This window comes from Harpia harpyja, chromosome 10 (genome assembly GCF_026419915.1).
Source record: "Harpia harpyja isolate bHarHar1 chromosome 10, bHarHar1 primary haplotype, whole genome shotgun sequence".
NCBI lineage: Eukaryota > Metazoa > Chordata > Aves > Accipitriformes > Accipitridae > Harpia > Harpia harpyja.
Genome location: NC_068949.1, coordinates 4,267,133 through 4,514,716, shown reverse-complemented (window position 1 = coordinate 4,514,716; position 247,584 = coordinate 4,267,133). Strand labels below are relative to the sequence as shown.

The 247,584-nt window shown below is 39.0% G+C and overlaps 7 protein-coding genes, 1 long non-coding RNA gene and 1 other non-coding gene across 33 annotated transcripts; 5 read left to right on the top strand and 4 right to left on the bottom strand.

Annotated features, from left to right (window-relative positions):
- Positions 1-9,969: 9,969 nt before the first annotated feature.
- On the bottom strand, positions 9,970-39,460 carry CCAR1 (cell division cycle and apoptosis regulator 1). Of its 7 annotated transcripts, none has more exons than XM_052799478.1 (26): positions 39,349-39,460; positions 38,318-38,436; positions 31,364-31,536; positions 30,726-30,770; positions 30,026-30,058; positions 28,810-29,003; positions 28,148-28,262; positions 27,872-28,064; positions 26,698-26,830; positions 26,211-26,372; positions 25,537-25,762; positions 24,153-24,266; positions 23,094-23,260; positions 22,166-22,379; positions 21,281-21,361; positions 20,422-20,607; positions 18,589-18,780; positions 17,869-18,102; positions 17,417-17,528; positions 17,121-17,162; positions 15,613-15,695; positions 14,563-14,709; positions 14,023-14,143; positions 13,264-13,449; positions 12,653-12,858; positions 9,970-11,346 (listed from the first exon to the last, which is right to left on the bottom strand). In XM_052799478.1, the coding sequence occupies exons 2-26, from the start codon at positions 38,388-38,390 to the stop codon at positions 11,287-11,289; spliced, it is 3,492 nt and encodes a 1,163-aa protein (XP_052655438.1). In that variant the 5' UTR covers positions 38,391-38,436; positions 39,349-39,460; the 3' UTR covers positions 9,970-11,286. The 7 variants fall into 7 exon arrangements, with proteins under 7 accessions (XP_052655438.1, XP_052655439.1, XP_052655441.1 ...); XM_052799479.1 differs by having other exon boundaries at positions 30,026-30,052; XM_052799481.1 differs by lacking the exon at positions 17,121-17,162.
- On the bottom strand, positions 23,412-23,475 carry LOC128147584 (small nucleolar RNA SNORD98). The gene has a single exon (XR_008237052.1). It is a non-coding gene; the product is annotated as a small nucleolar RNA SNORD98 (small nucleolar RNA).
- Positions 39,461-39,594: 134 nt separating the features above from the next.
- On the top strand, positions 39,595-71,926 carry LOC128147146 (uncharacterized). 2 transcript variants are annotated; one of them, XR_008236946.1, is made up of 5 exons: positions 39,595-40,049; positions 59,012-59,138; positions 61,846-61,892; positions 70,735-70,853; positions 70,958-71,926. It is a non-coding gene; the product is annotated as an uncharacterized LOC128147146 (long non-coding RNA). The 2 variants fall into 2 exon arrangements; XR_008236947.1 differs by lacking the exon at positions 70,735-70,853 and having other exon boundaries at positions 71,672-71,926.
- TET1 (tet methylcytosine dioxygenase 1) lies at positions 60,547-131,275 on the bottom strand. 3 transcript variants are annotated; one of them, XM_052799475.1, is made up of 13 exons: positions 131,173-131,275; positions 120,245-122,300; positions 113,112-113,162; positions 96,375-98,910; positions 95,058-95,148; positions 94,343-94,436; positions 80,997-81,205; positions 79,897-80,047; positions 76,257-76,346; positions 75,650-75,787; positions 68,922-68,942; positions 66,936-67,275; positions 60,547-61,869 (listed from the first exon to the last, which is right to left on the bottom strand). In XM_052799475.1, the coding sequence occupies exons 2-13, from the start codon at positions 122,177-122,179 to the stop codon at positions 60,728-60,730; spliced, it is 6,798 nt and encodes a 2,265-aa protein (XP_052655435.1). In that variant the 5' UTR covers positions 122,180-122,300; positions 131,173-131,275; the 3' UTR covers positions 60,547-60,727. The 3 variants fall into 3 exon arrangements, with proteins under 3 accessions (XP_052655435.1, XP_052655436.1, XP_052655437.1); XM_052799476.1 differs by lacking the exon at positions 68,922-68,942; XM_052799477.1 differs by lacking the exons at positions 60,547-61,869; positions 66,936-67,275; positions 68,922-68,942 and adding an exon at positions 72,276-72,754.
- An 8,673-nt stretch (positions 131,276-139,948) lies between these two features.
- SLC25A16 (solute carrier family 25 member 16) lies at positions 139,949-157,193 on the top strand. Of its 6 annotated transcripts, none has more exons than XR_008236916.1 (9): positions 139,949-140,177; positions 141,120-141,212; positions 143,470-143,603; positions 145,253-145,316; positions 151,184-151,305; positions 151,838-151,904; positions 152,709-152,871; positions 153,467-153,835; positions 155,588-155,692. XR_008236916.1 is itself a non-coding variant. In XM_052799157.1 (9 exons), exons 1-9 carry the CDS (start codon positions 140,084-140,086, stop codon positions 155,742-155,744), a joined length of 867 nt encoding a protein of 288 aa, XP_052655117.1. In that variant the 5' UTR covers positions 139,950-140,083; the 3' UTR covers positions 155,745-157,193. The 6 variants fall into 6 exon arrangements, 5 of the variants coding, with proteins under 5 accessions (XP_052655117.1, XP_052655116.1, XP_052655118.1 ...); XM_052799157.1 differs by lacking the exon at positions 143,470-143,603 and adding an exon at positions 145,904-145,941 and having other exon boundaries at positions 139,950-140,177; positions 153,767-153,835; positions 155,588-157,193; XM_052799156.1 differs by having other exon boundaries at positions 139,952-140,177; positions 153,767-153,835; positions 155,588-157,193.
- A 3,924-nt stretch (positions 157,194-161,117) lies between these two features.
- On the top strand, positions 161,118-184,188 carry DNA2 (DNA replication helicase/nuclease 2). Of its 2 annotated transcripts, XM_052800047.1 has the most exons (21): positions 161,118-161,226; positions 162,160-162,339; positions 163,371-163,554; positions 164,945-165,090; positions 166,633-166,758; positions 167,648-167,867; positions 168,412-168,529; positions 169,426-169,591; positions 170,867-171,061; positions 172,063-172,293; positions 172,782-172,898; positions 172,999-173,108; positions 174,194-174,303; positions 175,309-175,533; positions 176,650-176,843; positions 176,945-177,034; positions 177,136-177,328; positions 181,146-181,235; positions 181,855-182,037; positions 182,166-182,312; positions 182,939-184,188. In XM_052800047.1, the coding sequence occupies exons 1-21, from the start codon at positions 161,216-161,218 to the stop codon at positions 182,993-182,995; spliced, it is 3,093 nt and encodes a 1,030-aa protein (XP_052656007.1). In that variant the 5' UTR covers positions 161,118-161,215; the 3' UTR covers positions 182,996-184,188. The 2 variants fall into 2 exon arrangements, with proteins under 2 accessions (XP_052656007.1, XP_052656006.1); XM_052800046.1 differs by having other exon boundaries at positions 182,166-184,188.
- Positions 184,189-185,899: 1,711 nt separating this feature from the next.
- RUFY2 (RUN and FYVE domain containing 2) lies at positions 185,900-213,474 on the top strand. Of its 5 annotated transcripts, none has more exons than XM_052798358.1 (18): positions 185,900-185,990; positions 188,857-189,030; positions 189,527-189,644; positions 191,141-191,242; positions 192,577-192,700; positions 194,809-194,870; positions 195,467-195,532; positions 197,338-197,404; positions 198,608-198,709; positions 199,461-199,577; positions 200,259-200,426; positions 201,944-202,041; positions 206,042-206,161; positions 207,969-208,098; positions 208,684-208,778; positions 209,843-209,891; positions 210,849-210,926; positions 211,757-213,474. In XM_052798358.1, the coding sequence occupies exons 1-18, from the start codon at positions 185,987-185,989 to the stop codon at positions 211,898-211,900; spliced, it is 1,818 nt and encodes a 605-aa protein (XP_052654318.1). In that variant the 5' UTR covers positions 185,900-185,986; the 3' UTR covers positions 211,901-213,474. The 5 variants fall into 5 exon arrangements, with proteins under 5 accessions (XP_052654318.1, XP_052654317.1, XP_052654322.1 ...); XM_052798357.1 differs by having other exon boundaries at positions 197,335-197,404; XM_052798360.1 differs by lacking the exon at positions 185,900-185,990 and adding an exon at positions 186,394-186,412 and having other exon boundaries at positions 197,335-197,404.
- A 1,730-nt stretch (positions 213,475-215,204) lies between these two features.
- On the bottom strand, positions 215,205-223,022 carry HNRNPH3 (heterogeneous nuclear ribonucleoprotein H3). Of its 5 annotated transcripts, none has more exons than XM_052798365.1 (10): positions 222,802-223,022; positions 221,301-221,437; positions 220,631-220,769; positions 219,894-220,081; positions 219,373-219,459; positions 218,902-219,020; positions 217,392-217,527; positions 217,052-217,132; positions 216,882-216,968; positions 215,205-216,590 (listed from the first exon to the last, which is right to left on the bottom strand). In XM_052798365.1, exons 2-10 carry the CDS (start codon positions 221,416-221,418, stop codon positions 216,577-216,579), a joined length of 969 nt encoding a protein of 322 aa, XP_052654325.1. In that variant the 5' UTR covers positions 221,419-221,437; positions 222,802-223,022; the 3' UTR covers positions 215,205-216,576. The 5 variants fall into 5 exon arrangements, with proteins under 5 accessions (XP_052654325.1, XP_052654323.1, XP_052654324.1 ...); XM_052798363.1 differs by having other exon boundaries at positions 215,205-216,555; XM_052798364.1 differs by having other exon boundaries at positions 215,205-216,555; positions 219,939-220,081.
- A 523-nt stretch (positions 223,023-223,545) lies between these two features.
- On the top strand, positions 223,546-240,842 carry PBLD (phenazine biosynthesis like protein domain containing). Of its 2 annotated transcripts, none has more exons than XM_052798369.1 (9): positions 223,546-223,600; positions 226,152-226,251; positions 229,770-229,868; positions 230,410-230,519; positions 230,675-230,704; positions 231,234-231,322; positions 232,492-232,670; positions 234,405-234,467; positions 240,104-240,842. In XM_052798369.1, exons 2-9 carry the CDS (start codon positions 226,191-226,193, stop codon positions 240,214-240,216), a joined length of 744 nt encoding a protein of 247 aa, XP_052654329.1. In that variant the 5' UTR covers positions 223,546-223,600; positions 226,152-226,190; the 3' UTR covers positions 240,217-240,842. The 2 variants fall into 2 exon arrangements, with proteins under 2 accessions (XP_052654329.1, XP_052654328.1); XM_052798368.1 differs by lacking the exon at positions 223,546-223,600 and adding an exon at positions 223,616-223,835.
- The last annotated feature ends 6,742 nt before the right edge of the window (positions 240,843-247,584 follow it).

Here is a 247,584-nt window from a genome sequence, read left to right as displayed (position 1 = left end):
AGAGCAAAGGGATAGGATGAAGGAACCAGGCGTCCCCATCGCGGGGGGAGGACAGTCCTCTCCCCCAGAGGACGTGGGGTCTGTTGCCCAGTCCTCTGGCGAGCGCGCAGGGCGGCCAAAGCCACGGGGCCGACAAAATAACCCTTTCGCTGATGACTCTGATGATGAGCAGCCCTCGGGGCATCCTCGGACTATTAAAGATAGAACATATAAGCGGCCCCGGGACTTGCTTTCTGGGCGTGACGTTAACCCGTCCGCCCCCCCCTCGCCGCCTGATTCAGAGGATGGAGAAGGGCTGACTAGGCCCCCCCGGGCGCGGGGAGGGGAACAGGGGACCTCATGCCTGTACCCCCCTCCGCCAGCCGAAACGTCAGAGGGTTGGGATGATCCCACGGACAACGATATGGGGGATCCTGAACCTGGGGTGTCTGCGGGAACACTGAAGGAGGGACGGTTACAGGGAGGGTCGCGTTGCCGAGGACAGCCCCGGGTCCTCCCGCTGGCTCCAGTTACTGTCAGTCCCCACAACGCCCTGAAATTCTGGCAGCAGGTGAAAGCTCGAGCTCTGCAAGAAGGAAACTGGGACCTGTCCGAGAAAATTAACGTTCCCGTAACAGCAGGCAACTCTGGTGAAACAAATTTAAGGGGGACTGGGGCGATGGCTTTTCCCGTGGTACGGGGTGATTCAGGACAAGGAATTATGGATGAACATAGACCATATTCGTGGAAAGTTATAAAGGATTTACAAAAGGCAACTGCGCAATATGGTCCCAACTCCCCCTCAGTTATGCAGTTAATACGCCTATTAACTATGGAAGAAATGACACCTTATGATGTTGCTCAAATTGCTCAAATTATTTTCCAACCTGTGCAATGCACCGTTTTTCATAGTATCTGGACTCAGAGAGCAGAGGCGCAAGCAGTACACAATTTGCAGCTTTCACAAACCGATCCACGTTATGGTAACGGAGCTGATGTTCTGACCGGGACTGGTCAATTTAATAATCCTCAACATCAGGCTCAATGGCATCCGCTTGTATTGGAGCAAGTAAAGACTATTGGTGTAGAAGCTTTGCTCCGAGCGGCAGAGCTGGCAGAACCTAAGGCAAGATATACCATGATTAAACAGGGGGCTAAAGAGCCGTTTCTGTCGTTTGTAGAGAAATTGATGGGGGCTATAGAGCGGCAGGTATTTGATGCACATTTACGAGAAATGCTGGTAAAACAGTTAGCCCGTGACAATGCTAACGCAGATTGTCAAAAAGTGATTGAGACGCTCCCTGGGGATCCAACCCTAGAAGCTATGATTACGGCTTGCGGGAAGGTGGGCTCTGTTGAACACAAAATATCTGCATTAGCTACAGCTATGTCTGCAATGCATATGTCTAATCAGAAATGTTACTGCTGCGGGCAGACTGGACATGTCAAAGCTAACTGTCCTGCTAAAAATAGAAAAGGAGGAGCAGGGCAGGTGGCCGTGGGAGCAGCTACATGTCTTAAGTGTGGAAAGCTGGGACACTTTGCAAAGCAATGTAAATCTAAATTTCATGCTAATGGTCAACCCCTCCAGTCAGGAAAAGGCAGAAAGAGCGTGAAAGGAGCGTGTGCAGACACAAATGCCCTACCGCTCCAACAACCCCTTTCTGGTACAACAGCCAGCATAGACACCACAAGCCTTTGTGACAAGTTACGGGGACAAACCCAAGGAGCAGCTGGGATGGATGTATGCACCGCCCACACAGTAACTTTATCTACCCAAGGAGTGCATGAAGTGCCCCTGGAAGCCTGGGGACTGATTGGTAAAGGATTAAGTGCCTTACTAATAGGACGATCAAGTAGTACTTCGCAAGGGTTAATGGTGCATGTGGGAGTTATTGATGCTGATTATCACGGGCAAATATGTGCAATGGTATCTACTGCAACCCCTCCAGTCACTATAAAAGGAGGCACATGAATTGCTCAACTCGTACCATTTATGAGCTGTGTGCCTGCGACAGAACAGGTAATTCGTGGTACTCAAGGTTTTGGGTCCACTGGAAAGCCGCAGGTATTTTGGTCGCAACGCATTACGGAAAGCAGGCCAGAAATGACCTGTACCCTCACTATGGCAAATGCATCCCCATCACAGGTAAAATTGATAGGTTTGCTGGACTTGGGGGCTGATATGACCATCATAGCGCAGCATAACTGGCCCTCCTCGTGGCCATTGGCTGTAAATGCAGAAGGAGTGTTGGGTGTAGGTGGAGTTTCAAATAGTTTTATTGCAGCAAAACCTGTGCTAATAAGCAACCCAGAGGGACAGAAAGCCACTGTGAGGCCATATGTCACCACTTTGCCACTTAATTTATGAGGTCGAGATGTGTTGGATCAATGGGGGGTGCGTCTTACCACGGATTTTTCATAGGGGCCACTGTGCTGCAGGGCATGGAGCGCCCGACACTGGCACTGACCTGGTTAACAGATAAACCAGTGTGGGTGGATCAGTGGCCCCTCAATCAAGAAAAACTCCTCGCCTTGAAATCTTTAGTTGCAGAACAATTGGCTGCAGGACATATTGAGGCCTCTCATAGCCCGTGGAACACACCAGTGTTTGTGATCAAAAAGAAATCTGGAAAATGGAGGCTATTGCATGATTTACGAAAGATTAATGAGGTGATAGCAACCATGGGGGCATTGCAGCCAGGGTTACCTTCTCCAACTATGATTCCAATGCAATGGGAAATTATTGTAATGGACTTAAAAGATTGTTTTTTCACCATCTCTTTAGCCGCACCTGATATGGAGAAGTTTGCTTTCACTGTACCCTCAGTGAACAACAGTGAGCCGGCGAAAAGGTATCATTGGAAAGTTTTGCCTCAGGGAATGAAAAATTCTCCCACCATTTGTCAGTGGTTTGTGGCAAAGGCCTTAAGTCCAGTTCATGCTGCATTCCCAACATGTTATTGTTATCATTATATGGATGACATTTTGTTAGCTGCTCCATCTCAACAGATGTTAAGCGAAATGGAAGTCACAGCACGTGATTCACTACAGCGATTAGGTCTAGTTATTGCACCTGAAAAGGTACAGCGTCAACAGCCGTGGCTGTATTTGGGTATGAAAGTATTAAATCAGCCAGTCGCACCACAACCCATTCAGTTACAATTGGAGATAAAAACTTTAACCTATGTACAAAAATTGGCCGGAGTGATCAATTGGGTTCGACCCTATTTAGGGTTGCCATCATCGAAATTGCAGCCATTTTTGGATTTATTGAAAGGTGATACAGATATTGCTGCACCACAGGCATTAACCCCTGAGGCAAAACAAGTAATTACAGAAGTAGAGCAAGCAATTGTGCATAGACATGTGTGGAGAATTGATCTGACAGTTTCAATTCAAGTTTTTGTATTAATAGACAAATTGGTACCTTTTGCCATGATCGCACAATGGAATTCTGATTGGCCGGATCCATTGCATGTGTTAGAATGGGCCTTCTTACCATTCAGACCAAACAAAACCACCCCAGGTCTTTTTGAGCTTTTAGCCCAAATTATCATGAAGACCCGAGTTCAATGTATGGAATTGATAGCCAGGGACCCGGAATGTATCGTTGTGCCTGTTAAAACCGATTATTTTGAATGGTGTCTCGCTAATAGCTCCGCATTGCAAGCAGCCTTGGCAAATTATACTGGGCAAATTCGGTATCACCTTCCCTCTCATCCGTTAATTAAAATGGGAAGTCAAATACGCTTTGCACAAAAGCAACTAAGTCAATCAGAGCCGGTGACTGGTCCCATGCTGTTCACTGACGGTTCAGGAAAACAGGAAAAGCAGCCATTGTGTGGCATGATGGCCAGCAATGGCAACAGAAGATAGAACAGCAAGAAGGCTCCCCTCAAGTCGTAGAACTTCGAGCAATGGTGATGGTGTTTCAACATTTTCCAGATCCTGTAAATGTTGTCACCGATTCAGCTTATGCGGCGGGTTTGGTTCAAAGATTGGATAAGGCTGTGCTTGGTCAGGTGGGAAATGAAAAGTTATTTGGGGTGTTGAAGCTGTTATGGATGGAGATTCAGGAACGCCGCTCCCCATATTATGTCATGCATATTAAAAGCTACACAAGCTTGCCTGGTTTTATTGTGGAAGGGAATGCTCAAGCAGATGCTCTCGTATCGGGGGTGGCAATAGGTCCAGTACCAAATGCGAGACAACAGGCGATCGAAGCTCATTTTTTTTTCACCAAGGACATCGGGCCTTAAAGCGGCAATTTCGATTGTCGAACTCTGAGGCTCGTGCCATCGTCGCCGCGTGCCCTGACTGGCAGGGCCACCATGTACCTCATTATTATTGAACCAACCCTAGAGGCCTTCGAGCCTTGCAAATCTGGCAGACTGACGTGACACATATTCCTGAGTTTGGGAGGTTGAAATATGTGCATGTGTCTACTGATACTTTTTCTTCTGTCGTTATTACCACCACTCATACAGGTGAAGCTGCCAGGGATGTTATTCGACACTGGCAACAAGCGTTTTCTGTGGCTGGTGTACCTCAGCAGATTAAGACTGACAACGGTCCAGCTTATCTTTCTACCTAGGTGACTACCTTTTTGCAGCTTTGGGGAATTACCCATGGCACCAGTAACCCTCATTCTCCCACAGGACAAGGCATTGTAGAGCACGCCCATGGAACTCTAAAGCATATGCTTCAAAAACAAAAAGGGGGAATGATGGGTGAGGGCCCGGAGGCTCGACTTAACAAGGCCACGTATATATTAAATTTTTTGCAGGTCACTGATGATGTTCAACAACCACCAACGCTGCGTCATTTTGGGTCATTGACAAGTATATCTGGTGTGACCCCCGGGGTTAAGGTTCAGATACGGGACCTGCAGATGGGTCAATGGTCTGCACCTTGTGACTTACTAACCTAGGGTCGAGGTTATGCTTGTGTCTCCACAGATACTGGACCACGATGGGTGCTGGCACGACTGGTAAAACCCTACTTAGAAGTGTCATCGCCTGCTGCAGTCTCCTCAGAGTAGTTGCAATATGGGTACCATCGCAGCCCAAGATGAACGTATGGGTAACGCTTGCAAATGCTACGGGCCAAGAGGGATGCTGGCTAAGCACGCAAAGCAATGCTACATCACAAGCTCTTTCTGGATTATTGCTAGATGTAGACTCTATATGCCATGCTACGCTATAAAACAGAGCAGCTATTGATTTTCTATTGTTGGCCCATGGCCACAGTTGTGAAAACCTTAATGGTATGTGTTGTATGAACCTATCAGGTCATTTGGTGTCAGTGTCCCAGAGTATCCAACAGCTGCGAAAGGAGGTGCAGAAGCTGACAGAAGATGTTGGTTTTTTTGGGTTGGATGGCTTGTTCTCTCAATGGGGGATTGGAGGGTGGTTAAGGGGAGTATTGAAAACAGGATTATTAATATTGGCAATTATTATCATTGTATTGAGTGTCCTCCCATGTGTGCTGTCCTTGCTGCAAAGGGCCCTGCAGCAGACAATTCACATGGCATATTTGGCGCAAAAACAAAAAGGGGGAATTGTGGAGGACCTCGGCTGGACCTCGGGGCCTGGGGAGGATATTGACCTTGACAAGATTACAGTGTTCCCGTGAGAGAACAAGAAAGAATGAGAAGCATGCCTGGGAAAACTAAGTTTAAGAAATGTGTTGACCGTTTGCAGTTGTGATAAGGAACCTGAAAAAGTCACCCAATGAGGGGTGAGAAAAACAACTTCTGACAACTTTTTGACCAATAAGGGACAGACATATGTACAAGGCAACAAGTATAATGGGTAAAAATTTGCTGGCTTGTAGTAATAAAAAAACCCTTCTTTGCTTGTACTATAAGAATGCATACGCGTCGTTTGTCCGTCTCGACCGCAACACTTAATTTGCTTGAATAGTACTTTGATAAAACAAGGCATCGGACACAAGCTGAAAAGGAAAGTCTCTTATGGGAGACCTAGACTAACTCTTCTGAAACACACAGGAGTCTTTCCAGATGTTTAAGAGAACTTTCAAAATTCTCTCATTTCATATTAGAACCAAGCTGAAAGCATAACAACCCATCTCCCCAACCTGTGTATACATTATACTTACAGTGAAAATTGCCTCCTTCTCATTTGACTTTTCTTCTGCACACATGCAAATGACCATTCTAGAGTAAATCAGGTTGGTCTGTGAGACAAGTGGTTTTTGAGACCAGCATCACAACGTACTTTTATCTCCAACTGCTTATTTCTATGACATGACATGTGGCACCAATTTTTGCTTTTTTTATATGGAGATCTGCTGGCTCCCATCCAGCCCTGCTAAAAAGGGACCAAAAATGAAGGTTGCTGTTCTCCAGCTGTTTCTGCCCCTTGCATAACAAAACAGGAACGTAACTGGATGACCCTGTGTCAGGAAGACCAAAAAGAATTAAGCAATACAGGGGAAAAAAAACCCCAAACCTCACACTCAAACAAATCCTTCTGTACACCACTAAAAACGTTGCAAGCATACTTTCTCCAAACATTCAGAGCCCCCTCATAGGACTATCGTTACCTATTTGTTCCAAAAGATCACTACAACACTCCAGTATCGGCTAAAGTGGAAGATTCTAGAGCATATGAGAGAAAAGACTTTTAGAGGCACCACATGGACCACGTCATTTGCCTCCCACAAAGAAATGAAATGATCAGACCTCACCACGCTGGCAGATCGCTTTCCTATGGGAAGTTTGCATGAACATGCCTTGAAACTGCAGACCGAGTTATTAGCAAGAATAAAAGCTAGCTACGCAAGCTCCTTCCTCAGCCTGGGCGAGATACAGAAAGACTGTTAGTTCTAAATAAATGGACATCACTGAACAATTTCAACAATTTCTATCAACGAAGTATTTCAACATGCATCTGTGGCTTAACATGCTCTGTAAATGGTCTGAGGGTAGTAAAGTACTGCAGGAACTATAGAAAAACTCTAATAGTTTAACTCCATAACCCTGCACCAAAAAAATCAAATTGTAGCAGGCAGGCAACAAAGAAATCTACTCAGCACCACTATTCTGCTGTCATTTTAGAGAGAAGACTAAAGAGAACTGAGCTAATTTGGGCTAGCTAAAACAGCTTGTAGGATTACTGAATCACACCTGAAAAAGATACTGGTTCTTACACGTACTGTAGGGTACTTAATCTGAATCCTCAAACAAGTTAGAATCCACTTGTTAAAGAGAACAACAGTTTAAAACCCAGCACAATAAAAGGAATCAAAAGCAGCATACAACTGCAGCATCACGTGTTTTCAATACAAATTCAGGTATTGGATACCTAGAAATTCAAAAGCAAGGTTCCTAACCACAGTTAAAACACTACAAAACATGACTTCAGGCAATACTTGGTGTGTTCCAAAACTCTAAATTTATACCCTGTAACATGATGCTGTGGATTGATTATACAGTGGATGAATAAAAAAAGGAAAATTATTTTTGCTTGAAAGTAATACATTTTGTTACTAGAGCTTTTTACTGTAACTACTTTCATGCCATATGTCTAATGAGACCCAGTATGCAGAAACATAAAAGTTTGGTGGGAAAACACTGGCAGTTTTGATGGCTGAGTAGAGGTATTCATTATTTGTGCCATTTTTATTGTCACACTACATGGCAATATACAAGTCCCACCTGAATTTCTACTTGAACCATTTCTGTTTTCTGGAAAGTATTAGCGTAAGTGTATTGACTGTGCTACCTACACATTTTGCAATCTATTGCTGGCCATAAGATTCAGTCACTCAAAATTAATTATTTTATATTTTATATTTTTAAATATAAACTGCACTGAACAAATGCATTCAAGGTAAGAACCTGACCTGGGTACACAAAGATTACAGAGAAGCAAGAGAAAAAACACATTTTGTGCACGTTCCTGATAAAATTGTCAGTGAAAGTTAACTGTGTTACATAAGTCCAAACAGATACTCACACAGTACATGACTCAGCAGAGAGATGGACTGAAAGCCATTCATCTCTCTCTCAAAGCAGTTAAACATTGAAAAAATGTTACGTTAAAGGACTAGGCTTCATCATGTTAGATTCTGAAACAACTCAGTTGTAAATGCTGGATCTATGGAAACCCACAGGCACCCGACAGAGAATTCCAACTTCTTTGTTGTACACTTCAGGGTGCCCCAGGCTGAGCCAGAAGACACCGGATAAACCAAGCAACAACTGGGAAGTGATTTTGCAGCAGTGCCCAGGCGCTACAGGCACAAGCATCAAGCACTGGGTGAGTCAAGAAAACATTACGTGTCTTTATCATGGTAGAACATGCAGCAGTGCTGGAAGCAGCTCCGTTATCCCACATGCAATCCTCAACACTTCAAAAAACTTTGGCAAAAATTCACTGTTGGTCTATTTGCCACTGTTGCTATGTAGCACTGAAACTATGTATTTATGCCTTTTTATTACCAGAGCAAAAGCAAAGGGGCCTCAAGAGAGCCTACTTTATTCTAGACCATTTTGCATGCAGATGTATCACTTGGAACTTTCTTCCTAGCCTTATTCACAGACATCCACTGATGTCTGAATATCACTTTGTAAGGGTTTAACTCATTAATTCCCCCATACTAGACAAAATACAAAAGGGAAGGGAAATAACCTATAAAGTGAGACCAGATTCCGTTTACTAGTCTGCTGTAGCAGTGCTTTCTCTACAGAACAAGGCAGCCTGACATTTACTACTTTCCACAGAGCATCTGTGATGATTTTAAAACTACAAACAATCCGGATGTTCAGGCATCAGAGTAAAACCCAGCTTAGGCTCACTTTTACCAGCCTTTCACCAGCAACTGATATGTAATGAAAGACTTAGAAGTGGAAAGCCCATGAGATGGGAAGTGTGGAAATAAAATGAAAAAACATTGTTCATAAATTAAAACTGACAGAAGATTGCTTCTCTAAACCTCTATTACTGATGCTCTATTCAATTTTCTTAAGAATTAGTTCTATTTCTGGGAATATCATCAAGAAGCTTTAGCTAATGACCAGCATTGATACTGTGTATATACAGAACCTTGTGCTGTTTGGTAAAGCAACTTAGTCTGTGGAGGCGTCTGGTCTTCCTCAGATTAGTTGTACTGCAGGAGACAGGTCAAGCTCTGTGTAGGTTGTCAAACTCTTCCTTGGTTTTTTTCCTTTATTCTTTACCCTTTTAATTTCCTTTCCAACAGAAATGCAGACTGTACATAGTATCTGAAACACTATTACATCAAAGCAATATAGAGAAAGATTACACTCATTCTAACAAATACTTTTTTTCTTAAATACCGTAAAAATCTGTATCGCTCTAGCAACTATCTCACAGGGCCACTCACTGAAACACAAGATGAGGCCTGCTTGTCGCAACAACTGCTTTCAGCTCGGCAGTTTAAGGTAAAAACACCCCAGCAAAATATTTCAACAGATTTTTCAGTGTGCCTAAAAAGACGTTATCTTGAATGCTATAATTATTTTCTTGTATGTTCACATGTACTGCTGAGAATTCATGAACAAAGTGTTTCAAACGCAATCCTTCCAAGTCCATTTAAGTAAACAGTGCTCAAAGTCAAAAATGAAACATGCTGTCAACAATTTGTACAAAGGTAAAGGTGAAAAATATAATTTGATTACAAAAGAATTTGTTAACACCATCTGTACACCACAGATAACGCTCTTCATAAGATTAATTTATCACCATCCTCATTCAATCATTCTAATGAGCTGTTATCTCTTAATTCATAAAGCATGCATTTTCTGTGTACTTATATGCAATAATTAGTGTTTTTATAGTACTTCCTACTTCAGTGTGAACAGTTAAGATATTATACAGTGACTCAACTGAGATGAATGAGGGGGAAGCTTATGCATGTTATTTTAATGAAAATATATTTTACTTGTCTAGCTCCAAAAGAGCCAAGAAAGGTAAGTGATAAAAGCACCAGCTTAGACTCTTTTGAACATAAATTCAGGCATTTTAATGTGTATCTCAGTAAAGCTTCATGAGTTTCCATGTAGGTTATTCATACATATTATGGCACTTGGACTCTCCTAACAGGTATTTAGTTACCTAGGACATCTAGGCTAAAAAAGAAAAGGTCTGCTAAAATTAACCATTTCTGTGAGAAAACACTTCTGTCCCAACCTTCAAACCCCTTAATTTTCCTGGAAGTTGCACCAAAATAAAATTGTTCGTATTTCACATTATTTGAATAAGTTGCCTTTGACAATATTGTCAAGTTAACTCGTAAGTTTAGAGCTCTAGTGATTTGTGAACACAAAGGCAGGCAATCTTACCCACTTTCAAAAAAACAGGTTGTGTCCTGCTCCTTAGTAATTGTAACATGGAGTATTGATACTTGTGTATCCATTCTTTTGTTGGACTAAAGTCTTTGAAGTAATTACACATATTAAGAAAGAAGTCCAAATTTAATTAAAGGTGGCTTACAATGGTAGCTTTTTCTCCATGTAAGGCATTATTCTGACATCTACTGGCCTGGTATCCAACCAAACATTTTAATACACTGCATTTGTTATTAAAAAGGAGCATATATATTAATCCGAAGATAAGAACAATTAAAGGAACACAAATGACATACATTTAAAACAGGCCCATGTATTTTCATATAAATCTCACAACCCTACCAGTATTTTTGGTAGGTTTCTATTGCTTTCTTAACTCATCTGAACTACTGTATATTATGAAGCTTTAATACAAGCAGCTTTGGGGAAGAAAGTTACATTTGGAAGGGAAAAGAAAGTTGTGACAAGTAAAAAAAAAATATCCAAGAAGCTTTTTTTTTAAAAAAAAACTTTACTTGCAAAATTAAGCAGCATGCTATTTTGTGATTTATATTTGAATTTAAAAAGACTAATTAGACCGAAATAAAAATAAAAACCTAAAAATGGCAATTCTATAAATAATGAAAATTTTGATTTCACTAGACTTTAATGAAAAACATTTGGTAATTAAATACTTGCTACTGTTCATTACGTTGATGAACTTTATTAGGGTTAAAACTATAACAAAGTTCATCCTAAAACATTTTGCAATGCAAAATTATTTTCACTCAAGGAGTGTCTCAAATTGAATGCTAAGAATTACAAGCAATCTTCAGAAGCAGACACTCACATTCATAAAACTTTATACATCTTTTGGAACTAAGATATTTATACTACTAAAATCAAACATGCATCACTTCCCATACATTCTGGTATCATGATTTATATTACATTATGTAACATCATTCTTCTAAACAGCAGCAGTTTTATCATACGTTTGCTCCATTTTCTTTGGATTTCTGATCTTTATCTTCGTTCTTCACAATATCCTTTAAAAGAAAAAAGGGAGAGGATAACATGAATTCTAGAAGTGCTATTTCTCATGTGAACTGTAAAGCAGCATGAGACAAAGATACGGTCTGATAGCAACTTTAAATACCATGTTAAACTGAGTAAGGTATCAGTTCGTTATAACCAATTCATATTTCCAGGATCTTCCTGAAAAATTGAGGGCAGAAGTTAAATGTGACTTAAGCACTTCTGAAGAGAAGCACAAAAAACATCCCCATAAGCCTGACTTCATAGTCTAAAGGTTTGGGGCTGTCGAGATTTTTTTTTTTTTTAAAGAGCAAGTAGAAAGTTTTTGCAAAATCCATTAAATTAGGATTATCATTTACCATAATAGTTCTAAAATAAAATACTTACATTGGCCAGAGCCATCAGAAAACACTAGGCTTAGAAGACATTTTTATCTCAAAAATAACCAGACAGAAATGAGAAAGGCTATTTAACTGAGCTAAGAGCATGGCAAAAGAGCATCATGCAGTGCCTTCAGCTGCCAGTTCTGGTGGAGTAGCAGGTCTACAACATTAGTGAAGCACAGGACTGCATAATGATACTGGTGACAGACAGCTGCAAGGTACTGCCAGTTTAATAAGCTACAGTGACTTATATGATGCATCACTTGTATCCTACAAGGGGGGAAAAAAGTTCTAACATTTGTCAAGTTTTCTAGGGTTTTTTGTGTGCGTGTGGTTTTGTTTTTAGAGCTTCAAAATAAATGTAGACAGAAGCAGAAGCAAGGCTCCCTCATAGTACCAGTTTGCCACTCAGTAGCCTCCATAACCTGCTTCTATTCAGCCTTACTTAACAGACCCCCCCCAGCATTCCTAGGGAATATGCAAGTATCTTTCTGTACAGGGATAGAAATGCTCTGGAACATTATGCAGTTTGCTTAAAACTCATTTTACTGAAATACCCCCACATAAATTGAAATACTTCAATTCCGCCTTGAAAAATTACTCCTAACTGATCAAATGGAAGAGCAGATTTGGACTGTTGGGGTGGACAAGGTCAGGACAGGAAAACATTAAGATGGTTTGAGATTTACATTAATATTTATAGATTTTTAAAAACATTTAAGTCAAGAACATGTGTTTCAAGCTTAGAAAAAATACATTTTATTTGTTGTCTTTAAGTAATCAGTATCGCATTGAGCATCATATATATATATGTTAAGATACTACTGCCCTGAATTAATGTGAAAATTCTTTTTTATTCTGAAGTTTTTGTTCTGATAATTTAGTCTACAGGAAGCTTGCATGCAATAAAAAAATGGAATTAAACAATTCTAACCTGTTTAAGAACACTCTGTATTTCATCCATAACAGTAGCTAAATTTTTGATTGTCTTATTCAGCTGACCCTCAAATTGCAGATTTTTATCATCCGAGATCTTCAAATTTTCTTGCAGTTGGCCAAGGTCCTTTTTCACTTCTTTAAGCTCTGTAGACAGACTTTTGTTAGAATTCTCCAGTTGTAGTATGGTCTTTTCATCCTCATCTTAGGGGGAAGAAAAAAAAAAAAAAAAAAAAAGTCAGTCACTTCCAATGCTCTGTACTTTGCATCTTAATATTCCATTTACATGCCAACACCGTAACTACTAATTTTTAAAGAACATTAAAAACTGCATTGCATTACCATTTGATAACACTGAATTCTGACCACATTTGGAAGTCTTACATTCAGCTTGAATAAAAAAGATAAAAGCATTTCAGAATGGTGCCAATAGTACTCAACAATAGATGGTGTGCAAGTTCAAAGGGCTTGGGAAATAGAAAATAGAAGTTTATGGTAAACAAATAGCTAAGGAATTTAGATCACAAATATTACTCAAATTGGTTCACCTACTTAAAAAGTCTTAGTGTCTTGCATCCATGTAAGTACCACCTTCAAATAATGTCCCACCTGTTTTTTCTTCTAGTAACTGAAGCTTTTGTTCTATCTCTGCCCGCACTCTTTCACTCTTCTCCAGCTTCTGTAAAAGGCTCCCAACATCCACCATAGCTCCATTGTACACAATGAGGCCAACATTTTCTTCTATGGCTTTTGATTCTTGCTTTATAGTAGGTGATGGTAACAGTAATCTGTTTCCTGTATTAGATTAAGTAGCATTAGGAAATAATCATTCTGTCATTTTTCGGTTCTAGTGACCAACCTCAAAAACTTCTTAGAAGAACAAATTCCTAAAAGAATACAGATTCAAGTTTGCTGGTCTATCCGTCACATTTCTCTCCTCCCTCCTTACCCCAATTACGCCTCCCCCACCAAAAAAGGAGCATGCTCTTTCATGACATTCTTCTATGCCTCCTTTCTGCAGTAATCTATCTTCAAAAATCAGGCTCTGTTCTACTACCTACAGCACTGATCCTCCTCACCGCAAAACTGCTGTGAATGAGAAATGTTGTTCATCAATACTCAACATTAACCTCTGTCCTCCTTCCTGTTCCAAGATATTAAGATCTATCCTATAGATGCAACAAGGTGTGTTGGAAGCCAGAAATACTGCAATTTATGAACTGCCCAAGATTTACTTTTCCAAACTGGCAGGTTCCCTGCAGACCTGAATCAGTTTCTGCAAGAAAGCAAGTATCTCCGAACTCTCACTATTATTTGCACAGAAACAATTCTCTGGAAGTTTGTGGCATTAAAAAAAAGTAATACCACCTAACATATCTTCCTGTAGCTCTTCAGACTCTTCTTGGTTTTCTTCATCTTTAGAAGTATCTGTTAGTCTTCTGTAAAAGCAAGATTCTCTAAGCACTACTTTATTAAGTAGCTTCTTGACCTAAAACACAGCCACAGAAAGAAATACAGTGTTACTTAATACGCAGACATTGTATTACCTAAACAAGAATGTTTTAACTTGGAAAACTTAGAGAAATTGCACAGCTTTTTGAACTTTAACATACTGGGGCTTAAAATGAAAACAAGCTAGGGGAAAAAAAATAAAATACAATATTGAGACAAAAGCTACACATACAATATGGGCATATTAAGACCTGCAAACTTCACCTTTTCATTCCAAGACAATTTACAAAAGATTGAACTAGTATTTCTTTGTAAATATGAAGTGGCTACATAAAAATCAGGGATCAAGTATGTAAGCAACAGCCTTTAGAAGCTAAACTATACTTACATATATATACTCTACACTTACAGCATTCTTGTAATATTTTCAAAGAGATTTCTATTACTATACAAAACCTGAGCACGTGACAGGTGTAGTCCAAGAGTGTACAGTATCTCCTCCATGTCCTTCTCCAGAAGATATCCACAATGACTTTGATCAAAATAAACAAAGGCCATCAGAAGATCCCTATTAACAGTTACCATCTGCGTCTTGTCTTTCTCCTACAGAAGATTCATTATGGGATCATTAGGAAGTTAAAATACCATTTTCTCATCATCTACTAAAAACATGTAAACTTTTCAGTTAACAAAAACTTTCCTCTGTTCATTTTATCGTTATTTTCCGTCAAGTGATTAATATAACTAGCATTCACCTACTGAGCTCAAATATAATATAAGTTAGCTACTTAGAACAAGTAATCTTTCAAATATTTAAAAGAATTACAGCACAATGCACAGTAACATCTGGTAGACACACTTTCCTTTTGTTCATGCTAGTTTGTCAAAAAATTTGAAGAATTAACCTAATTAAACAAGTAATAGTAAACATCCCTTCTCTTCTCAATTATATATTTTACTGAACAGCTGTTTTCAAACTGAAATCCCTATAAACATGTAATGAATAAGCATCCAGCTCTCACAGCTACAGCAATTCTGCACTGTGTTTTCCCGTTATTCCTATTCCTACATCTCCTATTTTTCCTTTAGAAAAAAATAAAGGAGAATCAGAAACTTGTTTTATGCCAGTTTATCAATCAAGCTAAGCTTCCGCCTTTCTTAGGTAAGAATACAGCAGTTGAAAATAATGCATAAAATAATCACATCTGCTGCCTCTTATATGCACATACAGCATCAGTCCTCACATCCTTCAGACAGATCAGTATCTAAGAAAGTTTTCCAACAGCTTTCACCCAACGAACTTTAAAACGTAAGTGAAAGTAGGTTGTCAGCACCCTACCCAAAGCTGTCACATGTTCCCTAACTTCTAAACACTTAATGTTTCAGCCCAGAAGTGCTGAAGGAATCAAGGAGTGCAAATAGGTCTTACAATAAAAATAAAGTTAACCTCTAAGTAGGACACCTCTAACAAGGTTATATGTAGTTGTTAAGAAAGGTGTTAATTACTTTATCTTTAGACGACCTCTCTTTACAATGCCTATTTCCCTCTCTTCTGTCCTCTCGTTTGTTCATTTCCTCTTCATCCCGGTCTGTAAAACAGAAAGAAAATTCAACATACCCACAGCAAATGATTCTATAACCATTATCTCAAAATACACATGTTCATTTTAAAAGTTCACATAAACCCCCAAATATCTGAAATTAATGTATTTCCCTGAAAAATAATAAAAAACCCAAATGGCATTTAAGCAAGTTCTGTTAAATTTTTATTTTCTCTGGTCTTATTTTAACATAAGCCATTTGTCATTTTTTAACCCTGCGTTTCTTTCACACACACAGGACAGAAGAGCCAAAACAAATGCTAACTAGGCCAAAATAAGTTCCGCCAACATCACCATCTATTTAAGTGGTGTGCAGAAAATTACCACCATTCTCCCTAATGAGGCTTGGCAGAGTCTGCATTCAGCTATGGTTATTCCTATTAGGACAAAATCAGTAACATTTACTCTCAAATATTTTATATCATAAAAACCATATTAACTATATAATCAAAAGCATGTGTTTATACTCATGTCTGAGTGAGATATTACTGATCCTATGATTTAGATTCTCCAAGAAGTTACAGATCACATTGCTTATTAGATGTGAATTACAAACTGCAGGTTGGCTTTTTGGTTTTTTTTTTTTTTTTAAAGGTAGACAGTACAGTAAAACTAAATCCAAAATCAAGAGAGAAAGAGGAATATGACAACTGCAGGGATGGATTATGGCATGCAGCTCTGTACCTTATGTGCAAGTCTTTGGTCAGAGAATCACGTGCCAAGTTCAGCTTTAAGCTCACCTTTCTTGTGAGGAAAACTTTGGAAAAAACTATGTATCAGAACACTTGTCTAATTTTGTCAACACGTTTCTGAGAAGCTATAGCTTTCTCCTGCACCTCCATGGCATGTTGTTTTGTTCTCAGCAACTCTGACTGGGAATGGCACAAGGACAGATTATGGGAAGTAGCAGCACTTGTACAGAACAGACAAGCCCAGGGCACTCTCACAGCCAGACTATAAGTAAGTAAGAGTTATTTTGGAAACCACAGATTAGCACCAATTTTTTAAGGCTGGTGCAGTACTCTGCCAAAATACAACTGAAAAGACTGGGACTGCAATATCTAAGCAGTTCAAACCCACATCTCTAGCAAAAACTCTCCACAAAAGGACAAAAAAAAAGAAGAAGTACAAACCAAAAAGCATACACCATGTCTTAGACCTTTCTGAATCTCTAAGCAGGGAAAGAGGGCTACTGCTGCTCCCTGGAGACAGGAAAGTTCCCCAGCCCCTTTCCCCATTTCTTCAGGAGAACACAACTCCACCCAAACAGAAATCAACTCCTCATAACATCAGGTAAAGAGCACCCCACTCTACATTCTGGCCTCATAAAAACAGGATGACATTTCAGAACTGAGGAATAGGAAGTTAGGCACTTTAAAGTGGCTTGGTTTTTCAGAGGTGCTGAATACTCACATCTCCTACTGACTTCAATGGGAGTTGCGAGTGGTCTGCATTCTGAAAAAAATAAAACCACTTCTATATGCATGCCTTTGAGTACCACAGCTAGTTTATATCGACTATGTTCATACAATGCCTAGCATAAAGGCACTTACATTTTAAATAGATCTGGTCAGAATTACTAAAATAAAATTAGTCTAATAACGCGATTTTAAATTGTCTAGTTCCAGTGCATTCTCCAGCTTGAAAGAACATATTCAGTGGCAGTAAAAAAAATTCTGAAAAGCCACAAAATTCATAATTCAAGATACCTTCATCTTCGTCTTCAGCATCTTCTGCCTCCATTGGATCATATTCTTCTTGATTATTGTCATCTTCAGTTTCTTCTTCATCTTTAGAATCATCTTTCCTTTTATCTTCCCTCTGTAACAAAAGTTCGTAAACATTTATCCAGTCAGAACTAAAAAACAGGAAAACAAAAGCATCACTACCATTCCCTCAAAATTTGCGTATGTTTATACTTAGTCACTTTAAAAAACAAATACAAATCTACATGATCAAGCTGAATGTTAAAATACCCTAATACACCTGTAAAATTTTTAAATTACTGAATATGACTGAAGCATATTTAAATAGATTGAGTCAAATCAATTAACTAACACTACAAGACCTGAGCTCTCAAAAGCAATAAAGTAAAATTCAAATAGAAACAGTTTAGTATTGATCCAGACAGGACAGTACTTCATATGAGCTATCTGCAGACCTTCTTTTCGTCTCTATCGTCTTTTTTGTCTTTATCATCTCCAGATTTTCTCCTCTTAGGTTTTGGATCATCTGTTTCATCATCTTTTTCTTCTTTTTTTTCTTTTCTCTCATCTTTTTTGCTTTTTTTGTCTTTTTTGTCCTCCCTCTCTGGGAGAGAAATCAGTGCTTTGTAAATTCTGACACCAAAATCTCTCTGAAGCATTTCATTGAAGAGTTCTGCAAACAATGATACCTGCACATAAAGAAGAATGAAAAAAGAACTGAAGAAAAGTTTTAAAATACGTATTAAAAATTTATACACTTATAATTAAATAGCTATGAGGTGCTAACTTAACAACTTTCACCATGTCGGAATTTTATACAGTGTCAGACTTCTTACTGTCTGCTTTGAACATAGAAATCTTAAACAACTTTTAGAAATGCTTCTTTCCTGTACTGCAGTAGTTTAGGACCTAGACTAGCTGTATAAACTCAGTTCCATATCTGAAAACCAGCGCATTTCTTCTGGATATCATACCGTGCCTGACTATACTGCTATTGTAAACCACATACCAAAGACTGGACAGCTTTTTCTAGGTATTGCACAAAGAAGCTAACTTACTTAAGTTTTATTTTGCCATGCTATCATAAACTTCTAACAATTTAAGGATACTGCAGGTATCAGACAGAATTAAAAAGAAACACGAATGGCTAACTGTAAGTAGTATAGCTAAATTACCTCAAAGGAATGTTCTTTATTATCTTCTAATCTATAGTCCAGAAGAACACTAAGAGACATAATGCTACAGTCAAACTTCCCACTCTTTGCTGCCCAGTTAGGATGTACAATGATTGCTGGTTCATCAGGTAAGATATATCGTCTCTCCCGCCGCTGACGTTCCATTTCTTCTTGACGTTTTCTTTCCTCTTCCTAAAAATAGGCAAAAAAATAACATACAGCATATTCCAAAGCTGAAGTTTCAGCCTATGTATTAGTTTTTAGGACTCACTGCTTTGAAGAAAGCAAAGGGAAGCCTAAGCTGCTGAATGCAACACAGAAGACAGACAGAAGTCACAGACTAGAATTTCCAGAATGCATACTCTGTCCACTGCCAACACTTGCCTAAGACAACTGGAAACTTGAGCAACACAAAGCAGGACATGCAGTGCTGTTTAGCCCACAGAGCAACGAGCACCTTCCAACTATCTCATGGTGCTAACCACAGTATGTTTATTCAACACTGGAAGGACTCAGGCTAGTTCACTTCAAGAAATGGTATGCAAGCTAGCATATGTATGCTAGCTAGTCAATGCTCCTGAGGGGGCTTTTTGTTTGTTTAGGGGTGTTTTCAGAGCTGTACAGTACAGTAAGCCGTCTTATTCCTTATACAGGAAGATTAAAGGCTTCATACATCATCCTCCCAAAGATACCCAACACAGCTTTAACAATTATCAGATGACAATTTACTCAGCTCTTTTGATTATGGGAAATGCAATCTCTCTAGATACAGCTGATGCAAATCAAACAAAAGGTAAAAAAAGGAAAAATACCAAGCAGCTTACTGATTGCCAAGAGAGAAATATTGTAGTCTTATGAGTATGGAAAAAAGTCATAGCAGAGCTTGTGATTTTTAAAAAAGGAAGCACAATCAAAGTTCCCTCCCCTGATCTTACAAAGCTGTGGCAAGAAACCCCAAGATAGCTGAAGCCCATCCAAGCTGTGGGAGAAGGCAGCAGCTGACAGAATTAGCAAGCACATGGCCTTTGCTCCCTCAACAGGGTTTACACAGATATATAAAATTTCAAATCATCCCATATTGGTTAGCAGGTAGTACACAAAAAGGCAGGTTTAAAAGTAACTAACACACAATACATTCTCCAGACATTTATGTCCCTTTTCTGTGGATGAGCTTTTGCCTTATTGCACAGATGTTGTTTATCCTCGTGAAATAGCAGAACAGATCAAGTACCAACTGCAAAACTGAGAAACTTCAATACACAGGAAGTTTATCCAAAAGCAAAAATTAAAGCTTCATTATAAGGGAAAAAAAGCCTAAACAAACCATTAGCCATGTGAAGAAACTGGACTGTTTGAGAGCTATAACCTTTTATGGACCAGAACTTGCCCTCCTCCCATTTCCACAACTCCCTAAGGCTTGTATGCCACTAAAAGCCAATCCAACTAAGCAGCTGCTTTTCACGTAGGTTTAAGAAGTTAAGATCTTGTTAAGTGTATTCACCTGTTCTCAAGCATAGTTTTTCTCAGGAGTCTGGGATTTATTTTTCCTTACATTTAAGGTCTGACATTAATTCAGACACCCTTAGTGCAGTTGCACATTTCAGCTGAGTTTGCTGATATAAAGAAATTCAAACTTGCCAAGATTTCGTTCCAATTCAGCAGCTCAAGTTACAGCAAGAGTTCCCAGTACAGTCATCCGAGAACTATAAAATTCCAACACAGCTAGGCATATTCCTGTACTTTTTATACTTAATTATACAGATTTTATAGATAATATTTTATGTTTTTATGTATATTTAATAAGACTTAAACCAAGTATGTCCAAAACCTAACCTCTTTGTCATCTTCAGATTTCCTATCCTCCTCCTCTTCCTCTTCTTTCTCAGACTTCTCTAGCTCCTTTTGCTCTTCTTTTTGTTCCTCTACTTTCAGCTGCTTTGTCAGTCGAGCTATTAACTGAGATTTCAGTCCTTTAGAGCTAAGGGTTCGACTTTCTAATTCTTTGCGAAGGTCATTTACCTGGTAAATAAAAGCTCTGTAAGTGGTATCAACCAGTGACATTGCAAAACATTTGATTAGCAGAAAAGGTGAAGTAAAGATTAAGTAAGAGCACTGAAGTCAACTGTATTTTTAAATCTGTACTGAAAAACACTAATATTTACTGATATATAAAACATATTACATTTAAAGTTGTGTTCTCCTCAAAGAATCCCTTTTTGAGGAACTTTTCAGAGGGGCAGGGAAAGGATTTTACTGTAGTAAAATAGTTTACTACTATTATTCCTTTCGAGGAAACTTTTTATGATGTCTCCTGACATACATTTTTGTATAATTATTGCCTTTTTAAACTAACATTAAAATATTTTAGACCCCACATTTTTTAATGCAAGCAGATAGGACCAGATTACTGCAGAACTTTCATTTTCCAGTTAATGTATCATATGTGATACCCTTTTAATTGTACACAGTTCAGAAGTTCAGAATAGTTTCAGTTAGCTGTATTCACTTACTAAAATCAGGAGTCACACTTGCAAACTGTGATATCATACCTAATACCTATAAAATCAGCAAGGAAGATAAAACACTACTGACTTTTTTTCTCAGTTAAGGGAATATACATGCTATATTTCAGGTCATGCCTTAAAAATGAAAATGTACAATGGAATCAAGTTTTAAGAAAAGTGTTAGTTACCTTCATTGTTTTTGGATCCAGTTTAGACCAGTGCGTAGGTGTAGAGATCTCTTTAGCTTCCCCATCATCCTTTTCCTCTTCGTCCTGACAAATAAAATTTAGAAATTATCATTCAGAAGGCTTGAAAGCATTTCAGTTTATTTTTTAAATTCTGTTGCTGATCTGTGCAAGGTCACAACTGTTTCAGATAGTCTTCTCCTAAAGTTATTATTTAGACAAGTTCACACACACATTCTACCACTTTATAAATGATCACAGTGCCACTCAGCCAATACAAGCCAGATCTGTGGAACACAAAAGGGTGATAAGCAACACCACAAAGAATATAGGGGTTACACAGACACTGCTGGTCTCCATTAACCACACAGTGTGTGATCTTCCCCCAGGTTTTAAATCCCCCAAATTACTCTTTGTTCAGTCAGACCTTCCCTTATTCCAAGATGTTGATCAGCCACATGGCCTGAAATTCAGATGTTTCAAACTAGCGTTTGTTCAATTTCAAATATCACAATTAGAACTGGCCACAAGAGAGAATTTGGAAATTTTAGAAAATGGCAAAATGTTTAGAGACAGCTATTCATAAACTGCATCTCACTCAACAACTGGTCCCAGATTCCAGCAACTACGTCTATGATAAAAAATTTTCTGCGCATAAGCACAATTTAATTCCATTTGTGATATCAGCATACACATTTAAAGTTAGTGAACTAGCTGAAATAAAAATAAAAAACAACATTCACTACACTGCTGAAAGCTGGTTTACCAGTCATTGTTACCAGTTATGTTCCTCCTATGTATGTATGTTGTGTAGTATGTGGTGTGCATTTTGTGCCTGTGTTCCTGTGCCTGTGAGAAGCAGAAATAGAAAAAGGGATTAGCGTTCAGTGCCTGTTCTCCATCAGCCTCCTTGCGTTCACCCTGAAGCTTCTCGACCAGCTGCTGCTTGTATCCTCGGGAGAGGGTTTCCCACTCTGAGCGGGTGGGAAGGCAATGCCAAACATCCGGGAAAAATAAAACCACTGTCTCCACATGAGCTGGAACTGTACGCCCCTTGTGGGTCTCCTCAGGGCGATGGTAGCGAATCTCTGCAAAACGGTACCTGTTGCAAGGGAAGAAGCATGTTGGAAAAAAAATTCTACAATACATTTTAAAGAGCCTAGATCACTTGTAGCACATCAAGTAAAGAAACTTTGCTGCAAGACCTTGAAGTTTATCTAAAGAAAAAAATTATGGAAGCCATATTTTCTCTTTTGGCACATTCGTAAAAAGGTACCACAATTGAAAAGGAGGAAAACCAACAAAGTTCTGTTTCTATAACTTGTTCTTTAGCACACATAGGTTTAATGCGCAAATAAAAGTTGCTGAAGCACTTCAAATTTAGCATACAATAGACTTTCCTGCTATTAGTAAAACTGCAATGAGTGTTAACACAGGACAAAAACTCATCAAGAGAAAATATGGCTATGTAACGAACGGCTATTTATTTATAACAAAAGAACAATGAAATGAAGTTCTCCTGACGATCTTCTCCAGCTATGCACAAAATGAAAAATATTTTCAACGCACATTCATTAAAAAATTACAGCATAACATGTCAAAATAAATCCAGAATTTTTAATTAGTTCTTAATGCAGTATTCAGCACAGTTGGCACCAATCAAGCTTATTACAAAACAGAACATCCTTTGAGTAGTTTACCTGCACTACCAAGAGCAGCCGACAAAGAAAAAGAGGTTTTTCCCATCTTTTTTTCAAACTCCTGGTAACAGACAATTATTTCTACAGTGTACTTTGCTTTGCAGTACAGTACTTACCATTGTGTGCACACACTTAAGTCAATCCCTGTAAGAGCCTTGCAACAGCGAATAGCCGTCTTTATCAGCACGGAAGGGTCCTTTTCTGGATCAGGTCCATCCAGTGATGGGGACCAGTGTCCTCCAATAGCCATAGCTTCATCTTTGCCTTTCATACCCACTAAAAACTAGACAGAAAGAGTCTTCTGAATGTTCCTCTGCTAGGGGTAAAGAGTCATTTTCCCAAAGCACAAAGAATATTTCATAGCACACACACTGAAATCCACGAGTAAACTGTCACATTATTTTGAAATCTGAAAATGAAAGTCAGTCAAGAAAGAGTTCAGTTGTTTTTTTCCACAGATTATTTCAGAAATGGAATAGGTTTAAAACATCATCACTCATTCTTGTTGGCAAGACTTTCCATCAAGTTTCTTTATTGGTATAGGCTTGTTCCTTTGCAGTTAAAAGCTTTCTAACACAAAAGACAAACAGATACTAATTTAAGTTGTGTCTTAATTCCAATACACACCTATAGACGTTCCTGCTCAAAAGTGATAAAGCAAAGCTACAAAAGATAAGACCACAAGAGCATCATATCTATAAATTCAAATCCTCCCATTTACTTTAAGATGATGGAGTTCAACTGGAAAACAAGTCTGTGCTGTCCTGAAACACCATAGCACTTACAGGTTGTTCAGTTTAACAGTAGTTAAATTTCACTTAATACAATGGTTACTTAACTGTTGCTTCATTTGTATTCTCTTCACAGCTGAGTCCTTAAAAAAAAAGTCTAAGTGCTTGTAAAAAAAGGCTAACGAAGTTAATTATTATATAATTAATACAGGTTTCTCCAAATGTCTATTGTTTAACTAAGTTGAACAAAGCAGTAAATAGGAAAGCAGTGAAGATGGAGCTCCTATAAACTGGAAAAAGAATTGACATACAAACTAGGTCTCCTCAGAGGAAAAACGAAGCCATCGTTTAGCTGCCTACAAACTTCTCCCTTATCAACAAATACTTAAAAGCTCTATAACCAACCTTTATTGCCAAAAGTGTCTGGCATTGAAGCATATTTACCTTTACAAGTCTAGCAGGATGCTGAAATCCATCACGAAGTTCTTGAGGATCTTCAGCCAGAGCACATGACTTGTGATAGAGATCTTCCATACTAGGACTAGCCATCAACATCACCTGTTGTGTAAGTCAGATCAGTCTTGTGAAGGTCTCCCACTATGACTGGTAAACAATGACCACAACTTGCAAACACACACACACACCAGTACTTTTTCCTTAATGTCACAAAAAAAAAAAAAATCAGAACAAGTAAAGGTAAAACAAAATTGTAGAACTGAATGTTAAAATGTCTGCCAGGACCAATTGCCCTCTGTCCCATATGGATGCAACATGTGGTCTTGTTAAAAAAAAAACAAACTGAAAGCATGTAAAAGCAACATGCTTTGCATGTTATCACTACATGCCAAATACCCCATACCAAGAAGCACACTGAGTACATTTCTGGTTTCAGTAACTGACTCCTTCCTTCCATTTTGTCACAATCACGAGAGAACTGACCAACACATTCATCTGCATCCTCAGAGCATCCCGTTAGCTCAGTCAAATAACAAGGTTGCTTTATATCCTACACAGGTTAATATTATGAAACGGGATGCAATTCCTCAGTTACTGAATATATTTTTAAGCTTAACCTTCTGAAAGAGAGCTCTTGCTCTGCGTCAATAGACTGAAAAAAACAGTATGTCTGATACTTGAGCCAAGGCTTCAAAGTTTTTATACACAGAAGTCAAGTCTTTCAGAAATACGGGGTTAAAGGCAGTTTTGTTTCTAAACCCATCTTTAACATGAAATAATTCTAAACAGATTGACCTGGAAATCTCAGACCTATTTTAATGAAAGAGCTTTCAAATGGAACAGGTTTTAGGAAGACTTTTTGACACTGAGGTCTTTGATATATTTAGATAATCCCAATATGCTCAATCTACTTTCAACTTAGTAATAAATATTGAGATGAATCTGAAAGAAAAAAGAAAATATCACTAAACAGAAGAGCACAAACTGCATAGAAAGGACCCTTGGGGGAAAAAAAAAAAGGGCGGGGGGGACTCCATTAACTACTCAGAATGAATTGCCTAAGAAATACACTCAGAGATCTTGCAGGAGCTGGCTTTCCTTCCTATAATCAGATCAGTGCAACTGGGTGCAGCAAATGGAAGAGACCTCAGCAAAAACAAGACTTAGGACAGCTCCAGTAACACAAAAACAAACTGAATTTCAGTCATGATTCTTCAAGCTCTACATACTAGCTCTTTACCAAAAAGCTTAAAACTCTGTATTTTGCTCAAATCACTGTAGAATATTTTCAGTTCAGTTATACTCACTTTTTCACTCTATTGATAAAAAAGATTTCTAATGAATAGTCATAATACTGGAAACCTGTACAAACCTTTGCACTGTACAGATGATCAGCATCAGGTGGATCAAGGACAGCAGCGTTTTTATCTATAGGATCTACTTCTCTATGCATTACGTAGAAATTACAGTAGTTTCCCAGCTGAAATGGTCTAGACATAGGAAAAGCATCCACCCATGTAAATTGAGCATCAAAGAAATCGCTTGGGATATACAAGTTCTGGTAACGCCGCCTCAGCTCCATCATATCACAGCTACGGCTGAAATAAACAACATCATTTGAAAGATACAGCAATAAAAGCACCATTAATAAAGCACATAATTAAGAGGTATATTAACTGGAAATACAACCATTATGTATTTAAAATTATAAATATAAAATTTAAAAAGCAATATATTTAAGTTAGAGTGTCTTGGATTGAAGTTTAAAAACAAGTAACTACTAAACACTCCCCCGATTAAGGTGTCTGCATTTAGGGAATATTTATTAAACAGGGTTATAAAGGTATTTTTCAGTAGCATTCAAAAATAACAAAGAACCTAGAAAAAGTTTATCATACAAAGTTCTCAGCCATTACATATTTGATCTTTCTTTGAAGTTAAGATCATAATTTAACACTTGCTACACACGTGTGTTGACATGGCTCACAGTAATCTGTGCCCACAATGAAGTGAGATGTAGGTAAACATCTGGCACTATAAACATACCAGTCCAATGAAAACTTGGAAAACTGAACCGTGTAACGAGGAACAACACGTCGCGGTCTTCGAGGCGACCTCTCCCTCTCTCGTCTAGGTGATCTCTCCCTGGAGCGTTTTCTCTGGGGTGATCTTTCTCGGGACCTACGTCTCTCTCGTTCTCTTTCACGACTTAAAAAATGCATAGGAGACACAAATATTTTTGCATGCTGGTAACACAAAAAGCTTTCTAGCACAACAGAAGCTAGACCTGTCAGAGATGACTCACAAAAAGGAGAGGTGAAGTTCCTCAGTTTGTTTCAGTACACTGTCTCTTGTAAAGAGAGACTGATTATGCAATTCCTTTATTTCAGATAGACAAGAACTCTTCACCAATACCTAATGGTAAAGCCACTTGTACTTATCACTGACTCACTCTGGAGCAAGCAGCTCAGCTCTGCTTGAAGATAGGTCTTTACAGAATGCTTTGATTATAGTCTAGTCTTCTACAACATACCTCCTGTCGTCTTTTCGGTTTGGCATAGGGTCTCCTCCTCTGTCATTCCTCCCAGAAAATCTGGATGGTGGGTCTAATCTTCGAGCTGGTTGAGGCTGTGAAACTAGACGAACAGGGGGCTGTAACAAACCACCTGAAACAAAAATATACAAGATCAATACGTAATAGGGGGCAACTCTCTACCCTTTACAAACATTGCTGCTTTACAGTTGTTTCACTTGTGTACATTTTCTAAACTAACTCTAGAGTCAAATAAATCTATCTATTAATAATACCCACCCCAAGAAATTCAAGAGACCTGTGATTTTCTTCACTGATGCAAACTGAGACTCTAGTAAGTGAAACGGGTTTAAAACCATCTTCTTAAGATGGAAGCTAATACAATCTAAGCACATAGAAGCTATCACAGTAAATAGCTAAGCCTTTTCTTGGAAAAGTAATTTGTTTTGCACATACTTTTGCTGTCTCAAGACATTTAACCAGCTGATTGTAAACAGAGCAAACACTACTAAACACCAATGAATGACTAATTAGATTGTAATAAGCATTTATCCAAAACAGTTGAGGTGATAGCTTAAGATCTTCTCCCCTTGCTTTTACTGTGGGTAACACAAGTCTTAATTTTATCTTATTATCTATCAATCCTATTACTGATTCTTCAGCCACTCAAAGTTCAAGTGACCCCACAACAACCTTTGTTTTAAGATTTGCCACGTTTGGCAGTGTTTCTTTTCTCAAACGCCAACTTGGCTAACAGAAATGAATAAAACACAAATATAGAAGTAACAGTTTTAACAATACAACTGTGTGAAACCTGATCTTGTTGAATACTCTGGAAGATGCTGAAGAACTACACTGCCATTAATACTTTCAATTCCCCAACTTGTCTGTGGAAGTGTCAGAATAAAAATTACATTGAATTTGCTTTCAGCTTGTGATATCTCAATATGAACAGGAGTCCATGGGGATTTCACTAACCATGTGATTCTTGAGCTATTGCAGGCAACGTGCCTTGCATATAGCTGCAGGAAGACGTATATTCAAACTGAAAATTCTATAGGGTCCTTGCCATATTATTTCAACTATTACTTCAGTCTTCCGACAAACAAAAATATAATCATCACACACTAAGCACCAGAAGGACCACAACAAACTTTGTGCACTGAAGGAGCACCTTTTTGCTGTGGCTGCTGCAGTAATGGCTGAGGTTGTGTCTGAAGCAAAGGTGTAATTGAAGCTGCTGATATCTGTGCCTGCAACAAGGACTGTGGCTGCGGCTGTGCCTGAACACTGAACGCAGTCTGCTGTGCAATGGGCTGAAGAACTGCCGGAGGTGTCTTCAGTAATGGCTGAGCTTGTGTCTGATTCTAACAGCAGAAGAGAAAACAAGTTGTGAGTGAGCTTAAACCAGAAGCAGTCAGTACAAGTTAGACTGGGTAACCCCATATACCTGATTTGGAAGTGTCTGGATCCTTTGTGCATTCCATTTGAATGGCATATTAGGATTGTAAGTAGCTTCTACCAAAACTCGGTCACCCACCTGAGGTGTCTTTCCTTTAACAGCACTGCAAACGTTACAGAAAATGTATCGTGAGAGTCTTATTTAGCTAGTTTTACATTTGCAAGTTACATTTAAAGTTGGGAGAAAGTAGACAAAGTTCATTAAAAAAAAGCTTACAGGAAGAGCATTCACCCCCAAATTCAGTGAAAGTACTATCTGCTTCAGTTTGGAGTATGCACAGGAATTTAATTCCTGTCTTTGGCCCAAAAGCAGAAGTTCCCTAAACAGTACTTAACTAAGACAGTCATATAGCAAGTTATATGCATTTAAACACCCACAAACTCTGCAACTTCATTTTATAAGGAGCTTAATACCTTCTGAGTCTCCCAGCTTTGGGTTTTGCATTAAGAAAATTCAAAAATTCACATAAAGGAACTCAGATCTAGTGTCTATTAACTTATTTGACCATCTGACTTTCAGTGTTGACAGAAAACAACATACTAACTGCAGGCACTCTCAGCAGAGGCACAGAATTAGAATGCAATAATCTAAACTTTTTATTTAGTGAGGGTATCGGAGAGTACATCTGCAGGCAAGTATTTACATCTTACCTAAGTTGAAAAAAGACATCTTCATCCACAAAACCAAATGTATCATGTAGTTTAGTAACCACCCCAGTAAAGACACGCTGCTTTTGTGGCTGGGTTTGCTGTTGACTTGACCGGGGTGCTGGATAAGAAACGGTTATCTGGGCTGCCGGTTGAGGAGTAGAGAGGCTAAGACTGGTAGGCAGTGCAACCGCTGGCTGTAAGCAAAATAAAGCAAACTATGAATCTTATAACCAGCTGACATACCTACAAGGAACAGTTCCTTTAGCCGTGTAGACAGGAGTTTTAAATGTCTCTAAAGCAATTATTCTGAATAGATATTTTCAGAAGGTGGAAGGTTTTTGTTTAGTTTTGGTTTTGTGGTAGGGTTTTTGTTTGGTTGTTTTTTTTAAGATGACTTTTTTTCTGCTTTGAATGAAGACTGGTTTTATTTATCCTTTTTTAAAAAAAAGTCAACTTCCCCAAAATACATATATTGTCTAGAAAAAAAAAAAAAAAAAAAGACGACTGCGTTATTGTCTACAGGTAACCCATACAGTGGGCCTGAAGAGGATATAAGTTCCTAACTTTGCTAGGAATACACACTTAAGAGATTATTCTCCATTTATATCCCAACCCTGGTGTTAGAAGTCAGTAAAGGTTGAAGCTAACACAAACCCTTCCCTAACTCAACATTCACATGCTTGCCTTCTTACAAAAGCAGAACCCAGTAACACAATAAAGTAAGCTATTTTTACCTTTTTTTTAAAAGCACGTTTTAAAAGGTTAAGCGAAAACAGAACTAGAGCAACTTACAGTGTTTTAAAAGGTTGCATGTTTGAAACCTGTCAAGCTCAGCAAGATTCTTTTTAAGCCTCTCTATATACCTACTGCAATACTGTTAACACAGAAAGTTAAACTCCTTCTCAAAGGAGAGAAAGATTTTCCCAGTTTGTTACTTACTGCAAAACAACTGAACACTTGAAGTTCAAACAAACAAAAAAAATTACAAGGTAATCAACACACATATTCCCTTCAAGATTAAGGAAAAGTGGTTGCTATTAATTTTTGAAACCAAGGCTATGCATATTTTAACATCTGGATAAAATAAACCTGTACCAATAAAACGTCCATTCATATTAGTTAATTTTACATATTAAACTACCCAAGACGTCACAAATTTGCACTCTTGCATTATCTGTGTTTGGGGATGAGGACCAAACAATAAAACCAAACTAACCTGAGTTAAAAGGGTCTGCTGAGGTTGCTGCAACTTAAAATAAATAAAGTTATAAATTAATTTTATATGCTTAAGGAAATTGTACAATTTTATCTCCTCTTTACAAGTAAGAGTTTTTGCTTAATCTGAGTCAGTTAATAGTCCTTTGGGGTTTGGTCATTTCAGCAGTTTGCACATGCATAAAATTGTGCTCATGTGGTTAATTTTAAGATTACATAATCCAGGTTTATTCAGTAAGCAGAAATGCTGGGTGTTTTGTAACTGAAAGTTAACAGCAGTACCAAAAAAAGTTTTGGCACCTGGAGAAGCTTAGGCCTGTAATTTCCATGTCCTTTTATTCTTTTTCAAAATCCTGTTAAGTTCAAAGACCATATGTAAAAGGGAACTTTTTTGGACAGCATCTTTCCAGCAGTTAAAATACACGGCCCTGTTTAGCGCAAAGTTTAGCAGGAATCGTGTACACATGGAATAGTATGTGTTTTTTAAATTTCCTTTTTGCATGAAGGTAGGCAGGCTTCCATTCTGGATACATCTCTCCAAGTTTTCGAGCTTCAAGCTCTCCTTCACTACAAAAACATGTTACTTAGTTTCTTTATCAACTTCCCATATGAGGATGATTTTGGAGACAAATCCTACAAGACACACAACCAACATTGTTTTTAAAGTTATTTGTGATGTACACAGTAAGAATCAGACAAACCTGTTGCTGTACACTATAGAGAGTCTGCTGAGGTTGTGAATATTGCTGAAACAGATAAAAGCAAAATATCTCATAAACAGAAAGTATTACCCCAATAATACCAAATACAAGTTATCTGCTAAGCAAGTTTTAGATAGAAACTATTCACATTTAACCATTCTAATACAAAACATAACTAATAGTATCAACACGTTATGTTCATAACAAATACTCTTAGCCTTTAGAGTGAACTCTGATGTGCTCTTTATAGCTAAAATCAGCAATTTTTGTTAAGCCTGACACTTATACAGTATATAGTGCACAGTATGAAATCATGCAAAATGCCTGTAAGGATACATATAGTGATGGAAGATAATTGGAACTTGAGATTCTCAGTTTAGGTGCCGCAAAACTCCTTTTCCCAAAAAGCTTTCCATAGGTGAAAGTCAGCACCTCCATAGCCAAAATTCCCACCTTCACAGATTAATACAGCTATTGATAGCTGTAGACCTAAAAATCCCACTGTTTTTTTAAACAGGTTTATACTGTAATGTTCACCATTTCCCATTCTGCTTTTCTCTGGAAAGAACAGCTCTACCAAGCCACTGTTCAATATTGTTAAAGTTCAGAGTCAACAGCAAATGCTCCTTTTTCTTTACCTGCTGTAATGCAGCTGCTGCAGCTGCAGCCTGCTGCTGTAAAGCAGCTGTCTGAGTGAGCTGATAGTTCGTTGGTGTTTGTGTAGTTAGGCCTGCTGCTGCCAATGCCGTCTGCTGGGTGTATATTGTAGGAGAGGCTCCAAGCAGCGATGGCTGCTGTACACCAAGAGCAGCTGAAAAGAGAACACACACAATAAGCGCTAAGAGCAACTTCAAACAGCTGAGGTTTTTGACAGTTATACTAGACGCAGTATGTGATGCTTCACTCCTGAGTCAAGCTCGTGAAGTAGATAAATCCAATTCCAAAATGCAAGATAAAGGATCACACCTCACTAGCTTCTCTTCTAAACTCATTTACAAATAGTACACCACAGCAGAGGCACAGAGACCACTTAACCTCCTTCTCTCAAGTTGCTCGTGATTTTATAGCTCTAGTAGTTGTCATCCCCATTTGCGCCCACACTCAACATACACACACACACACTGTATTCTTTCTTGAGCTTATTTCAGGTTTTGGATGAGCCAGATGAAGCTTGTTGCTCTGTTCTATAAATTAATTAATATATTTCATTCTATCTGAGGGCAAGAGAAATCTTTACTCTAAGAGCAGCCAGGAAACGGAGGCTTATGGAACATGTCCTCTGAAAATGCACAAGGCTTCACTCAGTACTGCCTTTGTCCCCAAGCAAGCTGAATTTTGTAGATGTGGGGGCTGGTAGAGAAAGGGCAGCCTTATAACAACAGGGGGTTTAATCGGTCCCCACATATAAAGGGACCAAGTCAAGCTCTCTCCAGCTCTTACTAGGAAGGGTCTGTACTGCCCAGACTCAAGCTGCCTGGAAGGAAAGATTAGATTATTTTATTGCCATATCAGCTTTTAATTCACTGCAGATGATTAAACTAATCACTAGCAGCAGCTATCCACATGCTATGCTTCTTATGCATGAGATACTTCCGAACAAGGTATGCTTAAGCCTTACGGATGGAACTTTTAGGGACAAAGAGCCCTGCACAATGCAAATCTGAGTGAAGAACTGCAAACATATCTGAAAAGCTGCTCCTTCTTTGGCAGGAGTTTTTAAAAAAGTTATCTGCAGCTGCATGATCAAATATCACTTCATCAAGCTATCAGTCTAGTCCACATATTTAAATAAAACCAGAGAAACTCAGGAAGGAAACATTGCCAGCAAAAACAGGTCAGCCAGCCATCTTCAGAACTGAAGAACATTCAAGTTGAACAGGGTTCCTTTCTCTTCCAAAGCCATTAAAGAGGCACAATGAAATGAAGAACAGATTTACAGTATTCTTCCTGCAGAGTTTGTGCTCCACACTATTCTTAGTGATCCAAAATGAAGCTTTCATTGCTGACCCAGGGATGCAGTAAGAGATTGCTTGTAGTTGGTGATCATCATCATAGAATACACAAAAATGCTGTAATCAACTCAACAGATCCTGAATAACGTAATCCTCTCTACCACGCTGTTCTTTCCAGCAGAGTACAATCTTCAGAAAACAAGTTGATGGCACTGATCATCTTACAATTTTGGAATGAAACATGGAAGAAATATATAAGCAACAGTGAAAATAATCACCATCACTACGATCTGTATCAAATATTGTCACGTTAAGCATTCCAGGAAGTAATACTATTTTAATAGTAAATCAAGCATTCTATAGTACAGCAAAATTACAGTACTTCCAGTATTACATTAATTTTTTCCCTGGAAAATTCCAACATTTGGGTTTCTGTAGAAGCCAAGCAAGCAAAATCTGAGGCTTCTCCCGTGACAGGCCCTCTATTCTCTTGATCCTCTTGCCTCCTGTTCGTCCATCAAGTCCAATTTGAACGTCCATTTCTGACCATCCAGAAGCACACTCTCATCTGGAACCTCACCAATGCCTCACATAACACACCATAAACAGACCTTTAAATCTAATGAAAATGCTTTTCTGTTGCATCCTGGGACAACTTTCACTTTTCTTGGCTGCGTTACTTTGCTGGCTCACTCAAGGCAAATAACCAACACATTAATCTTTCTCCTCTTATTTCCACATGCTGAGCAGTAATTCCTATTAGTGCAGAAATTCACTTCATGCTATTACCTTTGAATGTTTGACTACGCTGTCAATGACTGTCATTCAGTCTAATGTTCTATTCTAATGTTGTTCCAACACAGGGGAATGGAGTTGGAAAGCGTCATCAAGCAAGTTTCACAAGTTCTCTCCTACTTTTTGTACGGAGGATACCCACAAAAATATTAACATGCTTGCTCCCCCAACCAGATCTTGGGGTTACTCAGCTCTTCAGTTTCCACTATGACAATTTCCCTTCCAGCATAACCTGTTACTACCTCAAACAATTCCCAGCCCACCCTAAGACTCTCATCCCATTTTGGCCAGGGAGGGGGGGAGATTTCTTGCCACCTCTACTGTCACTTTATGAGCATTTAACATTAACTGGGTATCATGTCATCTACAACACTGCAGATCAACTTACTAACAAAGGGCAAAGACAAAAGACTGCAGGAGTTTAATTTGACTACCTTTCATCTGTGTACTCATCTCAGTCAAACAGGCTCCGCTTAAACAGGTGACTGTGTGTGCATTACTAGTTTAAAAAAAAAAAGGGGGGGGGGGAATCACACAGAAAACCAAGAGAGAATGGATCACAGACTGTGGAATTGACATCTAACTGCCATATTATTATTATTGGCAACGAGCAACTGCAGTGACAAACAAAAGCTTCTTGGGATTTGTAATTATCTCTGTAAGTACAGTGATGGAGATGCTTGCCTTGGCAAAACCATCTGAAAGGGCTTGGATAGAAATTAAGAATCCTAGGCTGTAGCTCAAGTACCTTTCTAGGTAACAGAAATTTCTGTTGCAGCAAACAAAATGACAGTATTTAGTAGTCCCTCTTGCTGCTTCTAAATTCCAGAGACCCTTTAAGATTAGGGAAACATCTTCAAAGTATGTTGCTACATCTATCTCCTTGGTAAGTGACATAGCTTTATTAGGATTACAGTAAAGGAGTACCCTATCTAGGCTTTGGACACTTTTCACAGTTGTCAGAAATTGAGTTTGGGTCCTCAGGTTTTTAAGTTTCTTCAAACTTAACACACTTGCAATACAAACGCCATACAATTTAACTCTAAAAAAAAAAATTCCTTTTGACAGGCACACAATAGAAAGTAGGCTCAGCGTATTTATCACACCACATTCGTTCACAGCAAGCCAGCGAATTGTGCATCAGCTACTATTTCTCAGTGGCTCTGAGACTGGCTACATGCTTGTCCTATTCTTACGCTTTTCTTTAGTCACCTCATAAGGGCCACCAGTAATAACAAGATACTGAGCTTCAGGCGCTTTTGCTTTCTTTCATCAGGTGCACTGTTCTTCACTCTAATGCAATAAAGTCTTGATATAGCAAAGATGAAGACACCAATCAGCCAAAATGCAGCATAGCCAGGACTTCCCCTTGACTGCAGTTCTACAAAAACAGGCTTCACTGTGCAACCAGAAATCATAACCCTGAAAACAGCACATGCCAAGTGCTTTGATACAAACCAAAGACATGTCAAAAATTAATAGCTGAGAGAATAGGAGGGGATTCTCCTTTGCAGGCGTTTCAGGAACTTGCACATCATTGTGCAAGTTAAAAGTATAAAGAGTACTTGCAAAAAGCAATCTGTGCTATCTAGGAATTTGATAATTTTTAATTTTTTTAAACTTTAATTTTCTGTAGTAGGCATGATTTAATTTATGCTTTAACAATGCTTAACCAGCATAGCAGGGACTTTATTCTGGTTTTAGTCATGTGATGCACAAAACCATGAGACAAGGAGTAGAGAAACAATTTCACTGTGTTACAGGTAGGAGTCTCTCTTCACACATAGATCTTTGCTGGCACCTGGATTACCCATATCTCTTCTAATACCACAGGCACAGGCAGTAATTAGTAAGCTATCCCAAAGGGATCCCAGGAACCCTTCATTACATGGCATCTCACTCCACAACTACCTTAGAGTGTCACACCTTAATTATTAAGAGCCTTAACTCATATAGTTACTTCTTCACCAGGGATGGCCGAGACAGCATCCAAGCCAGAAATACAGGAAAAAAAACCCCCACCAAATGAACAAAACCACACAAACCCTGAAATTACCTTTTTTGCAATTATCAAACTGGGTTTATAACACCATCACTCACCACTTTTGACAACAGCTTAGGAAAAATCTATATACCATGTTGCTTGTGTTGTAAAAATCAAGATCTCTTTCCCCCATACCCAAGCACCTTGATGCTTTGGAGAAGGAACCTGACACTTGGGTAAAAACAGCTGGTATGCATAAATATATGTAACAACTTCAGCCAATCCTCTGAAAATATATAAAAATCTGGTAAATGTAAATTTTTTTAAATCAGTTTATGAACACTGAGATTCACAAGAGTAAGCTGATCTGCACAACTTCTTGAGCAGCAGCCGCAGGTGAGAAGTAGTACGTGCTAGTCAGCACGCCTGAGCACTGACAGCATCTCTCTTCATCAGGCAAGCAACCTAGCTGGACAGTCACAGCTTCATGTTGAAAGGTGCGTGAAAGGTGACTACTTAGCTGCAGTTCAACTGTAAACACTGTTATTCAGCTCTCAGCAGTGCCAGAAAGCACTGCATACTTTGCAAAAGAAGTTTCCTGTGCTCTGCATTATAAATCATTATAAATCACAATAATTGCCAATAAAAAAAGCAGGGGAACAAGTATGTACACAGGTACTAACACAGGAACTGCGCAGTAGAATCCCAGGGACTGGATTCAGTAGTACAGACAGGGAAGAAAGACGACACAGGCATGGCAATTGTGTATTGCTAAGTAGGAAAAGGAAAGGATTGCACACAAGGAGCTAAATGCCTTCAAGTGAGGCTGGAGAGAAGATACTACAGTGTGAAGAGGGACACTAGGAACATGAAGGAAGGTGGAACTAGCACAGGAAGAAGGCAAAATTGCAGCCAAATGTTAGTCTCTAATGGCTCTCATGTTCGAGTTGGGTGCTGCTGGATCAGATGAACAGCTAAAAATTCCTGGAGATGCTGTCCTCATCAAGCAGGTGAAAAATCTCTCACAGCAACTGATGGTCACCAGTCCTACCCCAATTAAATTTTGCACTTCATTTAATTTAAGGAGGCTCAGAAGTAGGCTAACCAAAGGCAGAGTCATAGGAATAAGAAAATGGATAAGAAGTTGGCATGTGCTTCTAGTGCCCTTGCTCCATCCACCTCTTCTCCAGGGCCCCCTTCTGGTCCTAGCTCAGCAAGGTCTAAGATGGCTGCCAGCTCCTCCCCTTCAGCAGGTTTTACGCTGCTTTCCCTTTGAAACAGGACATGGAACTGGCCCTCAGTCTTCCACCACTATTTTTGATGCACGAGTAGTCAAATCAGCCAACTTATTAAGAATACTCCAGCCCAGATGCTGCCATCCAGTGATCGCTCCAAGGTATCGCCCAGTCAGACACAAGAACCAAAAGCAAAGTTCTTCTCTCCCACATTCCCAATGCTGACCTTTCCAGCAGTTAAGCAATTTCTTACAGAAGGAAAGTAGTGCCATTTGGATAAGGGAAGTGTGAGCTATTCAGAGAAACAGTGAACAACTGCTTGTAGGCAGCTGGTTAGGTACAGCAACAGTTTAGGTAGAGAGTGGGACGGAATGGGCATGGAGGAAAAGGCACACTGGGACTGAGTATTGTGAAACACATGGAGGGGCAGATGGAGTTCCCTGAGGATATGCACTCAGATTAGACCAGCGCCCAAAGGAAAAACTGGAGGTGGAAGAGTCATTTCAGGAAAGGAAACTGAGTCAGGAGAAAGATTTGTCCTTCTTCCCCTCCCTCCTCCCTGCCTCCCGACATGCACCTCCAAAGAATGGCAGGCATTCCCAACTTTTGCTAAGCTCCGAGATGTAAAACCACTGACAAAGGAGGTATGACATTCAACTGCATATCAAACTAGAGCAAGATGCAAAGGACAACTGCAAAAAACATAGAACTCTTTAGAAAGACATCTCTTCAAAAAGATTACTGCCTGTTCTCACATTTTGACATCCTGAATCCTCAAAGTACCACAGCTTTGTTGAACCCTTTTCACATCAGACAATGAAACTACAATATTTAGGAAACATTGTGTATTCAAGAAGAGAAGAAGGCATCCCAGGACTGGAAATGGAAGCACCAAAATCCACCAAGCAGCAAGCTTCACATTTTTGCTTCAAAACCTTTTATGTTACAAACCAATGCGAAACATGAAAATCTAGCCAGCTAGGTTTTTAAATACACTAGCCTGCAATTATATAAGGCTTCTTAGCTAAATCAAAGGAAACCCTTTATCATTATCAGTGCAATACCTTCAGTTATAGGGATCCTCGAGTTCTAACTTGGCATTAAAAAAAAAAAAAAAAACAACAACCCCTCCCCATCCAAGCAGCAGATTTCAGAGACCTCTTCACTATGTGAAGTATGTCCAATATATTAGTAAAGGCAAAATACTTTGTAAACATTGATTTACGCTGCCTGGGAAAAGAAACTCAGGCAGCACTTAAAAAAACCTGTAATGCCTTATTAGTGCTGTTATTATTTAATCTACAGCAATGCAATGTGATGAAAGGTAATCCGATTTACACATCTTTGGATATAAGTAGCTTAGTATCTTGTTTACTGACCAAGAGAATCAATAAAAATTCACCTGGGATTTTACTTATCACCCCTTAAAAAAACCCAACCCAACAGCTAGTACTAGGCAATGATCTTTAACGTCTCTGTTGTGTGAAAAACTCCCAACTTAAACCATTTAAATAGAATTTAAATAAGTTAGTTAGCATGGTGCCACTCTTAACTGCATACCCAACTAAGGAATCTCCAAATCTACTAGATGTCAGGGTTCAAACATTAAGTGATATGTAAACTGACCTGGCTGAGATACTGCAGTGGCTGTAAACTGAGTAGCCCAAGGGGGATTCTTCTGTCCTCCAAACTGAGCCATGGCGAAAGGCAAAATCTCCTGGGTGTCTATCTTCTATAACTGCAATCTATTAAAATAAAGCGCAGCTACAATCTTTGAAACATATACCATCAGGCTATTTTAATTCTGGGTCAAAAAAGGAGAAAAAAAAAAAAAAAGAAAAAGGCGTTGAAAGATTATCTTTACACCCCTAAACCTGGTGGGCAACACGCATCAAAAGCGGGAAACGCTAAAAGTTGCAAGGCAAGTTATTATATTTTCCTAAGGCACGATCTCCACCCTCCCCCTCTTAACAATGGGGCTAACGCTATTTAAACGCCGAAATTCACGCGAGTTTCCAACGAAGACTAAGGGAGAGGTGACTCTGCAGAACGAAGAGATTTTATTTGCCATTATTCTTTCTTTCTTAAGGCTACTACTGGGCCGCTGTTGGGAAGCGCAGCCGGCAGAGGAACGAGGTACACGCTTTCAGCCACGGCTCAGTTTCCCTTCTCCTCGAACAAGGGCAAGTTACCCACGCGAACACGGCAGGGCCGCTCACCAACTCCGCCGCTTCCCTCCCTCCCTCCTACCCCCAATATTTTTAAAAGCGACCGTAACAGCCCCCCTCCCCCCCACCCCTCTTTTTTTTTTTTTTTTTTTTTTTTTGGCGCGCTCGCGCAGCCTCAAATACCCGCCGTCTAACCGGGCCACCGCCGCCGAGCAGCGGAAAACACCCCACGGGAGAAAGGAAAAGGGGAGGCGGCGAGCACCGGCCTTTCCTCCCGGCCCGGCAACCCCCCCCCCCCCCCCCCCCCCCCCCCCCCGCGCCGCGGCGAGGCCGCCGCCGCCTCCCCCGGCCAACAATGCGGGCCTAAGCGCGGGCCCACGGCCGCCATGCTTCCCACCCCAGGCGCCACCGAGGAGCCTGCTCCAGGGGAAGCCGTCAGAGCCTCCGTGCCCCCTCCCGGGTCCCTTCTGCCGCCGCCGCCGGCGGTACCTGAGCGGCGCCTCGCCGGAGCCATCGCCGGCCCCTCCGAGCCTCCCTCACCGAGCGCCGTGCCCCCCCCCTACTGCGCAAGCGCGCCCACCCCCGCGAACGGTAGCAGCCGGCGGCGCACACTGATTACGTCCCGGCCTTGCGACGGCACGACGCCGGCGGGGCCCGAACGCGCAGGCGCGGGGAGGGGCCGGGCTGGCGGTTGGGCGCGCACCCGGCCCGCCGCGCCGCGTGCGGAGAGGCTGTTAGGCGAAGGGAGGGGTCCCGGCGCCATCTTGGCCGAGGCAGGAGGAGGAAGGGTGGGCCGGGAGGGCCGCCATCTTGCAGCGGGGCCTAGCTGTTGTAGCCGCGGCGGTGTCTCCTCTTTGGTTCCCTCTGGCCGCCGCAGGCGAGCTGCTCGACCTTCTCCCCCGCCCCGCAACGACTCGTAGCTGGCGTCAGTCTGGGCGGTTGTCAGACGCTTGTCACGCCGCCTGACGGGTGCCTTATTGCTGTAGGAACTAGGCAGCCCTCAGTCTGAGGCAACGGCACGCGTGAGCCCCTGAACCCGTGAGAGCCGATTTCACGTGCATAAGCATTCAGGCTGTTACGTGGCGGGGTAACGGGATCATCTGAGGTGAAGGGCGAGCAGACTCACCAGAGGGACTCATCAAAGTGCTTAAGATGCTTTGAAACTGAAATTGCAGCCAGGAAACATTGCAGTAAGTAGTTTAATAGTTCATGGGCAACAGTAGTTTCTCTTCCCCCTTTTGATGATGTTATAAAGGGCCTTCCCTCCTGTAAATAGTTTTTTACACAAGTTTGCTTTGAGGTGAAATATGCACATGAGCTATTACTTAACATTTTGAGAGTAAAGTCAAGACACTTTGTAAATGAAAACGGGACTTGGAAGTTTTATTTGTTGTCATTAAAAACAAAGTGATGGAATGAACTCTTGAGAGGCAACAGCATTAAACTCTCACTTGCGGTGGGCTGGATCATGTTGTAGGAGGGCAACTAGAAAAAGAAGCAGGAGACCACCAGGTGAATGTAAATCTCTTGTCAGCACTTGGTGCTCCATGATCTACAGAGATCTGCCTTAGCCCTTTAAAGTATATTGCAGATTACATGAGGGTTTGGATGTTTTACACTGAGAAGCATAGTTCTTCATTTTTAACTCTGCACATTTTAAACCTTACTCATGTCTCTTCCTGGCATAACTCCATCCAGCTCAAGTCAGTTGACTAAAGCAGAATCTGTACTCTAACCTGCAAATAAAATTAAAGATTAAAAAGGTAACAGGGCTCTCTCCCATGCTATAAATGAAAAGGACAGTGGCAAAATTGTATTAAAGGAGAAAATAATTGTCAGCGAATGTCAGTATTTTATGAAGTAGCTCTATTCTTCAGTCTTTTGGCCCAGGGCATTGTCGTGGTTTAAGCCCAGCCAGCAACTAAGCCCCACACAGCTGCTCGCTCACTCCACGCCCCCAGTTGGATGGGGGAGAAAATCAGAAAACTGAGAAAACTCATGGGCTGAAATAAAGACAGTCTAATAGGTAAAGCAAAAGCCACAAACGCAAGTGAAGCAAAACAAGGAATTCATTCAATATTTCCAGGCAGGTGTTCAGCCATCTCCAGGAAAGCAGGGCTCCGTCACACATAACAGTTACTTGGGAAGACAAACACCATCACTCTGAAAGTCCTCCCCTTCCTTCTTCTTCCCCCAGCTTTGTAGGCTGAGCATGACATCATATGGTCTGGAATATCCCTTATGTTGGGGTCAGTTGGGGTCAGCTGTCCCAGCTGTGTCCCCTCCCAACTTCTGGTGCACCCCCAGCCTACTTGCTGGTGGGGCGCGGTGAGAAGCAGAAAAGGCCTTGACTCTGTGTAAGCACTGCTCAGCAATAACGAAAACATCCCTGTGTTATCAACACTTTTCAGCACAAATCCAAAACATAGCCCCATACTAGCTACTATGAAGAAAATTTAACTCCCAGCCAAAACCAGCACAGGCCTTTTTATCAGAGGATGCATAATTCTTACTGATGCTCTCAAAGAAAGCCTTAGAAGCTCATAGGAAACCACAAGCCTGTACCTCAAGTGGATCATTACTTCATGTACTTTCTCCTTTCCACATACGTATTGCTACCATTAGCTGGCAAATTTTGCCACTGCCATTTATAGTACACTAATGGCTCCAGTTGAATTCTTCAGGTCTCTGCATCCTCTTTTCAAAATAAGCCATGCTGTTGTGATGAAGAATAGCTGTAATGGAAATCGCAGTGAAAAAATGTGAGCGCTTCTAGTCTTGTTTCTTAAAATAACTCTAGCCACCCTAAGTATCTTTTGAGTACATTGGACAATTTAATCCAAAATTGATGAAGGGGCAGAAGTCTGAAAGACACAACATTTCTACAAGTTACCTTAAAGTAACGGGCAAGTTGAGAAAAAGATACAAATTAGAAGGCAAAAAACTTAAAGCATATGCTGCTTCCAGGCTTCTTGGTGGTTACGGGAGTTAAGAACAAGCTAGGGATATTGTGGAAAGAAATGGTAATTTTTAGACCTTATAATCAAAGATCATCATACGTATTTTGGTACAATCAGTAAATTTAACAAAGATGAATGGAAAAGCGCAAAGAAAAGAACTTGGTATCAGGAAATGCTACACAGTAGTAAAATCTCATAGTTAATACTTTGGATCTCTGGACTTTAGTACTCAGCTGCTTACCTTTGCTCAGGAAAGCCATGAAGTTGATCTATGGCACCTTCCACAATGGTGTACATGCTCTTTACTAATCAGAGTTTTTCTGGAATGAAAACAGGTATATCCCCTTTGAACAAAGGTTCATTTGGTACTTGATGAAATACTGTTATTTAAAAAGGTTTAAACCTAACAGCTTTCTGGTTTGGTTTTTTTTAAGGATCCGTGACTAAAAGAGCTCTCAGAAACACCACCTCTTTGTATACCACTTAACACAGTCATAGAAATAAATACATTTTCCACTACCACAACAGTGCCCAGCGTTACTGATTCAGCACTGTAGAAGCAACAGCTAATGCACCAAAAAGTATAAACACTGATGTAGCAAGTAGAAGCATGCTGATTGGGTGTAGGTGGAGCGTAGATTGAGACTTGGACAGGTCTTTAATGAGCATAATGGGTGTTCAAAAAGATAGTGTATGGCTTGCTTTGAGCCAGAGGAGTTTCTCCATTAGCTCAAGGAATATGAAATTGTACTGTTTCTGCATATGGTATACATTTTGGACCTGCACTGATGTTGGTATGTATCGACATTTGCCACATTATATTTGTTGTTTGATGCAGTATCTCACTTTCAGCTGAGAAAGAAAAAACAAAAATCCTGTAATTTATTTCAGAGATACAAACATGTTTCCCCTTAGTGAAGCTGACTAATTACTCCCAGTTCAGATCCCCGAGATGTTGAAGAAGCAGAAAAATAATTAAATTTGTCATTAAACAAATCTTTACTGTCTTCAAAGTGCCCCTAAGATGTCTCATAACAGTGATTGTATCATAAACTTACCACAAAACAACAGTGTGTGCTGCAGGGGTTTTGCAATCTAAAAGGAATGACCGGGTATCAGCTGCAAATAATATTTGTCATTGCCTTTAGAAATGCCTTTAAGTTCTACCTCACAGCCTTGCAAAAGTAGATGTCCCATTTTTGAAATAAAGTGAAACAAGAAACTGTTATAATGCTTATCCTTCTTTTGAAAATGAGAACATGGGTAAGGTTGGTTGTAAGGAAACGATAAGAACAGTATGCTTCAGAGGCAAGTTCCCTTATTACCGACGCTAGCAGATTGCTTCACTATTACTCTCTAATAAATCACTATACATTATTGACACTATATATAGCGTTTGACACCGTAATAAATACATTATGGCTGAACACCTGTTGTATATTTTACACAAAAATTAAGCACTTACCAAACACTTGTCACTGTACGGCAGCAACAGAGGTACTGTGATATTTCCTGCATCAGGTAGAACAAGATTAGCTTGAGATATGTTAGGTGCGTGCTGTGAAAGAAAAATGTAGAAGAAAATGGGGAAGAGGCTTAGTTTTGGTTGAAGAAAACCAGAAACAGATGTAACTGTATTCATACTATGTATTTAGGGGAATTAATTGGAGGACAAATTCTAATCCTCTAATAAACATAGTTTTCACAATCTGTACAATTGAGAAGACAAAGAAATTAGTGTTTCATACCAAACATGAAGCTACTGGACAGAAAACTGATAATGATCAGTAACTGGTCATATCGTATCTGTCCAGTTAATGTAAGACCTTTGCCAATTACAGGGACATGGTTATTTCACTCAATTTTGATGATGTAACTTTGATGATGAAAGATCATTATATTCTTGTTGGAAATACATTTCTAGGCCTCCTGCTCAATGCCTGAATTAACTTTCAGATCTATACATGTTATCATGGGAACCTGCTCTTTGTAGCTGTTGATGGATTTATTTATGTATTCTCTTCAGAAGGTCAGAAAAGATCATTCAGAGATTCAAACACATTTTTAGATATCTAGGAATACCTGATGATAACAACAGTTCAGTTGATGGCTTTTTTGACACTTGAGTTGTAGGAGCCAAGTGCAGCATATACCCTTCTGAGCAAATTATGATAGTTTTCTTCTTGTGCAAAAATTTCTGTTGTAGTCTTTACGACTGTAGTCATATGTACTGAAGCTTTACGCTTTCCCAAACACATGATACATTCAGTAACGTAAGTTTATTACATACTGCTACACAAAGTATTTGACAAAAGTGTTTCTGAACTGGCCAGACCCCTCAAGAACATAGGAGGGACATCACAGAGTTAAATCAACCTCATCAGGCTTAGCAGATTGCAAATAACATTTATTTTATTTGTTTATTTGTTTGTTTTTAAGAGTCACAGGGTGAGGCAGGAAAGGCTTTTATGGTCTGCTACACTGCGACAAAATTAAGTGGGTTGAGAATGGACTTCTATCAAAGTTTGAATTAGTATAAATGCTCTAGCATAAATAAAACAAATTCTAATGATTTTTAAGCTAATACGCACCAGAGGCACAGGGAAAATTTTTCATCTTCATACAAGAATTAAGTTTTTTTACAGTGAGAACGTTCAATCACTGGAAGAACCTCCCCAGAAACGTGGTGGAGTCTCCACAACTGGAGGTCTTCCAGATGCAACTGGATAGGGTGCTAGATAATCTCATCTAGACTGCCTTTTCCACAAAAGGCTGAACCAGATGATCTTTTGAGATCCCTTCCAACCTGGGGTGTTCTGTGATCTATGAACATCACATACAATATATTTAACTGGTAAAGTCTGCTGTCTAAGGGAATTGATAGTGATTCAGTAAAATGATTTGAGATCATGCTTTCAGGGAGCTCAGAGAAGAGTATCTTATCCCTTGGTGAAAGTTATTAGCATTTATTGATATTGCAAAAGTAGTGTGGAGATCTTAGTCTGATAAAGGTCCCATTTCTAGAATTTTGATGTGAGGGCTTTTACTGAACAGGTTGGTTGTAGATTTTAATCAGAACATTTAGCATCCTGGGTTAAAAAATTGCAGTCTTACAGTACAGAGAAAAGGCAGTACAGTCTGTACATCTCCTAAATAGTGAATTTCTGTCACATCTCTAGTCGTATACGTTTGTGAGACTGGATGCACTTGTAACTATTTCCTTAAATTTAAATTAAGGATACATGTATTTGACAAGAGGTTGGTCCTTCCTAAATTCAAGTTTGACCCTATGTCCTAGAGGGCTGAATCCTAGAATATTTTACAGAACATTGCATAGCTGTCTGCATTGGTATTACATGCAGAGGTTTGACCCTGTGACATTATTAGGGGATTGGTCTTGATACAGCTTATTTTACTACCTCTCATATTCGTGCCACTCACATCTCTAACTCAAGAATAAGGGTTTCTGCATTTTGCTGTAGTTTATACAGATTAAATACAGCATTTAATCCCCCTGCGGTCTCAGTAAGTGGTACAATGTTTATTTACACTGAATTTAGAGGGTAAATGGAATGAATGTCCTTCCCAGGCATAGAAAAAAACCCTCCTTATTAAGGCTGGTAGGTGTTCATAGCTATAATTTACCCTTAGTTGATCATCAGGCACTACTCCTGGTGCTGACAGATGGTAGTGCAGGGGGGCTAAGGCATACTTTTACTGAGGAACCCCAGTGAACTCCATCGGAAGTACCAAGAATTAACTCTCAGATAAGCTTTAAAGGTCCTTAGAGGTTTACAGAGTTATTTAAAAGGTAGAACGCACTTCTCAATACTCCACAGCTGCATTGTGTATGATATAGTTCATACAAATAGTATTCCAATGTATTTCACAAAAGGTTTATAATTGTCACTGGGACGGATAAGGAGGATACATAACAAGGCTGGGTTAGTTCTGACGAGTGCTGACAGAGAACTGAAGCAACTCCCATCCTAATGTAGTCATGCCCAAAGCTGATTTATGAACAACAACAAAAAAAACCACTTAGAGAAACAGTAGCATTTTTAGAACAGGATTTGAAATCAGGTAGAAAATATGTAGAAAAATTAAGTCTGTTAATAGGACAGTGCTGCCCACAGTGACAGCTGGACTAGAAAGGAGAGGGCTCTTTAGATGGAAATGATGAAGGTCTTACAGAACTGTTTCAGTGCAGGCAATGGTAGTGGCAGTGCAGAAGAGATGCATGCTATTAAATGTGGCCTTGCTGTTACCTGAACTGTAGTTGTGGGCTGCAGTTATGGCATAAAGCCTTACACAGCCTCTGTTGTTACATTAAAAAAAAAAAAAAGCACAAGTGATACATACAAATCTTCAGCTAAAAAATTTGGAACACAGACTAGATTCAAGGAGGAGACATATTTCTGTAAAAATAGGAAAAAGAAATTCTTAACATGTTTCTGCTAATAACTTAGAGGATAATCTGAGGTAAATGGAAGAGTGAACAGATTGTCAGTGGTGCCAAGATGAAATGTAACCTAAATACCATTTCGGTGCCCTGTTAATGGGGCGACTCACCACTAGTGAGGTAACTACTAAAAACATTTCTATTTCAGTTCTGAACTCAGATCCCTACACAGAGGCCTGCAGGGTCTGTGTTGTTTACAGCTATTCTTCTGCCAATCCCATGAAAGCTTGGCTTTCATTCAGTTGAACCGATGCTTGGGCACAGTAATTTTATATAAACAACTAAACATCTTTTCCTAACCAAAGTACAAAATACATTTTTTCTTCTGAATACTCCCATTTGACACTTAAAAATTAAAAAAAAAATAAATACATTCTTACGACTGAAAAGATGTATTAGAAGGACACCCTTTTGAAAATTGTTTTGGATGATCATAGTTAATGTGAAATTTCAGAGAAACACATTTCTTGCAAAAGGAGAAAAATCTCCTTTTGGAGAATGTAACTGTATCTTTTAAGAGTAAAATAATTTCTGAACTAAAATCAGACAGATTTGGTTTCAAATTTTATGACTTTAGATTTTGCTTAACCATTTAACATTTGACTTCAATCAGAAATACTTACCTGAGTTTTACAGTTCTTAGGGGAATACAGGATAGCTTTTAGCTAATGTTGGTTGAAGAAGAAAATGTTATTATGAATGTTGGTTTAATGTGAGGTTTCCCGTCTAGGGAGAGCTATAAAGTTTGGATCATTCCTCATGATTCATGGAAGACAGAAGAGGCATAATTCATGTTGATCAGGGAGCACAGAAATAGCTGCCTGGCATAAGGGCATAGGTTTTAAGGATTCATTTCTTCTTAACCAAGCTGACTTGTATTTAAGTGCTGTAGGAAAGTCCTCAGTACCTTTAGGAAGGCCCCATTTTTCTAGGTGTATCAGCTTTGATAGGGTATACAAGAAAGGATTTCTCATCTACCTCCTTACAATCTTGGTGTAACCAAGCTATATGAAAGACAGAGTTAATGCACTTCTATAGACAGGCAATAAAGAAGAGAAATCGGCAGAAAAATCCTGACCACCTTTAAAATCTTAGCTCCATTGTTTGAAAAGCAGGAGACTGAGAGCTGAGAACCTACTTCACTTCCACTACTGCCTGCAATATTTACCCTCTTCCCATAGCAGAGCACAGGCCTCTGATCTGAAAGACAGGCAGGCATAATTCCCAGTGCAGTACAGCCAAGTGTAGAGATTCAGAGATCTAACTTGCTGTGGACCACACAGAGCTGTGATTTAAAGGAAGAGCAGGGAATATCTTGAGAACTTCTATGTGCAATAACAGCCCCAAGTAATGCCTCTTTCAGTGTAAGAAGGCAGAGAAGAAAGACTAAAACTCTTAATATTTGCTCATATGCAATAGAAATTACATATAAAGGGAATCCTTGCCTATACTGTTTGAGGTGATCTAGGGCCTCTAGCACTTGAAAGGCTTGCTGGTGAGCACTCTGCAGTAAAGCATTCTTTTTTTTTTTTCTCTCTTTTTTTTCTTACAGCTTCTTACCCTCACAGAACAGGATAATTTGCAACAGCCCAACAAATCTCACCCTTAAAATTTGTAGCAGCTGTAACCCAGATGAATCCTTACAAGGCTTTCTGCTATTGTGGAAGTGAGTTAGGGACTATCATAGCAGTGTTTGCTTGATGAAGCACAGGATTAGTACTTAATTTCCCTGAGGGATTTCCCAAGTGAAGGGAGTCAGTCATCACCATGCAAAACCAGAAGTCTAGGTGTAAAACAAAGTGGTCACAAGAAACTGAACTGCTGGCTTGTTACGCCACAGGAGAAAAAAGTTTTACTGTTCTGAGCTGAAAAATAAGACTAAGTCATGATGCCTTCAGCAGCAATTCAGGACTACTTCAGGATCAAACAGCAAAGTGTTACCCAGTTATGTTATGAATGAATGGAGATGTACATGTGATAGAGTAGGGATTTTAAGTAATTTTTGGCCTTGTGTAAAAAAAATTGACATTTTCAAGAATTCAACTGCTAAGAATTTTGTATAACTGATGTACATCATAAAAGCAAGTGTATCCAGAAGTAAGCAGACTGGGCAGGGAATTAAGAGGCCCATCTCAGGAATCATGCTCCATCCAATGGTTATTGAAATAGCTGGGTTTAAATTTCCACAATTTAAGTATTTTTCCAGTGAGCCTTAGATTGAAAACACAGATGGGTATTGGTGGTAATTATTTTATTTTAGACTAGGACATTTCTGGAACCAAAACACTACTAATTGAAACACTATCTTGTGTTTAAATTACATTTGAATATGCTGCTTGTTCTGATATAGAAAATTCACGGAAAGTCCTATATTTCAATGAATACCCCTTTTGAAGATGTAAACTAATACTATATAATAATATATGACAACAGTAATCAGCATTAGCATTATCCAACAGCAAACCCTGCTGTTTTATGATCTTCATCAGGTATTAGAGTACTGCAGAAATGTGTAACTGTAGCACTAGCAAAAAAGTTTATCTTGCAATTTAAACTATTGTTAACAATACCATTTTAATAGGTATCATAATTTAAGGCTATAGCATCTTAGGAATTTAAAAGCAACCAACTGTAGTACATCAATATTCTATTACCTATATAATTTATATAAGAAATCTAAAATATGAGAAAGCACTGAACCCACCTCTAGGTGTTGAGCTCTACAAGATAAACTCATGTTTGGCAACCTTTCAGGGATGCCAGGGCTGGTAAATTTGGTTTGGTTTTGTTCCCACAAGCGATGGGTGAAGCTGTGTTTTAAAATCTCTGTATGTAATATGCTCCATAATATATGAGGAAATGTAGCTCTGACTGGGAACACGCTAGGCAACGGGAATGCCGGAGGAGGCAATATGCAGTTGGCTGGCAGTTCCTGAAAGGGAGCTGGAAAATGTTGCTTCTCATCAATGTCTCTCCCTTGATAATGATGTTCTTGGATCTGCTCCTAAGTCTTTAAGTACCATTCAAAATCCACATGCTTTCTTAGACACTTGTGCTATAGGTTACAGGCTCTAATATCAAACCATGGAATGCATAGCTCTGTTGAAAGATTTGATAGTATGGTTTAGAGAAGGCCTGGGGCAAGCTGGGAGCTGTTGCTATATAAAACCCCAGTAATGATTATCCTCTAAAAGAACAGCAAACTACATAGGAGAGTAAAGGCCTTCCTGTTGGATTACTGCATTCAGCTCCCAGGAACTAGATGCACCATATCACATAATGTATAGTTTATTACTAGGGAATTATTGAAGCCTGAGGATAGCAGCATTTGTCTGCCCTCTAGGAGATTCCAGTTATCTGGAAGATTATTTTAACAGCAGCTTTTGCTACTGCACTTACTAGAGAAGAAAAAGAAGCAAGTAAGAACATTCAGAGTTGTATTCTTCCTTTTCTTCAGGTCTAAAGAACAGGAATTCTGTCTAGTATTATTGTTCTGCACTAAAATGTCACAGAGTAAAGTAGACTAGCGCTGAGGTCTGTTTTGTCTTGAGAAAAAGTAACATACCCTCTGATTCAAAGCAAATAAAACCTGGACTGTTTCCACTGGATGGGAATTAAAAGCCACGGTAAATGATTCCTATAACCTTGCTCTGCCAGACAGGGCTGGTAGAAAAAAGAGATGCTGGGTAGATGTGTTCACAAACCATTTTGTCCTTTTTAGTCAGAAGATGAAGAAATTCAGAATTTTCTGGCTGCTTCTCTTGCTGTACAGCTCTGCCTGGGACAGGTCAGTCCTGCATGAAGCAAAGGCAGACTGATGACAGGGACCAGATAGCTGAATGATTTATGCCCATCCCTTTCCAGTGCAGAAACCCTGCTGACTTGGGTGAACCCACTGTAGTCCTATAGGGCTGAGTTCATTCATAAATGTATTTCTACATGTAACAATGGTTATTAGTGATAAGAGCAAAATTTCTGCAGGGAAAATGGCTCATAAAATGAAAATACTTATATTAGCAATTATTTTCTTACTCCTCCCTTAACAAGATGTTTTACTGCCTTTTGTTTTACGGACTATAGGGTAAATTATATAAACATACAGAATCTAAAGACCAGTATTTTTATTGAGTAACTCCTTGCTATTGTCAGAACATCTTTGATGAGGTTCTCAGCACCCTCAGATATGCTGCAAGACTAGACTATTTCTAGCTTTAGAATAAGTAATTTTTTAATTACTTGTCTAAAATTTCAAGCCATGTAATGGTTTTAGATGGGGCACATATGTAGCATTATATGCTGTATTGTGAAGCAGGGCATTAACTTTGCTGTTAAGTTGTATGGTATAGGCTCTCCTGGCCTAAATTTTTAGTCTTTACATACTTCAGCATGACTTTATTTTGGTTTGTATTGGGAAAACAACTTTTACTTCTCAAAGCATTTTACAAGAAGAAATGCGTGAAAAATGCAGGAAAGAAAAATTAGACGACTAAGTGCAAAATAGAAGTATAAAATTTATTTAAAACCACCCACAAAGTTCTGTGTAATCAGGAATGATACAATTTGTAATAGTCTTTTTAAAAACTCATGACAAGATTTAAAATATATTTTCAATTACAGTATTCATTTAGCCTTATTCAGTTAGGACAATAAAAAAAAAAAAAGAAAGTTTACGTTCTAAACAGATGAGACACACAAGAAAAATAGAACAGAACAGACAATTTCCACAACAACAATTTTTACATGTATGTTTCAATACTAGTATCAACATTTCAATGCATCTTGCTACATAAACATGAAATCATGTACAACAACTGCTTGCACCAAAAAACATAGCTTAATTAGATCTTTCAAGTAACATGCAGTCACAACTCACAAGTCTTCAAGTACTGCTGGTAAGGGTTCCCTTGTCTGCAAAGAAGATTTTAAGGTTCAGTTTCTCAGCTAGCATAACTCTTCACAGCTTCACCAGTCTCATGAAGCTATGCTCAGTTATACTAGGAAAGAATCAGGCCCCAAATGTTTTTTGAGAAAAGAAGTAATTTTTATACTTTCTCCTGTAAATACTGTGACATAATGAAGTGCTTTTTCTTTCTGATTTTTTTCTCCCTGTACATCATCTTTTGTTTAAAAAAGTTAATTCTATGTTCCAGATCTAAATACAGTAGGTTGAAAACTGGAAATAATCCAAAACTTCAAATTCAAAGTTGATAAATAAATATCAAATGCATCCCAAAGAAAGAGAGAAAAGAAGAAAGAGAAGGAAAGAAAGAAAATGCTGACTTTTTTTTTTTTTTTGCTTTGGCATACTGTTAATTTTTTAATTTTGCGAAGCAGGAAAGAACTCATTAGCCATAGCATTTCAGTACAGTGTGTCCTTACATATTAACGTTCCTTCTTACGACAGCAAATTCTGAACAGTATTTATGACCTGGTATGATATTGTCACATTATGAAGAGCTGTCTCTTCCAAACCAAACAAATAATTGTAGTATAATTAATTGTTAAAGACTGAAGTGTCAGAATGTTTGTATTGGTTAGAACTGGCTTTCTTTTAGTGGTATTGGGATATCACATTTGTTTTTCTTGCCCACAGTTATTTTCATTTTGAGGACAAGAGATTAATGAAGTTCAGATGCTGCCTTTTGAGTTGCATGGATTGGACTGGCATTCACAAAGTTAGTATGAAATCTGTTCTCATGAGGCTCTGCAGTATCACTGCAGTTTAGAAATTTAAGAATGAAAATAGATTTCCTTTTCCTCAAACTTTTTTTGAACGAGAAGTTTGCATTGCATTGCGTTTTGTAACTGCAATGTAGTGGGGCTTGATGCTTACATAAAGCTTCCATTGGCCGCAAGGGAAGCTCTGCATGACTCAAGCACGCAGGGCAGTGCCAACAGTTTCACTGTTGAGTATCACCACAGTTAGGGCAGTCAGAAAGTGTTGGCTTTTAGCTTTGTGTCTCAAAACTCATCCCAGTGTGACAACATCACACAATACTGCATACCCTGTTGGGTCTTAAGTCAGAGAAGAACGGAGTTCAGTAGATTGTCACAACCCCATTTTATATAATCAAGTAAAAGGGATCAAGTTATGATGAAGGGAAGCAAGTATCTTAAGAAAAACTACCAAAGCTTAGAAATAGTATTATTGACAATTCTGTGAGATTTCTGGCGAGGCCGTTACCTAGAGGTACAAATCTTTTACCACATTCTCTTTGTAGACAATGTTGGGAAAAGGACAGCCAATATAAGTGAATACTTAAAACCTGATAAAAAACAAGCTGGTTTCTTTTCAGCCTGTATTTCTAAACTAAGAACAATCTGGATGTTACTGGCCAGTATGTGCACAATAGGGATATCATGAAATTGATTTCAGATGATTGTACAAATCAGTCATTTGGTAACGGTTTTGATTTATACTACTGACCTTTTATACCATTATCAGTGTAATGGGATACTCTGAAGGATGTAAGCTAAATCGACATCCATTTAAGGCCCCTTTATCCTTTTAATGTGATGCAAAGGACAGTAGCATAAATGAGAATCAGGGCCTTCATTCTTATTTTAAGACGACTCCCAAACCCTAGACCCTTTTCCATTACAATATTATAATAAAAATACAGATATACATGTAAAATATTGATCAGGTCACAAAACTTTCCACAACAGTAATAAAATGTTCTGTGGCAACAACTGCAATACTGAACATCAAACTAGCAGTTCCCTTGCTCCACTGCAACAGCACTTCTTTGGAATACAGTTCATCTGCTGTAACTGGTAACTCTGTAGATTAACTGCCAAATCTGTCCTCCCTTCTTACGTATGTAGGTTTTTTTGAGGTCTACACCTGCATCCTCTGACTTTATGAGGAAAGCTGGTAAGGTGTGCAAAGTGTTGAAAACAGCATTGTTAATCAGTCACACCAAACAGAGCAAGCCACCTTCATGTTAAGTTATTTAGCACCCCAGTCTTGCATTCACTGCAAGTATGCTGTTGGAAGATTCTAGCATTTTAATGTAAGCATGCGTGGAAAAATTACATATATAATGGTCCAGTAGAAGAAAAGAGAAAAAGATGCTGTTGTGGCAAGAATTAAGGATAAAGCATCGAGAAGCATCTTGTATCTTTTAAAACTGAAGTTAAAAGTATGCGGTTAAACACTGTAAACAATGTTGGGATGACGAAGTGGGGAACTGGATTGAAAAAAGAATCATAAAGTCTTTATGTCTCAGAAGAAAACGGTGATGCTGACACCCCTATACCCTTTAATAAAAGGCAGCAACTACTTAAATATTTTCTGCTCAAGCTCAATCAATTCCACGTGCTGCTACAGAGGAAGAACATCTTTTTTCCAAGCAGTCCTGTTAGTTAAGGCATTTAACTTATGCAATACTTGGGTGTCTTACAAGGACTATGACTGATCTAACCAGAAGATGTAAAGAAACACACCTGCTCTTGTAATTGTGCAGGGTCTGCAGCATCCGTCTTATGTCAAGATTTGAGCAGAACTGGTAGAGTAACTCGAAAGAAAAGAGGGCATTCTGCAGAGATGCAACAGAAGCAAAAATCTTGTAGCCTGAGAAGGGATGACTTTTCCTTCTCAGGGGGTGAGCAGTTTTCTGGTCTTGCAAAGTCTCTTTTGTTTGGCTACTTGCAGATATAAGAACAGAGTGTAAGAATTACCTCGAGAAATCTGAAAATTATCTGGAAAATTGATTATTTGATTTAAAAAGTAAGAAAACACTGATTGTGACAGATAATGAATTGTCCCTCTTTCTTAGAATGAAAAAAATATCCGGTTGTGATATTCTAGGCTTACTATGAGAGAACATGAAGTAAAAAAAGCCCTATAACTGTCACACATAGAATAAAAGATGACTGAAAGAAATTGATTTCAGAAGAGTCACGAGGAGAATAAATTCTTACGATATTCCTGAGATGAAGACTGGCTGATTTACATACAAAGCAGCGACAGTGTGCGTGGGGAATTCACAAGCAGGCTGACAGCTATATTGCTAATGCTGAGTACTGAAGCAGATCTGCAGCGGGATAGGAAGAACTTCTGGAGTAGTTACAAGCATTTAAAGCATTCAGCAGCAGGTTATAATGGGATCTAGCACTGACTGCGAAAACAGCTAACCACAGCGGACGATCCATAAAGAGACCATGGAGTGAGAAAAGTGGCTGTAGCATTCAATGTCATTTGTACATACTAATCAACACTAGTCAAATTAAGTGTTCTTCAGGGAGACAACACAGCATTATGTAGAATTTAGTCTTCATAATTTAGTCAAGTATGTAAATGGCAGTATTAAACAAAAAGTTTTGCTCGCTCCTCTAAAATAACCAAAAATGTTTTAACAGGGAAGTAATAAACACAAAATATATTTTCAACCACTCTTTAGAAGAAGTAATCAGTATGTATACTGGTGCCTGATTAGATACTACTATTAGAAATCCTTGGTCTTTGAGAAAACCTCAAGTATAAAACTCTTTATGTACTTATAATTTTGCAGCAACATACTGGAGCAGCATGTAGACAATTTGTGAAAACTGTCTGACTAAACATCAGGTAATTCCAGAAGACACTGAAGCCAGTTTCTGTACTGTTCCACTAAGTAGCTACATCCTCAGGACTTTTGACACTGGCCACTCTGTTTAATCTTAAAGGAGAACATGAATATGTCACAGACTAAATAAAAAAGTTTACAAATTTAAAGTTAGAGATACCAGAAAAAGGGTCAATGTAAAGAAGTACCTCCGCAACTACAACGTGTATGGAGAAGGCTGTCCTAAAAGCCGATTGTACCTTCACAGCTTTGCCTGCGACTTACTCATGCTGTGCATCCCATCAGCTTTCCATATTCTATATCTTAATTGTGGGAAGGAGCAGCAGACTGGCGATGACAGCAGTGCTCGCTACCTTGTTCGTCTACACAGATTAAAGGAAGGGTGACCGACTCTCTCTCTCCTCTTTGTTTTTTTGTTTGTTTTTTTTCCCTTAAACCAGTATACACAGGCAGAGAACAAATTAGTTTCCAGAGGAACTGTGGAAAGAGATGAATTTATACACATATCCACAGCTGTGTGACACAAGGACACATCCTTACTGGTTAGAAACAATGCTGTAACACAGGCATTGCAGTGCAGGACCATGGTGTCACAATTATCAATGGCAACTTTCTCTACAGTTTAATTTTATGGAAAGATATTCCCTCTACACTTCCTCCAGAAAGTCAGATCAACACCTGATAAAATTAAGAAGAAAGCCAGAATTTCCAAATGTGATTGGACTGTTCCTCATCTCTAATTGTGTTATTTAAGATCAGATCATAGACAGCATCAGGGGTCACAGTTGGGCAGACACCTTTCACACAAGAAATAAAGCACAATTTTATAGAAGATATGTCACAAAGACCCTAATCTGAATTTTAGCAACCACAATAGACCTGAAAGAGAGTTTGTTCAATGCTGCCTGGATGTAATTGCCGTTAGCATATACAAAGTGTGGAAGTGGACATGCAGTTTAGTTTTTCATATATCTGAGGGCACAGTTATTTCTTCCTGTTAACCTAGAAATTACAGGATTTCTGTGGAAAAAAAGAGAAAAATCACATATATAAAAATGGATTACAAAGCTGATGACTGCTTGATAAAAGGAGCTAATTTAGAATCATAGAATCGTTTAGGTTGGAAAAGACCTTTAAGATCATCGAGTCCAACCGTTCTTTCACATGAGAGTTCACATGAGTTCTTTCACATGAGAGAAATTTCATGGGAAGTGAAAGGGCAAGATTGACCTTATATTTTAAATATAAAACCATGAAGATGCAGTTTTACTAGCATGCTTCCATGCTAATCTCTCACTGAACAACCTATCAGATAAGAAAAATAAAAAAGCTGTCAAGAGCATAAGCCTGAAGGTGGTCTGATATAGACCTGCCTGCATACCTGAAACTTGAGGTGAAGTTATTATGTCTCTCTATAGACCCTGAATCACTTCTCATGCTACAAACAATACAACCTCAGTGTTTACCAGAACTACAACATTTACTCCAAATCTCTCTCCATCTGTCCTTGCAAAACCTATTAATTGTAGGGTTGCAAGGGTCTGAGTCGGCACAGACTTTGGTCAACTGTTACTCATATCCATCCAGTCAAATATGAAAATTGCATGAAAGCTTGATGAATGAGCACGTTGCAGTCAATGGGGCTGCAGCAACATAAACAGGACCCAAATTTAACCCACCAAATTTAGCGTAATACTGTGATGATGTTAAAAAGGTCTTTAAAAAAACCCTGAACAGTTGTATGTTACAAATAATCTTAAGTACTAAGGAAGTTGTCATTTACCCATGCTTAACATAAAAGGTTGCTTTAGATACTACAGTTATTTCCTGTTCTAAGTATAGAGAAGCACTGTCATAGGTAAGATAAGGACTTTTAACAGCAGTTATTCCTAAGTAAAAGTTAGCTTAGAAAGTCCTTAAAAAAAAGAATCTGAATACAACTGTTACAGCTAGAAAGTCACAAGTATTTGTAAGTCCTTAAAAAGCTTTTTGGATCTTGTGACTAAAATATTTATAGAAATAATTTTTCTATTTTCTGTAATACAATAGCATGTTACAAATTGGCAAGCACAGAGAAACTGCACGAGTAAAATTCACTGTTTAATTGGGTGTGACTGCAGTAACTCCAACAGGGACTCAGCGAGCCAAACAGAACGTGCTCCTGCAGAAAGCACTACTCCTTCCCTCCAGCATGAAGGTGGAGTGGTGGTACTGGACCCAGTGGAGAAAGCGATGAGAGACATTTCTTCTGGGAAGTCAGAGGTGTCCCATGTTGGATCACAACAGTTTTTGCTAGCATACTGTGAAAAAGGATCAAAAGACAAGCACACCCCATCACTAGCCCACACCTGAATGCATTTTCTGTTTTTTTTCACTGAAAGCACAGTGCCAGCTGTTGGAAGCCAAGTAAAATATGCAGGTCTGACCTAGCCAGCTACCTTAATTTTAGATCCTGCTCCTGATCTGGCCATCCTGGAAGGACTTTGTTAAGGGTTAAGAGCAAATTACAAGTGGTTGTGTGGCCTGCAAAGGAAATCAATACACCCACAGATTTGCAAATTTTCAGAGACAAATACTGTTATAAAATGATAACCTTACTCAAAACAACATAATTGGTGTACAAGACTGATAAATATTCTGAAATGTTACAATAAATAGCACACAGTTGTAAAAACAGTAAATAGTTGCATTTTCTATTCCGCAGTACAGCAATAGAAAATATTAGCTTCTCAAATCACAACCTGCTATGTGCCACAGCAGGAAGTGGCCAGCTAACCTGCCTGTTAGGTACATGTTGAAAAAAGTAGTTATGTGATAGACAGTCAAGGAAAGAGCACCGCGAATGGTATTTTATTGTATAGATATTTTTCTCATGTAAGTAATCCTAATAAAGTAGTAACTGTGAGTTTTAGCACCTATCAGTTAATAGCATTATGTTAAGATATACTTTTCTCTGTTAAAATTGCCATTTAAAAAAGGTAGACCTGGACTTGTGCAGTGACTTGCCAGGGGCTATGTTTGGAGGTATCCTTTTAGATCCACCTTTCAGTTTCTCACTTCTTTGAGGGAAGCTGCTGGTTTTTCAGGGGAACATTTTTATCTTTGAAGTCTCCAATCATACATAAGTAAGTTAAACATGGGCATCTGTACGGGAAGATTCAAATAAAAATGATCCACTTTAATGATCTGAACATGTTAAAAGTTAAAGCGATGGCTCTGTAACTTACTAATTTTGTGTAGAAAAATTGTTATTCACATGGGAGTGCTGAATGATAAATGATTTTTTCAATTTGCATTATAGAAACTAAAGCTATCAGCACTATCAGTGAAACCAATAAACTAGTCTTTTCTGTAAATGATCAATCGTGGTGTTGGACAAGGGTTTTCAGATAGCAAATACATGAATGGAACAGCTAGAGAACGTACAGTACTACTTACTGTATGGACAGCTGGAATTCTTACTAATCTTCGGCTCACCAAAAATATACAAGTTTTAAAATGGAAATCTAAGGCACACAAAATACCATAATGATTTGATGTATACTGTATATTACATAGTCAAGAAGCATAAAACTGCTGGTACAAAACGATGGCATAATATTGTTTCTGTTTTATTATTATGTACAATCCCTTCATATCCTCTATTTGAACTAATATTAAGCTTTGAACTAAAATTTGCAGCATACCCGGTTTTTACAAATTTTACTTAAAATAGGTAAGATACAAAGAAGGGGTTCAATTCGGCCAACCTCTGCCATCAACATTTTTGTTAATTTTGACAGGAATCTGTAGAATTGAACCCAAGGTCATTACATAGTGATTGCTACTTCAGACCTTGCTCCTGCAAACGCTATACGTGTATACATTTATACAGGAGAACAGTCTCATTGATCTACAGCCGCATTTAAGTATTTGTAGCACCAAGGTCCTAACTGGCACTATGTGTTAAAAATACAATTTGTGTACTTTTCGTACCAAAACTGTAAATATAGCGCTTACAGTTCAACTTTTCCAGGAAAAAGCACCTTGTCTAGGTTTTAAATAAAGCAGATCTAGATAGTTCATATTCCTCTGTTACAGCACCACTACATTACAATATTATCAAGTATATTATTAGTATCTTTTCACACTGGAAAACTCTGACCTCGTTATACCTACAGGTTACCCAGCCGGGGAGGACTCCGAGGCAGAATTAAGGTACAGCTTCGTCTCTGGGGCCTGATCCTGCAGCTCTCAGTCACGAGAGGAGTCCTGGCTTGAGCGGTCCTCCTGGCTCTGACTGGGCAGGTATGGCTACGCAGAGCTGTTCTCATGGAAGAAGTTGCAGGATGAGGTCGGTCCTTAGCTAACATTGTCATTTGGTAATTGGTTTAAATAAATAAGTTTAAAAAAGAAATACATAGGAGAGGAGAATCAGAAAGAAGAGTGGGATGCTACAGTATTTAAAAGCAATGGAGTGTCTGTTTTTCCTCTGGTTTAGCAAATACTCATTTCATGATATGTCACTTTTTCAACAGAAATGGAGAACATAAATTTCATATGTTTGGAAGGAAGAATACAACCCTTTCTACATGAAATGTAAAAATCACTTAAAAAATTTACAAAACGTTTTGTAAAAAACTGAACTTAGAAAGCTGGTGAATATTACAGATAGGTTATTCTTAATGAAAAATTTGCTGTTAAATATTAGAAATTTCATACTTTTCCAACACTTCCTTTATATTTTCCCCAAATTAATTTTTTTTTTTTCCAGAATAGAGTAAGGCAACTCTAGGGGGTATTTTTTTTATCCCAAAACAATCCTACCCCTGAGGCATTAGGAACATTTGGTTGTCATATTAACTTATAATGCTCCAAACGAATGAGACTTATGCACTTATTGCTCAAAGAAATCATAACAAATGCTGCCGTTAAAAAACCAAATAATATTCATAACTCCCAATAGCAACACACGTATTGACAAGACGTCTCCTAATTTCATGTTTGTACACTCTCTTGAAAATAATAAAATGTTTCTATATTTTATAACTGTTGTTTATATGCAACATAAAATCTTCGATGAAAAAGGGCAAGTCTAAAAACAATCACATATGCTATTAGCATACATACTGCAGCTGTAACAATATGGAACTCTACACAGCAAGAATAAAATGATTTCTTCTGTAGAGTATGCACAAACCTTAGACAATATGATCCTTATACTATACTATTTCAAGTTAATTTTAAAAATAGAAAGTGCTTTTAAAATATATATTTACAGCTTAAAAACAACTTCCAGCCATCATTACCAATAACTTCATTTCATACATAATGACAAATCTAGAGAAAAAAATTCATTGGTTTTCTAAAAGATTTATCTGCAACTTGGACTACATAGCAATGGTTGGAAGTTGTTAAAGCAATGGCACCATGAAGTAATAATTCAGCTTATTTATTTTTAACTGTTTGATGTGGTTAAGCACCAAGAGCTGTGTAGAGCTATTATTGTATAACTTGATTTAACACCATAAAATGTGAACCTGTTAAAATCCCTATAAATGATTTTTGTAGTAAACAGACTTGATTTAAAGCACCAAAATATAAATTCCTAAAGGTAATAAACTGAATGATTCAATCAAGGTTAATAACCTAAACAAAATCTTTTTTAGAATGTATTAAAACTATACAACTTTTTTTTTGCTTAAAATGTGCTTGAGCACCACCAAATGTTAAAGTCACAGTTTAAGAAGAAATCCCCCCGCCTTTTTTTTTTTTTACCTCAGCCTTAAAATGGTTGAGATGAGCAAATAGTAAACGACACGAGACTTGTTCTTTAACAGCACCTTAAAGAAACACTGTGTAACACTGCACCAAGAGGAGGCATTTGATACTAAAACCTATGCCCAATGGTTGTAAGGCCCTGCAACTCGTGTAAGGGCATAAGAAGATACTGTTATTACATTATCCTTAGTTACTGTTAATGCTCTGCGTGATGGAATTTGGTTGAACTCATTGTCTTCGTAAAAAATATCTCTGTTTTCACTTGTTTGCTTTGTTTTCCTGCTGCTAGAGTTTAGTTCAGTATTCTCCGTTCCTAATCTTTCAGCTTCTTTTTCTTTTTCTTTCGCCCTCTCAGCCATCTTCGCTTCCCACATGGCTAAACCATGTTTTGGCTCATTTAAATTTTTGTGTTGGTAGAAAACTAACGAAATTCTTGTGGGATGATTGCGGTTGGGTTTTTTTATAGGGGTGGTAGCATGGAGTTCACGTCTTGCACATTCAATTAAGATAGAACCATGAGAAGGTGCCACAGCAACCCCGCCAATGTCATCATCCAAAAAATTGTGCTCGCTGTCTGACCACATTTCCTCAGCTTTTTCTTCAGAATCAGTCGGTTGTCCCAGTGCACTGTTTTGCTTTTCGTCAACACAGTCAAAATCACACATCTGTTCTCGATGGGAGCTGCCCTTTTCCATTGGGCATCCATGGGAACAGTCAGCTTCGTTTCCGACTGCATCCTTTGCCGGAGAGCTTAGCGGTACTGACAAATCACAAGAGCTGATCATTTGTGAAGAAGGAGAATTGTCTAACTGAAGCTGACAATTCCGTTTGTCTGGCTGATGTTCAAGTATAGTGGGCAGGGGGTCTTTATGGGCTGGGGGGCCTGGAGCAGTGACCTCTGGAAGAATCGGTGGCACACCATTCATCTTATCATTCAGCAAAATTCCAGTATAATCTTTGACCGACACATCAAAGTTCTTACAATTAACATAAGGTGTCACGTGAGGTTGCTTACTACTGCATTCAAAATACCCGTAGGGAACTGAAAAATCTTGTTGAATATTAGTCACTGCTGTTATGCCAGGCTTATGTGCTAAAGATGAATAAGGATGTAAACTATCCACCTTGAAGGGGGAGGAAGCCGTATACTGTTTTAATAAGGAGCAATTTTTAGTAGTGTTTGAAGTATGTTTCATGGCATAGAGGTGATCGGAAGTCTCCATTTTTATTCCAGGTTTTAAAGCATCTGTTTTGTTCCCTAAAAAAAACGCACACCAAAGTGTAAGTACTTTTCCTCACTTAAGTAATAAAAATATAACTTTTATAATATTTTCATGCTTGCTTTCTAATATGAAAGATATACATGATGACTACAGATTTTTCAAACTAGTTATTTTTAGCTTTTTAGGGATATCTCTATGACTCCAAGTACACACATAATAACCTTGCTGAATTAACGCCTTAACCTTTTCCAGTCAGACTGTTGGTATATAAAATAGAAAGGTATTTCACAGAGGGATGAATAAAATAAACAGATAAAATGAAATAACTCCTCAGTCCTGATTCACACAGCCCAATTTTACTCAAGCACTTGCCAGCAGCTGACTGCTGGCCTTCAGCACTACCCAGCCTAGCAGGAAGCACTATTTAAAAGTTTTTACATAATTGATGAAATTTAGTCTGTCTGAAATTAAGCCTGTGAAACAATCAAAATTCTTGGCTGCCTTAACCCCATATTACGATCAAAGGAAAAAGTGTGTTTATAGATCTTGTCCATCGCAGCAAAAAAGTTACTGAATTACAATGATTCGTGCATTAGCAAGTAACTGCTCAGAAATTTTCTTTAAAAAAAAAAGTATCTGGGAACATACTCCAGGTAAATCCATCCTTACAAAGCTGCATCATGTTATTTGGCTGTCTTCCATCTAATTGCCACACACTAATTATTTCAGATCTTTGTGGAGACATACTTGTTCAATTTATGTCAGCTCCCTAATCAATTTCTAGTCCTGGCACACTGCAGCTGTGCTTGTTTGTGGAACAGCCTCCTGAAATGACTCATTCTCGTCATGGATAAGTTCAATCCAGAGTCCATTGGCATAATGGGAAAGAATTCCATTGACTCTGATGGGCTTTGCATCATGCCCTGAAATTGCTTTACATGTGTTTTGCTGGCAGACTGGCACCCCACAGAGAGCTCTCGCATATTCTCATAAAAGACTGTCTCTGTCAGTGTTTCTTCTTTGTTCCATAAATACACAGAACGTTTAATTGCTTTACCAAATATAGAAGAACTATTCTTTCTTCTATTCTGTCTTCTAATAATTTATAAATAGTGATGGATTAAAACCCATTCTTTCCATAGGAATGCAAAAAAGGCAAAGTGGGATAAATTATGGACACAATAGTTAGTATGCAAACACTGAAGTTGTGCAGGGACATAAGGAAGCCGCATCAGCTCTTTAAAAACCTTTTCAATGAAATCAAACTCAAAGCATTTAATTCAATTAAGAATACCCCTCCAGACCAAGGCCTTCCTCCAAAAGATTTGAAACACAGCATTTGAGAATTGCACTTTCCATCATCTCTGAAGAGAGACCTACATTCTCTGAAAAGGAGTTTTAACAACACACAGCACTCTCAAAATGGCCGTTGCTCCAGCAGATTTCCCATCTCTTGCCAGAAGCTCCTTGCTCTGCAGGCCAAAGTAGCAGAGATTAAGAGAAGTGAATTCAAATATATGGGTAGAGGGAAATCAGTAATGGTTCAGATAAGGTGGCATTGCTCCCCAGGAATACCTCCTGTTCAGAGTCTGGTGTACCTGCACTGGGAGCTGTTGGCTGATGTACTACTCTGCTGTGGCCAGCTGAGAAACTGTCTCTAAGTTGGTGGTTCATCTCCTGTTCTATCCAATATGGGCCAAGAAGAATTGCTAGTATTTATGGAGACAAAAAATAACCTTTCCATCTGTAAAGTTTATTTGTCCAGAATAATGTGGTTAAATGACAAGACTATACAAGGAAGGATGCAAGGCCTGTATCTTTAATATGTATTTTGTAATAATTTGGGATTTCAAAGGCTCTCAGCATTACCACAAATGCAAAAATTAACAGTTGTGCTGCCTGCTGTTGGCAAAAGGTGCGTGACAAGTGCACCCTATTTAATACACAAGATTTCTACAAAGGACTTGGCACAGTCGAGATTCAAAGCAAGTCTTCACATATGCACGCTCTACCAAGCTGACTTAATCTGTCTTCAGCACTCAGAAGGTCCTCCTCACCACCATCTTCGCTGCCTGGTAAAGACAGTAAAGAGGACAAGAGAGTCCCCTTTCCCTTTTTAATTTCCATTTCTCCATGTGGTGAAGACATGCAGGTTAGAGGAGTCTCTCAAGCTTTCCAGGCTTCCCAGCTGGGGGAGCTGCAATGGCTCTGCAATGACGGTCAGGCCTCCTTCAAAAGAGCATACTACCTCTACGTGATGGGCAATATGGCATAGCTGGCCTTGTGACTCCTTCATGATCCTCCCAGGCTACTCCAAAAAGCGATGGCCTCACACGGCCGAAAACACGACTTGATGGTATATACCGCGGTTATCTCATCTCATCTAATTGCATGTTCTCCATATTCTTTTTAATATTTAAAAAGCCAAACCAATATTCTAAACTCTTGTCCTCATTAGTAAATCGAGTACTATACATTACATACACCATTTATCAATACCTTTTCCTTTACAGTTGAAGTGTAGCTAAGTATTCTTTCATTCTTACATTAGGAGAAAATTTAATAGTAGTATCTGACTTGCTTAATGTACCTTTACCAGTACTTTATTCACTGCTTACCTAAAACTATAGTCATTATTCTTTTTCTTACCCTAGGAAGTTTTTCTATCTATTTTTACTATTTTTCAATCCTTTGTCTTTAGTTCTATGTTTAAAAGGTGTCACCAGAATTGAATGCCACTAGTAATATGAAGGGATCCCGATTTAAATAATAGTTTCCTCTAGTTTACCATCAGGAGTGACTACTAGATAGTCTAATTTCAACTCCTCTGACTCACAGGCCCTTTGATTTTGTTTTCATATAAAGCCTAACAATGTCAGCTAGACTAAAATTTTCCATTCCTCATGACTAAAAGGATACCTGCCACTGGCAGAATGGAAAGAACCAATCAATAACTGATCCCCCATAACCGCAAAAGACCTGTATGTACAAGTACAATACTGTAGTATTCTAAATCCCTATTTTACAGATCTTTGCATTTTACTGTGGGTTAGGGGCAAGGCATCAGCGGTGTGCTGAGGTCTTTACCCAGCCGTCGTCCTGTATGACTAGAGTAAACACATAAATGGTGTGCATATATATTTCAAGTTATTTATCTCATGCAGAGCACACCACCTTGCCCTTTGCAAACCTGAACATCCTCTGCCACTGCTGCCCAGTTAGCAAAGCCTCTCTGAAACTGTTCACATGGCCAACCGCAGCAATATGTGCCATTGGCAGATTTGGGGATTACAGTGTTGACATCTGTTTCGAGGGATTCCACTATCGAAACTTCCATGACAAAACCTGCACTTTTAAGACAGAAACTACGTATTTCTATTCACATTCTTATTCTTCCATCTCTGAACAACTGCCTCACTCATAAAAGTATTTCTTCCTCACTCCATGACTTATTTTTATCAGCAGCCCTTTTAAATTACTTTACCAAAATACTTCCAAGTCCAAACCAATTATGTAAGTTGGCTTGTTTACACAGTTATTTTGTTATTTTTGCACTTTCAAGAAATAAAGTTCTGTGTTCCCAACACATATGGCAAAACTCTGGATATTGTACCATTTGTTACAGCCATGTTTTTCAGATATCGAAGCCATGCCTATTTGTAACTACAGTGTCATGTACAGGTAGGCGGTTCATAACTCTATTTCAGTGTTCCAAAACAACGTTCCAGTGAGATCAGACAATTTCAGAATTCCTTCCCAAACCAGAGCCCTCTAATGCTTCCAGGACTTCCAGTCCACCCTGAGCACGATGGAAGTTATTAATCATTGCTTCAGAGTTATTGTTGGACGTCGTCCTCAGCCAGAGGAGCCCTTTTATATTTGTTTCAAAGCCTGGACTGTGTCTCCCAAACTTGCATGTAGATTAACTGAATGTCTGTCTCATTTCCTAGGGGTGTCAAAAAAACTGCTTTTCTTGTTCTTATTCCATCTTGCTATATGCAACATTTATTGGTTGCCCTGACTCCTCTACTGAGACAAAGCAGGGTGCTGAGTGCCAGTTACGAAAATGTGTCAAATGGATTTTTTTTTTTTTGTTAAATTTTATCCCCCCAAAATGCAGATGTTGTTCTAAATACATTTAACTATTATTCCTCCCCTTAAATCTACTACATAATTCTGGATGTCTCTCATGAAATAAAATTGAAAATTATAGCAGGCTGGCTAATGTTCCTCTCTCCTTCCTAAAAGGCAAATAGGCTATGCTTTAATTCCTTCTAATAATTTTTTCCCCCTCTGATCACAGAATGTAAGTCCATGGCTTCCTCCACTTCTTCCTTCTTTTCTACGTCTCCTTACTGCAAAGTCCCATAGAATAGGTGTATCCTCTGAAGTACTGGTCCAAAATCTGACCCCAGGTACAACAGCATAAATCAAAAGCGCCTCCGCACAGCTAAGCCAAGTCACGATTCTATGTTGCACAAACACGTCCTGTAGCAGGAGGCTCTGGCCACAGTGATCTTCTTGTAACAGAACAACCGTGGCATACCTTTTACCTAGCTCCTGACGGATTCCTCCTCTGGCCCCTGCTAATAATATTTCACAGAACAATTTGAGAAGCACTGTCTTATTTGATAAAACCTGGGGGTTTTTGCAAATCTCTTGCTTTGCAGCAGTATCCATGCCATCGATAGGGAACTATCATCAACTCAGATTCCGAGAAAGCCATTGTCTTTCATAGGAAGTGGGTAACACAGCTCTTGTTCTTTCAAATGAGAGAAATTCGTGTCGGTTATTTAGATAAGCATTCCTACAACAGTATTTCAAGATGATCCTACTGCCATTATTTATTAGAATAAGGGAACTTGGCAATATTTCACTGGTGCTCAGACACCACCACAAACTTATTTTTAGGCGATCACCTGTTTTTTTCCTGTGCCAAGAGAGAATACTGACTACAATGACTTGCTCATTAGCCCCTAAAATGCTAGCTATACAAGTATTTTATAAACCCGAGTATTAAGGAGCTTTTCCTTCCCCTCAGATGGGTAAGAGGCAACACAGTATCAGAAGAGACTGGCAGAATTTAATAAGCACCACTCACCTAAACAATGCAAAGTGTTGCCAAGATTTTCTGGGGCTTCAGTTTTCAGCTTTACTGGTGTTGGATATTTTTTATCTATTAATGGTTGCTTTTCAGTCAGGGTCCTCCTTGTGTCTGGTTTCTTTTTCTTTGTAGCTCTGAGAGGCTCAGCTAACATTCGTACTTCTCTGGGAAAAGCTGTGAGCACCTGTATGGCTCCGGCTTTTATCTTAGCTTCCAGTCCCTCTTCAGTGCCGAATTCATCTGTTTGTGAAATTTTGTAAAGAGGTAACACATGGAGCTGTTCATCGCTTGGAATCACCCCCACTCTCCGGTTATCTTCCTTCGTTAATGTACAGACCTGGCAAGAACAGAAACATTTACAAATACAACCACAGACATAAAATACAAAAGTTATTTAAATATTTAAGCAGTCATCCTAGACGTCATTGTTTTCTCATAGTTTATGGCCTCAGTGCTATGGGTCTTTCAAATGCAAACATCTGAACAAATATTTTGTTTGATTTATGATTACACAGAAAAATTATTTGTACTTGAAGAATAAGATCAAGACACGTCTTGGACAGGAAAAAATGAAACTTTGGCTGAACTTGCACTATCCACAAATATATGCCAACCTTGGTAAATAATCTGAGCTGTAAATATACTGTAAATTCCTAAGCATTCAGATTTTTTTGGTTTTTATACATATTTGATGTTCAAATTCATTTTTAAGGACTAAAAAATATGAAAAAAGAAAATACTAATTTTGGATCGAACAAGAAGTTTCTATGACATGGAACTGTTTTTGTTTTTTGTTTTGGCTGGCAAATGGAAAAAAAAAAACCCCAAACAGTTACTCATACTGCTCTATATTCTTAGCAATCTCAGCTCTAACTCCCTCCCTCCCTCCTTATACACACTTTCTTAAATTAACACCCTTCCCCAACTCTGACTGCCTGCTGTAGTGAAGTCATGAGACCCAGCAAATGTTTGGTTTCTCTTAGATCACTGGCCTACTTTCTCTTACTATCTGTTGTGAGATACTGGAGCCGAGAGGAGAATGCTGGTTAGATCCAGTTTGATAAGGGCACATCAGAAATGTGGATAAATGTTCAAACTTATTGCAATGGTTTTCTTATTATAATTTTTCTGAATTACTGCTGAACCTTTGCAGTACTTAAAATTTTCAGCACTTCTAGAGTTCTGGCCATTATTAATACTAACCCTTCACCTTAAATGAAGCGCTAAAATCAGCAGTATGCTTCCTGGTTTTGTTCTGTGCTTTCCGAGGGATGGCAACAGTTTTACACGTACAAGCAAGTGTACAAATAGTCACGCCATTTATAGTGTTATTGATTACGTTCATAAGAGACTACTGTTTTTCACAACAATACACTACATTGCTAGAAAGCCATGCATTAATATCATGGCTTAGTTAAGCTGCTGTTTCACAGGGAGTTACTAACTACACACATACAGGAATTTGAGCGCCTTCCAAGGATGAGATGATACTCCCTAAATGGAAACATTATCATTCCATCATCGTGTAGGCTGAATGTGATGCCTATCATAAACAGTTAATCCAATTTCTCAGAATCTTGTCACCATGCCTAGCATTCCAGGGGAGAAGAATAATATTATTATTTGGGGGGGGGGGGGGGGGGGGACACGGACGACACACACCAAACATTTTTTATTTTACAGCACAGCTTTCACATAAAGGCATCACACAATTATTTCTAGAATAATAAAATTACAGAATCACAAACTAAAAATCCTAAATCAATAAGGTGGTGGTAAGGGCTTTATAAATAGCTATATGCAAAGCTTGACAGTTGCAGAGCAGCAAAAGGAGAAAAATTGAGGGGCAGAGACAAAGGAGAAGAGCTTTTCAGCTGGCATTTTGAAAGGATTGAGAGAAGGGTTCTTAAGAAGGCAAAGTGAAGGGGCAATTAGAAGCTGATGAGTAGCGTTTACTGATCTGCTTGCTCCATGCGTACTTACCTCTACTGGGCAGCCTTTGGACTACGAGGAAGATTTAGAAAAAACAACAAGTTGTTCCATGAGCAGTGAGTGACGCCTGGTTCCCTCCCTATGGACTTCTCCATCCCCGCACTCCCACGTGCCCAACCCCAGCACCGTTATCCCTGCTCCCACCTCGGAAGCAGGGCCTAGCTGAAGCTCCGTGCCTCCTGGCTACGAGGCCAGCAGGTGCACCCAGGGCGGCAGCTGTGAGGACCCTGCCGCGTCCTCGGTGGAGGAGCTAACCTGGATCCGTCTCCCCCAGTCAACAGTGAAATTTCACAACTTGGAACAAGTGGTTAAAATCTCCGAAGATGATTCAGTTTCTGCAAAGTTCAGTGAAATCTGGTTGAACTTTGCCAGCAGATTCCAAGTTATTCAGGAAGGGTGAAAGAGGGTAGGGCGTACAGAGGGCACAATTACATATGACTCATTCTTAGAAAGCCCAACACATCCTCCCCTTCTACATTAAAAACAAAAGCAGTACTGAAATAAGCATGAAGGGGCCTAGCTCCCACTTGTTCTCATCAGAAACAGAATGATTCTCACCTGGCTTTAAAAATATTCTGTCCGACCTGTATGTGTCTGGACCGATGCACTAGTCTGAAAACTGTCCAAATCTTGAAGATTCAAGCCACAATCTTGCTTATTTTGAAAATCGAGACCCTCATCCAATTTACAGTTTTAAATTTTCACGCATTTTACCAGACACTTTCATTGAAAACTGATCTTGTACATTTATTCTTTTCCATAAAAAGATTTACTCTTAAAAACATATTAATCATCTTTCATCTGACTTACAATTAGGCAAAGTTAGATTAGCTCTACATTTTCACAATGCTTGGTCCCGGGGAGAGCATACAAGCAGAGACAAAAATCAAAGCTCATATTGGTTGAAGGAAGGCCTATTTTAAGCAAAAGTGAGTATTTGTCACTACCACAAAGCCAACACTCTCTTTAGAACAAGAAAGCTAAAGAACTGTTTTGAGGAACTACTAGAAGATGAGGGCTGCAGTGTATTGGCAGAAGTATGTTGAAACTATAGTCAACTCCAACACACACAATATATTAGATACTGGGTTAGAACAACCAAAATTAAGAAATTCAGGTATATTAAAAGCTACGTTAAAAACCTGAAGACCAGTACACCTACAGCCTAAACACCATGACAACAAATTTAATATATGTAAAATTTCGAGGTCAATGTCCCCCGTAATATATTTTAATATTAAAGGAAGGACACAATGGCAAGTGGGTAACTGAAAAGTTAATGTTACGGGGAGACCAGCTATAAATTAAGGCCCTACAGGTAAGCTAGCAATTTACAGCTGAAGTAGAATATCCACCAAATGAGAAACATCCGTTTCAAAAGCCACTCTAATATTCAAATCTGTGCAAAATATTCCATTAAGAAACTTAAAGAGAAGCTATCGCTGAGCAGTTAAAAGCAACGTTTTCCACTGGCACTGATACTGTGCTGCAAACTGACCAAAATTAAACCCGAACATGAGAAAATCATGGACTCTGTTAAAGCCCCTTTACACAGTGAAGCTGCATATCCTGCTACTCTAAATACTTTTTCCAGAACATGCAACTAAATCATCAGGATGCTCAAAAGCCAAAGAAAATGTTGGCCAAGTGGTTTGTTTAGATTTCCAGTGTGCTTGGTGATCAAAACCGTTACCTATTCTGGGTTTAGTGATGTCATGGTAAAAGTTGCATATTTGTAAAACCTTATTTTTATTTCTTTTAAACTTAAAATGCACCCACAAACTCAGTGAAATTCCCTCCACAGATCTCCAGAGAAACATCTGTAGCCACACAACTCCCAACGCATTATTGTTGGACTCTTTGATCTGCCTTTGTCCTCTTGAACTTCACATGTAGGAATGATGTAGCCTTTTCCACTATGTCGTAAGAACAGATGTTTTAAATTCAAGTTTCAGCAAAGCAGTCAAACAGCCTTTGTAAACTTGAAAGATGGAATCAAGTTTCCTACACTCATCTTCCCTTTGCAGATGGAAAGCAGAGTGGGTGCCACTGGGGACTCCAAGGTGCTGCTGCATCAGAACAATGCTGCTTTGCCTTTCACAGCTGAGACAAGCTGTGTCATTTTATTGGCTTGTTAGACCCTGAATGAGCGTGCGTAAGTCTGAGAGCCAGAGAAGGGAACCCCAAACACGTTTGCCTTTCGACCACTATATACACACATAGGAAGTGTCATCAGACAGCATTTCTGTACTGTACGCTGTAACGTGGGTATGGCACACAAAGCACTGTCTGTGAGCTCGCGGGTTATAGAGTGAACTACCACTGTTTCTCCATTTTCACCATATAAAGAACAGTAACAAAAATCCTTCCTTTACAGCCCTGTGGGGTTTCTCTTTCCTCCTATTTGTTATAATCTGAACCACCAACTTAAGCATCTAGTACTTCTGTAGCTCACAAAGCAAGCTGTGGGCATGGTCCTGGACGTAGTCTAACCACTCACAGAGACACTCTGTCATTTATTGCAAAGGCCTGGACCTATATGCAATGACTGGATGAGCTATAACTACAGAAATATAGTAAGTTATTGGAAGAGCGGAGGATTTTTTTTTTTTTTTAAATAAATCAGGAAGAGTTTGTTGATGGATTGATGATTGACACTACTTAGTTCTGCTGCCAATAATAAATTTTATATTGTAGCTACCCTTGAAGCATAGATTTATCTTCTTTCCCTTCTTCCACAGTGCCTGCTACAGACTGTGTGGCACCAATGATTACATGTAATCGCAGCTGTTGTCTCTCCTTCCTCAACCCCAGCAGAAAGGGCAACGTGCCCCATAGGATGAGAAACAGCCATATACATGCTACAGAACTAGCGAAGTCGTCATTAACCATGTTGTTCCAGTCACCGTAAAACCCCGTATGTCAGTGATTTAAACAGATTCACGCAGGTATGAAACGTGATCCTTAGCAGCTAATCCAATAAAGAAACAAAAATACTTACATTTCACAGACTCCATTAATAACTATAAAGCTTTTACCTATGTGTTGCTCATTTAGCTTCGTATCCACAAGGAACACTGCACCCTAACACTGCAGTTGTAATGTACATCAATGGCCCTTAGGAGAACGTTAAAAGATGACAAAAGAGTCTGAGTAAAAATGGATGGTATATTTATTGACTTAAAGGTTCCTAAAAAACTCAATTCGTAGGCAGACATTACTTTTGCTTCTTCCAGGTAAACACGTTAGTTTACACCTCTGTAGGACTGCCAAGTGTTTTCATTCTACTACAGAGCAAACAGGGAATATTCATTTTTATTTTTAGCTTTTCTACTAAAAAGCAGCTCTGCTAAATTCAGTGTGTGATTCTGCTAGGCAGGAAAGATGTTCAGCTAATCAAGTCTCCCATGGTAATCCTCAATTTGTGTAAGTTAAGATGTACTATTCTATCCTGTATCTACAGAAGACACGTCAAAAGACTTCCCCCCCCACTACTAACAAAAACGACAGCCTCATTTATTTTCAGTCACATACAAATAATGCAGCTGATCATCAGAACATGCATACCCAGAAAAATATGAGAATGCTTTTCTGAAATTCTGGCAGAAGCAGAGCAAGGAAATGATTATTGGCAGCTCATTAGATAAGATATTCCTTCAAGTGTACAGTAAACTCCATGGTTATCATTAAACTCATCTAAGTGTTTTGCTGAACTCATGTCTGTATCTGGTTTAAATAATTTAAATAGCTTCTGTTTTTCCTTTAGTTTCGGTGCACTGTGCAGCATTTCTTTCATATTTGTGGTAAAAGTGATTCACCAACAACTGAAAGCAGAAAATGAAAAGGTGTCACGCCTTCAGTAGTGGCAATAGAGCTGGCAGCATTCACAAATACCATCTTATAAGGTATTTATTTTAACCTTTTTAGTCTAGAGGAATTTCAAATTTTATAAATGAAGATCTTGTGTTGGAATAAGGAGGAAGGGAAGAAATCTTACCAATGCTAACGAGGTGCAAGATGAGAAGTACACTTTGTACAGGCTTTAAACTGTGAGGTGTGACTACCATTTAAAAAAATCAAATAAACAAAATACAAGAGAAAAATAGTAAATAAAGTTATGGATTTTTGAGGTTTGTAAGGCAGTGCAAAACATTCTCATTTTGCTTCTTACCACATTATCAGAAAATAGTCATCTATATGAAAGCTGTCAACTCGGTTAGATGTATTACTTGCACATAGTACATTTTAACAGACCAAATATGTCATAGTTATGTAAATGAGCCCTCCACCATTATTACCAGTGATTTATGAGAAATCATAATGTATTTTAAACTATGCAGGTAGCCAAAGCAGCTTCTGGAACTAGATGGGAACGCAGGAGGTGACCAGACAGATGCTAGAATCCACACGTAGTAATTTCTTTTTGTGTTCCTACCACTAGTTTTCCTATGTTATTGCCCGATTTGGTGATCTGCCAAAATTAACAACCTTCATTTTGATTATCATCGAACTGATCTAGATTGGAGAAAGCCCAGCATGTCCTGTCACCCCGTCTGCAAACCAACAACATTGTTTGCTTTAGGCTTCCAGTATGTACCACTGTAACGGTACACCCAGACAGACCAACAGGCAGCACACTCTGTGTGTCCTATCAATCACACCCACATCTACTCACTGTGAAGGCTGTATATAGATCATTAGGTAACTCTGAACTCTTAATTCACCTTCCAAATGCCCCAATTCAAGTATATAAATTGAGTGTCAATACTTGCAATGATTTCCTATTTATATATAGCCCTTTGTTGCAAGTATATTAAAACAAAGAGAGATCAAATCTAAATAAAGAGAATGTCAGGTATGCAATAGTTATCTGTATGAGTGAGCTATTTCATGAAAATCCAATTCCAAGGCATAGTTTGCAGCAGTTATAATGATTCGATAATGTTCTGCAAGACTTACAAGATTTGGCAGAACATGATAGAAAGACAATGGTAAGTCCTGGCCTATACAACAACCTTACATGGGTCATAATTTTCCATGCTGCTTAGATTTGGAATTTCTTGCAAACACACCATGTACAATCTGTAGAAATAAAGTACCAACACCATCAAGGATAAGCTGAAGCTGAAATAACATCAGATGATTACAGATAAATGCATTTGTAGAACTATTCCCCAATACATTCCTCAAAAAAAGGGCTAATTGTCCCTCCAGCTGCTTCTGGCCATAACTTACGACTTTTCTGGGATCCCATGTGGCAGAATGAGTAGCAGACTTGGTTTCCATTTCATTTTGTCTTTAAGTTAAGAGGCAAGGTAGCACTTAACAAAATATCACTATTTTCGGAATACCCAAATTAAATTTCATTAAAAAGTATACCATGCAGTTTGTCATGAAAAGGAAGTCTCATTTTCAAATTTGGGGTCTTTAAGAGGTTTGAATTGCTATGCTTCAGAAGCTTTGAAGGGACAGTACTTACACATGAGACTACTACTCATAGCATCTTACTAATATTTTGCAAAGTATGCTTCCAGCATTTTCTTACAGAATATTCGCATGTAAGTAGCATTCAGTGCTAGGCAAAAATAGTCGTCTGTTCAGGACTGGCATTCCTGGTGAATTCCAAGACCTGCTTCTGTACTTTAAAGTAACAGACATTTGCCAACATACAAGCACACAATTAATATTCAACAATTGTACCAGTCGTTTCACTGCTGTTACACAGAAACGCTAAATGTTAAGTATACCTTTGAATGCAACATTTTATTGAACCACAGCAACATAATTCTTCAATTTTCATCTCTGGATTTTAAAAAAAGACTGTTTCTAGAGTAGGCAGAGATTTTAGATAATTTTTTTTTCCAGATATGCATCCTTTGATAGAGAAATTATTCTTGAGTGTTACCTCCGCTGAGGTACAAGAAGTCATCCCAGCTATTTAGAGCACCACAATGCTCTAACTACTAAAAAAACCAGATTGCCAGTTTTATTTTCTTTTCTCCTTTGCGCTTGTCTTTCTTCAAGACTATGGTCTCAATTTCTAAAAGATTACTCAACTAAGTAATTCCCAACTGATTTTCTCACTAGCAATCCAGCAAGGTATTTGGTACAACGACCACACCAAAAACACTCACACCTGTGGGTTTTCCTTTCATAGTGAGATTGAAAGATCTTAACAGTCACCTGACTCCACCATGATATCATACTCCCTACTTTCTGACTAGTAACTATACTAATGTGAAGCCTGGTAAGTGCACTGTGCAAGAAAAAGTCAATTTGATGAGAACTGAGCCTGGGGGAGGTAAATTAATAATGAAACAGTTTGGTTTAGCTCTTCCTCTAGAGAAGTCTGTACAACTCCTCGGTTAGATAATTATTTGCCTTTGAACATCAAACCTTTACTGTGAGTAGCTTATCTGTCCTATGGCCAATCCTCTCCAAAGGGCCTGGATCTCTTAAAAGAATTAAGGGATTTTGTAGGAAGGGTCACTCCCATACCTTTCTCGATCTGTTCTGTAATAAGATGAACTTAGGTCCTCTGTTGATCAGTAATAAATATATGCAAATAACGTGGGAATTTATAAATGGCAACATGCAGTTAATTTCATAATGCCTTAAAAAACTTCATGCAAATGTACCCACTAAATCAAGCAGCATTTTAAAAACACACAGGAATCACAACAGTAAACAGTACAAATGAGAAAATCCTATGTACATACCACAGTGCTTCCGTTGTGCATGTTATGTGTGTCCTTATGGGCATGGGCACAGAAATCTATGCAAGCTGTTACACCAGAGAAAGGCCTACCGTCCTTGGATCCAAGCCGACAGTCTGGGCCCATGTGTTCATTTTCCACCTAGAAGTAAAATAAACTACAGGTACTTGGGACTGAAAGCGAGCGACTTGGAACCCCACGAGGCACAACTGCACTGGTGAGTGAATAAATGCAGCCCGTAAGAATGACAGGAAAGCACGTATTTTCCTATGAAACATGCAACACTTATGACTGGACGTCAACGAGATAATCAGCTCAGCCAGAGTCAAAATGTCATTAAATAAAAATATTTTATTTACAGTATTTTCTCTAAGCCTTTTACATGTGCACAGCTCAGGGCATAACTTAACCATCAGCTGAAACAAAAAGAAGGTGCAGTATTTTTAAAACTAGCCAAACGAAGCAACCACTGTAAGTAAGCACAGGGATTCACCACATCTGCGAGGTCCGCAGCTTCTACCCATGAACATACTTTGGGGTTTCGTCTTTTTTTCAAACTATGCTGCCCGTTCAGAGCTACAGCCACGCTAGTGGAATGTCACAGACCTACCTGGTTCTGGAAAGCTTCAGGAGCAAGCTTTTTATAAACTGGAGCCACGTCAGTTGCTAAAGTTTGCAAATTATTTTCAAGAAGTTCCTCCTGCAGAGAAAGGCAACATTCAGAGCGCTGTAATTTGCTTTCAAAGAATCTAATCTAGTTTAGAGATGCCTGACAAGTCAGCGAAGCTAAGGAAGTCCACCTCTATCTTAAATTTTATTAACCCGACTTCTGTTTTGCTGCCTTTTGTCACCAACCGTAAATAAGCCTACTTTTGCATGACTAAAATACCAAAATTGTTAAATGGAAGTCAACCAAATAACAATGGAAGGTATCTGCTAGGGCAAAGAAACCCAATACACAAGGAACTTATTTTTGCATCATTTCCTTCTTCTGACACATAGTTGAGGAATGAGGTACGCTCCACATAAAATAGAGAAGTAACATCCAGAAGAGAAAAATTATATCATGTGCTGAGTGGAGATGGAACTCCAGGTCTTCTTTTAGTGGCTTGCTTATGGGGCCTTAATTTACGTCGATACAGCTCTGCTGAAAGAATCCCAGGTTTCCGTTCTCTTTTTCTTTTAATTGTATGCGTAACTCCCAATAGCATTTAACATTAATTTCAGCTCTTAGGGGAAGGGGGAGGTTTCTAACATTGCAACAGAATTCTTATTAGGAACATTCAATAAATATTTTGGGTTTTGGAGGTGCAAAACTCAGGACTTTATGGAAATACCTACTAGATTAGGAAGTAATATTCCTTTCCTTGAGGTAAGCTGTATAAACATGGAGCTAGCTAGGTGGGCTTCTATGGCAGTGTGACATTTAAACTCTTGTTTATAGAAACAATCCCTAAATTCTTTTCCTAAATTTTTGCTTTTCCAGGAAAATCACTGACCAACTGGGAAAGAAAAGGGTGGTGACATACTCCCTACTTTGTTTTCCTCCAAGGGCCAGGCTTTGACAGACAACTGCAGCTTCAGTTTTGCATGCTGTATAGTGGCAAAAAATAACAGCTTACTTTATTTTGTTCAAAAAAACCCAAACCAAAACAAACACCACCACTTATCACCATATATTGTAAACACCAATGTATATAAACATACAAGGATACTTTCACATTTTTCAATGTGGTCTTGCATTACAAAATGATACCGTATTTTTAACTCAGACTACAGCCAGTTTATTAACTGTTGAGCACTACCACAAGTTTTTCTGAACTGCATGGAAGGTAACGCATCCTTAATTATCCATCCTATGTACTATTCTTACCTAGGTGTATTACACCCTTAACCTCATCTCACTCCATCCAGTGCCTCAAATGATCCAAGTCTTTCTGGACTTCGAACTATCTTCTTCTTAATTCGCTATACCTCCTAGCTTTATGTCATCCGCAAAATCATCAATATCCAATATTTAGCTAAAAGAAGTATCTGCTAGAAAAATTAATGACAAAACCAAATGAAGAGAAAAATTATTTACTACTTTGAGATGCACTGACAACCTGCACACACACCGCAACTGCCCAAGCACCACTGTCGCCTACAGCTGGAGGCTTTTGCACGGTGGCAGCCTAAGGGTGCACACGCTTCCCTCGCAGGCAAACACAGTTATGGAGTACCTGCGTGCTGTGCAACCCTCATCCCCTCTCAGCTGCAGAATCCAAAGAAGCTTTAAAACAACTTCAATGGAAAAGGAGAAATGAGGGAATGCACTTTTAGATCAGAAATCTAGAAAATGTCCTGGTTCAGTATCTTCTCTTTTAGGCAACGGCTGTTGCCCTGTGGTAGAAGGCATTCTCCTGCAGAAACCTGCAGGCTACCTGTCAAGTGAACAGGCCGTGCCAGACAGCTCTCATGAGGGGGGTATCGTTTCCAGGTGCTGCTGTGAATGCCGTCGCGCTTGACTAAGTGTCCAAATGGGGCTCAGGGTGGCCGTTTCACAGACTCAGAGGAAGCGATGCCACCATCAGAGCTTGCAGTCTTGCGGAGTGTATTCTGACCACAGACAGATCTCTTGGAGCTGTCTCGTAAGAGATATGGCACAGCCTAATATTTCATTACACAGTACCTATGAAGGTTGTCACCTTTGCTGATTCCCCAGAGAAAACACATGCACAGAATGCTCCATGCATAGCATTACACAGGGGGAGACCCTAAAACCACAGTATCACAAAAAATGGAAAAGGACAAGAAGGAACAGGATTCCTAAAATGAAAGAATGCCCAATACATACGTTTTTCTATAAACTGAAAATTTATAAAATAAATTCCCTCTTGAGACAAGCAGGGCTATTTTCAGCTTGTACTGCCTTAGTCATGTATTCAGTGAGAAGAAGGGCGCAAGGGCCGTGCACACTCTGTTCTGCTGAGGCAGAAGTCCCCCACTTCAAGCCCTAAGGAAGTCTGTGAATACCCACCATGTGAGTGGACAGCACAGCTCAGAGGAGATTGAGGGTTTTGCATTCATGCACATATGCATAAAAGATGCTTCATCAACCCTTTCAGGAAAAAATTAGGACTTGGGAGGAATATTTAGCTCCAGTGAATCAACTGACATCTCTCTCTTCCAAGAAATAATGTTTAACATTGTGCGTACATATGCACATGTACACTACACATTAAAAAATGCAAGAATACCTCTGCTGCTGTCTGGACTTCAACCAGCTGGGTCTTTTCTGTAGCTGGTAGCAGTGGAGTTCAGGAGCCGATAAGGATTATCAGCAGGGTAACCCAAACAGAGAACTAGGTAACTGACTGCTGTACTATAGTATATCTCTCTTACAGCATGCCAGATGTGCTAGTAAAAGACGTGATACTTTAATCTAGGAGTTCCACAGGGAAGTGGGGTTAGACACATCTACAGTCAGAACAAAAGGCACTTTAGAGTTACCCTGAGGAATATATGTTCATCAGGCAGCGGTTATCAGTTTACAACACGTTTATTCCTTCTTCATGAAAAAATTTCCAATGTAAAAGACAAGTTTGGTTGGTTTTTTTTTTTTTTAGAGGTTCATTACTTCACATAATCCACCACCGTATTTTCTGTGCTATCTCACCTTTACGTCATCACTAACACTCATAAGCAGCAATTACAGTATCATTTCACTGCATCATATCTTAGTGTATCCATTCCTTCAAGTGTGTTTAAAAAACATGCTGTCCACAGAAAAAACAGTTTATTCTAGGTGGCAGACAGAAGACTAGGTTGTCAGCTGGTCAGACAGCAGTGTGAAAGCAGTGCAACCCAAGGTACAACATTTTCTATGACAAGGCAAAAGGACTGAATCTCTGAGGTGCAGGCTTGGTCCTTAGAAAAAACCTTTAGCTGTATTTTATACTGACAAAGAATTAGCATTTCATACAGAGTTAGACAGTGGAGCCAAATATCCATACATAAAAGCATTTAAGGATAATTTTAGGGTATTTAAATTCATAGTAAATGACACTAAGTTTTCATACAGTGGAAAAATCATAAATACTACAGTTACAAAACATTTAGTTGGGTGCCTGTGTGGTAAGCTATGCTTACATGTGTGAGAGAGAAGGGGTGGATATCTGTAGATTCCATTTCTAGTTCTGAAAATCATCAGAATAAGTGTTTGGAGGAAAAAAACAAACAAACAATAAAATAAATAAAATAAATCTTACTTGTTTAGGGTCATCAGTGAGAAGCCTAAATTTCCTGGGGTTTTTGCTTCTGGCAAACTTACAGCCATTGAAATACATACTCCATGAACAGCCAAATGAGAATGATGCTCCACAAGTTTCTGGATCAAGTCCTTGACATGCACAAGTACGACTATGAAAGGAAATAAAGACACATCAAGTCAGCTGACAACACGGCTCTTTTTTTTTAGGTCAATCCTATAATACATAGCATAACAACAGAGGAATTTATAAAATATATGGTTTAACCAGATATTTTTTGTTAAGGAAATATTAATATGTAGAGGACTGACTTTTTCCCCCATAAAGACAGTCTCAACTCCCCAGAGACCCACTTCTGGGAAATAAATACATAACACTCAGTTACAGCTATATAAATATACCAATGCTACTTTGATTTTGACTTCTCCAGTTGGATAAAATTTTTATCCAAGAAAATACCACTGCTACTAAAGGTTACCCCTAAATCCAATAATTATTTTGTTAGGTGCAGCAATACCATTACCTCCAAACTGATCCAACTTTCAAAGCGCGCACTTCTACTCAGCCCAACCCTTTAAGAGCACAAGCATTAGATTCAGGTCACTGTACAGCTATTAGCGTCTGTTAAATGTGGGCTACACAAAAATCGGCACAAAGGCAGCACTGCTACAGAGCCTGAGTTGCAATATATTATCTAGTCAATTAAACTAAATCCTCTCAGAGGCACAGAGAGGAAGATCCTAATTTTGAGTGTTCAATCTCTCGTTTATTTAAAAAAGTCACATATCACCTTCTTAGCAGCTCTTTAGCATGGCCCTGTGTGGAAAGGGCACACTGACTGTCTTCAGGCAGCATGCACAAAGCCAGAAGTTCACTGCCACCCCTTTCCCTGGGTGTAGCATGTACAACTATCACTTACAGCCTGGTCTCTAGGAAAAGCCAGGAACCGAGTTTTATACTGAAATGACACCTAGTGGTTTGTAGTTTCAAATGAGCTTTTGTATAGTTATTTTATGAGTTGAACTATTGAATTCTCAAGTTATTTATTGCAGAACATTCAAAAGGCAACACAACAATCATTTACTATTAAAGTAACTTACTCTTCATTTAACGCACATCTACGGCTGGTGGGACAGCCGTATTTTCTGAGACTCTGCGTCAGTTCTTTGTACAGCGTATCAGCCAGGAGATGAGGGATCCCTTCCCAGGCCAGTATGAGAATCACGATGACGGCAGTTTGACAGTGGTGTCCTGCACGCTGACGTACCAAGCACAGCAACTTTTCCTCATCGCTACTTCTTCGTATCACCTGGAAGAATCATTTTGTTTATTCTTAGATAAGTTTAGGAAACACGTAATGCACTGCTCTTCTCTGGGACACATAAGGCCTGGAAGAGTAAGAAATACTGCTGCCCAGAGAGTCCCTCAGCAAGCAGGACTGGAACAGCATCACACACTGATCTCTGGTATAGAACATGATTTTGCGTTGCCTTTTTACCTGTAGAAGAAATAGCAGTACATTTTACAGGAGGAGGAATATTTTAGATGTTCTACACAAACAATAAAGAATATGGATTAAGAGAAAAATAAGTACTAGAAGGAAATAATAATCCTGAGACAACAGATCCACTGCAAACCTAAGTTACCTTGAAAGTAATACTGAAAACATACTGCCAAAACCCAGAATGCAGGTACGTAAAAGCACATCACAAAAACACATGTATACATGGGTTAGGATGGTTACCACAGTGACGTGTCAGTATATAAAATGGTTCCCACCTCGCAAAGTAAGGTTAGAAGAAAGTGATGAAAATAAACTCCATTCTTATTGAAGGAAGTAATGAGATTTTTCAGAACATATCCCTAGAAAACGTACACTGAAGTTCTTAGCAGAGTGCTGAAGTTTTTTACTAAACGGTATGATATACAAAGCAAACTTTGTCAACCTTATCCACGAAACAAAAAGACTAACACAATATGGAACCATACAATATACCACTGAACTAAAAAAAAAAAAAAAAAAAGGAAAAAGGAAAAAAGCTAGGCAGTCCTACTCCCACATATTTAGGTTTTTATCACAACCTGAAACAGAGTTCCATTGTAAGATGACCAAAAAAATGCATTAAAGCTAGGCAATACAAGAACACAATCTTTGAAAATATGTTTATCTATTCTTCAAACATATTTTAGCCAGCATAGCCTGTACGAGGCCTCCAACAAAGGTTAATTTCAAACATATTAGGCCTGGACCTTTCTCAGGCACTAGAGGCTAAATCCACTTCCTCTGCTCTGCCATACATAGGATGGGGACCAGCAAGTCTCTCTTCCTCACTGTGCGCAGATGGCGAGCCCTTGCAGATATTCTTTGCCAGCTCTGTAGCAATACACTTGCTCAGGGCAAGCAGTCGGTCACCCTGGCTTTCCACCCAACACCCCCTCTCCATCAGCAGAACTCCCATACATACGTTACTAGTCAAGGACTATAAAAGCTGGACGGCAATGGAGTTTCACTTACTCTTTGAATACCTCCAAATATCTGAGTTTTCACGCAGATTCCCTATTGGGCTGACGTCAAAGCTTCTTTGTTGCCAGACGTGCAGCTGTCATTCATATGTGACCCCTAGCCTGATCAGCTGTGAATATCTAAATTATTTGAACTCATTAAAAGCAGGGACCAAAGTACGCTTGCAATTAATCTGCAAATGAAAAGGTTTTCAATGGACGAACAGTTTCAGAGGGAATCTGTGCAGGCTTAGCAGGAAGAAGCAAGCTTAAAGTTAATTTGTGACAAGAGAATAAGTATCACCCTTCTAAAGTTAATCATACAGTCTTACAATCAGCCTTAAACTTCATGAGAAAACAAGCAAATGCATCCGAGATACCATTCCTCAAAAGGAGTCTTGGTTGTGACTGACCAACCAGTACAGTATTTTTTATAAAGAAGGAAAAATAATGCAACTCATTTACATTTGAGTGAGGTTTACAGAAAATCTATTATGGCTGATATACAATACAGGTTATTCATGTCAGTGTGAGTTTTACATTCCTGCAGCAGCACAGTTCCTTCAAGTCAGGAGGAGAGGAATTTAATTTTGTTACTCAGCATGAAGGGTGATGCTTTTACTCTTTTTTCTTTTTCTAGACTTCGTAACTTCAATAAAGAAGTCTGGTACCTCTTAGTTTCTCAGTACATCAGGTTGCCCTTTTTGAGTTCTCATATAGTTCTAAACTGGAAATACACAGTCCAGGAAAAATGACAAACAGACAGGAAGGAAATTTATAGTTTCCTTTAAACTAACACCACACTTCCCTGGAGTTAAACATAGCTGGAGTTTGCTTCATTATGCATGCAGTAGAGAATGCAATACTCTTACTGGACCCAAAAACATTTTACAATCCATCATCTTTCAGGCCACAAAGGTAGATAATAGATTTATTAGTTGTCTGAATTTAATTTCTGTGGCTCTTAAGAAGTTACATTGTATGCTCATCTGACTGCTGCAGCCAGAGTACTCCCATCCCTTCGTTAGCAGAGATAAGGCACTTTTCTCACCTGACTGTTATGGTCTTAGAAGAGCACAACTTGCACCGAAACAATCACGGTTCCTCCAGGCCTGCAGCCAGTGACACAGCAGACAGAGCTGGAGCCATGTTGCCTTCCCCATATAAACTGATGATGCCCCTTCACGTGCTATGGCTGACATTCTCAAAGCAGTAATAAACAGAGCCTCTCTTTTGTAATAATAATAAATCCACAGCAATACCACGCTCAATATACAGAAAAGCACATTTGAGCAGGACAACTAAAAACTATGGAATAAATCCGGCCAACAGAAACACCATGTCATTCTTGATTTAACAGTTTTTCTAGTAGGGGAAACAGCCACTGCAATTGTGGCAGTTTGGCTTGGTGAGTTCTTAGTTACATTAACACTCATGTAAGCCCATTAATTTCCAACTTGTCATTTGTTCTCCAGTGCCTGACTACATCAAATACATGTTTGAACTCTATAATAAGTTCTATGTATATTGTATTATAAGCATAAATATATTAAGCAAAAGTAAAACTGATTGCATTTGCTTTTGTTACTAAACTTGTGGTTATCTGAGTAATTAGTACTACAAGCTGTGTACTGCTTACCAAGATTTTGCCTGATGTGCTTACAGGTCAGATTTCTTACTGTTTTTCTAAGTAATGGACCTAATAAGGCTTTAGTTGACTGATCACTTCTTGAATTACTCTTTAGCTGTCTCCAGTTTGTTTCTTTATTTCTATTCTAGTTTCTGCAGCTTGAAATTACTGGGGATGGTTCCAAGATCTTTTCACCATTAAACATCCCCAAACCATACAGTGTTTTAACCAGCTGCACCCCCATCTACTTTATGGAAACATCACACTTGTTAAATTCATAGAACAGCAACATTGCCTTAATGATGTCATCAGGAAAGCAGCATATATGAAATCTCAGCCTACACTTTAGTTCACTTTATTCTTTTCAGCATGCACTTGTCAGCGTCCTCCTCAGTAAGGCAAATAGAATTAGTATACTGTCACAGCCACAGAGAATACGATAATAATGCAATTTATTAATCAATTCTTCATGCAATAATTTAGAATGTGTATTTATTTGCTATTGAAAGTTTGCAAACGTAATTCCCAGTGTATTTATTGTTTACCTATGAAACACTGGGATACGAAATATTAAGTTAAATATGCAACAAACAGAGCAAGTTGTGAATGTTTCCTCAGGCTGTGAACAATACACAAATCAGCTGGCAAATCTTGTGTCCAAAAATTGTTGGTACTACTCATGATTTCTGTGATGTAGTTAACAACAGCGATACAGTAAATAATTTAATACCTCAGTTTGTTTAATTTTGGTCCCTACTGCATTTAAAAGGAATGAGAAAGTAAACATTTGTTAAGTGGTGGAACTTTAAAGCTAAGTTTTTAAAATGGGAAGATAAAAACTTTTCCCCTGCAATTACTTTTCCACACAAAATAACCATGACTTCTTAGTGACTCACATAGAAAAATAATATAATGAACAAAATAAGCTTGTAATAAGTTTTTAAAGTAATGTCATACAGTCATCTTTTTGCAGGTATGTAGGGCCAGATTACCCCATAACTCATTTAGCAAGCACTAGCTGTCGTCAGTACTAAGTATCCGTCAAAAGATTCCCACGTTAAAAATGAATAATCTGTTTCAGCTGCAACGCAGCACTTCTGGAAAGCAACAGACCTAACAAATTCCCCCACAACGCTTGACTGATACCTATCGGCCCCGTTCTGCACTCACAATAACTGGGCATGAAGTTACACACTACCCACTCCCTCACCTGTTTGTGAACATTACCACATCTAGGACAAAAGGAAAAACTGAAATGGGACACACCTCCTTCCAAACATTTCTTATGCACACACATATTTGGACATACAATGCCACAAGTATCATCCTTGTAGGTTGCTGATTTGGGCAGGATACTCATTTATTTTGATCATTTTCAAAACCAAGTTTTGTACATCCCTTCTCTGCTGGAGTCAGGCACCCACCACTACCACTTTCTGTGCCATGCCTGTTCTGTGTTATTATGGCTACCCATGTGTCTTTGTTCATGTGTGTATCTATAGGAAGGCAGCAATTCAAGTAATTTATTTTATTAGCAAGCCCAGATATTCTCGAATGGCAGAATCTGAGAATATGAGCAAGCCTTCAAGGTGAGCCACAGCCAGTCAGCTAGGACAGAAATACAATCAACAGCTATTATGGCAACATACCACAGATAAGCCTCTGTTTCTACAAGCCACAAAGGTAGAAGTTTACCCAATTTTCTTAACAGAAAGCATGAGCCAAAAGCTAGAGTCTTATTTATTGAACAGGTGCCATACGCAGCAGAATTTGCTCCAGCAATTTAGCAACAAGTTATGGGATAAACAAGAGGAAAAGTTAGTTCTTCACTCCCTCACATACAAGGATAGTGAAGAAACAGAAAGGGAAGCTAAGAATTAAAGAATACAACAAGACGAGGTCAGAGGAGTGCACTGTCCAGCCTTATCCTGATCCTGAGAGTGACTAACAGCAGTTGCCTCGGGATGAGTAGTCAGGAAGGCACTCGGATGCAGAGATGCTTCTCAACAACCACCAGGCACCTTCCAGCCACTTGCCAGCAGCTCGGGGGATGTGCTCTCTCCCAGCTTTTGAAGGATTTGCCTTCTGTGCATTTGTCCACTCACTTCGAAATCTATGCAGCGTTTTGCCATCTGCTACATTCCTGGGCAAAACTTAATTCCAGACGATGTGAAAGAAGAAATGTTATCTTTTCTTCGTCCTGAGCTCGACCCCTGCTAGTGCTCTGTAGTTTTGATATAGGATGAGACTGTGAGTAATAGATTGCTATTCAGCTCTCCATGCCACCAAAGGCTTTAGAGACCCCTGCTTTCCGCCCTTCCCTCTCTGCCAGCCCGATGAGTGTACCTCTACCTGTCTTTCCCAGTTCTGCCATGCTTTCTTGAGTTGGGGGACCAGAACCAGACAGTATTCAAGACTGGGGTGCAGCATGCTTTCTCACCAAGGCATAATTACGTTTCATGTTTTCTTTATTCCTCCCCAATAATTCTCACCAGTTTCTTTTGCTGTTTTCATCACTACTGAACACCAAAGCGAACTATTAGACCCAAGCAGTAACACTCAACCTAGCGTCCATCGTTGTGTATATGAAACTACAACACTGTGCTTTTTGTGTAACCTTATCAAGTGAGTTTTATCTATCATTTTTTAGTGGCCATTCATTCTGGATCACAAGTCCTTCCTGCTCTTCATGGTACCTGTCCCTCCTCTTCATTATCCTGAACAACTTTGTATCATCAGTTTGTCACCACAGGGTCTCCCACATTTTTCAAATAATTTCTGAATGTATTGAGCAGCATCAGTAAAGTTATACTATCAATAAAATCTGCTTCGGCTGTCCAAATGCTTGAGTTCTACTTGAATTATTTCTTTTAGATTGTTGAAGCAACTGTCTCAACCCTTGGCAGAAGCTCTAGAACAGGGAATAAGTACACTGTGAATAAAAATTACTTGATGTCCTTAAACATAAGCCAGTCTATCTAAACTAGCACGTACGTGACTTATGTAAGTAGCTAAGACTCAGACTGTAGAAGCTTAGCATACCAGATGCTGAATTACCACATGGATGAGAAATTACTTTCCAATTCAGGATCACCAGAATAGTTGTGTTAACTTTAACATGATATAAACCAGACACCACTAGCAAACAGTACAAAATTTTAATTGTGAGTTAAACACACTGCTATAAATTACTTGATGAAAAAAATAATGGAACCAACAAAAAGGTCCTTTTTGTGTTTATTCCATCTCCACATAGTTCCACTGCAATAGTCCCTCCAGCACTCTGAATTTCTTCAGTAAAATAGCTATGTCTCCTTTGCAGGATATCAGAAGTTGATTTTAAAGTGAGAACATAGCCTAACTGTTCACTGTAATTTCCTGAAATAGGCGACTCATTTATAACAGTTTGGCTCCAAGTTTTCTAACGTGCAGATTTTGCCTCTGTGCAAAGTCTGTGTGTGTATGGAGTCCTCTCTGCACAGGACAAGATTCTCTGGCAAGCTACAATTCCATAGTAACCTACACCAGCGCAAAGTGGGAGCACGGTGCTGTTAAAACCTGCTGCTGTTTTAGCAGGTGATGCTGTGTAACAGACAGCAGAAGAAATGTCCTTGTTTGCCACAGAAGCGAGTCTGCCCTCCTTTCTCCTAATTCACCCCTACACACAGATTACACCACATTAAACTCTTTTCTTACTGGACAATGTTATATCCTTTTATTCTCAGCATGTCTAAGAGATATTAAAACAGAAATATGTTCCACTTGCCTAAATTCTCTCTTCTCGAGTACTAGCAGACTATGTCGAAAGAATCAGCACAGAACAGTTACTGTCAATCCCAATACTATGGAGTTACTTAGCTATTTTTACAGGAATATCACTGAAGTGTGATATCTGCAATTATCTGCAAACACCTTTTTTCAAGTTACTACTGGAAGCAGTATTGTACTGTTTACAAATGAGCAGACTGCAGTATACATAGGTTAAGTGATTCCTCTATAATCATGCAACCAATACTGCAGAAATGAGGACAAAATTCAAGTCTCAACTCCCAGTGCCCTCTTACCCTCCTTACTCCCTCAAATTTCCCTTTCTGTTATATTGCAGGCTATGGTAAACTGCACTTCGTATGATATAGATGACAATAAGAACCTACTCTCTCAGTTTGTTCAGGTAACCCATTTGTTTTAATTAAAGTAGTGATAATGGCAACTTAAATGCTTGCTCTTGTATAATACTTAACTCTACCTTAACATAGTTTTTTTGTTTCATGTCTATTAAAATATTTCAGTAGTTCTTCATACTAAACAATATTAAACCACTTTTATTTACTTTAGAAACCATGTAAAAGTTTCTAATAATTTTGAATCTCAAAGCATCACAGCACTTAACAAAGAACGGCTTTACTTTGGATAATGTTACAAACATTTTCATCCAAAATAATTCTCTCCAACTCCTCTAATTCTGTATTTAGCAGGTATGCCTCCTAGCAAACAGGAAAAATAGTGCCCGCACAGGTATAGTACCTGCTACACACACCGACTTAATGTATCACAACATTATGGCAAGAAAGTGATGCTCTAATACAACGTGGTCCAAAAAGGTGAACAAAACAAAACCCCCCACCAACCACCCTCTCCGTGTGCCGAAATTAATTTCCTTCCAGACTTCTCCTATGGAGAACATCATTTAATCATAAAGATGGTTTAATAAATGAAATAAAACCTTGAAGTACAGTAAGCTGTTCAAAGCAGAATGGAGCTGCACATTCCACTTAAACCTGTGGCCAGGGGACAGTCAGTCCAGCAAAAATTTACTTTAAAGCCCTTTTCAAATATATTTCAAAAAATCCTCACTCTATCATGTTCCAAATAGCATGACAGCTTCACTGTCCCCTAGCTAGCAGTGCTGCACCAGACCTCCTGACCATTTCACTGCCAAGCGGCAGAAACAGAAAATAAGCATCAGAGAGTCTGCTTACATGTGCTTGACTTCCTGATAAAGTGGACCTCTTGACAGCTGGGTTGATTAGTAATGATCATCCACTGCAGAGCAAAGTACCTTGCTCATTCGTCAGTTCATGTTCTTTAATAAATTACGCATCTCTTCTAATACTAACAATAACTTATACGTAGAAAGCCTAGAAAACTGGAGTAACTTCTCAGTTTTCTTGCTTTTTCAATTCCCAATTTCAATCACTTTCTCAACTCAAGCTAAACTAGCAAACTGAAAAAAATCATCTTCTCTGCATCTGTAAAAGAATCTATTGTTATTAAGCTCATTCAGCACTCAACAAATTGTAGTTTCTGGCATTTAGCTACAAATTCCTATCAGTTCAATGACCTATAAAATCTTGATTACAACAGTGGGTTATCTAAGCATTACTTTTAAAAAATTGATTAATTTCAGTGGCTAATATTAGGTTCAGGCCTGTACAGGACTGTATTTTCAAATTTAACTATATTTTAAAAGTATTTGTAATTGGGGTTTTTATCCATTTTTAATCCACCCCTATTTTTTTATTATTTATATATCCTACTAATAAACAACCAGCACTACAGAAAAGATAATAAAGATCTGTCTGGTTATAAATATAAAACCCCAAAAAGGCAGACTGTACAGAAGCGAAAGAGTTTGAGAAACTACTTGCAAAAGGTATAAAAGCCCCATAATACTATATTTTCAAACAAATCAGGGCCACCAGCAGGCTAACAGAATCTGAAAGGTCAACAGATCATCCCAGTGCTTCTTAAAAAAAAAAAAAAAAAAAAAAAAAAGGCGCTCAGAAAAGATAAGGTTCAAGATGCAAAACCCACTTCTGCTGTGTTCACAAACAAGTAGTTTGGGAAGATTCCTATGTCAGAAACCTTCACGGGGGACAGCCAAGGATTTTTTTCTGAAGTTAAATCCCTGACAAAAGTGGTTAGAGGACAATAGTGACAAAAAAACCCAAAACCAAACAACCATCCCCCCTACCAAACAATAGCAATTTGCCAAGTTCAGATGATGTCCACCAAAGAAACTCAAGGATGAAACAACTGAAGTATTAAATGTGATGTGCGTTGTCTTGATTTATAATACATTAGTACCAGAGGGCCTGAAGGTTACCAAGAGGATACCACTCTGTAAAAAGAACCTAGAAGAAATATGTTGATTTGGTGGTCACATTAGCCTGGTATCTGTGTGGGGCAAAGCAGTGATCACACAGAAAAGTGTGATGCACAGGGAGAAGTCAAACAAACTTTTCTGAAGTGAAGTCACAGCTCAGTCATACTGCAGGTCTTTCTAGATTTCCAGAAGCCCTTCAGTAAGGTCCCTTAGTAAAGGCTCTTAAAAAAACCCTCATGTGTCTTGGGACAAATCAAAAGACCACACATGAATAATTAGTGAAAAGACACAAAACAAAGGCTGGTATGTCCCCAGTGGGAGCTCTGTAGAACTGTGTTCAAGGCTGTGCTCTTCAGCATGTTTGTTAATGGTAAATAAAAGGATGACAACATTTGTTGATGACACTAAGCAATTCAGAGTAGTGAAGACAAGCACAATCTGCAAACAAATGAGGGAGTTGTCCATACTGCTGAATGGGCAGTAAAATGGCAGATAAAATTCACTGTAGATGTGCATATTTAATGCACATGGTGAAAACAATTCTATTTTTAGATAGAGATGGACTCTGACTTGGCCATTACCATGCAGGAATGAGAATCTGGCGTAATGATAGAAAGCGCTATGAAAATACCAAATCACTGCTCTGCAAGGGAGAAAAAGCAAAAACAACTGCTAGGAATTACTGGGAATAGAACACAAGGCTGAAAACATTATGCCAACATTTCAACTCCTAGCATAAGAGAAGAGGAAGGAAAAGGAGAAATAAAGATGTCAACATTTATGAAAGGCAACTGAACACAAAGACACTGCCTCCAGCTCAGGGAACCACAGAGCTATGAATTACTGGAAAAGCAAGTCTTCTGGGAGGCAACTGCCCTGCTGTTACACCTTTCTGCTATCAGTCAGTGCTGGAGACAGGATATCTGCAAGAAGGACCTCCACCCTGACCTGGCCGTTTTTATTGCTTATCTCTCGTCTTTATTCAGAGCTGGAGCCTTAACAATTACATTGCAACTCTGGGTAAAGACAACAGATAGCAATGATAGCTTAGTTGATCTAAACCAACAACCACTGAAACCAGGAGAAGGAACTCATAGGAAATGGGTTTAATCCAGGAAACATTAAGACCCGAAGCTGACCTCCTCTGAGGTCAGTGACATGTATCTTTGACTTCAGTGCAGCAGGATGATGCCTACAGTGAGTTACTCATGGACAACTAAAAAATTCATAAACTGTTTCACATAAACTGAGGTCATTGTAATTCACCATCAGACATACTGAGAGCAGAAAAAAACCCAAACCACACAACACACCTGTTACCACCTAAAGCACTGATAAAACAATGGGACGGATATGAGTCAAGTCACTTGTCACTGGCTGGTTATAGGGGATGCACAGTAACATGGAACTTTTTTATTATTAACTTACTATGAAGAAGTATGATGAACTTGGACAAAGCAAAAAAGTTAAAGAAATCCAAACAGAAAAGAAAGAAGAGTACATTTACCTCAGCATATGTAACAGAATGGTAAGTTATTTTCTAATCACATAGTTATCACCTACACAGATATCCACACATCTGAAATCACTGGCGCAACACTATTAATTCTATTTTGACATAAAAATGAGACGATACAATTTCTGATGCAAAAAAATCAGACATCAAGCAGTCTCCTTGCCACCGCATCTAGTGAAAACAATAGCGAACTCATCTTCACTGTGCAGTTTGCTTATGTGGGTGTCAGTCTAATGCTTACACATACAACTGTCATAAGGTTTCAAACTCTAGGTAGTATTTACTGAAAATATTTAGGTTCGGCTAATAGGAGCATTCTTGTCCACATCCAGAGGGACAAAGTATCACCCTGAAATATTATATGTCACAAATATACAGAGGAGACAGATGTTTATTTCTTCTCAAAAGAAGACTGAAAGAGAAAAGATTCTGCAAGTTTATGGTAACCTGAAATCTAAGGAAGAAACTATCAGCTCCTTTTGGGGAAAGGAGTCTGTCTCAGTAAATGTTTAACACACCAGGCACATGAAAAGAAATGGAGCCACTTAAGCGAAAACAATTTAGGAGGGAATCAGTATTACAAAATGCAGTCCCTAACAGAAGAATGTATGGATACAGGTATTTTAGAAAGCCTCCTTTAGTCTTAAAATGTTTCTAATGAACCAATAAGACAAAATAATCTAGTGGAAATAGGGAAAATTAATTGGGAAAAATAGTTCAACATGATCAACAGATACGTTCAATTTTTTCTTATCATATTTGCTCCAGCAGAGCTCCATCATGGTGCTCTCACCAGCAAGTCTCTCGGGAGCCCTAAGGGCAATAGCTTGTCCATCTGCAAAGCAGAAATGAGTCTATCCGAAACTACACTGTAAATGAGTAAGTGAAAGTCTCTGTGCAGCTGACAGAACCTTGTGACTGCAATTATCAGAGAGCACAGCAAACTTTTTCCATATGCTTTCAAACAAATTTCACAATTATGTTTCTTTGGTCATAGCCAAAACCCAAATATGCTCCATTATAAGGATTAATATTAGCATTGCCAATGAAAAGTTAATGCAACACATTAAGAATACCAACCCTGAAATGTGGATTTTATACAGGATGAAAGAGTTCTACAGAGGAGATTTCAGTGATTTCCTTCCCTCTCTTGTAATAAACAGTTACACAGTAACAGCAGACTTGGAAAAGCATTCATCCTCTTTAGGTCTGAACTTGCACACAAAAAAAGTCACTGCTGCATAAAACAAGATTGGAACTTAAGTTAAATGAACATTAAAGCTTACTCTCGCAAACACTTTACATAGCGAAATGTGAAAATTAACTAACTGGAGAGCAGGTCCCCATACCTTAAAACCGCCTTTTCTGTATGCATCCGAGTGCTTTCTGTCATATTGTACACACATGTTGGACACCTACAGCCATGCAGATATACAATAAAATCTATCATTTCTGTTTTACATAAAAGACAGTATGTTGATACTGGCAACAGAAAAATGAACGTGAAGAGTTAGTTTTAAATGCCCTCTTCCTTTCAACTGCTCACAACCGTTTCTAAGACAAGATTTTAAACTCCTGTCCTCTGTTAAAACTGAGTCTTTTATTTAGTTGAAACACTGAAAAAAATCATTCCATTCTTTTTGGGTCAGTTGTTTATTTAATTAGTTTTACCATTTTTTTTCTTGGATGCTGATTCATTATTAAATATTATCTGAAGCAACATGCACATATGGGATTCCTTTCTGAAAAACAGTTTATGTATTGAGTATGCAAAACACATTTTGACTGTCCCAAACACAAGCAGTAAATGTTTAGCATGCAATACCATTCACATACAATATGTAATGTCATGATTTTTGTCATGTAGTTACAAACGCTAGTCTACCAACTGTACAGTTATCTTCATTGTTTTTCAATTGAGTCCAAAATTCCTAAATACAGCAATAATTTTTTTTTTCTTTTAACAACCAAGTTCTTTTATTATTTTCCAAAACTCAGTTTACAAGATTTCTGTTCTACTTTTTACCTCCCTTGGTGGTTTCAGCAAAGATTAAGGACAATCAATTCTTTCCAAGCTCTCTCCTGGAGCTTGTGTCTGTTACCTCATTTCCTGGCTCCTATGAAGCAATGTGAGACAAGACTTTGGTGAAAACTATCACCATAACATTTACATTTCCAAATACTGACTTCAGTTCCTCAAAAATAGTAATGAACTCCATGGCATATGAGATTGAACTTCCTCATCCCATACACTCTCTTTTCTTCAGGTGTTCATACAACTGGGAAGGGTTTTAAGAAATGTTACTAGATAGTTTTCCAACTCTCCCAAGCAACTATCCCGTCTTTTCTCTCTTTCACACTTCCCAATAGCATATTTCAGCAGACAGTCCAACTTTTGGACACTGTCAGGGTCTTCTTACCCTTGATTGGGTCATCTCTGCTAGCTCTGTTAAGCACCTCTCTTTCACACTCATTCAAACCACAGCATAACATGTAGCACCACACCTTAAATAAAATAAAAAAAAATAAATTGTTTTCCTTAGCTTCATCATTCAGGCAGACTTGTAGATCAATTAAATGAAAAACCAGATCTTCGTTAAAGATCAGATTATATTTAAGCTCAAGGACTACACATAATTTTATATTTAAAAGCCACACAAAACAATTTTACTGCTGTAACATAAAAACTTACCCACTTGGCAATTGGACACCCCTGAGAGCTTTTTCCTTCCTTTCCTGTATAAACCACTACCTCTATTCTTACAGCGCTTCCTTTTGCTCCATACCTGCATTTAAAAAAGTTCATGAGTAAAACAAACTGCTGTAGACCACTTTAAAACAGGAAACATTTTCAATAAAACAAGAATAACATTTATTTTTACTGAGAAGAGAAGAAAAGCAAAAAGTTTGTAATGTCAAAAAAATACTTTTGAATTTAAAATCCTATTTGCGAGAGTGATTTTTGACATCTCTCTTCTGATAACAAGCTTCTGCTGCTAAGGAAACATTATCTGGGGAAAAAAAAAATGTTACCTGCACGTAAATCCTAGTGCATTTAGTCACTAAACATTTCTGTCCCGTTTGCCACAGCTTCTTCGTATGTAGGACACTAGAAAACCTAATTCTGCCAGCTGCTCACCTCTGTTATTCCTACTGACTTCAATGGCACCTAAGAGCACACTGCACTTGAAATTCAACCCTAAAGTTGCAAGAGCTCAGAAGAGGCACATGAGTTTGGAACTGAAATGCTAGTGCTCACCTCATGCACATCTGAACAGAAAAACACTTTACAAATGAGTACTGCAAAAAGTTTAGAAAAAAATAGCATCTGATTTCTCCCAGCTCCTCTTCTTTCCTGTTTAGACAGTTAAAAATACCATGGGCATTAAATGCTGAATGTTCCTCACCTGTTCTCCATTATTTCTCTCACAGCAGCAACACTTGGTCCTGTCCCGAGGTGTGTGTAATATGGGCCTTCATCTTTCTCTATAATTTGCTCTGTAAGCAAGTTGAAAAAACCAAGTTGGCACATACGAAATTTATTTACACCATTACAAGTAAGCTTAGAAATGGTTTAAAGAAACATCTTCCAAATTAAATTACAATACATAAAATCTGTCCCTGAAATGTAATGAATAAAGACTATGACAGATTTTTCTCCTCAGAGGCATCAAAATTATTTTATACTTGTTTCCTCCTATTAATCTGCTAGTATTTTTTCTTTATGTTATAAAATAATCTTAATATAGTAATATTTTGCACTCTTTACAAATCTTCATTACAGGAGCTGGCATGTATTGACTAAGTAAGCTTCCCCATATCCTTGTTGGGAAGAAAACATTATTAATTCATTTTAGACAAAGGAGAATTGAGGAAAAAAAAAATTAACTGATAGTCATCAACTACAGAACAAAAAACATAATCCAGGCCTCTTAACTAGCACTCTGTTGATCCAGAACATTAAAGCAAAGATGAAACAATCTGCCTGTGTACAATTTGTTGTTAAGTCTCTGACTTGTTTTTCCATCTGTGCGCTTTGATAGTCTGAAAACACAGCATGTCTAACACCATCAATCAAGCTGTATTTGCAAAATCCCCAATACTGAGTTCAGTCTGACATCTCATCCCGCAACACAAATTATTATGTATGTGGCCTCACCTGAACTCCACCTTACCTTTCCTTTCTGCGATAAGAGGCCTTTGACATGGACTCTTTGAGGCAAACTGACATCGGTCATCTGGACTAACAGTGACAGTAGCAAGACAGCCCACAACTATACCCTGCCACTTATCTAACAGCATTTAGGCAACAATGACAACATACTGGGAAATTTTTGCCCAGCCCATCTCAGGCAAAGACTAGTTCTAGACCATAAAATCAAAATCTGATATGCTGCAGATAAACTCACATAGAGCACAAGTCAGCAATGACAAAACAACAAATAGAAAAACTCCTTTTTCTCCTAGGTTTAAATTTAAGTAGAGAATTTAAACCTGCCAGTTGCAATACCAAAAATACTCAATTCTGCTGTGCTTTGCAGGCCCAAAGAACGCCAGGCAAAAGTTACAGAAAGGGAAAAGATTATTTCCTCCCATTTCCTAATGGTAAAACATTGATCCTTTTGCAACAGCTAAGTATCAAGTACACTTCCTCACGTTAAAGGAAGCAACATAAACACACCTCCATCTGAGAGGTACAGGCACAAGTTCGCAAAAAGACTTACCAACACAGTCACAAGTTGGCAATTCAGATTGTCCTTTTTTTGTAGGTGTATCTATTAAATTTTTTGTAGGGGTATCAAGAAACTTCATAGGTGATTCAAGGAAACTGCTGAGCGTGTTTTTTGCTGGAGAACACCCTGAGTCGCCTGTGCTCTGTGGGTGGTCAGTACCCAAACTGGTTGACGTCAGAACGGTCACTTCGCCTGCACACTCCATATTCCTGAGAGCTTCGACAGAACCTGGTACCTGGGCCCCACCACAGGGAACAGGCAGCACCTGTGACTTCGGATCTACTTGTTGTTCAACAGCACCCTGCTGAATATAGGTTTTGTCTTCACTACGCATTTCGTTAGCTCTCAGGTTAGACTGATTAAAAGTTTGAGGCAAAGGATGCGTCTGACTGACATTCGCTGTTTGCTGTACCTGAGAATTACATTGTTCTGTAAACATCTGTAGGTTTTCACTTGGTCTGTTCAATAAGGATGCTGTTTTCAACTGTGAAACAGCCAGAGGATTACGGGAGGACAGGTCGCTATACTGGTTACGTGCAACAACTTCATTTTTCAGTGGATCAATGCCTAGTAGGTCACCGGAGCCTGCAGTTTTGATTTGCTCATTCACCACTTCACAGCCAAATAACCTGTCTTTTTTTTTCTCTTGCGGTACCTCAGGTAAACATCTATGGAATTTTATCTGTGTTTGTGGGAGAAATAATCTAGTTTTTTCTTGTGATGCTAAAGTATTTTGATTCAGTGCTCTCTGTACTTTGGTTCTTGGAGATTTTTTTTCAGATGGAGCTATTCTGGAGTCCTGTGGCATGGTTTGACCAAGCTTGTGCAGTTTTGATGATATCCAAATGTCTTGTAACTCGCTATGCTGGCATGACAACAGCTCTAGCTGGTTTTGATTATTTTGTTGATAGCGTGCTTCTTGAGGCTTCTTTTTGTGTCTTGGTTTCCATGGTACAGCATTTCCTTTTTTATTTGTTGGCTGTTTTTGCTTTAACATTAAGGAACTATAATTATGCCTAAAAAATACAGATTCTTTTTTCTGCAACACATCTTGGTTATATTTTGGCTGCCTCTCGTGTGATATTAGATTAAGCAGTGATGCCTTTATGTCATTCTTCTGCTCTGGATTTGTCTGGTTTGATTCAATCAGTGCTGCAAGTTGGGTTAGTTGTGTAGCTACATCCTCTTCATCCTGGCTGTGAACTCCTCCTTCTTTAATCAAAGAACTAGCTTCCAAGTTCAAATCTTTACAGGTTGGCTTTTGTTCTAACTGGCCAAGAGTTTCCAAGTTGTTACTTGTTTGCTGGACATTACGTGAAGCACTGCAATACCGTGCAAGGGTGACTGGATCATGAGTATAATTCTTCTTGGTAGTATATCCTGAAAATGATTTTGCATTTGATGTAAAGTCAGATAAAATTTTGGTATCTCTTGAGGATAACTGTAATTTATACACCTCACCAGCCAGATTGGCAGGTTTATCATGCAATTCAGAAATTGAACTTTGGCCATTGTATAACACTGCCTTATTAGGGAGCTGCTTCTGTGAGTGACCGCAGTGAGCCAAGAGCTGTTGCTCATTCTGTAAGTAAGTGTCTTTGATTTCTTTTAATGCAGAAGATGTGAGGGAGGATGAGATATCCCTTTTATAACTATGGAGCAAGTTGGAAGTTGTTTCTTCTGTATGTTCAGTACTTTCAGTTTTAGCTGGTGAAGTTGTTTCTAAAGGGGCTTCGGATAACTGTGTTAAAGCTTCAATAGCTACAACCTGCTCTACAGTTAAATTTCTGTTTTTAATCAGGGACAAGAAAGTCGGCTGCAGTGAAGAATCCTCATGCTGTGTCTCTGTGTTAGGTACTTTAAAGCCATCCTTCCCTACGTGCACTTCCTCTTCAGGCAGTGGAGGACAACACAAGCTTTCTTGCAGATCTGAAATGGAACCCGCCTGCAAAACTGACTTACCAGCATCCTCAAAGATGCTGCAAGTGCAGTTTTCCTCTTTCATTAAAACATTTCCTTGTTCTTCTGGGTGAACACAGCCAACGCCAGTCGTCAGAGTGTTTACTATGTTATTCAGATTGGTACCCTTCATCCATTGCATATGGGAGTTGCTTGTCAAATCCGTCCTTTCCTCTATGGATACTTTTTTCAGTGAAGCAACTGCTTCCGGTGGTGAATAATGTAGGGGTTTTATGCCATTTTTGATGGTCTGTGCAAATGATTTTTTTGGCTCAGCTAACTGACTGGGAGAGACTGCTCTTTCACTGTCTTCAGCGTTTTTCAAGTGTTCATTGCCTGTCACAGTTCCATGGATATCTCCGTTGACATGGACACCAAAAGATGGCTTCTCGTTATGTGCCCACTTCTCTGCTTCTAAGCCTGTCATTCTTTCTTTCTCCTTAGACTGCACATTTTCAATGGGTACTGTTTGGTTTGTTTTCACCCTGTATTTTTCACCATGACCACATATACTGCATTCCATGAGTTCTGGTCTGCGGCCATTTACTGGTTTGTTTTCTAAATTTGCCTATAAAATAATAATAAAAAAATTTGTTGTAACAGCTGTTCAAAAACATTAAAAATAAGAAGCTTAAGATTTACAGCAATTAAACCCTACTTTGACAGATATGAGGAATATCCTAATGAAGCACAGGCACAGACAATGGAAAAAACCCAGGAAGTCATAAAAAAACCCTGACGCCTAAAGACCCTATCCATATTTATAGCTATTTTCCCCCACAGTTGTGAGGGGGGCAGAGGAAGAAAGTGTGTGCGTGGGGTGGTGGTGGGGGGAGACCAAAGAAATGAATGAACAGATAAGGGACATTAGCATTTAGGATCAGATCTAAGGATTCAATTTTTGATGAATTTGCATAAGGAGATGAAAGTCTCCCTTGAGTTCAAAGCAGGACTGAAATCTAAAGGCTTGTACCACAGAAAGTTTAGTAGTAATTTGGTATAATTACACCGATTTGGCTAGACCAATAAACTGATACAACACTTGGTTGGACACTCTAGCAATAATGGCTGGTTTTCAGGCTTAGTTTCAAGTCCTCACAAAATGACAAAACCTAAGCTGAAATGGATAGTAAGCCAATTAATATTAGCTCACCTGAAAGTTACCCTCTAAACCCTGTGTTTAGCTTCTGTATTTAGATGGTAACTTCCAGGTTTCTGAACAGTCTCTCATGTAAACTATCCTTAATAGCATTTTAGTAAATTCCAAATTCTAATATTTGGTTAAATATACTCTTCATCTTCGCTAATATTATACAATTCATGTGGTTGAAGCAATGTCAAAATCTAGAGTCAGAATACTGTGTCCTAGAAAGAATATGTATATGGGCCTTAAGGTACTATTATGGATATGAAGTAAGGAGTTATGCAATTTAAGTTAAAAAAAAAAAAATTAAGGCAGGAACTCAGGCAGAAACAGCAATAAAGGCAGGAATCCAATTTTTATTACGTTAGTAAAATTTATTCTATATCTATTAAAATTTCTTTTAAAAATAATTTTAAGTCACAATAGACAGTGCTGGTACTTAATAATATTGTAACATCTAAGAGTTATTTAAATAATCTGTAGCCCTAAGCCCTACTTAACAAGAAAACCAGTACTGCTTTTCAAATCAGATATAAGTATCACTACTGGTTAATTAACCATACGTTGGCACAGTACTACTTAGCAGTTCCCAGAAAATAGCAGCCAGTTTAATATAAAATATTAGGTTAAATCAGACATGCTTTTGTGGTCATACCAACTAAAGTGCATGGACTTCTCTGAGAAAATAACTCAGAAGAACAAATGCAAAATAGATTTATGATTAATCATAACCATCGAGAGATGGAATTGCCAGAAACCCCCCAGCAAAACAAGGTATACGGACCCAGCTCCATCTGAAGTCCAGTGTTCACCTCACAACTGATTCCCAACTGATAAAAAACAAAACTGGGAATCCATAGCATGCCCTAGATATTATGAGAGGCATCATAAATTCTCATGGAAATGCTATGTAAAAACACATCCAGCACCTAGGCAGCTAAGTCAAACCTATGGAAATTACATTAAGAAAGAAAGATACCTTATTTAATGCTTTTTCATTACACACAGATGCTGACTAATGGTCTGTGAGCCTTAACTCCTCTGGATCCTGGTGATTTTCAATCAATGATCCACAGACCCAGGGGATCACTGAGCAATTTCTAAGGGATCCACGAAAGCAGTTAAGCAGTTCTTGTTAGCAGGGGTAAATGCATGACACAGGCCTCTGCAACCATACCAGAAAATATTTTAAGAGTCCACCATGGAAAAGTAAAAACCCACAATTCTATACCTGTGCAAAAGCTGAATTTCAATTACCTTAATTTAACTTCAGAAAAAACTAAGATACGAAATTTCTGGGTTTTCCTTCAGCAAAAGTATATCTAAGATCTCTATCAGTCCAAAAGTTGTCCCAAGCATGTAAAATTGTTATAAAAAATGATTTAATTAGACAATTAGGAGGCTGAGGAGATAGAAGCAAATAGACTAAAATATTCCCCAGCATTTATACATTTTCAACATGACAACACATTTTTGTATTCCCTTCATTTTTAGAGGGTGGCACTCACTCCATTTAAAAAAAAAATAAATAAAAAAAAATCTAAGTCTGGTAAATTGAGAGCAATGAGAGCTGGTGGGGAGGATTCATCCATGATCAGCAGAGATGAGAAGATCTGACACAGAGTCCACTGACAGCACTCAAAGTGCAAAAATGTCATCACACTTCTCTCAAACATGTTGTTCCTCAATAAAATACTTTCATCTGACCAAAAAGCAGTGCTACGTTTGAAAATACTCAGGATATTCCCTAATATGCTAGTAATGCACAGGTGCAGTGCTGTGTCCCCGTAAGACCCCAGTGATCCCAGCAGTAAAGTGGGATTACTTTTAAAATAAAATTATTCCTCATACATCATAATTTCCACTAACATTACTGGAAGCTGCCCACATGCAATGAGGAAGAAAAAAGAACCAGATGAATCATATCATTGGCATGATTTGGTTCATATTTTGTTTTTCCACACAAAGAATAAATATTATCATAAAATCAGATATATTTTCTTTTAAATCAAAGTCTCTTCCTTTTGAGCACTACGTTGCTTTTTCTCCTCTGTTACTGAACTGCAATGAATCCTAAAAAATACCTTTTTCTTTCCTCTCTTTACCAGACTTTCCAGTGGCCTTTTCTGTTTAATATATGAAGTTATTGTTTCCCAGCATAAAAAGAAATGCAGACATACTAGCAGGGGCAGAGCTCATTTGATTCTTTTCCTCAATGTAAGTCTGGCAGACCAAAAGTAATAGCTCAGCAAAAACCTTTTGCAGCTGAACAACCTAGGAGCAATCTATCTTTAAGTCCTGAATCAGGAGTCAAAAAAAAAATGTAGGGAAAACTACAGACAAGGATACCACAATTCCAAGTAACAGTCTTAAAATTCATGGAAGTTAAGCACAGAAGTCTGATCTGATTGACTTCTAAATCTTTTACACAAGTGTAATGAAAAGCTGAAGAATAAACCGGATCAATAAAAGTAATTTCCTCTCTTCCTCATTAAGGAGAGCACCACTCTGTCTGGAGGCATGAAACACCAACAAATCTTGCTCAAGCTTAGATTCTGCAGTAGTTAGTGCTATAAGGCCCCAAACCATACAGCAGAGTCTGCTGTAGCCATTGCTGTATTACTTAAACTTCAACCAGACATTATCTCGTATATACACACACACACACACACACACATATATATAAACACACAGAAAATTCCCTCCATGAGCTAATGCTTCCAGCACACATAAAAAGCCAGTTAGAGTAAATCATTTCACCACTCTGAAAAGGGTCAGACTTCAATATTAAGTTTTCTTTTAACACAAGATGCCTCTGAGGTAATGCAAAGACTTCACCAATTCACAATCAAAATACAATGCTAAAGCTACCCTACAGACATTTCTACATCTTCTGTACAACAGAGAGCAGGCCATAGGTTTACATCTCTTGCTTCAAACCTCTATAGGTGGTAACAACACATACTGTACTAAAGGACACAACCAGAAACAATTACTCCCATAAACCAGAAATAACAGATGATGCCCAGATCAACTACTGATAAAATGGCTCTACGAGCAAGTTGTGACAAATTACAAGATAACCTATGCCAAGTCCCCCTAACTAGTCCTCCCTATAGGATTCTGCCCAGGTCCCCACAACAATACAGTACTCAACATATCAAAAAATGATTGCACCTCCTAGCTTGTGCCAATAACCAGGATGACCAGAAAGGCAGTTCTTCCAAGGTCACAACATTCACCAACATAAAAGGACAAGTGGGTGAGAAGCGCTTGCACTTTGCATATCTTCCATTGCAGTGCAATGGGTAAGTTTGGATCCTGCTGCAGTGTCTGCAGCCACGTAGCCAGCCCCACATGCCCTTCCACGTTGGCACAGAGCTGGCAGCTCCTCAGAGCTCAAATACCACAACAGAAGTTTTCTTTCAGAAAAACTGTTTGGAAAAAACCCCAAACATACTTCATCTAACATTCGAACAGGGTGTTTTCTTCATGGTCCAACTGTCAGATGTCACTGCTTCACCAAGAGATAAGAAAGCACCAGCCAGCTGACCAGCAGCAATTTACTCCTATGCAATTTATTCCTACCTTGCAGCGTCTGCTCCCCAGGACATGCAGAAACTCAATGGAATCCAGGACTTGCACTGTACGGGACCAACATACAGGGATAAGGAGATAAGATCTGGACAGGACACGGGATGGGGAGACAGAGAGCACAGGTGTGGAGAAAGAGTTGCTTATGCTGAGTGCAATGCAGAAAGCCATGCACTGATTAGAACAGAGACGAATGTAAGGCGGGATGCTGTGGAAAGTATAGGCCACCTTCTAAGTACAGCCAAGATTTTTTGCATTTCAAAATAAACACAGATACAATAATACATTTAAGGATAAACTTCTATTTAAGACCATGCTACTTCATGTGTCACTACCGTAACACAGACAACAGCAACATGCTGTAAGTTGCTGCCCAAGGCTGCAGCCTGAGCAGGTTTCCGAGCAGGCTACCAGGAGAGAGAGGAGAACAGCTGAGTAGGGGCCAAGCTGCAAGCTGAGACATATTCCCGCAAACCTCACCAGAGGCATAAAGCAATTACCACCACACTTGTGTAACAACCATGGATGTGAAACAGTCTCTTAGTATAACGCAGTTATACAGCGGCTCAGGTAAGGCACAATTTCTATAGGTCTTCATGCAGAGAAACAGACTGGGGCCCTTTAATAATGTAACACAGCCTGCATATACAAGATGTTTTGTTCCTCAAGAGAACAACGTTCACAGACGGCACTGAGGGACAGGACAGGTAATAATTCTGCATTTTAGAAGCTACTGCGATCAAAGCAAATAACCTCTACTCTTGGCAAAATGACATAGACAAGTTTTAGCAGAGAGGCTGGTTTGTACAGAAACTCAGGGGAACAAGAAGTTCTGCAAATCTGGAGAAAGTGACCTGACCTAGGATGTGCAGCAGAGATCGCTTAGGATTCCCGGGCTTTCCTGGAGGGATCCCTCTCACTCCCAACTCCCCTGCCCCTGAGTATCAAATCCACCCAAAGCCACCAACTTCAGTATCACAGGAGGTACCACTTCACACTGAATCTTACAACAGCTGGGAAGTCTGCTCTAGTTGATGGTGGGGTTTTTTTTCATATCCGTAGCAACAGCAAAGAACATTTTCCAAGCTACAGCTTAGCTCTCTCCTCAGTTTCATCTCCATTTTATCTACATTTATATCCTCTTTGCTATGTTCTTCAAACACTAGGCAGCTTTCCCACCAGAAAAGTTCCTTATCTTGTCTTTTCATGAGGAATTAGAACATTATGACCTTGAAGTCTTTACACCTTTGCTCTCTTCATTTTCTCTCCTACACTATTACCACAGTCCTGCCCACCGTGTGTAACCACTTCAGTGAGACCACTTACAAAGATCTCCAGTATCAGACCCTAAGGATGTACTTACTAACAAAATGAAAAACTACAGGATACTAATTCTAGCTCTAAAGGCTTCAAATGGTGACCCCCAGAGAAGCTTATTTATTGGATTACTACTTGGAAATAGCCTCTCTCAGCCACGAATTTAAATTGTTGTTTCCATCAACCCTGAGCTCTAGGTTGTGAAAGCTACAAACAGGAGCAAGAAAAAATACAGAGTGAAGGACAGCCCATTCTCCTACACAGGCACCCAAGAAGTAGGTGTGTTAAGAAAGAAAAAAAACCCAACCATTACAGTACTTTCTCTGCCACAGAAGCAAACAAAAACAAGCATCTTGTTTGGTGGCTTTTGTTTGGTTTGGTTTTGGGGTTTGGTTTGGTTTGTTTTTTACTGGCATTTTGAATGACTCAATCATTTGTCTTCAACATTGAAACTGAGCACTCAAAGAGACACTGGCAGCTCTGGAAAATATAGCACTCAATTAAGCCACAAAAGAAAAATGATACAATCAGCAGCAATATGTATTCCCTAACACAACCTTCCCCTAATGTGCTTTAACTGAAAAGCAGAGATGAAAGAAATCCAGTCTTTGAATTTATCCATCCTAGCTAATGTCTCTTGTGGTCTACTCATTTATGAAACCATCACCACAGCGTTAAGAAAGTACTGCCTGGCCCTTAACTGTAAGTGGAGAATCATCACAGTGTAACAGGGTCTTCAGGGAACACATCACAGCTATGTATAACATTTTTAGCAATGATCTGAAAGAACAGTGAAATTAATACTGGTAGAAGAATAACAAATAATTAAAAGATCAGACATGATGCTTCCTAAATTAACTGGCAAGCCAGCTGCAAGCACATTTCAATACAGCTAAAGGTGAAGTTGTGTATCTAGCAGCAAAGACATGGGACTATATTTACAAAATGCAGGTTTTATCTTAGAAAGCAATGCCTTTAAGGAGAACATTAACATGGTCAATAATCAACTGTGCAGTAACTATAGAAACTCCTATTGCAACTTTATGGCCGAAAGGGTTAGTGAGATTCTTGGGTGCATAAATAACAATATAATTAAGAAAAGACGGGTTACTTTCTATCCTGTACTTGGCACTTTTGCACCTGCTAGTGGAATAAAGCGTCCAGTTCTGGCATACCCAATTCAAGCCCATTGATATGCTGGAGAGGGCTTGGAAGACCACGAGAATGACAAAGGATTGAAACATCTTGAAGTGAAAGCCTCAAGTTCACTCTCTACAATTTACCAAAGAAAAAGAAAACTGAAAAGCCACAAACTGCAGCTAAGTCTACGTGGAAAAGAAAGCTGACAACAGAAGGCTCCTTGTTCTAGCAGACAAAAGTATAAGAAGACTCAATGACTTTAAGGCCAGAGAAGTCTGGCCTTGAACTAGGGTGCACATTTTTGCAGAGGGCCAGAGAAAGAGTAAAGAATCTTTTAAGCATCTTGTTAGGTGTTTTGATGCACTTTTCATCCTTGGGAATTTTCAAATTCAAGTTGAGCTATTTTTAAAACATGATGCTTAATCCAAATAAATTGATACGGTCTCACAACCTCTCAGCACAAGTGATCACAATGGTCTTGCCTGGGTTTACCATATGTGAACCAAACTGATACAAGTTAATAATTTTCCTTCAGTTTCAGTTCAGTTAAGATCTGAACTGCTAAGGTAACAGCATTAACATTCCAGTTCCTATGATCTAACCAGGAAGATACTCAGCCCCTTAATCTAGGGCCCAGTTCAAGTGCCTAACCAGCTGTTGTACAACCAATTATATTCTTTACAAGTTGCTACACGCCAGTAGCTGCTCTCAGACCAGATCTCCTAAGGCCATACAAAACTGTAAGTTAACAATGCTAACCAGCCCTCACACACCTATATCCTGTTTTCCCCTCACACTGAAACATCAGCACTGGTCCCAAATACACACTGCAACAAGTCACACACAAGTCTTCTCCAAATTTAAACATTTATATTATGGGTATATTCTAACCTGGTTTTAAAGCTGATGAGAGGCCACAAGACTAAACGGAAGAACTAATACTCTTGAATGATAGAAAAGTCATAACAGGTATGTCAGAGGAACAACTAAAGGTAATTCAGGTAAAAGAAAGAAAAATAGTCATGTTGATCACTTAAGCGACCAAGCTACAAGGCTGCAGCACTATTTAGGATTTTGCATCTATGTTTTGCTTATTCTCATGAGGAAAAAAGCCTAACAAATGGCAAATGATGTTTCTCTTCTGTCTCGATCAGAGCTAGCACACCTATGGTTTTAAATAAAGCTCAAAATGGAATTTACACTGTATGTAACTTCCACTCTTTACAGGAGTACCAACTTTCACTCACATACTGGAGTAACAGCAATGTTGTTCTGGAGCAGCACTGCAACAGTGGTGGTTGCGTTGCAGAATTCAGACAGTGACCATCTGTCACAAAAGTAAATGCTTTACATTTTTAAATACACAGAAATTTTTCCTCTTATTCACAAGTTCAGCAAAACCTTTATTTTAGGAAAATTAAACATAGATCAAAATTTTACTATAGAGCATCAATTAGATTATAATACAATACAGATGATGCCAACAAAACACCGACTGAGAAAGGAATTCAGAGTCAAGTGTCAAGACATGAACCACTCAATTTTAAGTCAGCCTTGAAAAATCCTAATATTCTAAAGGGACAACAAGGACAGCCAAATATATTCGACATACTGATTTTACATAAATTAATGAAAAGTGATTATTATTAGTACCTTATACGTAATTTCTGTTTTCTTTTTTCTTGATAGTGGTTACGTTTCATGTATTTGACATTTTAAAAGAAAACACCTTTATAAGAATGCATGGATTCTTCTTACCTCCCAAACAAAATCCTATAATTAGGAATTTATTTTAGCAGGAATTAAATCTTTTGTTCAGAAAGAAAAAAAAAAATCACAGAAGTGAAAATCTGCTGCCACTCAAGTTAAGTTTGGGGCTTCTCACTGGTTTTCTCCCACATCAGTTAATAAATGCAATAAACAAACTTGCTTAGCAACACAGTATCAGATTCTAAACAAGTAGTGTCCATTTTCAAAGGATTTTCTCGATATTACTGTCTATAAATGTACGGACAAACGGCAAACTGACAATAAATTTCTGGAATTTGCAAAGCCATCTCAATTATTTCAATGCCTACATTACATACAGCAAGTGCAAGTATTCAACAAAGCTCATAATTCAGTAGTGAATACAAATAACATCAACTAAACAACATATCTGGAATAGGAAACCAGTGTTTATTTTGTAATGCTGTAACTTCATTAAGAGTACCTAAACAATGTATCAATATACCTGTCCAACTGACCTTCATCTACACACATACATTTTCCTTCCTTTCCACAAATTATGTTACTTTTACTGATTGTTCCATGACATTTTTGATCACAAACACATTTTCTACCTTTTTAAGAAGCTCCACTTCTAAATCCACTAAAGTGGAAGACCCGGCACTGCACTAAAACACAGAGTGACAGTCAAGATCTACAAATAAATAGTGATTCAAAACGTGCAAAACCCCTCCAAAACCACTGTAATCACCAGGTTCAGCCCAGCCTTACTCAACACTTCCCAGCCTCATTGTGCCTCTGCCTCCACCATTCCCTGAAAAGAGGAGGAGTGGCATTGTCCTCACAACTGCTCCACCACAGCAACAAATGATTTAAAACAGAAAACCCTACACCTCCCTGTCCTCTCAAAGGACAGTGTCCCTTTCTTCCCTCAACATTTGGGGGAGTTGGGTTGTGGGGGCAAAGAGTAGCATGATGGTGCTGCTGAGCAAGCAGCGCAGGGGTCCTGAGGAGGTGGTGAATGGGAGAGGGAGCAGCACTGAAGTAAGGGAGCTCTACAGGAGTAGGGGGGCAAGGGAAGGAGAGCTTCTCTGCGTCCTGTCCAGCTCACTCTGCACCACAGGAAGAAGTCCAGAAGGAACAGGCTTCAACTCCCCCAGAAACTGGCTGGAAAAATTAAGGATTAGAAAATTACTAGGGTAAGATTAATAATTTACGGACAATTTACAAAGGCCTTCTTTGTTAGGACTCCATTCAAAAAATGTTTACATACATGAGTAATCTTAGCAGTACTGTACAAACAAAATATGGAAGTGCTTCATATGTTCACGAGTGCATTCATGTGGAAGTGCTGGAAAGGCTGCACGTGGAAGTGTGCTACCAAATTACAACCATAATCGTGCCTGCTGACATCAAGTGAGGTGTATGAGCCTACCAAGAGCAAAAAAAAATTTAATCCCATTTAGACAGACACACATCCAGCTTGAAAAAGGTCAAAATTAGAAGAACATTCCTTTCAAAAAATGATACCTAGATTTTTTTAAACTAAGGTAACAGCTAAGGTACTTATTTATCTCATTTCTAAAAATAAAAGTTAACTAATTAGTGTAGGCCACTCACATACCAAAAGTAAGCTCCCCCTATCATAAAAAGGGAGCAAAAAGGCACGTAAGAAATAGGCAGACACTTTCAGTACTCAAAGCCATTTTAATGCGTATTTGCTGAAGGAATACATTCCAATGTGATAATGTCCCTTCAAGAAACACAAAGAATAAGATAAGTATTTTCTGGACGACATCCTTTCCAACTTGTATTACACCATTCTGTCTTCTTCCTCTGTAAAATTCCACTGCAGTGCAATTCCATCCACTGACTTGTTCATATCTTCAAATTTTAAAGGGGAAAAAAAGTAATAAATTTTAATTTCTTCCAGCTAAATATTCTGGTAGATATTTTGCACTAAAACATACACCATAATTTAGAATAAATGTTCAAAGTCCGTTCAATCCATGCTCACTCAAAGCATTATCATGAACATTAGCAGTTACTTTCCTTAACTCTTAACACATATATGACCTTGACAAAAAAGTGTTTTTTTAATTTCTTTAAGCAGCATAACTAAAACTGCATCGTAAAAAGGGCCACAGCAGGTCTGCCAAACCAACTTTATATTTTAAAGTTGTTTTTGATAAGACAGACTATGCTTTGTATGTGTGGAACAGAAAAATTAAGAGAGTGCTCAAGCATATATCTGTAGCTTTGATGGAAATGAAACTTTTACTGGTTCCTAATATGATGTTTATAAACCAAAAGTTCTAGATACTGAGTCATCTCTGGCTTTTAGCTTGGCTTAAACGGAACAGATTCTACAGAGTTTAGCAGGCATCGTTCGCACTTTCCCGGTGCACACGATTACCATTATAGTGTTTATGCATAAACATGCAAACAGAATCAGTCAGAGAACAAAAAACGTGCATGCAGTTATAATACTCACTTAGCACTGCATCTATTATTCTGGATCTCTCTCACTGTCTCTTCCCTTTTTTTTCCCCCCCTTTTTTTTTCTTCTTTTTTTTTTTTTTTTTTTTTTATATCTCCATCAATGCAGCAAACATCTGCAGCCATCCAAATGGTAGCCTTGGCTCCACAGAAGCTAGTAGAAAGATGACCGACTGTACTTCTTCAATCAGCTGTATCTTGATCTCTGTGAGGTTTCCTTACTGGTGCCACTGCTGTCTATACTTGGTAAGTGTAGATTCCGCCGACAATGGGATGCCATGTTCAACTGTCCCATTCTTCTGAGCTCTGTGTTAATAAACTTGCACGTGGCTGCAAACATTTCCCCACTGTTAAGGAGAGGTGCACTGCACTGCCCAAATTGAGTGAGAACACTGCTAAGTAGCTAAAAGGAAAATGATAGTAAGTGAAGCAAGGTGTATAACAGGCCTTCTGAAATGCAGGCAAATGAATTTTTAAGTATGAATCCCTTCTATATAGACTTTGCATTATCAGGAATAAAATCAAAGAAGTGCCTGCTTAACTGGGGAAAACACACATTATAAACGGTAAGAAAAACCATGAGTATATTCCTTCCTTAGTATCCATTACTATGAACTCACAAAGACTCTTTCTTCAATGAGCATTTGCTTGCTAGAAGTAATGGATATTTCAGATGTTCTTTCAAAATAAACATGGAGAACCTAATACAGTATTTATGGCACAGAAGAATTTCCTCAATGACTCCTCCAATAACCAGAAAGAAGCATTAAAACACAAGTGCGGAAAATAACAAATAATAAATGAAAAGTACAGTATAATAGTATGCATCACTTTTAGTCTTAATGTTTATATCTGTCCAACCTGTTTTCAACAGGAAAAGCACTGCTTATTTTCACCCAGCAGAGAAGAATTTGTAAATATGTTGGTCCTAAGAAGCACAATTAGAAAGAGCACTAGCCCTCCAATTAAATAAATGTGCATCTACAAAAACTTGGGAGTATTAGAAAAATACTAACTCCATGTATTACTGGAAGAAAGTCCTACAGATCCTCCTTAAAGAAAGTTTACAATACTATTTGAAGCAAAATACAAAGAAAAAAAAAAAAGAAATATGCTGTCAAAATTTTGAAAGTGTCACTGGTCAGATGCCCTCTATCACTACCGATCATTAGATCAAACATTGAAGCTATAATTCAACAGATATGACAATACCACTTTACATGGCAGTCCCACCAATAACAGAGGCCAGGTTGGAAAGTCATATACTGGAACGCTGTATTTCTAAAAATGCCCTTGTAAAGAACTCTGCAAATTATGTAGCTTTTTCTAAGTTTACTGCAGCTGACAGAGAGCTGCAACGTAACTTAAGATGACCAACCTCCCTCCTCCCCTCCAAAAACAAAGGAAAACACCACCAACCCCAACCTAGACATTTCACGAGATGCCTTCAGGGGTACCGTGCCTTACTTGGTGGATGCAAGTGAACAAACTCTTACGAAATACACTTCAGCACCACAAAACAAAGACAAATACCAGAAAACACAAAGAACAGTACCTAAAACCAAAGAGGAAACACTGCCGAATCAATTCAGCAAAGGAAAAGTCAGACCAGAAATAAACACAAGTCCAATGACTAATATACAATACTACGCGCACACACAAAAACAAGACAAGACTTTCCATTTAAGAGCCAAGGAAAAAAAAAAACTCTTCAGAAGGCTTTTTGGAAAGGAGAGGAATGACAGCATCATATTACATAGCAACCTGCACTGCCATCAAATCAGAAAGAGTGGCAAAATGAACTCAAAGAGAAAAATCTGAAGACCCACTATGAACCCATACTGTAGACAGACGCCTAATAACAACATATCTGCCTATCACCAAAAAGATTTTTCACACTTTGACAGAACAGGTGTCGTACCAATTACACGTTACAAAGCTGAACGCCTCATTTACAAACAGTCCTTATTTTGCACACTACTATCAACCGCGCAAAACATAGAATGAACAAATGCTAAAGTTTTAACTACACCTATGCGCTGTATTACAAGAGCGTTGGTAATTAAAATGAATAATTAAAAGCATATGCATGACAATGAAAAATGCTAATTTTTTAATAGACTGATATATTTAACGCAAGAAAAAAAGCACTTGCTAGTGTCATACAATCACAATTACTGTTAGCATACAAGGAGGTGGTTTGCACAACTACTCCCACATGAAAAGACAGACATCCTTGAGGATGGACATGCTTGCAAGTCAAATAAGGTTATTTGCTCCTTACTTAATCTTAACTTGTAACTTTGCTTTGTCTTATAAAATTGTAACTCCTTTAAGCAAGTTTCTGTAATGTGTAACAGTGATGACAAAACTGGTAAGAAATTGGGATGTTTTCAAATAAAATTACACCACAGACATTCAGCATTTATCAAATCCACTATGTCCAATAACTTCTGAAAGTTTAATGTACTGAAACAATACTAAACTATCTTACATTACATTTAGTTGGCATAAGACAATAGTTCTACAAAGTAAGTCTAACAACATTTTTTTTCCTTCGCTTCCTCTTACACCTACCATTCATCTTACTTGCACCATCCATCCTCCAACATGTTAGTTTGCAACAACAGAATTAATGATTTCTATCCAAAATATTCTAAAGACCAAAAGATGCAATATCGATGTGCTACCTGCTACTTTTTTAAAAAAACATCAGCCATGAGTGTAACAAGCCAGAAGCCTGTATTTTGTTATAAAGACTAAAACATTTCCATTTGAAACACCAATCTTTTGTTATCATGAAAGATAGCCATCTTAAAAACCTTGAAGAAACGTGTTACCACGTGAAGCTGAAGGCTGTTCTAAGTTTACAGAATTTTCAGTTTCACTTGAGGTGTACTAAAGTTTAAAGAAAAAAGGAAATCAAAACTACAGTAACATAAGCATAAACTTCCACTTTTGTCAATTTGGTTTGCATTATAACACGGGCTTCTCACATTAAATTTCAGAAGCCATAAAATTGGTATACTAAAATCCCCACCAACATTCAACTGCTACCTTTGGAAGTATGAAACTAGGAATAGAGAAAATTGAAGTGAATCTTCAATGCAATGGAAAGCAAACTTTTGGTCTGCAGACATGTGCAGAAAGATTCAAATATGTATACAACATGCTGGAGAGAAAGAGGGGAAAAAAGAACATGTTCTGCGCTTTTAAAATTAGCTAATCTCCTGAATAGCTGGAAAGCGCCGCTTCCCAGAAGTTAACCCTTTGGCTTCCTAATGTATATGACAAGAAAATGCTGCTTAAAACGGGAGGGGATAAATATTAAAGCAATCATCGGTTACCTTTAAAACTCTTTGCTTCCTCCTCTGAGGTCTTTTGTTTTCAGTTAGAACCTAAAAAAACATCAAATTGCAGAATAAGTTGTGGTCACAAAGGCAGACACCTCCGATTTTATTATCAAACTGCAAGATTTCTTAAATACCCGGAATGCTTTACATGCGGCACTTTAGAGGGCTGTACGGAGGCTCTACGCGGCCCCTCCGCCGCCACCCCGACACACGGCGACGCCGGAGACGGCCGAGGGGAGAGGCCCCGCCGCCCCCCTGCAGCCGGCCTCGCTGGTGCCCCGCATTCCTCACAGCGGCGCCCACGAGGCGGCCATCTTGCTTCCTGCCGCAGCGGCGCCCTCCTCCAGGCGGCGTCGCGGGCGCGAGCCTCGTGCGGCTCCGCGGCGCGCACCCGGCCGGCGGGCGCGCCGCCGCCGCCGCCAGGAGCCGCCGGACGGTCCCAGCCAATGGGGCGGCCGCGGCCCGCGGCTGGCGCTCCACACCCCGCCGGCCGCCTCCCGCGCTCCCGCCGGCCCTGCCCAAACAAAGGGTCTCCTGTGCGGGGCGCCGCGGCGGCCGCCAGCAAGAGGCGGCACGGACTCCCCGCGCGCGCGGACGCGGAGCCGCCGCCGCCGCCGCCGTCACCCGCGCGCGGCGGATGGGGGGGGGGGGGGAAGCCTGCGTGGGGTGTGCGGCGCGCGTGGGGCACGCAGCCGGGCAGCAGTCCCGGGGGTCTCTGTGGGGGTGGGGGGGGTGTCTTTCGGCTCCGTCAGGGCTGTTACCCGCGGGGTCAGGCGAGGACACGGCCTCAGCGCACCCGCGCGCGCGCGCGACCCCCCCCGTGCACGGCCGGGGGTGCGCGCGCCCGCCCACGCGCATGTGCGCAAGCAGGCAGGGACCGGGCGGCAAAGCGCGGGCCAGGGCCAGACCCCCGCCCTGCAAACGGCGGGGGGGGGGGGGGGGTTTGCTGAGGCGGGGGTGCGCCGTCAGGCACCAGTGGCGGTCGTGCGTGGGGCTCCCGCGGCATGGAAATCCCTCCCCGCCCGCCCGCGGGCTCCGTCTTCACCTATCTCTGTAGCATCGAACAGAAAGCATCTGCTGCAAACGGATTGCAGCGTGAACAGGCTGCCAGATAAACAATAAAATGCAATTAATTTCCCTCCCCTCCGCCCGCTTAAAACATTCATCCGGGTGGAAGAAGGATGGAGGGGTCACAGCTCTACCGCAACTTTTCACGCCGAGCCCTAATGGATCACGCAGATGCTTGCTAACCGTGGGCAACAAACAAATAACGACGTCTCTAACACGCCGCTAGCCATTGAAGCATTTACTGAAACAATTTCCAGTTGACATCTAAACCAGAAAGTTGGCCGTGGATTTACGCGCTACACATGAAAAACCTGCAAGAATGTCTTTTCAGCAGCTACAGAGTGCAATTTTAAAACTGTTTTCTTTATCTACTGCTATATTACAAGTGTAATTCCCGTCCGGTTATCAGTGCAAATCAGTTAAGTACCGCAAATGCGCAGATGGGAACACACAACTCATTCTGCGGCGTTATCAATTAAGTCAGAGAAAGCTGTTGCTCGTTTTTGTGGTCTGATGCTACCTCGTATTTGTTGCACCACAGTACTTTATTAAAGAGGAATTAGGATCAGGTAAAAGAAAAGTACTGATTTGTAATGTTTTTCCCAAAATACCACAAGTCTACAAGGGTCTTTAAGCGTAATAAAACCCAAGAGAGGTACATACACTTGGTGATCTGATTCTTCTTTGCAGTTTTGGCTACTTAAGATGCTTTGCGGTCCAGAAAAAAAAAAATTAAAAAAAATATTTATTTTGTTTGCTTAGAAACCTAAGACCCCGTATTCTGATTTAGTCCCCAATTTGTTGCGTACACTGGACAGTACTTAGGTGGTAGTTTCAGGTTTCCTTGTTAGACAGTTTCCCCTCCTGCTAGGATGGGTCCTCATACACAAGGAAGGAAAGAAACCTCGTCAAATAAAAATTTCTCCGTAAAAGCTGCAAGAACTGGCACAGAAAATAAGGAGCAGTGAAGAGGCAACTTTTAAAAGGCATCTTCTGAAAATAACTAGACCCCAAACTAACCCATTTCCCTGTAATTTAGGCTGCATTATAGTCCACACTCAGGATCACAGAGAATGGCAAAGAAGTGCGAGTTGTAATTGTTTTACACACCCACGGAGCGTGCATGTGTAAAATAAGAGTAAACTGCACTATGCCAACCCCCTGCCCTGCATCCGCGGGGCAGGCTGTACACAGCTTTGCTCATCTTTGCCACACGTTACCAAACTCTTCTAGCCCATGTGCTATATCCCCTTACAAAACTCTCAAGTATCATATTCAAGAGGAGTGTTTTTATGTGCACTCATTTTAAAATTTAACTGGGTTAAATATTTCTGGAGTCTATTGTAAAATAAATACCACAAAGTCTAAATTTCTTGATTATAACTAGGTTTGGCTAGAAAACAAGAATTCTATTTTGCTTTTATTTTTTTGAGATTTCGACACTTGGTTGTGTTCCAAAGCAGAGCAAACCTTTCAAAAATTCAAGAGGAGACAGATGGGATGTGGGAGACCAAAGTTCAAGCCCCTGGTCTGCATCAGGCAAAAAGCCCTAACCACCAAGCTGTTCCAATAATTCTCTCCCTCTTTTTAAGTTTTAAGCAGAAATTTCATTTGGAACCTTGAGAAACTTTCCCCCCAAAATAGTTGCATCGAGACAGATAGTAGCTGTGAAAGCTTCCTGTTAAATCAGCATTTTCCATTCAAGGAATGGCTTGCTGGAAAGTTCCCAACCAACTCTAATTGCAGCATCCTTTTTAAATATGTCTGGGTTTTCAGCAGCATGTTAAAAACCCACAAGCAAGCAGGCCCTTATTGTTATTTAATATTTCTGTGTTACTCAAATTACAGCTATTAAATAAGATGTCTCGAGACACCTTGGTCAACCCAGTGAACTTACACTCGGTGACCTGATTTGTTTTCAGTTTTTTGACTCCAGGTCCCACTAAACCTAACATGGTCCGTTACCCCATACGAACTAAAGCTCTCCCCAGCAGATGCTTTCAGCCCAAGAGGGCTCCCTGCCCAGGCGGGATCTTAAAACGTAAGCACCTCGGCAAGCCTTGTAGAAAGCAGCTTTTGGAGGCGAGGGCTCCCCACAGCCACCCGTTTTGCAGCAGCTCTACAGCAGCTCTGTACGTTTATGGCCTTTCGGGCCAGAGGAGCTCCGGTGGCATGTTACAAAACCCTGCAAGTTCACTTCGGTAAGTGGAGCTGCTCAGCTTGGCACCTTCCCGGGCCAGGGCCAGTACGATGGCTACGCCCAGGAGAACGCTGGCCGGCTGGGAGCCAGAGGAGAGCCGAGTCCACCCGCCCTGCCAGAGCCCAGCACACACAAAGTACAACTCCCGTGCACCACAGCCAGCTCGACCGATGACTGCAAGTGCCCAGAAGGCAGCGTTTTCATCCCGAGCGTGTGCTGCTACATCTGCAACACCCGCCTGTGCAAAACGGGAATCCTTTCTCCAAGGAGAAAACAAAATAAATGACAGACCACCTTCCCTACCTACGTGCTGGTTTTGAAGCCTACGAAATCCTTGCCCCGCATCGCGATGCATCCTGATGGCCTCAACACGTGTGATGATGCAATGGAAGCAAAGCACACCGCTTCTTGAAGTGAAAGATGCTTTTTGGTAGAAGATAGCTGTGAAATAGCCTTCAGTAGCTGCTACACTATTTCAGAAAACAGCAGTCTTGGAAAGACAAGGGAAAAAACGTGGAAGCATCACGCCCTCGTGTACGTAAACTTGTCAAACCCTCTTTTTCACTGCGAAGCATTCCTGCATTATTCATTCTGAGAGGGACAATAACCCAATATAAAGCCTTTTTCCTCCTCTTTTCAAAGCTTGCTTACGTTTTTTATTTACCAGGCTGCTCTTCAAAAAATTCAGTAAGCAGAAATTTTTTTCCCCTATATATTTTAGGATTTTTCTTTACCAACTCCTAACCAAGCAGCCACGGCGTGAATCCCTCAGGAAGAGGGGCATTACAGGTAACAATATTGCTACACACAGGGGCTGTGAACTAGAGCCCACAATGTTTTATCCAGACTTTCATGATGTCATGTCCCTGCAAAACCCATTACATTCAGCAAGGTAAAAGTATCACTGAAGGTTTATGTGGATGTTATTTTTAAGTGATATTTTTCAAGTCCAATATAGTTTTCAAATCTTTATCTGGATTATGTGTGAATTAATGAAAATAACAGTAATGTAACTAACGCCAGCTCCAAACATGCAACTGATACTCTCTGAGGGTTGAATGCTTGTGCACACATGGGCATGTGTGTTGGAATATGCACTTCAGTCTACATTCACAGCTTCTACCAGCCAGGCCTTACTCCCCATAACTGTAAATCCACCTAAGTTCTTAAGGGAAACCAACACTTTTTCTTTTTTAAACAGCACGCGTGGACTGCCAACCCCTGCACTGGCTATCCTACAGCCATTTAATGTACAGCACTTTCATTGACTTCATTGTGACTTTTGCATTGTTTAGTTAGAATGAGAAGAGATAATTCCCTTTAAGGCAAAACATCAATGTTTAAACTAAGCTCATGCAGAGCATGTCTATCCCCTACAACCTCCTCCCAGTGAATCACGTCCAAAAAATGCTTACATTCCACCAACATGACAAAGAGATGCATGACTTCCGAACAAGGAATGCACTGAAGCCAACCTCATTTCTCTTAATTATTACATTCACTTTCTATACCATGGACAGAGACCTACAGTTTTGGTTTTTCCCCAGCTGCCCTCTATTTGAAACGCATTACTGTCATAGAAGTCCCAGCTGTTGCAGTCCCAGTCCTACCAGTTTGGGAAAACACAATGGGATTCCCTTCCAGAGTGCTCCAATCTTATCTAAAGGATAGCTGCTGAACAGAGTGATATAGTGTTTCCCATCCCCCAACACCTCCCCCTGTATCTCAACATCTTTAAAGAGCTCTCCTAACATATCTACATTGTAGAAATACTTTCCTCTCTCATTTTCTCAGAGCACGGTTTCTAGAGATTACAAATGAGGCAAGGCTTGCTTCTAGGAATATCTGAAAAGGCACCAGGTTTCATTCAAATGCAATTTTATAAGAAAATACCTGACATGTTCTTAAATGTCAGGAATACTTCATTTCCTCTGTGCAGTACTCTGAAACTTCCTATGAAATTTAACGAGAAATGAAGGAGGCCTCCGGTGCAGCTCTAAATGCATTGTCCAAAATGCGACCAGTTTGATAAAATAAAAGCACACCAAAAAAAAAAAAGCTGCCAAAGAAAAGAATAAAAACAAGGAATCCCTCAAAGAAAGCAAAAGGAGCGCCCAGAGAGGACAAAGGTGAAGGGGCAAAGCTAATCTGCAAGGAGAAGGTCAGCCTGAGCAACAAGAAAAGAAGCATGTTTAGCCTGGAAAACAAAGGTTGACAGAAAAGCTGGAGTGCTTCCTTTCACCGACCCTGCCAAAACCCTTTTTAAAACATGGCTTTTAGATCACTTCCTACCTCAACTCCACCAATTCTCTCCCATGAGCTTCTTCAATCCCACTGACTAAATATACAAAAGGATATAATGCCGCTACTCTCTTGCTGTAAAAAGTCAGGATCACTCTCTATCACCTTTATTGTTTTAATATGTATCTTAAATCACGTTATAGCTGTCCCTCCCCTCACCTTTTTTTTTTTTTTTTTTAAAAAGAGCATTTAGGAGCAGTTGAGACACAAAGAGGTTTTTGAATGAACTCTGAGCCAAACTGTTTAAACCTACTTCCCTTAATATTACAACTTAAAATATACTTCCCCCACAAAGGGGAATATACTATATGCCCTCACTGCTACAGGACTTTTCTTTCTGCTTGCCTACCTTAAAAACAGAACGGACTTCTCTGCAAACCCTGGTAAGCACAGGACAGAGCAGTGAAAACAGGAGGTCTCCTGAGATCTCCACAGCTGACAGGAATGTCTACCTGCTGTAAGAACACACCATTTTAATGAAACTGCTATTGAGAAAGGTTTTGCAGGTGCATTCTCCCCAGTGTGAACTGCTCCACTCAGAGTACACACTGGTGCAGAGACTTGAACCTCAGTTTCCCACATCCCAAGGCAAATGTCCCAGTGACTTAACTACTGAGACAGCATCTCCCCCTCCGAGGCTCGGGTACTACTGGATCACACGAAGCAGAACACTTCCAGCAGGACGTGGCGGCACAGAGGCTAACTCTGCAGCTCAGAGGTCAGGGAATTCAGTTGGGATGTGGGAAATCTACGTTCAACTCCCTACTTACCTGATTTAAAGCCTGATCTTGAACTGAAATCTCTCAGAAGGTCAGTGCTGTTATCACAGGGGCATACAGACTGTCTTTTCCCCTCCTCTTTGTTCCAAAAGTAATGACCTGGGTTATAGAAGGCTGATGGATCAGGAAAATGAGTAAGAAACACAGAAAAAGGAAGTATGTATAGGGGATGTGGTAAAAGACAAAGGGAGACAGGCAGGAGAAGTGAAAGGAGAGAAACAGAAGAATAGACAATTAGAAAGGCAGAGAGATGTGAAAGGGGAAAACGCAGCTACAATTTGGTCCTGAAGTTTATAAATTTATTTCCACCAAATCTGTCATCACAAGCAAATTACTTTAACTGAATTAAAGAGCAAACAGCCTTCCTTCCTTTGCTTTTTAGCCTTAAGTATTTTGAAATACAGACACCCTCCCTAATAATTCATAGTCTCCTAAGACTACCCTCATTCTCCCCCCTCCCCGCATTTTGCACTTAAATCTTTCTCACCTCTTCATGCCCTCAATTAATTCATTGTTTTGGCCAATACCTGGAACACAGAGTTAAAGCCATACTTACCTCTGATTTTATGCATTTACACAGCAGGAACAAGAATAACTCCAGCTCACTTTAATCTACACCTCTATAGATGACAAGAGAAAGTTACCATGCAACCTGTTAGCTCCAACAGTAACCCTAAGCTCTCTAAAGCTGTACAGTGACCAGCATTTCCCTTTGCAGAATTTTAAGATGTACCTCAAGCCTTACAAGAGTGACTTAATTTGCAACTTCTTTGGCTTACCTCAAAAGGTAGTGTGATTGGTGGTGGTGGCTTTTTCAGTTCTTCACATTTTCTCTTTTTACATATCCGGTGACTAGTTTTGCGTTTCCTGCAACAGCTGCATTCTTCACAATTTGTTTTCCGCAGACAGGGCTCACAGACTCCACAACGCCTTCGTTTCTTTTTCTCTAGCATAGGGAGCAGAGATGAATATGGAACAGGGTAATCACCAGCTGGATTTTTAAGAGAGGATGGCCCTGAGGCCTCAACCGCTCCAGTGCTGTCGCTCACGTTGTCCTGAACCAAATTCAAGCTTACTCCGACACTTCCCAGCTGTGATGAATAATCATTATGCTGCAGTCTTGAGTCAGCTGGCAAATCTGCATTTATGGCTTTTTCTGAGGCAAGAGCAGAGATTTCCATGCTTGAAGGCAAGTCCAAAACAAAACCTTCAGAGAATTGTCCAGAGCTTTCACCAGAGATTTTATCAACTGTGCTTTTTCCTAAATCTGGAGATAAAGTGGGGACATAACCTGAATTCAGAATAAATGTCTCTGCATCAATACATTTAACAAGCTGTTCAATGTCCTCCACTTCAATATTGTTTAAAGAGGTATCGGAAACTGGTTCACATACTGTAAATAAGTTTTTTGAGTCAGATTCTGATTTCTCTCTTGTACAGCTCAAATCCAAATTTGAGTCAAGTTCTTTGTGAACGGGTACAAAATCCACAACCAGTTTCATGTGGGATTCTGCAAGTGAGCTTGCACCTTCAAAATGTAAAAGCAAACTTGATTCAGTGGCAGCTACAGAGCTGGAATTTGAACCAACGTCTTTATTCTCAGACTCTAAATCCCAGCCTGCCTTCAAGCAGGACTCTGCAAGTGAGCTTGCATCTTCCAAAAAATGTTCTTGTGAGTTAAACTCAGAGGTAACTATAGGTGCAGAAATCGAGTCTTGTTCTTCACTAGGTAGCACCAGGTCCGACTCTGCTTCAGTGTGGGATTTGGCAAGCGGGACCGACTCTTCCAACAGTACTGCTGAGCTGAGGTCTGAGGTATCGACAGAACTGGAGTCAGGTTCTTTACTGTTAGGCACCAGATCGAAGGGAGTCTCTGCACACACCTTCGAGTTTGATTCAGAGGTGATTACGGAGTCAGAAGGAGAAGAAGACGGAAGCACAAGCGCAGCATCTTCAACAAATGCTTCAGCCAAACTACCTGTATCAAGATCGCTGGGTGTCTGCTCACAGGGCAGGTCTTCGTGCTTGCATTTCACCTCTGGCGCTTCTGTGTCATCATCATCAGTTACCTGACTGCTTGGAACGGAGTCATTTGTTTCAGGTATTTCTACCTCTTTGTCTTGACTGGCACATGTGGTAGCAGGCTCTTCGCCTACAGTACATGGAGCATCTTCTACAGGCAGAGGAGCTAACTCATTTTGTGCTAAATCTTGTTTCAAACCTCTTTCGCCCGCCTCAACGTTTTTTTCTTCTACTACTACCAGGGCTTCTTGTTCATGTTTTTCCTTTGTTTCTAGCCTTTTTTGTGCTGCAGCTTTCCTGGGTTTTGCAATTGGAGTTTGGGACAATCTACGGGAGAATGATCGGTTACGGAGAGACATCGTAAAGCCATTGATGTTGAAAGAATCCTGGTTATGAAAGAGGATATTGTCAGCTTTCTCCAAACTCACCCAAGATGCTCCAGACAAGGTTCTGGTTACACTGCTCCTGAGAAGTCTACCTGAAGAGCTCATGATTGGTTTCTTTTCTTGCTGTTTTTTCTTAACATCTTTTTCTTGCGCTGGCTTTTTGCCTTTTCCAGAGCTAACAGCTTTTGTGGAAGTCTTTGTGGTTTTCTTTCTCACTTGGCTAGATTTCTTTTTGCCCTGGTTAGATTTCCTTTTGCCTAACTCTTCCTTTTTGACTAATCTGGAAGGCCTCGCATGGTGAGCCATGTTTGCAGAGTAGTAGAAATGTTAAGAGGAGAGATGGAAAAGAATCATGAGCTCTTGAGAGAACTTTTCAACAGAAAACTGCACACTCCCATTGCTGCTCTGTGGTGATACAGCATTAACTCTGAAATAGAAGAAGATATAAAATAGCATAAATATAGTTCTAATTAACGAAGGGTTCACATATATTAAACTGACCATTTTTTAATATTTAAAAATACACAGGTAGAATTAGAAATACTGGTATTGGATGTTATGTTCAATTAACACAAAACCTTTGAAAATACTGCAAAATGGAATGCTTGCCTAAAAGCGTATAACACAAATGAAGCAGCAAACAGAGCTCAAACGACCAGGCAACATCACGTATTTACTGTTTTATGTCAGTTTTAATAAGATTGAGAAAATGCAAACTTCTTAGCAGTTCATTAACCACCCCTTCCCTTGAGTAAGAACGGGTGAAGTTTACATCTATAGCTTTATGTTCAACAGCATATCTATCACTGTAAGGACATTCAGGAAAAAAGAACAAAGCTGAGTTTATTGTGTGTGTTCCACTCATACACCATCACCAGGGCATCTCTCATTCTTTTACCATCCATCATCTGCCCACCATGGTGCAATCCCAGGTAAAATGGGAGAAGTTACTAGCTCCCCAAAGATGTCTAACTTGTGGTGTTACTCACAGGGGAACCGGACCAGGGAAGAATTGCCTTTCCCCGTGTTATCTCCCAGCGTAACTTACCAGCACACTGTATTACACTGCAAGCCTTGAGTCTGTCCTGTCTAGCTATATCAAATGTACTATGCTGGCAGTCGTCTCGGTTTCATCATTATGACTGCTAACATATTTGCCTTCAACAAAATACCACACATTTGTCCTAAGCTTTCATCCCCAAATACAACCGCAATGCAGAAGTCCCCCAACTCCCAAAATACAATTCAGTCATCTCAGAAGATAAAATGGATTCTTCAAGCTCCAAATCAATTTCCTTCAAGGTGGGCTGGGGTTTTTTAAATGTAAAGCAATTCTCCTAAGTACATAGTTTTTAAGTACATGGTGCTTTTAAGTACCTGTGGAAAGCTTTTAAAGCTTTATTTAGCTGTTTGAATAGATCAGATGGGTAGACAAGGGCATCCTAAAAATGGGAGCACGCAGAGCAAGAGGCTCTGTAGTCTCGGGCAGGAGGGTGCCTTCCCTTCGTCATGGTTCCTTTGAATTCCTTAAGCCCAAATCAAGTCGCCTACAGGACACATGCACCTCACTGATGGGAAGACAGAAAGAAAAGGAAGAACAAAAAGCGTGCAATGATGTCTAAAATCCTGACCTCTAAAGGAAGCTAAAAAAAGGGAATCCTTATGCCTTCTAAAGGAAGTAGAAGAGGGAAGAAGGGTGCTACCAAGCTCCTGACACCACCACCACCACCTCAAAAGGCTGGTGAGGCAGAGTGCACTCTCCTTCCCATGACCTCAACCCCAACTTGAAGCCAGCAGGTCAAGCTGACGGAGGCTGCCCTTAGCCACAGCCCGGTCCAAGCTCTGCTGAAGGTGGGGAGAGCTACGCTGGTGCAGCCCAGTCTACTTAATGCCCCAGAAATGTTTAATGGTACTACACCAGCCAGGTTCGGCTGGTGTAGGGCAAGCAAAAAGGCACAAGGCACATGAAGAGCAGGCTCCACGAGCAGAACACACCCCCAGACCATAAAAACTTATCTACAGCACAAGGCACATAGAAAGCTTACAACCATCCGCACCAAACAGCACTGCACTGTGCCAAGATAAGCTCATTAGCATGCCGAGGGGATGGTCTAGCACAGCCAACGCACGTGGCCTCTGTGCGGGACCACCAGCTCCTGCCGCCCCCCAAAACCAGCACGCTGGCAGCGAGCTTGTTTGCCTGTCAGCCCTGAGCAGGCTGCCCAGTGGCCACAGCACCTACACCAAGGCTAACAGTAACTCCCCAAACTCTTTTCAAATAGCTTATTTAAAGCATTTTGAAGGCTAGCTCTTGTTTATTGAGCAGTAGTAAGCCAACTGATCCTGTGTACTACAACATATAAACCAAGTATCTTACCTAAACATGATGTGATTATTCTGTATCATATCTTCATATTACATACCAGATGAACATTATTACCGAGACAGCAGTTTTTCCACATACTCAAATAGCATTTTGGAGCCAGCACCGCTGTACGAGACAAGGCTAAGCACACTTCTAAGGTCAGATCAGAAAATAATGCCCATCAAACACACAATAAACAAGCTAACAGCATCCCTCCTCCTTCACAACAAAACTGCCAACCCAGAGAGACTGAGTAGACACGTGTAGTTGTTTATAATTGCAGGTAATGCTCAAAGACCACAAAAGAAGAGACCTGAACAGCTCCTGCAGAAGCGTTCTATAAAGTTGGGTCAGACACTGAAACAGCAAAATAAATACAAAGCTGAAATGAAGGTATCTGAGTGCTTTCCTCCCACTACCCTTCTCTGGAGACACACGGGGGAAGGGGGACGTGGCCGTTACTAGTCACTCTGTGAATCGGCATCACGTCAGCAGGTCCATGAAATAGTTGTTGGCAGCCTGCAAAAAGCTTCCCCAGTTTCTTGGGGTTTTGACAGAGACTGGGCTCCTCATTCCAAAGGATAGCCTGGAGGGCTGCAAAACCAGTTGGAAGCTAGCAGCAGGCAGTGTATCTGTAGCCATTAGCGGCCAGTGCTACATAACAGTGGCAGGAGAGGAAATGCGAGCTACTTTCAGAGGCTATAGCCAGGAGAGCAAGGAATAAAGCAAGAAAACAAGAAGGGCCAGGCAACATGGGAATGTGTGAATCAGGAGGGGGACTGAAGAGATAAAGTTTTTTCTCTTTATCAGCCCTGAAACAGAAGCAGAACGACGAGAGAATACAGAGGATCTGGAGTGGAAACAGAGACTGGATTTTTGAAGATACTGAGTATGTATAATGCTTTGCTCATATTAATTCTCTACATAAGCAGTTGCCACTGCTGTTGTGGAAGTTTGGGAAGCATGATCACCAAAACTATCAATTAGAAGCTTCATTTATAATAATTTTGTATTTTTTTTTTTAAATCATCATTATAATTACATGATAATATGTCTTTACCTGCATTTGGAAATTGCAACATGGTTGTTTCAGGACTGAAGAAGCAAGACCATCTTGGTTTTTTGGTGGTGGTTTCGTTTGTTTGGGTTTTTTTCCTTTTAATACAAAAACCCATACCTGTCTGGCAAGAATGTAGAAAAGTATCAAAGCCAAAGCATTGCTTCTTTTCAGGGCCAAAATTAGAGGCTATGGACATCAAGTGGTTGAAGACTTCCCTTTTTCTTGCTAAACAAAGAATGCTGGTATTTGTAGGAAACTGACAGGCATTTAAATGCTGCGTTAAAGAAGATGGCAAAGGCAGCTAGTATTTGCCTTGCTCAGAGATGACAACACAGGGGCAGAACAGCAACAGTTTTATCTATTTTGTTTCAATTTTGTCACTGGAGTGAATTTAGGTTTTTCAGAAGAGATCCGGGTGATAGGCCCCTAAAAGAAAATTTAGTAATCCCGCCCCCCATTAATACTTGACTACAGTTATATTTGTCTGGGACTCTGAGCACCTGACCCCCAAGGTGACTGTAAGCTCTTGGGAGAAATGCCTGTCAGCAAGAAAGCCCATAAAGAAAAAATGAAAGAAAAGAAAGCCCATAGTCTTGACAAATACTAGTCTGCTACAACCACCTTAACTGCTAGAAAAAAAAAACGCTAACATTTTTTAAATAAAGCGTCTAATAAAACTAAATTACATTGTTACTTCTTTGTTTACTCTTTCACATTTAGGACCAAAATATTAGATAGCTAAAAGTATTCAAGTTTTGTTTTCTGTAACACTAGGCAATATTTTACCTTCCCTTTTCCATTTAAAGCACTGGCAATGACTCTGTTGATGCCTGCCGCAGTTGCAAATTGCCTCACATCACTTGTTAAGGACAACAAATGGCTGTATCATACTGGTCACATTTCATAGCAAGAAATTAATTATATTTCCAAAACATCTATGTGGACTTAGCAGGATTATCAAACATAAACCTCATGGGGCAATATAACAACTTGGCAGTTTTCCATCATCCTGGAGAGAAACAAACTTACTTCAATGCTCTCTTCGAAAACCCAATCAGGTGGGACCTACCATACCCTCCCTGAGAGCAGAGGACAGGCGTCTCTATGAAGTAAAATGGGTAATAGGTACAGGAGGGTTTGCTGGGAACTGCCCTAGATAATAACAGTGCATCCCGAAGCTGTTTGTTACTTGAGATGACTTATCTCTTCTAATTCATGTGCAAAGCCGAAAGCTGGTTTTAAGGCCAGTTGCTTAAGTTTTGCTCATTCACAGTAATAAATCTGGAGCAATCCCACTGACTGCTATAATCCTCAACAAATACTGCTAAAAAGCTAATCAAGGACTAAATCTTTTAGTCCCATCTTGGTCAAAATTCCAAACAATTATAAGGAGAATTTTGCCTACAAAGTAATTGGGGAATTTAACCCCATACTGCTGGAATGCCTCCAGAAAAAAAAAAAAAAAACACCACCCAAAACCAAACCAAACACCAACCCAACCCCCTCCCCTGCTTTTCTTATTTACTTTCCCTTTACACAAAAAGATAAAAAAATAAAGCAGGTTTTCCTTTTAGAGGTAGCGTCCATCAAGATTCTGTTCCATAACTTGATTCTTGTTGGAAGATGGGGGTAAAAAAGAGATTAAAAGATGTGCTCTCATAAAATGGTGGCAGCTTTTTTACGGCATCGTGAAAGACAGCAAGTGACCCCTGAACAAACACAGCTGCATGGGGAAAAAAAATGACACAGCTAGGACTAGTTGAGCCTGGTTTCACTACAGTCAGATGCACTAATTAAACACATTTTGTTTCAGTGTTTAGGTATCCTTTAAAAAGTCACTTGAGGGTGGCCGGTGGGGAAACAAGACCTGGAAGCTCTCACAAAAGCCTCTTAATACTACACATGTCCCAAGCAATAAGGGCCACAATTTGCCTTAGAAGTTGTCACACAAGCTCAGATCTACAACTTTGAATTGAAAAGCATCTCATCTTCCAGCAGCAAATGCTCTGGAGGAAGATGCAAGAGACACCAGAGAAGACAGACATTAGAAAATCTGACCCTCATGTTAGGTGCAAAAGCTTTTTTCACGGTCTTTTCAGGATTATGTCATATCATCTGCATATTCTTCCCAATGTCAACCTGCTTTTCAATCTTGCCTAATTCCCTGCATCTACTGATTGCTCTGTACAACACTTTGTATATGAAAAGAAGGGAAATGCGTTAGGAGGAGGGAATTAGCTTTAATTTTCCCTTTCCCCCCTTCTTTAATCCTTGAGCACCCATTCGGTTTTGGTTAAGAAATAAAAATGAAACTTCTCATCTGCCTTCTCAGTACCATGAGTTATTTCACAGACAGTCTTGTAAAGAAGCCTCCCCAAGCTCCCTCTGCAGAGGCACCCCCAAGGCGTCCCCCCCACTCACCACCCCCCAGCCCCTCAGACCTCTCCTCCCTCAATCCTGTTTCAAGTGGTGTTTCTATAACCTCACATGCCATTGAAGAATACTGTTTTCCATTTTACTATACATAAGTTTTCTGCTTTACTTTACAGGATTATGCCACTCTTAAGGCAATCAGGCATATTTTATCCACACGTATTAAACCTTGTACACATTCCAGTAGCAAAACTGCAAATCTGGGACAGGCACTGCAGGATGCCACTTCAGTTTCTCACAGACAAAGGCGTACACTCAAAGCGTAACCCTTTTCCCACTGACATCAGTAACACAAGATGATGTTGAGCAGACCAAGCACCAAGGCCTTCATCCTAAATTTTTGTCCTCGCTGGACCCGGAAGGCCACCTCTGTGTTTGGATGATAAGTCTGGATAAGGCTGGACTGTCACCACGTCCCACTTCCCTCTGCTGCATGGGGAGCTGAAGACTGCTGTGAAATATGCACTCTCAATGAATTCAGCAAGACATGTCAACGTTTAGCGTTTTGCAGTGTCATGACTTCATGCACCTTGGAGCCTGCACAGTGAGTGAAACAGATAAAAAAATACCACAAAAAAAAACCCAACAGCCAAACCTCTTGGTTTAGGGAAAGCTCTATTAGAACGTTTAAAAAAAAAAAAAAAAAAGCATGGCAAGGAACCACACATACTTAAACCACAAAACCAGATTAAGCCTCAGACAACCAACTGGCACCAAAAATCCATTGTGAAGACTCACACCGCATGTGCAAGTATCCTCGCTCCAGCCCAGCAAGGAGCACAGGCTTGCTTTAACCTCTGTTCAGTGCAGCCAAATACTGACCTTAACAGGGGGAATGCTAAAAAGTCAAAAGATACCAAGTAATTTCTAAGGGTTCACCAAATGAAAGTCCGTTCCACCAGAACACTCCAGGTACTTTTGAATACAAAAAAGCAAGCAAAACAAACAAAACCCCTCAGCTAATCATATGCCCCTCTAATTCTGCATTTACACAGTTTCAAACACTGCATTTCTTTTTGACAATATTTGACTTCATTCTTCAGGGGTTTTTCCTTTTATTAACAAAAAAAAGAAAAAAAGAAAAGAAAAAAACGCTAACTGAATCACCTTATCTCAAACTCAATTAAAAGAAGGGGGAGGTGGAGGGAAGAACCTTCAGGCAAAGATTAAGCCTGGAAAATTTCAGCCTGAAAGGTGTTTTGAAATGTAAGTAACTGAAAACAGAAAGCAGGATGGAAATGCTTAGGCCAGCTTTAACAGCCACGGGTAGCACTCCAGCTGTAATAAAACACTATCAGTGGGGATTTTGAATTATTGCACAGTGAAGACTTAGGTCTTGCAGAAACCATAAATATCAGAAAGTTGCTTGGTACATCTCACCTTGAATTCTCCCCTGATTACCTGCTTTGTGCAACCCAGCCCACCCTTGTCTCCTCTAAGCACAACCAACCCCTCTTGTCCAGAAGGGCTGAGCCTCACCCCTAGAGCAACCACCACCGGCCCTTGTGCTGCCAGAGAAACTGCTTCTGAAAACCATAAACCAGCCTTCCCCTCCTTTACAGTCAGGGTCGACCAGGCTCTACCTGCCCAATTTTGCCCAGACCAAGAATAAATGCAAAGTTTTCTGGATTTAATTTCTACTCCTAATTCGTGTTGACTGGCATTAATGAAAACAAGGTGATTACTGCATAGAATAGCCCTCTGCCTCTCCACAAGAGTACCTTAAAAACAGCACTGAGCACAGCTGGGAAGAGCTACTATATGGAAGATTTGGGTTTTATTATTATTATTTTCACAGGTTTCTCCATTGGCTTTAAAATTTAAAGACACACCTTTGCCCTAGAATTCTGCTTGGTCATGTTAAAATATCTAACGCTGCAAGTGCATCTTTGCCCAGCTTTGCCATTAACGCACTAACACTTCTAGAAAGAGAGCTCTTTGGCCAGATCCATGCTGGAGCAGCTTGTTTACAGGGGTCGACTATCACCACCCCACTCGAGGGTGTGCACTGACATCCGTGTGCTCATGCCCTGCTCTAGATGCCTACTTGCACGCTCCCTTCTCCTCCTTAAAGGAGTAGCATCTCACCATGCTGGGCTGCTGCTACATAGGCCGAGATGCAAGCGATGCAGACTACGTTGCTCTTTAAATATCTTTGGGGTGCAGCAGGATAGGCTGGCTGGGTGTAGGACAGGCTAGGCACACGATTGGCGCGACTCCTTTGACTACAGCTGCGCCTGGTCCCTTTGCAAATCCAGCATGCTCCGCCGCTCGCTCCCCGGGCAGTAGCAGCCATATACCTTTGTAAGGTTAACTGGTCCTGCCTCCCAGCAGGCCGCCCGGTCCTTTTTTCCTTACCCATCCCATTCGGCGAACAGCATCCTTCTCCCCTGGCTCCATCACGACCGCGGCAGGGACCATCCCTACCAGCACCGAACCTCCACTCGCCCCAAGGCCACCACCACCTCTTCTCCCCCAGCTCCAAGAGCGGCTGGATGGGCGCTCAGCGCCCAGGACCACCTCGGGGGCTGCAGTCCCGCCGGGCTCTGGTTCCTTTAGTGCAGGCAGGCGGACCCCGGAGCAAGACGGGGGTGGGGGGAGAAGGGAAGGGGCAGGCAGGGCCCGCCTAGGGGGGAAGGCAGCGGCTCCTCGTGGCCCGGCCCCGCCGCTGGCCGTGCACACACCCCCCCCCAACCCCGGGAGCCCTCCCCGGGGCCGCAGACAATGGGGCCGGCCCCAGCGGGAGCGCCGGGGACCCGCAGCGTCCATCCATCCGGACGCGCCCCGCTTCTCCCGCGGCAAAGGCGGGGAGCCGCCCCCGGGGATGCTCCCCCCGGCCCCGCACACCAGCGGCACCTCCAGAGGGGGATGCTGCTGCTGCACAGCCCTCGTTCGCCTGGTTTGGGGTTTTTTGGGGGGGGGGAGGGTGGCTGCGGGGTTTTTCCGGCTGGCCGGGGGCCCCGGCTGCCGGGCAGGGTCCCTTTAATTGTTCCCTGCCCTCCGCGGAGGCTGCAGGCAGTTTCTCTCGCCTGGCGGGTTTTTCCAGGCAGGCTCTGGCTGCTGCAGCACAAACACGCTCCAGCACAGCCAGGGAGACCGGACTTTTTCGTTCTTTCGGCCAACAAACTGCGTTTTGCATTTGAATAACCCCCAAGCCTGTCCTCCTGCTTTCCTCCTCGCCTCGAAACCGCCCGACCCGCGGGGCTCCGAGCCCGGCCGCGGGGGTGCCCCTACCTCCCCCTCCCCTCTCCACCCTAGCTCAACTTTGCAACGAGCCAAGCGGCTAAGCGAGAGGGGAAGGAAGGGAAAATGGGGGGTGGGGGTGTGTATTAAAAAAAAAAAAAAGGGATGGTCCGAAAGCAGAGGTCTCCGTCCCCCCCCCACCCCCTCCCGTCCACCCCCCCACCCGCAGCAGCCCCGGGACCCGTCCCACGCACGTACCAGGGCTGCGGCGCGGCCAGCCCGCAGCTCACAGGAAGGGGCGATGCTGGCATGGCTTGGCGGTCCGCGCTCGGAGGCGGAGGTGGGAGGGGGGTGGATGGGGGGGGGGGGGGGTCGAGGCACGGTTCACGGCCCGGGCCCCCGCGGGCGAACGGCTCCCATGGTGCGACGAGCCCAGGCCGGGGAGAGGGAGCCCCGGGCCGCGAAACGTGCTCTCGGTCGACGGCGGCGCGTCGCCCCTGGCCGGACCCTCCGGGAGGGAGCGGGGAGGGGGCGGCTCGGCGGGGCGCTCGCCGCACCGAGCCCTCCCGGCAGGCGGCAAAACGCGCCCTGGATCCCCGCGGATGGAGCGGGATTCGCAGCCCCCCCCCCCCCCCCGCTAACCTCCACCCCACCCACGCCCCCGCGTTGCGGGGGGAACCGGCGGCGGCAGCGGGGTTGGCCCGGCATGGCCCCGGGGAAAGGGAGGGTGGCGGCGGTGCCTCCTCGGCTGGTAACAACGGGGATTATTTAACAACAGAAAAAAAAAAAAAATCAATAAAAATGACGGTAATAAGAGAAAAGGCAAATTATTCCGTTACTTGCAGAGGCTGCGGTTTGACGCCACATACCTCCCCATCAGCAACGGAGGTGACACCCTCTGAAATCATCCCCCCCTTTTTTTTTTTTTTTTTTTTTTAGGCTGGAAGAGGGAAGGTCTGGTCAGCGGTGACGGGTGAGGGGTTCATGGGGGGGGGGGGGGCAAACGCCCCCACCCCTTACATGTGCCATCCAGGAGGACCCTCAAATACCGGCGTCCACCCAGGCCCGGCCGTCCCACGAGTGGAGCAAACACGCCCAGAAGCATGGGGAAGATGCTGGCTAAGAGGAGGAAGAGCTGCTAAGCTGCCCCCTCCCTCCCATAAGGAGAAAGAAAAAAAAAAACCAAACAAAAAAAAAAACCAGCCTTGCTCTCCCCATCCCCCACCTCATCCATTAAGAGCCACTGATGATATTTGCTGCTCCTTCCCAGAGGGAAGTGGGTGAGCAAAATGTTATAATAAGAGGAAGAGTCAGTCCAGCCTTCTTACACGACTCATTATCACTACAGCCTTTTGTCAGAGTGGAAAGCAGGCCACCAAGTCTAACATCTCTTCAGACTGGAAAACAGATGTTGGAAATGGGATCTATGAAACAATATACCCTAGCACTGCTTTCTTTTAAGAAAGCTTCATTACTATTAATTCTCTAGCTGTTGTAGTATAAAGCACTTTGAATATGAACCAACCCATTCAAATGCTAGCCTGCAGAGAGGCTTTTCTACTGCATACAAGAGAACAGTACTGTCCACATCCATGCCTATAAAGATGCTTTAAATGCCAGTGTTTTGCCAACTATTTTAATTGACATGTGGGAAAGGAAAAGCAGTGCCACAGGTCTGTGCAGCTTATTGTTACTGCTGTGGTTCAGTGCCAGCAGGTAGGTAGCCCATCACCAATTTGTACCTCCATCCTCATCTCTACTTCCCCTTTATTTCCTTGCAGTAAAAAGGAATACACTCTGGGAATCTTGGCCAAGCTCACAGACACATTTCAGATACAAGGTGAAACCAACACCACATACACCTGAATTTTGAACATTTGCCTGATCAGCTCTCAGCGGCAGGTAATTTTGGCAACACACATGAGTTCTTTGGTGGGTATAACCATACCATCTCCTCCTCAATCTGACAGTTTGCCGAAAAGACTGCTTTTCTAGAGGGCTGGATATCAAGACTTCTGTCATTCCAAAGACCTGCCCTACTAAAAAAAAAAAGAGGTAATACAAGCTATTTTTGTAAGATGAAATAATAGATGATTTGAGAAGTAAAAGAACTATTGCTCTCCAAGTAACACAGCAAAAGTAAGTAGAAGGAACTGAACTTGAGACAATAAAGCCCCACATAAGCTCAGTATATTTCATGGGAAGATGGTGATAAGTTGGAAGTTGTGGCCTTGAACAAAATGCAGAGCAATAAATTAGTAGCTTGGAGGAAAGCAACAAGCAAGGAGGGCTAAGGCTTGGTTAGAATAAGCAGGTTAATTAATAGGAGGACCCAAACACCAACACGTACAATCACAGCTCCATTAAAAACATGCTAAACGCTAGGAAACAAACAAGAATTTAGAATTGTTCATTTTCACAGCCACAGACATATGTGCTCATGGTCTTTTTCAACACTGATAAACATCCTAGGAAGCAAGCAGCACCAGGTAACAATATTTTCTGGCAACACTAAGATACTCAGCCTATCAAGGCAAGCCGAGAATAAATATTTGGAGAGAGATCTCACAATAATGACTGTCTGGGCAACAAAACGGTGGATGAAATCCTTTCACTAAAATACAAAGAGAGGCACATGGAAGGAAACATGGAAATCGCGGCCTCTGAATTAGCTACTACCACTCAAAATAGAGATCCTGGTACCATGACAGATACTTCTCTGAAACTGTTCCATGTGCTCAAGTGGAGTATTAGGAGTCATTACAAAAGATGGCAAGAACAGAACAGGAAACATCACTACTCCATCATTATTTAGTCCAGATCTTTTATCTGCTTACATCTTGACTATAACATGCAATTCTGGTCTGCTTAAAAGGTGCAGAGTGGAACTTAAGAAAGCACAGAGAAACGTAGCAGGGGTAGCCAAAAGCACAAGGAGCAGCTAAATACACCAACGTTTTCACCCCAGAAAGAAGGCAATCTGGGTGAAATGCCAACCAATATATTACAAAAACAAGAGTAGCATGGAAAGCATTATCAGAGACTGAATGCTCACTGTTTCTCCAAAGTAGAGGATATCATGTCAATTTATCAGATGCATCAGAACAGAAGACAGCTACTTCTTCATGCAATGTGTTGTCAAACCACGGAAGTCACTGCCACAGCACATTGTAGATGCTGAAAACTTCACAGGTTAAATTTTTTTAAAGCAAAATTAACAGAAGACAGTTTAATCAAAAGCTACTTAACACAAAAGTACTGTTTTAACTATACATTACTTGAAGCTGGCAGAGTGTGCTGAGAAAATAGCCCTATATGCTACTCAAGCCTTCTTCCCTGTGTATGTGTTACCGGCTACTGTCAGGGGTAAAGTTTTAAGCTGGTGGACCTTTGGTCTGTCACAGTGCTACCATCCCTGTGTTTTTATCCAGGATAACATACAAATTAGCACTTACCTGCAGAATTAATAGAACTGGACAACAGAGTACCAAGGAATATAGTGCACAAACCTGTAAGTAGTTCTGGACTGCAGGCAGCTCTGACAAAATTTGAGTCTGTGGTGAGTATCAGGGAACTGTGAAGGGTAGCTGCTCCCTGAGAGACAGGGAGCCCCACACAACAGCCAGCAGGACAAGGACCTCACTAGCCAGCACCCAGCCCCACTGTACACACACAAAACAAACAGGACAGGCCTAGGGGTGATATCTGCATTCAGCTAGAAGTCCAGATAATAAACCAGCTTCCAGGAGATGAGGCAGGTCTGAGGTTGAATTAAGAAGTCAATCTGCAGGTCAGAAGCAGGTCTGGTGACCCAGGGAGCAAGCAAAGCTAGACACAGTTCAGGTAGATACTTAACAGAGTCCATAGTGACTAAACAGGGCCAAGGCTAGATTTTAACTCAACAGAACCCATAACTCAGCTAGGGCTGAGCTTAAATTAAATAGAGCTCCTGGGCCCATGGGCAGAGGATGTGGGTGAAGGCCCCAGGTGCAGCTGGTCAGGTCCATTAAGGCCAATTAGTGCCCTCAGGGCCCTGGCCCTGGAAACAGAACTGTTCAGGTATGTTGTCCCTAAATCAGTCCTGCAGAGTCATCTGGATTAGACCTCTGCAACAGGCATGGCATCACTCCAGGCTAGGGAAGGTTAGCCACATCACTGATGCTGAATGTAAGTTAAGCCCTCCACAAACCAAAAGCTCTAGGAATTACACTGCAAAGACACCTATGCCGCTTTTTAAGGGAAGATTGGATCTGACCAGGCCTATCTTGGCTAGCCCTGCGTCCCCTGTAGTGGAAACGTGATGCTGAGGCATTAGAGCTGGCTCCTTGTGTGATTACAAAGCATGGATTAAAGCATCTACCTTGCAAAGCCTCCCTCGCACTTACTAGCTTGGACTCCAGTGTGACAAAGCGATCAGCCTGCTCCCAGACCAGACGTGACCTAGGGAAGAAGCTATATGCTGCACTGATGTGGTGCTGTGCCTGCGAACCCAGCTGAACACAAACCAACCACTGCTAATGCCTTTGTATTTGTAATACAGACGATCAGATAAATCACCCACAGCATTGTTAGTTGGCAGTATCTGAAAGAGAAAAGTCTTGAACAACATGAGTTTAATGCAGAAACTCTTGAATTCTAATTGTGGTTTTGACAATGACTTCCTCATTTCGTCTTTCTTGGCCCTGGTTCTGTAGATAGTATCTACCTGCCTGATTGGCACTGAACATAAGTTAACATTTGTAAGCTTGCTGAACACAGATAGTTTAAGCGTTAATACCATTTTACATGAAGAAAGGCCAGAAGGAACTATGATTTCATCTTCTGATGCCCATTATACAGGCCCATTGCATTTATTCTAAATATTTCCTGTCAGATGTTCCTGACCTGTGGTGGACAGCAGTTTGCCCCCAGTTTCTATTTTTATTGGAAATCTTGGCCCTGACTTCACTGCATGATTGTGCGTGAGCAGTATAAAGCATGAGTGCAGAATGATTGTGTTGTGCCTGGCTGGTAAACACTATGCCTAGGAAGACATGGCTAATTTTGCATGCACCAACCCGGCATTTTTGGATGCTTCAAGTCTACTGCGCTTTTGCAGTAAGCCATGTAGTACCAGAGGGCATGAAGTGCACACCTCTTCCCTGCACCTGAAAGAAAGGAAGAGTCCTGCTTAGCTAGAGAAATTTGGCACCACTGTTATTTGCAGACTCAATGACTTGGGAGAGTCAAATATTTCTGTTCCTTAAAGACCTCACTGACATGCTATGGGTAGGGACTGAGGGTGCCAACAGGTGTTAATGGCCCTGACCAGCCTCACCTGAGGCCTCCACCCACACACCTGGTCCATGGGCACAGGAGCTCCATTTAAGCTCAGGCCTGGCCAGACAATTGCTCCTTGTCTAAGTTATGTTATAGGTGTGTTTGTTTTGAGTTTTGGCTCTGGCCTGGTTTCTTGTTTGGACCTGGCTTCTAGATGAATACTAGACTTGTCTCTAGTCTTGTTTTGGGCTTGTCTCCTGCTGTTCTTCACTTCCCTCTCTGGATGGACCCTAGACCTGCTTTGTGCTCTTGCTGTGACTGTTGATGGAGCCTGTTCCCAGCACCCAGCTCTGCCTGTCCTGCTGCAGGACCGTGCCTCTGTTGCTGAGGATACTACCCGTGGTATACCGTGGTCACCCTTGGTTCCTAGCTCATCTCACTTCAGGAAGCAGCACTGTCCTGTCTGTTTGCTGACAGAGAAAAAGAGAGCTCAAGGTGCCACTCTGCCAAGGAATTGAGATTTGCTTGGGTATTTGCAATCTGCAAGCCATAATGCCTGTTGCAGAAGAAGCAAAAAGTTCTCAAATTCCTGAGTCTCGTGGGGGAAAAGTTCTGTACTTCTAGTGGTTTTGGATATGGTTGGGGGCAAATGTACAGACAACTAGATAGATGTTACTTCAGATCACTAACTAGTAAAGACCAGAAGCAAGTATAAAATGGAACAACAACAACAAAATCTTTCTGATCCCTATAGCCCAGAGGCATGACACTTGAGGATAATTTGTACAGCTGTCTCAAAACAGAGTTTGATGTACATCGGCATTTTAAGAGCACTGAAAATAATCTTTTCAGCAACAACTGCCATTAGAATAGCTTACCTAACTTTAGCCTTGATAATTTATTTCAATCGATAAATATTTGAAATATCTTTACAAAAACAAGCATCCTCAACAACAAAAAATTCAGAAACAAATTACAGAGATTGATAAAACTACCTACCCACTTGAATTTTTCTTCAAGTTAGCAGCTCTGCTCTTGAGTATCTTGACTTTAATGTCTTCCCCTGTTTGTCATCAATCTGCCAGGGAAGGATGACATAGTGTCAGGCATAAGTGTAACCTGAATGACATTAAAATGCTGATGACTTTTAAGAATGGGTCATAAAAGAGAAGTCACCAGAGAAATTCTGTAAAGGTCATAAACACTTAAAGGTAAAAAGATGAAGGAACAGCAGTGAGAATGTTAAGATTTGAAGGTGCAGATAATGAACTATTACAGTAGCTAGTAAAGAAAACAGAACTTCAGAGCATTTTATACCAACAAGTAACACTACAGTATTTAAAAAAAAAAAAAGAAAAGTCTATGCACATAAAGCTCACTGTTGAGTTCTTTTGTGTGTTAGTACATCTTGTCCTGGTTTCAGCTGGGATAGAGTTAATTTTCTAGTAGCTGGTACAGTGTTATGTTTCGGATTCAGTATGAGAATAATGTTGATAACACACTGATGTTTTCAGTTGTTGCTAAGTAGTGTTTATACCAAGTCAAGGATTTTTCAGCTTCTCATGCCCCGCCAGCAAGAAGGCTGGAGGGGCACAAGAAGTTGGGAGAGGACACAGCCAGGGCAGCTGACCTAAACTGGCCAAAGGGGTATTCCGTAGCATGTGACATCATGCCCAGTATATAAACTGGGGGAGTTGGCCTGGGGGGGGATCGCTGCTCAGGGACTAACTGGGCATCAGTTGGTGAGTCGTGAACAATTGCATTGTGCATCACTTGTTTTGTATATTCCAATTCTTTTACTATTATTGTCATTTTATTATTGTTGTTGTTATTATTTTCTTCCTTTCTGTCCTATTAAACTGTTCTTATCTCAACCCAGGAGTTTTACCTTTTTCCTTCTGAATCTCTTCCGCATCCCACTGGGTCGGGGGGGGGCAGGGGAGTGAGCGGCTGCATGGTGCTTAGTTGCTGGCTGGGGTTAAACCACGACAATCTCCATGAGATGTTCTGTTTAATTTTGCAGTGCGAGTTTCTTATTGCTTTCCTAAACAGTATGCACTCATGGTGCACGCTTCCCTAAATTACAAGGGTTGGCGAAGTACCTTCCTGAAATATCTTGCCTGTATCCAAAAGAAGTAACAGCCCATTTATGCAGTTAGCCGATTTTTCTAGTCACTGGTGAAACTAGAAACTAGATGACTTTCAGCTGTTAGTGTAGTTGCAACATGTTTGTGTGTAAAATCAGTGAATACATTAAGTTTCTACAGTTGGAGCTGTTAAAACAGTATGATCGCTGGGGGGGAGGGGGAGCTTTTCCTGAGCAGAATCCCAAAAGAATACAAATTGGCTGGGGAAAAGCACATCAACAGTGACTATAAAGCTTGCGCCAATAACTCATAGAACAGTTGCTTTTCCATTAGAGACTTCAACATCAGAGCGACTGCAACAAAAATTATGGATTTCCCAGGTATATTAAAAAATGTAAAAAGGCTTGAGAGTTTTCTGCTATAAAGGACTTATTCCATATTTTCTGGAAGAAATCTGTCCACCTTTGCTACGTATTTTTTTATTATTGGAAAAAATGTGTATTGTAACAGCCATGTCCCAAATATGTAAATGACATAATGATCAAACGGAGCAAAACAGAGTTTTCCCAATGCTGAAGCAAACTTAATTTTAAGGAATGTAACCTATTGAAGGAAAAAATGAGTAATTTCTGTTGAAGGCAGTTTGACACGAGCAGCAAGAAAAAAATGTTCCAGCGAATTTGTTTGGAAATGGGTTCATTTTACTTGTTCAAGCATTGAGGTCTCTCTGACTGTTTTCTTCATGTTAGGAGACTGACTTTTATAAAAGGGATTTTGGGTATATGAAATACTTGAAACTCAGGTCAAGATGTATGGGGCAAAAAGTGTATGAGAAATACATGAGTAACTGCAGAAAACCGAGAGAAAAGCTGACAGCATCAACTTTCTCACCAGTGCCTGGCATCAGGTATGCTCTCCCTCCTTATACCACGCACCAGCATTCAGAGACTGTGCGGTTCTTTTTTTGCAAGAAGGTGAGGATGAAAGTTTGACTGAATGCCTCCTGGAAAGCCCTATACGCTGTATTCAACAGAGACATTGCAGAAAACGTAAAAAAATTGCAAAAAATATTGACAGCTGTAGAGATGATACTGGGTTTGAGCTTTCTGATTCTAAAAAAGTGGAACTTTTTTTTTTTCAAGTATCTACTTCCTTTTCTGATGCATTTTGAAACTCGAATATAAAAATACCGAGTATTTTTTTGCTAGATATGAAACTGTAATTGTAGACAAAAGAAATATTGATGTTCTAGCACTAAGCTGAAGTAGCTATTTAAATGCTTAAAGAAAAAAAAAGATCGAGGTATTTTATTGTCTAGCCCAATTAAAGCTCCTTAGGTTTTGGTGGCGTGCACCTACAGCTCTAAAAAATACGTTTTTGTTGGAACAGGGAGCAGCAGCGAGCGATCCCCGGGGGTTCCAACGCTTTACACCGACGGCTGACAAGCCGGCTCCCCGCCCAGCCATCCGCCCCGCTGCGTCGTACCGCCCGGTCTGCTCCGGACCGGGTAAACGCTGACAACCGGCGCCCCGCGGCCTCCTCAGCCCGCCGCCGCCGGCGGAGGAGGAGGAGGAGGAGGCGGAGGGGCGGTCCGCCCCGCTAACGGCCGTCTCCTGACGCCATCCGCAGGCGCCGCGGAGCGGCGCGGCGGCCCCGGCCATGGCTCGGCGCGGCCGGGACCGCAGTGACGGCGGGGGCCGCCCCGAGCTCCGCCCCTGCGCCGCGGCGGGGGGCGCCGCGCGGCACCACGCGCTGCCCGCTCGCCGCCTGAGGGAGCCGCCGCCGCCCGCCCGCTTCGCGCCTCCCGCGCCCAGCCCTGCCCTATGGCTTCCCCGGCGGCGGCGGGGCCCGGCGCCGCGCTGCCCCCGGGCGCGGCCCGGCGCGATTTCTACTGGCTGCGTTCCTTCATCGCCGGAGGTGGGTGCTCTCTTGCGGGCCTGCCGCGGCAGGGCTTTGCCGGGGGGGAGCAGGGGAGTCGGGCCGGGGGCGGCGCGGCGGAGGTCACTTCCGTGTCAGTGTCCCCGGTGCAGCTGCCGTCCGGAGAGTCGTCCCCTGGGGAGGCGGGGGGCTCGCTTTTTCCCTTTTTTCTTTTCCCCCCCTTTTTCCCCCAATGTGCTAACGCAGGTGACTCGGTACAGGCGCGTGTGTGAGGAGCAGCGAAGAGCTCGGGGTAGTCGCTGATTAAGGAGCCCAAACCCTCGCTGGGGCGCTCGGGGAAGGCGGGTTATCCGTGTCCCGAGACTGTCGCGACTGCTGTTGTCCAGATTGAGGTGGTGTGAAGCGGGGACGACACGGGACGGCAGCCTAGCAAACACAACCCCACGTTATTAACCTCTTGGAGAAAAAGCCCGGTTATTCTTCCTGTAGGGTGTTGTCCCAGCTGCCTGCTTTGCAAGGGGGTAGGAAGATGTTCCGTTTAAAAATTTAGAAGTTTTCGCGTCCCGCTGCACTCGCTGTAGGATCTCGCTCTCCGAAGTAGCGCGGGGTGCGGTGCAGCCGGCTCCGCCGGGGAGAGCAGCGAGGGCTGTTTTCCGCAGAGGGGAAGGAAGAAGCGGGGCGGAGAACTCACTTGAGTAACTTTCTCGGAAAGCTTCCGCCGTGGCTTCAGCAGCTGAGAGAGACGGTGGCCCGGGTGTTTGTAATCGGGAAAAGTAGCTTATGCGTTTCATTAAGGCTTTAACGGTTTTGTAACATGCTTCTAATAGAGGCTATTTACTCGTCGTCAGGGCTTTTTCCAGTTCCTAACTGAGTTTCTCCTCCCCTATTCCATTTACAAATGCATTAGAAAAATCCCTTATTTATCTGCCGACCTAAAGAACTTTGGCATCCCGTCACTTTTCTGTTTCCCCTCTTGGAAAGGTGTTGCAGGATGTTGTGCCAAAACAACTACTGCACCGCTGGATCGGGTAAAGATTTTGCTGCAGGCTCATAACCACCATTACAAACATCTAGGTAAGATGGCTGCTGTGTGTCTAATTTTTGGTTTTAAATGCAATGTGTATGGTTTGGGTATGTTGATTTATTCAGCCACGTGGCTGATTAAAAAAAAGGCGCTAATCAGACAGAAGGTCGGATCTCTCTGGTCAGTCTCTGTGCCGTGTTTTGTTAGCGTTTAAAAAGAAAAACAAAGCCCTGCGCGAGTAAGTTGCGGTAGTGGTTGATGTGTTAGAGACTGAGATGTCAGAATAATCCTCAGTAAGGCGTATAAGAGCTAGGCTTGATCTTCCCCTTACTGAAGCCAGCAGGAGATTGGTAAAATTCTTATTTTATGTAAAAACTGTCACCGCTGGTAACTGCTGCAGTCTGTTACAGTGATTGCTAGTTCCCAGAGGCTGTGGGAATCGGTGTTTTTCAGAACTTGGTAGCCCTCACGGGGGCTGCTGATTACAAGACAGTGACCGACAAATCCCACAAGACTCATGTGCGCTTACGCTCGCAGACAGCAGCGCGGTTGACATGAATTGAAGGTAGAAGTGGATTTGTGCTTGCTGTAAGGCGCAGGTGATCTGTATTCCGGCATCTGTGTTGCATCATGGTGAGAAAATAAACTCTCAGTTGTCAGCATGTTCAGAACTGTTCTCTGTAGGGCTGTAACAGTGCCCTCTTGTGCATAGTATTTGAGTTTTTTTATGTCATATGTTCTTGAAATATGTCATAACTTATGTTCCAAAATTTAAGTGTGTTACAATTGTCAAGAAAAAAAAAATTGAGTTGGTTAATTTTACATGTAATAAAACTTTGGAATTTTTAACTTGGGCACTAAAGATAATTTTTTTTAAAGGCTGGAAAAATAAATCTTGAACCAAAATTCAATGGCTATATATTCACTTCACTGTACCAAAAAGGGAAACACACGTAATGTGGCGTTTTGGTAACACAGTCATATAAGTGTGTGCCCAAATCTGTAGTCTAAGAATTGAAGGCTGAAATAATTGGTTTGACTGATATTTTAAGTCCTTATTTTCTGTTTGCTTTGTACTGTGCCATAATTGGCAAGTAAAATCTTATATTCTTCCCTATTTAGGGGGTTAGATATGATGCTGCTTATTTGAAATGTGTCTGACTTGAATGCATGTCCTTGTTGCATGTAGGCGAAAAAGAAAATTACATGGATGAGATACCTGTAAGTGCAGGGAAGCAGTGGATTAGTTCATCAAAATCCTCACTAAGTGTTTTTACTGCCCTTGCTCTGTGGAGTTCATGCCACATGGATCTTGGAGCATGTGTTTTAAGAAATAAGAACAGTAACTTATTTGCAGGGTAGAGAAAAATTCTAATCATGGCATAAGTATTTTCAGAGGCACGTAATAAGCATGATGTCTTAAAAATACATTGAATATTGTATTCTTAGAACTCCAGAAACTAATTAATATTTGTTTTATTTAAACTTCAAATGAAAGTTTGTCAACTACTCTTTTTTTTCTGCCTGAAAGTAAGATAAATGTGTAAGCCTTTTTCGTGTTCAGCTCTTATATTATTAACTAGTCACATATGAATGAAAACTGTTTAACTGTTGCAGTTTATTCCTTTACAACAACAAAAAAAGTCAATTTCGTAGCAATTGTGCGTAACTAATAATATGTTTATAATAAAACTGTAGGTTTTGCCCAAACTTTGTGTGATCTTGCATTGTTTCCCACCTATTAAAAGGGAATAGGATTGCTTCTTGTTGCAACAACTCTGGGACAAGAAGTGTGAGATGTTTAAGTTGTAAGTAATGAGAGTGTTAAACTTGTTTACTTAATTTCCTCAGTGATGGCATTTAACCTGTAATTTAACATGTAGCAATATTCGATTGTTTTCCCATGGTTTAAAAGTATTTATTTATTTATTTTGAATTGACTGAATTGCAAGTCAACCAGTTTCCATCCTTCTGTTGCTAGTATTAGCTTCTGTGGGTGGATAGTATCATCGGCAATAGGATTGCTTGCGGTCCAGGCAAGTCATGGGGCCTGAATGCATGAATTTAGAAAGGGGTCCACTGAGTGTGGGAGGTGAGAAAGCTGATAAAACTATACCTTAAACCTCCTCCTTCTGGAAATGTTTGGGCATTGAAAGTGGATTTTCCACTCTCCATAGTTATATGAGCAGCATGATCCGGCCTTAGTTCTATGCATACTTTCTTATTGTCAGTAATATTTGCTTGATTTTTTTTTTTCCCTCTCCCCCCAGTGTAATTGTTAAATACCTCTTTTTGTATTGCTGGCAGGAGTGTTTTCTACATTGTGTGCTGTCCCCAAAAAGGAAGGTTACCTTGGGCTGTATAAAGGAAATGGGGCAATGATGATTAGAATCTTTCCATATGGCGCAATTCAGTTTATGGCATTTGACCAATATAAAAAGGTAGTTGAATTTATTTTGTTTTCCTTTTCTTTTTTTCTGCCTACAAAGAATACAGATTCTTTAAGTGATCGAAACTAACACTGAAACTTTTGTATCTTCTTAATTAGCTGCATGTCTTTTGGGTAAAGGCAACAGTGAAACTTTTAGCAGTGTTGCTTAAGGAAAAATTCCCACTGATTTTTGTACCTTTGTATTGTTGAGAATAATAGGTTTTTTTTTTTATGAAAGAAGAAGGTAATCTAAAGTCTGCTGCTATTTGTATTGCTAAAAGGTAGCCCTTTGTGAATAATATAGGAACAAAATGTAAAATAGAGATTCTTTATTATATTGTGTTGGGATTCTTAGTACTTGATGGGTGGAATAACTTAAACTTGAAAGTCTGTCTGGATATGACTGTTATATTTGACCTGATGAACGACTATGTCAGGCTCTAGATAAAAATGACCTGGAAGAGAAAATGCTCATTTCAGGGTCCTGCAAGGTTTTCGAATTCCTTTCTGCTCTCATGGATTTACTCTTTCATAATAAATACGTAATAAATCCCTGCAACATCTTTTGGGGGTCAGGTGTTAGCATGAACATGTTTTTAAACATTGCTTATATGTGGTAAAAGATACCATTTTACTGTTAGCAATGAGGAATTCTGTGTTTGAAAGGTCAGATTTAGTACCCAGTGAAGTAAATTGCATGATCTTTACTGAAGACAGTGAGATTGAAATTGTGATTCCCTTCCCTAAAGAGCAAATTTCAGAAGGCTAATACAAAGAAATAGCTGTAATGAGTTTCATATGTTCTTTTTTTGTGCTTTAATCATAAATGCTGTTGATCTATGCTTGTTTTATGTTGTGTTGAATAAAAGACTGCATGCCATGCTTTATAATGAAATGATTTATGAATCTGCAAATTTCAAGAAACTGTTTAGCATCGTAGCAGTTTCTTTTATCTATTAATTGACAACAAACATTCAAGATGTTTTGCAGGAATGTGTAAAAGGAAAAAAATCTTAAAGAAGGAGGATATGAAATGATATTCTTTCTGGCAGAAACTGCTTCTTAAATAGTCTCAGTTATTTGATAAAAGCCTGGAAACTAATTTTTAACTTCCTTCCAGGACATAACGTAACTTAAGAAGTTCTTGCTCTCAAGTGCTTGTCCGATTTCTCTCTCTTTTTTTTTTTTAATCCAGTTAAAGTCTTAAAAATATCTTTATAGGAGTACATTTCACATGCTGTGCATGGAAGAAAAATTTACTCTTCTCAAATGTGTAATTTTTCAACTTTGCTCAGTGTCCTTTGCTCTCTATCATGCAACAAGGATAGTATTCCGTTTGCCTTGTTTGACACACATTAAAGATAACTAAATAAACAATTAGTCTAGTTTCTGAAGTAAACACTACAAATACTTTCAACTAATCGTTCTGCCTAGTTAGTAGAATTTTAGCACTTTCATGTTTTTAATAAGAAATTGGTAACAGCAACAATGTTCAGAAAATTCTTTTAACAGTAATTAAGTGCTCTGGTTTGAATTTGTAGTGTTGTAAACTTCTTGGAAACAGCTACAGAGTTTGCATTAATGTGCTAATAAACTGTGTGATGTACTTCCCTGTATTTTTCTGATATACGATTATCGTAAATGTTCCGTATTTTGTAGGTAATAAAGAAGCAATTTGGGATTTCAGGGCACGTGCATCGATTAATGGCTGGATCCATGGCAGGTATGGTTTTGTATTTGGATTTCAGACATCCCTTTTGCTGAAAGGTTAATATTTGTTTAGAGAATGATTTGATGTGCTTTCAGGTCAAACTGTTGCAAATTTGTATTAAACAAAAATACTAGTAAATGGTTAATGTAGCATAGTTGCCTAATTGAAAACTGTCTGACAGTATTCCTTAAAATACCTTTCTTCAAGCATTGAATTCTGTGCTATGTTGTAAAGCGCAGTTTTTATAGTGTTTATTATGGCTTTTAAAAAATGAAAAACCCAGTGTCATCAGATGAAGTATAAAGATGCAGGGTTTTGTAGAATTGGCTCATCAGCCTGCCTGCCATTGCCACTAGGTTGAATATAAGCCCATAGAAATAGAGAGAACTGCAGCTCCTTAAATGGGTGAATTCTTTGGATTTGCCAGGAATGTTGATACTTTTCAACATCCAATGCAGGATTGTCATGATGATACTCTTTAGATCATATGTGTGAACGTTAAAAAACATCATTTATCAGTTAGTGCAATAGCAGTAGAAAAGCCCATTTGTAAACTGCCAGTATATAGTATGATTATACATTTCTATTTTCCTCGTTAGTCATTCAGCCAAAAGTAGCCAAGAAAAAACAGGGAAAGGTAAGTAATAGTGGACTGATTTTTAATTGAGGTGGCTCTTCATGTGCTTTTACTTTGTAAAACAGGCTTAATACTGTCTAGTGACAGTCCTTAAATAGTTATGACATGAGTATTAATATTTAGCTTCTTTTGGAATAAAAATACTGTGGTTTGTTAATGCTGCCTTTAGTTAAACTAGGAAGACCTTCTGAAAGTATTTTGGCTTTGTGTGCCATCAGAGGAAAAGGAAAGAGAATGAAATGAAACAATTCAAAGATCCTGAAAACTAGCAAAACCCATTTGGCAAGATATGTTCCAGAACTTGGCTGACTTTCTATCTGAAAGAAGTGGAAAAAAATACATAGTTTTTTTTTTTTTTTTTTTCTCCATGCACTCCCCTCCCCTGGCTTTAACTGTACTAAAGAACACCTTTTTTTTTTTTTCCCACCAGAAGCTTATTATTAGCTTTTTTTCAGGAGCCTTGTCAGAGACCTGGAACCTGACTTGTGAGGCACTGTGAAAACATTGAATAATCAGCTTAACTCTGTCAGTGTTGAACATGCTGGAATTCTTTGTGCAGATAAATTAATAGCATCTGGCATTGTTTTAAGCACCTTGCTGGTTAAATCTGTTTTGTGTGGTTAGAGTAATAGAAATAAAATTAATATACAGTACTGTCTGGAAACCATGATCAGATGAAAAGCTTTGTGTGGTGCATTTCAGTACAATATCCTCAATAGTCTGGTATTGAGAACCCCAAAACTGAGTAGATGAGCTAGACTTTGGCATGCAGTGAAATAAATATAGCAGTCAGGTATAGAAATAGTATCACATGTGAGTGTCTTACTATTTGCTTACTAGGTGGCATTAACTGCTTTTTGGGATATTAATTAGATAAATAAGAGGGGAGGGTTTATATTGAGTATGCCAAGAAGATGTAGAGGAGGAAGGGGGCACTAAGAAGAGCATAGTGTTTGAAATCTGATACAGAAGTTCTCTAGGTTTGCAAACAAAATAAGACTTTTAAAAGCAATTGGTAATGTTTCTTGCTTTAACTCCTGTGGCTTAGTTTCTTGCTGGCTCCAGTAAGGGATATTATTCTGTTTCTTCCGAGTTTAAATGACTAAAGGAGATGGTGTGCTGCATGAACCCCAATTGGTGGTGGAGAGGGGTCTTCACAGTTTCCTGGAACCCAATATTACGCAGTTGAAAATGGATAACCCTTGTTTCCCTTTCCTTTTTTTTCCCCTCTTACACCATCTAGCCACACAGCTGTCTGCTTTCACTTCTGTGTACGCTACCGATAGTTAAATGTTGCTTATGTCAGTGTTTCCAACATTACTACCAGTCAACAGACCTGAGTCAGCTTCAAAGTGGTGGGAAACATTGAGTATCTTCTGTAACTGTTAAACAGGATCAAAAGCATATCCACAGGGAAAAACAAGGCAATGAGGATGGGGGTAGTGGAGTGAGAGAAAAGAAAAACCTATTGTAATGCATACATTTAAGGAGGCCAAGCTAAAGTTACTGGGGAAACTTTAACTCTGAATTTCCTGAGTCTTATGTGATTCAAATTTCAGCTGTAACACCTCATTAACAGATAAATGGTGTATGACTTCTTTTAAGGAAAAACAGAGCTGGGGATAAGATAGAGAAATCATAGAGGTTAGTGGGGTTTAGGAAACAAAATGATCAAATAACACCTGTATCACAGGATGATTTTGCAAATCTAAATCTTGTTTTAGTTTTCTAGTTGAAAAAATCTGAATTAAAGCACAGAAATGTGTATTTCCTCCCCTGCACTTGATTAACTTAAAATTAAAAAACCCCAAAAGACTAGATGTTACCTAGAATAAACTCAAGTTCCATGAAACTAATACAGAAAGCATATTTTTGTTTTTATCTTTTTACTTCTAGTAAAAGTGATTGGAGAATAGTACTGATCTCGGATGATACTGCCTGTCTCAATTTTAAATAGTATGTAATTATTAGTTACATATTTGAGTCAACATTTTAAAAGAATCTGTGTTCTTTATTTCTTCAGGTGCAAGTCAGAAACAATTATATATTGGAGGTCTAGAAATATTAGGACTTGTAAATTAGGCAGTTCCTTAACCTGTCTGATAAATGCTCTTTGTCATGAGCTATTTCTCTGCATGTATAGTTCCTGAAGCTTTGTTTTGTTCAGAAGATGCCTCCTTGATGAGTTAATCTTTATACTACTTAAGGAGCATATCTTCTGCAGTTCAAGGCTGTAACTTGTGCTTATCACTTTTTGAACTGTATACCTCTGAATTACCTGGTAGTACTTAATTTGATCTATTGATAAACTACAAAGAGCATGATACAGAAATCATAAAAACTTGCGTATCAGATATGATTGCAGTACCTGATCTTTGTAAACGTATTTCACTTTTTTTTTCTTGCTCCAGATAGTTTTTTATTTTTATTTTCAAAGAAAGAAAATTACTAAGAATGGAGGAATAATAGGGAAATTGGGAGACAGAGATAAATCCCTATACAGCTAATCTCATTGTTAACTCCCAAAGCCTGGGAAGCAAATCAAGGACAGTCTAATTCCTCTTGTGCTTCATTGGTGCTAAGTCTCAGTAAAGGTCTGTGTAACCCAGTATCTTGTCCCCAAGAGTGGTCAAAGGTGCTTGAGGACAATTATGGTGAGTGAAGAATGGTCTTTCCCTGACTTCCTTGACTTCTGAGTCAGCATTTGCAATGAAAAAGTCTGCTGTTTTTGAAGAAGTGGTTCCTTAAAGGAAGGAGGAGCTACATTGCCCTATTATGATTATTTCAGATCAGACACTGGGAATTGCAGTAAGTATCTCTTAACTGTTGAGATACTTCCTAATTCTGTCCTGTTTAACCAACTGTGGGAGAGATTTTTGGCTCAGCTCTCGTTATTTGGGATGGACTTTGCTTCCTCAAGACAGGGAATCGGCCTTAATATGCTGTGGTCTGACTTCTGATAATGCATAATATTTAGGGAGTAGAGATGAGATTAGTAATTTTGTAGACTCAGCACAATGACTTTGTGTCCCAAAGCTGGCTGCCATTTCTCCCAGAAAGAATAGTATTTCTCCTGAGCCCCAAAGGAAATCTTGATCCCTTGTATGTACCTTTTGCTTATATGAACAGTAAGCAGTAACATGCCTCTCCCAGTTGCTTCAAGAAAGCATATTTTGTGGCTGATGTTAGAAATCCCATTTTTTTCAGAATTCATGGCTAGAGGATTTTAAGAAAAAGTAAAAAAAAAAAAAAAATCACCCTATTTAAATCCTTACTACATATGGTTTCTTTCAGTTCCATCTGATTTTTTTTTTTTTTCAATTGTACTATTTTGGGACTGTGTTCACTAGGTAGTGCATTCACCAAGCTCTGGGTTGGTCTGTTTGCTGGTCTTTGTTCAGAGAATATTCCTGGATACGTATCAGTGCATGATTGGAAAGAGAAGGGGGATAAAGTTGTCCAGTTTCTGAAGTGGGATGACTTTCCTGTGAACTCAAGCTCTGTAAAAGCTTTTTTCTCTTTGTTTTATTTTTTTTAAACTGCTTGAATTCATCCATTTTACAATATTTCTGGACATCTCAGGCAATCCATTAGGAAAAGGCTGTAGTCTTGAGGGATTGCATTTAATAATGTAGGTCAGTGGAAACAGTCCTAAAGTTGCTTTGGTGTTTTGCAGCTTCCAACTTTTTTGAACCCTATGGGTGAGACAACACCAGAAATTGCAGCAGATGTCTGCTTTTTGTTCAGAGGAATCGTCCAAAATCTCTGAAAGAGATGTTTTTGTCTTCTAAAATACATTACTGGTAGGATATTCCAGAAGGCCACAAACTTTACTCTCAGTTGACAGTTGACCAGTGTCGGCTTTTTTGGTAGCTCACTTACGGCGTTCATTTTTTTTTTCCTCCCCATCTAATCCTGATATCTTCTGTCAGATCATTCAGCTTACTCAAGTTGCTTTTTTTTCCTCTCCAGACTTAAAAGTTATGAAGAATTTGTTTGCTGGAGTTGTGTTGTGTTTGGGTTTTGTTGTCGTGGGGGGTTTTTTTTTTTGGTTTTGTTTTGTTTTCTTTTTCCCTCCCTCTTGTGGTTTTCTCTTGACCTTATGGAAAGGAGGGGAAATGCTACACCTACAAAAAGAGATATCATTAAGAGACTATTAAAACTTAAGAGGAAGTGGCAATTTCCTGCCAGCATAAAAAGTGTGCTTATCTTCTGTAGGACCAATTTTTAAAGGTGATGTTTAGCTAAATCAGAGTGGCTACTAGAAAACAATATCAATCACGAAGGTTTTTGTTTTCTTTTTCTCCTTTTCCCAGTTTGTTTTTGGTTTTTTTAGTGGCGGTGGTATAGTACCAGAAAATGACCTCTGTTCTTAGTAAACATTTTTAACTATTCCCTCGAAATCATTTGTCAGCATATGAGTGGTTTACCTCAAAAACTAGCAGTAGGAAAGAATTCATTAATCAGGGAACTGTTAGAGGAGTTGTTCTCTGTACTGGAGTTCTGTTTCCAAAATTACAAGTTGGTCAGCATCTAATCAAGTTTTGAAGCAGTTCATAACTGGATGAATCCTAAGATTTGATTTTTTTTTTGGCATCTTAAGTCTAGAAATAGCTTTTTTGGTCAGAGTTTTAAAACAGAAGTGCTGGTGTAACATGAACTATTAAAATGCAGTAATGCAACGCAGTTAAGTACTCTTCATTGGTATGATCCTGACTTTATTTTAAATGTCATTAGAATATATTTAGTATTTTCAGATGCAGTAGATAGATACATGTATCTATATCTAGTAATCACATCGAATTCTGACACACCCTTTTTGAAATTAAACATGTACATTTGGTGGATTGTTTTTTATTTTTTTTTAAAGGTATGGTAGGATTAGGTTTCATCGTTGCAATCCAGTAAAGCTGATGCGCTTGACTAGCCTGATGCTAATGAGCCATGGACTTAAATGAGATTGCTCATGTGAATACAGTTAGGCCCATAAACCTTTGGAAAATCAAGGCCTAGGTGTGCAGCTTCAGTGAACACCAAGTATAAACATAAATTGTGTGTTGCTGAAGTTAGCGTTCCTATTTGCTGATTACAAGTGACTTCAAGTGTTTCTTTAACAAAATCATTTGTATATGCTATTATACTCACTGCCACAAAAGGAAATTCTAATTTTCAAAATAATCCTAGAATCAGATAAGGTGTAGGTGAGTTTTGTTTGCTTGTTTTGTTTTTGTTTTTAATAAAGGTATTACAGCAGTGATTTGTACTTACCCTCTTGATATGGTTAGAGTTCGTCTGGCGTTCCAAGTAAAAGGGGAACACAAGTACATGGGAATTATCCATGCATTCAAGATGATTTACACAAAGGTATTTTTTCTTTTAATCTTCAGTCCTGTCAAAGCAAAATATGCTCTTTAAAGAATGTTGCACTGCATTGAAAATAGTGGCTTGGTGGAAAATAACATGACTTCATTGTGTGCACATTGGATTTTTTTAATGTAAAAAAATATCTGGATGCTTTCTTCTACTTAGGGTGCTAAGATATAGCTAAGACTCATTTAAGTGGGAGGTCAAAAACAGCAGAGAGAAGTTGCTTTTCAAGAACAAGTAGTAATGATATAAAAAAATTTGGGGAGGAGGGATATGTATAATGTAGAAATGTCTCCTGGAATATGGTGGTGGTTGTAGGTTTTTCTCCTTTTCACTTCATCTCCTATGGAGCCAGGCAGTTGTCCCCTCAATTCTTCAGGCACAAGAAATGGAACTTGATGTTAGCTCCTTGGTGCTAGATGATGCTAGTCAGATTGCTGTCATGTGAATCTGTATGAACAGTCGTATAACTTGTTAAGACATTTGTTGTATTTCTTGCCACAAATGTACTTGTATTTTTCTTTCAAAGGAAGGTGGTTTTAGTGGGTTCTACAGAGGGCTGATGCCAACTGTTGTAGGAATGGCGCCATATGCGGGTAAGTTAAAAACAGAATGTGGCGGTCCTTCAGCAGTTATGTGTGCTACTAAATTTACATAGTATATTTGCACACCCTAGTTAATTAGCTTCTGTTAAAATCAAGGATTCTGTTTTTTACTGACTGGAGAGGGGAAGCCTGTAGAAGCATTTGCAACTCTTCAATCAATCTAGAATTGATCAGTGTGTGTTAAAGCATATTCAACAGGCAAAGCCTAGATTTTCTGAAACTTGGAGTTGAGAGGGAGAGAGGTAAAGTAGTGGCTCTTTCTCTTCTGCTTCCCAGTTTTCCCACAAGAAAGCATGTATGAGTTTCTTTCAAACGGGTAGATCCATGAGAGAGCAGAGCACTCCAGAGATGGAGACTTAGAGCCTCTGTATTGGCTCCATCTCCTGGTCACTTTTATGTACATACTTACACAAGCTAAAGCAGTGGGTGATGTGGGATGGAGGAACATCAGAACTGCCTGGCTAAACTACACTAATGTTTAAAAGATGAGAGCCATTTCTTCAGTTAAAAAGATCTCAGGAATTACTCTTAATAGCAATCCAGTAATTTAAACCCCACAGTCTAGCTTATTTAAAGCATTCTTTTAATGTTAATTATAAACACTAATTCATTTGCACAGAAGTTACTGTAGAAGTTCAAAATATTATTTGTCTATTTCTTTCTGCTTAAGAAAAATTTCTAAAAGATTTGGAAAATAGTTTCATTTTGTAATTGCAGCTTTTTGTTTATGATGATGATGCATCAACAAATAGTTTGCTTTTTTATGAAAGTACATAAAATTAAATTTCCTTTTAGGTTTTTCATTTTTTACCTTTGGTACCTTAAAGAGCATTGGACTTGCTCAAGCACCTAACTTGCTTGGACGGCCTTCATTAGATAATCCCGATGTCTTAGTTTTGAAAACACATGTAAATCTGCTGTGTGGTGGCATAGCTGGAGCAATAGCTCAGACGATATCGTAAGTTTGGGTATTGTGGTTTTGGTTTTGTTTTTTTTTTTCTCTATAGCTGTTCATTCTAAAGAAACTTTTATCTGAGAATATGATTTTATGTAAGTCTAGTTATTAGTAAGGTTTTAAAATCAGGTTAATCAGACACTGGAATTCAGTTATATCCTATTGTTTCATTTACTAAATATCTATTTAATCTTCAGGGTCTTTAAAAATATATGCATTGAGTTAATTAAATAAATTCAGACAAATCTCCTAAAATCAGTTGGAATCTTGTTTGGTAAGCTATGAAATTTTGACCATGAACATAATTTGCAGAATTTTATTATTCCAATTTATTTTCAAAACAATGTAACCTGTGAAGCCATAGAATTACAAAAAACCAACACCCTCCCTCCAAGTCTTAGATATTGTATTTGGCGTTGACTTTTTTTATTATTTTTGCCTGCTTTCTCATTCTCATGTTGCCCTTGTCATATTTTATGTTGTCCATAAAATAAATTAATTTAATGGACTTATAGGGCATCAATTTTTCACTAAATCACTGCATTACAAATGTCATTTTCTATTAATCCTTAAACTGTTAATTTTATTTTTGATTTAGGTGTCTTCTCCCTCCAGCGTTTTACAGACTGTTTTATACTCTCATCTGATCTTCATGTGTCTTCCTTACTCGTGCCAAATGGAATATATTAAGAGATCTGATTTGCTGGTTTTGGTTGTATAGGGGAAGTCTCCCTTTTTGGAGAATTTTCAGCTGTGTTGAGAATCTGAGCCGGATTCCTGACTCACTGAAAAGGGAGCTTGGAGGTTGCACATGGACGTCTTTGTATTCTTTTTTAAACAATATTCATATAGTCATCACACATCTGGTTGAACTGCTGTTCAAATATCTCCTCTGTAGATATCCCCTTGATGTAACTCGTAGGAGAATGCAGTTAGGAGCGGTTCTCCCAGACTCTGAAAAGTGCCTGTAAGTATTTTCTTTTCATCTGTAGTGACTAAATTCTTAGATGTCTGAGCAAAGTGAAATTCTTAGTTTTAAAGTTTTAAAAAAACCAAAACACCCCCCCACCAAACTACTATGTTGTTGATTTCTTCATTCTTTTAATGAGTAAGTTTCCACACAGACAAAAGCTGCCATTATCACTCTGGCATTAAAAAAAATAACTGAAATCACAATGGCACTTTTGTTAGTAATACTGTGTTTGTATTAGTAACATATTTTTTTGTATTTTAACTCAACTTGCCATGTATTTCTTTAATATCAGCAGGATCCCTAAGAGAGAGACTGCATGCTTCTACTGAAATGAGATGTTTCAAAGTGTTTTTTAATGGTGCAGAATCTCTTCCATAAGATGATTTTGCATAATACTGTTTTATTTGACCTTTCTTGCATTTGCGGTAATGTCACACACCCCACATGTAGTTGGGGTTCCTCCAGTAGAAGTGGAAGTATCATAATATCCTTAAAATCATTGTATTAAATCAGCTCTCATCTTGAAAAAGTTTCTGAATTTCAAATTGCCTGAACCAAATTCAATTCCAGGACAGTTTTATCTTGGCTACTTTCAATCTTGTGGAATTGTATATGTTTGAATCCAGTGATTCAGTGTGAACTTCCTGCGTGGTGAATTGGATCTTACTAACAGCAGTCTGTCTTAGTGACCTTTCATAAACAACCTAGATGTTGCTTACTGTGAAAGTTGCTGTTCTGTTTTCCTTAGCAGCCTTAATGGGTTTTTTTGCTTGGCTATTTTCTGCTCCAGATACTTTTAAAATAAAAATATGTTGATTGTTCTTGGGGTTTTACTTTCTGCATTTGTGAGAACTACTTCTACAGACATTAGGCTTCCCGATTTAAAAATATTATTGTGACCATGTTTGGAGAGAGCTGTGCCTTGAAGGAGAGTAGACATATATGTCTTTAGAGGATGAGAGGATAAAAGCTTTGAGGCACATGGAAGGTGTTCTTAAAGAGCAATGTCTTTAATAGCTTGGAAATACTGAGCACTTTACAGATACTTACATTGTTTTGCATTTAACATCCATTTGCTCAGTTTCATTATAAGTATGTGAGGAAAATCATTCTCCTTGCACATACACTGCAAATTCTGCTTTTAATAAGGTCAAATATTATATACTTAACAAATTCTAGCATTTCTCTTTTGAGAGGAAATACTAGGTGTTTGTCATGGTGGAGGAAGCTATACTCATGCAAGATGTCAAATACAGAGCTAAACATAAATTTTATATGTGGAGCTTTAGAAGGACGGGTAGTATGATCGAGTGCTCAAAGAAAGAGAATGGGATACAAGCCTAAATACTGATCTTTAATGCAAGAAGTGTGTGCTAAGTTGGGCAAATTATGTTTCTGTTACTCTGTATTACATTTGTAAGAAGAATTGATGCTTCTCAATTCCTTCCTGCCAGATAGGCAAGAGAATATGCATGGCCATTCTGGTGTAAAATGTCTTAATAAGTCTTTTAGGGCAGGTGTTTTCAGACTGAAACTTTTTTAGATGGGATTGCACTGTCTTCTTCCCAATTCCCAGCCATTGTGCCCAAATTTCTTGCAGAAACTCAGACTGTCTTCTGAGTCCTAAAAAGACTATAATGTTTTGTTATATGGACCAAGTAAAGCAAGTGTCTTGTATTTAAAGAAAGTGATTTTGACTATTGAATATGTGTATCCAATAATGATTTGAGTTCTTATTTTTTCCAGTACAATGGTGCAGACACTGAAATATGTATACCAACAACATGGAATACGAAGAGGATTATACCGTGGTTTATCTCTAAATTATATTCGTTGTATTCCTTCCCAGGCTGTGGCTTTTACCACATATGAACTTATGAAACAATTCTTGCACCTCAACTAATTTTTTTTTTTTAGAAGACTTTCCTGTAAAACTACACTATCAGTCCTCAAATTGTATTGGTGAGTAAATTACTTGAAGTTTAAAAAAAAGCTATCTGTTACTGTGGAACTGCTGCTGTCTGACATTTTTATTTGCCAAAATGTGGTTTATTTCCTGGAGTCAAACCAGGAGACAGATCAAAATAAACATTAGTTAGCTATAAACATTTTTTTTGCACTTGAGCTTCTAGGCTTCATTAGATTAATGTTAAGAATTACACAGTTTTAAAATTACACCCACATTTTATACAGGTTTCAAGCTGTTAGTTATTTAGCTTTATCACTATTCCAGGAGTTACACGCATGGTTATACTGCTTTTTAAGCTAGTAGTTAGACATCTGTTCTTCTTTACAAATTAAATTGAATAAACTGATTTGAACAAAATGCAATGATTTTCATATTCAAATACTTGCCAGCTCTGTAGAAGCTGAACTCATCAGACCACAACTTAAGCATCTTTTCATTATTTTTTTGTATAAGTTTTCTGTATGCAAGAACAATGCATATATCTTCAGATTGGTACACATGAAAGTCTCTTCAACCACTTCAATAAAAAAATGACAGGATATATTTAATATTATTAGAAATCTTGCAATTTGGAAACCAGTTTCTTGGCATACATTCTATTCTAAAAAAAGCTGTCATCTATACAAATAAAACCAGGGGGAACTTTTACAGTGAGAAGTGCTAGAAAAGATCTCTTTAAGGCAATTAGCATGGGCCAATTCTTACAAGGCATTTCTGTACCTTTTCTGTGGAGCTGAATGTTTCGATTCAGTTTATTGAAGGCTGAGTATTTTATGTACTTTCCAGTACTAGCTTGTGTAAAAAAGTTTGTCCCTACCTTAAAACGTGGTGACAAATGACTGCATGCTGCTGCATTTACTTATTTAGGCATATGGACCATATTCAACCTCTCATGCAAGAAAAGAAAATGAAGATTGTATTGGAGTCTGTAGATGTGTATATGTACTGTTTCTAAAGTATGGTATGCAATAGGCTATTAAATGTTTTCCTCCTCCTGCAATTCCTTTTGTAGAGGGAATTATTTTCCAGACTTGTTTATACATGATTTGCATTGGTACTCTTGATTTTACTCACTTGATTCAGGAAACTGTAAAGCATTTACTTTACATGATGTAAATTATTTATTTAATGTAAATATTTTAGCAGTGTCTTTTAGAGAATTGGTAATGGTTATGTTAAGTGGTGGATGGTAAGATCCATTTGCTTAATTTTGACAAAGTTGACAAACTGGATTTTGAGTTATGTATTCAATACCAACTTTTTTGTCTCAATTTTTTTTTTTTCAGTTTCTTAAAAGTATGTATTTCTTTGATATTTAACAATGTAGCTATGGACAGAGAATGAGATGTATTTGAATTTATTTTATTAAAAATTTTTCACTAATGTCTTTGCGTGATTTGTATGTGTTGCAGCCAGAAAGAGTGCATGTCTCTGGAATGATCTGTATGCTTGCCCTTCTACCTAAATCTGCATAACATTGTCATTCTTAATTAAGAGACAACAAATAAGATTCTTCATCTGATCTTTAGTTTCACTTAAAGGAAAACTAACCAATATCACAGTGAATTTTTATCTTCTAAAGTCCTTGCAATAGAGCTAAATCCACCTTATTAAAAAAAAAAAAAAAAGAGATATGTGCCATTTTTCATTCTTGTATTGTTTTACTGTGTGAGCAAGTAAGCATCTTCTCAGGTGCCAGTTCTTTGCCATGTTAATACTGTTAAGGATGTTTAAATTTAGAGTTTTGAATCTTAATTTTAGTAAAAGTGATATATTTAAGGAACTCTTAGATTTGAGCTGTGTCATGAAAATTTAAGCAGTTCTTATGCAGAATAAAGCAGAATCCAGCATATTCTCTTGAGAGGAAAACAGCAGTAAAAAGTGTCCCCTAAATAACTGAGTAGGATATCGAATGTGAAAAATAGACCTACTGGATGAAACTGTGCTGTATTTTCAGGATTAGTTTCTCAAAATAAAATTTAAAAGTGTATGAGCAATTTTAAATTTGGAAGTATTTTAATACTTTTGAGCAAGGTCTATGAAAGAAAAATACTTTTGTCCAGGGGCTAGATGGGAGGAGACTGGAGTTTCTAATTTTTTTTTAGTAGCTATTTCTAACTCTTTCTGGAAAGCTTATTCAGGTATTTCTTATTCAGTTAGAACACAGAATTTATTTAGAATATCTGACTACTGCAATGGAAACATGGGACTTAATTGTAAATCCTGTTTCTCCAGTGACAGCCCTATGAAAACTGGGTTTATTTTCATTTTGAACTACTGAGGAATTTATTCCCCTGTTTTTTCTTCAGTATTTTCTTCAGTATACTTTCTCTTCGATATTTTCAGTGTACTGAGCAAGCAACATCTAATTTTAGCCAGTAAAAAGTACCAGGATTAGGCCCCAGCCAAGCTCATTCCTGTGCCTTAATCACATACTTTCCAATTTTTTTTTTTTTTTGCTTTTTCAGCAAATGGAAGGGGCCTGAATATCTGTTTTTTGTCTTTATTTCGTAAAAATTCATATCATAATAATCTCGTAACTAATAGTTCTATCCAGTGAAGTAATTACTTTTGTGAAGAACTGGTTATGTAGCCTTGTATAATATGTTTAAACTCTGTTAGACCCACCTATTTCCAATACTCTTTGACATAAAAATAGAAAAGAAAGCCTCACCTTTTTAGGATTCTTTCAGGTGAGACAGCCTCATACAGGCTTATGTGTGATACGTCTTGAAAATCTCAGTCTCGGGGGGGGGTTGTTTCCAGTGGTTAAATATTGTGTCTTTAAAATAAACTCCATATTTCATCTCTACATTCTTACAATTGAAAACTTTGCCTGCTGTAACTAGGGCACTTAAGTATGACCAATATTGTATTTGCAGTCATTACACAGAAAAGTCTCATGTATTTGAACCATTTTTTTTTTTTACACTGATTAATTCCAATGTCGCTTTTTATTTATTTTGTTATTAATATTTTCCAGATGTCTTTTGTTGCTCATTTAAATGAGCTGAGACCTCAAGGTGGACAAATTCTATTGACACTCTTCAAATTCTTTCCCTCCTTCCCTGAAAAAGGAGCATGCAAGGCACTTGTAATAAGTCGTCTTTTATGTTTGCAACTCAAAACAACTATATTTGTTCAATTTAAACAGGTATACAAGGAAAGATCTCTGTGTTTGGTCCTTAACTGTGTCTTTATTCTGTGCAGTTAGTGTGAGTGAGTCTGTTCAACTTAGAGATCTCTGCTTCGGTGACATGAGTGACATGCTGCCCCCTGAGCATCCTGAGTGGATCCCAGGATGCTTCATGCTGGTCTGAGTTAGGTTTCCCGTCCTCTCACTCTCCTTTAGGCTCCCATTGGTAGGATCTGACCTGTTCTTTTACCATGGGGCTAGCACAGTTGCATAGTAAATCAGTTCAGGAAGCTGATGGCTTTTCTTGCAGCTAATTTTTACTGGTTTATTCTGCTGTTTAACTGTACCTTTGGGTGCTGTTTGGCATTTTGCCTCATCCAGGGTAGAGAGGCTAGATACCATGTTGCTTCCACTGATCTGGTGAAAGGTTTAACCCACCAAAAGAAATGAGTGGATTTTATTGGCATCCCCTTACTGAACCAGCTCACACTGTGGCCACGCACTCGCTAGATCTGATGCAAGGTAAATTTCATCTCAGATTTAGCTTTAGGAATAAACTTGCTACCTGGGGTGGCAGCAGGCCAAGTATATATTACTGAGTCAGTTGCTAGGGAAGAAGCAGCTGTAGGTTCCCCTTATAGATTTCTTTGATTAAATCTGTGGCCTAAAAAATGAGGGCATATAAAGCATGTTAACTCTAAGTATAGATAGCTAACTCTCTGTGTGTCACAGGATTGGAAGGAACAAATTTTATTTTCTTGTGATAAATTTTTGACAATAAATTCCTGATTTTACCCAGTTAAAACTTGATGGGGAACACTGATGTATCTTAACATTGTAGGAACATTTTTCTCAGCCACTGATGCCAGAAAGAATTAAAAGAGCCATAGTCTGAACACTTTAGTGCAGCTTTTGGTACCAAAGTAAGGTTTGGTATTTTTCTGGATTTCACAGACTCTTTGTAGAGATTCCCCAGACAGCCTGGATTTTAGTTAACATCAAAAAAATATTTAAAGTGTATTTTGTACTTTTATAACCATATTCTGTTAGGATACTTCTTTTTTAGCGTATGAGAGGTGTATAGGCAACATGAAAGAGACTACAGGACATGAGATTATCAAGTGTACAAAGTAAAAGTATTTACGTAATCTCTTTAATACCATACCAAATTAGGTGATTGCATTTAATAGTATTGACAAATAACTATTAAATTACAAGTAAGCTTATATTAGGGGTTCTGCAATGGAAAGCGACACTGATGAAGTTTACTGCATGTATTTCAGGACTATCCCAAAGAAAACTAAAGGGGCTAATTTAAGTATATTCTCACCTTTCAAAATTAAAGCTTTGATCCTTCTGTTGGGATGTCTAACCATTGGCCAAAACTGTCATCTTTGCAGGACTAGAGCCTCATACCGTTTCCCAATGTTTGGCTACATTAAAGAGATACAAGACCAAACTCTTAATACATCATTTCCCTGACATATAAACTACAGAACAGTCATACTGATGTATTAAGAATAGATGTAATACCTGTGTCCTTCAATCTTTGCTAGAAGTGATGGTCTCAGATCCAGAATGCTTTGCTGAAGTAGTGGGTTTGTGGCCAAAAAAAAAAGCAAAGAAAGGAAATCTGTGTATCTGAAACTTCTGTATCACCTCAGAAAGCCTCTCTTGGTCAGTGAACAGCACTGAATGTAACAAGTTCTCGTCAGAGAAAAAGTTCGACTCTCACACAGGGATTCACCCATAAGCAGTTGGGAGCGAAAGGCACATCTAATTTTACCTCACGCTGCCGCACAGGTATCAGAAGAGGGGCCGCGGTTGTAACAGCAATTGACTGTGTGGAAATAAACGACAGGTAGGGCTGAGGACGACCCTCTCCAGCCCAGCGGCGACCGCCACAGGAGACCGTTAGGCTCTCTCACAGCGCGCGCGCCACTTCGCGCCTTCAACGCCCCTTCCCCGCCCACGGAAAGCGCGCGCCCCACCGGAGAACCGCCCTCCCGGCACCTCCCATTGGCTGCGCTAGCTCTCTCCCCGCCAGTGGCCGAGCTGGGAGGGACGAGGGGCGGGGCTTTCCCGGAGGCGGGCGAGGGAATGCGGCTGTACTGCGCCTGCGCCCTGGCGGGATGGAGCGGGCTTGAGAGGCGCGGGGCTGAGGCTGAGGGGAGCCGCGTTCACCCGGCGGTTCGCGTCCGAGCAGGGTCGCGGGCTGGGCCGTGGAGCTTGAGGGGGGGACGAGCTGTGCGCGGCAGAGGACCTGCTCATGGCGGAGAGGTAGCGGCCGAGTGGGGAAGAGCAAGTGGGCGGTGACGGCCGCGAGCGCGGGGGGTTTGAAATTTAAAGCGGGGCGCGTGGGCTGTGTGGAGCGTCCACTCCCGCGCCTCGCGTCCCTCTCTCATCCCCCCCCCGTTCCCCGGCTGCGGGCGCGGGAAGGCGGGAAGGAGTCCTGAGGGCCGCCGGAGCGGGGATGGGGGAGAGGTAGGGAAGCGCTCGGGACTGCCTGGAACGATCGGTGAGAGGAACCGGCCGCTGCTTAGCGAGGAACTGGTATTTGGGCAGGGCGGGCTACGGCGCCTGGTGCGAGCTCTGTCGGTGCCTGCGCCCTGGAGCTCTAGCAGGCATCGTTCGGTGTCAGGAGAGTGGCTGGCCTGACTGCTCTGTCTGAAATTTTGGCCATTGCCGAGGTGAAAGCTGAACCTTGAATATTAGTTTTCTAGTTACCTAGATGTTGAGGTTAAGGCGGGGGGGCGGGGAGGGAAGTTAGTTCTTGGTTTGATGCACTTGGGCAATTGTGGGAATTCTTAGGTGCTTTACAGAGCTCAAAGAGATACAAGCTTTCTCACAAGTACAGGGTTGCAGAACAGTTACAATAACTTCTATATGAGTACAACTGTATGAGCACCAAAAGAAAGCACTAGCTGCAATAACTAGCAACTTACTTAATATTTATGTGTCTTTGCTTATGTCTTGTTTGTCCAAATGCTTGTTTTTCATCCCTGTCGTCCAAAGAGACAATGTGGAAACATTACCAGAGAGACTTCCTACACTCTACCTGTCTAGAACTAAAAAGCCACACTAAATGTATATAAAAATTGAAGAGAGTTAAAGCTGGGTTTATACTCGAAGCTTTCCCTCTTCTTGTATATGGGTTGGCTGTTTGCTTTTCAAATAGTGTCATGTCTTTGCATTAATGAATTGTTACTTCAGTTTTCAGAAGAAAATGACCGACTCCCCTGACACAATACTTAGGAATGGGTTGAACAACAGATACCGTGTGTTGGAAGTCAGTGTAATACAGAGAAATGGAAGTGACCCTGAGAAACACTTGACGATTACAGCATCTCAGTCACTGGAAGATAAAGAGCTGTGCATTCTTAGGAATGGCTGGTAATGGATACAGAAATGTAGATGTCTGAAAAGAGGATGAAATACTGGTTTATTAAGTCAGTTTTCTTTGTGTTGCCTTTGAGATGAGTTTTACTGTCTTAAAAGTGATACGAAATCCTGAAATAACCTTTATCTAATGTAATATTAGTATATTAGTGTAATGGATATTCATCTTGAGAGAACTGATGTCATGTACCTTGTGTTGAGGGGATATTGCTACCTTAAAGTTTTAATTTGTCTTTGTGCTAACAAAGAGCAAGACAGTAAACTCGAAGAAGGCTATTTTGTTTAAGTGTTGTCTTGCAACAATTAGAAGTGTTCTTCTAAATGATGTACCCTCATATATGTACATATAAGTGTACAAACCTACGTCTGTAAAACGTGAGGTTTTATACGGTCTGTTAAAATCACCTTAGCTTGAGCTCTACTGCAAAAGTTTTTTCAAGTATGGATAGGCTTCTAATCTAGGTGTTTGTGCATTGCATGGAGTGTTACAGAAGAAAAGACTAGCTTAGTCTTTTGAAACACATTTGGCTTTGCTTTTTATTTTACATGCAAGCCTGAAAGATGGGAGAAAAGTATAAGACTCCCACTTCTTGAAGGAAAAAATATAAAGGATCTTGAACTCTGAAATTTCTAAATCAATAAAAATATTTTTAGATTTCGCGGAGCTTCTGAAACAAGTAGAACTGTGAAGTAAAAAAGTAGATCTCATGTAATGAAAAAGTAGTATGCCAATATAAAACATAATGATACTGAAATGGCTCAAGACATGGGTCTGGAATGACTTGAAGTCAACGGGATTTCCCTACATTCAGGCTGTCCTGATACATGATCCAGTACTAAAAACTATTGAAGTTTTGTTGGTAAAAATTCCTTTATTCACTTTCAGAATTTATTTAGGTCAACTTCTTAAAGAATCACAATAACCTCCTGTTTCAAAGTATGTTGAATCTGACATATTAATGTATAATTTCTGATATGTTGTGTCCATAGCTTGCAAATGGTTGTTCAAATATATTACATTACAGGGAGTCTGTTCCGGTTGTTCCAGGAGACATCATTCACTTAGAAGGGGAGTGTAGCTCTGGTACCTGGGTCATAAATGAACAGTCTGGATACCTGGTTCTTTACCCAGATCTGCTGCTTTCTGGTACTACGATATCAAATAGTATTCGATGTATGAGAAGAGCAGTACTGAGTGAAAGGTTTAGGGTAAGTGTAGAGCATCAAGAGTATTAATGGGTTATTGTTGCTTTGAGACTGGTGGTTTAGCTCAATATTAAAACTGGCTGAGATGCTGTATTGCAAAGTGTCATTATTAGCTGTTCATAATGTTTACAATACAGAATAATTTAGAGTGGAAACTGTCTGTCTCTGGTTGAACTTCTTGTGTTCTTTTTAGAATTGTGGCTGAAATAATTCTGTATTCTTAATATAGCTAATGGGACAAAGAAAAATTTTGGCAACTCTTTGATAATCTCTTGCCACGTTTTGTGTGGTTTTGAATCCTTTGTGAGGGATGTGTCTCTTGTCGACCATATGAAAGTATATCCACACTTGGCCAAGTTAAAAGCCTCTGAAAAAATCAGCCAATTCAGTTAAGAATTGGTGTGGGCTAACTCTGGAATCTGAATCCAGCTGCTGGAACTTGGAAAGAGGAAGTTTCTTGTGGTAGTGTCTTTGCTGATATGTGGATGGCAGAGAAGCAACAGCTGCCAGTTTCAGTTGAGGAAGACTTCCAGATGTGGTAAGAGTATAAATCCAAATGGGCAAGGCAATCATCACGGAGCGGTAAACAGGGTAGCTGGGAGCCCGTGACGGAAATAGGAAGATTAAGTACAGGAGATTAAGACTGTGAAATGGTATCGGCCCTTCATTAGAGGAGTAATGGGAATAAACTAATTGTTTGGAATGGACAATGCAGAGGGTCCTGACACTGGGATAACACCATCCACCAGTTGTGAGTGCAACCCACAAGTGCCACGTCTGTGAAAGATACCAGTAAGTGCTTAAACCATGGTGATTAAATTTCCAGTTGTTTGGTGGTGGCTGATGCAGAGGTCATAACTTACTACCACTTTCAATTCTTATGAGTCTACAGAGCCCAGTCCTGGTGATGGTTAGATGGGTTTCTGAGCCATTTTGGTGATACTTGGAATAATTTTGTGTGAGTTGGTAACACACAGGAAACTGCTTCATGCAAAAAATAATATCTGTAAGATTGTAAAGGTAAGTATTTGCATTAGGAAATACTGCTATTAATACTGCCCACAGGCAAAACTTGCTCAAAATTAATTTTAATCTGTGCCTTTGTTTTTCACCTGTCAATCACTTAGGGAATGTATCCTAACATTATCAGGGTTGGGATAAAAATGAGACATAAAGCAATAGGAGAGACACGTTTCAATTTGGCTGTTTTCACAGTCAGGTTTGAATAGATATTAATTAGTGAGGTGAAAGCTCTAATGATCTTGCAATTAAATAAGTGCAGTCTATCATCATGTGCAGCAAATACAACCCCAAAATTTTATAGAAAAGTTGGCATGAAGTGGGCGTAAATCTTCATGTGTATATATAATGTTTTATGTAACATCTGTTGCAGGGCTCAGATTCTGGTTCGCGCCAAACACTCATTGGTACAATTCTTCATGAAATTTTCCAGCAATCTGTAACGAATAACTTGGCACAAGAAAAAGTAGAAGAACTAGCAAATAAAATTGTGTATGGACAAAAGTATCTCAAAGAAATGTAAGTAGCATTGCAGGTGTCTTTTATGTTTGAAAGACAAGGTAGGAACACTTGAACTAGCAGATAAAGTGCTAATTCAAAAAATGTAGTGCTAGTATCGGGAGAATATTCTGCAAAATGACCTTACTTAATGAAACTTGGGTATCTTTTAGTAAGATAATTCCTTGTTTTATAATGTAATTTAATTTGCCTTCCTTGCTGAGCTACTTCTATAGATCTGAACTATGCTTCTAGAGTAACTACATGTGTGGGGCTTTTTTTTCTTTCAGGCCAAGCAGGTTGGAGTGTTTGTGCCTATAACATTAGATTCCCAGGCATCTCCAAAGCTGAGTTAAATGTGATGAGCATAATTAATTTAGATCCTCAGGAGATGAACTAGAAACTTGTGACTGACCAAGCATTGAGGTGTCTGATATTTTCATATTGTTTATTGGTTTACTTAATGGCTCAGTTGTTACAGGGCAAATCTGATAGAAGTACTAGCCAAATAAATGGTCTTCATATTTCCATCAGAAAATGGCAAGATGAATGGCTGTCAGTTTTAAGATTTTACTGCAGACTTGATTAAAATCTAATTCAAGTCACGTAAAAAAATTATTTTATCTAGAATATTATAAATTGTATGTTGGGCAACGTCAGTATCCATTAGCCCCAGATGAGTTGGAAGTTAAAATTGTAACAAGATTTATTACTCTAGTTCTGTTATGAAGGTAGATATTTTGAATTGTGACTGCTAAGATGACTTAAAGGCTTTTGTGTCGCTCTGGGCCTCTCTGAAACTGTTGATTTGCAATTCCTCTTTGCATATGTAGGCTACTATTTGTGGGGACTGAAAAATAAGTTACATAAGTCTGCTGGCTGTGATCATCTGCACTTGTATGAACCTTTTTGAGCAAAACCCACTTGTATTTCTCTGTTCCTGTAGAATAATGGCATTATTGGCAGTGAATGCCAGCACTGAATTATCTAATGCCACATGATTAGGTTCTGTTTAATAAGACTTCTGCTTTCTTGTGTATTTGTAACTGTAGCAACTGCAGAGGATCATGATTCCTTTCTAATCAAAATGGTCTGAAGCCTGCCAAAATGTATGTGAAGAACAAGTAGCAGATCAATGTATTCAGACAAAAAGCAAATAGTCTTTTTAAGTTTTTTTTAACATTTTCAATTTTGTGTAGAGCATAGGAACAGCCATTTTAAAATTCATGACTCTGGTGCTCCTTTCTTGCAGTCTAACCATTAGTTTTGTTTCATCACATCTACAGTGCTGATGCTTCCATTGTGCTACACCCGTTGTTTCAAAAACTACATCAGAAATGAATGTAGTGTATTCCATCTCTTATAACGGACGTTCAGTTATAGTTTTATGAATTAATTGAGTTGAACCTTAATGAATCTGTCAGTATGTACAATTTATAGAAGTTTATTAAAACTTGACAGTTATTTCCATTAATGTTGTTGCTACTTGAGGCAAAATCGTGTTGGTACCAGCAGCAAATCTAATATTTCTGTCTCCTGAAAGTGCATGGCTTTATTTTTTAGGTATCACTTAAATGTGAAACAAACAGAAGTAATGCAGGAAGTGGAAGAATATTTGCCATCGTTTTTCAAATGGGTGGAAGACTTCATGCACAATCCAGCTAACCAAAATAAAATGCAACTAAAACTGTAAGAAGCCAGAATTGAAAGCTAAAACCTTTCTACATTGTGTATCTTGTTTGGTTCACTTCTAATTTTTAGAACAACAGTTTTTATGCAAATCTGTTCAGTGATATGGAGCTAATTCATGGCCTCACTGCCAAAATAGCTAATCTTGAGAGCTGCATGTTTAGCCTTCATTGTGAGTACTGGGGAAGACATTAAGACTTGAGGGTGAATGGACATAAACATGTTATTGGTCTTAAAATCCTTGTAAACAGTGTAGTACAAAGTAGAAATTTTACTAATTAGAAAAGCAAGCATCTTTGATCTACTGACTAATCCAGAAGTTACTGTAAATATGTGCAAGACTACAAATCAGAATGTGAAACTATTTATTAATCAAATGTAATTCTTCACTAAGATAACAGTTTGTCAGTGAAATGGTGATTTTACTCAACTGCTGCTGCACTCTTCTTGTCTATGGCTTCTTGCTGTTAATTGTAATAGCCATAGCGTGTTAAAGTTGCAGTGAAATGGCAAGTCTGAGTAAAATCTATATGCTACTTTCCAGTGTGTATCATTAAACTTTTTGAAGAAACAAAGTGTTTTAGAGTGTGGTTATTCAGAAAAGACCAAAAACTATTAAAAACAGTTTAAGATTCTTTTTAACATTGAAATTTAGGTGAATAGCAAAACCACATGCCCATGTGCAATTTAAAGTAACTTTCTTATATGATGCTTTCTCTGTTAATGGGAAGATAGTTTGAGTAAGACTTGATGCACTTTATTTCTAAAGTTAGTGCTTAAAGAGTGCCTATAATGCAAAAATATTAAATATTTAATTACAACACATTTTAATATTTAAATATTAAGAATTAAGGGAAATTGTTAACGTCTGACTTAATTTTCTTCCTAGGTCAAGTGGTGAAAAACCAGAAGATTTCTCTTCTAAGGTAGAGATTGTAGATATCTTAGACATTGAAGAGAATATCTGGTCTCCCAGGTTTGGGTTGAAGGGAAAGATTGATGTTACAGCCAGGGTGAAAATCCATCGCCAGTCTGGAGTACAGTCTAGGATAATGCCGTTAGAGCTCAAGTCTGGCAAGGAATCTAATTCCATAGAGCACAGAAGTCAGGTACAAAAACCAAATGTCTAATTTCACTATCAGTGGCTATGTATACTTTTTTTTATTTTATCAGATGACCTCTTTTGTCTTATGAGTGTGAAACACTTTGTATGTGGTATAATCTAGATTTATGGATGGCTGATCCTGGCATGCCCAAAGCTGCTGATATAAAATGGAAGTGAACCGAGGAGTGAGAATTATATACATTTACCACTTTCAAAGACATTTATAGTTTTTATCCTGACATATCTGTTCTTTAGTCTCTCCTTAGTACATTCAAGTATTAGGGTGAGGCAAACTGCTTCAGGAATTAATGTCGTAAATCTTTCCAGATAGCTGGCCTGATCTAGAGGTAGTAGCCTTTTTACAAGCTTTTATTAAGGAAGGTGCCTTTTAGTTGAAATCCTTGGTCAGGTGCTTACTACTTATGGCTTCTAGATTACTTGTGATAGTAGTGGCTGCTTAACCATATAAATTATGGAAAAAATAAATACAGCTTATAATGTATTTTGGTTTTAATACGTTGTAATATGCTTATATATAATGTTTGCAGGTTATTCTGTATACATTGTTGAATTTAGAACGGAGAGTAGATCCTGAAGCTGGATTTCTTCTTTATCTTAAAACTGGTACTATGTACCCTGTTTCTGGAGCTCGCATGGACCGAAGAGGTAAAGTTGTTCCCCTTCTCCAGAAACTGTAATTATCTTAATTAAAATGAAACATTTTAGTAATAATTGTAAGGTTTACTGTCATGAACATATCTGTACTTAGGGATGTATCCTAGCCTGTATCAGGAACAGTGTGGCCAGCAGGAACAGGGAGGTGGTTGTTCCCCTGTACTCAGCACTGGTGAGGCCGCACCTCGAGTACTGTGTTCAGTTTTGGGCCCCTCACTACATGAAAGACATTGAGCCGCTAGAGCGTGTCCAGAGAAGGGTAACCAAGTTGGTGAGGGGCCTTGAGCACAAGTCTTATGAGGAGCGGCTGAGGGATCTGGGGTTGTTCAGTCTAGAAAAGAGGAGGCTGAGGGGAGACCTTATCACTCTCTACAACTACCTGAAAGGGGGTTGTAGTGAGGTGGGTGTTGGTCTCTTCTGTCAGGTGTCTGGAGATAGGACAAGAGGAAATGGCCTCAAGTTGAGGCAAGGGAGATTTAGGTTAGATATTAGGAAAAATTTTTTTTACGGAGAGGGTTGTCAAACATTGGAATGGGCTGCCCAGGGAAGTGGTTGATTCACCATCCCTGGAGGTATTCAAAAAGCGAGTGGACAGGGTACTCCAGGGCATGGTTTAGGGGGCATGGTTAATGGTTGGACTCGATGATCTTGAAGGTCTTTTCCAACCGAAATGATTCTATGATTCTATGTATCACTTGTTATAATGTTACTAATTCCAATAAGCTTATGTTAAAAACTTAATTGTTTTATTAATACTCCAATGGGACTTTGCTATATGAATACTCACTTCTTAGCTGACTAAAAAGTTGATGGCTAGTTACTTTTGAGTTAGATATTGTTACAAACAAACCCCAAAACATCAGCTTAGTTTGTTCTTTTCTTGACAGAATTAATGAAGTTAAGAAACCACGTGGCCTTCTACTTAACGCATAGTACATATAAATCTGCTGTGGGAAGACAGCATTCACAGCTTGCTGCTTTGCCGCCTGTAATTGATGACAGTCAAGCCTGTAAATATTGCTCCCAAATACACAATTGCTTTCTATACAGCAGGTAAAAGGAAGTGTGACTTGTGTTTTTTAAATAAGCTTGAATAATTGTAGCTTTGGATACTGTGATTTCATTTTTGTGGCTCACAGTTTCTTATTTCTTTATTGAGGACTCATGCACCCTAAAAGAATGTTCCATAGACTTCACTGCAATTTTTGTAGTGCTAGTCCCTGATCTCGCAGAGACTTAATGTGTTTGCTCAGGTACGCTTTCTGCAAGACAAAATTTGAGATAAGTCTCAACAAAATATTTGATGACAATAACATAGTTCTGTTATATCTAAGTTAATAATAATTATTATTTTTAAAAAGCTATATGCTTGCAACTCTTTGAAATGGGCAGTCTTGAGTCTGAATTATGGCTGGACAACAACTCTTTCACTTTGACTCTGTAGAAGATTGTTTCCCTGTAGGGTGTCACACAAGTGATGATACATTGATACTACTCTGCCAAAGTGTTATTGTATCTCCTGTTAAAGAGAAGTCATGAGCAAATATTTGATAAATTTTCACATAAAGTTATTGAATTGTTTTAAAAACTGTTAAAAGTTTTAATCTTGTCTTTATGCTGCACAAAAAACAGAACCAAAATTGTATACTGAAGAGATCAAATGAGATGTTAAAACATGAGAGCTTTTGGGGTGATCCTGTGTAAATATAATGCCTGATTGCTTTTAAAATTGTAGGGGTAAAAGTGTATGTTGAGGGAGCTAGCTTTGTGGGCGTACATGATATGTTTTTGTAAACTAGTTTTTGTGAAATACTACTTCTAATATTCAGTTGTTACAGCAACAGGATTATTACTAACTGGGTAGCTATTCGCTTCTGAATTAAATTTTCTCTTTGGTTGCATTTTGTATATGTGATTAGGTATAATGTCTATTGATATTTAGTTTTGAGATAAATTGACTTGAAGTCTGCTTGTGCATTAACTATTAAATCCCCTTTGCTTAGCTAAATCTCAGTGTAGTATTCATATGTTACAAAAAAAGGAACAAAAGATCAACTATCTAAATTTATACAGTACCATCTTTGAAATGTCTTTAATTGGTCTTTGACTAACTTATTGTCCTTAATAATTCAGAATCAGAGATGATGTAAAGTTACTAATATGAGATTGTTTATATGAACAAAGGATACAGATTCAACTTTACTTCAGTGACGATAGATTAGTCTACCTGGTATGTTACAGTATATATTTAGATTGGCATTATGTACATATAGACTTGCAAGAAAAAGAAGATAGAAGTTGACTGTTTCCTGTGTTTGGGTCTACTAGAGCTGTAGAACAAAAGATGGCCAGTGTGTCTCTTCCTCCTGCTATGGTACCCATTATTGAAAGAGAGACCCAGCACCTGAAACCTTCCCACTTAGAGTATTTCAGCCTGTGGTACCTAATGTTAACCTTGGAGCTGCAAAGTGGAGAGGGTAAAAAGGGATATAAAGATATATGGATGATACCTTCTTCGGAAAGGTAAGATGTAATTTCTAACCTGGTACAAATGATGCTCCCTTCAGTAACTGGAAATGAGGCATTGCCAACTTGTGTTTTCACTACAAGGAAAACTAGATGTTTTCTAGTGCTTGTAGAAATAGTCAAATATGCTATTTGCATAGGTAGGTTTTTGTGAGATGTGACCTAATGGACACATTAGCCTAATTTACTGTTTTTGTATTTGCAATGTGATATTTGGTTTTTTGTTGTTGTTAAGTGACACATAGGAAGCAGCAAACCGCAGCCTCAGTCTTCAGTAGCAGAAGTGGTGTAATTCTGTTTTGTTTGTGTCTCTGGGGGCTGAGGCTGGGTGCTGACTGTGAGCCCAGCTCATTGCGCTGGTTTCCTGAGGGTTTACTTGACAAACAATGATGTGTTTTAGACCATACTCCTAGGTGTGGCTATGAACGTGGATAAAAGCAGACTAAGGGCTCTTGTTGGCTGAAGTAGCATGTTGTTATAGATCACCTAGTCCAGCAGCTGTGGAAAAAATAATGGGTGGTTTGTAGGCCCATTTCAAGGCATCTGTAGAAACGAAATGTAGCTGAGTTGTTTTAAGTGAAACAAGGAACTCCATAAGCAAATATGGAACATCTTACTGAAATGGATCCAGACATCCGATCAGTAGTCAGTTTTTAACAGGAAGTTATAGATAACTGTAGGCTAAACGTTAGAGTCTGTTCTTGGAACAAGTACAAGGGTTCTACATATTTTTACAATCCTTTTGTGGTCAAAGTGGCTATTGTAAAGTGACTGTTTAATCTTCCTCGTTCTTGTTGGGTTGTTGGTATTTTTGTTGCTTTGGGGATTTTGGTGGTTTGTTTTTTTTTTTTTTGTATATTGGTTTTGGTGGTTGGTTGTGGGTGGTATAGTTTTTTTTACTTGTGGGTTGGTTTTTTTTGTTTAGTTGGTTTTTTTTAAGATCCTCTCTGTAAGAGAAATACTATATTAAAATATATTTCTTTTTCTAATATCTTCAGAGAGAAGGCTGGAGATTGTGTTGGAAACCTGATCAGAGTTAATGAAGTGCAGGAAATTTCCGACGGACAGTATCTACATTTTTTCCAACGTAGAAATGGTGCCATACCTAGAACAAACCTGTTGGTTGGTGATCGAGTGGTTGTGAGTGGACAGGAAAATGGTTTACTTGGTTTGGCTACTGGCTATGTTAGAGAAGTCAGTGTGACAAAAGTCTCCTGTTTGTTGGGCAGGTAATAGAACAAATGGAAAAATATCTGTTTGAAGACACTCTGATACTGGCTTCAGGAAGGGTACTTTTAGGTGTCCAAAAAGCTCTGATGTGTTCTGACTCTTCTTATTGGGTGTGGGGAAGTACCCTTCAGAAATTCTCTTACCTTGATTAAAAATATCAATACTTGGTCAGCATGTATGCCTGTCTAACTAGATTGTTTGAATGAAAGCATGCTTGCAAACTCCATTTACTTATGTCTCCAACATGAGACTATATGGATACAGTGATTACTGTGTTAATAGTAACTTTCGTTATTCAGACTACATTGTCTTTAAATTGGGCTTTGATCATGTTTTATTTAGATCAGTTAATAGTATGTTTCTTCTAGCTATTGCTTTGCTCTGGGACCTCTGGAAGATATCACTTAACACTTAGTAATAAGTCTTTAATCATCAACATGCTGCTTGTAAACAGGATTATTTTGTCCACGTTACTGTCATCCTTCAGGAATTTGTCAAAGCTCCCCAGGAACACCATATTTAGGTTGGATCACGAAGAAGGAGATTTTGGTATAGGAGTCCCTTTTGAAAACCTTTCGAAATTGATGAAAGATTCCCCAGTCAGGTATGAAAAATTAAATTAATTTCAAACTTTCAATATTTTCAGATAAAGTTTCTCAGCTGGTAACTCGTCGTGGTGTTTTTTTTTTTTTTTTAATCCACAGTGAAAGACTCCGCAACTTGATAATTGACTTCCACAAACCACGTTTTATTCAGCATTTGAGCTCTGTCCTTCCTCCAGAAGCAAAGGAAACTGTTGCAAATATTTTAAAGGGTACAAAGAGGCTTTCCCCGAAATCCTCTGTTTAGTAGTACATCTCTATAGCCAAAGCATTTATCACACAAAATATAAGAGTTTTTTTTCCTACTTTGGGGTCTAGTGCTGGTTTTCTTCTTAAAAATTAAAAACAAGTTCTAACCTTGCATATCTTCCTGTGATTAAATTATTCTTAAACTAGTTGGAAGACCTGACCAGATATTTGTTTACAACTTTATTTTATTTTTGTTAGTTGCTGCAGCTTGCAGTTTCAGAGTGCCTATCATTACCTCTCTAATCTTTACAAAAGGAAGGAACAGGGAAGGCTCTTGGGATAGAGGAAGCAGACTTTGAGGGAGTGGAAAGAGGGCTTTGGTGTAAGCATTCACTTGTATAATCACTTTTGCTGACTTTCTGGCTGCTCTGTAGTGTGTGATGCTTTGTGGCACCTTTTTTTCCCCTTTTTTTCTTAAAAACAAAATTTGTTTAGGTGTGTGGCAGTGTCTCATTTAGTGAAAATATTTGTTCTCTGACAGAGCTGTCTGTAAAAACAGAAATTCAACTGAATTCTCTTAGAGCAAATAGACCTTTTTATAAAACCTCAGTCTGAAGACTTATTTTTCTGCTTGAGCTTTGCCCAGTCCAAATAGCTGTAACGTGCTGCTTATTTGCATCAGACTGGGGAAAAAGAGCTCTGATGTAACGTTTCTTCTAAACAAGATGATGCTACATGTGCAACTCATTTCCCTTTGTTGTGAGCTGTATGTTTGAACATGAAATTGGGTATGATAAAATAGAGATGCCCATACACAATATCATATGGAGGTGGTCATTTAGGATATTAGAAAAAAGTCACAAAAGGTCTAGGAATAAAAATGTCTTCAGTGATTTATTTCTCAGACTGTAGTGCAGACCCTGTACTACGTGTCTTGTGTATTATGTTTAATATCATTACTTCATTAGAACGTACAGAATTACTCTGCTCAATTCTTTTCTTTAAGGGCTTTAGTGGAGAAGGAAATATAGTTTTGTTTTATTAACTTTAGAAATTATTACAATGATTATGAAGTGTAGACATTTCATTTTTGTTTTTCTTCTTAAAGGTCTAAATAAGCCTCAGAAACAGGCAATGAAACAAGTGCTACTTTCAAAAGACTACACACTTATTGTGGGTATGCCTGGAACAGGAAAAACTACTACGATATGCGCTCTAGTAAGATCATGTACCTTGATGTTTAAATTTTTTTGTGATATTTAGAGGATGGCATTAAACAAAGTGTGTATAAAGCATACTGTCCAAAATTAATTGTCATGACTTAGTCTGCTGGTATCTGCATAACTTCAAAGAAGAAAATACATTTTTTTTTTTACCTAAGAACTTATATTTTGTAGAACTAAAAATGTATTTTGTGGAGTAGGATTCCCTTTTGCTTGTGTAGGAATATATGTGGGAGGGAGGAGATTGAAGTGTGATATTTAATCACTTCTGTGATACTTTAATGTTAAAATTCATTGGCTGCAAATGTCAGCAAGTCCTGAAATCCTAAGTTACAGCTCAAAAACCAGACTCCTTGGGGAAGTCAGTAACTTGTCCACTGTAAATTGTATCAAGCCATGGTGCTGAAGCTATGAGCAGCCTGCTAGCCGTCTCCTCTAGTTGGTGGTTCTCTTTTGACAGGAATGGACTGTAGGAGCATGCTGGATTCAGGCTCTGGGCTGAGTGAGTTTTTCTTGAAATAGCAGTGTCATCTCACTTCCAGTTGTCATCAACTCATGGGGAAAGAGGAGCCTGGAGAGCAAGCAGCTGCTGCTATTGTCAGATCAGCTCATTCCACTGAATCTGTTGTGGCTAAATTGTCATGGAGAACAGTGTTTGTGGGAATGGGCTGCATGACTTGTTCTTAAAGTGCGGATCTCTAGAGTGCAGCTCCTTCTCTTCAGTGCAATTTGCAAGTGTGCATGGATGTTCTTAGCTCTCACTGTTTGCAGCATGCAGAGTAAGCCTGCTGTTTATGAGACCCATCAGGTCTATTGCCCATATTGCTTTGACAATAGCTAACTGGCAGACCTTACCAGAAAGACTGATATAAATGAAGTCATACTTGTTAGTGGTTCCCTCCAAAACTTCTTGTGTTTTTCACCTAGTCAAACATAAGATTGCTGATTCCTGTATATGAGCTAATAACTTTTTCTTTTCCTTCCCATTGCCACTCATTAGGTGAGAATTCTTTCTGCCTGTGGCTTCAGTGTTCTTCTGACTAGTTTTACACACACTGCTGTAGACAATATCCTGCTAAAGCTAGCCAAATTCAAAGTTGGTTTCTTGCGCTTGGGGCGAGCTCAGAAGGTTCATCCAGATATACAGAAATTTACAGAAGAAGAAATTTGCAGGTCCAAATCAATTAAATCTGTAACAGAATTGGAAGAAGTCTATAACAGTCAGGTGAGAAAAGTGTTTTTTATTAGCCCTGCAAATTATGAAGAATAATTACAGTAGTATTCTGGTTGGTTGGATGATGTGGAGAAGGAACCTATCCCAAGAGTGTGTTACTGCTGTAAGAAATCTGAACTGGAAAAGATACTCAATCTCTGCATCGCTTCAGTTTCTTTATAGCCAATAATGACCAACATATAACAGTCTGAAAGTTGAAAAGCATTGTTTATGTCCACACAAAGTAAATTATCATTGTAATTAATAAGTCCCAAAGACTCCAATGCTTTTATCTGCGATCTTGTGTGTGTGTGTGGTGGTGATTACCTGCTGCAACCTCCTCTATCTTTATTCATGTATTGCTGCTGTTTGTCCCTTTTTCCCTCCCACTTGTGCTCCTTGTGCCATTGGTACAATCAGCAGATGGGGAAGAGGAAGTGGTGTGCTGTGGACCTGACCTGGCCAAACACTCATTTTTGGTTGAAAGATTACTGCTGCCTGTGTGACTATTAATGCAAACCATAATGGGAGCTGGGTAAACTGAGTCAGTGGCAGCTTTAAATTAAACTCGTTGAAAAAAATTGAAGCTTCATGGTAGTTGGAATAAATGCTAACTTTGCAAAAGCTGCCATTTACTTTTTTCTTGATAAGCATTGCAAGGGAATGACTGAAGTTATAAGGGAAGTGACTTAATGTTTCATATCTTAGTCATTCTGGATTGCAGTGGAAGCACAGTGGTGGGAAGAACTGTGCTGCTGTTTTATCTTCCCTTTGGAATTAAAAACAAACAAAACAAGACATGTACTTTTCTACATTAGTCATTTCAGCATGAATTGTATATGCATAGAACCTGATATCACTCTGAACACATGGCAGGAACAAGTTATTTGCTACAGTCTGCTCTAAAAACTCTTTTTTGTTTGTCACTTGCAATCAATGCAGTACTATGTGAGGCCAATAAGTATGTAAGGTGTGCTGGTTTGATTTTGAGGATTAATAATTTGACTTCTTTTATTTTACATTTTAGTTTAGTTTAATGCAAAATACTGTTTTTTCTTTTAACCTGGAAAATGTAGTGCTAAAGGATATAAGATGTATCTTATTCTTAAAGTGTGTCTCAATTTTCAGCCAGTGGTAGCAACGTCTTGCATGGGAGTAAATCACCCCATCTTTGTTCAGAAGCAGTTTGATTTCTGTATAGTTGATGAAGCTTCCCAAATAAGCCAGCTCATCTGCCTGGGCCCCCTGTTCTGCTCCAAAAGGTTTGTGCTGGTAGGGGATCATCAGCAGCTGCCTCCACTTGTACTCAATACAGAAGCAAGGTAAGATAAAATGCTGCTGAACAGGTATTAGCAACATGATTTCTGGGAAGGCTCCTGCAATGTTTTGACTGACACATTTTTGGTTTTTTGTTTTGTAACAGAGATCTTGGCATGAGTGAAAGCTTATTTAAAAGGTTGGAACAAAACCAAAATGCTGTTGTCCAATTAACTGTGCAATACAGAATGAATAGGTATTTTAAACTTTTATTTATTACATTGGGGTTGTAATGTGGGATTGAAACTGCAAGATTTGATGCCTTTTCTCCTTTTTTTTTTTTTTTTAAATCTTTAGTAAAATAATGTCACTGAGTAACATGTTAGTGTATGAAGGCAGACTGGAATGTGGCTCAGAGAAGGTGTCAAATGCCACTGTTAACTTGCCCAACCTAAAAAAATTGAAACTGGAGCTTGCAGATGCTTCAAAAACATGGTTGAAAGAAGTACTTGATCCAGACACACCTGTGTGTTTTCTGAATACAGAGAAGGTAAAGCTTGTTATGTTCTCCTTTCAAAATTGTATTTCTGATGCAAGTTCTCAACACAGTCAATATGTAAAACTTCATACAACTTAGGTAGGGTAAAATATGTAACTTTAAAAAATGGTCTAGTTACATGTAGAATGTGCAACATGCAAAAATGTTGTTAGTATAGCTGATTAATTGGGCTGGTACAACTGCTGCTGGAAACATTGCATCTAAGAGCAGCTGAAAGGTTTAATTTGGATAATATTTCAGAAAATTTTGAATGTACTATAAACTTTGTTCTCATGTACACAGTGTAGCTCAAAGTGTGTAGCCATACTGTATGCCCTTGCAACCGTAGAATGACCTCATTTCCAGCAGCTGAGGGTCAGTGGTGTCTAAGCTGTGTGCCAGTGGCAGGAATAATTGTAATTCTCCATTGAATATTGCAGATGTTCTATACACTCAAGTATGAGGGAGGAGTAAGTTGGTTTAGGTGTGTCCTTTCATGGAGACTCAAATTTTTGCCAGAAAAAAAAAACTCTAGAGTGGGTAAGAAGTGTGCAAAGAAACTGACTTCTAGGTAAAATGAGGAAGAGTTTAAATGCATGTGGAAACATATTAATAAATTAGTACATATTTGTGGTCTCTAGTACTTGCTGTCACTGTAGTTAGTGACTGGATTATGAAGATTTGAGTCTATCTTCCTTCCAGGTTTTATGTTGATTCCTATTAATACCGTGTTTTGCCAATAATTGTATCAACTGATGATCTTTTATGATGACCCTGGAAAGAACTCTCTAATCTCTTTCTGTGCTTTCCAGGGCATTCTACACGATTCATTTTTTTTTTATAACAATTCTGATAGAATCTCTTCAATAATCTAAAAAGAAACACTGTGTTTCTTTTTAGTGACTTAGAGAAATTTCTAAAAATGCCTAAACTAAACGGGGGGACCTTTTCCAGGAACGCCTCAATAGCTGCTGTCCCTTTCACAGAAAAGTAGAGAGTTGGTCCCAGGGTAGAGGTTTGTTCCAAATAGGAAACTGGCTGATATGTTGTTTATCTATTAATCATACCAAATTGGTAATGTGAAAGCTAGAGTTTCTGTTCCATTTTAATTTCTTTCTTCCCTAGAAAGCCCATCTTGAGTATGACAGCTGTTTGGTTTGTAGAACCTGCAGGAAAGTTTCACTTTCCAATATATTCCTGGTTTTGTTAAGACTTTAGGCTATAATGTCATATCTCTTTATGGACTTCCTGTCAAAACTACATGTATTGTGGTAGTCATAAAGGAAAAAACCCAAAACCCAACCCAAACCCCCCCACCAAACACAAAACCAAACAAAACCAGCATTTTGTTTTCTTTGACTTTATAGTGTTTTTTTCCCTGTATACTGTTCGTAGTGTAACCAAGAAAAGCTTCTGAAGAAACATACTTGGGGGGGATACAAACAGGGAGAAAGGAGAGGAAAAAATATTACATGACACCATGAGGAAGCTTGCATTTATTATGCTAACTTTTTAAAAAACTAAAAAAATCTCTATTGTTTTCTGTTTAATAATGTGACATATTTGTGATAGTAATCGAAAATCTATTTGTTCCTTTTCTGCCAAACCCTGTGTCAGTCTGCACTTCCTCTGACAGCTTGGGTCTGAACATTGAAAAATTATATCCTTGATTTAATGCCAGTCTTCTGAGTAATTCTAGGCCAAAGTTGGTTTTGTTGGGTTTTTTTTTTTTTTTGGTGTACTATGCAAACACAACAAGTATAAAGGTAAGCATGTGTTATCATAAGCATGACCTAGCTTTTAGAACTTTTTTCCCCTAACATAGTTTCTGTATAGTTTTTGGCTATACTAATGCTAGTGTGGATTGAAACCAACTGCCACTAAAACAGTGCTCTTCTGCTTGAAGAAACTTGAGCACATGCAAGTTTGGAGGCTTCTTAGGTGTGATGTTTTCAGAATAGTGGATTTAAACAAAAAAACACGAAAACAGCACAGCTGTAACAGTATAGCTCTTAATTCTGTTGTGATATGACAGGTCATAACAACAGTTAGACTGAGTACATGATGGCAATGTAAAAACAAGTTAGCTTACAGTAAGTACTAAGCTGTGTAGCTGTTGAGACACAAGCTATGGAGAAACTGCTGTTTTGGAAAAGGCAATGGAATCTTCTAATATGAAGGAAAATATCTTCTGCTTCTATAATCTATGCAACATACTGATAACACACTATGTCAGGTAAAAGAAGCTTGGAGGACATGTTGCAGAAAAATTGGATTCTTGCTGAAGTATGTAGTACTCTATTTAAGCAATGCAATACAGACTACTTTTTTTGCATGTGGCTGGAGTCCTAAAATAAACTCATGGATGCAGTAGCCTAGTATTTTTATATATGTATATATATGTGTGTGTGTGTGTATATACACACACATGTGCTGCCTCGAGAAGACCTCTATATAGAGTTGCAGTGTCACATATGGGTTTGCCAATCTCTTAACTTTTTTGTTCATTTAGTGTGCTAGGCATTGAACATAGATTACACTTAATGAGCTACCCAGTCAGTTGAGTTCTTGGACTTGTGAAGCTTTTGATGCATATTGTACACTGTCAGATTCTATACACGTGCAGTGGTACTGCTCTAGCAAGCAGATACCGCTTACCTGAAATACTCTTACAAATATTAACTGTGTATTACTTTACCCACATGTTAAATGTAGTGATCTCCAAATTCAGCCATTCAGATGATATTGGGGTGGTTGTTTGGAGAAGCAAAACTAGTTGTAATATGATTCTGTGAGTGTTGCTTTAAGTCAGACTATACCACCTCCCATTTTAAGTGGTAATGCTATCATAAAAATTTAGAAGGAAAACTGAAAAAAGTGGCATCTAAGAAAACAAAGTTGATGTATGACACTTGTAACAGAGGCAAGTAGTGGAATGGGTAAAGTAATAAATGGCAGTAAATGAATAAGGTAGTAAATGGAATTCAGAGCTGGAAAGCAGAGGCAGATTTAGTGTATGCTGAGTTTTAGACTGTTCTTAAACAAAGAAGTTTGCTACTTGACCCCAGTTGTTTAGCTGCGTGCCAGTTTACTAGAAGGATAACATTAGGGACAGGCTTATTGTTAATGATACTACTTAAACCTTAGAGAAGGCAAGAGCTAAGCAAAGAGAATAAATTATAAAAGTGTGATACCAAAATGGTAAGAGTTTACATTCCAAGCTTGTTCCTGGCTTACTAGTATCATTCATACATGATGCAGGGAAAGGGAGTTAATAGTTAAGAAATGGTAAATTCAGTAAATACTTATTTTGTTGGTTTTTTTAACTTGGAAGTTAAATTTAACATTACCATTTTGGATAGTTCTTCCTGTAGTTTTAAATATAGGTTTTCAAACATTAAAAAAAAAAAATAATCCTTTCTGCTATGGGGATGGGGAAAATTCACTGTAAACTTTGTTGTATGGAAAGCCTTAAAACAAAAGTCCCATGTAGAATATAGCTTGTTCTTTTACCTTGTCAGGCTGGGAAATGACCATTTTTTTCATATGATGTATACTGTGTGAACTGTAAAGTCAGATGATCAAGCTTTGGCAGTTTCTTAAGATTACTTGCTAGTACTAGAAACTCATTTTAGCAGATTGTTTCAACTTGTTTTGCAAATGCAGTGTTTTGAGGTTACAATATAGGGTCTTTGTAAAACTTAGCATTTAGCCTTATTTTTTTATTAAAACTGTTACTATAAAAACATGTATGGTGAGTTAGGGATCAGAATATAGTATGCTATTGTAGACAGCAAGAGTAATTATTTTCCATTTATATTTTTTAAAGGTCCCAGCACCAGAACATGCAGAAAAAGGTGGTGTAAGTAATGTGACAGAAGCTAAACTAGTACTCTTCCTCACATCCTTATTTATTAAGGTATCTTTTACTTTATTACATTGTTCGGAGGGACAGCTTTATAATTAATCATTTTTACATTGCTATAGTAATGGCTACTGATATGTATTGGGATATTCTTTGAGGGATAACCTTAAGGATAAATTAAAGGTTAGCTACATGTCAGTATAGTGAGGAGCTTGAGGTCTGCATTCAGTTCCCTGTCCCTTGCCTGGTTGGATTTGGGATGCAAAAAAAGCTGGATGCCAAATTCTTTTAAGAGATGAGGACTTTCTTGTGAGGGAGGGGAGAGGATTTGCCTTTCTTCCTTATTTCATCCAGTCAACTTCAGGAGTAGTACAAACTATGAATTCTGAATGTTTACCTCACAGGTTGAAAAAGAAAGAAAAACAAGGATTTCAAGGATATCTGTCTTTGTGCTAGATTAAGACGAACCTTGGGAGCTTGCAGGAACTAATACCTTCTATTTTCTTTACTTAATACCAGCTATACCTACAGTTCCATTGGCAACTTAGTGTAGACACGATATCTTGCATCACTGTTTAAAAAAAAAAAAAAAATCCTTGATGGTCTTCTGACAGTAACAAGTATCCCAAGCTAACTGCACTGACAATTCTTTTCCACTTTCTTCTTCATTCAGGCTGGCTGTAAGCCTTCAGACATTGGCATTATATCACCATACAGACATCAATTAAAAACAATCACTGATTTGATGGCAAAATTGAAGGAGAACAGAGTGGAAGTCAACACAGTAGACAAATACCAAGGAAGAGACAAAAGTATCATAATTGTATCTTTTGTTAGGAACAGTAATGATGAAAATGTAAGTTGGTCATATTAACTTTCAGTCAATTTTAATAGTTAAAAACCTCATTTTCAAAATGCATCTACCTATGTTGAATTCTGAAATTTAAGTAGGAAAAATAAAAGCAAATTATGTGTCTCTAACAGCTTGGCGCCCTCCTGAAGGACTGGCGACGTCTTAATGTTGCTATCACAAGAGCCAAACACAAACTAATCATGGTGGGCTGTGTTCCATCCCTGTGCCGCTATCCTCCTTTAGAGAAGCTACTCTGCTATTTGCAGTCTGAGGCAATGATATCCTTTTTCTCCACACTGTTTTGTGAGAGGGGAAAGGCAAGATTGACGACCTGAGATTTGAGATAAGGTTGGGAAGATCTTAAATTATTTGTTACACTTGTGACACTGGCAACACAGTACAAAATGTGCCAATTAAATATGCCAAAAAAATACTTGAAATCAAGATAATGGATGGATGTAGAACATTCAGTGTCTTCAAAAGTAGAAATAAAAGTCCATGGTGATTTGCAAGTCAACTTTGACATAATTTATTTTAATTTCGAGGCCTGAATTTTTAATGTTTAATGCTTTTGCATTTTTTATCATCCTAGTTATTTGGCATCTTAATGTCACTGTGATTGTTTTCCTCAGAAGTACCATGCATTTAAACACATCTGGTGAGAGAATGGTTCGTGAATAATGTTGCTAGAATGGAAAACGGTGTAACTTTCAGATGACTTATTAATTTTTTCTTTCTCTCTGGCATTGTACTGAGTTTGCCCTAGCTATGGCTGTTTCCATCTCCTATTTAAATAGGAAAGACCTTGTTAGCTGCTCTCTTTGCAAACACCAATACATATTCAAACAGGTTTTGTGTTTTTGTGAAAGCAGTATGTTACCAAAAAGCTTCCTTAACTTGGTACATCTTCAGTCTTCCAGCAGGGGCTCATGAAAGTATCCACAAGTGTAACATTTTATGATTGTGAAGATGGAAGAGTTTTACAGGCATTTGTATATTTTATTCTGGTGCTGCTTAATGTAAATAACTGGTTAGTGGGGTATGAGTGCTGATGTGCATTGTTTAATCTGAATGAAACCAAAACAGAAATCACATTCAATTATTTTAAAGGTTTCCTTTCAGTAAAATAACAGCAGGCATTTCTTTAATACGCTGGTCATTTCGGTACCAGCGTACTTGTAACAAACCAGTAATATGAAGTATTCTGTTCCTTCAGATACTGGATAGCTACTTCTATATTCATTTTTATCTTGATAAACAGTTATCTGCATAAGTGAATGGGGAAGCACTTGAGGAAGAGCAGGGAATAAACCAATGCTGCATTGAGTCATAGTTCTCTGGGCACAGTTTGGTTTTAAAGACTTTAAAATGTAGTTTACATACAGTAATTCCATTTATTAGAATTCCTAATTAAGAAGCTGTGGTGTTGTACTGTTTGGAAAAAAAAAATGAGGAAAAACTTCTTCTTCTTCCTTAAAGCCTCATGTTCTTCTTTAGCTTCTGGTTTTTTTAAATACTAAGGTCTTTTGTATTTATATACATAATGTGGCTAATCTCTCATATGAGGATCCCTTGATGACTTTTCTAATCTCTTGATTTTGCGTACACCTGGGAGAAATGTGATGTTGATTCACTTAATTCCCTTTTATGAACTAATGTATTTAGCAGATAAATCTGAAGTGAAATGCTGCCCAGTCGAAGATCATAGTAAAACTCTAGTTTCAGTTTATCTGATCTGTAGTCTTTTCTTAAAAAAAAAAAAAAAAAAAAAAATCCCAAGAAACAAAACTAGAGATGCAGCTTGATGATTAAGAAGTTTACATGCTCAGGTTCTATTTTTAGTAAAGATGGTAGTATATGTACGATACAAAATATCCCTTACTTGACAGATCTGTTGTTGTTTCTTTATACTACCTCGTACTCTAAACTATTACTGAGAAGCTTCTTTCCAAGATTGCTGGTGGAAACATCAATTTTTTTCATTCTTCAAAATCATTAGTATTTGTTTTCTCTTGGATCAATGTCAAGTAGTTGTGTGCATATAGTTGCAGGCAAACTTCTAGATATCTAACGTGGGCATTTTCACTCTTTTTTTAAACTGCTCTCTAACTTTTGTAATGTTTGAAATTAATAAAAATTTGATGTTGGTTTTGTTATAGTTGTTTATACTTTGGTAATACTTTGCTTTATATAATACAAATATTTTGAACAGTACAAAAATAATCTGAATAGTTGACAGGATATCTTCTTTTTCAGGTGAAAATATATACTTCAACTGTGTATATGCTCTGACTCTTTCAAAAGATCAAAAAATAGGGTAAAATATACTCATATTACAGTAATGATGTCAGAATTTCAGATTTTGGAATAACATATCCTTGTATAGAAAAGTGGGTTTGTTTCTGTGTTTAGGATCTATATGTACAAAAGTCTTAAGATTTAGCTTATCTATTTTCTTACACCAATTTATGCTTATCCAGGAAAGAATCTGCATGCTGTTAAAAAGTTACTAAATAAATAAGAGGTATTGCCATCCCTCCACAAAGTTGCACGAGAAACAGGCACCAGAATAATCCTGTATTTCCTCATCTACTTCTAAAATGCATCCTCTCGTGTTGCATGGTAAAAATTAGATTGAGCAGAGATCTACACCTTAAACAATGTTTTGATCTGGTAGTCCCAAACAAAATTGAGATGTGGTTCTCTAAAATGCTCTTGCATTCTAATGAATATATATATTGAAGGAATATCCTGTAAAAGTAAAAAGAACCACTTTTTCTACTTGCTGCCTTTAAAACAGCTTTCCAATGCAGAAACAGTCATTGATACTGCTCGAAAACAGAGACGAAGGTTGAGCACTGCCTTAGTGTGTTATGTGTTGCTGGGATTCTTAAAAAAAAAAAAAAAAAAAAAAAAAAAAGTTGTTTTATGCCAGACTAGTAGCATCAGGGCCTATTAGGACTGTTTAAAGTTTAAATGTACAGGTTCCTTTTTTCCTTTTAAGAGGTGGGAATCACGGACGTAAGAAGCAGCCCTGTCACCATGGGCTGTGTTCTATCCCTGTGCTGCCTTTGCCCTTTGCTCTTCCTTCCTTGCAGGGCCCAGGTAATGATATCCTTTTTCTCCACGCTGTTATGTGTGTAGTCTGAATTTGGGTGAGGTGAAGCACACCTCTTAGGCTAACCAGCAAGCTGTAGAACATTCTGAAGAAGTGGAGAGGAAAGAGCATCTCTGAGAGTAATTATTAAGCAAAGCAAATTGTAGTGCTTAGGGTCCAGTAAGGGTAAACTGAAGTCCCGTTTCTGTATGACAGAAATGCTTGGTGTTCAACACCTCGGAGCTCTGGGCCTGCAGTGGTTTTTGGTTTTCTAGTGAGATGCAAATTCCAGCGTTTTTCAAAATTAAAAAGAAAAAAAAAATCTGTGTTTTTTAAATGACAAACTTTTATTTTGAGCACACTGCTTTTTAAGGTACTGACCTCAAAAGCTTTTTCTAGAATAATAGCGTTTGTTCTGACACACATTATCCCGTGTTAGAGAATTATTATTTGGAAAAAATGTTAGGGGTTGAAGCTTTTTTGTCACAGGAGAGAGGTAGAAAGGGCTCAAGCTTATCTTGTACTAAAGGCTTCCTTCCCCTGCCTAAAGCACCAGAACGGTTATCACTGCCCTGGCGCTCTCGGCCACCTCTTCTCGAAAATACAGCTCCCCTCTTCGCTCCCCCCGCTCCTAGGCGGGCAGCTTGAAGCCCTCCCTGCTCACGACAGGGGTTATCACGACAGGAAGGGGAGCCGCAGCCGCCGGGCGGGTCCGCTCCGGGGGCGGGTCCTCCCGCCGCCGGGGGCGCCGTTGGCCGCGGGCTGAGGGGCCGGGCCCACGCCGCGGCGGGACGGGAGGAGCCGCAGGGGCCCGCAGGGAGCGGCTGAGGCGGCGGCGGCTCCTCCTCTCCAGCCATGGGTGAGCGGCGGCTGCGGGGACCGGGGCAGGGCTGGGGTGTGGGTGTGTGGGGAGCCGGGCCCAGCGGAGGGGGAGAAGGGCGCCTGCGGCGGCCGCCGCCCGTCAGCCGCCGGGGGGTAACGGCTGCGAGCCGCGTTGCGGCGGTGCCCGCACGGGCAGAAAATGTCCGCTGCGGCGGGAGAGGGGCTGGGGACGGCCCGCGGCCCCGGGGAGGGGGTGTGGGGGGTGGCAGTGGCAGTGGCGGCCTGGCGTTCGGGGGCGGCCTCCGGCCCCGCGGTCTGTCAGCCCGTGCGGGGGCCCGGGCGCTGGCGGGTCCCCCTCGGTCCCTCCCTCCCTGTGGCTGGGAGGTGCGGCCGGCGCTCATGGAAACCAGGTGGTGTGCCGGGGGACCGTGCTTTGGGAGGGCTGAGGGGTTTATGCCGGTGAGGAGGCTTTAGTGGAGGAAAATACTTGATTTCTGCTAGCTGTCGGGTGACTCAGGGAGTCCTCGTTCAGCTTGTAGCCGTAGCGACTACACGCTTGGGGTTTTCTTTTGGGTTGTGGTTGGTTTTTTTTTTCCTTCACAAATACTGTTTGCAGTAAGGGTTTTGCTGCTTATCCAAACGGGGAGAGGAATATTGTCTTTTTGGGCCAAGCCTTGCTAGTCAGACCCTGGTGAGGCTGGCGACATCAGTGCCACCTGCAAATAGTCCCTTCGGGGGCTGCTGCTTTGGGGTGGGAAGAGCCCTTCAGAGCCCTTTGCAGCTCATTTTGCTCCACGTATGGACAGTCTACCCCATGCAATCCCTGAGCAGCAGTTACTAGAAAACATGCCATGTGAAATTCTAAATTTTGATTTTTTTTTTTTTAAGAAGCAGGTGAAGAAAAATAGCTAGACTACAGGTAGACTACACTTTAAAACACACTTAAAATGCCTCAGAAAGACCAGGCAAGAGGGCTCTGACAATTAAAAGGGCAGTAGACATGGAAGGCTGTCTGTGGGGAGGATCAGCTCCAAAAGTCAAAATGAGGTCGCCTGAAAAAGGAATTTGCAAGATGTCTTTGGGGAAATAGACTGAATACGTGGGGAGGGAGAGCTATCCACCTGAAGTCTGAATCAAACAAGGCTTTTCTTACAATAACACTCATGTTTAGTGCTGTCAATAGCAAACCTAATAAAAAGGCAGAAGTCTGACATGAGCTTTAGCACCAGAAATGCTCTTCTTGTTGCAAGCCTCCATCTGTTCCAGACGAGGGTACTGATGCTGCTCTTGGTAGGGTTGGTTCGGTCCCCAGCGGCTGAGCAGTCAGGAAGTCAAGAGACAAACTAGTGAGCTGTGACTGCTAACTGGGTAAATCTTTGCCAGAGCACTGTCGCTCATTGTCTGCTATGTCTTCTAACATCTTCTAGTGTTTTCTGTTGAAGTAGCGGTAAATTGAGAGACTATAAAAGTAGTTTTTAAGGTTATCTCAGGTACATCATCTCAGTCGTCTTTTTTTCTAGAAAACTGAGATAGGTCATGTTGTATGGTAATGGGGTAGTTTGATATTTGACAGGCAGTTAGGAATACAGAATTCGAAAGTAATTTTCTAAGTTTCTGATATCTAATACATAAATACCTAAAGCTGTGGTTCAAGTGATTTGTGAGACAAGTCATTTCATTGCTGTTTGAGGAACTGAGAAAGTATCCATCTGTTAAAATGATTTGGGTTTTTTATGTTTTGGGTTTTAATGTGTAGAGTTCTTTATGCTTTCTGATATGCAAAGGGATACTCAATTTTGCATACTCAGATTTGCAGGGGAAGAAGCTCACATTTTTTCAGACACAAATCTGTATAGATATTGTGACATCTGTGTCTCAATGCCTTAAAAAAGATGATCTGTGTTCTTCATTTGTTTTTTACTTCATTTGTTAGATCTAGTTGCAAATAGCAGAAAACAGTACATCATCAACTTTTTTTGCTTCTTTCCGAGTTACATAAACAGAGAGTTGTTTTGTCTCTGTCTCAGTTTGGCAAAACAGAGGGTGGCCTGAATGTTTGAACTGCTTCATTACAAATGAAAATAAACTAAGAATCTCCTGAACGCTCTGGTTTCAGTAGTAGGAGCTCTGAGAAGAGGAACCATGTCCATTCTGTCAGATTAAGATTTTAAAAAGCTATGGGTTTTTTTACTGACTAGATTTAATCCCCAAATGTATTTTTGTAGTGTACGTTTTGTAAAGTTTACCAAAAACATTTTTAAGTTAAAGCAAAACCTTTAGTTCTTAAGCTTTCCTGTGTAGAAAATATTTTGTAGCTATATGAGAAACCGAAATTTAAGTATGTAATATGTAATATTTTCCTGAAACTGCCTCTGGTTTACTGGCTGAGACTACATACAGCCTAGGAAGGAAAGCATGTATTTATGTCACTGAAATTAAGACTACAGCGGAAAGTCATTATAAGAAGTATGATGTCTGTTTCTGTAGGTAGACTATAATACACCAAATAGATACTTACATTAATAGGAATGCTGCTTTGGTATCATGGTAAGAGCACTGATTGCTGTTATGCAGCAGAGCTTTTGAGTGCAGCATTGATGCCTGTGTTAATTTGCAGTTACCAACTGCTTTTGAGATGTACTGAGACAACACAGTACCTGAGAACTGACATTTCCAGCCTCGTTTTTTCATTCACTTATTAAAACGATATAAGATCTGTAAGGGTGTTTGTTGTAGTGGGTGGTTTTCTATAACATGGTGGTTTATAGCACTTAATAAATTATTCCTTTGAGTTTATCTAGATTAAGATAAGTTTCTCTTTGAACAAGGCGGCCATGAAGCATTTTATTATTTTGTGTCTCTTCTAAAACTTGAACCATAACTTACTTTCTTTATTGTCTTAGCTGTAAAGGACCCTACAGCTGTAGAAAGAGCAAATTTACTGAACATGGCTAAATTGAGTATCAAAGGACTCATTGAATCAGCTTTGAGCTTTGGTCGCACTCTGGATTCTGACTACCCACCTTTGCAGCAGTTCTTTGTTGTCATGGAGCACTGCCTGAAGCATGGCCTTAAAGGTGTGGTAATTGCTCTAGCTGCATATTTCTCGTCCCAAACGTGCCATTTTTCCTCTTTTCTTTCTTGAATGAGATAAAAATCAAAGTGTATTATGTTGCTTTAAGAAGTGAAGAAAATATGTAAATTGTCACCTTTTATAGTTAATAGTGTCATTATTAATACTTCACAACATGTATTTCCACAACTTTTTCTTTTGTATACTATTTGTTGTAAGTGGTCTAGGGATTACCACAACTGCATGTATGTATGTATGTAGCTTAATATTTTTAGCTAGTCATCCTTTTTACATTATTTTGTTCTAGCGCAGCAATTTTATGTTCACAGCAAAGTAATTCGGTAGATGGCTTTGGATACTGGTGAACTGACCAGTGTCGAAATTATCTGTTATCTGGAAGTCTAGGCTCAGCAGTTAACCATTTCGTCACACCAGCTATTTTGAAGAAAGCTACTCCAGTAAATTAAATTAATTCAGTTACTTAATTTTTCTTTTCCTAGTAAGAAAATCCTTTCTAAGTTACAATAAAACCATCTGGGGTCCTCTGGAACTTGTGGAGAAATTATATCCAGAAGCTGAGGAAATAGCAGCAAGTGTCAGAGATTTGCCTGGCCTTAAGTAAGTAGTATTGGTCAAATACAGCAAGAAAATAAAGGACCTGATGGAGAATCTACAGATGTCTCATGATTTCATTTGGTGTTAATCAAGCCTTTGAACAGCTAGCACATGTTATTGGGGAGAGCACAGGTGAATCTTGCTAGCTTTTCATGTTCTGCACAGAACAGCTAAAAATGTAGTATCTTTATGTTTTTTTCTGATGTTCCTTCTGAATGGTGGACAAAAAAGGTGCAAAAAGGAACAGGTTGTGTATCAAACAGTCTGCAGTTGAGAACTGGAGCAAACATGTGAGTCTAGTCAGCAAACGCTGTATAAAAACAACAGGTAACATACTGAAGAGGAAAGTATTAGGCAGCTTTTCAGGTTCTTGTGTGTAGGGTCCTCCTCAAATGTAAATTTATGCTGTGAACTACAATCTCCCATTCCTCTGCATTCTGCTTTTGTATTTAGCTTTATAATTGGCTGTACATTAAACTCCAAAAGGGTTTAGTTACATTGTGATTGGTATATGGCAGCATAAGGGTTATAATTTATAGCTTTAGACCTTGTCTAAAGCACATAGATATATAAATTATTATTTACTCTTGTGTCAGACCAGATGAAATAATACCCTTTGCCAAGTGTGTTACACTCTTCCTATCATGATATAGCATGTGGGTTTTGGGTTTTTTTTTTTGTTTGTTTTGGTTTGGTTTTTTTTTTTTTTGCATTTATTTGCTTACTACTTCTAAGTGTGCAAGCACTAGAAAAGGAGGATCTAAAGGTCCAGGTTTAATTTGTTGGATATTAATGTTTGCTGGTTACATACTTTTTCATGTTTTTTGAATTGTCTTTCTAAGATACCACTGAATTTGTAAACAAGTATGAGTTAAAGCTAGAATTCAGTACGTGTTTTGTAGACTGAGAGAGCAGGATTGGGAAGGCAAGCTTGTGTGATGAGTTGTAATGGACATTCCGTTACTTTTCTCACAATTCCTCTGAAGACTTTATAAGCAAGTTGCAGAAAGGAGTCTGAACTGTTGCAGACATTTTACTTCAGCTAGAAACAGGATTTCAAGATTATCTTTACAGGCACTGTCAGGTTAAGAAGAAGGTTGCACCACTCTTAAAAATTCTTTCCATGCTGCTAGCCACATACTGTGTGAGACCAAAGCACATTGAAATACAACAATGTGTAGAAAGTTGCATGTTTTCACTCTCTGAGTAAAACACTTAATTTTACTGGCAGGCTCTTGTGCTTTCTCTGTTCCTGTTCTTTCCAGGGTCTGCTCCCAAGCCCAGCTGAGTTGATGAAAATTGTTCTGATATTATCCTGAAGCTTAGAGTGAAAGCCTAGACATTGTGGCTTCCCAGACTGCATTGCTTAACTAATAGTTTAAAATACCCTTTCAGAAATACCAATTGCTCTACCAATAGACTGATAAGATGTTTAAGATGGTGAATTAATTGATATATTGTAGATTTGGGACTGTTTGTCTTCATGCCCTTTTTTTCAGAACACCACTGGGCCGTGCCCGGGCCTGGTTACGGTTAGCACTAATGCAGAAGAAAATGGCTGACTATCTTCGCTGTTTAATCATTCAGAGAGATCTTCTCAGGTAAACAATTAAGTAGATTTTGTTTATAATTTATTTTTAGAAGTTTAGTCTCTGCCCTCACCCCCCCAAATATTATTATTTCTATTTGCTACTTTTTAATGTGTCCTTAGTGTAGCAAGGTGTAGCTTCTGGCCTGTAGGCTTATTTCTTCCAGTCCTCAGGGTAGAGGGACCAAACACCGCTGCTTCATCAAGATTGAGGGCCAGCTGACGGGAGAGGGGCTGTTTCCTCCCCATCATGTAGGTCGACCTTCTGCAATGTGCCTGACTGTTCTTTCATAGATGAGGGTGATGGGGAAGGGCTCCTGCTGCATTCCTCTGCCATGCAGAATACAGACTAGAAACCTCTGTCTGGAGAGGAGATGAATTCACCCCTACCATATGCATGATTTCCTACTGAGCTACCATTGCACAGAGGACTATTGCCTTGAATTTTCCTTTCACAGTTGGAAAACCGGCATTGCTCTCTTCTAGTATAACTTCTCCTTTCTGATGGGATAGTTGAAGCACAAAGGGAACAAAAAACCTTGTCATCTTAATTTCAGTTCTATAACATATACATATTTCTAAGACTTTTCTTGTATGGCTAGATAATGCTGGTATGTCAGGATGACATTGGTGTTCAACAGCTATGGACTTTTCCATTGAAAGCACAGTTTGTTTCATAGAATCTAAAACTTTATTTAAAAAATGCAAGGAGGAGGAAGTAAATGTTGGTATTCTGTTGTTTAGTGGAGTGTTTTTAATTTAAAAACCTTTTTAGCATTTCAGCCCTTTCCGTTTCTCTTCTCTTCCCCATTTAATCTCTTACTTGGCTTCTTTAATTTCAAGCATGTGTTCATTAAAGTCCAGACCTTTTTTTCACACAAGGTAAATTTTTAACCATTCTTCTTTTGCATTCTCTAGTGTTTCTTAACAACATAAGAATTGTCTGACTCCAGTATGGCCAAACATCCATCCATCTGTTGCAGTATCCTATTCAAAAGTGGCTAATAGCAAGTCTATAAGGAAGAGCTTTTTTTTTTTTTTTTTTTTTTTTTTAAGACAAAATAATTCTTGCCCTGCAAATTTCCCAGCCCTCTAGCATCTTCTGGCTCAGATTTCTGGAGCCAAAGGTAGTATCTTTGTTTTTAATAGCCTCTGAAACAAACCATGCACTTTCAATTTTTAAATGTTTATGAGGTGAAAGTACAAGCAGACCCAGTTCATCTTTAAGGATGTTGGAGTAAGGCTAAAGTAAGAGAAACAGTTCAGATTTAGATGTCGCTTATTGTTGATTTATTGGATGTAAATATACTGAACATATCAATAAGATGCAATTTTCTTCTTTAACAGTGAATTTTATGAGTATCATGCACTAATGATGGAGGAAGAAGGAGCAGTTATTGTTGGGCTATTAGTTGGGTTAAATGTGATAGATGCTAACCTGTGTGTGAAGGGAGAGGACCTAGATTCACAAGTAAGTCAATACAGGTAAAGTAATGTACGTGCAATCCATAAGATTTTTATGCATAGTGAATTTTGTTACTATGGAGTTGTGACTTGTTAGAAATCTTACTAGCGACTGTTTAGGGCGTGATCCAGCTCCTGAATCAGTGGGGGCTGTTGCATTAACCTCAGTATCAGCTGGGTCAGACCTTTAGATGGTGATAATTGTCAGAGTGCAAGGGTAAAGTTTTATGCTTCGTCATCAAATAGATGCAATAGTAGCAATGCAGAGTGCTTTCCATATTAATTGAGTAACTCATCCTTTTCCTTTGCAGAAGTATAGTTCCATGATCAGTTTATCCCATTTGGTTCACTTATTGTTGTTCTGGAACATAACAGGAATGTTTCAAGGACCTGAAATGAAAACTTGCTTCATGTAGTGTAATAAAAGACCTTATAAGAGGGTGACTGCTTTCAGTCTGCAAAACAAGACTTGGAATTCTTCCTGTTTTGCAAAGTGTTTTGACTTTGAACTCTGATCCTTTCTGAGAAAATCTTTAGGGATTCTTTTTAAAGGCAGATGCACAAGTATTTATAAATAAATGTAGGCTGTGTGCAGTCCTGATTGTTTTTTTTTTTCCAGCTTCTTTGTGGAAAAAATCATAATAGTTTAAGTGATTATTGCTGTATTTCAGCATATATTCGATGAAAAAGCAATTTCTATGGCAAAGACAAGGTATAGCTAATTGGGTACGTGTGCTGTTGATTCATAGGGTTAACTTGTCTTTGATTGTTCATTCTAGTTACTAACTAATGTTTTAGGCACTGGTCTTGTGTACCAGAAGACATAACATTGAAAGTCCTGTAACTGTAGAAGACTTATCAATGTGCTCTTCTTAGTATTGAGAATTATGTGTTGTATTATAAATCACAAAATCTATTCTACACCTTTCCTATCTAGGTCACTTTGCTGTATGAAGGGAGGTAAAACTTGATTTGAGAAGGTAGTAGTGGCTGTCCAGATGAGATTTTAGAGTAATTCTATTTGTGAAGATTAGTATAAATAAGGCACCTTCTTAGGGAAGCCAGAAGCAAGTTGTATTGAGCAGAAAGAGAAACTTCTGAAGGATGATGGAAGTTGCATCTGGGAGTACAGTTTTGGTATGTTACAAGAATGCTATTCAATGGTGAAATGTGTGTATGCACACATGGAGAATTAAAACAAAGTAACTTTTGTAGAGATAACATTTTACTTTTTTATAGAGATATTATTTTGCTTTAATAAGCAAAATATGTTTTTTAAAAAGCTTTTGGAAAAGAGACTTTTTAGAAAAGATACGGAAAGAACAAGTAGAAGACCATCATGGGAAACTGATAGGACAGCATTGCATAAACAGAGGAAATGTTAGACTTAGCAAGTTACTTGTATTCAAGAGCTAAAGGCAGCTCAAGCAGGAAGCAGTAGATAGAGAAATTGAAATACTTTTGTGAAGAGGCTGCCAGAGACCAAAAAGGAAGGGTTTTGGTAAAGCAAAGGTGGTTAAATACGTTTGTTAAAGGTTTGTGAATAGAGTTGGAAGCATAACTCATGGTAATTTTATTTATAGTATATATGATTAAATTACAATTGAATAGAAAATAAATTAATTAGATTCAGATTTAGCAAGGTATAAAAAAATGAATGCAGTTGACTTGGCACACCTGGGAATCAGGAAGTATGGAGAGGTGGTATTATTTGGCAAGGAATATTGAAAAACTAAACATGGGGGAAACATCAGTTTGGGAGATGTGCTGTGATAGGAAATCATGTGAAACACTACAGATAAATTATGACAAGTCTGCTCAATCAGTGAAAGAAGTCATCTTTTCTTTGGGATTTGGTACCTGGCACATTGTTAATTTTGTTCAAAGGTAACATAATTCTAAATTCTAAAGGTAACAAATACATGAGACTACACTTGAAAAAAAATTGTGTTTAAAATGTTACAGTTCAGTTTTTTTGAGCTTCTGGCTGAAACCGGACCAATCTTAAAAAAGCTGATGTAACTGAGGTTTTAGTAATTATGTAGATGCAAGACCATGAATATTGACAGCAGTTACTTGTATGATATGAAACTGTGTACATTTGCTTTCCCCTAGGTTGGGGTGATTGATTTCTCTATGTATTTAAAGAGTGATGATGACCTTGGGGGTAAGGAAAGGTATGTCCTCACCAAATACCTCAGATTTTGCATGTTAACAAATGATTTCTTGACTGCTGGCCTATTCTTTGTAGAAATAAGTCAGGTTCCCTAAAGACAAACAGTCTTCTGATCTCACCATCTTGAGAAAAATGGCGCACTACATTGTTCTGTATTACTAGTTAGCTGGAAGAGTATTTGCACTCTGAAGCAAGCCTCAGCAACATCACCTACTTCCTTTACCTGATGGATAGTATTGGGGGATCGGAAGGTGGCAATGAAAAGGAACCTGCTAATCTTTAAGCCCTCAGCTTGGGATTTATTCAGTGTTTCAAAGAACCAGAGCTATAGCGGAGTAAATAAACATACTTTTTCTTTTGAGACTGTATATGTTCTTATGTTTCATGTAGAGAAATTGTTTGCAGTTAAAACATTGGGATTTTTTGTCTCTGATGTCACAACATGTAAGTTATTGACTTCATGATTGTGAGATGAAGTTACTTTCTTTTTGAAAAGCACAATTAAGATGGACATTTGCATATGATATATATATTTTTTCAGTACATAGTTCACTACAGCATTTTGTTAAAGCTAATTTTATTATGTGTTTGCTTTAGAAATGTACAGATTGCTGCAATTTTGGACCAAAAGAATTATGTTGAAGAACTAAACAGGCAACTGAAGTAAGTATTACTTTGAAGTATGCATGGCAGGCCAGGCTTACAGGTAATACACGTCTAATTCCTTTTGTACCACAGCTTTGTGAGAGAACTTCAGAGAAAGGCGTGCAAGTTCTTCATGTTTAGACTGAGGATGTAGTGAAGTTGGAAAGGATACACTCTTCTGGAGAGACTCAGGAAGTCTCAGTTTTCATGCTTTTGACAGTCAGAACCTTTATTCTTCAAAGAAATGAAAAACAGCAGGCCAAAACTGATCAAGGTCGTCATGATTCATAACTTCACAGGAATGAAAAGCTTGATCTGTATTTTAACGGCATTCTATTTAACAGTTTTCAAAACGTTTTATTGAGTGTTCTGGGTGAATCCACATGTTTTTGTTTCTTTTTCTTTCATAACATTTTAGTTTGTAGCTTTATTGTCTAGGACCAAAACTGAGTGAGTTCATTGCTTGCTGGAAACTACTTATACATTGTAGTTCCTGTAGAAACAGTTTTCAGGGAAGCAGCCTTTCCCCGTTACTTTGCTGGATGGTGCAAACCTAGTCCACTACTGTGTGTGTTACTGTACAAATAGAGGAACAGTGATTGTAATTCTCTGAGGAGTATTGTACGAAATTAAACAGTGTGAGGAGCTAAAAAAGAAAAAAAAACCAAAACGAACAACAGACCCACAAAGAACTTCTGTAGAATCTGTAGTATAGCTGATCTTCTTGATCCCTTTTTGAAATATAATCATATTTTTTCATTTTTAATGCTGGTAATCTTGATCATTAGTTACTATATGGCTACTCTTGGGGTAAAGATATTGATTTGAAATTGTGTCAGTCACCAAGCAGAAACCTTCAACAGGACAGAATAATTGAGTGCATCAAATATAAGCAAAATGAAAGTAAGTTGAGGAGGAAGGAACTATCGCAATTAAGAACAGTGGTGGTTGTGTGATGATAGCTGTCATAATTCAGGTGAGCCCCTGTGTATTGAGTATGTTCTTGTACAGTGCTTTATGCATGGAATTACTTGCAAACCAGTGGTTCAGCAACTCTCCTATTTTATTTCAGGTCAGCTGTTCCTTTCCACACTTCCTAAATTGCATCCTAAAATCCTCTACCTTGCCATTCTTAATGAACTGGTAACTTCTGAGGACACCAGAGTAGAAATAAGTGGAAACGTAAACAGTGTTACAGAATAGGGTTTTTTTTCTGTGTGTGAAGTGCAGCTTAAAAAAATGTGCTTACAGCAGAAATAGGCAATCAGTTAATGGAGAAGGCCTGAATGTAGTTTGATATGATAAAAACCCACAGAGTAGTAAAAGGGAATAAAATTCTGATGATACTTACAAATGAAGTCAAGAAGCATCAAGAAAGAGGTAGCCTGAGGATAAATCTCAAAAAATGTGGAGAAGCAAATAATTTTGTAAGAGAAATGGGTTTTAGAGGAAGAGAACTTGGGAGAATGGTTTCGTTATATGGAGAAAAAACCGCAAGAAGATTGTAAACTGTCTTTTAAGGGAACTCATTAAACGTTTGGATACAATATAGTTGTGAGGATAAAGGAAAGGGAGAATACATGTAAAGGCACACCCAACCAGGAGTTTAAGTGACAGGGATGACATTGGGAGGTGGAAAGAAGCATATAAATGTTCAACAAAGGAGACTAATTTTCTTATATTTAGGAAAACCTCAAATAACAGGAGCAGACCTTTTAGCACTGAACCATTAATCCTTGTACCTTGCATTAAAGCTTTTGAGCTTGGTTGAATGAGTTTTGATGTAATTTTGAATAATGTTTTTTCTTTTTCCCTTTCAGTAGCACAGTTAGCAGTCTACATGCAAGAGTTGATTCACTAGAGAAATCAAACACTAAACTGATCGAAGAGGTATTATTTTCTTTTAGTAATGTATAATAGATATTATTTACTCTCAAACACTATATTTCTAAGTATACTTACATTATTTTAATGTACATAACTTCAGTATAATACGTTCAGATACCTTTATTTTGGCTTGAAGAGAAGGTGTAGTAGCTGCAGGGATTTGAAGTCAGCTTGTCTAGGTGGCCTGCAGCATCAGTAAATTAATTCTGTAGAACATCGCTATTTCCCACTTTGGACAAAACCAGAAGAGAAGCCTTTCTTAATGCCAGCTGTCAGTCTGATTTTGTGCAGATGACTAGTCCATAATGGATGACACCACTACAGAAAGTAGTTCACCAAGCAATTTCTGTTACCATTCTCAGCTTTAGCCAAAGGATTGTTTCTTGCTTATATATCATTTTTAGACATGTCTAGCTCTAGTTTTGTATTTATATCCTATATTTCCGGTTATCTTTGATGCTTGACTAGATTCCAATATTTTTAGCTTTGTAAGAGAGAGCACAATTTTTTTTTTAATCTGAGCTGCTTGAGAAATAGTTAATGAAGTGGAAAATTGAGATGTCTAAATTCAGCTATTGAAGGGATAGCTAGCTCACTCTGGGTATTAATGTATCCAGATAGAAGGAAAGCATTTTTTCTGAGTGTTAATTCTCAGAGTATTCTCGTTCCTTTACAAGCCTTCAGCCCAACTGTCTACCTGTTTTGATCAGCTGGTTTATAATCCTGACATTAAGGTGTATAATGTAGGGCCCAGTTATAATGTTTCCTCTTTTGTAAATATGTTTTCTTTTCATCTGGGAGAGGTTTTCTTATGAAAATTGCTCCATATGGTATGTTAAGATGTCTGAGAAAGAACAAAACTGGATATATTTGAATCCACGTAGAAAGAAAAAGTTTAGGATGAGGAAAGGGGATTGAGGGTCTCTAAGTCATAATGAAGCAATGAAAAGAAAGCATATTTTTTACCAGACATGAAATAATGAAGTATCTTGAATACACACTCTGTTGTGTAATGAAAGTGACTCATTACTAAACCCAGGAGCTTTACGTTTTCTTTAAAAACAGTTAAACCTCTGTTTGGTACAATGCGAGAATAGACCAGAGAATGTCTTGGTCTTGCATTCATCAGAACACATTTTTCTTCATTTTCACTCACAAAAGTGGTCACACTCCTTTTCCTTTTTTCTTTTTTTTTTTTCTTTTCAGTTAGCGATAGCCAAAAACAATATAATTAAACTTCAAGAAGAAAACCATCAATTAAGGAGTGAAAATACTCTTATTTTAATGAAAACACAGCATCATCTAGAGGTATGTTAGTTTTTTCACATTTAATGTAGTAATGTCGTGTGGTTCATTGTCATTCAAATGTTCTTATATCTCAACTTGAAGTCAGCAGTAGCTGGGCCAAATCTAAAACATCTTTTATTAGGGAAAGGACCTATTAAATCTGGGAAACTTTATAATGGCATGAATATATCAAAATTATAGGACACTAGATAGTTTTATAGCATTTTTCCTTGTATTCTTTCTATTTCCCTTCCTTTTTTCTTTAAACTGTAAGCTATATCTAAGAGCATTTAAGGCATTATTATCTGAAAATCTTGTCAAAATAGCATGCGTTTTAGTTGGCAAACTGTCTATTCAGACCTGTCTCATTATATGGAATGACAAATGGAGTAATCGTGTATACAATTGCTGAACATTTTTTTTTTTAAGCTGTGATTTGTAGCTCCTTATGTAACTTCTCGTATATGTTTTACAGGATAATTGGTAAAAGCACAGGTTAAGCAGATACTTGGATTGCTCAGTACTGCAATAGTTGTGTATTAGAGTGATTTACTGAAGGAGGACTGTACTGCAATGCAGATGTTTATTTTGCTAGTTTTACTCAATTTTCATTATAAAACTGATGACCACATAGCAGAAACAGCTCTTTCCATGTTTGTACTGTGCTTGGAGAATGTATTTTTAAGCTGCTTTTTTTTTTCCCCACAAGTGTTAAATTTATGCTATTAATTGCTAAACTTGTGATGAAGAAAGATTCTCTATATCTTTGTAGGCAACTAAAGTGGATGTTGAAGCAGAACTTCAGACATACAAACACTCTAGGCAGGGTTTAGATGAAATGTACAATGAAGCACGTAGACAGCTTCGAGAAGAATCACAACTTCGACAAGTAAGTGTTCTTTTCTAGGATTACACAGCACTTCTGGAAAAGATTATGCTTGAGAAAAGTCAGTATATAAATATTTCTAGTTTTGCTTTTGCTGAGCTTAGATGCTGCGTTTAATCGACTTTAATTGCCTTTTCTCTAACTGCGTGTAATAAAGGGTTTTTTAATGGAGCAATCAATACATCATATTTCTGTAACAATGTTGCTAAAGCATAATAAAGAAAATACATTTTCTTTGAGAAATTTTTAGGTAAGTTGTTAGCGTTACTGTATGCTCTGTATGTATGCTGAATCTTTCTTGTAAAAATAGAAATCCTTTAGTTCTATTTTGGTAATTAATACTTAGGCAACTCTATGCAACACTGGCAGGGTAATTTCTTAATGTGAGTTGTCTTCTCCCAAAGTTAAAAAAAAAAAAATTGGTCACTAAGTACATGAGAGTGTAATGTTTATGTAGTGGATAATTTGCAAAATTAGAGAGGGGAAGAATTTCTGAAGTGGTGAAATAGGTGGTGCTGCAGCTCTGTTAGTGTTAGCTTTTGTCTATTTCAAAACAGAGATAAGATGTTGCATAATTATTCAAATATTCTGTGTTAGTGTTAGCTTTTGTCTTTTTCAGAACAGAGATAAGATGTTGCAGAATTATTTAAATATTCTGTGTTGCATTGTGTTTGTGTTTTATAGGATATGGAGAATGAGCTAGTGGTTCAAGTTAGTATGAAACATGAGATAGAACTTGCCATGAAGTTGCTGGAGAAGGACATCCATGAGAAGCAGGATACCCTCATAGGTCTTCGACAGCAGCTTGATGAAGTTAAAGCAATTAACATGGAAATGTACCAAAAGCTGCAGGTAAAGGAACAATCTTTAACAAAACTGATGAAATGACTTTGGTGTGAGAGATGCATTACCATTTTTAGTTAAATACTGCTCTTTCCTTAATTTTTGGTTCCTTTCCGCTTCTTAGGCCAGCTTGTCGTTTTGGAACATTACTGATATAAGCATGATTTCACACAAAGAAGTTCTTAAGGTAGTCACTTAACGTTAGGGTGTTTATACAAGAAAAGAGCATGAGAATAAGATCATAGCCTAAGAACATGCTATGTGGAATACAGAGAGTGATAGTATATCTAGTGATAATGGCACTTTTTACACCATCTTGGTATAAAAAAACAAGAGAATGTAGGCACATAGTGAGGTGTTAAAGAGGAGATCTGAACTTTCAAAGTAAGGAAAGGCATTTGGAAAACAAGGTTGTGTTAAATGGAAAAAGCTAATTACAGTTGTGGTTTGTTTTTTTTTAATCTATTAACAAATTAAGAAAATCTGTAACAATGCAATGCTGCTTTGGGAGATTGTGGATCTTGGAGACCCAACATGCAGTTAACAAATGACCAAACACCAGGGAAGTTTAGCAGTGAATTATTTATGCAGAACATAAATTTGATTTATGGAATAAATTATCAAAAAAAGCACAAAAACCCAGCCAAATCTGTGGCAGGATGATGGGAAAAATAAGGGTACTGCAGAGAGATAATTGAGATGATGGACAAAGGATGCTACTTTTCCACCTGCAACTGTGAGTACACTGGACAAGAGGAAGAGAAATAGAAATAGAGCTGGAAAGAAAAATAAGAAGAGAATGTTGTTCAGTATGTTAGGATCTGTAGGGTTTGTTTTTTCTTTTAAAGCTGTGCTTCTGGGGACTGTGGGTAACACTGATTTCACTTAATGACATTCAGATCCACTTCCTGGGCAGAGTAAAACAGTTTAATCATGCCCAATCTCTGCTGTTTAGGGACCAGTTGATAGTGTTGATCTGTATAGCAAGAATAATGCTCTACATTTTATTTAGATCTTCAAGTTGCAGTTGAAACAGCTCTGCAAGCAATCAAAATTGTGATGTGTTAGTAAAATTCTTAAAAGATTTTTAGGTGCATGTGGTAGTTTGATAAGAGTTGGAGAACCTTAGTGATTTCCAGGACTAAGCATCTTAGTTCTGTATTGGTAAAGTTCTAATGGGCTACTTAAAAAGATGATCAGTGAATTTAAGTTGACTTGCAAAATGATTAACTAAGAAAGGAAACCAAAATGAAAATTTTTTTTTACTTATTACTTATTAAATATATAAATATAAATATAAATACTTATTAAATAGCATCTACAGTTGCAAAGTACAAAACTACAAATTTGCTAGGTATAAAATTTTAAGTACTGTCAACTACATTTTTAAAATGTTTAAATGTTTAAAAAGAATCAAAACCTGAAGCTGTTTTAACATTTTTCCCTTCACGTACTGAAGAAAAAAACCCCATGAGGTAACAGTGTAATATATACCTACTTCAGTTTTAATCTTTTTTGTAACACAGGTTTCTGAAGATGCTATGAAAGAAAAGAATGAAATAATTGGCCGATTAGAGGATAAGACCAATCAAATTAATGCAACTATGAAACAACTAGAACAAAGGTACAGGCCCATCTTTGTTTTTCTCCGTTCATGTCTCCATGCCCTTACATTTTACTACATTCCTACACAGTTGCCACTGAAATGTAACTTTCAACTAGAAAATTTAAAAAGAACCTTTCCGAAACTTTAACTAGTGCTTTACTGTTTGACTTTTTTTTCTCTTTTTAACAAATATACTTATTTTAAATACAAACTTAATCTCTCAGTTTTCTTCCTCCACCATCTTTCTTCTGCTACTAGGTTTTTGTGCTGATACCAAAAGTTGTTCTTTCAGCTGTTTCAAAATTCTGATTCATTATTACCTCTTTTTTTTTTCCCACCTGAATGAAATGCAATAGAAACCAAAGCATTAATCTTGCTTATACTTAAGCATGTGCTTAATATAAACATTTAATGCCTTCATGGATCACTGCTGTATTTGCTGAAGCTATTAAAATTGTTGTCCATTGTTTTGGAAGTACCATTATTTTCAATGACGCAATGAGTTTTTACACTGAAGGGTTGAAAAGTGAAAGACTAAAATTCCAGTATATAAATTTACATTATGGTTAGACTGCATGTATTACATAATATTAAAAATGTGATTCATATGTTTTAATTTAGTGGCCTGTATGCAACATTGATCTTTTTAATTGTAAAATATAACATATCCATAAGCCCTGTCATGTTGGTGTTTGACACGTCTTTTTTTTCATTTAAATCTGATTATGAAAAACATGGTTATGTATTAAAAAAATTAGTGACATGAATATTCTTTTATTGACATCCTTTTTTCCTCTTTTTTCTTTTTCTTTTTATCCTTTATCCCAATTTTTGTTTTTACTATTTTGCTGCCTTCATCTGTCTTTGATTTTTGTCCACTGCATTCATGAAGTGACAAAGATCTGTTAACTCAAACTAGGACTATTGCAATGTCATTCATCAAATGCGCCAGCAATGAAGCTCAGCACCAGTATAAACTTGTCAAAGATATATCATTCTGAAAGCTCCTCCAGATCTGTTGTGTTTAAATAATTACTGATAAAATACAACTTAAGAATTTTAAAATTACAACTTTAAATATAAAGTGGTATTAGAAATCCTGCACTGTAACTGATCGTAGCTGGGTTCTATTTTATTTTCTGAAAGAACATCATCTCCGATCTCACTTTACCCCTCTTAAAAAAAAAAAAAAAGGAAAAAAAAAAGAAAAAAGTAAACTGCACTATTAGTAAGCAAATGTAAGCTAGTTTTCTAATGCTATTTAATCACTTCTTAATTGTCAAACAAAGTTTATTTTAAAAGGTTAGCTATCTTTACTTTGACTACATTTTTATGATATTTGTTTCTAATTAGTGAATTTTCCTATTCTTTATGGTACTAATAGATTTAAAAAGTAGCCCTTTTGACTAGTATTTCCATTCTCCCCTGCTTATTTCTTTCACTTTTAGGCTGTATTTATCCCAAAAGCATGCTGTCTGTTGGGTTTTTTGGTTGTAACTAGCACTGTTTTCTTAAAAAGTGACAGGAGTTTGGGGGAAGGGGGGTTGAGTGCTATATCAAAACAATATATTTAAAAAAGGAGGGTGGTGTCAACATATATGTCCAGTTTGTACAGTGGAAGAATTACAGGTTTGGGGGATAAAACAGCTAAAGCACAATTCCATTTTGCTGATGTGACGTGGGGTAAAATATTTTCATGGAGTTAAAATGTGTTTGGAGCTTGGACTTGGATGGGGCTCCAGACAGGAAGGACAGCACGCTTTCGCAAATTTTGTAGCTGTGACCCCTGCCTAGAACAGCTGCACTGTGATAGCTACAGTGGAAGCTGTAGTAATAAATAGGATTTACGTTTAGGCCCCAGATCCTGAACCTGTCTAACTTGTTTGTCAGCTAAGGATCTTGCCTCTCTGTGGCTACATAAACACTGTAATCATAACTCGTGGTTTTGCCCAACCCCTTTTTCCTCCCTTCACCCATCATTAGGCAGTCTTTACAACTCATATTTCTGCCTTGAGTTGCTGCTCGCCTGCACTGCAGAAATAAGAGAGTTTTAGCTGCTGACTGCCTTTGACGCGCTTCCCAATGTTTGCTTTCAAGTGTAGAGAAGAAGTTGACTGGGAGAAGAATCTTAGGGTCTTTTTAAGCAGAAGGGGATGTATTTGCAAAAGTGGGGGCAGGATGCAATAATACAGAAAGGGTTTCTACTACCCGATAACATATTACCTTATTCCTTGGTTTGGAATCAGAAAGAGCCTATAACATGGGCTGGCTACTAAAAAATAAATACGTATCTCCCATCCTCAAAGAAAACCTAAACCAGAAACACTGAATAGAACAACAGGTAGACCATAGCAGAAATGGGAGCGTTAACCATCTCACGGTCATCTATGCAAACAAGTATCTCCTTCAGTATCATCTGAATCGCAAATCCTGCTGCGAACTTGGTCCAGCTCAGCATTTGTCTGAATTACAGCAGTGCAGTTAGCCTCGGTGCTAGTCTAGAGGATCGTGCTGTAGCTTGGGTTGGCTAGCATGTTTCTTGGGTAGCAAGCTCCCTTTCTACCTTGGTTGTGGAAAATACACTCCGGTTCAATTTGTGATTTAGGGACAGTTTTAACTTGCTTTTGGTGTTATTGTCTTGTGTAGCTTCATTCAGCTGCCTCTGCCCAGTGAATTGACCCTGCCTTTTTCCAGTATTTTCCTTTCCATAGATGTTTTGGCCCTCTGTGCCACTACCATTGCAAATGTGACTGGGAACATTATTAAAACAACTGGTGTAGTTGAATGAGATAGTACACACACTTTATAAGGTAGTTTCATTCCAGTCTTTTTTCACTTGTTTACTGGCAGCTTTTGGAAACTCCTGCTGGTGCAACTTCATCAGTAGAAGCACAAATGTAGACATATTGCTGACTTAATTTCTTTTTAGTTGACATTGGGAGTTGTGAGTAACTCTGCATTCAGCTAGCTGCTGGGCAGTGAGAAATCAAGCACAGAGAGACAATATCACAGATGTCTCCCACCACTTACCTGAGAGGCCCTTGAAACAATTTTGTTAAACACGACACAGCAGGTGGGGACATTCAGTGGTATTTTACAGGCTTTTTTACTCTCCTGCCTTTTCATCAAGACAGGTGTAGCCATGATATAGCACAAGTTCCATTTTAGTAACTTGACTTTTGTTACATTACATCCATCTTTTTTGGACTGAAGAGGTGACCAAGCAGAGAGGAACAACAGTGAACTAATGGATTCCAAGGGGAGTGCTAGCTGAAGCATTAACAAACCCCTAGAATTCAGAAAAGAAAGATTAAATAAAAACCCCAATCCCTCATTTCCTGATTAATTGGTTTTATTTATTTTGGCTATAGTATAGAGCTATTTTAACCAATGTAAGAATGCATTATTTTTAATACAGATTATTTAAATTAATTTAATGATATGATGTAGTTGAGGTAGTTCTATAAATGTAGTGGGACCTGTCAGGGTGTGTCTTGTTGTATTAGGCTAGTTAAGTTTTTTTGCTGTCTGATTGCAGTGCTCTGTATTCAGCCTTATGCCTGAATTGTTTTGAGCTGCTTTTGCACAACACATGCTCTGCCCTGTCTTAATGGGTGATTAGTACAAGCCAAGTACTTTTACAGGATTTATTTGGGAGGGGGAAAAAAAAAAAGCTTCCAAAAATAACACATGAACATATGCTAGAGGAAAAAAAAAAGCATTAAGGTATATGCTTCAATTCTAAAATATGTATCCTCATGCTTTGGCATCTGTTATTCATGAGCATAAAATAAAACAGTGATTACTTACAGTGATTACTCTCTTACTGTATGAAAAAACAGGAGCTAGTTCTCTAGGCATTGTACGGATTTCTCGTTTGAGTTTGTGAGTTTCCCCCAAACTTTGTTTTTATTTAGAAATGTTTCTATTTCCCCATTTTTCTTTTATTTGTCTTCTTCACCCTCTACACCCTAGTTCTAGCTTCAGTTTTACCCAAAGTTGATTTGAATTACACCAGATTGCAGCAAGCAGAGAAGGCTCAAATGGAGGCTGAGGCCGAGGATGAGAAACTTAAACAGGAATATGTGAATAAATCTGAAAGTCTGCAGAAAGAATTCTCACAGAAGGAGAAACAGCTGTAAGTATATCTTTCCTTTTTGGAAAAATATACAGTAGTAAACATTCAATGTTGCAATATGTCCTGTGTCTTAATACAGGCTGGTTGTTGATAAATGGTTTTGAACAGAATGTAAATACTGAAGATCTTCATGTTACGTACTGGCAAGATGGAAGAAAAGACACCATTCCAAGAAAGTCAAACTACTTTTGGGTGCCTCTAAAATGGTGTGCAGCTTGAAAGGAGGGGAAAGAACAGCATTACTTTTTGTCAGAAAGTGCCAGCTTAATTCATGAGGAATTTATCATAAGTGGGGAAAAATACATAGTGTAGTAGTAGTAATAAGACACACTTTTAACAAAACCCACAAGTATGTAGCAGTATAAACTTAAACAAAAATGGCATAAGAATAGTTTAATTGATCAGGCTTATGAATAAGGTAGAAATGGTTTAACTTACCACTGTGCAGGAAGTAAAAAATAAAAATCCACTGGAGTCATAAATATTAAAAAGTAATATAACAGCCAACCCTCTAGTCTTTCTCCTGTTAAATCCTTCAGTACTGATTTAAATAAATATGTAATGTAAAAAGCTCCCTGTAAGGGCAGGTGTTCTCCCTGTTTGGAAGGATAACAAGTAAATTATTTAAGACAGTGCGAATCTGTGGCACGACAAGGATTGGTGCTTAAAAATTAGTGATTTCCAATCCAATTATTAGCCCACCCTGCCTTTCTTACAACTCTGAATGTTAATAAACTTGTTTAACTGTCATGACAAATGTTCGCTTTACTACCACAGTCATCTTTGCAGATTTTGGCAAAAGAACAGTTCAGACCCCAGCCTTAGAATTCTGCAATTCTGAAACCTCAAGGTCATGTTCACTTCTGATCTTTTCCAGCCAGATGCTGAGGTAGTGTCCCAAAATGTAAGTCTTTCCTTTAAAAATGGTTTTGGTTTTAAAACAGGAAAATTAATGTGGATACAGGTTTTCCATCAAAAAACCTTGCATGACTACTCTCAGATTTTTTCCTCTCTTATTGTCTTGGCACAATTTAGATCTAGAAGGTTGAGCAGTGTACTTTCATCCTTTGGTTTCTCCGTAACATTCTAAACACCAACTCCTCCATGAAACTGATAGTGAAATTCCAGCTAGAGTGGATCTTCCATCAGAGTAGCCCTAATTCCTTTAGCTGGACTCCGGTTAAACTAATAGAATTTAGATCCCTCTTTATGTTGACCCTCAGCTATGTAGAAAGCTCAATAAAAAGAGTAAAGTCCTTCCTCCTTTATTTTCAATTCTGTTCAAAATGCCATAAGCCTTAGTCTAAAGTCTAGAAGAGTCACATCTAAGGGTATAATATTAAATAACTTTTATGAGCACCAGAGATATATACAGTCATTGTCTGCACCACCAATGGCAGTATGGTTGGTTGGTTAGTTGGTTTATTTTAGAAACAAACTATGTAAGGTTAAGGGGGCTTTGCCTTATGCATGTTTTAAAAATACTTCAGAATTTTGTGGTTAATCTTCTCTTGCTTGTTTATTGCAAAGGTCAGCTCTTCAAAATTATGCCATATTCTTGGTCCTTTAAATACACTTCTTTTTAAAAGCATTTTCTGAGTGACAGTGTTTTGTTTTATTTATTATACCGATGTCTAAAATACTATGATATTGATACATTATTTCTGTTTTAGAAAATAAGTTGATAATTTGTTTATTATGATAATAGTATATTGCACCCAGAAATAAACTCATTTTTGTTTTTTAAAAATGATACTCTTGTGCACAGTGATTTTGTTTGGGTTTTTGTTTGTTTTGCATATTATAGGCTTCAGCTGGAAACAGATTTGAAGATAGAAAAAGAGTGGCGGCAAACCTTAGAGGATGATCTTCAAAAGGAAAAGGAAACTGTATCTCATCTGAGAATAGAGACCCAAGAAATAATTAACCTTAAAAAAGTAAATTCTGCAGTAAAACTTGACTAGTAGTTTAGAAGTTGACTGCAAAGTTAGTTATGGACTTAGACATGGTATTTTTAAGAATTTCTGCAAGTAGATAAGAAAGATTAGATTAATGTATTCTCACAAATAGATTAAGAAAAAAAATACCTTTTTTTAGTCCTCATTTAGTCCTCAGATCAGAACTCTGCTTTGAAGAAGGAAAAATGAAATCTTTGTTTTCCTTTCTCAGTTATATTGAAGACTGTCTTCTCATCATAGGCCAGAAAGTGCTTCAGCTTCTCTCTGACTTGGTATACATGGCTATATAATATTGTTATCTCTGCAATCAGTCATTATTATTTTCTTCCTGGAGAGGACTGCAGAAGCAAAAACGCTTCATCTCTTGGGGTCTAAGAGTTTAATCCTCACTTGTTGCTGTTTGAGTTGGATTTGGGAATCTTAATAGAGTGTGATGGATCATTCATTCACTTGGCTTTCTCAGTAAGATTAGATTTGGGTAGTAGTTTTATAGGCAGTAGGCAAATACAATTTTGAGAATAATTGGGGTTTTTTGGGTTTGTTTGTTTTGTTTTTTGTTTTAAGGAGTTCCTTAAACTTCAGGAAAAGAACAAGCAACTGAAAATGATATGTCAAGATCAAGAAGCTGCTCTCGAAGAACTGGCATCCAAGCTGAGCGAGTAATTTCCTTATTCATGATGACGATTATTTTTGTCAGATAAACTTGAATTAAGAAAAATAATAGGATGGTGGCCATGTGAATTAGACTGTATATGACAATATTACCTAACCAGTTATCAAAAAAGAAATATGTCTAGTCAGGTCAGGTCTGTTTATTTTTGGTTTTGCCTGGTGGGCTGGCTGTGAACTCATGGGTAGTTACAGTGCTCTGAACAGAAAATCCTAGTTTAAAAGGGCCAGGGGGCATTAGGAGTTGTTTTGCATTGAAAACAGTTGGCTAGTTTGCATGTTGTTGCATTCCCAAAGAAGAAACCAAGTAGAAAACAGCTCTGGCTCCAGCAGGACAAGTGCTTATCTTTTTGTGAGCATGCATGTTCGTGGATTCCATTCTTTGAAGAGATGAAGATTCTCTGTATGACAGTCATAGGCCATTGTTGCTAAGTCTGTAGAGGATGTAAGGGATTAATTTACCAAAACCCCTTCAGACTCTAGTGAGCAATAAGCTCTGAGCACAGCTCTCATTATTGTTACGTGTTGTTAAAGTTTCATTTAATGATCTCTGTCTTGTAAGTAGTTTACTACTTCTAAGTAGTGTGGACTTTCATGCCCTACAGAATAACTTCACATATGTACTGTGACTCAGTCAACTCTGAGTGGGTTGGCACTGGATGGCTGTGGGGAGGCTGGTTTCTCCATAATGACATAATGTGGTCTTGTACAAGTCCAGAAGTTTAAATTCTGGTTTTGTACCAATGCTGTGTGCTAGCTTTAGGTATTTGCACAGAGCTATGCTGGTACAAATTTCTCTTATGCACATAACCCCAAGCAAGTTTACAGCCATTCAGAGGATTCTGAGCTCTTTGGAGAGAGCTTGTCTTTGTATAGTGCTTAGTACAGCAGGGCATGATACTGATTGCATCCCCTGGATGCTGCTGTAATATAAAATACTAACTAAAAGTTCAGAGTACTTTGCATATATTTTTTTAAGTACCTGCAACTTTTAAAGTTGTTAGGCCGTATCTGACAATATAGAAGTTTGAAATAGCATTATCTTATTCTTTAGATCAAAGCTGAAAATAGAAGACATAAAAGAAGCAAACAAAGCATTGCAGGTTAGTAGTATTTGGAGGGAAGAGAACCTTTTTTTTTTGGCTGTTCCCTTTAAAATATTTTGTAAGCTTGAGAAGACTTCTCTCCAACAGCAACTACTCAGGAGAGACTAATTGTATGAGTTTCTCCAGTGGGAGAGAACCACAGACTCCCTGTAACCTCACAGGAAAAAGATAACTCAGTTGATTTTGATTTTTCTTGCTTGATGTACAGCTATGCATTTTGACACTTTTCTTGCAATGGTACATCCTTCTATATTTTACAGAGTGTATCTGGGACAGAATATGTAACCAATTGAGCTTAAATTATATACTGCTTCTTAGTGATCAGTAAATATTTGATCATCCTAGGAATTAAGTAAACCTGTAGCACCAAAGCTGATAAAATGTGATCAGTAATGTCGAGAGGTTTGGAACTTTCTTAAAGATACGTAGGGAGCACTTGAGAGCAGAGATCTTGTCTGCACGTGTTTGAACACGTGGTATGTCACCTTGTGTATCATTTCAGTCCAAATAAAGGTGTCTGAAATGGTTTTGTTGAGCAAATTCCTGTTTTAATTAATTGGTTTAGACAGAAGGAAATTAACAGTTCTTGACACTGTCCTGTTTTTTTTTGCTTCCCTACATCTTGGGGACTGTTCCTATGTGGTGGGCAGGGAAATGGGCTTCAGCTCTGAGACTTTGATACCTTTCTGCTTTTCCCAGCTCAGCCATTGACCAGCTTTACTACCTCGAGCATGTTCTCTTTGCACCTATTCCTGCTCTGTCTTGTCTCATAAGGTTTTGCAGTGTTTTGGAGCAGTCTTGCACTGCTTTAGAGTGTCTTTGAGACACATTATACTGGTCTCAGAGCATTAAGCAATTCAGGCAGTAAATGTACTGCTATTGATTTGTCTTGTCCCCTGGAACTCAAAGTTTAACTTCATCAGATACATACAGTTATGATGATTTTCTCTCCAGGGCCAGGTTTGGTTGAAGGACAAAGAGGCTACGCATTGCAAGTTATGTGAAAAGGAGTTTTCTCTCTCCAAAAGGAAGGTAAAACTTTAATGAAATTTCTTCCAACTTGTTCACATGTATTACGAGAAAAACATTAATTATCTTAGAGGCGCAGTGTGAAATGTCAGTGCTCAGATGAATGCATGGTTATTTTTGAGATGTCTTTCTAGTTCTTCGATATGTACAATGCAGCTGGGCCCTAATTTCAAAAGAAACACTGCCTTTCGGTGAAGTGCCACAAAGGAATATACTTAATCATCTCAAATGCTTGTCAGCTCTGGCACTGTTACAATTTGACACGTGTGGAAGTCTTTTTATGGCATTTTTCATACAATAGACTAAGAAATTATGAGTTTATTGTCATTGTAAAGTAAAATGTGATGTTCATTTCCATGCTTTATTAATGTCTGCAGGAATCTTTTTTTACCTTTTTATGTTAAATCTCAATTAGCTACCTGACAGAATCATCCAGTGTCTTGAATATCATTGCTTATATTGTATTTTTATATAGCAGAGTATGTTCTTAATCCAGGGATTGAACGAAATCTGCAAAGCGTGTGTGTGCGCGCGCGCGTGTGTGTGTGTATATATATACACATATATAAAAACCCTAAAAATATATATGGTCCTGGACAGACCATCTAGCTAGCTATCTGCTGTGGTGAAATCCTACACCATGGTCTGTCTAGGATTGCATCATAGATTGGGATTTAGATGAATTATATTTTGAAAACTGATTCCATGCTCAGACCAAAGAATTGGAGGGAATCACATTTCAGATTGCTCTGTGTATATTGTTTATTGGTATCCAATTACCAAGTAGATTTCCATTGTAAATTTAAATTTTTAATCTTCTCCCCATTATTTAGCATCATTGTCGAAACTGTGGTGAGATCTTCTGTAACGCCTGTTCTGACAATGAACTGCCTCTGCCTTCTTCACCAAAGCCTGTTCGGGTCTGTGATTCCTGCCATGCAATACTTATACAGCGGTGCTCTTCTAATGTGCCATAAGATTATTTTACAAGATATTTATTACCTTTTGGTATTTAGCTAATCATGTTAAAAAAAAAAAAAACAAACCAAAAACCCAACAACTAAAGAATGTACAGCAGTATTTCCAGAATTTCAGGTAAGCAGTTTAGAGTTGCATTTTCAAGGTACCATGGAGGAGTTACTTGTCTGCTTCCTGTTGAAACAAGTAGAGCAAATGGGACCCAAATGTACAAAATGCGTGTCTTAAAAATACAGATGACAATGTTAGTCTAACAGATGGCTCAGAAGCTCTTTTGGAGGAAGCAGGGCAGTTTATAGAGGAGACTCAGTGTTAACATGTATTTGATGAGTATCTTAGTCGTTACGATGATCTTGGAAAAGGTGATAAACTTACCTGTTTTTACGGGTTAGTCTGCAACAAGTCCAACCTAATTCTGCTGCAGAATGCGCCTGTGATATTCTGTTGTGAAGCAAACCTGTGCAGTAGCTAGTTTTAAATTGTATTTTTAAAAAAGTAATGCAATTAATGCAGTGGTCCGATAAGTTATTGCCAAACACCATATTTGTTTACTTCCCCTCAATTATCAAGATTTGATACGTCCAAGAATATTGCACTGACAAGTCTGTTCTTTGTAGTCAGAGGTGTAAGGGGAGATTTTGTCAGACGGGTAACGAACAGTGCCTCTAGGCACTTCATGAAGGAAGGTGCGTTTTGCTGAATTATTAACTATTAATTTGACATATCCGTGTTTCCATGAAAAGAGAAATGTCCATCACAAAATTGTTGCCTGATGTTGTCTGTAACCTTGAACAAGTATCTTTGCATTATTTTCATGTAAGTCATGCTTTCAAGCTTGTACATGTAGTCACTGTACAGCTCTAGAAGCAGAGCAAATCTGCCACCAAGACAGACTAGGATTAAATATTGGGGATCGCATCCTTTCTGTGTTGGACAGGAATATTCTTTCTTATTTCGTCATCATCTTTCTCAAACTTTCAGAGTTTGTTCGTAAACTTCATTTTTTTTTCCAGAGCACTTTTGAGTACGTCTAGGTCTGACCACTCTTCACGCTGATGGTAACTTCTGCTGCAATGTAAATCCTTATTCTTCCCATAGGCAAATACAAATAAATCCTATGATAAATTGTCCTCACTTCTATGTCACTGCACTAGTACCAGTCTACCCTCTTCCCTTTAGCTGCTCATGCGATGGGGTTCAGCTGCGGCATCTACACACTCTGGTCAGCGCTGACGAGCCATCAGCAGAATTATTGGCCTGGTAGTTCCTTCAGCCATGGGCTTGGAATATTCTCGCTAACAGGAAAAGGGAGGCTTTGCAACAGGTCTTTTAATTGTTCTTGCACTTTGTGTAGCTTAGCTTTGTCTTTTGAGGATAGGTATTTAGTTAATATTCTAAAAGCTAATACAGCTGTTGTTTTTAACACCTCAATGTAGTTGCTTATGTAGCTTTTGTAAAGAAGAATGTTTTTAAAATTACCTGATGTAACTTTTTGTAAAATACAAAACAAATACTTGTAAATCTGTAAATAGCTTTTGGAAAAAAAATAAATTTAATTGATCTGCAACTTAAATATGGGAATAATGTCACTTTATTTAAATTTGTAATTCAGAGTATTTTGAGTATTTTCTTATGACTTGTTCAAGTTGCTTAGAAAGTCTTTGCATACGCTGGGGAGTGGGGAGCTACCGTGCTAATGACGTAACAGACCAAGTGCTGCTCATGTGCCTCCTGGAAGTATTCCGAGAGTATTTTCCAGTGGGCTTTACGTGGGACAGGTATGGATGCAGCAGGGTTTGATCTAGGATATAGATGATGCTGGTCTGTACTACTTTAACAAGTAACTTTTCAAAGTATGCAACTAAACAAAATTAATTTTAAAATGGGCCATCTTTTAAAGTAAGAATATAATGCATTTCCGTAACCTGCAATAAATTAGATTTCTATTACTGAACTGTGATCTTTTCCGCTCCTCTGTGCTACTCTGTTTGCATGGGAAAACGTCACTGAAGTAGTGTGTAGTTATTCAGATTGCTTTTACTTACACGAAGTAAAACTTCTGCCTTGAACAAAATGGTGAATACTGTTATGTTCTGTGTGGTTTTATTTCCCTTAGCATCAAACTACTTACCTGGCCTGCTTTTAGCAGTTTTTTGGACCACACTATTATTAATCCTGTACCTTTTGTCTTTCTATAAACCACTATTCTTTGACAGATCGTGATTCACACTGAGCATAGGAAGGTCTGTGGGGTACCTACTCTGTTCATCAAACGGTAACTGTTCCCGCAGGATCAGAGCAGCCTAGTTTGTATTCTTCTTGGAAATGACTTCTGACTTAATGAACTGGGGCCATTAGCAAGTAAGCAAGAGAAGAATATACTCCTTCTCCCATGCGGACAGGGATCATATGAGCTGTGCCCACCTTCTTGCAAAGGTGGCTCACTTACCGTGCGTGCGCCTGCTTCTCCGAAAGCAAAGGGAAAAAACCCAGCCAATTCCCAGCGTTCATCGCCCAGCTGCTCCCATCAGCGGTTCTCCGTAGGCAAATGCAACTTTGTGTACAGTGGTTAACACTTCCTGGCTGAGCGAGCCATCTTTTTTCATAGGTTTTCTTCTCAGAAACAATTCTGCAATTTAAATGCTGCTGAAGTGACATGAAAGGTTTGATGCTGAATGCTGCTCTTGTTACAGGGTGAAGTATCACCGCGGAAGGGACAGGACAGCCTGAAGGGATTCACTGTCCAGCACAGTGGAATTTCATTTGTCAAGACTCGAGTTCAGTGCACTTTTTGCAGATTGCTTGGTTATACAGAATAGCCCAAAGCATAACTCCCAGCCTGCTCTCAGGAGGCAAGTAAGTCTTAAACAGGGGTTAGTGTTCCCTCTCGTAAAATGGAAGTGTGTGGAAATGGTACAGAGCTGACAGTATTTTATAGATACCTGCTATGCTGATAGAAAAAATGCTTCCATTATGTGTAGATGTCCTCTGCAGTATTTACTGTAAGGTGTTTTTTCCAGCAACTGGATTAACTCTTGTCCTGGCCTCTGCCATCCGAGTTTTATGAAACACGTAAGCTTTTTCAACAGACCAAGAACCCCCTAGTTCTTAAGAGCACGGCATTAGAACAAAGCCCTGCGAGATCAATGGTGTTAGGATCTCGTCTGCCCTCCCCTTCCTAGCCACAAACATTCCAGTACTTGGAAAGTTTCCTATGCCAACGACCCTTTCGGCTATTATTTATTTCCAGTCACGTTGACACAAGAACACACTCTCTGGTGAAATAAACTCCATTCTCCTCTCTCCCACAATAAGACATTTATTACATATATAACACAGTACTAGCAAAACAGGTGACAGACTTTCAATACCCAAGATCACATTTGACATTTTAAGGGAGGCATTGAGGACAAAGCAGTTAATTTGGGAGATCACACTGGCTCAGAAGAATAAATACCTTTTTTCATTACACATCAGGTATGTTAAGTGTCTTCAAACAATAGTTTCTTACATATCTTACATGTCACAAATGCACAAAAAGTTGTATCAATGTGTTTGGGTTGTGTGTTATTTAACAAGTACTGGGCTTAGAGTTATTTTAGAGATACTTTGCTTCTAATGAGCTCATCCATATAATGGGTTGTCAAGTTTTGAACAAATACAGACAAATCAGCTCTGTGTAGCAAAAAAAAAAGCTGAACCATGTTTAAATACAATAATTTAATGAAAGAAAAAAAGTCGTAACTTGCTTCCAACTTGCCCACTGTTCCCAAAAGCAGCGTTTTTGAGAAAAAAGTAAGAAAAGGATAGCTCCAAACGAACCAGTATTTGACCTATTTCATGTTAGCTAAAAGCTGTGCTAGTGTTTTAGTTTGATTTGCAAGTCACACCTGTGAAATGCAGCATCTAGTGCTATAGCAAAGCATGGAAATAAACATCATTGCTCAGTTGTGTGGAGGCACAAACCCTGGGCGCTACTTGTTTATGCAGCTGTGCATCTGAAGATGATGGTAGATTGTGGTAGTACAAGAAGAAAGCTCGAACAATGACTTTTAGCTTCCACAGCTTTACGCCGTGTTGAAAAATTATTACATACAACTTATCAAAAGGGTTTAGGAAAGATTGTTACCAAATAAACTAAGCTATTCATCTACCTTTTCCCCCTTAAACAAGTGAATTTTTCAAACTCATCCACTACACCAAGATTACATAGAACTGAATCAGTGTTCATAGGAGTTACAGTACATCCACCTTTATTGAACCATAGTACAACATCTTGAACCGACTGTAGTCTTGAATATGTAATACATCCTTAGGAGTAACTAGTATAAAAAGTATCAACATCAGTGGTTTGAATATAAAAATTTATTTAAAGTCAGAGTATGCAACAAATAAAACCTACAGAAAACAGATTTTCCCATCACAATCTGTTGCTTACCAAATAATATTGTGAAAACACATTCCTTCAGTCATTATAAAGTTCTTAAAATACAAAAGAAATTAAATTTTGTAAGAAAGTCTAGTAGACCAGAGACTGTTTCTTCCAGGATGTTTTGTAGAAGCAAGGCTATTATCCTTCAATACATTCCACGCCATCCTCCTCCACCCATACTGCCTTGCCCATAGTATCCTCCACTATTTCCACTGCCACGACCTGCAAACAATTGACACAAGGTCACGCATACATACCTTAAAAAAAGAAAAAATGTGATGGGTAATACACAACAGTTAGTTGAAGATGACTTAACTTATACTAAAACAACAATACTTCAGCACTATTTTTCTAAACGAGCATTTGCTGCAGTAGCAAAATGCTTAAAACCCCACGTGATTTACACTTTAAATTAAACCAGTACCCTCCTTCCCTTTCTACCAGCACAGAGTCCACAAAGCCCACTACCACCCTTCCCCATCGTCCATCGGAAGACGGACGTTAGCAACATTTTCCTGAAATACATTTAAAACAGAACTTTTACTTACTATATCCGCCCAAGCCATCAGGAGTTCCGTATCCACCACTGTAATTGCTACCCATTCCCATTCTACCAACAGAGCCGTAACCTTGATCTGAAAAGCGGAAAGCACATTGTTACAAACTTGGAACTCGTTGGACTCGGCAAAGCGTCGCTAACTCTAGAATTGATGCATACCCATTCCATCTCTGCCATAGCCTCCCATTCCAGAACCTCCTCCAGCAGTTGAATTCAGGAATAGCTCAATATATCGATGCTCTGTAGGAAACAAAAAAGCCTTACTTTGTAGTTTGTTTCAGAAACCAGAAGCACAGAGCTACAAAGCAAAAACCCCACCTTCCAAGTAACAGAAGCCCACAAAAGGGAGTTTGCAATGTGAGAAATGGCAAAAAGTCTTCCAATTTGTGTATTTACTGCACAGCAACTTAAGTGCAGTTTAAACCCTTATGTTCAGTTTACCCTTATATACCCTGCTAAAGCCTAGTCAATGAAAGCTTCAGATGAACACGACACTCACGCATGTGATTTTTATCCTTGGACATGGCAGCTACTGCATCCTCATGTGTTACGAATTCCACATCTGCCTCTCCTGTGGCTCTTCCATCGGCCCCAATATCAATGTGAACTCTTATAGGATTCAATGGTGAGAAAAACTAAGAATAAAAACAAACACCCCCCCCCCCAAATTACATTAATGCAGAACTCAAGCCAGATACTTCTTTTTCATCCCAGCTGTTAGTGTAGCACTGCATCAATTTCATCGCATCATACCACATAAATTTAATTACTAATTTCCAAAGTATTACTTAGCGATAGTGGACCTTCACAATTAGGTCAATCTACACTTACGATCTGTTACTATTACACAACTCAAAGAGCTCCAGCTACAGAGCTTGAGGAGCCTTCTTTAAAAGCAAAGATACAAACAAAAATTCATGCCCACGCACGTTGCTTTAAGCAACAAGTTCTAATATGATGCCATCCTGGAAAATGAAAATAATTACTTCATTTTCAAAGAAGCAGAGCCAAATAAATTTCTCAAAGCAAGGACATATTTATGGAATTCAGAAAAAGCTGACTGTCAATCAGACCGCTCTTCCTTGCTACAGAACTCAAAGATACAGTGCCATTTCTGACTAACAGCCCTTTTACCAAACAGTATGGGGTGCAAACGAACCTTTGGTATACTACGGAAGTACTACTCATCAACTTGCAATAACATGCTCTGAATCAAAGCCTGAAGTTTGGCCCTTGTTCTCGGAGGGTCTTTAGACTGAAGAAAATCAAACCGACAGAAGAAAATATAGCTCAATTTAAAAAAAAAAAAAAAAACAAAAAAAGAAAACAAGCACAAGCTTAAAAATGGAGTTCTGCATATATAACACATAGGTGCAACTAATAAAGATGGTGCCCCCCTGTAGAGAGGCTATGTTTAAACCAGGCCTTATATCCCCAGAAAACTTTTTGCCCAACAAACACCAGATCTATACTGACAAGAATGTATCCCCAGAATCCTGCAGATGTGCTTTTGTTTGCCACCCTCATCTCTTACAAGTAACAGAATACTGTCCCCTCCAATGCAATATAGCTCCCTACAGTCTTCCCACCCTGTTCCTCCTAAAATAAGTCTCGGGTCAACAAACAAATATACAAACTACAATCAAAAGTTTCACATCTGCTATCATTCTTTTACAAAACTACAAATCTTCAGTTAAGCTTAAACTTCTGAAAGCCTTAAAATGAGGATACTGATGGCAACAACTGTTCTCTCCCCAATACACCTTGTATGGGAATGGAAGAGCAAAGAGTGCAGAGATTAATGTTAAATATGGTTTGGCCGACTTCTTCAGTAACCTTAGCTCGGACACCTTTACAAAAGCTCATTCACTACTAAGCTTTGTAAAACTCACATAAAGGGCCATGACTTTAGTTAGCAGATGTGTTAGAGCTATCAATCACTTGGATTAGGCAAGACAAGAACACGCAAACTCTTGGCATCAGACAGCCGTTTTTCCCATTGTACTTACATTAGCAATATCATTTTCTGTTGCTCGAAAAGGCAGTCCTCTCATGTGAACAAAATGACCACCACCATGGAAACCTGACCCTGCATCTCCAGCTCCACCATAGCCATGTCCTCCCATGCCTATTAAAAAACCCAAAACAGACAAAACCACAAACCTGTAAGATCATCATGAAAAAACAGAAAAGTCATTACTACTGTTTTTCTGAAAGCACTGACTTTATACCGCTGAATGCAAGGTGTTTGCGCTTCCCACATTACCAACCCAAACACTTAACCAGATGACATCCTAAGCAACATATTTACCTTTTCCCAAGATTCCCCAATTGCCCCCCTTTTTTAAACAACATTCTTTCTTCACAAAATAATCTAATGAAGAAAGCCATTAATTCTGTCTTGGAAATACTTATATATCCTACAACTCAAATAACGTAAAAATCTTTTTAAACAAACTATTAGAAATTTTTTTTTTTACCTCTCCCATCCCTCATTCTGTCATCATAGCCATCATTTCCATAGCCATAGTTATTATAGCCACCATAATCATCAAAGCCACCATATCCTGTGCGATGGAGAGAAAGAAAGGAATGATTACGTTGTTACTCAAAATTCACACAGCAATGCACAAGAATCAATTTTTCAGTCTTTGGGCACCCAGAAGTTTGCAAACAGCCTCTACAGACTGTTAATTCTGGATTTCTGAACAGAGTGCAAATATAAATTTCCTTCTATATAGTAAAATGTAAATTTCCTTCTATATAGTAAAGAGACATGCAAATGAGAGATCAAATTCTACTGAAAATACAGTTTCCTTATTATTTCCACTAATCTTAAATACTAAGCCACATTTTTTGATACATTACAAGGAAAAAATTTTTTGAGAGAAATGTGTCAAACCTAACGGGTACTGCAGCTACCACCATTTCTTTATTTCTTGACAAAGATGTCAGAAACATGAAACTGACAACAGAACCTCCATTCATTAGATAAACATACCACCGTCATATCCACCACCTCCTCGACGCATTCTGTCATACATACTTCCACGCCCAGCTCCATAATAACCCCCTCTTCCTCCTAATGGTCTATCATATGGTCCAGGTCGCTGTTGTCCCATCATTCTTCTTGGCATGTCACAGAATCCTCTGATTTCACTCTTACTACTTTTGAAGATTTCAATATATCTAATAAAAGAGGATTTTCAAGGTACCAATAAGAATACACGCATAAGCTGCCTGAATATTATAAAAGGCCATACTATGTTTTCTATAACTAAACGTACAATCCAGTGACTAGAGATACCATACAACTTAAGTTTCTCCTCAAAACCGTAAGAATCTTAAGTGTATAAAAAAAAAAAAAGGAAAACACTTTACAGTGGCAAAAATTACTACGTGAAAATTCTAGCTGTACATATTAAGCTTAAAACATGTCTTTCCAGTATGAGAAACATACTGTTGAAAAACAATGTCTAGCTATAGTAGCATTTATCACAAATTACCCTATACAAGAATGACTGAAACAATTTTCTGAGTTTAGCAAACTACCCAGAGCGATACTGTCTCCCCCACCCCCCAAATCTACTGTATTTCCCAAGTTAACTTAGGATCAGTTATAAAAATTCTTAAAAACAGCCACTTCCATATAATGGTCCCCAACCCCCCCAAAAGCATTACTGACCCACAACCCCCAAAAATAAAGATTTAACGCCATCCCAAACTCTCCATCCCCACCTGTGCCCTATTCTTTCCTTGTGTTTCCCCAGAGCATTTTCTGCTATCTCCTTTGAAGCAAACTGCACGAAGGCCTCCCCTGTGCTTCTCCCCTGGTAGTCCAGCGTCAATGTTATCCCATTTGGCACGATTTCCAACCCTTTAACCCAAGGACAAATAACCCCATCAAGGGGAACAGTGTTAAAGGCTGAAACATTCCCATCTGCAGCAAATACTTAAAGCATATCTAAACAACAACAACGAAAAAGAAAACCACCTTGTTTCCCCCATCACCCAACAATACAAGCCAATGATCTTTCATTAAACATTTATGGATTTAGCCATACTTCTTTTCTGTTTAAACTATGCAAAAATACAACCACCTAAGTTACATGAAGAAAATATAGCTACCAATCAAGCAATTTAACTGATCCAAATGCTAACATTCAGGTTATCCCAATATGCATAGTATGTTTACCACCTCAACAAAATTAGATACATACTGCGTTTTACTACATCTAAGGTTATTTGTACTTCATTTACAGGGCATAATTCTTACTTAAGATAAACTAATTTAACACAATCCCTCCCATCCACCCCATTAACAGCTACTGCAAATTAAAATGTGCAAAACATTGTGTAAAAGATACAAGAAAACTCAGTCACTATACTTTGACTATACTAGAGGTACCTTGGAAAAACTGAACAATCTCTTCTTTGCTGCAACCAAATGGCAGGCCTCGAAGTCGTACCACTGTTCCATCATTAGTTGTATCATTTGGCCCATTATGTTTTCCACTCCAGTCCATCTTTTGTTTAAATCAAACGCTACAAATAAATAAATAAAAATTAAATTTTGAGATTCCATACATGCCAAAGTCCCTCCCCTCAAAAGAAATCCAACAGTTTTTCTTCAGATAACTAGTATTACGGACGATGAGCTTTATTCCTGTTACGTATTTAAAACTGTACTTTATCACAGCTACAGCGTGCACACATCTAAAACCACCCCAAACTCTGACAGGGAACACCGCGTGCAAGGAGGGCAGCACGTGGGTAAGCACAACACATAAAGCTCATTATTTATTCAGTGTACATCTGCCCTTTAAGGTTTTGGGTGCTGGTGGTGGTTTTTGTTTGGGTTTTTTTTTTTTCATGACACTTGAAAAAGGGGTAGGAACCATGCAACGGTTCCTGCGTGGAAACACAAGGCCTTCCTTTGTCTGCAAACAAAGCGCCACGGGCCACTCTCCCAGTTGTTTTTTGTTTGGGTTTGTGTGTGGGTTTTTTTTGTTTTGGTTTTTTTTTTTTCCCCCACCCTTCCGGAAACACGGGCGATGCGTTACCTCGAATTCCAAGGGCCGGGGACAAGAGAAGGGAACCGCAGGACCAGCCTGAGGGGCAGCGGGGGTCGGTGTCGCCCGGGCACCGAGACCCCGGCGGGGAAGGGGAGGTCGGACCCGCTCGGCGCCGGAGCCTCGGCAGGTGCGCGCCGCCCTCAGCCCCGGGGGTGCGAGCGTGTGTGTGTGTGGGGGGGTGGTTTACCGTGAGCGCCCCACAATGGGCCCCGCGGCCGCAACAGCGATGGAAGAGCCATCGCCGCCCTCCTCAGGCGCCGAGCGAACCCGCCTCCCCCCCTCTCCCGCCTGACCCGCGGCGCCGACTACCGCCGAAATCGCGGCCCTCACCCACCGCCCGCTCCCCGGCGCCATTTACCGCGCCTCCCCGGGGCCGCCCCCCTCCCGCCTCCCCCGCTCCCGCCCAGCTCTCCCCGCCTCGCCCCGCGCACCACCTCTCCGCCTCAGAGGAGCTGCCTCCCGGCCTCCACCCGCGCAACCTCGGCCACCCCCCCCACCCCCCCCCCCCTCCGCCGGCAGTCCCCTCGCCGCTCTCCTGGGGCCGTCGCCGCCCTCGGCTCCACCACTCAAAATGGCGGCCGCACTCGGGAACGAGGCTCCGCCGAGTAGCGCCTCGCCGCCCCCTCCCCCACGTCCTCCTCAGGGAGCGCCGCTGCCCACGGCTCCCCGCAGGCGCGCACCGGCCCCGACACCGCGCCGACGGGCGGAAAGGCCCGCCCGCCTCAGGGCCTCTCCGAGCCTCCGCTGCTACCGCCAGCCTGCCCGCAGGCGCCCCGGGCGGGCCCAGCTGGGGCTCGCTCAGCCCGCTCTCTCCCCCGCCTCCCCTCCACTTACCGGGAGACCCTCGGACACCCCTCGACGTGCCCCGGCAGGAGCTTCTGCCGGGAAGGAAGCTCCTCCTCACTTCTAACCGGCCGGCGGGCTCGAAACCTACGCAACGAAGATGGGCAGGATGGCGTCCCGGCTGCGCAAGTATCGCGATAGCCACGCCGCGTTCCTCAGCCCCGGCTGGGCGGTACCGGCACATGCGCGCCTCCGGGGAGAAGAAGGGACGGCGCATGCGCGGCGCGACGGACAGGGGGAGTTCCCGCCTATTCTTTTCACAACTGGCTGTGACGGGGTTGGGGGTGTCGGGGCGCATGCGCCTTGGGTCTGCGGTCACGCGGTGCCCGCGTTCGCTTGGCGCCAAGCGGGCTCGGAGCTGGGCGGGCTGCGCCAAGCGCTTCAGCGCATGCGCGGGGATCGCTCCCTCACAGCGGCGTCTCCTCACAGAGGCAGTGGCCGGTCGTGCCCTCGAGTGTGTGTCGCTCAGGGTGTCCGGCTCCCTGGGCGTAGGCTTGGGTGGGAGGATGGGGAAGGTTGTCCGGTATGGGCGCACGCAGTGGCTTCCCGCGTCTTCTCGGCCTTGCGGCTGTGGTAAACCCGCGGCAGGACGGACCCAGGGGGAACCTCGCACAGCTCCTGCCTCCGTAAATGCCTCAGCGAGGGGCAGGCTGGGCCGGGGGCTGTGGTGGAAGGGCGTTCTGGAGCTGGTAGCAAGCGATGCAGGAGGGGAGGTCAGAATCTTTTTTTTAAAGGATTGAAAACGATCGGCTGCTGAGCGCCGGGGGTGTGGAAGGAGGCTTGAGTCCATGTACGTGCTCGGAAGTGAGGCGATGGGGGGCCGCTGGCTCCTCCTGCCGCTAAGGAAACATTAACTTAGAGTCCTGCTATCGTTTGGGGATAAAACACGTTAGAGAGTACCTTGCAGAAAAGAGCTTAAGACTAAATAGGCGCAAACGACAATGCAAATTCCTGTTTTTACGGTTGATGCATTTACAAACCAGCCATTTTCTGGAAATCCTGCGGCAGTTTGTCTGCTTGAAAATGTAAGTTTAAAAAAAATAACTTTTATGAGGGACTGCAATGGCATTTACCGTTCTGTACTTGACCGGAGCACTCAACTCTACATTAGACTTTGCTTCCTTTACTCAGGAATTCTGCATGCAAGCGTTGTTTGCTGTTGCTCCAGAATACAGAGAAATTAGTACAGGGGTACTTCTTTTTTGCATCAGAACGATTTCATACAAGACATGCTTTGTATTTGTTGTGGGTTTTTAAAGTTGTTTGGTTTTTTTAAGGAATATACTGTTTTTTTTCTACCTGAGTTAGTTCAAAAAGAAATGGCTTACTTAAGCCAATGGATTCAGAATGAAATCTCTGAAAGGAAATGCAGTAACATAGAGTCAATATTCGATAGTTTTTGAATAAATGTTAAAATGTAGTTTTGGGGTTTAATGTGGTTTTTTTCCCTTTTTTTTTTTTTTTCTCCTTCTATGGAAGGAAAGGGGGAGTATAGACCTGGATCTGAGTCTTTCACCGTCTGTGTCAGGTTCAGCTTTAGCCAAGTTTAAACAGCCAGTTTTTATTACTTCAAAGTTGCACGGTAGTTTTAGTGCAATTGACAGTAGTCATCCTCCTCATCAAGGTGTTCTGAACAGTTGGTACTGATCGGTACACTGTTGAAAAAAAAATTATTAAACTGGATTAGAAATTTATAGGCCTTAAATTATTTGGATAGTAACACTTGATGAAAATTTTAAGTATGAAAATATAAGTAGAGCAGTCAATGGCAGTACCTTGTACTGATAATATGAATCCTTTCTAGATGTTCCTGAGCCTATCTAGATCTCATATGATACAGCCTGCTTATGAGATCAGCTAAAGTTATGACTGAGAACATCTCACTTCAGAGGTGTTTTTGGCCCCCTAAAATCTAAATACTCCCTCTCAGAATGAACTTACTTTAAAACTATGAGCTTCTAATTGCATTTTTGTATTAACTTTACTTTATTACATTAATATATTGTGAGGGCACCTTATTTGCACGTCGCCTTTGGAGTGCTGAGGTTTTAAAGTTTTTTCTACAGTACCTGGGGCTAGAGGCTTTAGTGTCAAAGTTAAAGCTGAGATTCAGTTAAAGCAGAGATTCTAATTCATAATTTTATTCTAATCTCCAGGAAAGTATGGTGCAGCTAGAGCAATATTTCTGTTCTCTGTTCCATTCACAGTTTCAGCAGATGCTGTACAAAAACAATTGGGACTAATGCAAGAATGGCAAAACGAGCCCCTTCTGTGTTTCAGAAGTGCCACAGGATGGCAGTATTTCAATAAAGTTCTATTATTTTTAATAACATTTTGGTTGGTCTTTGTTCTGGTTTAGTATCTTTTTAGTATCTAATCGACAGAACTATTTTTCTGAAGAGAGATGCTTGTTACTGTAAAAAGTTAGAATGTTGTTTCATTGTATAGAATTCACTCTGCAAGTACAGGTCTACCCATCAGTAATTGTCCCGTATCTGTAGAATGGGATCATTGGCTGAAAAGGATTAAAGTCATTAAGGGAAGTAAGTAAAGTTAGCAGGGCAAATTTTTGTCTGTTGGACGTTGAACCTGACCAGGTCCACTCAGTACTTTGTTTCATTTGTGTTTCAATATTTTAAAGACCAGATTCTCAGAACTGGCCAGTCAGCATAATCGTGGGGAAAGAGCAATGGAAGACAGGTGAAGTAAAATTCTACACAATCACTCCAGCTCATGTATCCTGGGATCAATGTTCACTGGTTTAAATCTGCAGGCAGTTAAAGCAGAATGTAGTGAGCTCCAGCATTTTTGTTTTTCAGTTTATCTCCTCTCAGCTTCTACTGACTTAGCATATTGTTCCCGTTGTTCAAAGAGCAGTATCGAGGGTACAGCCGTAAGCACTGATCAGCCATCTTGGCCATTGCCCTAGCCATTACTACATATCTCTTGCTGGCATGGATTTTTCGGAGTTATAAAAAGAGAGTTGTAGTTATTTTTAGATGATGTTAATAATGACTTCTCAGTGTGAGTTTAATCATGACTTTAAAGAAAGATTTGTGTTCATGGAAAGACTGAGTTTAGGTTTTTTGGTGATTTTATTTTCCATGTTTTCCAAGAATTTGTGAACTACCAGGGCAGAAATTAGAAATGCCTATGTATCACAGTGGTTGAACCAGTTACCCCGTTTTATGCTTAAAGTTTTTTTACTCTCAAAGTATTTTGAACTAAAAATGAATCTATGTTTTATTGTAATAGAAAATGAAATCACTGTTTTTATTTAACAAAGTTTGATTCTGCATTTTTTGGCCTGCTTTTAATTGGATTTGTTGTTTTGTCATTAGGACTTGGATGAAGCTTTGCACCAAAAAATTGCAACAGAAATGAACCTTTCAGAAACTGCTTTCATCAGAAAACTGAACCCTGGAGATGACTTTACCAAAAGTGAGTGGTTGTCTTTACCCACCAAAACCTCTTACAAGGGAACAGGAAGACACTGTGGGTGCATTTATAAGGAATGGTGCTAATTTGTAAGACAGCCAAAGCAAAATCTTGGACTTGTGATGTATCTTACTTAAGATAATGATAATAATAATAAGCCTTTTTCACATGGATTCTTTAAAGTATTTGTGCTGCATATCAAATTCATTTTACAATATATAAAACTTTATTATTCATAAATTAGACCTTTTGGTTGAGTGTGTTTTACTAAATAAGCAAGTTGTATATAGAAAGTCTAAAAATGCTATGCAAAGATCCTTCACTTAATACTTCCATTACTACTAATAACCTCCCGAGATAATTTCTTATTATACGAGCAGAAGGCATAAGCACGTTCTGTCTCTGTTCATACGCGCAAGACTGCAAAGTGAGTAGAAGCTGGCTTGGCTGTTCAGGAAATCATCACTGGGGTAACTGTAAGCTATTATTTGAGATTGTCACAAAATCTCAAGCTGTCTGTGGAGCCAATACTGGAAAATACAGTTTTCCAAGAAAACTGGGAAATCTGAAGTTGCCCAAACCAAACACATTAGACTGCTTGTTTGATTGGTTTCAGTGGAGGGACTTCACTGGTGTTCTTTGGTAGGGCATGTATATATGATGGGGGAGGAAATGGAGAGACACTAGACAAGATAGAAAATATCAGACAAATACAGAGTCTGGTCAAAATTGCTTTGTGGATTAGTTTTCAGCTGAATCAGTTTGCTGAATCTGCTCGCTTTGCAGTTGTGTGGTGGCGTGAGCCAAGAGTCTGGAACCCCACTAGCCTGGAGTTAGATTCCAGGTTAAGGTACATGTTGGCACGCCCTCACTCTGATACGACATAGTGGAAAAGAGAGATAAACAGCTTTGGGGTTATCAGCTGTCTGAAAGAGGCCCTAGAACAGTATGTAAAGAAACTGTTCTTTATCATTTGATTGTTTGTTAAAGGAGTGGGATTTTTTACAGTCTCTGTAATTAAAGAGGATTTTCTTAAAGCAGTCACTATCATCGCTTACTCCTATTGTTAATAAATTGGAATTTGTTTTAGGGATAGTCTAATTACTTGAATCAAGAAGTGATAATACTTTTCATTTTTCATGTTAACACCTTGCCAATATGCTTAATACACTTATTTATTTTCAAGTCATCCATATCCAACAGCATATAAAATGCCAGCTTCTTTCTCATTAAAGTGCTTTTGATATTAATGGGAGTAGAGTTTGTAACATCAGACCTGCACAGCTGCTGAAGAGGTGTGCATTTGTTTCAAGTGAATGTAGTCACTGAGCTACACCAGAGCATGTGTGTATTGACGGGTGGTGGGAGGGGGAGGAGACCAGGAGCACTGGAAGGTCATTTATGAGACTATCATCTGCCTCTGGAGCATTAATTGGTGTAGTAACGGCTCCTGGACAAAGAGTATGTTTTTGCAGGAGTATGAGTTTGTGATCAGTGCATTTAATTTAATTTTAATTTTAAAAAAATCTACATTATTTTAGGGATACATTACTTTATGAGAGTACAAAATGCCTTCTCAGTTTGAGTACAGCTGTATGTCTGAAGCATCCAGGCAGGTGTTCTGGGTTGCAGAGCTTGTCTGTCTCCAGTCAGTCATGGCTGACTCCATTTCCTCCTGCTTTCAGTCACAATTTCCACTTGGGGGAGTGCATTAACACCACAAGGCAGGCTCACAGCTGGGTTCTGCGTCTGCCCTGTCTCAGAGCACTTCTCTGCCATGTCCATTAGTTTCTTCCACTAGGTTTTGTTGGGATTCTATTTGTTTTCATTAGATAGGGGACTGACTTTAACACACTAATTTTTCACAGGGGCAATGATAAGACTTGTTTGGTTTTCTTTTTAAATACAGTTTGTTTCTTTTGCACCTTTTAGTTGTGTTTGTATGGTAATTATTCACTTGAAATATATTTTCATAAGCATTATCTTAAATGCCATGGTGCAAGAGCTCTGCAAAAGCTACAGGAAACCACGTATAGTGCACTTGGGTTCCAATTTTTTTAAACAACAAATAGAAATACAATTTCTAGTGAAATGAAGGCTTAGTATACGTGAGAGGCTTTTACCAGACTTGACTGATGGTTTAAGCAAAATAATTTGTAACTGACCTAGCTCTGATACAGATTCCATTACACAAACAAAACTATCTTTAACCCCTAAAGGGTAACCCAGCCTGCAGGTGTCTAGAGATCTGTACTTCGTGACTTCGTCGGGTTCCATAATACATGGAGGCTTTATCTTCTAAATTCTCCACTTTATTACAGATTACCACAAAAATCACTACTAGCAGGTATACCTATGATGACTAAAGTGAATATATGTATATCTCTCTCAAGCTATTACAAATTATTATCAGCGATCAATAGTATAGAAGGAATCAATAATAGTAGCAATAAATATATATAATATTACAGGTTACTACAAACTTATCACTAGTCAATAATCAAACTTATCAATAATATAACAGTAGATATACTTATGAATGTAGATACATGGTACGAAGCGCATTAAATAGATTCCAGAGAGGAGGACAGACAGATCCCAGAAGGGGACCCAGCCATCCCAGAAGTGGGCGGACAAACCAAACTGAGCTCAGAAGTGGGCCCAGAGGGGGACTGGTAAAATAACAGTCTCACTTCAAAGACGGTCTGTGTCATGGAGTTTGGAGTCAGCCATGTGTCCCTAGCAAGGGTCCATGATCTCGTAGAAAGTTCGCAGAGACCTGTTTAGGAAAGAGAAAAATATATGCACCACAGAAAGTTCTCGGAGAGAGAAGCTCCATTTTGGGTAAAAATTAAATAATTTTTATATCATAGAGACATAAGAGAACGTAGGACACCGCCACTTTAAGAAGCCAACAGATGCTGTTAATATATATTTTTCAGCTGGAATGGCCAATAGATGATGATGTTTACTCTCTCAGACCAATTTTTATTTTTGCAGACTGCTTTCCTGTTTCTTCAGTTAGAACAGCCAGTGGCAGTTACCAATTCTTACTTTCTTGGGATGGTTTCCCCTTTTTCCAGACTATTTTTCACCTTTTCAGGTGATAAGTTGCTGTTACAGTTTGTTGCTTTTGTGCTTACAGATGGTATCTCGGCATGTCTCTGGTGTCTAGCTACCCAGCAGCACTTCAAAGATGCCAGCTGAGCTTATCAAGGATGCTTCTGGTTCAAAGGCATAGTTCCCAGGCGAGCAGGCATTTCTACTCTGCAGCTCCCTTGCCCTTGGAACAAAGTAGCTATCCTCTGTTAGTAGTAGATTCCTGTTGTTGACCTGACTCAAGCAGTAGCTATTCTAAAAATCAGTACAAAACAGGTTCCTGAAAGTGCGTTTAAGACCAAGACTGATTATAACATGCATTTTGATTAACTGAAATGTCATCACTCTGTATAAAGTTTTGAGATAAAGTGAAGAAATAGACTTCTTCCACTTAATAATGTTAAATAAACTTTATTTTCAAGGTTCCTGCTTTGGACTCCGATGGTTCACCCCAGCCAATGAAGTTCCTCTCTGTGGTCATGCTACACTTGCAGCAGCTGCTGTGTTGTTTCACATAAAAAGTATGCTTACAAGCTATTTATTACTATAACTTTTTAGAAAATTTACTTTAAGAAGAACTGTTTTCTACAACAAAGGCAATTTAAATATTCAGAACATTTCAAGAACACATATAGAGTTACCTCAGGTAATGTCTTTTACAACTGCTCTGTAATTATAAGGTTGTAGTCTGATTCCTACACTTGGATTCTGATGCCCTACTATTACTTTTGTTTAAGAAAAGTGCTAAATACGCAAATGTAATCTGGGAGAGATACAGCAGAATTTGATGAATAGGGAATATTGGCCTTTCTGTTAAAAGGAAACTCCCATTCATTCTTGGAACGTGCAGGAAAGATTCACTGGCAATTGCTGTGTTTATTAGCCTCAGCAGATCATTTATTGAGTTAGTTGGGAATTTTGTCTCAGAATACAGGTTTACTGTAGTTATTTTATTTTAGCTACATAACTAACTTTTTCTGAATATACTGAGCTACTGTAAGAGCTATAATAATTTAGATTCAAATTCTTATGTTTGATAATGTTGCAGTGTTCTCTCTCTAGAAAACACAAACTCAGTTCTCACGTTTGTGACGCTGAGTGGGGAATTAAAAGCCAGACAAGTGGAAGATCATATTGTCCTGGACCTACCACTTTACTTAACCTACCCACAGGTCAGTCAAAATTTTTTTCATTAAAGGCTTTCAAGGAAAGTATGTGGTTTTGTTTGTATGTGTATATAAGTTTATCTGTCCATATATAGTTGAATTGATATATACATATGTATGTTCCTTTTTTAACAGTGGTGGTGTTTTTTTTTTTTCTTCAGGTACTTCAGGAAGTAGAAGAGTTAATAAAGGTAAAAAAGAACCTTATGTGTGGTCTTAGAAGCGCATTTATAATAGCTACACTTAGTTTTATATATTAAAATGGCTGAAAAGTGGCAACATGGCATTGCTTGATGTACTCCTGAACTTGAAACACTAAACTTTAAAGGTCTGAATCATGCAGCTCAGTAAATGGAATTCTCCAGAATGCTGCAGTTGAACTTTTGTCTCTCATTACCATTGGCTGGAGTGTCAGTATTTGTTTCAGTGGCATTTTCAGCCTATTGTATGCATGTGAGGGCAATCCAGTGTCCTTGCGCTCTTCTAGGTCCCTGAATATCTTTCCAAGTTGACATATACAGAGCTCTTAGCACCTACCCATATACATTTGTGCACTTAGTGCATTTACTTTTTCTTGCTTGCATGTACTTGAGGGCTGCATGAAAGACCTTGCATAAGCCCTGTTCTAGCAGGGAACTTGTTCTACAAAAATGTTAAGGAAATAATATTTCATATTTGGATGATGATCTTTTTCTATGTCTCCTTTAACCTTTCCACCAGGCAGCCATTGGTGACATGATTGTTCAAGATCTCCGTTATTCTCCTGACACAAAGAAACTCCTAGTCCGCCTCAGTGATGCTTATGAAAGGTGTCTTATACTTTTTTTTTTTTAAATCAAGTGTGTAGAAATTGAGTCTGCTTGTTTAACCTCTATTCCTTACATACTAGGCTCTTTTATCTAGTTCTAAAACAGGTGAAGATTAAAAACTCTTAATTTAAACTCCTGTGTTAAATAGTTATTTTGTCTTCTAATGTGAGCTTATTGAACCTGCAAAGCTGAATAAGATCAATCTGAAATCTGTCTCCAAGAGAAGGTGTAGGAAACAGTTTTAACGATGGTGTATTTTCCCCATCCATCTGAGTAAAAAAAAAATGGTCCAGTAACCTAGCAGGAAATTAGGAGTCTTGCTTCTCAAATGATGGAGTAATAGTTGCATAGCTATAGAGGTCTGCTTAGTGAGACAGGGCACATTGACAGAATGCCATGGATTCTGATTCCCATTTGACTAATCTGCTTACACATACTTAACAGCATCATAAGTAGCTTTATAGACGAAATTCCAATTCAAATTATTCCAAAGCATTTGTTAATCTCAGAGAGCTGAATTTCATTGCTAAGTCAAGTATGATTTGGATATATGTTGCTGAAACACAACTTCTTTAATCAGGCCAAATTACTGTTATTTTCACTTGAAGTTTGGCCTGAGTAATGTTTAAAGATGGGGCTAGTGGGGAGATAGGAATATCCTCAGCTGGGTACTTACTGTTTTTACTGTTTCAGACTTTATTTTGTGGGGCGGTAGCTGCAACTTCACAGACTTGAGACTGTTGTAGGGTGCTTTAGAATCCCATGAAGATCTGAATGGTGTTAGTTATTTGCTTGCTCTGAAAGGAGGTGGAGTGCTTACTCTTTGCCTTCTGTAGTGATGAAATGTTTCTTTCAGTGATTAAAATGTTGAAACAAAAGTGTGCTCTTTTGTAGCTAATATTCCAGGATGCTCAGTTTTCAGAAATAAATAGGAAATGCATGGCTTTAACTTTTTTCTCTGCTCACTCAGAGTGTATTATATTCAGGGTAGCCTTCTGTCAAATGACATTGGAAAGACAATGCTAGGAATTTTGTCTCCTCTAACATTTTACCATGGCTGTTTTGGGATTGTAGAGAAGATGATTTTGTAGTTTTATGTTTCTTTTCAGTAATTAAATTCATGTAAAATGAAGAATATGGGCTATTAAAATTCTATAATTATATTCAAGGTCTGTGCTGGAAGAACTGCAAGTGAGCGCACAACGCTTTTTGTCAGCTGAAAAGACGGGAAAGGTGAAAGGACTCATACTCACTCTTAAGGGAAATTCCAGTGGAAAACATAAAGGCCATGATTTTTACTCCAGATATTTTGCACCTTGGTATGGAATTCTGGAAGACCCTGTTACAGGTATGTGTGTGATAAATGACTCTTGTTTTGGTTCAATTAAAAGGTTCTTATTAAACTTCATGAATCTGATTTTGTACTTTAGAGTCTTTCTTACAAATTACTGTTTTATATGGACAGCAGGAGTGTTCTCATTAAACTGAAAACTTTTGTGACTGATGCCAGCTCATTCAGAAAAAGATCAGCTTCTTGTTGTCATCAGGCCAGATATTCCTGTGTCTTTTTCAGATCTTTTCCCTGAAGTATTCCAATTAGAGAAAAGTGAGAGACTAGTTTGGTATTGAATGAGTATTGCAGTAGAAGTTCATGTCCCCTTCTGTTGGTGTTCTGTATTTTTTTTTACGCTTCAGCTGAGATCTCCTCTAGTTTCATGATGCTTGTTGTGGATATTCTCAGGCCTATGAATAATATGAACTCAGCTAGTTGTATATTTAGGGGCAGGAAGGGTAGTTCTCTGCCTATTCCTTTGATGTTCAACTCACTAGGTGTGATGATGATTGCTGCAGAATGATGTTCTTTGCTTAGGTACTGATTAATCACAGGTTAATTATTAGTCAACTGAGAAATTGGTCAAAAATTAAATGTTTTGCTAAATAAAGAGAAAACTTTCTTTGTTGGAATAGTGCTAGTTATTCAGCACTCCTAGCAGAAAGAAAGGTTTACAAGGAAATACAAGCTATGTATTTCAGTTACTTCTTAAGCTTTCAGTCCTGCTTTCCTGATAAAGCCAGGGACAGAGTCTGGTAGACATATCTAATTCCAGAGCTCATTCCTTAGGATTTCTGGGAAGACTAGTATTGAATACTCACTGTTGCTTGTCTTCCATCTTTAAGTGTCCTTTCCTTTATAGAAACAAATCTTTTTATTGTGTAGGTGAAGTATACTTTTAACGGTGTTATGGCTTTGATTATATTTCTTCTGTAATGATTTCTTAATAATGCTACATGTCTTGGTGTCCTTGAGCCCTCATAATTATGGTTACTTCACCGCAGGGTTTCCGGCAGAGTATCTTTGCCCCTAGCTGCTAATGTAGACTGAAGCAGCACGTCTAGCTATGGATCTGAGAAGTCATCCTAAGTTTTTAAGCCATCTGCCGATCAGGAAACAAGAAATTGGTCTTTTAGTTTTCAGAAGCTGTGGTGAGACCTTAAAGATCTCCTTGAGTTACATCCTGATACTTACTAGCACTCAAGGCTGAAAAAAACCTGAGGTTTTGTTGCGAAAACTGTTAGCAGAGGAAATACTTTTGTTTTACACAGTGACTTCTATCCACCTGTTCCTATTCCTAAAAAACATCCAAAAGCCTATTCAGATTATTGATGGGTAGCTGTTCATGTTTCATTGAATAACATCATGTTTAGATGAATAATATTTTGAATTTAATACTTTGAGATTCTATTATTAGGAAACTTCACTTTTGGTAAAAAAGTTAGTACTTTGGCTCAAGTATTTTAATCGGTACTATTTGTTATTCCTACCAATTGTGGCTGATTATGAAGCCCTCTCCTAGGCAAAATTTCCATTGAAGCCAGAGGATGAGGAAATAATACTGCTTTACCATAAATGAAATGATAAAGCCTCAAGTTCTGTCTGCTGTGAAAACTCTTAGGTGTTTTTGCCCTAAACACACGTGGCACTTGGTTTGTTTATGGCGTTTACATTTTGAATGTGCTTGCTTGCCCTATAAAGTAGTGGTTCTAATTTAATTCTGTTCTTTGTTTTCCAATTTCTCTTAAGGATCTGCCCATGCTGTTTTAAGCAGCTACTGGTCAGAGCAGCTGGGGAAGAAAGAAATGCTTGGTAAGAGAAACTGGTTTTTTTGCAAAGCTGCCCGTTTATGTAAAACCTACTCACTAAAAAAGAAAAAGTTATTACTACAATCCAAACTGTAGCAACAACTCCCTATCCGTTTTCTCAATATGAATAGAATATTATGTAGTATTTCATGTGTGAGGTAATCTTTAAGAAATTGCTTTCTTTCCTGCCCACCAACATGACACATCATGCCTGCAGGGAGTTTGAAGTGTCAGTTTCTGGATCGTAACTCTCTGCAGTTAGTTTTTTATTTCAACTTTTGGATTTTAGTTCTGATGACCTTTCATCATAACTGAAGCTTGGTGAACTTCAGATGATGTTGGTTTTGTGTTTTGATTGAATTTACTTTACTTCTTGGTCTTTATGGCTTGCATTTTGGGTATTGGGAAGAGGTAGCGGTATTTTCATTCACTGTGTGTAGTTTTCAGTACAATTTGGACAGTGTTTTCCTTTCCCTTCATGTATGTTAAGATGAGACTGAAAAAAATTATAGATTTTCTGCCTGATTTTGAAATTTTCTTGAGAATTACTCCAGATTAATCCCTGCAGTGACTTCTTTAGTAAATGTAGGATTTAGAATAGCCAGTGTTATTATACCTAGATAAGAAGAGATGATGTATTTTTAACATTCAGATGCTACGTACAGAATGTGCTTTATGGTAGTTTTTTCTTGTTTCTGATACATGTCTGTGTTTAGGTATGAAGATCAGTTTTCCTCAGGATGATGATCTTTTACATGGTAGCAAGGAAGGATATAAAAAAGAATAGTCACTTACATTAGAAGAACAGAAAGAATTTGGCTGATCTTAAATACATAAGAATAAGGACAAGATACGTGGACATTGGCAAATTTTATTTGTTTGTGATTTTATTTGCAGTTGCAGTCTTACTTTTGAATGTTAAGCCTTAAAAGGCTTTGAGATGGCTGGACCTCTGAAGTTAAAGAACAGATTGATTTGTATTCTTTCAATTAATGAGATATGCTTATTAGATCACATATTTGTTGTTAAGCAAGAAACTGAAGAACTTGGTGGAAAAAACTGAGAGAAACTGTTAATACATGGCAACAATAGACATTGGGTGTCTGTTTGCTTCTTGTGTTTCTGGTGCTTTGCCAGAGAATGGAAGAACAACAGAAGCAATACAAAATACCCTAGTCCCTAGCTGGTTCTCTAAGTGGAGGGCCCGGGACTACAATTCTTTTGTGCACCTGACAACAGTTAAGTGTTTGGTAACATTTAGCTTAGAGTGGAGATTGGACCCTTGATCTAATAAGGTTCCTTGTCCATAAAACACTTTTCCAAACAAACAGCTACCTTGAATATAAGCCATCCTATATTTTGTCAAATGAATCCCAAAATGGATTTTCTTGAGAATGATAAGCTCTTTAAAGGATCTGTTTGTGCTCCATAGCTCAGTATGGTAGTCCACAATGACTGAGACCTTCTCCATCATGGACTGAAGGGAAGGTTTAACTGTCTGTTCTGAAGATCTCTCATTTGTGTTAACATCACACAAATCTGTGATAGTTTCCATAATGTTGGGGGGAAAAATCCCAACATACTTTCTGAAGAGGAGAAACTGTCTTTGGTAATGCATCCTTATGGACTGGCTGTTTCTCAGAAGATTTTGACATTTTCGGATGTTAATGTGGAATTTGAAACTCTTCGGTGCCATCTATAAATGCTGCTGCTTTAAGTAAACAAACAAACAGAAATTCTGTCTGTATTTTTAGATGATACTTTCTACCTGTTTTGGATTTTCATGTATTTTGTATGTACTGTGCCATTTCCTCTTTTAGAGAAACTATCTCAGGCAGCAAAGGCAATCAATACTGTAACCAGCTTCTCTAATGTGTTTAGCACAAAAAAGTCCTATCTTCTCAGAAGATAGGTTTCTGGGGTTTTTTTTTTTTTGCTATTTCATGCATGTATGTCCTCAAACTTTTTTTGTGGTAGAAATCATATAAAACATATCTAAATAGAACAAGTTAATTTGACATCTGATCAATGTGGTCTTTACATGTGTTTGAGAAGTAAGTTTTCCTTACATGCACGTGACTGAGGGGAATCAGGTAGTACTGGGGTGAATTCTGTTACTAGTGAGATTATTTGGGAAAGATGGCTGGCAATCAAGAAGATTACATTTCACCAAAGATTAATAAATAAGAGCATCTTTTGACTTTATAGAAACCTTTGCAGTAGCTTCTGTAATGTCCGATACCTTTTATTGCAAATATAAATGAAGATTTTCGTGCATAAAATGAAAGATCTGTTAGTTCCAAAATGTATCAGATATGAAATAATATAAAAATGAGGAACATTAAATCTACTGTCAGATCTCTCTGGGTATTGTGACCTCTAGGTGGAGGTCAACTGCATCTTTGCTGAAGTATCAGACATAATTTCCTGTGTTTGGATTCTCTTCCTACTTTTATTAAACCAAATTGTCAAACAATGACCACTCCCATCAACTACAAAGAGAATTTTCCAGTCTGGTGAAATACTTTATGATCTTTCTTGAAACTATGTACATATCCTTGAATTTAAGCTGAGTGTTAAATCAGAGTTCGGTATCTGTCCTTGCCTTTTTTTTCATTTCAAGAGTCTCTGCAATATTTAAAAAATTACAGTCTCTCATATCAGCTGTACAGACTTGCATAATTGCTAATAAATGCAATATTTAGCAACTGTCTCTGTATCCGGCCCTTCACATAGTTTTCACATTTCTAAGATAACATAAACATGCCTAAGGAATTTGATATATTCAAACAGATTATAGAGGACTTTCCAAATTATTGTGAAGAAAAGGGCTTTGTCCAGGACAATTTTTAATCTCAGGTGAAGCTAGAGGAATCTTTCTGTACCTCTTTACTTTGGACAACTGTATTAATTTGTGGGGAAATTCTGGTTCTTGTTACTGCCTTTAACTTCTCTAATTCCTTCCCCGTACAGAACAGGTTTATAGTATTTGAGGGTTTTGGTATAAAAAAAACCCACCAAACCCAACCAAAAACCAGACATTACTTTGATAACTGTAAGATTATACTTTTACAAATTTTGCCAAGATTTCTTTCAATACAAAGTCTGTCCCATCTTCTAACTTTTCAGTCTCCTTGCTTTATTCAGGTGGAATAAATCTACCTGTATTTAAGTTTTTGCTAATTTGAGTTCTCATGAAGTGAAGCATTTTGCAGAGTTGTAACCGCAGCTTTCATCTTTCCCAGGTAATCTCAACATACAGAGTGACCACATCAGATTTATGCACAAGTGTTAACATTTCTGCCAAAGGAGAGGTGTTTCCCTCCATCAATCATCAGATTTATCTACCTTCTTTCTTAGAATAAAAAAAGTCTTGGAGATCTTAACTTCACTTAAGTTAAGGAACAAGTGCTTCTTTCATCAGTCCGTTTGTAGGGTCTAGGAATTTGGCAAAAATAATAGTGATTTCTAAAAATAGGTATTTTTACAAGAGTGGCACTTGTTCCTGAGGTGATGTCATTATGATGATGTCATGAAGAAAATCCATTACTCCTCAAATTCTGTAAGCAATGGTCATTTAGGTACATCTAGGGTGGTAAGAAGCTCCTTAAAACAACAGGATAATATTAGTACAAGGCCACTGGCTGCCTTGTGAATTCAGGAGTGCATGATTCTATGATTCTATGATATCAGCATGCTCAATCTCGCAGTGCTTGTACCTACTCTTAAACTTCCCCCTGTCTCAGGTTAATCACAGAGGAATTGAGGGCACTGTGAATTCAGCTGTTATATATTATTTCTACAGATCAGAATGTACATACTTGTTTTCATATAAAAGTTGTGTAAAATGTATATGTAGTGTGAGATATTCCTGGTAAATACAGACATGCAATGGATGTGCAACAACGTTGTGATCCAAAACGTGAGTGCACATCGGAGATGCTTGAATGTCTCTGGAGACATTGCTATTAAATGAAATCCTCTACTTACTGAAATGTTCCATGCAGGTCTGTTTACTTTCAGACATAGTGTGAGATACCAGTGCTTCTGTGTGAGAGAAAGAAAAGATCAAGTATTATTTTCATATAAGCTTGCGTAAAATTTTCTTTTGTGGTTTTTTTTTTCCTTCTACTTTGAAGGTTTCTTTAAAAATAAAATAAAATAAAAGGGACCAGTATCAAAACAGTCTCAGTAATCCTGCCATGAAACAGACAGCACTGGTTCTACATTTAAAGAAAGAAAAAAAAACAAAACAAAACCAACCAACCTCTGAAGATCTGAAAAAATTAATCTCTTTTATTTAAATCTGCTGTCACAAGGGAGTGGAAGAGTTTAGTTGTGTATCCACACTTGGCAATAATAATTGATCAAATTTGGCATGGTCTGGATCTTTAAGAGTCCGAAATATTCAATTGAAGGCATTACTCCATACATGGATGTTGTTCTGACGAGTTAAAAACAATAACCAGTGGTTCTATAAATTAAAAAGAACAGAAAGTATCAATATCATTCTCTTTATAGCTCCTGTTTCCACTGTTTCGGAGTGTTTGCTTCGTCTGAGAATCTAATATCCTGTTATAAGAAAGAACTTTCTTGTCAGCTGTGGCTGAGAAATTTTTTTAAGGCGTACAGTATATATGCTATCTGTTAGAGATCCTATGCTCTGTTGAGATCTGAATACAATCTCTACCCAATTTACAAAATTGTAGGTTTGTGAGGAAAAACACACCCTTTGGCTTTGAACAATTTCTGTAGTAGTTGGAGGTTCATTGAGTAAGGAGACCATGAACATTAATGCCTCTTCATCCATTTACAGCCTTTTACAAAAACAATACTACTATATGAAGCTTAAACCTTTGCTAAATGCCTTCTGAACCAGACCATTTTCTGATTAAGTAGTTGTGCAACTAAAATCAGACTACTGAAACAAGTCTACAGACTCAACGTGCTAAGTGAACATTATCGTCCAACCTACATATGACTAAAGACTTTAGGCAAAAGTTTAGTTCTGTAATTATTTACAAATGGAAGGCTATTTCTACTTAAACTTTATCCAGCTGTATTAAATTATATATTCGGATTATATAAATCAATATCTGTTCCTGTCTATGTAAGAATTTGGTCTCAGTTTGTGGCAGCTGAAGTAGCATCTATGTTTCTTTGTAGACCTTTTCCACTGCCTGCTTGAGCTTTCTTTAGCCATTAGCCAAACACATTCTTTGAACCTAGTATCCACTTCAGATGTTCAATAATTGTAAAGTGGTGGTTCTTTCTTCTGCAGATAATACTCGGTGTTCTTCCTTATTACCTACAGAAATTGTCTGTCCCCTGAATGGGAGAATTCAAGACTTCTTTAGATGTAGCTAACCAAGTTTCCTTTGTATATCATGGCAAACTATCCTTCACTACTTGTATTAACTAGCATTTTTGTCAGACTCAATAGACAAGTTGTAGTCTGAGATACACCCTCAGCTAATCTTCATCTGTAAAGACAATTCATCCAGGGTGTCCCTGGTACAGTGCTTGCCCTGGTGCTGCTTGCTTTCTGGAAACAGAGGCCTCATTTCCCTAAGTTTTCATGGATTTTTAAGTAATTTGTGATAGATACTAGTTTAACTGTGGATTCTTGTTTCCATTTAGCTTTTCAATGTTCCTGCCGTGGAGGAGAGTTGAAGATTTCACTGCGTAATGACGGAAGAGTTGACATTGCGGGGCAAATTGCTATTGTATTAAAAGGAAACCTGATTTTCTGAAGAAATTGACACTAATCTCCCACACCTTCAAATTATTCATATTATGCTGATTATTTCTTAGCTCTAGGCAGTGAATCACCACTGTCCTCGGAAGTCTTTGATTACTTATTGTCCATTTTTAAAAATTGCTTGAAAATGCTCACTTCTAATCTTCAAGATCCCTGGTATTGTTTTCTTCACTTTCATCTTGCCACTTCATATGTACACTGACTTCAGAAAATGTCTGAGGACAGCTATCTTGTTTTTCTGCTCTTAAATTATTCTTTTCTTTATTTCCAAATTCCATGTTAAAAGCCATTCCTGCTTCCTCGATTGAATTGTAAACTTTTCTCATTGATAAAATAATCAAACTTCCGTAGTCAGTCATTTTCCATGAAACCTGGCTACGGTCCTTTAAAAAAAAAAAAACCAAACAAAAACCACAAAAATTTTCTCTGCCATATATTGAAATGATGCTTATACATTGATTAATTTACTTGAATTAAAACATTAACAAAATATAAATGGTTTAGAAATGTGCTTTATGGTTCTCTTATGAGCATTATTTTTGAAAGATGAATGGTATTGCAGTGGCTTGTAGTACAGCTGCTTACTCAATATTTTTAATTAAAGTTTTAGCAGAAAGATTTAAGAGATTAAAATAGTGATGCCCATAAAAGTGGTTAAAATCTGAAAGAAAACTCTATTGGTTACAGCAATGTCATTTACTTTTCAAAGACTGAAGATGTGCTCCTAAATTAAGTTTCTTCTGTAATTTTCTTCATGAAGTATACTGCTTCAGACTTTGTCACTTTTTCCTTTAGTGTTCTCGTCTTTCTCTGGATTTATTAGGAATATTGAACTGTTTCAGTTACTCTAGCTAAAACTCTGTTTTCACTTTCAAATCACTTTTGTCCTAAGCTCTGCTTTAGTTCTTTTTCTTTGCAATATTTCAGGATGAAGTATTTTGAACTTAAAGCATTTTCATACTGTGGGAACAGCTGCATGTCAGCCCTTTATAAATGATGAGGAGCTTAGTTGTGCCAAGTTCCCCTATTTCCAGTTAGTTTGAATTTTATCATAACTCTTAACTTACATCTTACCTAAGTCTGAGAAGCTGGAGGCAAGTAACAGTGTGAGAATCCTTGGATTCATTTGAAATAAAAGTTTCTAGCTCCTGCCGCTACACAGAATGTATCGAAAAGATTATTTAAATGCACTACAAAGCTCAAGAGCTAGGTGGCAAGCAAAAGGAATCTCAAAATGGAAATGCATGTTCTTCTTCTGTGTTCAGTCTTGCTGAAGTTCATGGACCTGAAATGTGGTTTATGAACGTGGACTCATCATCACGGCTATGGAGGCAGCTTAACAGTAAAGTTGCGATGGCATATTTAGCAGCCACCTTGACTTTGCCTTCTCACAAAGCAAACTGATCACTTTCTGGCTAATGACCTGGACCTTCTTGAGGAGCAATACTGCAAGCTTGTTTTGCTGCATTTGCTACTTCCTGCTGGCTTATGCAAAGAGTGAATCTGGCCCATAATCTGAGACACTTTGGAAAAAAAACCTTCCTTAAGAATATAAGTGAACTAAAGAAGCAATTATTGTTCACCCATCCACATTAACAAATAGACAGTACAATTATTTTTTTTACTCAAAAAGAGTAATAATGAACAAAGCCCAGTACATTTTAAATGTATTTGCTATCTAAATTTCCTGACCAAACCAATATCTTTGCTGCTTAATGCATTTTTTTTTATAGTTTACTACTACTTTGTCTCTATTTCTGTTCAGGATAGAAAAATCACCAGAGCTCAGGTGGGAGACTATGCAGTAATGTGTTTGTAATCAACAGATTAGTTAATCAGCCGTGATTTATTGATGATGAATTAATTATACCTGATTGTGCAGTTCTGCTGCTTAAATGAAGCTTTAAAGGAGTTATTTTATTAATCATCATTGTGCTAATTGCAGACACTTACAGAAGGATTGCTAATTAAACATGCAGCCATATGCAAAACAAGCAAGGCTGCTGAGAGTGGCAAGAAAAAGAGCACTCATTTTTTGAATAGCAACTTTATTCTCATGAAATATTGTGTAGTTGACCTGGTGATCCTAATTACTCACTAAGACTTATTTTTAATACATTGCGCATTTTCAGTCAACAGTAAAGGAAATTAATTGTTGTGACAAATTCTGTCCATCTTTCCTAGTGCAAAAAATAGGTTGTGCGAACTTCAAATAAAATTATTTAGAAATTGTGTGGCCTTGTTTCACATTTTCATGTGAAGGATTTAGCTGTTGGTTTTATTAGCTTAACTTAGCTTATTAATTTAACTATCTTAACTTTGAGCAAGATCCTGAGTGCTAAGTTACCTTAGCACCAAATGAAATGTCTGATTACAATTGAAATGAGAATTCAGACTCAAAATTGCATGAGTTTCACATCAAGAAAAAGAGGAACACAGTGATGTTTAACTAAGTTAATTTCCAAAAGCCAAAGTCGGCATGGAAAATGCAGAAAGGAAACAGTACTTAAAGGTAGATTTCTGTGAAGAGACTACTATAATTCAAATAAATGTTAGTGCCACATGATCATCAACCTATGCAGCACAATTTTTAGGTCCTTATAATGCTAAATACAATCTTTGAGTGCTATAGAATTTCATGCAGACTTCATTATCATGGACTTCCCATGGCTTCTTTTTTAATGCAAGTTGTTAGGCCTTCCTCATTAATGAAATAAAACATTGTTTAAGGGAAAATTTTCTGAAAGGGCCTGTATAGTATTACAATTATTAACATAGATGTTTGGAATTTAATGTTTCTCTGAGAAAATAGTTAACTTGCATTGTTTTGATTAAATTAAAATGTTGAATCAAAAGTTAAATTAAGTGAAGATATTAAGTGGAAGGTTGGAAAAATGCAGTGTCTCTTTGTTTAGTGTTTCTGGTGCAGAGTCCCTGGAGGTGTTTAAAAGACTTGTAGATGTGGTGCTTAGGGACGTGGTTTAGTGGTGGACTTGGCAGTGTTAGGTTAATGGTTGGACTTGATCTTAAAGGTATTTTCCAACCTAAGCAATTCTGTGAGTTGCAGAACTTCTTTATGCTGCTCTCTTAATTAAGACTGTAGCATAGGGCTGTGTTGAACCAAGAGCAAATTATGTGAAGGGAAAATATAATTCCAAAAATTCCTGTGCGCTTAAGAGTTATTTATCGTGAGAGTGTCCAACAGAAGATCATTAAGTTACAGGCCGTTGTAAGTTTTGAGTAAATCTGTGGCTAGATCCAACAGCTGAGACATGAAAGTTTAAATGCATGTTTGCTCATTTTACTTCTTTAGTGTGTGCCTCTGCAGAGGCATAGCTCATGTAGGGGTCAGGAAGAAAGCACATAACCATGAGGAAGGAAGCATAATAAGAAGAAAGAAAAACTGAGCAACAGAAACCGTGTAAGTTTGTTGCTATGGAAATGAATGTACAGCTAAAAGGGATGAAAAGAAAATGGGAAGCCATTTTTTTATTCAATAAGCCATTTAACAGATTTGCTTAAAGGATTCGTGAAAATACTTTGCATTTCTTTTGTGTTATCTAGATGAGAATAGACAGAAAATGGATATTGAAAAGTTGTTACCAAAACTGGAAAATTTTGCAAAAGGTGGAAATAAAAGATTTCATGAATGTGTACACAGCAAGAGGTCATAGAAAGGAGCCATGTGTTCCATAAGGGATAGGAAGGGAAATTAGCAACAGATGAGGCAGTTATTTCTGGGAAAGGGAAGATTTCTTTGTCTCGATATTCATCAGAGTGACAGGAACAGAGGGGACCTTCCCAGCAGTGAAAAAAGGAAACTAAATGAAAATTAAGGATGATGCCAGATCAGGTAAAAATTAAATTAGTTCAATTAAAAACTGAAAAATCTGCCAATTAAGCAGTTTGATTCTGACTTCTAATCTTCCCCCACCCCCACCCCAGAGGAGCAGATCTGTCTTTAAAGACTTAAGTAAAAAGACAGAACAAGGTATTTTTCTCAATTGCTGAGTCACTGTCCTTCTCTTATTTCCTAAAATTTCCTACAAACCGTAATTAAAAATTTTCAAAAGAATGGGAAAGTGGAATAACAAAACCCAATATATTACCAGATAGTTGAAAAATGTGAAAATTTTTTTACTAGAGGTCAGTTTTAGACCAAGATCTTTAGTTTAGACTTAATGTCTATAGCAGAATATGAAAAAATAAACATTTCTAACTGTTGGTTTCTTTAGTGAGTGGTTCACTTTGACTTGTGTTTTTGCCTCACTGATTGGCAAAGGAGGAGATTCCCTGGTTTTTAATGTCATTAATCATATAAGCCTAAGTTTTATCCACTTTCCAGTGTTCTGTGACTTCTTTTTGGTGATACACCCAAACCGAGAAACACTTTCCCATATGTAATTTTTGTCCTGTTAAGAATTAGATAAATCAGATAATTAGATAGGGTAGATAAAACACATTAGGCAAACCCAAGAAAAATTCTCAAGAACATTTATGGAATTGTGAAGAGGAAGGAGATGAAGTAGGTTTGTGAGGAAGAGGAGAAGGAGGTGTAATGCCTGCGTAGAGACTCTGTAATATGTGAGCATGGTTAAAACACTTAAGGGCATGCCTTCAGTTTTTGCCACTAGTTGAAGTTAATGATGCAAAGGCAGTTTGTATGATCTGGGAGTTAGGCTGAGAGTTGTTAGGCTACAGAAGAGATTATGTAGATTATAGTAGAGCTGGAGCAGGGTATGAGGTGCAGCAAAGCCAGGAACTTGAACTTGAATTCAAATGTATTCTCTACTGACCTTTTGCTATGCTTTGGATCCAAATCAAAGGGGACTTAACAGAGAGGTCATCCCACCAAGCTCAGTTCAGGTGGGAAATTCCAGCTGAAATTCTTGAATTTTTCATTTGTTTCAGAAAGCCTCCTTTCTCCATAAATATTTATGGCTGTAAACAAAAATAAATTATAATCTTAACAACTATGATAATTTCAGTCACCCATAGTCAGAAAGATATGGCTCCTTTCTGAACAAAATAATTCTGTTTTAAAAACAGCCTTTTGGACTTTAATATGTTTATGTGTAGCAGCTTTCTGAAGATGTGTCCGACTTACATATTTAACATCACAGCCTCTATTCTTACCTGTGTTTTAAGGAGTATGGTTACTACAACTTTCAGAAACCTTTCACCAGTTAATAGTTAATAGCAACAATAAACAAAGTACCCTCTTAAGAACAAACTGCAGGCACTTTCTCAATAAAGTTACAGTTTCAGCAGAAAAAACCAGTAGATTAAAAGGAAACACCTGCTCCTGTAAATTACTGTGCTGCAGGTACCAACCCAGGAGACTCTGCAGATGGTTCTGTATTTGCAAACCTGACCTCACCACCCCTTCATCAATCTCTGACTGATTGATTCTCTCCAAAGTGGAACACACCATGTCCCAAGGTATTAGAAGACACCTTTGAATTAGTCCCAGTCAGAATACCAATTAATTGGTACTTCTGTTTCATTTTGGAAGTTCTTAACAAAAGGATTCAATTGTCCCATCAAGCACTAGCACTAACTAAAAGGTGGTATAGTCAGACAGTTCCAGGAAGAGCTCCAAAGGGAACTGTACTTCAGGAGGTGTAATCTTTGCTAGATTTCCCCACTGACTGGGAGTGTGGATTAAGTTGTGCTATGCCCTAGGATTTTGCGATGGACAAAAAGAAGGTGGAATCTTGATCCTTAAAATGGTACAATATGAATTCATCACTTCAGTTAGTCTTCCCCACCAGCCAAGGCAAAGTACAAGAGAGGTCGTAAGTTCTGTATGTTCATTTTCCTTCCTCACCTATTCCCAGGCATCTTACTTCTCTTCTTGAGACCTGAGACTGATTATGCTGGTTTTTTCTTAACTAGGACAATTTTTCTCTTGTGCTTCTTCCAATATGTACCTATGCAAAGGCCTTGTGCAATGTATTGAGATCAGTCTAACCAATAGTTCCCTTTTCTTTGTGGAACAATACATTAACACCCTTTCTAGAAAACAACCTTCTGAAAAAAATAGGTGCAAGTTTGTGTCCCTGTCCAGTCATACATGCTCCTGTTTTGTCACCCATACTCCTCAAAATTCGGGGGAAGACAGAGTAATTATGGTGATACGTTTTGGGCTTCAGTGACACCAGTAAAATATTTGGGTTTGTTTCCTCTTCATTGAGCACTTTGAATTTTACAGCTTCTTTATTCTCTGAATGCCTGAGATACATTAAATGGCTTCCACTCACCTTAAAGAAGATACGTTTCCCTAAAGAAAAGGATTTAGAGAGTAAGGGAAATTAACCTGCTTGCAGTTTGCCAGAATTCTTTGTCATTTCAGAGTCTTATTGGATCGCTGTTTTGGATTACTAGGTAGCTTTGGTAGTCTTTTCTGCATTTCATAGATGCATGTATATATAAGGCCATCATATAATCTGGTGACCTGAATGCATATTGCAGACAGTAATATTCCAGAAAGCAGTCTGTGCACTGAAGCCAATACTTTGTGATTTAGGTATAGCAGAAAGACATCCAAATTTAATATAAAAATGTCAGCTTATGAAGAATCTATCATATTCCTTGGTAAAATATCTAGGAATTTTCTGTTGAAAATATATTATTTGTTTCCAGTTTGTGGTTTTCAAACTTTGTCCTCCAGCTATTGGATCTTTTTATGGGTTTGTCTGTTAGATTAAAAAGCTTGCATTCTTGACTTTTTGATGCTGTAGAACTTGGGCGGGAAGTTTTCCTGGTGTTTGACTCTAAAAGCATCCCTAATTCTTTAAACTGGTAGCACTTTTATTCAATGCACATTTTTCAGTGAGTCTGAGTTACAAAAACATAGTTATTACTATGCTCAGACACTTTTATTTAAGCTGTAAGGAAAAACAAAGTAATACATACCTTTTTGCTTCTCAATCATATATGAAGAAGACCAGCCGCAACAGAAATATAGCTGCCTTACTGCATTTTTTGCATTAGGAATTAAGGTCTGTGAGTAGTTGATGACATAAACCACAATGTATGCAATTAAATAAGCAAGATTGTGTCATTTATCTTCTATATCTAAAAGGAAACCTGTTTAACAGAAGTGGCTGAATATATTGCTGTAAAAAGCTTTTAATTTGAAATTTTCACTGTGATATTAATTAAATCTGAGAAAACTTCCCCATCCTCAAGTTTGGATAATTCAAGAGGAAACTCCAGTAAAATCTGATAGAATGCTGTCATTCGAGATTCGTGAAATCTCTGAAATAATAAGGAATGAAAAGAAACAGCTTCATGGGAGAAAAAACGAACAACAAGCTTTTTGATACCAAATATTCAGTCCTTTTTCTACATATGT

Bases quoted from the DNA above. Each gene is read 5' to 3' on its own strand.
- CCAR1 (XM_052799478.1), bottom strand. From the start codon at position 38,390: ATGGCTCAGTTTGGAGGACAGAAGAATCCCCCTTGGGCTACTCAGTTT. The intron at 25,763-26,210 runs GTATGTTTATAG...TGTTTATTTCAG, and splicing joins TCCAAGTTTTCATTGGACTG to CCGTAGCTGTGATATGATGG. The intron at 21,362-22,165 runs CTGAACGCTAAT...ATTTGTCAGGAC, and splicing joins AGGCTGATGGAGAACAGGCA to GAAGAGGAAAAGGATGATGG.
- TET1 (XM_052799475.1), bottom strand. From the start codon at position 122,179: ATGGCTCACCATGCGAGGCCTTCCAGATTAGTCAAAAAGGAAGAGTTA. The intron at 94,437-95,057 runs GTGAGGAACATT...TTTTAAATGCAG, and splicing joins AGAGAAATAATGGAGAACAG to GTATGGAGCAAAAGGAAGCG. The intron at 68,943-75,649 runs GTATGTACATAG...TCTTCCTCGTAG, and splicing joins TGCACAACGGAAGCACTGTG to TCCAAAGGCTGCCCAGTAGA.
- SLC25A16 (XM_052799156.1), top strand. From the start codon at position 140,084: ATGGCTTCCCCGGCGGCGGCGGGGCCCGGCGCCGCGCTGCCCCCGGGC. The intron at 140,178-141,119 runs GTGGGTGCTCTC...CCTCTTGGAAAG, and splicing joins GCGTTCCTTCATCGCCGGAG to GTGTTGCAGGATGTTGTGCC. The intron at 151,306-151,837 runs GTATTTTTTCTT...TTTCTTTCAAAG, and splicing joins TCAAGATGATTTACACAAAG to GAAGGTGGTTTTAGTGGGTT.
- DNA2 (XM_052800047.1), top strand. The intron at 171,062-172,062 runs GTAAGATGTAAT...TAATATCTTCAG, and splicing joins ATGATACCTTCTTCGGAAAG to AGAGAAGGCTGGAGATTGTG. The intron at 173,109-174,193 runs GTACAAAGAGGC...TTCTTCTTAAAG, and splicing joins TGTTGCAAATATTTTAAAGG to GTCTAAATAAGCCTCAGAAA.
- RUFY2 (XM_052798357.1), top strand. The intron at 197,405-198,607 runs GTATTATTTTCT...TTTTCTTTTCAG, and splicing joins ACACTAAACTGATCGAAGAG to TTAGCGATAGCCAAAAACAA. The intron at 206,162-207,968 runs GTAAGTATATCT...TGCATATTATAG, and splicing joins TCACAGAAGGAGAAACAGCT to GCTTCAGCTGGAAACAGATT.
- HNRNPH3 (XM_052798363.1), bottom strand. From the start codon at position 221,418: ATGGACTGGAGTGGAAAACATAATGGGCCAAATGATACAACTAATGAT. The intron at 217,528-218,901 runs GTAAGTACAATG...TTTTATTCTTAG, and splicing joins CAGAAAATGATATTGCTAAT to TTTTTCTCACCATTGAATCC. The intron at 217,133-217,391 runs GTGAGTGTCGTG...TGTTTCCTACAG, and splicing joins CAAGGATAAAAATCACATGC to AGCATCGATATATTGAGCTA.
- PBLD (XM_052798368.1), top strand. From the start codon at position 223,752: ATGCAAATTCCTGTTTTTACGGTTGATGCATTTACAAACCAGCCATTT. The intron at 230,520-230,674 runs GTCAGTCAAAAT...TTTTTTCTTCAG, and splicing joins TTTACTTAACCTACCCACAG to GTACTTCAGGAAGTAGAAGA. The intron at 234,468-240,103 runs GTAAGAGAAACT...GTTTCCATTTAG, and splicing joins GGGGAAGAAAGAAATGCTTG to CTTTTCAATGTTCCTGCCGT.